Source organism: Pongo abelii, chromosome 13, assembly GCF_028885655.2.
Source record: "Pongo abelii isolate AG06213 chromosome 13, NHGRI_mPonAbe1-v2.0_pri, whole genome shotgun sequence".
Lineage (NCBI taxonomy): Eukaryota > Metazoa > Chordata > Mammalia > Primates > Hominidae > Pongo > Pongo abelii.
The window spans coordinates 123,693,922-123,928,865 of record NC_071998.2 but is presented as its reverse complement, the minus strand read 5'-3'; the positions used below and the strand labels follow the sequence as shown (position 1 = coordinate 123,928,865).

At 48.7% G+C, this 234,944-nt stretch overlaps 3 protein-coding genes and 1 long non-coding RNA gene across 5 annotated transcripts; 1 reads left to right on the top strand and 3 right to left on the bottom strand.

Moving 5' to 3' along the window:
- Positions 1-3,435: 3,435 nt before the first annotated feature.
- On the bottom strand, positions 3,436-11,059 carry BARHL1 (BarH like homeobox 1). The gene is made up of 3 exons (XM_024252099.3): positions 10,588-11,059; positions 6,241-6,463; positions 3,436-4,587 (listed from the first exon to the last, which is right to left on the bottom strand). Exons 1-3 carry the CDS (start codon positions 11,051-11,053, stop codon positions 4,293-4,295), a joined length of 984 nt encoding a protein of 327 aa, XP_024107867.1. The 5' UTR covers positions 11,054-11,059; the 3' UTR covers positions 3,436-4,292.
- A 9,703-nt stretch (positions 11,060-20,762) lies between these two features.
- CFAP77 (cilia and flagella associated protein 77) lies at positions 20,763-181,541 on the bottom strand. Of its 2 annotated transcripts, XM_024252098.3 has the most exons (6): positions 181,105-181,541; positions 94,009-94,108; positions 93,224-93,452; positions 56,269-56,374; positions 50,980-51,081; positions 20,763-21,737 (listed from the first exon to the last, which is right to left on the bottom strand). In XM_024252098.3, the coding sequence occupies exons 1-6, from the start codon at positions 181,297-181,299 to the stop codon at positions 21,615-21,617; spliced, it is 855 nt and encodes a 284-aa protein (XP_024107866.1). In that variant the 5' UTR covers positions 181,300-181,541; the 3' UTR covers positions 20,763-21,614. The 2 variants fall into 2 exon arrangements, with proteins under 2 accessions (XP_024107866.1, XP_054376736.1); XM_054520761.2 differs by lacking the exons at positions 20,763-21,737; positions 50,980-51,081; positions 56,269-56,374 and adding an exon at positions 86,478-86,787 and having other exon boundaries at positions 181,105-181,531.
- On the bottom strand, positions 175,665-180,254 carry LOC129048032 (uncharacterized). The gene is made up of 3 exons (XR_008510033.2): positions 179,750-180,254; positions 178,297-178,438; positions 175,665-175,793 (listed from the first exon to the last, which is right to left on the bottom strand). It is a non-coding gene; the product is annotated as an uncharacterized LOC129048032 (long non-coding RNA).
- A 310-nt stretch (positions 181,542-181,851) lies between the features above and the next one.
- Positions 181,852-214,458, top strand: TTF1 (transcription termination factor 1). The gene is given in 13 exon segments (XM_002820317.6): positions 181,852-181,941; positions 184,565-184,765; positions 188,717-190,090; positions 191,247-191,470; positions 193,173-193,358; positions 194,916-194,994; positions 199,181-199,311; positions 200,560-200,794; positions 203,168-203,257; positions 204,762-204,827; positions 212,364-212,449; positions 213,916-214,107; positions 214,110-214,458. Coding segments are annotated over 11 exon segments (2,712 nt in total). The 5' UTR covers positions 181,852-181,941; positions 184,565-184,765; positions 188,717-188,723; the 3' UTR covers positions 214,166-214,458.
- Positions 214,459-234,944: the final 20,486 nt, after the last annotated feature.

The following is a 234,944-nucleotide window of genomic DNA, read 5'->3' as shown; positions in this document are numbered from 1 at the left end:
TCTTCCCAGGACCAGTGTTGAGACACCACTTCAGTAGATCCCCCCAGATCCATGAAAGGTCTAGGTAGCCACGAGAGGGTGGTGAGAGTCGGCAAGGTGGGCCTTCCTGCAGGGACCACGCGGGGTCAGCATCCTTGCCTCCGTTCTAGACACAGGTGAATGTCAGTGGGCTCCCACACCGGCGGAGACTCCAGTGTGAGGGCGAGGAGGAGCCTAGTGAGACAGGATCCTTTGCAGGTGGAAAAATAGGACCTTCTCAGAGTTGGCTGTCACATGCAAATTAACAGGGACTGTGGGTGAAGTTTCTAACAATAATAATTAAAAAACAACAACCCTGCAGCACATGTCAGCCTGGCTTTGGGCAAATCTGCCACCTTTCTTTTATTTCGATGTGTAATGGTTCACATGATTTGGATGAGAAAAGGAGGGATCAAACTTTATAGACAAAACCCAGCTGTGTGAAAAACAGGATTAATGCCAGTGATTGGGGATGATCAAAGAGAAACCTTACTTTTTCTCCCCCTAGTACTCATTCCACTAAAGGGCGAATTGGCAGAGTTCTGCATCCCTGGGGGAAAAGAGAAGTGCTAGAATCATGCAACGTGTGAGTGACGATAATTCCAAGATCAAAACTTACACACTTAATCTGCTAACTCTTATGGTGAGGGTTTCTTGCCATAGATGCTATGTGGGTCTGTTTCTAAGTAGAATCAATATATTACCCCAGTTAATAAAGAAACATGGATTTAGCAGATTTAAGGTTAATATTGTTTAAATTTAAATAACCTTAAAATAAATCTCTTTCTCTTTTATTATGGCTCTTGACAGATTATACATTTCAGGCATCAATTAGGCAAAGCTTTAGCCTAATTCCACTGTACATATTCTAATTTTTGTGTGTATGTTTAATCATGCCTCTTTTTAAAATTTCCCAAACTTACTCATGTCTCTATATCATAAGCCTGGTTACCATATTTAGAGTCACACAGAATTTGGACATTTAATAGAATGTTGCAGCCTAAAAGCGTTTCCCCCAAGTGGGCTTGTAGAATGTTTTTTGGAAACCAAAACATCCTCATATTTGCAACAGCCTTAGCAGTTGATGGGCCTCATTCTCACCCACTGAAGGGCAGAGAGCCCTTGCTGAGAGATGAAGTCAGTGCTGATGTGCAGACAGCCCCTTCCACTCTAGAGAAGCAATGAGCCAACCAAATCTCAGTAAAGGACTTTTTTTTTTTTTTAAACAAAGCCCAGTGGGTTATTTTGATTTTTTTCTTTTCCCCCTGGAGTGAAGGGAGGAGAACTTTAGGGAAGAGGGGAGTAAATGAGACTTTTCGGAGCAGGTATCTCCCAAACTGCCAGGGGCCTCCCCGCTTAGCCCTTCAGCCCTTCAGGCCACAGTCAGTGGAAGCCATTAAAATCTGGGCATTGCTTCGTAGAGAGACAAGTTGAAGGCTTTTCCACTGGAGAAGTTGTCCTGCTTGAAAAGGCTTCTTAACTGGTCTTGTTAAGCCTCCCCCTTGACCATTAGACATTATCTCTTAATCTGCTCCACACTAGGAAGAATCCAGAGCCAGGCCTGTCGGTGTGGGGGCAGTGGGGCACCCTGAAAATCAGCTCAGGTTCTCAACTTGCCCCAGTCCTCAATTTCCCTTGCGACCGAGGGCCAGCAGGGAACTCTAAACTTTTCAACTTTGTTGCCCCCTCCCTGTTGAGTCGGTGTTTATGAGGGGGTATGGGTCAGTGGCGGAGCAGGGGAAGATGGTTTCTCAGCCCTCTCCTATTGTCAGGCCTGTTGGGGTCCCACATTCATTCTTTTTTTCTTACATGAGAGCTCACCCAACCTCAGGGTTGGGAACAGAAACCAATTTAGCCTTCTAAGTGGATGGAAGGCAGGAGCCCACCTCACTGCAAAGGTTGTGAAGTTATTATTACAGATGGGATGTGCAGGACAATTTAAAATATTCTAATTATAAACTTGTAGGGAAGCCTTGTTCTTCATTAATGTAAGATATGAAATCGCCTTTGAGGTACAAGGACAATTACATAGTTGAGAATGTGTCTGTGGTTTGCGCTGCCACTGTGTAAATGTGAGGGTGGTTGCTACGGTCTATCTCCTTCACTTTCACAAAATGAAAAGCACACCAGTGCAAGTTGTCCTTTGATAGATTTTTAATATGATTTTAAAGAGTTTTGTTTGGTCTCATTCTTATTCAATGAGATTAATTTAAAGCACTTATCCCCTGGGTTTAAGTCAATCCATGTAGGATTTGGGCAGGGTTTGTTGCATGGGGGGTTTTGTTTGCAGGAGGCTATGAGAGACTCCTTTCCCACTTCATTAACCCTGAGTTGGGGACAGTCTCTCCTCACCCCCCACCAGAGCCAGAGCTGGGGATTTACCAACCCCCATTCACATGCAAAAGAACTCGAAAGCCGAGGGGCTCCTTGACTTAATTAGCTGCTGTGCATTTTGCAAAATTAGAATAATACCCTCGCCATCCCAGGAAAGAAAGCTGCTGTGCGAGGGTGTTGGGGGGCAGGGAGGAAACAGTAGCGGACCTGGCTGTGGGTCTGGTTTTCGAGAGGGGTTATAGTCTAAACACAGCCCCCGTCTTCAGAGAAACCCTGCCCCCAAACTAGAGGGGACATGGCTTGCCGGCCCCTAAAACTTCCCAGCGCTGAGGGTTAGCGAGCTGCAGGTGGTGTGTGGGAAGGGAGCACCTGCGCCCACCTCCCCAGAGAGGGAGCAGTCTCAGGTGACCGTGGCCCTTTGAACGTGAACTGCAAGCCTCGAGTCTGACTCGGGACTTAAACCCCTCTCCCCTGAGATGCTAGAGCTGCGATCTGGGGCAACCAGAAGAGATGGGGCAGACGCTGGGATTTGGCTCCCCTCTGGGTCTCATTTCCAACCTCCTCCCGGGGTAAAGGGGAGGTGAGAAGATGTGGGAGTGGGGGTTTACCCGATGTGGCGTCTGGTTCGCAGCGAAGGCGAGCGGAGTCTTGCCTGGTGCGGGAGGCCCGGAGGCCGGGGCCGCCTTGGCGCCCGCGAGCGTCGGGAGCCCGAGCGCGGCCGGACGCTGGGCGGAGGGTGGGAGTGATGGGGGGAGCAGCCTCGGAGCCCATCTGTCGGCCCGCGCTCGGCGGGCCGGTCACCAGCTGCCGGGGCCCTTGTTGCGGCCAGATGAGTCGGCTCGGCGAGGGCCCCGCAGCCCTGCCCGCAGCCGACCGAGGCCCCGCGCTGACCCCCGCCTGTTCCGGCACGGACCCCCTGTCTCGGCCCTCGGGACCGTCTGGGAGCCGCTAGGAACCAGATGGAGACAGAGGAGGAGGAGGGGAACAACGGGCTGGCCTCGCTGTAGAGATGGGAAGACTGAGGCCAGGGAGGGGAGATCCCGGCCCCAGCGAGTCCCGTCGGGGCCCCCGCGCACGTCCACAGCACCGGGGAAGAGAAGGGGGACAAAAATGTTTCGTTATTGAGGATGGAAGGAAACTGAGTCCCCAGGAGAGGGATGGGAGACGGGTTGAGTGCGGACTGAGCGACGCGAGCGCGGACCGGCGCCTGGTCGTTTGTAAGAAGTTTATTTCGACATTTAAAAAAGAGAGAACCCGAGAGGCCTGGCTGCCCCCGGACCGAGGCTGAGGCTGGGGGCTGGGGTCGGGGTGGGTGGGCAAGCCCCCTCGGCCCCTTCCTGCCCCGCCTGGGAGTGGGGAGGGCACAGGCCACAGACTCACTAATCCACGGACACGGTCACGGGCTCATGGGTCACGAATAAATAACTTCATATACACTTTGCACACGGTATGTACAGCTCAGCCGCTGGCCCAGGTGCTCAAGGGGTAGGGAGACGGGGCTCCGCACTCCCCTTCTCTCCCTGGCAGGGGCGCGGGGTGAGGGGCTGTTCTCCACCTGGAGCGTAGAAGGGGCGTGGGAGAGAGCCAAGCCTGGGAATCAGCCGCACCCGCTCCTGGGGAGAAAGGGGCGCCTAGGGGAGCCGGCAGTGGCTGGGGGTGGGGAGTGGCAGAGACGCATATGTACACCCGGCGGGTGGGGATGGCTCCCGGACAGAGCGGCCGCGAGAGAGGACACCGAGGGGGGCTGGGGAGACGCAGTCCGGGGTCCGGGCCTCAGTGGACTTGGCATTTGGCCCTTCGAGGGGCACTGGGCTGGGGCGCCAGGGAGGGCCGGGCAGGGCCCCCTCCCGGGAAAGGGCGTCGAACCTGCGCCCTCAGAAAGGCGGGCGGAAGGGGCCACGCCGAGCCCGCGGGAGGAGGCCCCGGAGCCGGCGGGCGCCTCACCGAGGCTGCGCGGCGCGCGGGAGGACGCCAGCCAGGGGGGGCAGCGGCGGGGGCGGCTCGCTGGCGCCCTGGAGTCCGTGGATGAGGATGCGGGGCACCAGAGGTCTCTGGAGAGCAGGCGGCGGCGCGCTGGGGCCGCGGTACAGGTAGAGCGCCGCGCCGGGGTCCAGGTTGGAAACCAGACTCTGCGGGTAGAAATAGGGCGACGGGAACATCCGCTGGAGCGCTGAGTAATTGCCTGCCTCCGCCAGCAGCTCCAACCCGACGGCCGTCTGTCGCTTCCATTTAGTCCTGGGGGCCGAAATAAACGCGTATGGCGGGATCAGGGCTAGGGCATCCAGCGACCCCGGCCCCTCCCCACTGCTTGGCCCAGAGAGCCTGCAGGGAGGCCAAGAGGGATTGTACTCATTTGTTAATAAATAACCGAGTGCCAGGCACCATCGCACGCCTTACATGCACCCTCTCCTTTTATCTTCCATCGGCCTTCCGTGGCTCTTACCCCACTTTACAGAGAGGAAAACTGAGGTCTGGGCCGGTTTTCAAAAAGGAGCCCGGGTTTTAAGCCCTGCTGTCTGACCCCAAAGCCCGGCTCTAACTGCGCCTTACCCTGCCCAGGAGATCGCAGAACGAACCCTTGGAGCTGGGTAGGGGGGCTCCTCCCTGCGCGTGCCTCTTTATGAAGGTAGGATCACCCTGGAGAGGCCTGAGGGGATTGTGGGGTGCTCTGGTCAGGAAAGGGAATGCGATTGATTCCTCTGCAGGCTGGCCGGGCTGCAAGCTAGCAGAAGCGAGCAGGCCTGAAATGGCAACGGGAGAGGGCCCGCTCCTGGCTCGCACGCCCTGCCGGCTGGAGCAGGCTGCACCTGTGCGAGCCCTGCGCACTGTCTGGCCCCAAAGTCCAGAGGCCTTGGCCAGCCAGCGGCCTGGCGTTTGGAGAGGGCAGGCCTGAACCTCACCTGCCAGGTGAGGCTAGGTGGACCAGCCAGGGTCCCACTAAGGTGGGCTCAGCCACACCAGCCCTGTTTCCCTCCCTGAATTATTCATCATCATCATAATTGTGTAATTACTGTAACAGGCCTTAATTATTGATGCCCGGAGCAGTAATCAGTATTTATTATTGATGGGGCGATGTGTTCTGAGGCTTGTTTATGAAAAGCACCATTCCTGCCTCTGCTAAGAGCGTGCGAGTGACTGTGGGGCAGAGTGTGAGTGTGTGTGTGACTGCAAGTTGTATCGATGTGTGTGTCAGTGTGTCGCTATTTGGGTTGAGTGTGTGGATGCCTGTGTGTTTTGTACATGTGCATCTAAGTCTGGTGAATGTGTTCGGGAGGGAAACTAGGAAACAGGTTCAAGTCTGGTGCCCCAACACCAACTTTCCAGTCACCCTGTCCCCAAGGAGCAAGGGCTTGGCCAGTTCACCCCTCAGGTTTCCGGACCAGAAAGGCTGGGGAGGCCTGAAGAGCCTCACGGAAACTCAGAGGGCCCTGCGGCAGCTGCCTGGTCTGGGCCAGGCTTCAACACCCCAAGGGCCACTGCCTGGCTGTCCTCTTCACAGGCTTCCTGGGCATCAAGACTGTCACCCCTCCAAGGGCCTGGGGCTTCCAAGACCCACGCTAGTTCAGGTGGGGGTTCCAGGCAGACCTCCCCCCACTGCGGCTGAGCTAGGGCAGGACTTGGATCTTCAGTGGCCTATATGTCTGTCCACCCATCCGTGGGAGGGCTGACTGGACGCTGGACACCAAGTCTAGTCTCATCTCTGTCCCTCACTGCGGGGACTTTGGGCAAGGCCTTCTCCCCTTAGGAACTCAGTTTCCCACTTTTACAGAATGAGGGAGGCTCTGGGGCCCTCCCTTAGCACCAACCTGTAGACTCCTGGTCCCCTTCAGGAGCTGTGAGGAAACGGGAAGTTCCCTTTCTGCCTCTACCCCCGCAGCCGGGCCTCACCTGCGGTTCTGGTACCAGGTCTTGACCTGCGTGTCTGTGAGGTTGAGCGAGGCAGCGAGCTCCATGCGGTCCTGCACGCTCAGGTACTTCTGCCGCTCGAAGCTGCGCTCCAGCTGCGCCAGCTGATGGTCGGTGAAGGCCGTGCGCGCCTTGCGTGGCTTTTTCAGGCGCACCGGGGGACTGTCCCTGGAGCTGGAGATCTCGCGGTCGCCCTCCTCCTTCACTGCGGACACAGCGGCATGTCAGGGCCCGGCCTCGCAGCCGCCGCCGGTGCCCTCCCGCTCCTGCCCGTGGCGTTTGTGTAACCTCGGCTTCCGACAGCGGTGGTTCTGCGACACCCAAGCTCGCGGGGGCCGCTCTCAGACCGGACATCTGGGGTCCCGGGAACAGGACATGAACCCTGAGGGGAACAGGACGGCGGCGGGAGAGCCCGACGCCGAGACCCCCCACCCCGGGCAGCTCTGGGGAGAAAGAACCCGAAGCTGGCGAGAACTCCAGTCCCTGCGCCGCGCTCGGCGCTCTGCCCGCGCTCCCTGGAGGGATAAACGGAGCCGCGACGATGGAACCGGACCCAGCCTGCCAGAGTAGGGGAGGGGACCCAGGGTTTCTGGCGGAGTGAGCTCCGCGTCCGGGCCCCAATTTCTCCGGCTGCGTCCGTGACAGGAAGGGAAGAAGCCGAAGGCTGGGGTCTGGGGAGAGAAACCTGCGTGGAGGGACAAAAACCTGCTCTCCCCGGAGCCACTCTTTGTCCTGAAGGACAGATCATTGTGCCCCGCCTGGCGTTGCCCCTATATGGAAACGAATTCGTAGTGATGATTTCTCCCGACACTCGCTACCTACACAGGGCGTTGAGCGGAAGGCGCCGGGTCTGCGAGCGCCGAGCACTTGGAGAATAAGCGACCCTGCCACTCGCTTGCCCCTTGGGCGCAGCGCGCATTGCCCAGGTCTGTGTTTCGTTGTCATTACATTGCCCGCTAACGATGGCTCCTGCTACACCTGCGTGGCATCGTGTGTTTACACCCGACGGTCGGGACAGAATTGCACCGGGGGCCCAGCTCCTGAGGTCGAAGGATAGACCTGGCACAGGTAGTTTCTTTATCCCAGACACTTCCGTTCTGCTTTGACTGCACAGAAAACACTTAATCGAACAAGCTCAATGCTCACTCTCCTTCTCCCTCTAAAGCGATTATGTAACCAACTAGACCACTTCCCCAAAATTGGCGGCTCAGACTGGGGCTTTCCCCCAACCTACTCCCTTTTTTCTCTGTTTTCTTTTATGGTGGAGTTTCATTGTGCGTGGCGTTTGCAGTGACAGGGTTCAGCTGAATGCAAGGTGATTTCTGTCTGTAGGAAACAATAATCCGGTTAATTGAGCCGCTAGGGATCGAGACTTTTCAACTGAAAAGGCAGCGCTTCGCTGTAAGGAGGGCCTGGCATCCAGCCTGGTGAGCCAGGAGAGCGCAGAGGAGAAACGGCAGCCGGCTAAGGCTTTCCACCTGCCTCCTCCAGGCTGGGCACCAGGCTCTCCCTGCCCTGTGGGCGCCCCATATTTGGGCATGGCCACCATCAGGAGAAGGGGATGTGTTGGGATGGGGGGACTTGAGTTCTGTCTGTGCAGACAGATAGTTTAAATAAGTTTGAGGAAACGATCATCCAAATCTCAAACTTGATATCGTAGAACTCTTACTTTTTGACCAAATTGCCTGGGCTACTTAATGAAAATCCCCGCTTCTCAGGGACGAGGTCTGCGTTGGAGGTCGGGAGGTGTTGAGTTTGTGGTGTCAGGAAGAATGGATCAGCTACTGGGGCTTTTCTTCTGTTCCCCCTCCAGCGTGGGCTGGAGCCTTTGAATGCAGGTTCTGTGCCCGCTCTGCTTTGGCCTCCTCTCGGATAGGCTCAGCCCAGGGGGTACTGGCTTCCAAGACTCTGGTTCTAGAAGCTACATCTCAGTGTCCCCGAGTTCCAGGCGCATTCACCGACCCTGCCTGCTGGGAACAAAACTCTGGTTTGCGTTCTCCCTGGACCTTGGATCCAGCCGCTAGTGTCGCCGTCCGCCTTACTTCAAAGCCGAGTTTTGGCTTCTTTAAATATTATCAAATAAATATTGTTTGAAGAGCCTTTGATAGCAGAAACTTGGGATGAGGCTGACCTTCCCGCATGCCCTCCTTGGAGGAAATGACTCAGCTTGGAAGGCGGCTGGAGAGTAGACCAGCTTAAATGCTCCACGGACTGGCTCAGGGTGTCTGTTTCTCAGCTCTGAGAAAGTCCCCTCCACGTTTGAGAAACGCTCCAGACAAGGCCTCGCTGCCTGGCCCTGCTCCTTTTTTCACTAGGGGCAAAGGCAGCAACACCTGGGGTGGGGGTTGGGCAAGACCTTCTACCCCCCTCGCTCCAAACCTATTTAAGCGATATGTAGACAGCCGGCCCTCGTCACCTCCCGATCAGATATCCTCAGAGACAGGAGAAGAAAATTGATATTCTAATTATCTTAAACGAAACCTGTCCTCAAAATCCTTCCTGGGGGCAAAGAAATAAAAGGAGGCAAGGGCCTAACTGTGTCACCGTCTCTAGTTCCAGCCATTAGCATGGGCGGTGGAAGATTCGTGCTCTTTGCTCTAACTAAAGCGCGGCCGTTCTAGTTGCAAATGGTAAATAATAACCATGATGTTATGAATATATATTTCCATTGACTTGCCCCTCCTTCCTCCTCCCTCTTCTCCATGCCAGTCTCTCTCCAGCACAAGTTTTCTTTGCCTCTCTAAGCAGGCCCCCCGGGGGGAGGAGCAAGGGCCACTGGGCCCAGGTGCCGGCCTGGGGGCACACACATGCCGCTGGATGTCCTCCTGGCCGCTCCGTTAAACCTGCCTACTTTCCAGGCATGGTCGGCACAGCTTGGCTGAAGGAGGCTCGGCCGTTTGTGTGGGGGAAATCAAGAAAATGGGATGTGCAGTCGGACCGATGAATTTCGGTTGGAGTCGAGACATATCCACAAACGAATTCTTGGTTGCGAGGAGAGTGTTAAATGAGCCTTCCTAAAATTTTGGGAAGACTTGGTCCAAATAGGGACCAGGAGGTATGGGGGGGCGGGGTGGGGGTGTTGGGGGAGGGGGCAAGACAATAAAGAAGTTGCCCTTACAGGGAAATTTTGTCTCTTGAAAAGATTTCTGGGAATCAATTATGTGCTTGAAAGAGCTCTGAACAGCCTCTGCCGGCTCCCAGTGTTCTGCTAGATGGGGACATGGGGCTGTCTCCCATGAAGCCCTCGTACTCCTCTTCACCTTCTGCCCCTTGACATCTTCCTTAGAAAGAACTTTGTGCCTCTGGCTTTGAAAAACAGCTAAAGTCGAGGTAGTGGCTGGGGGTCAGAAACAAAATTAGGGAATTCTTTTTTTTTCTTCTTCCCTTTTCCTTCCTTCATTCCTTCCTTCCTTCCTTCCTTCCTTCCTTCCTTCCTTCCTTCCTTCCTTCCTTCCTTCCTTCCTTCCTTCTCCCTTTCCTTTTAACCCTGATCTCATCTCCTTGGTTAAGATGGGATGAAAATGGAACAAACAACAACGAAGATTCATAGAGGTAAAAAGAAAAGTGTAGTGGCAACAACCCCAGTATAGCGGGAGAAAAGGCTGGTTACTCAGGAATCCCCGGAACTTGCATAAAACCTGGAGTTGGTTGCTCAAGGCACTTAACATCAAATTCAATGAGAGCCGTTGCGGGGTGGGTGCAGGGTACGGCCCTCTCCACTAGCCCCCTGACCTGCTCCCAGGCAGCTTCCTGGCTGAGGTTTCTGCTTTGAAGTGAGTGCCTCTTTTCGTGACTCACAGAACCCGGATCACACTGGGCCCATTGGGAGGAAAAGCCCTGTTTCTCTTCCTGTCTGGAAATGTAGATTAAAAGGCAGAAGATTCTGACTGTTCTCAGGGCTCCAGCTGAAATTTTTCTGCCATATTTTCACTCTATAAAGCAGAACTCTTTGAGTCTTCCATTGCTTCTCCACGGTTTCTTCCTAGACAGCCACTGGCCTGATTGGGACCTGCTCCTGTCCACCAGCACTGCTGGAAGGGCAGGGGTCCCAGTCGAAGTTTAGAAAGTTTGCTTTGTGCATTTTGGGGAAATCTCCCCTCAGGCACACAGTATCCCTCCCCTGCCCACACTGTCTCCACCAGACTCTTTGTTGCTCAAAGGCATAAACACAGGACTGGCTGAAATGTTCTGAGGAGAACCACTGCTCAACCTGAGCCCTGGGGGAGCCCCCAGGTGAGCGAGGGCATGTCCCGCCATGTGTACTCCCTTTTAAATGTCAGTTTTTAGATACATAGCATCCCCCCAAGTTTTCACCTCCTGCTTTCTTACCTTTATACTCAGAGTCCGATGAGGCGTTGCTGCCACTTTTGTCCAGCTTGTCTCTAAAGTCCTCCCCGGCCTTGGCCGCAAGGCGGCCCCCAGGCTCAGGGGCTGCCGGCTGCCCGCTGCTAGAGTAGGGTGCACAGGCCGCGAGTGGTTTGCAGTCGGCAAGGATGTCCCTGATCAGAAAGGAGGAGGTGACGGTGCGCGACTGGGCCGGTGCTGAGAGCTGCCCGGGCTGCAGGTGGGAGTCCAAACCTGGGCCGGATGCCCCGCCAGGCCGTGGGGTGCCCGTCTCCAGACAGTCCCTTCCTGGAGAGGCTGGCGAAGAGCAGTCGCTGCTGCTCTCTGAGCGTGGACTCAGCTCCAGGGGCGAACGGCAGTCCCCGAGCAAGGGGTCCCCCTTGGGAAGGGCGGGGCTGCCCGCGCGGTGGGAGAGAATGGAGTCGATCCCAAAGCCATTGGAGCCTTCCATAGCCAAGCTGCGACCTGTCCTCCCCAAAAGCTCCCCACCCACCCCCAACCCCAGCCGCCGCTGCCCCTGCCCCTAGCTGCGGGCTGGCATGGGGAAGGCGGGCAGGGAGCCTGCGGGCACCTTGGACGGAGTTCAGCCTTGGGGGAGCCTGGGAGCTCTGGGCCAACCTCCTCTGCGCATTAGATCCAAAAGGGCTCAGTGCGTCTTCTGCAGCATCGCGCCGAGCCGCCGAGCCGAGGGGGGGTGGTGGGAGTGTCGGGGAGGAATGGGAGGGAGGGCGCGCCAAGTTGGGGAGAGCAAAGGGGGAGACGGACGGCCCGAGGGCCCCCTTGGCACAGAAGAAACGCGAGGATGTTGGAATCTAAATAAAGAATGGCGTTTTAAAAATCCAAACCGCACGCTTCTTCCAGGCAAGTGGTGGCTGAGGGTGGCCAGGTCAGCACCGCGGATAGCTGCGGGCGGAAAGGAGCGCACCTGGCGGCATCAGCACCGCGGAGAGCGGCGGCGGCTGCCGGCGGCTCATGGCTCTCCACCTGGCCGGGGAGGTCCTCTCTCCGCGCCCTCGCCGCTCCGGGGGCCCGTCAGCACCGTGGACAGCGCCTCCCTGCTCCTCGGCCGCAGCTCTCTGCCCGTCCGCGCGCGCCTTCTCCTCCCCCCCTTCCTTTAAAAAATGAACTTGTGTCACTTTTACTTTGGGTCTGGGTTTTTTTTTTTGTTTCTTTTTTTTCGTTGTGTTGTGTGTGTTTTTTTTAAGAGGACTCGCCCACGTGTCCCGGGAGTGATGACGCTGATTGGCTCTGGCCGATTTTGGGGGTGATGTCACGGCTCCGCAAGCCGCTGCCCGATTCCCTTTCAGTTTGATTAAAAGAGACACTGAATTAATTACAGCACAGACCCAACTGTTTACCGGCGATTTCCACACGGTTTGCTTTCATTAGGCCGGTGACGAAGCTCCTAATGAGGGTGATTAGCCAAGGGGGGTACGCCTGGAGGGGAGGGGGCCGAGCCGACTGCCGCTGCGGTGGGCTGGGATGTGCGCTGGGCTTTTTTTTTTTAGCGTTCCCCGACCCTTTCCCACAGTTATTCAAATTATTCGTCCGCAGGTCTGTCGTAGATCCTTTTTCTTCCCCCGCTTTTCTTCCTCCAGCAGCAGAAAGGGACTAAACCCAGCGGAGAAAGAAGTAGTGTGTGTGTGTGTGCGCGCGCGCGCGCGTCGAGAACCCCTTTTCTAGTGTGGGGAAGAAAATTCAAGTTATGTTGTTTGTGGCATTTCTGTTGGGCTCTCGGTGTTTCCCATGTAGGACAATTTGCAGTCCTGTCTCTCTAGCCTCTTGGGACCCTGTGGGCCTGGCGGGGGTGGGGAAAGCCAGGTGTCTTCCCGGGAAGTGAAGAGACCGATGGCTTCACTTCAGGGCGAGGTTGGAGGACTTGGGAAGATCTTGTCTGGGGCGTTAGGGAGACCTCGAGAAATCCGTGTGGCTCAAGGGAGGAAGTTCAAGGGACAAAGAAGGCAGTAACCCGCCCACCCCCCGCTGATGGCCTCTCCCATGGGCACCTCCTGGGGGGCCGGTGCTGTTGTACCTTTGAACAGGACCCACGCAAGAGCTTCCGAATGCGAGTGTAGATGCCTGCTAACGGCTTCTTATTCCACGCAGAGCCAGAGCTCGTCCAGGGATGCATTTTCAAGGCAACTCTGGAAACGTGGCCTTTTAATTGTGAATCATGCGCCCCCTCGCCCTTCCCACCCCGTCACGGGCTCCAGTCCAGCGCCTTTTTAGGGTCAGCTCCCGGCGTTTGGGCCCAGGACCGCGGGCAGATCCGAAGTGTGTCCCGGGCCTGGATCCTCTCTGCACAGCCCCAGGGATCGCAACCCGGGTCTGCGGCGGAAAGGGCGGACAGAGCGGAGCGCAAACGCCTTCATCGAGGCCGGGCGGGTCAGAGGCGTCCTTTTACCCCCCGCAGGCTCGGGAAAGCAGGCCTTTCCAGCCCGGCCTGCACGCCCCTGCCACCACCCCCAGCCCCCAGGAAACTACCCCGGCTCCTACGTCGGGCTCAGCGACCGAGACCGCAGCAAATCGTAAGGCACCCGCATGCCCTCCAAACGCAAAATTCTCCCGGGGGCAGCCTGGCGTGGTCGGGAGGAGCAAAAACTTTCTCCTCCCTCGGGCTAGGTCGGCGGTGGCCCCGCGCCCGGCTCCCGGCGCTCTCCCCCTGTGCCCGCCGGCAGATTGGAAGCGGCCCCGCCGCCGGCCGGGCTGGGGGTGAGGACGGGCGGCTCCCGGGGGACAGTGGCCCGGCTCGGCTGCAAGCTGTCGGGGAGGCGGGAGGGCGGGGGCCCAGGCTCTGGATCGGCGGCGGCCACTGCAGTGGGCACCTCCCGCAGCGGGCCGGGCCGGCAGCTCATTTCAGTTTGGTGGATGGGGAGGGGCCCATAAATCACGAGGAGAGCCGGCTGCCCTGGCTCTTCCAGTCCAGTCCCCAGCCTGGCCTTCCTCCTGCTCTGGGCGTCTCTGGAGACCCCACTTCCTTCCCCATCACCCACTCCTTCCAGGCCTGAGCCCGCATCCCCTGAGGAATCTCATCTTCCTCGGAGCACCGAGATCCTCATTTAGATCGACGGCGAGCCCCCTCCACCCCACAACCCGCCTGTTAGCCACGGCGATGCCCCTGGCCAAGCATCCGCGGGACCGCCTGGTCCCTAGAGCGTCCGCATCCTCCTCTGTCCTCCTCTGCCCCGGGCAGGTCCCGAGACGCCCCTCCCCAGGGCGACAAGCAGCTGGCAACGCCAGGGCCTTTTCTGGCCTTTGGCTCTTGGGTTGGGGTTTGGATCCCGGACCCAGCGAAAGCGAAGCTTGGGAGCGAAGGGAGCTGCGATCGATTGAGAGCGGCTGGGAGTGAGGGTGGCTCCAACCTCTCCCGGTGGGAAAGAACAGAAAAGCCGGACCTCCTGCCGCCCCAGCCGGTTTTGCCGGGCTTCTTGGAGCCCAAGAATATTAGCGGGTTGTCAGTACACTATCATTAGTATTGAGTTACCGCCGTCTCTTATCATCTAAAATGTGCTGTGCGATTTATTTCGTTTGAAATTTACTCTGGGATTTAGTCCTCTCTCAATAGCATCGTTTAATTCCGATTTGGGGATTTCCAGCTCCATGCAGGTGCCTCCTCCTCTGATTTTCCCATTATCGGTGTGGGTCTTGCATCTCACCCTGTCCACTGCGGAAGATTTTTGGGCACTCACCTGAGCTCTCATTTAGCTGGGGATTTACTCAGCGTCCAGGGGGCCCTGAGTCCACCCTACTTTCCCACCTTTGGGAAAGAGGCCTGGTTGGTTGCGTGGGGTATCAGGGCTTCCAGGTCCAAAGGAGCTGGGGGTGAGCCTCGGCAATATGCCCAACTTCTCTGAGCCCCTGTTCACACAGCAGGAGGCAGGCCCCTCTCCCCAGCCCCAGGTCCCCGCCCTGAGCAATTCTTGTTCCCCTCCCCAAGGGCCTGGCAGGGGTGCATTGGGGGCCTCAAAAAAAAAAAAAAAAAAAGAAAAGAAAAAGAAAATCAGTGTGATGAAGGTGCATCAAGGGCCGGGGTCCCCAGGATCACTCAGTCTTAACCAAGAGCCAGAACTGCCACCCCAGTGTCCAAGTTCTGTGTTCTCTGTGCTCTCTTTTCAGGACCCCAACTCCTCCCATCCCCCAGCTTCCCACTTCCTCTTGAAATTTCTTGCTTCCAATTCCAGTCCTTGCCTGCCCAGTCCTTTGGTGTTGCTTTCTTTTAGACCTTTAGCCTCTTGATGGACTCAGAGCCCTAGCAGGTCCAAGACCTCCCACCCATACCCACAGAACCGACCACCGTTGCTCTTCTCCAGGGGCAGGGCAGGCAGGTGCATGAAGAAGCCCCCAGAAGGCTCTGGCGCTGCCCACACTCTGGACAACTCATCTCTCTTGCCCAGACCTCGGCTTTCCCTTGGGTACAAAGGCATTAACATCGGAATATGGCAGTGAGAGATGAGGGTGGGAGAGTCCCCCTTCTCTTTCAGAAGCCACCTGGCTGTAGAATCCATGTCCTTCTTCGCCACCTGGGGCTCTTGGCTTGGGTTTGGCTTTGGGTCAGGAATGACTTGGGTGAGCCTGAGACCCTGGCTAGGTCATGGCTCTTAGCAGCTTTCTCCTAGCCCCCACCTCCTTCTCCATGTAACACCTCTCAGCCCTGGAGCTAGCGAATGGGTTGTTTCTGCCGGTTTTGCTCACCGAGGTCCCCAGGCAGAATCACACAGAGCAATCTGCCCAAAGCTTTTTGAGAATGATCCCGAAGTGGTCTTTCCTCCCTTATGAATGGTGGCTTAAACGCAGGGCTCCTACTAGAGCTGTTCAAGCTTCTGAATAGCTGGGTCTAGTGGTAGCATATGGGCTGGGGGTGTTGAGGACAGACTCAAAATTGGTTAGACTTGAGTTCAAATTCTCTAGACTCTAGAATCCAGGGCTGGGACTAAGGTGAAGGAGATGAGGCAGGTCACATAAGATGTTATTTAAAATGTTGATATTTTATCCATCATGAATTTTTACATTTTGATTTTTAAAATGTATTAAAATATCATTGGTTTTGGTTCCTGAGTTTTTTTGGCACCTCTTAGATTTTGCCCCTTATGTGAGTGCCTCTCCCGTCTCATCCTAGTCCAGGATGCACTCTGTGACCTTCAGCAAATCGCTGTCTTTCTTTTTTTAAAGCAAGTCACTTTCTGAGCTGTTTTTTCTTCCCGTTGTAAGGTGGGGCTATTGTTGCCCTCTTCACATGGTTCGTATGAGGAATCTTGGCACTTGGCTGCAGGCTTGAAGAATAGCAATTATGTAATTCACAGTACAACTGCTGTTAATAATAGCTAGAGCCTTTTTCCTCTGGCAGGTTTGAGCCCTCAGGCTTGTCTCCTCAGCCCTCTCTAGAAAAGTCAGCACCCACCTTTACCCAGGGTCTTCCTACCAAAACCAGTTTTTAAGGCGAAGTGAGCAGAGGATTTGATTCGAATGATACAGGCCAGGCCTGGGTGCCATCTCTCTGCTCTGCAAACAGTTGAGTTGGACAAGGATTTGGTCAATTTGTGGGCTTCAAGGTCATGCTGTTCTTATGTGTTTTGTTGTTGTTGTTGTTGTTTTGTTTTGTTTTAGCTTAAAACCTCATAGAGCTCTTGAAACCAGGAAAAGAACATATTTTTTCTTTTCCTCTTTTCATCCTTCCCTCTCTTCCTCCCTCCCTCCCTTCCTTTCTCCTCTCCTCCCTCCCTTCCTTCCTGTCTTCCTCCCCTCCTCCCTTTCTCCCTTCCTTCCCATTGGTTCCTCCTCCCCGCCTTCCTGCCCCTTCCCTCCCTTTCTTCCTTCCTGTCTTCCTCTCTCTTCTTCCTCTCACCCTCCTTTTCTTCCTCTTTCCTTCCCCACTCCCTCCCTCCCTGTTTCTTCTTTCCTTTCTTCTTCTCTCCCTTCCTTTTTTTCTCCCTCCATTCTTTCCTTCTTCTTTCCCTTCCTCTCTCCATCCCTCCCCTCCCCTTCCTTCCTTCCTTCCTTCCGTCCTTCCTTCCTTCCTTCCTTCGTTCCTTCCTTCCTTCTTTCCTTCCCTCCTTCCTTCCTTCCTAGCATACCCTCCATCCTGTGCATCATGCCAGATACTGGTGAGTCATGGAGAGTGGGACAGAGCTGACCCACTTGAATGGAGCACACAGAATGCATTGGTGCCCATGGATCTAAATCCCCTTCATAGATAATCTCCCATTGTAGATTCAAGTTTATAAGTTACCTGCATTCAATTCTAGGAACCTGCATAAAAAGCCAAACTAGTTTTATTTTTCCTTAATGATGATTTTAAGCATCAAAGGGTTTCCCAAGTAAAAATAAGTACAGCAAAAAGAATGATTGGGTTCCTACGGATAAATGCAAGAGAAGGTGCTTGGTTGGAGACACAGACCTGTCTGGCTGCCATTGGGGGCACACCTCAGCACCTAGGCTGGGATCAGCTTGCTGCTGCAGAGACATGCCTTCCCTGGACTTCTAAATCTGTGGTTTAGTTGGGGCACTGGGGTAGATGAATTAAAAGCCAAACCAAATCTGTGTGGATCCAGGGACCTCCCTGGGGACTAGAATTGGATCTGTGGCCTATGAGCAGTGCTTCCAGGAGCCCCCTGCTAGGCAGGCAGCAGACATCGCTGGCCTCACGGTAGCTCATGGCTACCATTCCTCCACAACAGTGAGACTCCAGAACCACCTTCTTTCTTCTGGCCAGGGAAATTGTTAATTATATGGTTATATCTTAGAGAGAGAGACAGAATGAATGAAGTTTGGGCTCTAAAAATCTGGCCATGGACTGAAGCCAGCGGGGGTCAGTGTGGGAGGAGAGCTGGACCTTTCATCCCGGAAGTCTGTCCTGCCCCCGTATGGATGCTAAGTAGCTCTACCACCCTTTGTCTTCTCCTGGATGTTCCAAGGGGGACCTCCTGGCCCTGTCTGCACGCCCTTGCTGGGAAGTAGATCACTTCCCTCCTGCCCAGTGGCAGCCACCATAGGAGTCAAGAGCTGAACCTCAACAGCACCAGAACCAGAGTTCAAGAACAAATCAGAAAAAAAAAATGCAAGGGAGACAGATCCAAGGAGTGGGAGCCTCTTCAGTTAAGATTTTGTGCAATCGGTATCTCAGCCTGCCCTTTCTTCTCAAGAAATGGTGGTGGGTGAAGACTCTGCCTCGTCTCCAGGTGTCCTTAAGCCTGTCCATCGTCATGAGTCCTCTTCCCAACGGCTCCATCTCCACGCTCTGGCACCCAGTCCTGCACTTGCCCCGTCCACCTTGCCAGGTGCATGTAAGTGTGGTGCTGCCTCCCTCTCACCTTGGAGGGGACTTCAGAGAATTTCAAGCAGGCCAGGTGAGGGCCCAGACCAGCTGCCTCCCTAGGCCTGTGGAAACAGTGCCTGTGGACCTCTGTGGTTAAACCTCCTATGAGGTGTTGCCAAGAAGGTCAACCAGGAGGTATAATGTTCCTAACTGCCAACCAGTGAGGAAATTAGCCAAAACGGAGGCCCAAAGTCATACCTCCAACGACACTCACGCTCACCCGGCATTTGTTGGTGTGTGATTGGGAGGACTTGGGATGGAAAGCTAGGCTATCCCCATTTCTATCCATCTTTCATTGGGAAGGGGTTTTGGGGGGCAGGCTCTGGAACGTGTCGTGGACGTCACTGGCCTGGGAGAGTTCACTGCCCTGGCTTCCTGGGTGGACTCAGGATTCCTTTCACGTCCACTTTCCACCTATGAAGTTGAGGAAATGGCAGTGGAGGGAGACGAAAAAGATGATCCCCAAGGCCCTTCCAGGCTGGACGCTGTGGGGACTCTATCCGGGTCATAAAGGGCAGGTAGTTGCCCCAGCCAGGGTCAGCTCAGGTGAGGACAGGGGTTTGGCCGAGGTGACAGGATACCCAAGAAGGTAGAATCAGGCCAGAATCAGGCTCGGGGCTTTGTGCAGTCACAGATAATCAATGAGGCGGGAAGAACCAGGCTTGGTGGGGGAAGGACGCCAGGAGAGAGGGAAGGGCCGGGAATCTCCGCCGCCTCTGACTCAGACTCGCCAGCGGGTGGCGCTGTAGGACAAGGAGCTGAGGGTCTCTCCAGTGAGCACTGCTTCCGGCCTGGGCGGGGAGCACCCAGAGGACTCCGGAGAGCACCCAAGGTGATGCTCCCAGGGCATCTGCCACTGCCCTAGCGGGTCCCACAGCAAATGGGGCAAGGAGTGATTGGAGAAACAAAAGAGATTTCCTAGCTGAGCCTGTCCTGCCTGCCTCGGCCCAGGTCCTCGGGAAAAGCAGGCCTGGGAGGGCATCTCTCTCTGTTGCCACAGTGGGGCCAATTTTGGGTTCTTCAGGAAACTCTTTTGCCTCCTGATGTGCCCCCTCCCCTTTCCGTAGGGGATTTCAGAGCGAAAGAGTGGGCTCGATTCAAAATATCCTTCAGCTTCTGGATGTATCTGGATGAAAGCCCTCTGTCTCCGTGAGCGTCCTGGCCTGCCCAGTACCTCAGTCACCCACAGGGCTCTGGTCTATGCCTCTGCAGTGTGCGTCAGTGATAAGAAAAAAATAATAATTCATATTAATCTATTGCTTAAAAGTGCCAGTTCCTGTGCTAATCACATCATACACATTCTTTAATGTAATGGTCATCTAATTTAGCTTGAAGACACAGTCTGTGATGTGTGGGGTCCTGTCTCTGAGATGAGGCACAGAGAGGATAGGACTGTTGCTCAAGATCACACGGAAATTGCTGGGCAGAGCTGGGCTTCGCACTCTTCTGCAGTATGGCGTGCTACTGCCTGCTCAGGGCCAGCCCACTCCGACTCTGCCTGCTTGGGAGATTGGAGGGATGAAGGAAAATGAGTATTGAAGACTTTTGGCTTCCACAGCTGAGTAGATGGTGGTCTCACTTATGAGATGGGAAAGACAGAGGGAGAAGTAAGTTTGGCAGAAAAAAATCAAGTGTCTGCCTTGGCCATGGTGGTTAACAATGAATGCCAGACACTCAAGGGGAGACGCTGAGTGGGCAGTTGGATAAATGAGTCTGGGGTTTGGGCGTGGTGGCTCATGCCTGTTATTCCAGCACTTTGGGAGGCTGAAGCGGGTGGATCACCTGAGGTTAGGAGTTCGAGACCAGCCTGCCCAACATGGTGAAACCCCCATCTCTACTAAAAATACAAAAATTAGCTGGGCATGGTGGCATGCGCCTGTAATCCCAGCTACTCAGGAGGCTGAGGCAGGAGAATTGTTTGAACCTGGGAGGCGGAGGCTGCAATGAGCTGAGATTGTACCACTGCACTCCAGCCTGGGTGACAGAGCAAGGCTCCATCTCAAAAAATAAATAAAAATAAATAAAAAGAGTCTGGGGTTCCCAGGTTGAAGATCAACATTAAATCCTCGGCTGGGGCCGGGTACGGTGGTTCATGCCTGTAATCCCAGCACTTTGGGAGGCTGAGGCGGGTGGATCACAAGGTCAGGAGATCAAGACCATCCTGGCTAACATGGTGAAACCCCGTCTCTGCTAAAAATATTTTAAAAAATTAGCTGGGCGTGGTGGCAGGCACCTGTAGTCCCAGCTACTCGGGAGGCTGAGGCAGGAGAATTGTGTGAACCTGGGAGGTGGAGCTTGCAGTGAGCCGAGATCACACCACTGCACTCCAGCCTGGGCGGCAGAGCAAGACTCTGTTTAAAAAGAAAAGAAAAGAAAAGAAATCCTCGGCTGGGTGCAGTGGCTCATGCCTGTAATCCCAGCATTTTGGGAGGCCGAGGCGGGCAGATCACGAGGTCAAGAGATCAAGACCATCCTGGCCAACATGGTGAAACCCCGTCTCTACTAAAAATACAAAAATTAGCTGGGTGTGGTAGTGCGTGCCTGTAGTTCCAGCAACTCGGGAGGCTGAGGCAGGAGAATCGCTTGAACCTGGGAGGCAGAGGTTGCAGTGAGTTGAGATTGCGCCATTGCACCAGCCTGGCGATAGAGCGAGACTCTGTCTCAAAAAAAAAAAAAAATCCTCAGATTAGAAATGATATTTAAAACTTGAAAATTTGCCTCCCTCAAAAAAGGTGTGGCTGGAATGTTTTGGAGGTTAGCTTACCCTGAGAGGTCTCTATGTGGCAGCACCCTCATTTGATGGCTCTAAGGCTGGTTTGCTCACTGGTTTTCAAATGGAGGCACAAAAGGAGGATGACAAATAGCATTTTTAATTTAAAATAGATCAGCATAAAATTTGTAGAGAGAATCCAAAGAATACACGGAAAGACCGAGTGAGGAAGTGCCCAGGAATTCGGTTGAGAAGCTCAGCAGCCTGTGTTCGGCAGTCTACCCCCTGGCCCGGAAGGCTCTTTTTCCAGAGGGGGTTGACCTTCCAAAGTCAGTCCTGGGGGAGGAGTCCATCTTGGCCTGCTTGATTGACGGGACCCCAGCACTGAGGAGGTGGGGGCAGGCTCGAGTAATGAACCATTGGCTCTTCCTGCTGTCAGAGGTCCCAGAGAGATAATACTGCCGTGATGAGACATCAGGCATCCCAAAAAGAGCAATTAAAACTCATGTTTGGAATAGAAAATGAGGGCTTTCAAAGCACGTCACTGTCATGCTTTCTGCAGCAAATACACAGGTCGTTCTTAACACTTAATGGGCAGAGCCATGGAATCGACCCTTAGCCTGGAGTCTAAAAAATTGTCTTGTAATTTGGGCTTGTCTTGGCAGGTGAGGGCTTGAGAAGAGGCAGGGTGAGCCTGCCCTGGAGGAGAAGGAGGAGGAGGAGGAGAAGGAGGAGGAGGAGGAGGAGAAGGAGGAGGAGGAGGAGGAGGAGGCTCCAGGTAGAGGGTCACTAGGGCTAAGTGGAGACTAATGTTGGCTAACCTAAAAGGGGGGACTTTTACCAAAAACAATTAACCTAAGACGAATCTGAGCTCCCTGAAGCAGAATCTGCATAAAAATGGGGGAATGTCAGGGTTGGGGCAAGATAGGGAGTCCTTCTGGGAATTTTCCACTATGTCAAGATGACTTCTCGTGGCAGGGGAGGGAGGGGCTAAGGGTGGGTGTAGTTGCCCATCCGCAGGGTCCCCTGGCGCACGGCACACTCTTCCTGGTGGGCTTTTAATGCTCTCTGGCGATCGGCCTCAGTGGGGAATGTATCAAGGTGGCGGCCCACCTGTGGATAGAAGGGAAGAGTGGGTGGGTGAGGGGAGACGTCGGTGCAGCTCATTCCAGTTGCTCCCCTTGCCCCCCCCCACTTTAATCTTAGAGTAATGATAAAAATAGCTGTAAGAGGGAGGAAGTCACAGTAAGTGCTGTGAGCCTCCTGGTACTGAGCTGTGAGGCAGAGAGCAGGGGCTGCCTGGGGGAACTGTTCATCCTTCTGTCCGCCTCCCTGCTGGGGAAGATGCAGGCAGAACAAAAGTTGCCAGGCCATGAGCAGACGACTGTGCAATGGGACCTAGTAGCCAGTGTCCTTCACACACTACTTTTCCACCATTAAAAGCCCCAAACAAGCCACCCTCTCCAAGGGGGACCACCTGACCCTGTCTGCACTCCCTTGCTGGGAATTAGATCACTTCCCTCCTGTCCGGTGGCAGCCACCATAGGAGTCAAGAGCTGAACTTCAACATCACTAGAACCAGAGCTCAAGAATAAATCAGAAAAAAAAAAAATGCAAGGGGGACAGATTCAAGGAGTGGGAGCCTCTTCAGTTAAGATTTTGTGCAATCGGTATCTCAGCCCGCCCTTTCTTCTCAAGAAATGGTGGTGGGTGAAGACCCCACCTCGTCTCCTGGTGTCCACTGTGTTTGTTACATCACCTCCAAGTGCCACAAAATCCATCCCATTAACTGAGCACAACATCCTCCTGCCTCGGCATTTCTCCTTTGGCATAACCTAAGGGCAGCACAGGGCAGAAAGGGTTTGGGCTCACGTAGTCATTCCTGCATCTGGGCTTCTATCCATCTGTTAATTCATGAAATGCATGTTTATTGTATACAACTCTGTGTCAGATGTGGGGGATATGGCAGTAAACCAGAGACTCGGCTCTACCCTCATGGAGCTTTTAATCTAGAGGGAGAGCAGACATCCAGCAGTAACTACACAGCTATTTCATTACAATGGACAAAGGGCTGGGGAGTGCACAGTGAGAACAAATTGGGCGGGTCCTGGGGAAGAGATGCATACAGGGGGTCTTGAAGGATGGGTTGGGATTCCAGGGCAAAGGGGGTAGCGTGCATGCTGGCCCTAGCGTCCAAGAGAGCTCAAGTTTGTGAGGGGATGCGGCGGCCTGGTGGAGGGTGGGCAGGGCAGGTCCTGTTTGGATTTGCAGGAGCAGCCAAAGGCTCTGCAGTGGGTTCAGGATAAAGCAGGACCCATGCCTAGGACAGCCACAGGGTGCTTGTCAAGAATCCAGGCCAGGGTTGACCACCCCGGAGTGGTTAGCTAAGCCCACAGTGCTGCAGGTTAGGGCGAAGAAAGGTGACAGAAAAAGAAAAATGTGGGGAGAGAGGATGAAATATTAAAAGGGGGTAGAGGGAAGATAAGGAGGGGCTTGTAGGGAACGTCTGTGTGCTCAGGGCCCGGTGGAATCCCCCTCGGACTGTGTTTATCATTTCACAGATGAGGGAACAGAGGCCCAGGGCAGAGTGTGGTTCAGGGCTGCCCCCACAGGGAATTGGTGACCCCCAACCTCTGGACTCTAAGTTCTGGATTCTTTCTAGAATATTGTGTCACAGCTGCCACTCGTACTGTGTCTAGGGTGCTCCCTACACCTCACTTGCGAGGTGAAAGAAGGCAGGGGGCTGTGGAGGGTTGTTAGAAACCCATAAAAATCAAATGGTGACTGGAGACTCCATTCTTCCAGGAATAACCATGTTCTTCACCTTCTAGTGGATGTGGACCCCTTGGGGATGCTCTTTGGAAAGCCATGGGCCCTCTTCCTCTGGGAAAAAAAAAAATGCCCACAAGTGCTTACATAAAAAACCGTGCAGGCAATTTAGGAGGTTTCAGGGCCCTTTGCAAGTCCCTCTAGGGACCCTCCATGGCAGCATTTCTCAGAGCTGTCCAGCCTCAGCCCAGCCACAGCACCAGTCCTAGTCCCAGCCCCAGCCTTGGGTTTCAGATTTTTTGGTTTTGCCTCAGAATCACCTTGGGGCTCTTGCAACCAAGGGAGAGGCCTGAGCCCAGCCCAAAAGCTACTGAGCCCCTCAGGTCAGGGCGCGTAGCACAGTCACCCAGTGCCCACCTGGACCCAGGGCTGCATGTCTGCTGTGCAACTGATCTCCATCAATCAAACCATGATTGTGTCCTCACCTCAATCTCAATGTTTCAGAAAAATGTCCAAGTAGCCTCACAAGACACACTGAGAAGAGAGAAGGCCTTGCACAGTGTGCAGGAGGAAAATAGTCCGTGGACAAAGGGCTTCTAGTAACACCTTTGTGACCTTCTGGCAAGCGGTGGCCTGATGTTTACACTGTGACATGATCTTCCTGAGACCAGTGGCTCCTAAAAGATAGCTAGAGGCTGGGCGCAGTGGCTCACACGTGTACTCCCAGTGCTTTGGGAGGCCAAGGCAGGCGGATCACTTGTCAGGAGTTTGAGACCAGCCTGGCCAACATGGTGAGACCCCATCTCTACTAAAAATACAAAAATTGGCTGGGTGTGGTGGTGGGTGCCTGTAGTCTCAGCTACTGGAAAGGCTAAGGCAGGAGAATCACCTGAACCCGGGAGGCGGAGGTTGCAGTGAGCTGAGATTGTGCCACTGCACTCCAGCCTGGACAACAGAGCGAGATTCTGTCTCAAAAAAAAAAAAAAGGCAGCTAGAGACCCTTAGGAAGACAGGTGCATCAGACCTTGGCGGCATGCAGCCACCCTGGTGTCCAGCCGGCTTGGACCTGAGGCATCCCTGGCCTTCAGTGGCATCCAGATTGGCAATCGTGCTGTCTCTGGTGGCCAGTCACCAATGGTGTCTTTTTGTTTGTTTTTTAGAACACAGGCATATTTTTCAAACAGTAATAATAACTATTTATATTCGGCTTTGCAAAATGTCTAGCATGTGAAAACAACTATCCATGTTGTTACAATGTCACTATAAGAATTCTCCTTTTCCCCCCTACCACCCCCCCATCAGGTTCTCACTCTGTCACCCAGGCTGGAGTGCAGTGGCACAACCACAGCTCACTGCAGCCTCAAACTCTTGGGCTCAAGGGATCTTCCTGCCTTGCCTCCAAGTAGCTAGGACTACAGCTGTGCGCCACCATGCCCAGCTAATTTCTGTAATTTTTTGTAGAGATGGGGGGGACTCAATATGTTGACCAGGGTGGTCTGGAACCCCTAGCCTCAAGTGATCCTCCTCCCTTGGCCTCCCAAAGTTAATTTTACTTTTTTGAAAGATATTTGTAACAGCCTTGTTGAGGTATGATTGATCTACCTAACCTGCAAAACCTGCATTTAATGTGTAAAATTTGATGAGTTTGGGCATATGCAAATAGCCCTGAATAGCATCACTACAATAAAAAATAGCCATCAATGGCCAGACAAGGTGACTCACACCTGAAATCCAAGCACTTTGGGAGGCCAAGGTAAGTGGATTGCTTGAGCCCAGGAGTTAGAGACCAGCCTAGGCAACATGGCGAAACTGTCTCTACAAATAATACAAAAATTAGCCAGGCATGGTGGCATATGCCTATAGTCCCAGCTACTTGGGAGGCTGAGATGGGAGGATTGATTGAGCCTGGGAGGTCAAGGCTGCAGTGAGCACTGTCATGCCACTGCACTCCAGACTATGGGACAGAGACTCTGTCTCCAAAAAAAAAAAATCAATTCCAAAGCTTCCTCATGCCCAGTTGGTTTTTTGTTGTTTTGTTTTTTGGAGATTTTTTTGGTGAGAACCCTTAACATGAGATCTGATCTCTTAGCAGCATTTTCAAGTGCACAGTTTAGTATATGCACTATATATATATATATATATATACACATATATATATATATATTTTTTGAGACGGAGTTCCACTCTTGTTGCAGGCTGGAGTGCAATGGTGTGATCTCGGCTCACTGCAACCTCCACCTCCCAGGTTCAAGCGATTCTTCTGCCTCAGCCTCCCAAGTAGCTGGGATTACAGGCTCCTGCCACCACGACCAGCTAATTTTTTGTATTTTTAGTAGAAACGGGGTTTCTCCATGTTGGCCAGGCTGGTCTGGAACTCCTGACCTCATGTGATCCACCCGCCTCGGCCTCCCAAAGTGCTGGGATTACAGGCGTTAGCCACAGCGCCCGGCTGTGTATGCACTATTGTTAACTCTAGGCACAGTGTTGTACAGCAGGTCTCTAGAGAGTATTCATTTTGCATAAATGAAACTATACCCTTTGAATAGCAGCTCCCATTTCCAAGTCCCTGGCAGCCACCTTTCTTCTCTCTGCTTCTCTGGGTGCCCATGGCTCTTCACAGGGGAGCACAGCTCTGCAGACCACCTCTTGGCCATGTCCATTCCTTCCTCCTTGGCCCTTGTAGTGAGCTGAACCATGACTCCCAGAAAGATAGGTCCATGTACTAACCCCCAGAACTTGAGAATGTGGCCTTATTTGGAAACAGGGTCTTTGCAGATATAATTAAAGATCTCGAGATGAGACCATCCTAGATTATTCAGGTGGGCCCTAAATCCAATCACAAGCATCTTAATAGCAACAGAAGACACAGAGGAGACATGTGAAGACAGAGGCAGAGATGAGAGCGATGTGGCCACAATCAAGGAGCATCAGGAGCCCACTGGAGCTGGAGGAGGTAGGGAGGATTGTCCCTAGAGCCTCCCAGGGAATGTGGCCCTGACGACACTTTTATTTTGTTGGTCTGGACTCCAGAACTGTGAAAACAAACATTTCTATGGTTTTAAGCCACCAAGGTTTGTGACAATTTGTTATAGCAGCCTCTAGAAGCTAATACAGCCCTCAAGCCATTCTCTGGGCAAATCAGCATGCAGCGATGGTGGGCGGGGCTGTGGCTGGCCCTGCTGGTGGCAGGAGGCTCACCAGCACCCACTCATCTCATACCCCAAGAAGGTGGCTGGAGGATTGAAGCCCTAAGGAGCTGCTCAGTCTAACCACACAAGGACAAAAGGAGAACCCTGATGAGAAATTTTCTTTTTCGCGATCGCCATTTACTTAGAAACTTCGCTGAAGCAGAAGCATTCACCCATCCATACGTCTAAAAAATATTTATTAAGTACCTACTGTGTGCCAGCAGCTGCTAAGCACACACCCCTTGCACTTCACAGTTCCAAGTTCCATACTCCCCTTTGTTTTCTAAAGGGGTGTTTGGGCACAAGAGGCTCCTCCCGATGACTAACCACACACATTTTGGCACCTGCTGCGCGCTGACATTGGGAGAGGCAGAGCGCATGTCACCTGTGGTGTCTGATGTGGATGACTTCCCATTCCAACTGGAATCTCACGCAGTGAATTTATCCCAGAAGGGAGCTCAAGGAAGGGCTCATCCTCTATGAAGCAGGGTCTGCTCCTGGCCTGTTCCCTGAGGGACCCCCAGTGCCTGGCACAGAACCTGGCATTTGAGAAGTGTTTAAACAAGGTCGGGTGGGCGCCCAAATGTATGAATGAATGATGAGTGAAGGAAATCGAGAGACTCTGTCTGGCCTCTGGCGGCCAGCAAGGGCTTCTCATGCCAGGAGGAACTTGAACGTGCCCTGGAAGGACTGTGATGAGGGAGGTGGGAAGGGAGAGAACAGAAGGGAAACAGATCCACAGAGGCCAGAGGGGGCCCAGCAAGGTGGAGTCTGGAGGCGAAAACCAAAGGAGATGCTTAGTGCCTGGGCCTGGCAGACACTACTGAAAGCGAACTCAAGCGAAAGTATCCACCTCAGGTGGGATGGGCCCTTTAGAAAGAGAAGGGAGATGGGGCCTATTCTGTATCCACGAAGTCTCCAAATCCCTAACCAAAAAAACAGTTGTCTGTGGAGAGGGGAGTTCCAGTCCTCAACGGGCCTCGTAGCTGGGTGCCTCTCTGCAAAATTTGTCCTGGAGGCCAGAACTGGCATGTTCAGCCCCTTGTCAACAGCAATGCTAGAACAAGAACAGACCTGCTATTTGCTGGGAGCTGTGCATTTATTTCACACAAGCCTTGGAACGCTCGGAGGAGGCCGGCACCATCGTTGTCTCCATTTTACAGATGGGAAAGTGGAGGTCCCAGAAGGTTAAGTCATTTGCCTAATTTCAGCGATTGAACCCAGGGCTGCAAGACTCAAGGCCCCAAGCCCTTCGTCATGAGCTCCATTGCCTTATTAAATGCTCATGGAGTCCATGAAACAAAAGTCGCTGGCTGCAAGGTCATGGCTCTGCCCCACATGCACACTCCCCGCTCTCCAAGCAGCCCAGCCACACATGAGGAGCCTGATTACAAGTCAGGCCTCAAGCCCTTGTGTGGTCACGACCCTGTGGACCCCTGGAGTCAAAGGATGAAGAGCTATGGAGCAAGGAATTCCTTCTGAGATGCTTCTAAATTAAGCCATCTGCGGTCTGTCTCTGCCTGGAGCTAAGAAATTGTAACGGCTTTGGCAGGAGACAGCTTTGCTGAATGGAGCTCTGAGCCGCTCTAAGGTCAACGCAGGTAAATAAGAGGCAAGTGCCATAGCCGCCAGCAGCCCTGGGAGCCAGGCGGGCGGGAGGCTTTATCCCGATTGGTGAAAGAGCTGGTCCTGTTCAAATGGGGAGCATTGCACAAATCTAAATAGCATCGCAGAAATAAGGACGGAGTGCTGCCATGCAGTGCCCTGGAAACACACCGGTGAGGAAGGCAGAGCCCACATGGACCCAGGGAGACATCTTGGGAAGCGGTCACTAAACACACTGTACATGTGATTGTTTGTGACATTTAGACAACAGCTTTTTTTTTTCTTTTTTCTTTTAAGAAGGGGTTTCGTTCTTGTTGCCCAGGCTGGAGTGCAGTGGTGCGACCTCAGCTCACTGCAAACTCTGCCTCCCGGGTTCAAGCGATTCTCCTTCCTCAGCCTCCTGAGTAGCTGGGATTACAGGTGTCTGCCACCACGCCCAACTAATTTTTTATATTTTTAGTAGAGACGAGGTTTTACCATGTTAGCCAGGCTGGTCTCGAACTCCTGACCTCAGGTGATCCACTCGCCTCAGCCTCCCAAAGTGCTGGGATTACAGGCGTGAGCCACGGCGCCCGGCCGACAAGAGCTATTTAATAAGATTGCGGACTGGGGAGATCTACCTCCATCTGGGGCTCAGGAAGAGCTCTCTGGGAAGGATGAAGGAGCAAGCCAGGGGCAAAGGAAGGGGCAAAGGAGGAATGGGGGTGAATTCCAGGAAATAAAAGTGAGCCATTGCTGTTATGGGCAGCAGGATGTGGTGGGGGAGATGAGCAGCTACTAGATCCTAGAAGAGATTTCTACTCCATGTGCCTAGGAATCATAGTTCCCTCCTGGGATAACATCCTTTTCCTCTCTGCTACTGGATCAGAATAAAATATTCCCAGAGAGTTAGGTTTGGAAGAGACCTTAGTGATATTGAATCTAACTGTCCCGTACTACAGATGGAAAACCCAAGGCCCGAAGGTGAGAAGTGACCCTCCCAGGTCTCCCGTGAGTCCTGGGCAGAGCTGAGACCAGCCGCCAGACAGCAGGCCCCTTCCTCAGCACCGCAGTCCCTGAACCGAGGTCTCACTTTGCCTCCCGCATCTAGAGCGCTGGGCCCCATTTTCTAACTCATTTGAAAGCATCTGTGCTTTTCCAATCCACTTGCAATGAACCAACTTTTCATTTGATTGATATCCTTAATTGTACCTTTGACATTTCACTAATGTTTACTCTGTTGTTCTTTTTCTAGCATCTAGAGTCGTTGGCTTAGCTAATTACCTTTCATCTTTCTTTTTTTCTCCAATATTAACATCTATATAACACAGCATTAGCAACTGTGTTCCCTCTAAATTCTCTTTTAGCTCATCTCACAAGTTTTGAGTATATTTGTTTTTGCTCAGTTCTCTTTTAATCTAATTTCTATCTAATTTCTGTTTGGATTTCTCCTTTGATCGCTAAGTTATTTATAAGCGTGATTTTACATTTCCAGGCAATTTTATCAGTTAGGTTTGTTACTGATTTCTAATTCAATTTCTTTGTTGCTAAAGTAATCCTCACAAGTCAGACCCTTTGGTATTTATTGAGGTTTTGTATTCTTGCTTGAAAAATCTGTTCTACTTTCAATGAAAAAATCCCCATGTGGAATGAACTGGTGCTATCCTAGAGAAGATATCCATGGGACCTGGGTTGGGACTAAGATGTGGCCCTTGTCCTTGTATTTATGTATTCATGATTTTATTCAATGCTCATTTATTGACCATCCACTGTGTGTCAGAGATGGGGTTAGTCCCCGAGATACAGTGAGAAACCACTAATAAAAATAAAATCACACAATGAATTCTTCAATTAGAATTGTGTTCAGCATTAAAAGAAGTTCCAGGTTCTGTAAGAGCTTATGATACAGAGACTCCAACTCTGATTGAGGCCAGAGAAGGCTTCCCTGAGGAAATAGCACACAAGCAGATACTCAAAGAGAAAGAGTAGCTCGTGATGGGGTCCCACAGCTGAAGAAAGGGCAGAAGAAAGGAACACGTGGTTTCCAGAGGGGAAATGTGAGTGGCCAAAAAACAGGACAGTATGCTCAACCCAGTGCATCATCAGGGAATAGCACATTAAGCAAGAGAATAAGCATTCCACACACATCGGATTGGTAATAATGGGAATGAGTCTGACATGAGAAACGGGAACTTGCATGCACTACTAGCAAGTGTGTTCATCCGTACAACCTCTTTAGAGGGACTTGGCATAGCCAGAATGGCTGGCCACGTGCACACCCTACAAACCAACGAGTCCATGTTTACATACATGCCCTGCAGAAATTCTCAAAAATGTCCACTAAGAGATGTGCATAAGGAATCCTCACTGTAGTACCATGTCAATAAATGCCGGAAACAATTGCATGTCCATCAGTGGGGCCTGCTCGGATGAAGGGTGGTGAATTCAGACGGTGGAACACCTTGTATCCACTACAGTGGACACTCCAGAGAGGCCCTGCCCAACATGGCAGCCCCCAGCCACATGCAGCTATTTCAATGTCAATGGACTAAAATTAAACAAAATCTAAAACTTAGTTCCTCAGTTGCACTAACCACATACCAAGTGCTCAATAGGCCAGGTGCAGCGGCTCACACTTGTAACTTCAGCTTTTTGGGAGGCTGAGGCAGGAGGATCGCTTAAGCTCGAAGTTCGAGACCAGCCTGGACAACATAGCAAGACCCCGTCTCTACAAAAAAAATTTTAGCAGGGCATGGTTGCACCCACCTGTGGTCCCAGGTACTCAGGAGATTGACGGGGAGGATTGCTTGAGCCCAGGAGGTGGAGGCTGCAGTGATCCACGATCTCACCCCTGCACTCCAGCCTAGGTGACAGAGTGAGGCGCTATCTCTAAAAACAAACAAACAAAAAGCCAAAAAAACCCCAACTGCGGCCAGGTGGGGTGGCTCACACCTGTAATCCCAGCACTTTGGGAGGCTGAGGCAGGCAGATCACGAGGTCAGGAGTTTGAGACCATCCTGACCAACATGATGAAACCCTGTCTCTACTAAAAATACAAAAATTAGCTGGGTGTGGTGGTGCGTGTCTGCAATCCCAGCTACTCAGGAGGCTGAGGCAGGAGAATCGCTTGAACCTGGGAGGCGGAGGTTGCAGTGAGCCGAGATTGCGCCACTGCACTCCAGCCTGGGAGACTGAGCGAGACTCCGTCTCCAAAAAAAAAAAATAAAACAACAACAACAACAACAACAAAAACAAGTGCTCAATGGCCCTGAGTGGCCAGTGGCTACTGCAGTGGACAAGTGGATGTAGAACATTTTTATCAGAAAGTTATATTAGACAGTGTTGTTCCAGGTCTATCAGAACCAATGTGCATAAATCTCAAAAACCCAACATTGCATGAAAAAAAATTTACAGAATGAAACCTAAGCATGATTTCCTTGATATGAAAAAAATAAAAAACATACAAAACGCTTCCCTGTTTCGCTCCAGCATATGCGTGAATCTGCTTAGACAGAAAGGGGTGGAAGGAAAAGAATGTTCTCAGAGGTTACGCCAGGCTCTGCCTCTGGGAGGGAGGGGAGTGAGCCCAGGGAGGGAAGCAGAGAGGATTTCAGTTTTATTTCTGTGGGACTATTGCCTTTTCCTCTTTTTCATATGAAAACACAAATGTGGGTTCAAACTGCGTTTGTGGGAGGTGACCTGGGGTGAGGGAGGGCCTCCCCGTGCCACACACAGTTTAGAAAGAGTAACTCTGTTTTATGAGTTTCACTTATTGGAGATATGGGTAGGATTCCAAATTTGGATACAAAGTTTTGCCATAGGAACCGTAGCCACCAGTGGTGGGTGACGTTGGCTTACATATGTGACTTCCCAATGGCCCTTCCTGTTGGGCTTATCCAGCTTCATGGGGGCTTAAATTCACCTCCATGCCTGAGAAAATATCCAAGATGCAGAGGCTCTACCTGGAGATGAGGCGTTGGCCGTTCCTCCTTGCGGGGCAGCACCAGCCTTCTGCTGGGTTGAATGGCTCCGGTCCACAAGCTGAAAAGCGGGCTGCCTTTGCCTTCTTCCCCTTCCCTCTTTCTTTGCCTTCTTACTCTGTCCACCCGACGCCTCTGCCACAGGTGGGGGGTTCAGGCAGCCACAGCCCTGGGGCTTTTCATGTTGGCAGGGCAGGAGCCGTGTGTTTTGTCTTGAGCCTCCTGTCCAGTGTTATGCCTTGCTGTTGCTTGCGAAGCCATCCCAGAGACACATGGAAGGTGTGTGTGTGTGTGTGTGTGTGTGTGTGTGTGTGTGTGTGTGTGTATGTGTACATGCACCACAATGGCCAGAAGAAACCAAATCCGGCGCTGTACAAATTTACAGGTCAATCAGCTTTTCCACAGCACTTTCTGAGTCCAGGTCCCCGACCCAGTCCCACTGCCAGGGCAGCTGAGCCAGCAGATGCCCCCTCCCCATGCACTGGCCACACGAAGGTGCCCTAACTAGACACCAAGCTTCCAGTGCCAGGTCTGGAGACTAACAAGGCAAAAGGGAGGATTTGGGGGGAAAAAACAGATTAAAAAAAATAAAATCTGCCAAAGAGCTAAAAAAAAAATAATGACAGGCATAGAGATTTTAGATTAGTTTTTAAGTGACAACTGCTCAGGTGACTGGGAGAGAGATTTTGCTTTAAAAGATTGAGAGGCTGTCTCCTCTAATGAGAGGCACTTGAAAATTATGGATCAGTCCCAGGTCAGTAATTCCTGTCAAGTTCGGGGCAGCTGGAGGTCAGAGGCCCCGGTAGAACACAGATTCATGTAGGACATCGTGGGAGAGCAGGCTGGGTCCTCAGCTCTGATGTAGCAGGTTGTCGTTTAAGTAATTAACAAGGGTAACAATCTCTCCTGAGACATCTGGTCCCCTAGATTGTTATTCTGCCACTGGCTCTCATTTCTCTGTGGTCCAAAAATAGATGAGCAAGGACACAGGACCCGACCCTCCCTGCTGACACATGCTGCGATTTCAAAGAACAGCCAAGCTCCGCTTGGAAAACAAACCTCCTGCCTTCCTGCAAGGTCTGGGTGAACCATGCCCGGGGAATGGGGAGGAGCAGCGACCTTGAGGGGATGGGGCGGGGGACCATTCGTTTGACAAAGTAGGAGACTGAAGCTCGGGAGGGGTAGGACACCGGCCCAAGGACACTCAGCTACTAAGTGACAGAGCCCCAACTGGAATCCAGAGCTGTGCTCCATGGACTGATTGCAGGACTGTGGGACTTACCGGAGCAGAAGGAAAGCTAGGCATTTGTGCCTTTGAAAATGAGAATTGATTTGCTCCTTCGAGAAGCCATACCAATGGCTCCAGGTCATTCGCAAGGATTAGCGAAGGCCAGTCAGCAGCAGTTGAAATCAAAATTGAACAATGAAGCTGTTTGCTCGACGCTAGGAGCAAAATAATTGGGCAATGCCAGTCCCAAGGTGGGGTGTGTGTGTGAACTTTCCATAAACCTCGGGTCAGCTCCTAAGCTTCTTCAGCTTGTAAGTTCAATAGGCTGCAGGTGAATGAGAGTTGTAGTAGATGACACAGCAGACTCCCCTCGTCTGAGGCCAGACCTTGGTGGCCAATTATCACCCTGTTCTGGCCCATAAAGTCAGAATCTAGGCGATGATCACTCATCTGATCCAACTGGGCTATTTTTTAAAGTGACTCTTTAAAAACAGCTTTATTGAGATATAATTCACATACCATAAACTTCACCAATTTTAACCTGTTCTTAGGATTGTACAAACCACCTCCACACTCTAAGTTTAGAACATTTCATCACCCCCAAAAGAAACTTTATAGCCATTAGAAGTCACTCCTATTCCTCTTCCTTAGCCTCTGGCAACCACTAATCTATTTCCTGTTGGTGTGGCTTTCCCTATTTTGGACTCTTCACATAAATGGAATTATACAATGTGAGGTCTTTTGTGACTGGCTGCTTTCATTCCCTTAGCATCATGTTTTCAAGATTCATCTACGTTACAGCACAGAGGACCGCTTCATTCCTTTCCAGGGAATAGTATTCCTTTGTATGGACGGACCACATTTTTGTTACCCATTCATCAGTTGATGGACCTTGGGTTGTTTCCATTTTTGACTATTATGAGTAATGCTGCTAGAACATTCATGTACAGTTTTTGTGTGGATATATGTTTTTATTTCTCTTGGGTGTATACCTTAGAGTAGAATTTCTGGGTGATACGGGAGCTCTATGTTTAGCCTTTTGGAGAACTGCCAAAGTGTTTCCAACTTGGCTGCACCATTTTTGATTCCCACCAGCACGTATGGGTGTTCCAATTTCTCCATATCCTCACCAACACTTGTTGTTGTCTGTCATTTTTATTCTAGCCAACCTAGGGGATGTGAAGTCCCATCTCATTGTGATTTTGATTTGTGTTTCCGTGATGGTTCATGATGTTGTTGAGCATCTTTTCATGTGTTTATTTGTTTATCTCCTTTGGAGAAATGTCTGTTCCTATCTTTTGCCTTTTTTTTTTTTTTTTTTTTTGAGACAGAGTCTCACTCTGTCACCCAGGCTGGAGTGCAGTGGCACAATCTCAGCTCACTTCAACCTCCGCCTCCCGGGTTCATGCCATTCTCCTGCCTCAGCCTCCTGAGTAGCTGGGACTACAGACGCCCGCCACCATACCCGGCTAATTTTTTTGTATTTTTAGTAGAAATGGGGTTTCACCGTGTTAGCCAGGATGGTCTCAATCTCCTGACCTCATGATCCACCCACCTCAGCCTCCCAAAGTGCTTAGATTACAGGCGTGAACCACTGCGCCCGGCCACCCATTTTTGAATTGAGTTATTTATCTTTTTATTACTGATTTTTTTTTTTGAGACAGAGTCTTGTTCTGTCACCTAGGCTGGAGTGCAATGGCACAATCTCAGCTCACTGCAACCTCTGCCTCCTGGGTTCAAGTGATTCTCCTGCCTCAGCCTCCTGAGTAGCTGGGATTACAGGTGCATGCCATCACGCCTGGCTAATTTTTATATTTTTAGTTGAGACGGGGTTTCACCATGTTAGTCAGGCTGGTCTCGAACTCCTGACCTCAGGTGATCTGCCCACCTCGGCCTCCCAAAATGCTGGGATTACAGGCGTGAGCCACCACACCGTCCTTATTTTTATTTATTTATTTATTTATTTTCAGACAGAGTTTCACTCTTGTCACCCAGGCTGGAGTACAATGGTGCAATCTCGGCTCACTGCAACCTCTGCCTCCTGGGTTCAAGTGATTCTCCTGCCTCAGCCTCCTGAGTAGCTGGGATTACAGGTGCCCGCCACCACACCTGGTTGATTTTTATATTTTTAGTAGAGATGGGGTTTCACCATGTTGGCCAGGCTAGTCTCGAACTCCTGACCTCAGGTGATCCTCCCACCTCTGCCTTCCAAAGTGCTGGGATTACAGGCATGAGCCACCGCACCTGGATTTTATTACTGGCTTATAAGAGTAATTTATATATTCATCAACACAAGTCTCTTGTCAGACAAATGATTTACAAATATTTTCTCCCATTCTGCTGGTTGTCTTTTTATTTTCTTGATACTATCGTTTGAAGCACAAAAGCTTTCAAAGTTTGGTGAAGTCTAATTTATTTATTTTTATGTAGTGGGCTATATATTTTATTTCCTTTTCTATAAATATCATCTTAATGTAGCATAAAAAGATAAGCAATTTTAGGAATACCTATAGCAATTTATTTTCATGACCTCTCTAAGGCAGGGATGGCAGTACTGTTTCATTTCACTTAGCTCTAATAGACTGGTGGTAGCTGATAGCCATCCTTTGTTACAAAATATTCTAAGGCTGAACCTAGGTAGGTGAAAAAAGTACACAACGATTGATTAGTAAGGTCTGCCATGGGCACAGGCGGGAGGTAGAGTGCCATGTTTTCACTCTAAAAGATCAACGTGGAGTCTCCCATGGTAACAGTGATGCTTATAAACTCAGAACCGGGGGAGGAGACATCTACACGTTCCTCTGCCCTTAACTCTCTCACTCTTTATGCAACCTCAGGTCACCCGTTCCTGGGGTAGCCAGCGGGTTGGTTGGAGCAAGGGGAGGATGGAGAGATGGAAAGAAAAGAAATGAGGAGGCCAGTAGGGGCTGGGGAAGGTGACCCATGGACTCCCTGCAGCCTTGTGAGTTACTGAGTGGCCTCAATTTGCATGGGGTGCCGGAACAAAGTAAGGACTAACAAAGTTCCCATAGTCAGCTTGGGGAGAATGCCAGCCACTATGAAAAAATCAGTTCTCTGGGTGTAGAGCAGAAGGAGGAAGCTTTTGGGAAACTGCCTTAACCAGGGCCTGTGAGGCAAGAGTGAGGTCCCTGATTAAATCTTGAGCATGACCCTAAAACCGTCCTCAGCCTTAAGTCTGGCTGGGACTGTCCTGCTGCCCAGCACTCATCCCTGGCTGTGCTGGGGCCCAGCAAGAACCTCACATTGGCAGCTGCTGTGCAGGGGCCAGGGACAACTTGGGGAGAGGGAAAGACCCCTTCCCGTTTCCCATCTGCACCTTGGAGCCCCTGTCCAACACACGCACCCAACACACACCCTGCACACACACACCCCAGGATGCAAATGATAACCACCGCACCATCGCTTGTGAAGCTTGACAGAAAATAATGAGAAACACTAAATCTTTTATAAGGTCAACACTTGCCTTAGCCGAGCAGCTGTCAAACAAGAAAAGAATTTAGCGCCGGAGCCACGAAACTTCCATCGGCTCATTAAACCCAACAGGGCCCGGGCCTGGCGTGGCGGAGGAGACGCGGGGCCTTCCGTTTTGTGTCAGTAATTTGCGGTGGAGGAGGCAGAAGAAACAGCCAGCGCCAAAGGGGCCTGGGGGCTGGCTGGGGAATCGTTAGCGCGCCAGGAGCGGCCTCGGCTCCTAATTGGAAGCATTGGGCATTATCAACGGAGGATTTGCCTCAGTTGCCTGACAGCTCGTGGGCCCAAAATGATCGCCCACTTGTCAGTGTAAAAGACCATTAAAAACAAACCATTTTGATTTAATTGGAGGCGGTGCACCGCGGGGCCAGGTGAGAGGCTCGTCAGCCCGGCTCCCCCAAGCTGCGGCCCCCTCTCCCTCTGTGTGATGGGGCTCGGGGGGTGGGGTGGGAGAGTGTGTGTGTGTTTTCCAGACTTTTCGCCTTTCAACAACTGTCTGAGAAAGGAGTGAATGGGAGACGGAGGGAACTTCACAGCGACAGTGAGGCCGCTTTCAATGGGGTTGTCAACAAAGGCCGTGACAAGCTGAGCCACCGGGGAGGGGTCCTCCCTTTTCTTTGCAGAACCCAGATGATGGGAGGCTGCTCAGCTCTCTCTTCTGGAGGGGTCCTGCCACAACCTGCCCACCCCTGCTTAGAAATATCAGGACGGGGAGGTCACAGCACAGCCTCATCTTCAGTGGGGAGGAGGACTTTTTCTTTTATCATGAGGACTAAGAAGAAGTTAGTGAAGGGACTGTGTTGACGGAGACCCTGCTGAGGTGTCTTTGTGAACGGGACAGCCCCTACAGATCTGGGGTGGTGTCTCACCAGGGTTCCCCCAGTGGAGGCCAGGGTGCTGACGATGCCTGCTTGAGAATCCTTCATTGTCTCTGTATGAAGAGGGCGCTTCTATCAATATTAACTTAAACTCCTGCTGGGTTCTCCCACCGGGGCAGGTGCCTCCAAGCACACGGATCATCTATCTGTGCGCGGAACCTGAGTGTGACTCGGAGTGGAGATTGCCTGATGCCAGGGACTGTATGTTTTGCATGTTGATTCTCGGTATCATGTACGCCGTGGGTGCTTGATAAATATTAATTGGCACTTGCCAGATCTCAGGTCTATATGTTTGTATATTAATCTCACCCCCATCTCACAACGCGGAGATCTCATTTGCTGCTTTCTGCTTCTCTGACAAGACAACACACGCAGGACCACACAGGGCTGGGGGGCGTGTTAGGGAAAGGGCGGGAGGCACGCCAGCTGATCCCTTCCTAAGCCTCCACTGTTCATTCTGATGAAGGATTGTGCTGGGAGGAGACACCAGCTCCCTGGTGAGCATCAAATTCCAGAGCTCCAAATTTTACTGCTGAATTTAGACAATGGGGATTCCTTAATTACTTTCTCTGGAAATTTACCTGACAGTGCTTTCTCAGGTAGCACAAGGTGCTTATGCAGCCACATGGTTCCTCGGTTGACAGTCTTTGATTTTGTGCTCGGTTGCAAATTAAGTCCTTTGCTGAGCCGTCCATGCAGTGCCCATCAGGACTTTATTGCTCATTAATATAGGCTGTTGAACAACTTCTGCGTTACTGCCAGGGAAGCTGGGGACATACTCAGATGTTTGGTGTCCTCGACCCATGGGGGTGGAGTGTACTGCAGCGAGGTTTGGTGTTGTTATTCCCCTTTTATCTTATTGGAATAATGACCAGGAAGGATTTTTTTCTGGTATCTTTTAAGAAGGAGCAGAACCTTTCTGTGGTTGACGAGGCTAAGCCTGACAAGTCACAAATAGGACTATTAGAGCTAAGTGTCCTCAGCTAGATAGCAAAGATGTTAATGCCACATTGTGGGCATGGTTCTAGGGAAATGTCAGCAGACAGGAGGCCTTCAAAGGTCTTGGGGTAACTCTACTTTTAGAGGCACCCAGTAGACACAAACAAATCTTGGCTGGATGGTTGGATGAACAAACAGATGGACAGATGGCTGAGGATGGATGGATGGATGGATGGATGGATGGATGGATGGATGGATGGGTGGATGGATGGATGGGTGGATGGATGGATGGATGGATGGATGGATGCATGCACGCATGCATAGATGGATGGATAGATAGATGGTTGGATAGATGAATGAATGGACAGATGGATGGATGGATGGATGGATGGATGGACAGATGAGATCAGGAGCCTGGGGATGAGGCAACATAGCCCTTAGGAATGCATCCAAGATTCAGGCACCCTGAAGATCTCTGCTTTGCTCAGCTTAAACTCTAAGTGGAAGAAGTGTTTTACTTTCTTCAATATTTGTACCCTGTCTCCTTCCAAGTGATTTGAAGGTATCTGGCGGATTGCATGCAAGGTGAAACAAGGTATTTAAGGGCTGGGCACAGTGGCTCATGCCTGTGATCCTAACACTTTGGGAGGCCAAGGCGGGCAGATCTCTTGAGCCCAGGAGTTCAAGACCAGCCTAGGCAACATGGTAAAACCCCATCTCTACAAAACATACAAAAAAATTAGCCGGGCATGGTGGTGTGCACCTGTAGTCCCAACTACTTGGGAGGCTGAGGTGGGGGATCACCTGAGCCTAGGAAGTCGAGGCTATGATTGTGCCACTGCACTCCAGCCTGAGTGACAGAGTGAGAGCCTGTCTCAAAAAAAATAAATAAATAAAAAATTAAGGGTTGCATAAAGCATAGTCTGAAGAAAAGTGTAGCAACTCTCAGGCCCCTGGTTTAAACAGACTCTAACTCTTGCTCAATTTCTGCCACATGAAGCCAAATGGAGCACATTCCATCATGTCGAGCATGTTTTATCCACAACAGAAGGGATGACAGTGCACTCGATGATTAGGGACATAGGGCTTTGAGTTCCACAGATCTGAGTTTCAATCCTGGTCCTATCGCTTTCCAGCTGTGTGACCAGGGGCCTCAGTTTCTCACCTGCAAAGTAAGGGTCATACTACCCATCCCGTGGGGTCATTGCCAAGCCCCTGGAATGGTGCCTGGCACACGGTGTAGGCACTGAAGATACAGTGGCTTGTACTGTTATTACTATTATTAGTAGTACACGAATCCGACTAAGCTTCTTCTTGAAATTGCCCTCCAGCAGGGAATTTTCATGGAGGTTCTTGTATTAAGTGACTCAAGTGGCGTTGATAGACAGCTTCAGCCACAATTTTATTTAAAAATATATAGAAATGCAGTGCAGCTTGACAAATCTTCCATGCATGTGGCTAAAGGTAGAGAATGCAGCATGGACTGGTGGAGACCGTGGAGCCTGGGCCGTCCACTGTTGTTGCAACGCAGGGTTCCCCCTTCCAACATTCAGAACTCTGCCCTGGGGTGCAGTCGAGGCCCTGGTTGTCTATGAAGAAATGGTATCTGACTTTGGGAATTTGCAGGGCTGTCATGTAGAAGGGAGAGAAGGTGATTCCATGGGGATCCAGAAGCAAGAAACACAACAAGGAGGTGGAAGGTAGAAGGCAGATTTCCACTGCACTTGAAAAAGAGCTTGCTATGGACTGAATGTGTCCACCCAAAATTCGCATATGGTGTTTGTTTGTTTGCTTGTTTGTTTGTAGAGACAGAGTCTCACTTAGTTGCCCAGGCTGGTCTTGAACTCCTGGCCTCAAATGATCCTCCCACCTCAGCCTCGCAAAGTGCTGGGATTACAAGTGGGAGCCACCATGCTCAGCCAACAAAATGCATATGTGAATCCCTGACCCCCAGTGTGATGGCATTGGAGATGAGGCTCTTGGGGAGTTGATTAGGTTTAAATGGGGTCGTGAGGGTGGGGCCCCCATGATAGGATTAGCATCCTTATAAGAAGAGACACCAGAGTGTGTGCTTCCTCTCTCTCTCTCTCCAGCAAGTGAGGACTCGGTGAGAAGGTGCCTTGGCTATAAGCCAGGAAGAGGACCCTCACCAGAACCTGATCATGCTGGCACCCTGGCCTTGGACTTATAGTCTCCAGATCTAGGAGAAATAAACATCTGTTGTTTAAGCTCCCCAGTCTATGGAATTTTGTTAGAGCAGCCTGACTAAGACAGAAGTTCATAAGCTTTAGGGCTGTTTAACAGACAGAGGCAGTCTCCAACTGCACATTTCCCTTTGAAAGCTCCATCATGCCTCATGTCAAATATATGAAAATACATCCGCCTGCCACAGTAAACACATATTTGAATGTAACTGTAAGAGTGGAGTTGACACCGACCCTGAGAACTGGGGCAGCTGGCTTGCTGAAAATACAGGTTTGGTGGCTGTCCCAGACCCACTGGATCAGAGTCCTGGAGGGGCCCTGGACTCTGCTTTTTTTTTTTTTTTTTTTGAGATGGAGTCTCACCCTGTCACCTGGGCTGGAGTGCAGTGGCACGATCTCGGCTCACAGCAACCTCGACCTCCCAGGTTCAAGCAATTCTCCTGCCTCAGCCTGCCGGGTAGCTGGGATTACAGGAGCACACCACCATACCCAGCCAAGTTTTGTATTTTTGCTAGAGACAGGGTTTCACCATATTGGCCAGGCTGGTCTCAAACTCCTGAGCTGAAGTGATCCTCCCGCCTTGGCCTCCCAAAGTGCTGGGAGATTACAGGCATGAGCCACCGCACTGGGCCTTAGACTCTGCATTTTAAACATCTCCTCAGAGGATCCCAGGCATAGCCAAGTTTTCGAATAACTCATCTAAAGGAGCAGCTTCCAGGGCCTCGTCCCTCCCAGAGGCTTTGTTACCCCATGACCCTCCCCTAGCCAGGCCTGTGCCACGCGCTTCACGTGCGTGATTGCACTTGGTCCTCTCTGTTGCCGTCCGCACTTCACAGATGCAGACCTGGGGCGGGCATGAGGCAGGCTGGGACCTGGAGCCGCTCTGCATGGCTGCCCAGCCCACAGACAGACACAGCCCTCCTGCTGGGCTCGGCCTTAGCCTCCCACTTTTAATGCAGTAAGCCTGAATCCGGGATCAGCCGCCTCTTTCCTTTTTAGCCTTGGGGCCAAACTGCAATTTAAAAGATGCCCGAGGTTTTATCAAGGTCTAGAGGCTTTTGGGGCAGTGGGAAGTTTGGTTTATTGCCAGGGCTTAAATCAGCCAGAGCAGGCCCGGCCACGACACTCTGGACACTCATAAAATCCCTCATTCCTGACCGCCCTGCACTTTCCTTCCCGGGCCCCGCATTTAGCCCCGCACTGGCCCCCGACCTCAGTTGCAGGTCTTTAGTATTTATCAGCTCTTTCAGGGCCTGAGGCTTGGAGGCAGCCAGCCAGAGTCCAAGTCCCCACCTGGCCACATGCTAGCTATTAACCTTGGGCACGTGACTTTAAGCTTCCGAGCCTTAGCCGCCTTGCCTCAGAGACAGGGCGACTCATCTCTACCATGTGGGGTTATTGAGAGTATTGACATGAAATGGGATAACTCACAAAAGCACCCAGGCTTGGGCCAGGCGTGGTGGCTCATGCCTGTAATCCCAGCACTTTGGGAGGCCAAGGAGGGCGGATCACTTGAGGCCAGGAGTTCGAGACCAGCCTGGCCAACATGGCAAAACCCTGTCTCTACTAAAAATACAAAAATTAGCCGGGCGTGGTGGCAGATGCCTGTAATCCCAGCTACTCAGAAGGCTGAGGCAGAAGAATTGCTTGAACCCAGGAGGCGGAGGATGCAGTGAGCCAAGATTGTGCCACTGCACTCCAGCCTGGGCAACAGAGTGAGACTCCATCTTAAAAAAATAAAACACGTTATAAAAAGAAAAAGGGCACCCAGGCTGGCACCCAAGAAGGAGTCAGGATGTGTGAGCTGTTGATGTTATCATTGCTGCTGTCTGGGAACTCTTATCTTTAGCATAACTTCTCCCCTCCACTCTCCCAGCCACTGGACTTTGGTCAAACTGCCCACATTTTTTTTTTTTTTTTTTTTGCACCACCCTAAGGCATCATTTCCTAGGACTTCTTTGAGGAGAGGAGGGGAAGAAGACAGAGTCGGTCTTCATAAAACCTCCCCATTGTCTTACTTTCCCCCTACCCCAAATGTGTTCACTGACGCCATGCGCTTTGCATCTCTGAGGGTAGCCAGTCAGGCTGCGTTTGCAGCATCTTAATCCATTTCACCTGCACTTTTGCCAGAGTTCAGTTTGAATGAACCCTGAGTTTATCCCAGGAAATCATCTGATGCCATTTATGGGCAAGAACCTGCTGCCAGCCCCATATCAGATGGCACCAAGTTAGGTGGCTTTGGGTCCCCACCCCACCAACCTCGCTGGGGCCAGGGGATGGAGGCTGACAAGTGGGGACACTCAGAAACCAGAAGGAACCTGGGCAACATAGTGAGACTCTGTCTCTACAAAAAAAATTAAAAATTAGCTGTGCACCTGTAGTCCCAGCTACTTAGGAGGCTGGGGTAGGAGAATCACTTGAGACTGGGAGGTAGAGGCTGCATTGAGCCATAATTGTACCATTGCACCCCAGCCTGGGCAACAGAGTGAGACCCTGTCTCAAAAGAAAAAAAGCTTCAAGGGAGACGTTGAGGAAGATGCTGCTCCCCAAATCCTTCCCAAGCTAGTGGGATTCTCTCTAGATCATTGGAGACTTATTATTCTGGAGATGAGCTAGAAGTCAGAAGAAGAAATTGGGGACCCCCCCAAATTCCATCAACTCCCAAAATTCAACATGAGACTCTTGCTGCCTCTAGAAATTAGAAAGATGTAACTGATGCCCAAGCCAGCTGTCTTACTCATTGATTCTGGTGATTTTCAACAAAAAAGTAAACTATTTTTGCATATAATCAGGGAAAAAAACTTTCTGGATTAGACAGAAAAGGCTCTGGAGCTCTAGGATGAAGGGGGCAGCCAGACTGGGGGTTCCCAGGTTGCAGGACTGATCCTGTTGGAAGTGTCAGCTTCGGTCATCCCTTCACTGTTGGCCTCTCCAGGCCCCACCACAGACACTCCCAGACTCTGAGTGCTGCTCTAGGAGCTTGGCCACTATTCCCCCATCACTCCCCACATACACGAACACCTCCATTCCTCTTGTCTCTGCCCCAGAACTTCAGCTCTGGCTATTTGTGGCTTGCCAGTATTTGAGCAGCAATGCCACCTCACGAGCAGGTGCCTAAAAATTCTACACCTCTGAGGTGCCAGATTATGTAAAACCAATTAAGCTCCTGCTTTTCTGTTTGTTTTTTGAGACAGAGTCTTGCTCTGTCACCCAGGCTGGAGTGTAGTGGCACAATCTCTGCTCACTGCAACCTCCACCTCCGGGGCTCAAGCGATTCTTCTGCCTCAGCCCCACCGAGTAGCGGTGATTACAGGTGCCGGCCATCACGCCTGGCTAATTTTTGCATTTTTAGTAGAAACAGAGTTTCACCATGTTGACCAGGCTGGTCTCAAACTCCTGACCTCAGGTGATCCACCCGCCTCAGCCTCCCAAAGTGCTGGGATTGCAGGCGTGAGCCACTGCACCCGGCCAAGCTCCTGCTTTCATCCCTGTAGCAAGTCAGCTCGTTGGCATACTGATCCATGTAGAATGGGGGGTATCTGCATTTACAGAGGAAGTGTCAACTCCATCAGGGCCTCTGAATCATTCTTCCCATTGCCCTGTTTCTGCATGTGACACATTCCATTCCTGCACTTGGTGCCCAACACAGTGACATAAGATGATTCTTATTCCGATGCAAGGAAGCGACAGGATTCTTAAAATACATCACTGGTGCAGAGACCCTTGGGAGGGGCTGTAGATCTGGCATCTGTCCTTCCTGGGGTCGGATACACCTTTGTGGAGGTCGGCCCGTCTTCATTTTAACCGGCAAGCCTTGTGGAGAGGCAGAGGCGGCAGGGTGGACAGACTAGGAGCCCGCTTGAGGGGTTTAGCAGCGAGTTAACTTTCCAGCCAGCCATGATTTGTAAAAGAGCTTAAAGGTGGGAAAGAAAATCCTTTTCTTAGATTCAGCAGCTTTCACTAATCAGCTGCATCTCTGGGTGTCACTGCTTGGCTGGCTGCTGAGATATATTTTTTTCTCTCCATCTCCTGTTCTATTAGGGAGCCAGGGGCCCAGGAGACCCGAGGCAGGGTTAGTCTTCCACGAACAGAGGAGTCTGATCCCAGCGTTCAGAGCACAAAAGCTTGTAAATCAAACTGTTAGCTTAATAGCTTGGGCCATTATTCTAAAGCAGTGGGGCTGAAACCAAAAGCCAAATGAAAATATAGTCAATTTGTTCATACTTTAGTGACTGAACGACTATGTAATGTTGGTGGGTATTGGCGGTGCAGAGAGACAAGGACTGTGGGGGGAGGGGCGGGTGTTCGGGGGTGGGGGCGGGAGGGGAACGTGAAGACCCCCCCCAGATGCTTGGGCAAGCCCCCTTCTAAAATAGATGTTGGGTCTCTAATTATACCATAGACTTTGTAATAAAGATCCAGGCTCCGGAAGTCAGCAGGCTTCGCTGCTGGAGCACAGCCCTGACCTTCATGCCTGAGGGAAGCCGAATATGCAAAACCAGACTTGGCCAGCAGCATGCGAGCGTTTGGTGTGACATCAGGAAGAACTGAGCTCAAAGCTGGGGGTCGAACACTGGGATGAACACCTGGGGAAGAACTCAGAATCTCCATCTTTTAAAAACATTTAGAAAAATAGCCTTACTGGTTTTGGAAAAGCTACATCTACTCATTGAAAAAAATGCAAAACATATACAAAAGAGCATCCGAGAAAGGAAAATCAGCTTCACCCCCCACCCCCCCACCCCAAAGATCACCACTGCTACCATTTGGGGGGCCCTCCTGCTGAACGTCTGTAGGCATTGTGCAGACACTCAGAGATGCTCGGGTGCTTCTCTCCAGACGGGGTCCTGTGGCATGGACTGTTTTGCCCAACAATATGTTATTAAAGTGTCAATAAGTACAGATCAAAGCCATGGTTTTCAAGGTCTCCTAACGTGTACTTGAGCCATCTCTTCATCAGTGGCATCCAGTCTTTCACCATTGTCATCGGCCATAAGCTTTTGGGGGCACTCGCTTCCCGTCTTTGGGTAGAAGGATGTACCGTCTGCTTTGTGTGGCCGTGCACGAGTGGCTGGTTGAGAACCGGAGGAAGCACTGTTAGCCAGGGCCCCAGGGAGGGCTGCCTAGGCAAGTGGTGGTGTCTGGACCCTGCCTGGAGAGCCCTGAGGAGGTTTCTGCAAAAGGCACGGAAGTGGGGTGGGCTGGCCCACGCAGGGCTATGTTTAACGGGGCTATTGTTATGGGAGTGGCCTCCACCCTTCAAGCAAGGTTGGTGTCTCTGGACCATTTCAGGCTGCAGACACAGCGCACCTGGGGACACCCGAGGACACCTAGGGCAGAACTTCTCCAGACTTCCCGGCCCAGGAGCCCAGCTGTGCAGCTGCCTGTGTGTCGGTCTGTCTGTCCATGTCACCCCAAGCCAGCGGCCAGCAGCCCAACGGTGGCAGTCACACCCGAGTCTGGCCTGTTCACCAGCATAGCATCAGTGTGGGGAACAGGGCCCGGCACAAAGGCGCAGGTGGAAAAGATTTGTGAATAAGCGGGTGAATGAATGAATGAATGAATGTTCTCCACAACCATCCTCATGGCAGCTGCCACTTATAGGCAGTTAACATGGGTCAGGCGTTCTGCTGAGCATGGTGCACACATGTTCTCTCTGGATCCTCCCAGCAGCCTGGCCAGGGGAGCATTTGTTAGCCCATTTTATGGAAGAGGAAGTGGGTGACAGACAGGTAAAGCCACCTGACAGGTAGGTGTGGCAGGGTCACCACTTGACCCCGTCTGGCTGTCCCTGGAGTCATGCGTGCACACAGATGTACCACATTACTCCCTGTTGGCCTCGCTGTCTGCCCTGGAGACCTAGAACACCCGGCCAAAGGGCAGAGGAGCGTCTCTATCCCCCCCAGGGCACAGAGGGCATCAGCCCCAGCCCAGCAGCTCCTCCATTCAGGGATGGGAGATAATGAGTTCATGTCCCATCCCCAGAATGGACACCTGAGAAGGATCTGAGCTGCTCCCCCTGCTGGCTCACCCTGGGTTTGGGGTCTGCACCTCCAAGGGACCCCCATCCCCTCCCGCATGGCTCCTGGGCCAGTGAACTGGGGATCACAGAATCTTGGATTGGCAGGAACCCTCAAGAACTAGTTCCACCCACTTATTGTCAGATGAGGAAACAGAGGTCTGGAGAGCCCAGGCATAACTGTCCTGGTAGGAGGGCCCCTCGCCAGCTGCTGGCTGAACCCCCTTCTGGGCCCCGGCCACCGGGGGCAGTTGCTGGTGGCACAGACCAGAAAGAAGACATCTCTGTACTGCCCTGCCTGGAGGGAATGCACAGTGGGGGATGTGTCCTTTTCCCTCTTTGTTCCCTCTCCTCTCTCGACCCTGTAAGTGGCCCGGGTCATCCAGGGCGGGGGTCTCGGCAGCCCCTCTGGCAGGGCAGCCCCCTCGTGGCTGGTGGGGTCGGTGCAGCAGCCGCGCCCTGCCTGCTGCTTTTCAGTGTGAAAGGTGTTTAATTATTTCTGACAGAGTTCAGCGTCGACATCTGTTCGTGAGCGGGGAGAGTCCATTTAGGTTATCCATCACCGTGACAGGTTCAACTTTTTTGGAAGCGCTTTTCCCTTCATAATGGGGCTGGGGTGGGGGCAGCAGATCAGCGGCAACGCCAGGCGCAGACAAAGGCCCTCCCGGGGCTTCACACGAGACAGACACCACAGACAGCAGCTCCGCCGGGGGAGGGGGGAGTGGCCCTGGCCGCCCGCCCGGACCCCTGAGTCCAGGCCCAGTTGGTGGCTGCCAGGATGGTGGGTGCTTGGTTTGGGAAGGGGAGAAAGGGGAGGCTCAGCAGGTCTGTAACAGGCTTTTAAATTCTGTCACTCTGGGCTGTACTGGCGGTTAAGTCTTTCATCCCCTCATTCATTCATTCCACAGATGTTTACTGACCCCCTACTCTGTGCCAGGCACCCTGCTGCCCTCTGGGGACAAGGTGTGGAACTGATAGGCACGGTCCTGGGGGGCTCACATTTTACTGAGCAAGATGAAAAAAACTGCCCAGTTAATTAAATGCAGAGTTAAGTGCCGTGAAGGGGAAGAAAGGATCCGTTGGTGGTGAGAATGGGGACCTGTGGGTGGGGCCTGGAGGTGAGGGAAGGGGTCCTCGGGAGGCCCTGGGGCTAGGAAACCCCGGATTGGACCCAGACTCCACTTCTCACCTCTCCAAGCCTCAGTTTCCATGTCAGTAGAATGCGGCATGATATCTATGAGATGAGGCATGCTCAGCCCCAGGTGTATTCTAAGGGCTCAGTAAATACTTTTTGTTGGTGTTACTTCCTGACAAGGAGGGGACTGCATGTGACACCCATAACGGCAGCACTCTGTGGGTCTAAGGGTCTCTGCTGGGTCGGACAGGGCGGCATCCAGGGATGAACCCAGCACAATTCCCCATTTCCCTTGGCCCCAGTTTCCGGCCAGGAGGATAGGGAGACAGCCTGCAGCTTTAACTCCCAGCATCCTGCGAATATCCTCGGAAAGGAGAATACTCAGTAGATACTGTGGCTTGCATGTTGATTTTCTTTCTCATGAGTTTTATGGCCCAATAGGTCATGTGTCTCGGCTTGGGCCCTGCCATCAGACACACCTGGGTTCCCAGCCCCACCACTCTCTGGGCAAGGAAGGTGCTCCCCCTCTGCCTCTCATCTGCACCACCTGGTCAGGACTCTTGTTCTGAGGCTCAAATGAAGTACTATGCACACAGGACCTCACACAGTGCCTGGCACGGAACAGGAGGCCATCATTCCTGGTTTGCTATTGTTCATAATCATATTTCAGAACAACAGTCTCAAGACTGGCAGACCCGTGGTCAGCTGAGTCAAATCCCCTCTTTTGAAAATGGAAACTCATTCTATATGCATTTAGCTCCTTCTCCGGGCCAGGCGCCATGGGACACAGGTGAGTAAGACCGGAGCTCCCAGCACAGGTGCAGCACTGTTACCTGGAGCCCTTTCCTTGCTCTGCTGAGGGGAGAACACCTGAGCCTCCTGTGTCCATGGTCTTGAGCTCTAAATCAGAGAGGAGGGGGCTGAGTGGGGCTAGGAGTCAAGGCCTAAAGCAGAGTGTTGCAGAGGGCAGCCCATGCCGGTAGAACGCTGGGTCCCAGTCCCTCCTCAGGCAGCGTCCCCACGGACCACAGGGGTTCTTACAGAGAAAAGAGCAGGGAGGTGGCTGGGCGTGGTGACTCACGCCTGTAATCCCAGCACTTTGGGAGGCCCAGGCAGGAGGATCACTTGAGCCCAGGAGTTGGAGACCAGCCTGTCCAACATGGTGAAACCTCATCTCTGCAAAAAATACAAAAATTAGCTGGGCATGGTGGTGCAAACCTGTGGTTCCAGCTACTCAAGAAGCTGAGGCAGGAGGAACACCTGAGCCTGGGAAGTTGAGGCTGCAGTGAAGGCGATTGCACCACTGCACTCCAGCCTGGGTGACAGAGTGAGACCCTGCCTTAAAAAAAAAAAAAAAAATAGGCAGTGAGGAAAGACCACAGCCACGGCCAGGATGGAGGCTGTGGACAGAATCCGCTGAGTGAGTGAGAGAGCAGGAGAAGCAGAGGAAGCGACATGGCTGGAAAAGGCAGAGAAGCTAGAGATGAGCCGAGCTGTCAAGGGCAGGAGCGGTGAGAGGAGCTGCGGAGCTGCACTGACTCTCACCACCTCCCAAACGTGCTCCGCCCTGTTCCTCCCTTGACGTCTGCTGTGCACGGAGGCAGCGCGCTGATGGGCGGCGGGGCGCGTGGTCATTGACATATGCTGGCAGAGGCCACTTGGGCAGGACATGAGAGGCCGCGTCAAGGGGGGCAGAGCAGGTTTCTCCCGTGAAGCTCTACAGCCTGTTCCAGTGCATTAGGCTCAGAAAGGCACCGGCCCCTTCATTGTTTAAATTGCAGTTTAATGCGGCACAGCAGCCGGGCCTAGCGCCCAGGAACATTGCTTTGTGCAGCTGTCTTCTCGGGGCCAGGCGACTGCCTTGTGGCCTCCTAGAAAGGCTACCTCTGCCGAGCTGGGCACACGCAGCTCCCCCGGCCCCATCCTGAAGCCACCGTTCCCAAATCTCCCACTTCCCTTTCTCCATACAGCGCCCCCGGCTCTTACATTGTTCTTTCCCTGCCAAAAGCTGTTGAAGATGAATCCCTGACTGGGTGCTACAGGGCTACATGGCTGAGCGAACACCAGTTGAGTTCTGAGGCCAGAACGTGGCACGTTCCCTGGGTCTTTATCTAGGTCAGTCTGGGTACACGTTGCACACTTGCCCCAGTCCTTGGTAGACCTTTGCTCCTCTCTCCCCAGGGACATCACTCTGTGGGAAGTTCATGCTGGTTGGCATGCATCTGTCTTGTACCTCAAAATTCCCAGCACAGGATGTCATGCATCAACTACCCCTTCCCTGGAGGGAGGTTTGGCCCAGACAGCCCCTGCCCCAGGGAGACAGTCTCCACCCCAGGGAGACAGCCTTCTCCCCTGGTGAACAGCCTCTGCCTCAGGTGGACAGCCTCCTTCCTCAAGGGGGACAGCCCTCTCCCCAGGTGGACAGCCTCCTTCCCCAGGTAGACAGCCTCCTCCAGGTGGACAGCCTCCTCTACAGGTGGACAGCCTCCGCCCCAGGTGGACAGCCTCCTCTACAGATGACAGCCTCCTTTAGGTAGACAGCCCCTGCCTCGGGTGGACAGTCTCTGCCTCGGGTGGACAGCCTCCTCTACAGGTAGACCACCTCTGCCTTAGGTGGACAGCCACCCAGCCTCTGCACCCAGATGGTCTGTGTTCAGTCCAAGACTCTGCCACTCCGCAGCATCCACCATGTTTTCTGTCTGGAAAATAGGCCTGGTAGCAGCAGCTGCCCCCTTCAGTGAATGTAAAAAGTCACAAGGCCTCAGCTCCGGGCCTTAGGAAGTGCTCAAGAAACATTAGCTGTTACGATTGCTGCTGCTGCTGTTGTGCTATTCGATGGTGAGAAGCCCACAGAACTTAGAGACAGCAGGTAAGGACCTGGCAAGGTGAGTGGCAGCCAGCAAGGTGCAGGGAGGGGTGTGGATGAAGGTGACACTGACCTTCTGGAAGTGAGGCATGTGCCAGAGGGTGTCCAGCTTCACAGGCGGCTTGTACTTCCTCAGCTGACTGCTCCGGGTCTCATACAGCTTCCCAAGGACCACCTGCAGGCCAGGGAAAGGCAAAGGTGAGACGGTTGCCCGGCTACTTGGAGAAGGCCGTACTGAAGGGATATAGAGACAGAGGGCTGGGATTCTTGGCGTAGCAAGATCCTCGGTCACTTTCCTTCTGGCCCCAGCCCTTCTCCAAGGCTGTTTCACACCACCTGCCTCCATGGTCCTGTCTCTGGCCACAGCTCAGGAGACTGGGGGGGTGGGACCCCAGGACACCCGGAGCATTCCAGTCTCTGGAACATGTGGGATTCCAGCGTGCAGCCACCCTCAGGGCATGCATAGTGTCTCAGTCATCCTTGAACTTGTCCTCCGTGGCTCACGCAGCCCCAGTGGGTCCCCAGGACTCCATGGTGTTTGGATGAAGAAGTGCATGATTCCAGGGGTTAGAGTCTCTTAGAGCAGGTCCTCCATGGCCTGCTCATGCAGGAGTGAGAGCTTCTTCAGGGGACCCAGGGATCCCCCACCACGGTGTCTCTGCAGGTGTGATTTCAGAGACACAGTGGAAGCCCCTCTGCTCCTGACCTGCGTGCCTGTGCCCACTAACAGGTGCCAGCAAGTCCACTGTTAGAGCCACGTAGCTCAAAAGGTCTGTTCTGGACTGACCCAACAGACTTGGCACTTGGCTTCGACTGTGTCATGTCCTAAGATGTGCGAGGGGATGGGGCGTAGGCAGCTGAGGATGGGCTGGAGGCCCTGGTCTGGGAGTCGTCAGTACTGGCTGTGGCCAGAGCCACAGACCTGGCTCAGGGCAGCCCCCGGGGAGTGTTGGGGACAGAGGCCTGGCGGAATAGCCCTGAAGCCATCAATGCTGCCAAGTCCTTTATCTCAGGGCTCAGTTAGGAGGGGCCCTGTGCATGAGCTCACAGGGTCTCAGGTTTCCTTTGTGTATTTTCTCTTAAATTGGGATTCCAAACTGTGGACCTTTCAAGCCCTACAGAACATGGATCTGCCCTGGGGTTCACCAGGCTTATGTTTCCTCTTTCCCTAAAGGCAACTGTCTTCCAAGGGCGGGGCCCAGTAAACCTTCGGCGTTGCCTCCCATGGTGTGAAGCATACAGACGGCACAGTTGACAAATAAAGACTGAACTGAGTTTAATCCAAGATGCTACCACCCCAGTAAACCCCCTTTACTGATTTTATTGTATTAATATTACTGAAAGTATCTATGGATCACTTACAAGCCCCTCTACCCTTTTTTTTTTTTTTTTTTTTTGAGACGGAGTGTCACTGTTGCCCAGGCTGAAGTGCAGTGCCGTGATCTAGGCTCCCGGATTCAAGCAATTCTCCTGCCTCAGCCTCCCGAGTAGCTGGGATTACAGGCAACCGCCACCACGCCCAGCTAATTTTTGTGTTTTTAGTAGAGACAGGGTTTTGCCGTGTTGGCCAGTCTGGTCTCAAATTCCTGGCCTCAAGTGATTCAATGGCGTAGGCCTCCCAAAGTGCTGGGATTTCAGGCGTGAGCCACCGCACCTGGTCATGTCTAGAAGGTTTTGAAACTATCTTTGAACCAAAGCAGGGAGGCTGTCTAGTTGGGGGTTATGGAGCCAGGCTTTGGAATTAGAGGCAAGCAGTCATGTCACCTGTCTGAGCCTTGGTTCCCTCTGCTGGAAATAGGGTGCCAACGCCCACTGAGCAGGGTTCTTGCAGGGTTTGCTGAATTGAGCTCTGAGCAGGGTGGCTGGCCAAGATGATAGCTCACTTATTGGTAGCTGTTGCCACGAATTTCATCTGGGGTCATCACCATCCAAATCAGGACATACCCCGATGCTTACAGGCTTAAGGAGGACACTGAGGTCTGTGGTGGTGGGGATGGGGCCTTGCAAACTGACCATCTAAGCAAGTCTGGTAAATTGTCTATCAACCCCAGACCACAGCCTCCCATGTTTGGTGGGTTTGTAGCCATTTGTAGGACAATATAGCAGCCACAGAGAATCTTGGAGCAAGATTACGAGGTTGGTACAAGTGTTTTCTGAGTGCCTGCTACACGCTAAGTGATGGAGTTCACAATACCTCCAAATATGCCCCCTTGGCATACTGAAAAAGGCAGAAGTAGGACGTCTCTCTCACATCCCCTGCCCTTCTCCCCTCAAGCAGGTTATGAGACCCTCATTCGAGAGGTGCCCCCCAAAACCTACAGGTAAAGAACATCCTGATAATCTGAACAAACAGGACTTGTGAAGTTTCCCCCAGTTTATCACCAAAAGATCACACTATTCATCCAATCCTGTTTCTCCACAACTGTCCCCTTCTTCACCAAATCCAGCATAAAAATACATGCATTTAACCATTTCTTTGGGCCTTCATTTCCTTACGGAGCCTCATGTGTCACATAAAACTGAAAGACATTTGAATGCTTTTCTCTTGCAAATCTGTCTTTTGAGATAGGGCCCTCAGCCATAAGTCTAGAATGGGTAGAAGGAAAGACATTTTCCTCCCCCCACAGGCACAGTATGGTGGGCCCTCATTTAATCAGACCCCTTTCCGCACCCAATGCAGAAACCAAGACCCCAACAAAGAGAGACTCACTCAGCCACACATGCAGAGCTGGTACCTGCTCCAAACCACACAAGCTGTTTCAGGAGGCTCTGCTTGAAAAAGAGGGGCTCTCTCCTAGAGCAGGAAGATGGGGTGGGTTTACCAACACTCTGGGTTGCGTGAAATACCTGCTAATTAAAACTCCCAGCTCTAAGCTGGGCACAGTGGCTCATGCCTGTAATCCCAGCACTTTGGGAGGCTGAGGTGGGTGGATCACCTGAGGTCAGGAGTTTGAGACCAGCCTGGCTAACATGGTGAGACCCCCGTCTCTACTAAAAATACAAAATTAGCTGGGCCTGGTGACAGGCGCCTGTAATCCCAGCTACTCAGGAGGCAAGGCTGGAGAATCACTTGAACCCAGGAGGTGGAGGTTGCAGTGAGTTGAGATTGCCCCATTGCACTCCAGCCTGGGCAACAAGAGCGAAACTCTGTCTCAAAAACAAACAAACAAAAAAACTCCCAGCTCTAATGCGGGGCTAGAAAGCAGTTTGTGCTGGTAATGCTCCCTCTGAAACCAGCCATTACCACAGCAAGTGGACTCTTGCTTGAGCCATTAACAAATAAACTAGTCATGGGTTGCTCTTAAAATGTTATTACAACGCTGAGCTCTTTAATGAGGTGTCTGGCATTCTGCAGACTGCTGAGAAGAGCCAGGAGAGGCCCTGACACCCACCACGCCTGGAAATCCTCAGCCTCCCACCTCGTGCACCCCTCCTGGCCCCTCCTGAGGGTACCAGGATTTCTAGAAAGACTCCTCCGATCCCCTGGTTGGCCCTAGAACATCACAGGCGCTGTCGCTGAGCCCCAGGCTTTTCCGTAAACAGCAGGAGTGGGACCTCTTCTTCAGGAAGAGCCTGGACTCTCAGGCTGGACACACCTAGGTCTGACACTGTTGGCAAATCACTTCATCTCTCGGAGCCCTAGTTTCCCCGTGAAATAAACCAAACTGAGATGATAGGAGGAGAGACCGACCTCAGGGCATTCTCAGAGAACTAAATGCAGAAACTCAGGGTGCATACTCAGCCCAGCCCTCAGCTCAGAGGCTTGGGGAGGGTGCTGGTTGTGATTGTCATGACAACTAGCCACACTGGAGCCATGCCCTTGATGAAGTCTATAAAGTACCGTGTGAACATAGAGTGATTCTGATTTTACCATCATCAGTCTGGACCTACTGCGGAGGAGGCCAATCTGATCTCTCTGAAAGCTCGAGTTTCAGAATATTTTAAAGGAAGTACTATTTTATTTATTTATTTATTATTATTTTTTTTTATCGAGATGGAGTCTTGCTCTGTTGCCCAGGCTGGAGTGCGGTGGCACGATCTTGGCTCACTGCAACCTCCACCTCCTGGGTTCAAGCAACTCTCCTGCCTCAGCCTCCCAAGTAGCTGGGACTACAGGCACATGCCACCACGCCCAGCTAATTTTTTGTATTTTTAGTAGAGACGGGGTTTCACCGTGTTAGCCAGGATGGTCTCGATCTCTGGACATCGTGATCCGCCCGCCTTGACCTCTCAAAGTGCTGGGATTACAGGCGTGAGCCACCGCGCCCAGCCAGGAAGTACCATTTTAGTATCTTTTATTTTGAGAGAGTCTCACTTTGTCGCCCAGGCTGGAGTGAAGTGGTGCAGTCTCAGCTCACTGCAACCTCTGCCTCCCGGGTTCAAGCGATTCTCCTGCCTCAGGATTACAGGTGCCCACTACCATGCCCAGCTAATTTTTGTATTTTTAGGAGAGACAGGAGTTTCACCATGTTGGCCAGGCTGGTCTCAAACCAGGTGATCCACCCACCTCGGCCTCCCAAAGTGCTGGGATTACAGGTGTGAGCCACCGCGCCCAGCCTTGAGTATTTTCACATGTGTATGACAACACAAACGAACAGTTAAAGATGGTTTTCCTTCCTGCTAAAAACCTCACTAACCTGACGTCCTGCTCGTTGCTAGGGACTCCTATCACCAGCAATCGGCAGTGTCTGGACATCCTTGGGACCTCAGCTCAAACTTCCCTGTGCAGGCACTGCCTCCCCAAGCCTCGACTTCCACTCATGGGAAGCAGGGATTACAATGCCTGCCTTGCGGCTTTGGTAGCATAGATGAGAGGATGCACATCATGCACGGGAGGTGTTTGGAATGCTGCTTCCTGGTTAATTTGTAATAAAATGTTACAAAGTTTAATATAATGTGTTCTTTAAGGCACCCTTTCAGAAGTGGTTTCCTTTTCAACTTTGCCTTATTGGCCTTTTCTCTATAGATTGTACAGGACATACTTCTGTGTGGGCCAGGTTGGATTAGTCTAAAATCTGATTTTGGGTGTGTGAAGTTGTGCAGAGGTTTGGTGGGAAGGGTCCCCAGGTAGGAGTCAGGACAGCTGGGTTCTCATCCCCGCTCAGGGTCACACGGGGCGTACTGACTGATGCCCCGGACCCATCTCCTCTACGCTCTGAGCTTAGGTAGGGTCTGAACTGGATAATCACCAAGATGCTTTCAGCGCTAGATTCTCTGATGCTGGTCAGAAGATGCAACCTGATTTCCCACTCACCCCCAATGACAAACATACACAAGTGTCATCTCGATGCTTGGCCCTGGCCAGCCCTTCTCTCTTCTCCACCCCATCAGCTGGCAACTTGGGAGCGAGGGCTGCATTTACCTTCTGCTTCTTCTCCAGTTTGATGGCTTTCTGGGCGGCCTTTTGTTCCTGTACCCACAGCTGCAGGTACCGGTGCTGCAGCAGATCAAAGAAGGGTGTGGAAGGCCTGGAGGGAAGAAGTCCAGACAGAGTTTGAGGCCCCGGAAAGACCAGAGGCACCCGCTCCACACTCCCCGCCCCCGGGAGCCTCCTAAACGTCAGGGGCTGTGGGGCACATCACTCCCACCGCTGTGAAAACCTCTCTCCCAGCGCTCAAAAGCCACGAAACAGGTCCCTCACATGGCTTATGAGTGCTGGACCTGGGATGGTGGTAGGACTCCCTCCTTGACCAGACGTTAGAGGTCTGGTCCTCTGAGCTCTCTTTCTCACTAGGCCTCATCCCTGGGCCCTTGATCTGCTGAAGCCAGTTTTAGCCAAGAGTCCCGCTACGTTGATTTCCCCACCCTTTCACATCTGATTACACTTGACAGCTGATTAAGTTCCTCACCCGCACCCCTGATATCTGATGACCTTGGCCTGCCTTTAGCAAGGATCTTCCTGCCTTGACGTCTCCTCTTAGTAATTTTCCATCCACTGACCCCGCCCCTCCGCTAAACATTCCCACTTCTGTTGTATCTGGAATTGAACTCAGTTCTATACTGAAGCCTCTCCCCTTTTGCAATAGTATTGAATAAAATGTCTTTACCACCTTTAATCAGTGTCTCGCTCTGGTTCTCTTTGACAATGATTTCCAGCCAAGGAGCACTTACCCTAGGCGTTTTGTATGCTCCACCCCTTCCCAACACGAAAATGGATACTAGTATTATTCCCATCTTATAGATGAGAAGGGTAAGATCCCAGAGCAGCATGGAAGCACCGCAAGGCAGACCCACTCAGCCACAAGCCTCTGTGCCACAAGCAGCGAATGGCCAACTGCTCCCAGGTGGGACCTAATCTCTAAACAGGTTGAGAGATGGAATATCCAAATGGACAATGGCCAAACCACATATAAAAGTAGAACTATGGGCTGGGCGTGGTGGCTTACGCCTGTAATCCCAGCACTTTGGGAGGCCGAGGCAGGTGGATCACCTGAGGTCAGGAGTTTGCCACCAGCCTGGCCAACATGGTGAAGCCCTGTCTCTACTAAAAATACAAACATTAGCTGGGTGTGGTGGCGTGTACCTGTAATCCCAACTACTAGGAAGGCTGAGGCAGGAGAATTGCTTGCACCTGGGAGATGAAGGTTGCAGTGAGCCAAGATCACGTCACTGCACTCCAGCCTGGGCAACATAGCAAGACTCTGTCTCAAAAAAAAAAGAACTATGAGCCACAATCTGCAGCATCTAGGCCAGGAAACCAGCCCGTTTTGTACAGTAACCAGCCCAGGAAGCCACCTGCTATGCCAGACTTGTAGGAAGTCAGACTGTGGTCTCTACCAGCAGGCCAGGAAGCCAAACAATAACCTTGAAACAGCCAACCCAGAATGTCCAGGACTTGGTTAATAACTCCCGGCTCCCCTAAGTTTTGTATCCACTTGTAGCTTAGAACTAACCAGAGAAAACTAAATGAGCACCCCTAACCAGTCCCATAGGATGCCCCCATATATATAAGATAGATATCTAGAATTTATGATGTATATCACATATATGATGCATATACATATATTTCTATTTTCATGAGGAAGAAAATGAGAAGATAAACCAAACTTATTAACTAAGAAGCCACCTGTAGAATGAGGGAGAGAACAGGAAGGAAATGACAGAAAGGAAAGCTGGAACTTTTTGAATAGATTTTGTGTTCTAGTTTTGACTTTGGAAACATAAAAAATGGGTTTTTGCTAATTATGAAAAAATTAAAGAGAAAGGATTAGCATTTACCCCAAATAACAATAGGAGAAAGCAAATGAACCTAATTGTATGTCAAGTTGTGGCATAACCACAGATGATTTCAAGTGACTTTATTTATTGAGGTGGAGTCTCATGCTGTCACCCAGGCTGGAGTACAGTGATGCAATCTCAGCTCACTGCAACCTTGCCTCCCAGGTTCAAGTGATTCTCCCACCTCAGCCTACTGAGCAGCTGGGATCATAGGCACCAGCCACCACGCCCAGCTAATTTTTTGTATTTTTAGTAGAGACAGAGTTTTGCTGTGTTGACCAGGCTGGTCTCAAACTCCTGACCTCAAGTGATCTGCCCACCTTGGCTTCCTAAAGTGCTGGGATTACAGGCGTGAGCCACCTCACCCTGCTTCAAGTGACTTTAAAAGAGGTTTGAGTAGAATATCCCTAGTGTAAGATAGCCTGAGGATAAAAAGAACCATGAGGAAATCTGAAGCCATGTCCTTGTTGCTAATAATAATGTTGATATTGTCAGTTTGAAACTATTATGTATATATTCCAGGATAAAGCAAATTAGTAATTATATACATGCCATTAGGAGAAAACAAATACCTATATAAAATCAAAGAAGTAGAAAAAAAACCTCTGTAATTTTAAATTTGAATTGTAAATATCATTATGAACTGGTTAGTTTTCCTCTTGATAAAAAGTAACATGTTTCCTATCCCTATCTCTGTCCACTGTAAAAGTCTAGAAGTGACAACAACTCAGTAGAGTGAGCACCCCTAGTGCCCAGACTGTGGTCTCTAAGTGCCGTTCTCCGCTCAAAAGAACCAGGGATCACTGGAGAAATGGCTGATCTCTGTGCCCAGGAGGTCCCCATGCCAGAAGCAAGAAAGCTGTTAGAGGCTACTAGGAGATATGGTAATGGACCACAGGGGCCAGCCCAAATTGGCCAAAGACAGGACGATTTGAGCATTAGACAGAATAACAATGGCCGTGAGTTGAAATCCATCATATAGCACTCTCTATATGACATGTGGAGATATATGTATAATTCTGGTTGGGAAAAAAGGAAAACCTCGTTGTGCAGTTTGGAGGTTGCTAGGCCACAAAATCATTATTCTGAAAATAAATAACAGAGCATTTCCCTGCCCTTCCTGTAAAAACTGCATCTTGGGGTAACCAAATAGGCGATAAGGGAAAGTTCTTTTTTTTTGAGATGGAGTCTCGCTCTGTCGCCCATGTTGGAGTGCAGTGGTGCTATCTCAGCTCACTGCAAGCTCCGCCTCCTGGGTTCACGCCATTCTCCTGCCTCGGCCTCCTGGGTAGCTGGGACTACAGGTGCCCGCCACCATGCCCAGCTAATTTTTTGTATTTTTAGTAGAGATGGGGTTTCACCGTGTTAGCCAGGATGGTCTTGATCTCCTGACCTCGTGATCCGCCCGCCTTGGCCTCCCAAAGTGCTGGGATTACAGGCATGAGCCACCGCGCCTGGCCGGAAAAGTTCTTTATAGAAAAACCAGAGCTCATAAATGCAGGAGGAATGACAGAATTAGTGGGGAAATCAGTGTTTTGCGACTCCTAATGAAATAATGGATCTAGGGAACATTCATCTGTGGCTGCTAAAATGATTAGGTGGAGGCTGATGGGGAGCTTCCCAGCAGATGGGTCATGCTGCAGCAGCTGAACTGAATGACCAGCGCTTTATATGATCATCATTTTATTATTGTGGTAAATATACACAACATAAAATTGACCCCAGTTATCAATCTTGACATCACTGACAGTGACAAATAGATACTCTGCCAGAAGTGATATGCTAGGAGGGATGCTGGGCTGCCTACCAAATATGTTCGGGGGGAAAAACCCAAAGTAAACTGGAAGGTAGTCAAGCCTCTAGACCAGCATTGTCAAATTACCTCTTTTTCTTTTCCTTTTTTTTTCTTTTTGAGACAGAGTCTCACTCTGCTGCCCAGGCTGGAGTGTAGTGGCAGGATCTCGGCTCACTGCAACCTCCACCTCCTGGGTTCAAGTGACTCTCCTGCCTCAACCTCCTGAGTAGCTGGGACTACAGGCACCCACCACCATGCCCAGCTAATTTTTGCATTTTTAGAAGAGATGGAGTTTGGCCATTTGGCCAGGCTGGTCTCGAACTGTTGACCTCAGGTGATCCACCCACCTTGGCCTCCCAAAGTGCTGGTATTACAAGCGTGAGCCACTGCACCTGGCCTCAAATTACTTTCAATAGAAAAAAACTGCAATTACTTTTGTGCCAACCTAATATAACGTGAGCTACCCTGTAACCCACCCCAAACCAAGGAACGCCTGGAGCCGCCAGCAGCTGGAAGAGGCAGGAAGGGTCCTCGGCTAGAGCCCTGGGAGGGAGCGGGGCCTGCTGACTCCTGTTTCATGCTTCTGGCCTCCAGAATTGTGAGAGAATCATTTCCTATTGTGTAAGCCACCAACCTCGTGGTAATTTGTGACACCGGCCACAGGGCACTCATACACAGGGGTTCCTCAGCCTACACGCTGGGAAACATCGATGGGAACCACCTTTCCCATAAGCGGTATCCAGAACACGGCCAGTGACTGGAACATGAAGAGTCTTCGGCAGCTGAAGGGCCCTTTGAGCAGCGTTTCTCAAACTATGCACCTGGGTCACCTTGGGATCTCGGTCAGGGCACCTCCGGTTCAGTCACGTGGGGCAGCTAGAGGCGCTGCATCCAGGCCTCATGCTTCAAGGCTTAAGGACCTGGAGATGATCTAACCCCAGGCTGTGAGCCTCCCAAAGTCCTATGAAGGTGCAGGTGATTATTTCTGTGCAGCTATGGAAAGACTTTCGTCTAGGGAGAGAATCCGCAGTTTTTATCCGATATTCTCGGCCTCCCAAGTGGCTGGGACCTCAGGCGTGTGCCACCATATCTGGCTAATTTTTGTTTATTTTTTGTAGAGATAGGGGTCTCACTATGTTGCCCAGGCTGGTCTCCAACTCCTGAGTTGAAGTGATCCTCCTGCCTCTGCCTCCCAAAATGTTGGGATTACAGGCGTGAGCCACCGCGCCTGGTTTATGTGTTTTTCAAAGATGCAAATGCCCCAGGAAGGGGTCAGAACCTCAGAACTTACCCCGTGACTTAATTTCACAGAAAAAAAGAATGAGGAAATGGAGGTGCTGAGAGGGGAAGCGTCTCCCAGGGTCACACAGCTCAGGACCGGAGATGGCAGACCTCGAGCCTCTCACTCTGCGTTGTATGTGGCCTGCATGGTGGTCTTCAACTTTGAAATCATTGTCAACACTTAAAAATTAAAATTTTTTCCATTCAAAAAACAGCTTCCTGGAGTGTCTTGACATTTTGTAAGTTCTGCCCGTGCTGGACTGCACTCCTGGCTGCAGCAATGGGCCGGCGCTGAGTAAAAGCTCCCCTTCCGCCCCAGGCCTCACCCTGCCGTGTCGCCCAACCAGGCTGGCTCCACTCTCTGCCGGGCTCCTCCACGTGTTTCAGCTTATGGCCCAGAGACAGCTGTAGAGCTAAACCAGACCCTAAATATCCACTCCCTGGGCCCTGACCATGCTCCTAGGCCAGTCTGCCTCCCCTCCACGCAGCTCTCTTTGGGCCGGGGCTGAGCTGGGATTCTGTCTGAGCAAAGGTTCAGCAGCTTCAAGCTGCCGCCCCTGCTCAGAGGTCCTTCAGACAGCAGCCCGTGGTGCAGCTACAAACGGTGCTTCTTTGTTTTCCAGTTCTTTTACCCCTGCGGTGACTTTTATTACTTAATTATTACACACCCCATGCTTCTGAGCAGCCTAATTTATCGCTGTGTTTTCTAATGACACTAGACTCGTAATCTGAAAATATCTACCCCAAGAGGCCGTTCTCAACAGAAAAGCTCTCTTCTCAGCAGTCTCCGGCACATCCATCGCCACCACAAAGGCACCCTCAGCCCTCCTGCGGGCTCGGCTGACATCCTCGTGTCTTGCTCCGGCCAGCAGCTCTTATTATCGGGAAAGGGGCTTGGGGCATGAGAGTAACCGACAAACCCTGGGAGTCCCAACAGCCCCAGCCTCGGTTCTCTGAAGGAGACCAGCAGGCTGTGCTCGCTTCTGCTCTGGCTCATTACCTTGGATACAAAGGTGGAGAAGCTGGTCTGACATGGGAAGAACCTAGGATATAAGTCAGATCATATCGCCCCTTGTTTAAAATGCCTTCTGTGGCCCCCCGGTGTCTTAGCCTAAGCCCAGACTCATTGCCCGGGCCACAGGGCCCTTCCAGCGGCTCCTGCCTCCTTCTCCAGCTCCTTCCTGACATTCATGCCACCCCTCACCTCATCTTCCAAGCCCTGGAATCCTCTTTCTCTCGCTCAGCACACACTCAGCTTCCCCTTTGCTTTCAGGTCCCAGTAGTGAGGCCACCTCCCCAACCAGCCCATCCCAGGACAGCCCTGGTCTGGCGCCCTCCCACGCGGGGCGCTCATTCATTCGTTCGTTTGCTGATTTACAGCAGGTCTTGGCCATTGGCCACCAACATCACGAGGGCGGGGATGGTTTATATCTGGTGTGAACTGGCACAGTGCTGCTCTCAGTAATTATTTCTTGTTGAAAAAGACTGAGAGAGAAAGAGAGGACACACGGGGGAGGGAAGCGGGGGAAGGAGACAGAGAGAAAGACTAGGCAGAATTTTAGGAGATACACTTTTCATAATTCAGGATATTGTAAATTCGGCTATATATGAGTTATAATAAACCAAAAGAAGCGAATGGAGGGAAATTGCAACTCAATGGAGGAAGGATAGTCTTCAACAAATGGTGCTGGAGCCTTGGACATCTTGGACAAAACAAACAACAAAGCAAACAAACATAACAAACTCAACCTAAGTCTCACACCTGATACAAGAATTAACTCAAATGGATCACAGATTTAAATACAAAACACTAAACTATACAACTTCTAGAAGAAAACACAGGAGAAAATGTTTGGGATCTAAGGCTACGTAAAGAGTTTCTTAGACTCAACACCAAAAATATAACCCATGAAAGAAAAAAACTACTGGGCTTCCTCAGAATTAAAAACGTTTGCTCCGTGGGAGATCTGGTTCAGAGGATGGAGAGACAAGCTATAGACAGGGAGAGCACATCTGTAAACCATATATCTGGCAAAGGACTCGTATCTAGAATAAAAAACTCCCAAAACTCAACAGTAAAACAAAACAAATCAAAACCAAAAAAACCCCCAAACAATCCCATTAGAAAATTGATGGCCAGGCATGATGGCTCACGCTGTAATCCCAGCAGTTTGGGAGGCCGAGGGGTGCAGATCACCTGAGGTCAGGAGTTCGAGACCAGCCTGGCCAACATGGTGAAACCTCGTCTCTACTAAAAATACAAAAATTAGCCGGGCATGGTGGTGGGTGCTTGTAATCCCAGCTAATCAAGAGGCTGAGACACAAGAATCGCTTGAACCTGGCAGATGGAAGTTGCAGTGAGCCGAGATTGCACCACTGCACTCCAGGATGGGTGACAGAGAGAGAGAGACTCTGTCTCAAAAAAAAAAAAAAAAGAAAATTGGCAAAGCCTAGCCCGGTGGCTCAGGCCTGTAATCCCCCCATGTTGGGAGTCCAAGGTGGGAGGATTCCTTGAGCCCAAGAGTTTGAGACCAGCCTGGGCAACATGGCAAAACCCTCTCTACAAAAACCAAAAAAAAAAAAGAAAGAAAGAAAAGAAAGAAAGAAAGAAAATAGGCAAAAGACATGAAGAAACATTTCATCAAAGAGAATATATGGATGGCAAACAAACACATGAAAGAATAGTCAACATCTGTAGCCATTAGAGAAATGCAAATGAAGACTATGATATCACTATGCCCCCATTAGTACAGCTAAAATAAGAGCGCATAATGACACTACCAAATGAGGATGCACAGAAACTACAGCTCCCATGCACTGCTGGTGAGGATGGAAAATGGCACAGCCACTCCAGAAAACTGTTTGGCAGTTTCTTTTTCTTTTCTTTTCTTTTTCTTTTCTTTTTTTTTTTTTTTGAGACAGAGTCTTGCTCTGTCGCCAGGCTGGAGTGCAGTGGTGCGATCTCAGCTCACTGCAACCTCCGCCTCCCAGGTTCAAGCAACTCTCCTGCGTCAGCCTCCCGAGTAGCTGGGATTACAGGTGCCTGCCACCACACCCAGCTAATATTTTGCATTTTTAGTAGAGACGGGGTTTCACCGTGTTAGCCAGGATGGTCTCGATCTCCTGACCTCGTGATCCATCCGCCTCGGCCTCCCAAAATGCTGGGATTACAGGTGTGAGCCACCGCGCCCGGCCAAGTACATGTTTAGTTTTTTAAGAAACTGCCGGCCGGACGCGGTGGTTCATGTCTGTAATCCCAGCATTTTGGGAAGCCGAAGCGGACGGATCATGAGGTCAGAAGATCGAGACCATCCTGGCTAACACGGTGAAACCCCGTCTCTACTAAAAATACAAAAAAATTAGCCAGGCGTGGTGGCGGGCACCTGTAGTCCCAGCTACTCGGGAGGCTGAGGCAGGAGAATGGCATGAACCCGGGAGGTGGAGGTTGCAGTGAGCTGAGATCGCACCATTGCACTCCAGCCTGGGTGACAGAGTGAGACTCCGTCTCAAAAAAAAAAAAACCAAAAAAACAAAAAAAAATACTAAACACATACTTACCAGATGGCCCGGCAATTGCTCTCCTGGGCATTTATTCCAGAGAAATGAAAGCTTAGGTTGACCTAAAAACTTATTCACAAATGTTCATAGCAGCTTTACTTTATTATTTGTTTGTTTAATTTTTTTTTCTTTAAAGATGTAATTGAAGAATACATAGTGGCTTTAGCTGTAACAGCGCAAAACCGGAAAACAAAAACGTCCTTCAATGAATGAATGAAAAGGAGAGGATGAAAAGACAAGCTATAGACCAGGAGAACATCCAGTTCCATCCATACCATGGAATACCACTCAGCAACGAAAAAGAATGAACTCTCCCTACATGCAACATCTTGGATGAACTCTAGGCCTTATGCTGAGCAAAAAAGGCCAACCTCAAAAGGTTACACGCTGTGTGATTCCATATATTTAACATTCTTGAAATTTTCCAGGCATTGAGAAATAGAGGGAAGCAGGGTTCACTATAGAGGGTGTGAGGAAGATCTTTGGATGAAAGAACAGTTTTGTGTCTTGATTGTGTCACACAAATCTACACATGTGATAAAACGGCAAGAACTAAATACATCACACACACACATACACACATGCACACATGCAGATGAAGGCATATAAAACTGGCAGCTGAATGGAATCTGTGCATAGTACCAATGTCAAGTTTTTGGTTTTCATTTTGCAATCTAGTTATGTGAAATTTTGTCATTGTGGGGAACTGGGTGAAGAGGACGTGGGCTTTCTCTGTACAAACTTTCTCTTTAAAACTTTCTGTGGATTTACAATCATTTCAAAGTAAAATATTTTTTAAATGCAATCAAGCATGCTAGCGGAAAGACTGAAATAGCTTTATACTTTTATAGAAAAATATTTAAAAATTACTATCATATATGGGGGCCAAACATGGTGGCTCACACCTGTAATCCCAGCAATTTGGGAGGCCAACGCAGGTGGATCATTTGATGTCAGGAGTTTGAGACAAGCCTGGCCAATATGGTGAAACCTGGTCTCTACTGAAAACACAAAAATTAGCCAGGCGTGGTGGCGCATGCCTGTAGTCCCGGCTACTCAGGAGACTGATGCAGGAGAATCACTTGAACTCAGGAAGCAGAGGTTGCAGTGAGCCGAGATTGTGCCATTGCACTCCAACCTGGGCATCACAATGAGGCTCCATCTCAAAAAAAAAATTACTATCATATAAAGAGGTAATCAAAGAGTACAGGGCCAAAAAATATAGGGTAAAAATAAATATGGGGTGTATCGGCCAGGCGCAGTGGCTCACGCCTGTAATCTCAGCACTTTGGGAGGCCGAGGCGGGTGGATCATGAGGTCAGGAGATAGAGACCATCTTGGCTAACACGGTGAAATCCTGTCTCTACTAAAAATACAAAAAATTAGCTGGGCGTGGTGGCGGGCGCCTGTAGTCCCAGCTACTCGGGAAGCTGAGGCAGGAGAATGGTGTGAACCCGGAAGGCAGAGCTCTAAGTGAGCCGAGATCTCGCCACTGCACTCCAGCCTGGGCGACAGAGCAAGACTCCACCTCAAAAAATGAATAAATAAATAAATAAATATGGCGTGTGTCGATTAATTTTTTTTTTTTTTGAGACAGTCTTGCTCTGTTGCCCAGGCTGAAGTGCAGTGGCACAATCCCTGCTCACTGCAACCTCCGCCTCCCAGGTTCAATTCTCGTGCCTCAGCCCCCTGAGTAGATGGTATTACAGGTGTGCACCACCGTGTTGGCTAATTTTTGTATTTTTAGTAGAGACGGGGTTTTACCATATTGGCCAGGCTGGTCTCCAACTCCTGGCCTCAAGTGATCTGCCCATCTTGGCCTCCCAAAGTGCTGGGATTGCAGGCATGAGCTACCGCGCCCGTCTTTAATTTTTTTAAGTATGTTATTTTCCCGGATTTTTGTGGTTTGTGGTATTGGTCAGCTAATTTCAATTTGCAATTTGTTCTGATTTCTTTTCTCATCCTAATTAATTATTCAGTTTTGTGCCTGAATTTGTATTCATGATTTTGAATTTTTTTTCTGAAAGAGGGCCCCCAAGCTTGAATAAGCTCCAGGCTTATTATCCCACAAAACCTGGAGCTGTCCTGAATGCAGGGAAGATTTTGATTTTTTAATTAGCCTGAGAGAATATCATGTACAATTTTGTGCCAATAAATGAAATAAATTAGGCAATTCTTCCAGGAAAATATAAAAGATCAAAGTTGACTGAAGTGCTTATACAAAACTTTAGTAGAGCCTTGGAAACCAGGCCTGGGTACTTTTATTTATTTATTTATTTATTTATTTTTGAGACGGAGTCTTGCTCTGTCGCCTAGGCTGGAGTGCAGTGGCATGATCTCTGCTCACTATAACCTCCACCTCCCCAGCTCCAGTGATTCTCCTGCCTCAGCCTCCTAAGTAGCTGAGATTACAGGCTCACGCTGCCACGCCCGGCTAATTTTTGTATTTATTTATTTATTTTTTAAGTAGAGACAGGGTTTTGCCATGTTGGCCAGGCTGATCCAAACTCCTGACCTCAAGTGATCTGCCCCTCTTGGCCTCCCAAAGTGCTGGGATTGCAGGCATGAACCACGGTGCCTGACTCCAGGTACTTTTACACACAAGCTCTCCCAATTGTGCTATAGAAACTATTCCAGAACTTTGCAGAACTTTTTCTAAAACAGCTTCCCAAATCATTTATGATCACAAACTGAGACAAGGAGAATATACACGCTACTGGTCAGCCTCAATTATAAACACAAATCAAAGAATAAAAAGTAAAGTAGGGTGGGCGCAGTGGCTCATGCCTATAATCCCAGCACTTTGGGAGGCCAAGGTGTGTGGATCTCTTGAGCTCAGGAGTTCGAGACCAGCCTGGGCAACATGGCAAGACCTTGTCTCTAAAAAAAATTAGAAAATATAAAAAAAGATGCTATGTAAAATAGCACCAAATCAAATAGGCTAATGCATTAACAGCAAAGGCCCCTTGTAATATCTTGCATTCATCCTGGAGCCTGGGAGTGGGGGTGGTGGCGCAGAAACCAGAGACATGGACACAGCTCACTCCCTGCCACTTCTCACCAAGCAGCCAGCCAGGGGAGGAAAGAAATTCATCTTCCAATGAAATTGGGAGTATTGATGCTACCTGAGCCTGGGCATATTAATTAGAGCATGGAGATTGCCTTTTGTAATTAGAAGTGACCAGAGAAGCCAAGGAAGCCTGAGGTTTCACCTAAGGGACCGGGAAAGAAGTCGACCCTTAGAGCAGGTGTGAACAGGCCCCTCAGTCAAGGGCTCAGGTGTTCTCGGACCCCCCTGTGCCTCCCAGTTGTTCACTGAGCTGGTCACATTTGTAAAAGTGACGGCCTTCATGATGAAATATTATGCAGCTGCCAAAAAGAATGAAGTGGCTCTGTGTGTAATGAGCCAGAGAGATCCCTGAGACATGTCATGCGTAAAACAAGAAGTCAGGGGAGGAGACATACAGTACAGGTGCCTCTGCACAAACATGGGTGGATAGGAAAAAAAGACTGAGAGGCCAGGCGCAGTGGCTCATATCTGTAATCCCAGCACTTTGGGAGGCCGAGGTGGGTGGATCACTTGAGGTCAGGAGTTCCAGACCAGCCTGGCCAATGTGGTGAAACCCTGTCTCTACTAAAAAATACAAAAATTAACCGGGCATGGTGGCAGGTGCCTGTAATCCGAGCTATTCGGGAGGCTGAGGCAGGAGAATCGCTTGAACCCGGGAGACGGAGGTTACAGTGAACTGAGATCATGCCACGGCACTCCAGCCTGGACAACAGAGTGAAACCCTGTCTCAAAAAAAAGAAAAAAAAAGAAAGAAGAAAGAAGCCTACCAGTGATGTCCACAGCGAGGCCCGAGGCAGGGGAGCAGAACTAGGGATGGGGTAAGGGAGACTTTCATCTTTCAGCTTACTTAGTGGTTGTATATGATCCTTCTGCAAAGAATAGAGGAAAAAACGGAAAAAAAAAAAGACTCCTGAGAGTCGGCTGAGGCTGTGTGGCCGGTGGTGAGGGTGATGGATTCCAGTCTCCAGACTCGGGGTCAGGACGCATTCCCAGCTCCACCTGCCATGCACAGGTCCACACCGAACATCAGATTAGAACTCTCCAGGCCGCTTGTTTTCCACCACAAAGCACCCGGGGGTGATCCTGCCTTCCTGGAGCCATGGGGAGAGCCCAGCCCTACCCCACCATGCACTGGGGACATCTAGCATTTCCCTGTGTACTTGACCTTTCTAGAATGCAGCTTTAGGAGTCGTTTTTCCTGTTGTCTTCCATAACCATTTTTTGATGTTACCTTACAACACGTTCAGTTTTTTAAGTAAATGTAGTTCTTTACGGTAAAATATAGGCATTTTTCCCACCCCCAGAATGAACGATTTTTGCCCCAGGCGGAGAGCCCCTGTGGTAACAATTACAGCCGTCCTTTCTGCAGCTTTCTTTTGAGGCACTGAAGGGGTTCACATGGAGGATCTTAATTATTTATCCTCACTAAATGAGCACGGAAAAGGTGGAAATGGGAAGCGAGGCCCAGAGAGGTCAAATGGCTTGCCCAGGGTCACACAGCACACTCCAGTAGCAAAGCCTGGACTCCCACCCTTCTGGCTGCCGTGTCTCCAGCCAAGAGAATTCGAGTCAATTTTCACAAAAGAGAGGGCAGTTAAGGCTGAACAACACTGCCAGCAAGCCAGCTGCAGATAGAAGCCAAGTCCAGGGGCCCTGGCTATTTTCATATAGGACCCCAGACTTTCCCAGACACCATCCTTTGTCCCTGTACCCTGCAACAGCCCCCATCCCCTGGCCCCCTGCTCCTCATAGGAGCCAGGGCTTTTTAAAAAAATGCAAGTCTGGGGCCAGGTGCAGTGACTCACTCCTGTAATCCCACCACTTTGGGAGGCCGAGGCAGGTGGATCACTTGAGGTCAGGAGTTCAAGACCAGCCTAGCCAAAAAGGTGAAACCCTGTGTCTACTAAAAATGCAAAAATTAGCTCGGCATGGTGGCGTGCACCTGTAGTCTACTTGGGAGGCTGAGGCAGGGGAGTCGCTTGAACCCGGGAGGCGGAGGTTGCAGCGAGCTGAGATTTTGCCACTATACTCCAGCCTGGGTGACAGAGTGAGACTTCATCTCAAAAAAAAAAAAAAAAAAAAAAGCATGTCTGTTTCTGTCTTTCTTAGCACAACTGGTGGCTTCCCATTGCCCCTGGGAGTGCATGATTCTCGAGGGTCTCCAGCTCAGTCCCTCTCCTACCCCCTCCCAAATGTAGAGTCCTCCCACACCTCCTCCTGGACTCCTCTCCTTCACCTGGCAGACCCCTCTCGAGACCTCCCTTAGCTCTGCCCACTCTGCCATGCCTGCACTTTGCACATGCGAAGGTGTTTGAAGTTCTTTGTAATAGTTGGCTCAGGGTCCACCTTTCCCACCAGGGTCTGAGCTCCACCTAGCAGGGATAGTGCTGTGTTGTCCTCTCCAAATCTCCAGGCCTGGACTGTCTGCACTCAGTAGAGAAGCCGAGTGACTCTGTAAGCCTTTGGAAACTCCTTTCCTGAGGACCTGTGGCCTCAACTGCAATGCCCAGGAAGAGATCTTTGGAAGAAATGGGCTTTTCCTTGGGGAACCTAGTGAAGGGTGGGGTGGCCCCAATATCCTTCAGAACGGGTGCAAGCACCGAGGACACGTGGCCTCTTGATTCCCTTCTCTCTCTCTCATGGGAAGATCAGCCGTTAAGTCGGCATGTCAGAGCCGATCCTGGATCCTCACAGCCCTGGAGAACAGAGAGCCCAGCCAGGCCGGCAGACACCGTGGAAGCAACCCTTTCCTGAAGACGAATGAGAGGAGGTTCCTGAAGCCGAGGAACGGGCTGGAGGAGCCAGGGAGATCTGCTGCTCTCAGACCTGTTCCTTATGAATCTTCAGGACTGTGTTCAGAAGTAATTCAGGCTTGAGAACGTCTGTGCTTCTGTGTGATACTGAAAGGGTCTGCCCGGGCACTGGGGTGGGGATGCAGGACTGCGGGCTGCTCCGAGGCAGGACGGCCCTCCTGGCCTTCGAGGCTCTTCAGAGCCCAGAGACAGAGGAATGGAGGGCTGGCCCTGAGCCAGTGTCTGGGGAGGGGCTCCTGGGCTGGGGGGCAGAAGAAATTGGGTCAGGTCCACACCAGACCTGAGGCCGGGAGCTTGGTGAGGGCTGGGGATCCTCCTGGAGGCAGGGGAAGGCACTGACTGAGAAGGGACATGAGGGACTTCTGGGATATGGAAATGTGCTGTATCTTTTAATTAATTAATTTACTTAGAAACTGGCTGGTGTGCGGTGGTGCGATCCTAGCTCACTACAGCTTTAATCTTCCAGGCTCAAGCAATCCTCTCGCCTCAGCCTCCTGAGTAGCTGGGACTACAACGCTCACCACCATAACTGGCTAATTTTTAAATTTTTGTAGAGGTGGGAGTCTCACTATGTTGCCCAGGCTGATATTGAACACCTGGCCTCAAGCAATCTTCCCACTTTGGCCTCCTGAAGTCCTGGGATTACAGGTGTGAGCCGCTGTGCCTGGCCTGGAAATGTACTATATCTTCATTGGATACCCAGGTGTATAAATTTGTCAAAACTCATCGAATTGTGCATGGATCATTGTATTGTCTGAAAATTACACCTCAATAAGGCTGTTTCAAAAGAAAAACTAAAAAGACGAGATTGAGGAGTAAATGGCTGAGGCAGGAGTTATAGCAGAAGAAAGGCTTTATGACTGTACTAGAGATGGTTTCTGAGTGAGAGGAGAGGGGAGGGGGCACGATGCCAGACACTGTTGCGGTGTAGCAGAGTGGATTAACATGGGGGAGGGGGAATGGTACAGGATTTGAGGGCCCAAGGACATTTCAGGGGGAGGAAGGAGACAGCAGAAGGGCGGTGCACCTTGTGAATGAGATCTCAACTCTACGTTCACTCGCTCGTTAGTCCATCCATCCACCCATCCACCCACCCGTTCATCCATCTATCCACCCATCCTCCCATCCACCCACCCATCCATCCACCTATCCATCCATCCATCCATTCATCCACCCACCCACTCACCCACCCACTCATCCATCCATCCATCCATCCATCCATCCATCCATCCATCCATCCATCCATCCACCCACCCATCCATTCATCCATCCATCCATCCATCCATTCATCCATCTACCCACCCACCCATCCACCCACCCATCCATCCACCCACCCACTCATCCATCCATCCATCCATCCATCCATCTATCCATCCATCCACCCATCCACCTACCCACCCACCCAACCATCCATCCATCCATCCATCCATCCATCCGTCCATCCATCCATCCATCTATCCATCCATCCATCCATCCATTCATCCACCCACCCACTCACCCACCCACTCATCCATCCATCCATCCATCCATCCATCCATCTACCCACCCACCCACCCATCCATCCACTCATCCATCCATGCATCCACCCACCCACTCATCCATCCATCCATCTACCCATCCACCCACCCATCCGTCCACCTAACCATCCATCCACCCAACCATCCACCCACTTGCCCACGCACCCATCCATCCATCCATTCACCCACCCATCCATCCATTCATCCATCCATCCATCCATCCACCGACCCACCCATCCATCCACCCATCCATCCATGCATCCACCCACTCATCCATCCATCCATCTACCCACCCACCCATCCATCCATGCATCCACCCACCCACTCATCCATCCATCAATCTACCCACCCGCCTACCCATCCATCCACCTATCCATCCATCCACCCAACCATCCACCCACTTGCCTACCCACCCATCCATCCATCCATTCATTCACCCACCCATCCATCCGTTCATCCATCCACCCACCCACTCACTCATCCATCCACCTATCCATCCATCCACCCGACCATCCACCCACTCACCTACCCACCCACCCATCCATCCATTCATTCACCCACCCACCCACCTATCCATCCACCCATCTGGCCCATCTAGGAGCATTAATGGTATGTCTGAACATGGGGGTGGCTCCCTGCCCTCGGGGGTCACAGAGCATGCAGCAGAAATAACCATCCTCACAGCTCACACTCCCTGCCTGCCTCCTCAATCCTTGGGACAACAACTCGAGAGACTGATATCGATATCCTCACTTTACAGATGAGAAATCTGAGGCCCAGGGAATGCCACTGCCTTGCTCAAGACCACGCAGTAGTCGTTCGAATCGTAAGCCTGTGGGGGCAGCCACGCTGCAGCCCTATCGCCCTGCAGTGCCAAGGGCCAATGCCAGTGTAGACAGCCACCTGCAGGGTGGCTGGAGCTCAGAGGAGAGAAAGGTTAATCCAGCAAGGGCGTGGGATGAGGGACATCTCCTCTGAGGCTTTGGACAGATCTCTGGGGATGGGCGGAAGGTGACCGGGCAGGGGAGCTCCAGACAGGGAACAGGGTGAGTACAGGCAGGACTCCCAGCTGGAGATGGGCCTGATCCGCCCTGAAGAATAACAGCGATTCAAAATGCCTCCCATCCTAATGAGCACTTTCTATACCAAGCCCTCCATGTGCAAAGCTCACTGAGTCCTCACAATTCTGGAAGGGCGGATGGAGACTCCTGGCTTTCAGAAGGGGAAATTGAGGCTCAGAGAAATGGAGCAAGTTGCCCGTGTGATGCTCAGGGATGCAGAGTAGCCAGGCAGGAGAGCCAGGATCTGAATCCAGGCTCCCCCGGTCCTGAGGCTTTTTGCCCGTAATGGTTAAGCTGTGTGCTGAGCGGCTCCAAGGCGCGTCTGAATGATCCAGTCATCTCGTCCAGGTGGAGGTGGCTTGGTCAAGTTGTGCTTGTTGGCAATTTGCTTGCCTGGACTCCCGAGCGAGTGTTTCCCCTACACAAAGGAGTCTGATTTGTCCTGACTTCCACGCTGGGCCCCATCCAGGGGTCTCAGGCCCTCACACTCGGGTTGTGAGGGCTTCCAAGCTGCTGTTTCTACTGTTTGGAAAGCCGGGCTTTGGGCTTGCCTGTGGACTCCTGAACAGCCTGTGTCGTGATGACAGGGCCCCTGCTAAGAGCTTCGACAAATTATTTGCTGATAACCTGGCAGGAACCCCCCAGAAAAGTTTCTCACCACCGGACACGCCCACTGGCAACAAAACCGTCTCAAAACTCAGTCCCATAAAGCAGAAAAGGGGGAATGAAATGAAATCAGCTCCTACTTGGGGTAGGCCTCCCAGAAACTTCAAATTAGTTCCATCAAACCCATCCTGACTGCTCCGCGATTGATACCCCAGACCAGGGGTTGATCTCCGATGCAGGCACAGGGGATGTGCAGGAGAAATGGAAATTATCATTTGCAAACATTAGGCTGACACTTTGTGTGTGCGGGGGATGAGGGCTGACAGCTCTGATTTGCCGGTGCGGCTCTGCTCTGCCAGGAGTGCTCTGTGGATTAGAGGGGCCCTTTCATGGCAACCCATCTTCATCTTCGCTGCTCATTAAAACTTTGTGGAGCTGGAGAACTTGGCGGAAGAGAGGAAGCTGGAGGAGCCTTCTGAGGGACTTTAGGTACACATTTGTTGAAAGGTGTTTCAGAAGGGAGACTTGGGTCTGACAAACTGGATTTTAGTACGGCTCTCCGTTCACAGCGGGCTAAAATAATTGGTCATCAGTGACTACTAATTCGGTTTAGTAGCCAGAGGCGATTTTTTTCTTCCTGGAAAATCAATGACAGCGCGGAGGTCTGTTCAACGTGATTCTGCTCAAGACGGGTCCTTATTTGGCTCTTGATGCTTCTTCCAGTGGAGACAGCTATTTTGTTAAAATAAAATTAAAATCCATCTCTAATATGCCAGCAGTCTGCTGCTCCTGGGGGCCGGAGAGGTGCTGGCACCCTCGCAGCTGAGAAGGGACGGAGGGGCGGATGGTGGCCTCTGAGGCTGGGCCTGAGACCGTGGATGGCTGGTTTGGGAGGAGGGAGAAGGCTGGAGGGCTGGGCTTCTCTCCACGATACAAAATCGACACCTGATCCATGAGGGACACCCAGAAGTGGAGCCGTCTAGGGAGCCCCACCTTCTCCACCGGCCGGGTGGAGTTTCCGAAGACTGCCCTCGTGTTCTCGCACAGCCCCGAGCTGCATGCTGCAGGGCTGGGGTGTCTCCCTTTTTCCTTGGCACCCAGGGCTTCCTGAATGGCTTGGCTGTCCGAGTGTCAAGTGACTTGCATGGCTGTTTACTGAGCACTTTGCTTGTGCCTACAGTTTCACCGCGGTTTTTTTCTAACAAGTGATTATAACATTGCCCGTGGGTACCAAAGCTACCGCTAAATCCATTTTTTTTAAAACTGAAACTTTTATGGAGATCATCGTAGATTCACTTGTACGAAATGATGCAGAGAGATCCCACGTGCCCCTTACCCAGTTTCCCCCAATGGTAACTGTAGAATAAAATCACAGCCAGGATAATGTCATTGATACAGTCCAACAACGTCATTCAGAGTTCCCTGATTTCGCCCATACTCGTGTGTGTGTGTGTGTGTGTGTGTGTGTGCGTGTATTTCTGTGTGGTTTCATCCTGTGTTGTTTTATGTATCCACAACCATAGTCAAGACACAGAACATTCCATCCCCACAAGACTCCCTCCTCTTGTCCTTTGGAACCACACGCACCTCCCTTCCACACTGCGCTCATGTTCCAGAGACCGCGTCATTTCATCCCGACAAGAAACCTACTAGACAGGAAACTACTATTATGTCAGCCCCACTTTATGTATAAACAAACTGGAGTTCAACAAGATTAAATAACTCACTCAGGGTCAGCGTTGGGTGACTACTGCCCTAAAACGGTTGCAAATAGCAGACTCTAGGCCATGTCTGGCCTGCAGACATGCTTAGTTTGGCCTGTAGCATTTTGAAATCTTAAGTAACCAATATATTTTTTTTAAAAAAATCAGAAGATTCACATAAAAGTCCAAATGCCTGGCTTTGTTTACTGAGATGTTAGATGATCTGGTAACACTGGTACACATTCCTATGTGTCCACAACTGGCTGGAGCTGCCAACTTTAGACCAGGTATGTGCCCCAGTTTGCCGCAGTCCCCACCACCCCCTATAGCCTTACACAGGGCCAGCTTCCCCTTTTACCTGCCAGGCCTCTGCAGGCTCATGAATTTGTTTAATTGGTTCTATGCCAATTAAACAACAAAAATACTTGGTGCCTCTCTCTCTTCCCAAGAGCCCAAGGAACTATTCACTGATGGATTGGACACAATTTTTTTCCTGTAGTGGAAGGAGTGTTAATCCCACTGATCGAGGGAGAAACGGAGGCCCATGGAGAGTGTGTGGCCTGTTCAAAGTTCCTCATCATGGAAATGGGAGAGGTCTGTGTTGAGTCTCGAGTCTTCAGGCTTCAAGGCAAGTTCTCTATCCTCTCTCTGCCTTCATCTCTGCTCGCTGCAGAAAGGGGTGCCAGGAGAGGCAAGGAGGGGAGAGAGAAGAGAGAATTCCTCCTTTCCAGGAGGGAAGAGAGTAATGAGGCCTGAAAGGCAGAACTAGGACCAGCCCGCCCATTAGGCCCAGAAGGCCCCGTGCCTGGGCCCAAGACACTGTTAGGGACTCATAAAATATTTAAATTTCTTTTAAAATCAGAAAAAAATAAAAATAATTCAGCCTGGATTATATTCATCTTTATACTAACATAACCATAAAATAGATTTTTTTAAATAGAGGAAGGGACACAGGAAGGCAATTGTGCCCAGGGGTGCCAGAGTCCTCCTGCAGCCCTGGGAGGGAGGTGCCAGCCCTCAGGTCCAGCTGCTCTGGACCCAAAGACACAGGCCTCCACCTGAATAAGAAGTTGCATTTGACACAGTCTCTCCTTCCCTCATAATGTCGAGCTGGGGTTCTGTGTCTGAAGAGTGAATAACAGTCACCTAGAGAGCTTAGTAAAAGTAGAGATGTCACCTTCCACCCCCAAACATTCTGGCTCTCTGGGCCTGGGGGTGGGGTGGTGGCAAGGAATCTGCATTTTAACAAGGGTGCCTCCCCCACCCCCACCAAGTGGTTCTGGCACACGTGTTCCCTGGCACCCTTTGAGGGTCCCAACTCTGAGCCCTTCCCGGGCAGGGGACCCTCCACTTGCCGGCCACCAGCACTTCTGTCCTCCCAGCAGAGAGCTGGGGAGGGCTGGGGGCTGAGCTCTGGCCCCCCGGGGGCTGCTGCACCCCTTGGCCCACCCTCATCCCCTCATTGCCTTTTTCTTAATTGACCCCTTGGTGCCAGGGCCTCTTTCTTCTAGGAACAGGGGTGGAACTGAGGCCCTGCCTGTCTCCCTAGCAGGACTCTTAGAACTAATTAGAGAAGAGGACCTCTGGGCTTGTGGCTACTTTTTAATTGTTTGTGGATCCAACATAAAAGCTAATGACGCCGGGAGGCTTGGTTAGCAGCACACACCTGACTTCTAAATCTGAATGAGAGGTCATTTGCAATGTGCTAACATTTTTCACAAGGATGAATTCAATTAGCAGTTCCGGCACCGGTGCAGGCAGCAGGCGGCAAGGAAGGCAGCGCTCTGTGAAGCCAAAATGGAAAGGGCTGAGAACGAGAGATCCACCAGGCCACTCAGAAACTGACTGGGCAGGGGGATCCTGGACCGGGGGGAAAGGTGAGTCCCAGGTGGGCACCTCTGCCGGGAGGTAGGGAGGATGGCAGAGGCCACGGACCGGGTGTTAGGAGACTGGATTCTCAACAAGTGTGTGTAACTCAGCGGACAGCCTCACCTGTGGGCCTCAGTTACCCCTTTTCCAAGGTGATCATTGATACCCATCCTTTGCCTGACCAGGAGGACAGAGAGCATCTCCTCACTACCAATGACACAGGGAAGGGGCATCTCCTGTCACCTGTGGTCAATGACACAGGGGAGGGGCGTCTCCTCACTGTCACCCGTGGTCAATGACACAGGGGAGGGGCGTCTCCTCACTGTCACCATGGTCAATAACACAGGGAAGGGGGCGTCTCCTCACTGTCACCCGTGGTCAGGGACACAGGGGAGGGGCGTCTCCTCACTGTCACCCGTGGTCAATGACACAGGAGAAGAGTCATCTCCTCACTGTCACCCGTGGTCAGGGACACAGGGGAGGGGGATCTCCTCACTGTCACCCGTGGTCAGTGACACAGGGGAGGGGGCGTCTCCTCACTGTCACCGTGGTCAATAACACAGGGAAGGGGGCGTCTCCTCACTGTCACCCGTGGTCAGGGACACAGGGAAGGGGGCGTCTCCTCACTGTCACCCGGGGTCAGGGACCCAGGGGAGGGGCGTCTCCTCACTGTCACCGTGGTCAATAACACAGGGAAGGGGGCGTCTCCTCACTGTCACCTGTGGTCAGGGACACAGGGGAGGGGCATCTCCTCACTGTCACCGTGGTCAATAACACAGGGAAGGGGGCGTCTCCTCACTGTCACCCGTGGTCAGGGACACAGGGGAGGGGCGTCTCCTCACTGTCACCCTTGGTCAATGACACAGGGGAAGGGTCATCTCCTCACTGTCACCCGTGGTCAGTGACACAGGGGAGGGGGTGTCTCCTCACTGTCACCCATGATCAATGACACAGGGGAAGGGTCGTCTCCTCACTGTCACCCGTGGTCAGTGACACAGGGGAGGGGGCGTCTCCTCACTGTCACCCATGGTCAGGGACACAGGGGAGGGGGATCTCCTCACTGTCACCCGTGGTCAGGGATACAGGGGAAGGGTCATCTCCTCACCGTCACCCGTGGTCAATGACACAGAGGAGGCAGAAAAAGTTGAGAAGATGGGAGGGCAGATGGGGCCAGCACCTGGAAGGACAACTAGGGTTGTCGGCACAGGCAGAGGAGGTCTCCCTCCAGCCAGCAGCTCTGGTCGTGGACATCAACCCCGAGGACCCTCGCACAGGGGCACCAGGTGTGCCAGGGTGCTTGTGGGGGCCTTGTCATGGGGGGACACGAGAAACCCCTTAGCAGTAGAGAGATGGGTACACCTGTGGCAGACTATTCAGACAGTGGGACACGGTGATGTTGCAAACGTGTGTCATGAGATGAGCGAGTCATGTGCAGAGTGACTTCCAGGGCACAGGACCCCACTCAGTAGTCCCTATGATTTATGGATCGCTAACGACAGAGCAAAACTGTGCACACTGGGTGGAAAGCATGCGTGCTCCAACCTCGGGAGGGTCCTCAGGGAAGACGGGGAGGGGCTGAGGCTAGGAAGGTGCGCCCAGGGGCTTCAGATTGTGTTTGACACGTTTTATTTCTTTAATATTAAAGGAAAGGATCAGAAGCGAAAGCGGCCAGATGGTTAACGTGCTAAATCCAGGTAGTGGGTTCACAGGAGTTAGTCATGTTGCTTCTGAACTTTTCTATTTGTTTGGAAAGTTTTCTAATAAACACAAAAGAAAGGATTGGTTAAAATGTTTTGCTCCCTTGATAGCACCACAGGGTGACTAGAGTCAATAATAACTTAATTGCACATTTAAAAATAACTAAAAGAGTAGAATTGGATTGTGTGCTTGAGGAGCTGGAGACCCCATTCTCCACCATGTGATTATTATGCATTACATGCCAGTATCGAAACATCCCGTGTACCCCATAAACATATACACCTACTATGTACCCACAAAAATTAAAATTTTTTTAAATTAAAAAAAAAATACTTGCTCCTCATAAAAGCATTTATATCTATCATCTCTATTTATTTATTTATTTATTTATTTATTTGAAATGGAGTTTCACCCTTGTCATCAAGGCTGGAGTGCAGAGGCACTATCTCAGCTCACTGCAACCTCTACCTCCCAGGTTCAAGTGATTCTCCTGCCTCAGCCTCCCAAGTAGCTGGGATTGCAGGCACCTGCCACCACGCTCGGCTAATTTTTATATTTTTAGTAGAGACAAGGTTTCGCCATGTTGGCCAGGCTGGTTTCAAACTCCTGACCTCATGTGATCTGCCCGCCTCGGCCTCCCAAAGTGCTAGGATTACAGGTATAAGCCACCGCACTCGGCCTATACCTATCATCTTTTGACTGATTACAAACCCCTTCTGTATTTTTCACAAAAATGTAAGGGGCCAACAGGTAGCAAGACTCCGGGGGAAGCCATTGTAAAGTTATAATTCTAAAGATTGTTTTCTCAAAACCCAATGACACCTAAAATGCAGGACATTCTGACTTGATTTGTGTTAAGATGCTTCGAAGATTAGAGTGGGCTGAATGGTCCCCCCTCCACCACCAAAAGATGTGTCCATATCCTAACCCCTCTCCAGCCTGTAAATTTGACCTTATTTGGAAAAGAGGTCTTTGCAGATGTAATTACATTAAAGATCTTGAGATAAGATCATCTGGGGATATTCGGCTGAGCCCTAAACCCAATGATAAATATCTTTGTAAGAGACAGAAGAGGAGAAGACAGAGATGCAGGAGAGACAGCCACGTGAAGTTTGAGGCAGCAGGAGCTGAAGGAATGCTAAGGAACACCTGGGGCCACCAGGAGCTGGAGGAGGCGGGAGACCCTCCCCTAGAGCCTGCAGAGGGAGCGTGGCCCTGCCAACTCCTTGATTTCAGACTTCTGGCTTCCAGAGCTAGGAAAGGATCCATTTTTGTTACTTTTTTTTTTTTTTTAAACAGTTTTGCTCTTGTTGCCCAGGCTGGAGTGCAGTGGCATGATCTCGGCTCACTGCAACCTCCGCCTCCCAGGTTCAAGCCACCACACCCAGCTAATTTTTGTATTTTTGGTAGAGACGGGATTTCATAATGTTGGTCAGGCTGGTGTCGAACTCCTGACCTCAGGTGATCTGCCCGCCTCAGCCTCCCGGAGTGCTGGGATTACAGGCGTGAGCCACTGCACCTGGCCGTTTCATTTTTGTTATTTTAAGCCATCAGGTGTGTGGTAATTTGTTTCAGAAACCCCAGGAAATTAACAAAAGATGATTTTCAACAGCTCCTGTAGCTGAAGCTCAGTGCCCTGCAAGAGTCGTGCCCGGGAAAGAGTTAGCCGTCTCATGTGCTCTTGGCACTAGAATATTGCCTGTTCCCAATATCCAGGATGCACTGCATTTGAGCAATCTGTTCCCTCTCGTGCAGTCAGTCAACAAGCGTTTACTGAGCACCTACAACATTCCAGGCAGGCACATGCTAGGCACTGGGGAAGGAGGAGTGAGCAACACCAAACTTGCCCCACTGAGTCTGGTGGGGGAGATGGTCAGGTCTGCAGGCAGTGGCCACACAGGGTGGCCTGTCTAGGCAAGAGACACAGGAGTGTCTGAAGGATGGTGAGGCCTCAGCCAGGCAAGGTAGGGACGAGCATCCCTGGCAGAGGGAAAAGCACCTGTAAGTCCAGAGAAACTTGGGGAGGGAGGGAGTTCGGACTGAAGGAGGTTTAGCTTGGGGGAGTCAGAGTCAAGTCTCAGCAGACCCAAAGGTACCCTTGTGCCCTCTCTCCTGGGTCCTCTGCCCACTAGAAACAGTGTGCACTGCCTTGCTGTCATACCTGTTGGTTGCATATTGGTTTGTTTTGTGTTTTATTTTCTCTGTATCCCAAACACCCAGCACCACAATGCCCAGCACAGGTGGGCACTAAATGAACTCTCAGCATAGGCCAGACGGAACGAATGTGGGTTCTGAGATCAGATCCCAGCGTGACCCCTTTGCAACCACATGATTGTGTACAAGTGTCTCTGGGCCTTGGTTTCCTTGTCTATAAAATGGGGATAAGAGAGTCAGTTGCTACCTTAGGGCCCGTCTGGGGATCTCTTGAGTTGATGTGTATGAGGCACCCAGCATGGTGTCTGGCCCCGGAAGCTGGCACTATTATTCATCAAAATGAATGCAAGGCTCCAGCGGTTTCTAGCCCGAACAGCCACTCCCATCTGGCCTCCGACGGGACTGATGGGGCCCAGCCTGCAGCTCCGTCATGTGAGCTCACCGCTCCTCCGCACGATGAGATGATCTGGCCTCCGACGGGTTTGATCGGGGCCTGCCTGCAGCTCGTCCTGGCTGGGCTCACCGCTGCTCTGCATGACGCGCTCATTCTGTGTCTACTTTTGCTTGCGGGGTCCCTTGCCACAGTGGGATGTGGGCTGATGTGTTGGGCTTGACTCCTGGTTCTTCATGCAGTGCCAGGGAGGTGCCGGCTGGCTCACAGCAGCACCATCTCCTCTGTGTCCCGGAAAGAGCTAAACCAACCTCACCCCAGCAACCCCTCTGTGTCATGAGCTGGAGGCTGTGGAAGCGATAAGAGGCCCACGGCCGGGCCAGGCACCGAGCCGGACTCCTGACTCTGGACTCCAGCGTTGGCTCCCAGAAGGGCTTTCGCTGTGCCCCTCTCCCGACACAGGCGAGGCCCAGCTCTGGAAAAATCAAAGGCAGAACGGAGCATGTGCGATGCAACCTGGGAGGCCCCGAGGGGGACCAGCCGGGCCAGCCTCGTTAGCGCTGACCTTGGCACCGAGCTGCTCCTGATGGATGGGGTTCGGGCCTGGCCAGGCCCCGGGGGAGTGGCGGCCCCATCCATTATGGGCCCATCAGTGCCTCCCTGAGCCCTCCCTGCTTGGGATGCCACGAGTGTCAGGCCGCGAATAAATCTCTGTCCGGGCCACAGGAGAGCCGAAAGGGAAACAAGGCAAAGCATGAAAAATGTCTCTGTTCTGGCTCTGGCGACAAAGCCCCCACGAAGGAGGAAGGAGCAGCAGGAGTTTGGGGAGGGAGAAAGGGTGGATCAGGAGCAGCCAGGCTGGGGCCCCGGGGAGGCTGGGCTTCCTGGGAGTGGAAGGGGGAAAAGATGGGGGCCTCAGGCTGCTACCTCCTCCCAGTTATGGCTCCCTGCCTGTCCCCTACCTTTTTTGTTTGTTTGTTTTTTGAGACAAAGTTTTGCTCTGTCGCCCAGGCTGGGGTGTAGTGGTGCAATCTTGACTCACTGCAACTTCCATCTCCCGGGTTCAAGTGATTCTCGTGCCTCAGCCTCCCAAGTAGCTGGGATTACAGGCACCCACCACCATGCCTGGCTAATTTTTGTATTTTTAGTAGAGACGAGGTTTCATCATGTTGCCCAGGCTGGTCTCAAACTCCTGACCTCAAGTGATCTACTTGCCTTGGCCTCCCAAAGTGCTGGGATTACAGGTGTGAGCCACCGAGCAAGCCTGGCCCTCAGCCTGGGCCCCTTTTAACAAAATTCCTTGGAGATCCAGGCCCATGGAAGCAGGCAGGCCTTGAGGAGGAGGGGACCCCTGTTGGACTCAGTGCAGGGGGCTCCCAAAGCCCTGGCAGAGGTAGCCCGGGCTGGGCAGCCAGCCAATGCCTCCACCTCCCAAAAGAACCTGTTCAGGCCGCTAAGGGCTAGGGTCCTGGTGTCAGCTGCCTGGACAGAGTCCCCACACCTCCATTCACCACCTGCGACCTCTTGCTGAGGGACAGAACCTCACCATGCCTCCCTTTTCTCATGGATAAATAGAGGTGATGGGCGTCCACTGCACAGGGCTACAGTGAGGATTAATCCAGTTGCTCTGTGGAAAGCCAGGCCCCAGTAGGTGCTCATCAGCATTGGCCGTTCATTGCTGTAACTGTTGTTCATAGCCGCCATCTCGCTGCTGAGGACTTGCCTCCGCACCAGGCCACTGGCATCAACGTGGACGGAGCTCAGGATGAGAAATGACTTCCTCGCCCAGGGCCTTGCTCTGCCTCCTGGAAGCATGCGGCCTGTGGATATGAACAGCCGCCCTGGAAGGAGAGTCGGCTCAAATCCTGGTGCTGCCTCCAACTAGCCCGGAGACTTTGGGCAAGTGACTCTCTCTGAGCCTCAGTTTCCCCATCTGTAGAATAGGGATGATAGTCTCTACTTGATAGAGTTGTATTTAATGAGATGAGGTACAGGGGCTTAGTGTTGCGTGCAGCAGTCACTCAGTGGGGGCCCGGAAACTGTCAGCTATGAGGACTGCCCCCTTCCAACACACACTCTGGTCCTCATTTTGTTCTCTGAAGCCTCTGAGAGCAAAACCCCTCCACTGTCCTAATCCCAGGGCTTCAGATGGTTATGGACAGCTGCTGTGTCTCTGCCGCATCTTTTCACGTCCAGCTAGGAGGACCTCATCTCTTCTCCTGTTCTTTGTACACAGTGGACACCCTCCCCCTCTCCCACCCATCATCCTGATGGCTCCCTTCTAGACGACTTCCTGTTTATGAACCTTCCCTTGAATGTATGATGTCCTGCATTCTTCAGCTTGATACTACAAGTATGGCCTGAGCAGCAGAAAAGAGCAAGGAGGTCACCTCCTTTGTTCTGAACTTGCTACGTCTATTAACATGGCCGAGGAACACATTCATTCTTTGAGGCAGCGTCACTGCACTGCAGACTCATGACATCAGTCGGGGTCGGGGGGGGAAACACAGCGGACACATTCATTCTTTGAGGCAGCGTCACTGCACTGCAGACTCATGACATCAGTCGGGGTCGGGGGGGGAAACACAGCGGACACATTCATTCTTTGAGGCAGCATCACTGCACTGCAGACTCATGACATCAGTCGGGGTCGGGGGGGGAAACACAGCGGACACATTCATTCTTTGAGGCAGCATCACTGCACTGCAGACTCATGACATCAGTCGGGGTCGGGGGGGGGAAACACAGCGGACACATTCATTCTTTGAGGCAGCATCACTGCACTGCAGACTCATGACATCAGTCGGGGTCGGGGTGGGGGGAAACACAGCGGACACATTCATTCTTTGAGGCAGCATCACTGCACTGCAGACTCATGACATCAGTCGGGGTCGGGGGGGGGAAACACAGCGGACACATTCATTCTTTGAGGCAGCATCACTGCACTGCAGACTCATGACATCAGTCGGGGTCGGGGGGGGGAAACACAGCGGAGTCTATTAAGTGTCATCTCTGGCTTTAACGTCCCCTCTCTGGGTCTCAGATGGACTCTCTCTTTGCTTCTGATAACTGTCTCAAAGTCTTAAAGGGCCCCAGACCATATTCGAGTGCTCACTATGTGCCGGGCATTGTGTTGGACGCTGAAGATGCAGTGATGGATGAAACTGACATTCTTCCTGCGCTCTGGGACCTGGCATACAGCAGAGGAGTATTAACGACAGTCGCAGTCCGTGCCAGGGAGCAGATTATGCGGGGGACAGGAAAAACCTGGCTTTGCAGGGGGCAATGTACATTTCAGGCCCTCTCCGAGGCCCGGGGATCTTTGCGACAGCCACATGCTCCCCCTTGTGGTCAGACCAGGTTTCATTCAGCCGGGTTTCAGGACACCAATAAATGTAGACGTGGTCTCGCCCTTCAGAAACTGCCTCGGATTTCTGGGATGGCTGCTGGGGAAAGGGCTTATTATTATTTTATAGGAGCTTGGGTGGGTGGCTTGGATTTTTTTGGCCATCGGATCCAGGAGAAACAAAATAACCCAGAGTGATTGATGGGCCCATTGTAAATTTGTAAAATAAATCAGCTTGGCAGAGAGATTCAAAAAACCTGTCAGGCAGCAAACATTTTTTTAACAGCCTGTAAAATTTCCTGCATCCTTCACATTTGTCAGCGTCAGGCTGATGATGCATCTGATAGCAGGACCAGCAGCGGCTGCAGACAGAAGGCTGGGCCAGCTGCATTTCCCGCTTATCTGATGTTTCTTATGTTTCCAGGGTCTGAAGGCTTTTAGCACCAGGATTGGGGGTGTAAACCAGGCTAATTAGTGCTGATCTAAGGATGCTACTGAGGTTGCACGTGGCAACTGGCTTTATATCTGGACCCCAATGTGGCCATTTGTTCACGCACTCATTCAGCAACTCCACGAGGGCCTCTTCCGCAAAGGCACTGTGGTCAGCACCAGAGATCCTGGGATGAGAAAAGCAGGCCCGGAGCATCCAGTGTGGCAAAGGTTCTGGATGCCCTGACAAGAAGTTTGAGTTTATCAGGAAGTGGTTGCCGCTGAATGTGAAAGGGAAGGAAGTGACGCAGAAAGGGAAAGCTCAACAGGCTCTTTGGGTCTGTTCAGATTAAGTTCTAAAGCTTTAAGAAAAATCCAGACAGGATGGCCTTACACAGAATCCTGTCTCATCCCCCTTCTAGTGCTGGAAAAACATGAGCAGAATCCCTGCCCATGTCACCTCCACCCCTATGTTTGTTAGGGAGGCAGATCACACCCTTGGTCACTGTCATAGGCATTTAGGCCACACTAATCCTCCTCGCACTGCAGAGCAGCCAAATGACTTGACCTCTCAGACCCTCTGTCTCTTCTTCTGTAAAATGGGGATAGAAGCATTCCAACCTTGTACTCACTTGAGCTAACTTCGTACTCACTGAGCTATTCAGAGTTAGTTAATGAGGATGCTCCCGAGGACCTCGGCAGTGTCTGACCTGAGGTAGTAAAAATAACACATAGTTGCCATTGTTAGTGCAAAGTGGGGTCTTCTCACCTTCCATCTGGCCATGTCAGACACTGATGCACGAGGGGCTGCTTGCTGGTTGACTGAGTGATGGATGTTCCTGCTGGCATCTGTGTCTTGAGTGTGGCACAGGCTCCCGAGCAGAACAGCGGCAGAGCCCAGGGTGCCCAGAGTCCACCAAGAGCACCAGCTGCCGCTGGGCCCTCCCTGCTCCTCCCCTCTCCACCATCCCTGACTCATCATAACGGACAACGCTGGGCCAATTAGGAGCAGTAACAATTAAGATGTGCCGAGGGCATGCGAACATTTGCAAACACTTATTAAAATGCATCAATAATTAAGCATGTCTTTAATAGTTACATTTCTGGCCTCCAGACATATCTGTTTCCGGACCTTGGGTGGCGGCATGCTTTAAGATCTGTGTTAGGGCCCTGCGCACTGGTAATGAGAATTTACAATTCTTCCCTGACTTGAATTCTGGGATTTGACAGTGAAACAGCAGTGAGAGAATGCTGGGGCTCTTTCCAGCTGCCTGATCCCAGAGGTGTGGTCTTCAAAGCCAGCCGCCAGACTGGGTAGAAATCCAGGCTCTGCGCCGCAACACCTCGGCCTGTGAAGTGTGCAGAATGATACCTGTCTCATAGGAAGGACATAAGGGTTAGCAATTATGTGTGCAAAATGCCTGCCATGTTTAAGATCTATGCAGAGCAGCTTTTGTTAGTGGTGGCTCATACTGTTATCAGAGGACAAAAGGAGGCCACAGTTAGCTGAGGGATCGAGACCATCCGCCTATACCAGTGGTTCCAAACTCAGTGCCTACCTGGACTAGGCAGGTAACAAAAATGAGAGAAGCCAGTCTGGGTGAGGACTGGGATAAACAGCCCATGGATTCTGTCCAAAGGGACGCTGCCCCTCAGCCCCAGCCCCAGGAGCCAGGCAGAGCGCGGATCCACTTGCCCAGGCTTCTGTTTGTTCAAGGGAAATGGAAAATTCAGGTATTTATATGAAATCTCCTGACTTTTTTAACATGTGGCAACTCAATCTTTTTTTTTTTCTTTAATTACTGTACCAGCCAAACTCCTCTGTGGGTTGATTTAGCCACAGCCCCAGGACTGACCCTATGTCTACACGGCCCCCAGTCTGCCCCCATGTCTACACGACCCCCATTTTCCAGATAACTCCTTAGGTCTCCACTTCCTGCGAGCCACACAGGCTTTTGGATTGAAATGCACCTGTCCGATTTAGTGACAACCCGCAGCAAATTGATGTGGATTGGGAACCAAATAGGATAACTGGGAAGGAAGTAATTGAATAATCTAAATTCGGCTTTGCATCCCATCTGGTATTGAGGCTGAATGGGCAGATTCAGAGACGTGTGGAGAAGAGGGGGTGCACCCCTCACCACAATTCATTTGCCCACTGCAAATCTAGACATGGATGGGGGTTGGGGGGCTGGCTGTGGTCAGAATTGTAGCTCACAGGGTGGCAGTCACAACCCCTCTGCTCATTAGCATCCTAGCTTAGAGGGAGCGTTAGTGGATTCAGTCTGAGGTGGGACTTTATTTATTTTTTAACACGTGCGTAATTGTGAGTAAATAACACTCATTTTGTTTTTGTTTTGTTTTGTTTATTTATTTATTGGACCAAACCGCCCCAACACCTCCTCTGTCGGGTGTAAACGGATTTGGTGTTTTAACATGCTTTTAAAGTAAAGAAATAAATACAGTTGAGGCTTGTAAAAGGTGATCATTAGATAATGGGCCTTGGCCCCATAACTTTAAAGTAATAGCCCCATTAGGGAGCGGGGCAATGATTTTGTCACTGTTTCCTCCACATTTGTGCTGCAAGGTGGAGGTTTCCCACGCAGGTTGGGCATCTCAGTAAAAGCTTCTCCAGCAGCCATTTAACCTCCATTTACGAAGAAATAAAGCGAAACTGATGCTGATTTGGGCCTGCTTTGGGGGATATTTCTGCTCCATAAAAGCCCTTTTGCCTGCAATTTGTGGAGCTGCCCGTCACATCAGAAAGGGCTGCTGTTGATAAAGATAAAGCTTTATGGCCACGATATTTGCTGCTAACAGCAACCTAATGCAGCATTTTCATTTTTGTGCAATTAATGTTAATGTCTGCTACGAAAATTGTCATTAAATACCATTTTAAAATCCATTCAATTTGCATATGCAAAGCCCATTTACCATCACAGAAGATACAGCCAGCATTTCATCACGTCCTTTCCCTGGAATTGTGGCCACTTGGTTTTATAGCAATTTAAGATTCTATATTGAAAGCTGGATGATAATGCTTGTCCTTTCTGAGCCCAGTTGACTTCAGTGATGCCGTGGAAAACCCCGGCACTAGGATGAGAAGCTGTGGGTGTTCCAGCTGCACATCGGTTCCAAGGAAGTAGCACACAGAGTGAGGAGCACTGGATGGGGAGCCTGACAACTGGAGTCCAGAACTGGCTCAGTTAACAAATTGCTGTGCAACCTTGGGAAGCTCTCTTCATCTCTCTGAACTTCTTTCTATTTTCTCCTGTTTTAAATAAGGGCTTTGAACCAGGTGATCACAAGTGTCCTTTGTGTTCTAATCTTTTCTTTTTTTTTTTTTTTTTTTTTTTGAGATGGAGTCTCACTCTGTCACCCAGGCTGCAGTGCAGTGGTGCGATCTTGGTTCGCTGCAACCTCCACTGCCCAGGTTCAAGCAATTCTCATGCCTCAGCCTACTGATTACAGATGCATGCCACCACGCCGGACTCATTTTTGTATTTTTAGTAGAGATGAGGTTTCACCATATTGGCCAGGCTGGTCTCGAACTCCTGACCTCAGATGATCCACCCGCCTCAGCCTCCCAAACTGCTGGGATTACAGGTGTGAGCCACTGCGCCCGGCTCCATTTTTAAATATAAACATACTAAGGGTTGAGAATCCAGGCCAAGCCCTGCCATGGAGAGGTTGTGTAAACTTGGGGAGGTCAATTAACCTCTGCCTGCCTCAGTTGGATAGTAATCCTGCCCACCTCTGGCACAAGGTTTTTATGACCATGAAAATAAATTGGCATGAAGGTTTAGAGCCAAGCTGAGGAGGCAAAACATAGCCTGAGAATCACAGAGTGCTGTGATTAGTATATGTGTTACTAGTTCAGCCCCCTATCTACAGATGGGGAAACAGAAGCCCTGGGGGGAATGTGACATGGAGAGCGGGGGACAAAGCTGGAACTAGCATCCCAGGCCAACTCCTGACCCAGGGCCCCTCTCCTGCCACAACGCTGTCTTTGAGACACTTGGTCACCAGCATGGACTGATCTAGTGACCTAGTGCACAGCACAGACCAGGAACAGGGGCTCCTCTCTGCCCCAGGCAGCCTGTGAGAACAGGGCAAAGGAGGGCACATGTGTTGGGAGCTGAGAAGAGGAGCTGGATCAGCAGCAAAAGTCACAGGGGATGCCTTGGGGGACCCACCTGGGGGATGATTTCAAAGGTACAGGCAGGATGATGTACAGGAATTCATTAATCCAGCCCCGAAGTGACTTTCCAAGATGTCTCTAGTGTCACCTTCCTGGTTTCAGGGCTGGTGAATAGAAATGCATTTCTGGGGAGAGATGTGCCTGGTATTTGAGGCCATGAGAGGTGGGAAAACTTACCAAAGAGGCAATGCTGAGCTGAACTTTGAAGAATGAGTAGGTTTTCCCACCGACTAATTCCTCAGGGTTCTTTCCCATGAGTAGGATGGTGGGAAAAGTATACAAAAGCATACACAGCACATGCTGTGGACAGCAGTGTGGCGGGTTCCCAAAAACTTAAAACACAATTACCACCTGATCCCACAATCCCACTATGGGGTCTACACCCAAAAGAACTGAAAGCAAGACTAGAACAGATACGTGTCCATCCACATCCACAGCAGCATTATTCACAATAGCCAGAAGGTGGAGACAACTTAAATGTCCATCAGCAGATGAACGAGTCAACCAAATGTGGTCTACACATACAGGGAACATTACTCAGCCCTGAAAAGGAATGAAATTCGCATGCATGCTATAACATGGATGAACCACGAGGATATTACATACATGAAATAAGCCAGACACAAAAAGCCAAACATTGTATGATTCCATGCATATGAGATCTCTAGAGTAGTCAAATTCATAGGAACAGAAAGTAGAATGGTGGGTGCCAGGGGCTGGGGGGTTGGTGTTTAATAGGGAAAGAGTTTCGGTTTGGGATGATGAAAAAATTCTTGAGATGGATGGTGGTGATGGTCACACAACAACGTGAATGTAATGATTCCCACTGAGTTGTATACTTAAAAATGGTGCAGATGATAAATCTTATGTATATTTTACCACAATAAAAAATTAGAAAAAAATAAAAAATAAAGAAGGAACGACTACCCAAAAAAAAAAAAATATATATATATATATATATATATATATATATATATGAGGGCACAGTCAAAGGAAGGCACCTAGTCCAGAAGAGGCAAGAGGGGAGATTGGAAAGATAAGCTAGGGATGGAATGTCAATGGCCTTGAATGAGGGCCGGGCAGGATGCTGCCACGCAGATGGGCTGAGATATTGGCTTTGTCAGTCACAGGTCACTGAACGGGGCTCCAGATAGCAAGAAGTCCACTACTGTCTGGGAGCAGCCGCTTCTATTTATTTGTTCAGTGCAATGCACAAATATTGGTCATTTTTGTACTAATGACCAGCTTGTGCAGTGAGGTAGAAAGGGCTGGGAAGTCCTGCTGCCTGCCTGGCGTCCATTCCCCTCCTGGAACACAACCCTAGTCTGTACGTCTTTTCCACCATCAGCCCACGTATATTGCAGGGACTGATTTCACCCCTGACTCCAGGGAAGGGCGCATCATCAGACCAGGCCAGCCAGGCTTCAGATTCCCCTGGCCTCAGCCATTGGCTCAGAGGCAGACACATGACCCAGGCCTGGCATCTCAGCCCTGACCACAGCGGCTGAGTAGAAGATAGTCATGAACCAGGCGCAGTGGCTCACACCTGTCATCCCGGCACTTTGGGAGGCCAAGGCGGGTGGATCACCTGAGGCCAGGAGTTCAAGACCAGCCTGGCCAACATGGTGAAACCCCATCTCTACTATAAATACAAAAATTAGCCAGGTGTGGTGGTGCACACCTGTAGTCCCAGCTCCTTGGGAGGCTGAGGCAGGAGAATCGCTGGAACCTGGAAGGGAGACAGAGGTTGCAGTGAGCTGAGACTGCGCCACTGCACTCCAGCCTGGGGGACAGACAGAGACACTGTCCAAAAAAAAAAAAAAAAAAAAAAGAAGATAGTCATATAACCTGAGCTGGCCCAAAGAGTCTTGAACTCAAGGTGTCTGTAGCACCAACGCCCTTTGCACTGGGCTGTTAAGAGAAAAACAGAATAGAACTGCTGCTGGCCATTTGCAGGTGAGGAAGAAGCTTCTCAGAGAATGGAGCCAAAATCAGGAAGCACAGCCAAGAAACAGAGAGACCTGATGCTGATGGCTTTGCCTGACTGCCTAGATCCTGCTATGCCTGAAGCTATCCCCGCACTTTCCAATCATGTGAGCCATGAGTGAGTTTCGATTAAACGCAACTACATTCTGCTTTTATAGAATGTCATGTGTGCCAGGGTTGGGACATGGGTCACGTCTGGCTCATTTCATCTGTGTGTTAGCAAGATAACTCTGGAGTAATGTGGAAGGTGGCTTGGCAAGGGCCAATTCTGGAAGAAGAGAGAGCAGTTAGCTGGTTTCCGTAGAAGGACAGTCAGAAGAAGATGGGGCGTTGACTGGATGGGATGCATGGCTCTTCTGTTGGTGTCCCCCCACCTCCCTCCCTACTTATGTGTGGCCTGTGGACCCTCATTAGCACCAGGGGGCTGATCTAAGCACCAGGCCGGTCGTGCCCTTGTTGACAATGGTGAGGATGTGGACCCATTGGGACGTGCATGACAGTCATCTAAACTGTGGTGACAGTGGGGCCACCGGGCAGTCATTTCTCAGGGGATGGAAGAATAGAATAGAACTGCTATTTCTCAGGGGGAGTGTGGGAGGTTTCTGGGATGCAAGACTTATTCTATATCTTTATCTCAGTGGTAGTTACTTGAGTGTGTCCATTTGTAAAATTGCATTAAGCTGAACACTTCACGATTTGTGCATTTTACTATGTATAAGTGAAACCTCAATAAAAAATTTAAAAAATTTCATAGCTCTTGGATCTACAACTCACATTACATCATATCTTAACATGAACAGTAGCTAACATTTGTTGAGCGCCCTCTGTAGGCCAGGCCCTGTGCTCAGGTTTTTGTATGCATTACATCACCGAAACCTCAGCATACGGTGAAACAGGTGCTACTCTTATCTCCATTCTGCAGATGTGGAAGCTGGGGCAAAGATCCCATGGCCAGTTATGGCCAGAGTCCAGGTTTGAGCCCAGGCTCCAGAGCCTGGGTAACTTGGCAGGCTCTTCCGTCTCTCACTCCATGAAGACAGAGACAGGTTTTGTTTGTTTGTTTGTTTTTTGAGACAGGGTCTCACTCTGTTGCCCAGGCTGGAGTGCAGTGGTGCGATCACCATTCACTGCAGCCTCGACCTCCTGGGCTCAAGCAATCCTCCCGCCTCAGTCCTCAAGTAACTGGTACTATAAGCACATGTCACAATGCCCAGCTAATTTTTAAAATTTTTTTGTAGAGACGGGGTTTTGCCACATTGCCCAGCCTGGCCTCGAATTCCTGGACTCAAGCGATCCTCCCACATGGGCCTCCCAAAGTTCTAGGATTACAGAGATAAGTCACTGGGCCTGGCCCAGGGACAGGTCTCATTCACTGTTTGTTGATCAAGGGAAAGTGGGTGACCTGTGCACAGCCCTACAGGGTACCCTGCTATAAGGCCAGGACCCAGCTCAGCAGGATTCAGGGTGTGGCTACAGAAGTCACACAAGAGAGAGTCATTGGAGAGAGGACAGTGGGGCTGGGAGGATGCTCCACTTCCCTGTCACCCTCCGACCTTGTCCCTGATTCAGTTGGTACCCCCACCCCCTCAAGGGATGAAGCCCTGGCTGCCAGCCACCTTACCGTGCCCGGATCCCAAATGTCATGTTTGGAGGGAGAGGGGGTGGCTCCTTCTTCATGCGCCGGTCATCCTGGTCACTGATGCGGATGTCGTTGAGCCGACGGTAGAGCAAGTTCTCCCGGGCAGTTACCAAGCCAGCTTTTACCGCCCCGCGGTTCATTGCGATATAATTCCGGGTCAGCTCGTGGGGGCAGGTGGGCTGCTGCTTAAACACGTTCCAGCGTCCGATGGCTGAGGGCAGGGAGAGACCCACGGGGCAGTGGTCAGCTTGGGAGTAAGCACCCTGAGGCAGCTGATCGAGAAGAAACAGGGGCACGCGGGTCCTCGGCCTTCCCATTTACCTGAGCCTGCTGGGTGACAACCCTGCCTGGCCCCCAGAAAGCATGGTAGCCCAAAAGGGCGGGATCAGGGCTCCCAGAGATCCCGAGGGTACCCAAGCCAAGGATCTTCCCTGGAGCTGGGCTGGCCTGGCCCTTGACTTCCTCTGGGCAGGCAGAGGGTTGGTCCTGGGCTCATTCTGTGCTTGTAACCTGAGCAGCACAGCGCACACAGTCCCGGCCGGTGGGGGGGTGCCCGTGCTAGTTCCCTGACACCGCACACCGGGGCTCTGCTTGGCCCTTCCCGTCTGGGCCACTTCCTGGGTTTTACCACTCAGCTGCCCAGGCTGGCGGTCCCTGGGTCTTTCTCCAGCACCCAACCAGCTGCCAAGCAGCAAGCTAGGTCAAGGGCTCTGTGAAGAGAGGTGCGCCTCCCGCCCACTCCTCTGCCCTCATGCTCCAAAGCTCACCTTCAGGGACTCCTCCATCAAGCCCTCGGATGTACAGTCCATAATTAAAATTAATGCCGGGCAGACTGTAGCTTCTTTCCCGGGGCTTGCCGAGTTCAGCCTGTCGGGGGAAGGACAGAGAGCAGAGGTGAGGAGTGGAGTCTCAGACCAACTGTATTGTAATCCAGCAGCAGGGAGGCACCAGATGCCTGCGTTGCCCCAGGCCCTGCCACGGCCTTCAGGGCGGCACAGGAGTGGGTGGCAGAGCCCTCCCTGGGAGGAGCGCAGGCTGCAGCTGGCACAGGGTCACACAGCAGAAGCGGGTCCACGTATCTGTGTTGAAGGCAAATGAGGACATCAGAGATGGGAGGCCTCTCGGCACATCTGTATTGTTGGAGTGGGGAGGCACAGTCCCCGAGCTGAGCAGCTGTGTTTGGGGTGGAGCCTAGACCTGGCTGGCTCAAGCTGGAAATGAAAGAGCCAGTTCAGGAGGCCTCATCCGGAGGCCCCGTCGAGGGAAGGAGACATCTCTCCTACCTTCATTCCCACCTTCCTCACACCAGGGACCACTCAAACCATCGTCACTGTAGCACACAAGGGAGTTACTTCCTCGAATCCTCACCTGGGGAAGACACAGTGACAGGGCCACTGCCACCCATCCGCACCTGGCCAGATGTCCTTACTCCCTGGGACTCTAGGGAACTCCTTGGCCTCTCAGAGGTGGTTTGTACAAATGAAATTGCCCTGTCATCAACCACATTAGCTGCCCCCACCCTGCCGCCACCACCCATTTATAGCTATAGAAACTGAGGCCTAGAGAGGCAGGGTCGATATTCCTGGCCCCCAAGGGCCGGGCAGGGCATCGCATGGAGGTGTGCCTGTCCTCTTGGCTGGCGCTCTTGATCATCCTGCCACGCGGTCTCCCTTTAGCACAGCAGCTCCTCGAGGTCAGAGGCCCTGTCCTGGACAGTGCTTCGAACACCATCGCATCTGCTGCATCAGTGGGCACTTGCTGGGTTCTGACTGCATCCCAGGCACAATGTCTGGGGCTCCCTGGCCTTCCCTCATGCCGTCTGCACAGCTGCCCAGTGAGGCAGGTCTCATTACCATCCCCGTTTCTCAGGGGGAAGCTGAGGCACAGAGAGGTCCGACAGGTTGCCTCAGGTCAAGCAGTAGGAAGTAGCAGAGCTGGGACTGGAACCCAGGCTGGCTGCCCCCAGCTCATGCTCAGATCCACAAGCCAAAGAAATCCCCACAGCCCCAGCTTCTTGTGGCTCCCTGGTGCCAGCAGTCCCCGGGGCCATTACTGAGAAGGGTGGGTGCAGCTGCTCCTTCCACTATCCACAGGCCACAGCCCGTGGATTCGAAATCACAGGGTGTTACATTTCCCGGGATCTCTCCACTCTGGCTGCACCAAAGACTGTCCAGAGGGTCTGGTGGGCTCTGGCCTCGCTGTCTCCTGCCATCTCATCTATATCCCCGTCTCTCCAGCTCCCACAGGTTGGGTGCTGAGAGGTAGACAGATGGTCAAGGACCACCCAGCGTGGCTCGTCACTGCCTCTGGAATAAACCCTTCCCTCTGCTGGCAGGTCAGGCCCTGCACCCTCCAACCCCACCCAGCCCTGCAGCTTTGCCTCCCAGGCTCCCCCACAGCCCCCCTGTTGAGACAGACGAACACACTCCCCCTTGTCTGAAGGACCGCAGGCATCCCAGCCACCTCCATTGCTCTTTGCTCAAGGCCCACCCTTACTGGTCCTTATTCTTCAAGCCCTGTCTCTGCCAGAAGCTCTCAGGACCCCTGGGTTCACCATGGCTTACCCTCGTCTGAAAGCCAGTGACTCTTACTATCTGTTCTGCTCATTTGGGGCTTAAAACTTGCCACCCTCATGATTTCCATGAATGCACATGCAGACCCCCCTGCCTGGATTACACACTCCTATCCAGCCGGAGCCATGGCTCCTATTACCTTCTTTTTCCTGTTGGCACAGAGCAGGTGCACAATAAATGCCTGATATTAAAAGCCACTTCCTCTGGGAAGCCTTCCTGGATTGGCATCAGTCCTAGACAAGCCTCCTTATTATATGGTGGCACCACAGCAGCCTCAGCCTGCCTTCATGGCACTTACAAAATGACAGGGTTGTACCCGCGGTAGCATGGATGGAGTTGGCAACATCATGCTGAGAAGCCAGACACAGAGGGCTGCCGCATCCTGCATGATTCCATCTACATGAAATGTCCAGAACAGGCAAATCCAGAGACAGAAAGTAGCTTCGTGGTTGCCAGGGCTGGGGACAGGTCAGATGGAATGATTGTAGCCGTGATGGCTAAGGGGCGTTCTTTGGGGAGTGATGAAAATGTTTTAAAATTGATTGTGGTGATGGTTGCACAACTCTGTGAATATATTAAAAGCCATTGAATTCTACATTTTAAATGGGTGAATTGCAGGGAATGTGAATTACATCTCAAATAAAATTACAAAGTAGTATACTTAAGTCATTCATTGCATAACAATCAGTTTAATGTCTGTCTTCCCTCATGAGCCCGTGTGCCCCGCAAGGAAAGGGATCCAATCTTTATTTTTTAAGGTTTTTTTTTTTTTAAAATAGACTTTATATTTTATAGCAGTTTTAGGTTCACAACAAAAGTGAGCAGAAGGTATGGAGACTTTTTTGTATACTCCATGAATCTTTATTCTCACTCTTCTTTTCCCAGGCCTCAGTGTAGAATAGATGCTAATAAATAGGGGTTGAATAAATGAGTGGGTAAAATACTGTCTTAGTCAGCTTAGGCTGCCATAGCAAATTATCATTGACTGGGTGGCTTCAACAATAGACATTTATTTCTCAAAGTTCTGGAGTCTGGGAAGTCCAAGATCTAGACACCAACAGACCCAGTGTCTTGGTGAGGGCTCTCTTCTTGGTTTGCAGATGGCCGCCTTCTTGTTGTATCTTCACATGGCAGAGAGCAGAGATAGAGTTAGCTTTCTTCCTCTTCGTCTAAGGGCACAAATTCCATCATGAGGGCTCTGTTTTCATGACCTAAGCATCTCCTAAAAGACCCACCTGCTAACGCCATCCCATCCAAAGTTAGGTTTTGAATTTTAGGGGTACACAGACATGCAGTTCATACAGCCTACTTTGAGAACATTGACTCTTCTCTACACAGCAGTTGATCATTTTTCTCCCTCTTCTTTTCCATCTCAAATCCCAGACCCCAATGTCCCTCAAGAGTGATGGAGCTCTGAGTTTCAGGCAGGTGCATGGGGACCCTGCAGGGTGGCTTGTTTTGAATTCCTTCCATAATATGCTCTCTGAGTTACAGACAAAGCTCTGGCCTCCCATTTGTTTATGAAAATGATCCGGCCTCTCCAGTGACTGCTGGATAAGTTAATTAAAATGTGACTTCTCCGGGAGAGACCCCGCCTCCCTCAGGGCAGGTGCAGGTGGGCAGATTTCCAGCTGGCAGGGGAACGACAGACAGACTCAGGAGCTGGCTGCCACCCTCAGGCAGGGAGCAAGGAGCAGGCATGTGCCTCAATCTCTGCTTTTTAGTGTGGTTGCCTGGGAATCAATAACTGCTGAAACGTGGAAGCTTTAGACTACAAAAAAAAAAAAATCCCAATGGGAGGTTTGCTCATACTTTCATTCCACAAATATTTATTTTGTACCCACTCGGCGCTAAGCCCTCTGTGCTGGGAGTTCTAGGGTGAACAGATCAGACACACAGCCCTGCTCTTACGAAATTCACTGTCTTGCAAAAAGTACAGTTAAGCAACGGCAGTCATGTTCACCAGGGTATTTGATGTGGGAAGCAGAGTGCCCTTGGTTCTAAAAGTTTGTGAGTTTAAAGAGTGAGAGAAGATATCTGTATATATATATATATAAAACAAAGGAGTCTTATCCATCATATATAAAGAGTTACTACAAATCAATAAGAAAGAGGCAGATAGTCCTACAGAAAAAAATGAGCAAAATACTTGAATAGGAACTTATTGAAGAGGATGTCCCAGTGGCCAAGACCCATATGTCAAGGTGTCAACCTCTGGGAAATGCAAAGAAAAAATTCAATGTTACTGGTAAGGATGTGGGGCAACTGGTATACTCATGCACTTGGTGAAGGTATAAACTGCTACAACCACTGTGGAAAGCTGTTTGGCAGTATCTCTTAAAGCTAAATATATGCCTGCCCCATAACCCAACAATTCTATCCTGGACATCCAGCAGAAATGAGTATGTACATCCACCCAAGAACATGTCTAAGAATGCACATAGCAGCTCAATTCATGATAGCCAACTGCTAGAAACAACCCAAGTGGCCATCATAGGTGGATAAAAAATTCGTGACATATTCATAACACAGAATGCCCTACAGTAGTGGTCCTCAATCAGGGGTGATAATGTGCCCTAGAGGACATCTGGCCATGTCTGGACATATTTTTGGTCGTCATGGCTTGGGAGGGGGCGCTATCCTCCATCTAGTGGGTAAAGGCCAAGAATGCTGCCAGGCATCCTACAATGCACCAGACAACCCCACTACATCAAGGAGCTATCTGTCCCTTGATGCCAACAGTGCCCACAGAGATTAAGAAACTCAGAATGAGCCAGGTGTGGTGGCTCACCCCTGTAATCCCAGCCCTTTGGGAGGCCAAGACAAGCAGATAATTTGAGCCCAGGAATTTGAGACCAGCCTGGGCAATATGGCAAAACCCCATCTCTACAAAAAATGTTAAAATTAGCTGGGTATGGTGACGAGTGCCTGTGGTTCCAGCTACTTGGGAGGCTGAGGTGGGAGAACCACTTGAACCCGGGAAGTGGAGGCTGCAGTGAGCCGTGATTGAACCACTGTACTCCAGCCTGGGTGACAGAGAGAAACCCTATTAAAAAAAAAGAAAGAAAGAGAGAGAGAAAGGAAGGAAGGAAGGAAGGAAGGAAGGAAGGAAGGAAGGAAGGAAGGAAGGAAGAAAGGAAAGAAAAGAAAAGAATGGAAAGAAAAAAACTCTGAGAATGAAAGAACATTTACTGTGGGCAACCACATGTGTGGTCCTCACACAAAGTGTGGAGTGAAAGAAGCCAGACACACAAGGGGTGCGCTGCTCCACACGGATGTAGCCACACACCAGAAGAACTTGTCTCTGGGTTTAGAAGTCAGGAGTGCAGGACCCCTGGGTGGGGGCAGTAACCGAAGATAGCACCAGGGGCTTTAGGGGTCATGATGTTGTTGACCCAATGTGTGCCCTTCACACTGTACCTGCAGCCTGCTGCCCTCCCCCAGGAGCCATTCATCCATGACTGTGTCTGTCAGCCCTTTCCCCCAACTCCCTGCTGATGGAGCAACGTGCTCTCTGTCCACACCGGAGACCCAGCTTCACATGAGAACTGCATGAACACAGGCACCAGATAAACCACAGCAACAACAACACAGTGACTTTTTTTTTTCCAAATGGATTCTCTGGTCTATGTTTCTTAGACTAGACAGTCTCATCCTGAAATCCCCAAGAATGCCCATAGCAGTGGCTTTCTCATTTCTCAGGACTTTTCCTGACCGTAGCATCACCTGGAAGGATGAAGCAGAACTTCCCAGGAATTCAGCCAAGAAGCAGATTTGGACACTCAGAGAAGCCCCGTCAACTCCTCAATCTTCCGCCCTGGCACCTGGACTTCCTTCCTTCTTGGGCAGGCTACACTACACCACAGTGTCAGAGAGGGTCATGGGTAGGAAACCCCAGGGGTTCCTGGGCCTCACTTGGGCGCAGCCAGAGGCCACCCATGGGGCTTTGTGAGGACTCCTACATGCAAAGCGCAATAAAGCAAAGCACGATCAAATGAGCATGGCCGTGTCCGCCCAGGCTGGAGCCGCGGGAGTCCTCGGCAACCTTCCCCTGTATTCCACCTGGCCCCGAATACCTCCAAGGCCTGAAATCCCACTGTCCACAATCCAGCCCTTTAGGTGCAAGTACGGTGTGTCTCAGAGTCCCTTTGTTCACGTGCAAATGCCCAAGAGGAGCAGCACATCCACCCATTACCAGCTCATCTGCCCCACAAGACAGGCTAACTGGACACCCACCTGCCCATGTGCTCATCAAACATCTATAATCCTGGCATCCACATGCCTGGCTCCCCTGTTACTGCCAATTTATAAAACAATCCTGTAACGTGGTGTAACCACTGTGCCGATTTCACAGGTATGGAAAAGAAGGCATGGACAGCCGGAGGGTCCTGATTGCCCAAAGCTGCATGGCTGAGTGGCCAAGGTGGGTCTGAACCCACATCTGACTCCACGGTCTTTGCTGCCTCCTACTTCACGAGCTGGCATTTAGCATAGATGGCCTGGGCTGGATTGTATTTTCATGTGCACAGACCTCATCTCTACAGGTGGGGTTTGGCTCTTATGGAACAGGTGAGTCTTGACTTCCTGGCCTTCTCTGCCCCACACAATGGTGCACAGCACAGTGCCTTACACACAGGAGAACCCCAGGTAAAGTCTGCTGTTTTTGTTGTTGTTTTGTTTTTTGTTTTGTGGGGGTTCTTTTTTGAGACAGAGTCTTGCTCCATTGCCTAGGCTGGAGTGCAAGGGCACGATCACAGCTTGCTACAGCCTCGACATTCCAGGCTCAAGTGATCCTCCCACCTCAGCCTCCAGAGTATCTAGAACTACAGGCCCGAATCACCACTCCCAGATAATGTTTAAATTATTTGTAGAGATGGGGTCTCACTATGTTGCCCAGGCAGGTCTCAAACTCCTGGCCTCAAGCAATCCTCCTGCCTTGGCCTCCCAAAGTGCTGAGATTATGGGAGTGAGCCACTGTGCGTGGCAAAAGTCTACTGTTCAATATATAGACTGAGGTTTATGGGAAGAGCTATCACTTCAGAAAACATAACAGTAAGTCCTCACTCAACATCATGAGTATGTTTTTGGAAATTGCAACTTTAAGCAAAACAACATATAAGAAAACCAATTTTACCATAGGCTAATAGATAACAAGAATTCAGTTCCTATGGCACAGTCTGGTCACAAAAACATCACCAAACTTCTCGATAAACACCAAAATACTTCTAATATTAAATATTGATGTAAATGTGAGTTATCCATACATTTAAGAAAGATTAATAAAAACAAATAAGATCATTATTTACCCAATTTGGGGGGAATCTATGAGTGACAGCAGTCAGAGTGGTAATGGGTTAAATCAAGGAATAAATGTTTGCAAAGCCAAAATTGCCAAGAGCCCGTCCTCCGACTGTGCAGGTAAGAAACAAACATCATCAATCCGAAGGGCTTGCTGAGCACTTTTCTACGCTTTGTGCACAGTCATGCATTTGTATAATGATCACATAAGGAACTTTACAGATTTTGAGATGGAGTTTCGCTCTTGTTGCCCAGGCTGGAGTGCAATGGCACAATCTCGGCTCACTGCAAACTCCACCTCCCAAGTTCAAGCGATTCTCTTGCCTCGGCCTCCCGAGTAGCTGGGAATACAGGCGTGCACCACCACACCCAGCTAATTTTGTATTTTTGGTAGAGATGGGGTTTCTCCATGTTGGTCAGGCTGGTTTGGAACTCCTGACCTCAAGTGATCTGCCCGCCTCGGCCTCCCAAAGTGCTGGGATTACAGGAGTGAGCCATCATGTCCAGCCACAGATTTTTATTTTTAATACTTTGTACTCATTCGTTCATTAATTTTTCCAATCCACTTACTTCAGTTCAGAGTTCTGAGTGGCGGGAACCTGTCCCAGCAGCTCAGGGCACCAGGCAGGCACTGACCCTGGACAGGATAGCACCAACACACACCCTCGCAGGGCGCACCCACACACACACACCCATGCTCACTCACACTGGGACCATTAGACACGCCAGTTTACCTAATGTGCACATCTCTGGGATGTGGACGGAAACCAGAGTGCCAGGAGAAAAACCCACGCAGACGTGGGGAGAACATGCAGATGCCACGTAGACAGTGGCCCCCGCCTGGACATTGATTTCTTTTCTCATCAACATTATAACAATGTTGAACAAAATGACGGAAGAGCTGCTGTTCAGGACTAAAGCGACTGGGACCCAGGACAGCTGGCTTGACTGCATTGGGGGATAGTGAGGAAAAGAAGGACACATACAGATCTTGAATTGGCATTTTGGGAAGAACTGACCTGAGGAAGGTTCCAGGAGTAGCCAGGGAGGGCAAGAGAGCCAAGGGGACTTAGAGCAGGGAGCGGCATGGAGCCAGAGGTGGGAGGGCCCAGCGCTGACCCTTGGCCTCCTTCCCCAGCTTGTCCAGTGGGGCCTTCTAGAAGCCTACAGAGAAAAGCTGTTTGACAGAGGGGTGGCGGTCTCTGGGCACCTCAGGAGGGCTGTGTGAAGCCTGTTAAGAACCTACAGAGAGAGGCACTCAGAGGAGCTCCTGACCCCAAACTTTCAGACACAGGCAAGCAGGTTGTGATAGACATCTGAGTTCAGCTGCCATCAAAACACAGGGGCCACCTGAGGCTTGACGGTCACCTGCTTTTCCATGGTGCTATGGTCTGAATGTTTTTATCGCCTCCAAACTCATGCTGAAACTTAATCCCAATGCAACAGTATTCAGGGGTGTGGCCTTTAGGGGGTGGTTGTGTCATGAGGGCTCTGCACTCATGGGGGAATAGGTGCCCTTATAAAAGGCCTTGATGGAGGGAGTTCGCCCTTTTTATCCCCTTCTGTCGGTCTGTCAGGCGAGGATACGGCATTCGTCCCCACCCCGGGGGATACAGCACCAAGGCACCATCTTGGAAGCAAAGACTAGGCTCTCACCAGACAGAAACGACCGGCACATTGATCTGGAACTCCCAGCCCCTAGAACAGTGAGAAACAAATTTCTATGCTTTCTATATTGCCCCATGTCAGGTATTCTGTTACAGCAGCAAAAACACACTAGGACGTTTGGTAACCTCACTCTGACATCCGTGAAACTGACGAGACTTGGTCCCAAATCTCAGCTCTGATCAGCCACCCGGGGCCCCATCAGCCTGCCCCACCAGCCCAGGCCAGGATGAGAGGTGGCCATTTGCAGAGACAAAAGGGGTATCCCAGACAGGTCTCAAACTGGAATGTGCAAAGGTCCTGGGACAGCTGGCGTGGCCTGGCTATTGGGCCATGTTGAGGCTGAGATCACCCTCCCCGCACAGGGATCCCTTAGAACCACCATGCACCGAAGAAAGAAACAAGGAAGAGGATCAACGTTTGTTTTGCACCTCCTCCGTGCAGGGCACATGGGATGTCCTGTGCCCTATTTATTGAGCGCTTACTATGTGCTGAGCATGTGCTGAGAGTGTTTTTGCTTCTCCCTGAACTCTGCCAACTTCACTGTCAAGTAGGTTTTCCCATTTTACAGATGGGAAAACTGAAGCTTAAAGAGGTTCACACTTGTCCAATGCCACCCAGGTAGTCAATAGAAGAGCTGGGGTTAAACTCACCTCTCCTGGACATCACACCTCTGAGCTTAACTCCCAGCCACCCCCCAATTCTCACAACAACTCTACAAGGGAGGCCATGGTATCCCCACTGAACAAGCAAGGAGTCAAGGCTCAAAAAAGGAAGAGACGCCTTTCAGCCCTCAAAATCCTTGCGCTTCTCATTTCTTGTGTCTGAATTTTTAAGACATCTCATGCAAAATCCACAAGGTCTTTTAAGAGGCACACCTTAGTTTTGCACAACAAGGAATTTTGAAATGTTGGAGGCTATTTTAATATGGCCCACTAGCTGGAATCCCTTGTCAATGAGGTGTTGGAATTAAGAGGCAAATGGAGAAAAATCCCAGCTCCGAGTCTGACCACCCCTCCCTCCTCAGCTGCCCTCAAACTGCCTTTTTCCGAGTTTCCTCCATCACAAAGTGGCTTGGCTGGAATACAGCTCTGGGTGACAGCTGTCCCCATCAGCAGACAGCTTCATTAAACCTCATTAAGATGTCATCCCTCTCTGCCTTATTTCCCATCTCTCAGCTCTAATTAAAACCATCTCTCTCCCCGTCCCAGGGGGTCCTGGGATTCTCTGGGCTCCTCCTGCAATATCAGCTCCCTCCACTCCCCATCATGAAGGACCAGGCCCTGGAAACCCATGCTGGGAACCAAGCCAGGCTGGCAGCCGCAGTGCCTGGAAGCCCCCTTGGAGCAGCCCGTCGCCGTGAGAACTACTGGGGCTAGCTAGAGGCTGGTGCAGGTAGCATTTCCCACAGGCTGTTGCTTTGATCTGAAGCTACCTGGGACCCAGGAACGAAGGTCTCTAGACCTGGAGCTTCACCAAAGCCCGTTTGCATGGCACAACCTCTTCAAAACAAGTGACTCAGCTTTGCAACTCAAGTCTAATCATTTCCCACCCAATCTACTTTTTTTTTCCCTTAACTAGCCCTCGTTTCTTATTGCAAAACAGGTGTACCTCTTAAAAGACCTTGTGGATTTTGCATGAGATATCTTAAAAATCCAGACATAAGAAATGAAGAGGTGAAAGGGGGGGAAGCCAGCTGGCTTTGTTGCTGAGACAGCCTTGAACTTAGTCCAGACAAACGGGCCAGTGGTCACTTCCAAAGTGGCAGGTTTTCTGTCAGGGGGCTCAATGCCTGAGTTTCAGACCCACCAAAGACGTTCATTCCATCACGAGCTAGCCCCTCAAAGGAATCAATCACTCTCCACTTCCTGGCAACCACATATAGCGTAGCTCATTAACCCTCTAGCCCTGCGTCTAAACTAAATGAATGTTTGTTCGACAGCTGAAAAGCCTCCACTCACCCTCCTGCATTCTGTTAAAGCGCAGTTATGTGAAATCCCGTTGCCTGGTAGTTATTAAATAAATATCTGTATATAGCTAGACCCATGCATACATATGCACATGCATACCATTTTGCTCATGGAGGGGTAGTTCATTATTGTAAAACAACTTAAGATCCTCGAATGAAAAGCACAATATAAATGCAAATTGTGATCATTATTAGCATAGAGGATATTTATTTATTTCCATAATGAGAACCTCAGATAAACAATCATGTAAAATAAGGTGCATTATGCATCAAAGGGCTCAGGCATCCTCTTAGAAGCCCGATGCTTTGAACCCTGTGCATTGTGTGTGTCAGTTGAACATCGCATAATGATACGAAAAAGCCACGCATGAGAAGACCACATCCATGTGTGATCAAAGGCATATAAAATAATGTCAAGTGAAAAAAAAAAAACACAGCCGGATTCAAAATTCTACATAGACTACTGTTACGACCAAGTTAAAAAAAAAATGCATTGAAAAAAATACTGGAAGGAAACCCAGCCCCATAACTGTGATGTGTGAGGATGTGTGGTTACTGATGGGGGCCCTTTTTTCGATATTGAGGTTTTACTTTTATAATTTAAAAAGCCACACAACAGAGTTAAGTTATATGTTTCTACTTTATCTATGAAAAAGTCTCTTCTGTGTCATTGCAATTCTGCTCTGGTTTATCATGGGGACTAAGATGACGGCTGGTGGCTGGGGGGCGGGGGGTCACGGAGGAGAGTTTGGTAGCTGGCGTACTAATTCACTCAGAGCTGAGTTGGACTCCCAGCTCTGCCACTTCCCGTGTGACCTTGGGTAAGTCCCTCACCTCATCTGGCCTTCTCTTTCCTCCCCTGCAAAACCTCCCGAGGTTGTATGTAGAGTGTTTCCTGGCACCTGGCCCAGGAGTATGCTCAGTAAACAATGGCTTCTATTACTGCTGTCTTATTGTTAAGACTGCCATAGCAGCTCCCAGCTCGGGTCCAAAGGGAGCCGCTGACCGTGGGGAGCCCCTCCAGGCGTCCTCAGGCCTGCCCCGCCACCCAGTCCACCCTGTCTGGTTCCCACGGCCCGGGGCTGCCTGCGCTCTGCCGCCTGCCTGGTCCCCGCTCCCCGGGGCAGCCCGGCCTCCCTTCCCGCGGCCTGCTCTGTTCTGGCGGCTGACGTATGGCCCTTGCCGTGTGAGGCGGTCACGGTGACAGGGCCCCACTGTTCCCTCCCCTCCCCCTCGACAGCTTGAAATCAGGTCCTTCATTTGCATTTACATGATCTCGCTGTGCAGCTTATGAGATCGAGAGATTTATTTGCTACTTAGCTTGATGTTTGATTACACTCGGAGAAGGCAGCGAGCAGCGAGGTGTGGGGATGCATCCGTTCAGAGTCCACGGCCTCTGGGGGCCGGTAACTCAACAGCAGGTTTAGGGGAATGAGGGGGAAACGCGCAGCGTTTTGACAAAAGGCGAACGTCAGAGGTTGGAAGGAACTAATACCTTGATTGGATATATTTTTTTAAAGAGCAATAAAAACTAGCTAGGTATCATCTGAGATTACGAACAAAGCCAAGTCACTCGCAGGAAGCAGCTCATCGTCTTGGGGAAGGAACTCCTAGAAAGTTTTCCTCCCGGGCAAAATCTGAAGTCCCTAAAAGCGATGATGCCTCTGATTAAGAGGAGGTGTGTCGGCCGGGCGCGGTGGCTCACACCTGTAATCCCAGCACTTTGGGAGGCCGAGGCGGGCGGATCACGAGGTCAGGAGATCGAGACCATCCTGGCTAACACGGTGAAACGCCGTCTCTACTAAAAATACAAAAAATTAGCCAGGCGCGGTGGCGGGCGCTTATAGTCCCAGCTACTCGGGAGGCTGAGGCAGGAGAATGGCACGAACCCGGGAGGCCGAGGTTGCAGTGAGCCGAGATTGCGCCACCGCACTCCAGCCTGGGCGACAGAGCAAGACTCCGTCTCAAAAAAAAAAAAAAAAAAAAAAAAAAAAAAAAATATATATATATATATATATATATATATATATATATATATGTATACACATGTGTGTGTTCTCAAATCCCAGCACCTGGATTGACACCAGCTCGGTGAATGACACTTGTATGCTCGTCACCTGTTTACCAAAATTACCTGGGCCCCGATTCCTTGTCTGTAAAATGGGAAAACAATACCCCCTCTTCGGTCTGTGGTCAGATGACTCTGCACTTTGGTGGACATGGAGTAAGTGCCCAATAAATGGGAACTGTTATGGGGACAATAGGCTGTTTTCTGAAGGAACGGAGGGATGAAGCTCACCACCGCGATGGAGTGCAATCACTTGACGTCGTACTTTGCAGTGAAGTGTCACTTGTCTGTTTGGTGGGTTATCCACTGCATGGGGTTTCATTCCAGCCACCTGCCGGCCAGCTCCCGCTGCTCACACCTGGGGCGTGCTCAAGGAAGGCAAACTCATTTTCATAACAGTCTGAGCCTGGCATAATTAGGAGCAGAGATCTGCCGCTGCCAGCCTCTACCGTGTCACACTGCAATCCAAACAGAAACCATTTGGCGCATGATTGGGACATGACAGTTTAGTGATTAAGAACATGAGCTTGGGGGCCAAGCCACCCGAGTTGGAACTCTGGCTTCTCAACTCTGCGTGACCTTGGGCAACTTATAATGCTTAACCTCCGAGTCTCAGTTTTCTTACCTAGAAAATAGGTATCATGAGAGCCTCCAGCTTGGAAGGTGGCAGAGCATTTCACAATGTAGGCAAAGTTCTCAGCAGAGGGCCTGGAAGCTTCTTAATAAAAAGTAGTCATACCAGCTACTGGCCACTGTTAGACTCTGCTATTTTGAATTATCAGCAGCTCCATCTCCATTTGTATGAATAGAGAACTAGTTATACAATTAACACATCTGCTTGATGGTTCCTCAAAAAGTTAAAGATGAGGGCCAGGTGCCGTGGCTCTCAGTTCGAGACTAGCCCGGCCAAAATGGTGAAACCCTGTCTCTACTAAAAATAAAAAAATTAACTGGGTGTGCTGGCGCATGCCTGTAGTCCCAGCTACAGGGGAGGTTGAGGCAGGATAATCGCTTGAACCCGGGAGGCAGAGGTTGCAGTGACCCAAAAGCATGCCACTGCACTCCAGCCTGGGTGACAGAGCGAGACTCCATCTAAAAAAAAAAAAAGAAAGAAAGAAAGTTAAAGATGAAATTACCCTACATGACCCAGCAATGCCACTTCTAGTGATATACCAAGGGAATTGAAAACAGGTGTTCATATTTACAGCTACTATGTACCCACAAAAATTAAAAAAAAAAAAAGAAAACAGGCATTCAAACACATGTACCTGCATGTTCATAGCAGCGTTATTCACAATAGCCAACAGACGGAAACCACACAATGTCCTGATGAATGAATAAACCAAGCCTGGCACATCCGCACAATGGAATATTATTCAGCCATAGCTGGGAATGAAGCACTGATCCATGTTACAATGTGGATGGATCCTGAAAGCATTATGCTAAGGAAAAGAATCCACACAGGCACAAAAGGCCACGTGTATGAACCCATTTAAAATGTCCAAATAGGTCAATCCGAAGAGACAGAAAGCAGATTGGTGGTTGCCTGCAGCTGGAGGGAGAGAAGGGGAAGTGACTGCTCGTGGGTACAGAACTTCCTGTTGGGGTGATGAAATGTCTTGGAACTAGAGAGGGGTGATGGTTGTATGAAATTGCGAATATAGTCAATGCCACTGAACTGCACACTTAAAAATGGCTGATGGTTGATTTTATGTGAATCTCATATAAAAAGAAAAATTAGGCCGGGTGCAGTGGCTCACGCCTGTAATCCCAACACTTTGGGAGGCTGAGGCGGGCAGATCACTTGAGATCAGGAGTTTGAGACTAGCCTGGCCAACATGGAGAATCCCTGTCTCTATTAAAATACAAAAAAATTAGCCGGGTGTGGTGGTGGAAACTTGTAATTCCAGCTACTCAGGAGGCTGAGGCAGGAGAATCTCGAACCCAGGAGGTGGAGGTTTCAGTGAGCCGAGATTGCACCACTGCACTCCAGCCTGGGCAACAGAGTGAGAATCTGTCTCAAAAAAAAAAAAAAAAAAAAAAAAGACAATACCTCCACAGGAAGGAGATGCCATGGTTCCTGTCGAGCAATTTAGGAAACTCTTTCTCCCTTAAGGATGGGAGGACGGGAGAGGAAAGACATGCAGACAAAGTGGCCACTGCTCACAGTAGGACACGTGCTTTGAAAACATGGCTTAGTCCTGAGGAGACTGTGCTCTCTTCTGAGACCGTACTGAGGTGGGCTTGGGGTGGGGAGTGGGCCCTGGGCTGGGAAGGATAGTGAAGGCCGTTTCCACCCGAGTCTCGCTGTTCTGACAGTCGGTATGGTGGGAGCTGGGGAAGCACGTCTGAAATCATGAAACTGGATGGATCCCATTTCACAGTGTGGCCCCCTTTGCTTGCCGTGGCCTCACTGTTGAAAGGCTGCGGTGGGGGAAGGAGGAGCGCGCTGGACTGTGAGTCTGGAGACCCACGTGTCAGTCCGCGTCAGCCTCGTCTGCACCGGGGACACGGGAGAAGATGGGTGGCTGCTGCAGGTCCCCACAACCCCTCGTGGGTCAGAGGAGCTCAGGGGCTCGACGCCCCTTGTCCTGAACCAGCTGGGTGGCCACTCTAATATATGCTTTATGTATGGGGGTCTCCAAGTCAGGCCTCTTTGGAAGGGTGAGTTTTTTCTGTTGTTGTTGTTTTGTTTTTTTGTTTTGAGACGGAGTTTTGTTGTTGTTGCCCAGGCTGGAGTGCAATGGCGTGACCTTGGCTCACTGCAGCCTCCGTCTCCCGGGTTCAAGCGATTGTCCTGCCTCAGCCTCCTGAGTAGCTGGGATTACAGGCACGCACCACCACGCCCGGTTAATTTTGTATTTTTAGTAGAGATGGAGTTTCTCCATGTTGGTCAGGCTGGTCTCGAACTCCTGACCTCAAGTGATCCGCCTGCCTTGGCCTCCCAAAGTGCTGGGATTATAGGCGTGAACCACCTCACCCAGCCTGGAAGGGTAAGTTCTTAAGAAAAAAAAAATGAGAATCCAACTAGGCTGCCTTGGCAGCCCTCGCCAGCGCCCACCCAATGTCGACAGACAGGATTGGAACCGCACTCTGATCCTTCTTTGCTGTGTGACTTTGAGCAAGTTACTTGGCCTCTTGGAGTCTCAGTTTCTCATCACTCATTAAACAGGGAATAACCGTCCCCACCCCATGGCGTAATGACAAGATTTAGACGAGACCACGGAGGTGAAGCGCCACGGGTGCCCAGCACGCAGTAGGTGTGCGGAAGCCAGGAGAGGCCCCTCTTTTCCCCTTTTTCTCCAGAGTGACACTATTTTAGCAGAAGGAAGAAACACCTGTGGGCCTCCTTTGATGTGGTGTCCAGCAAGGGAAGGAATAACTTTCTGCACCGCTAAGGAGTCATAAACAGAATAAGAGGTTCCCCTGAGGCAGGGTCGGCGGCCTAAGAAAGAAATGCAGAGGTCCACTTGATCATTTGGTCAGTTTAGCTGTCAAGGGTCACAGCCAGCAGACCCTGAGTGAGCAGATTTAAGAAAAAGGCTCCCTATGAAAAGAAAAAAAAGAAAGAAAGAGAGAAAAGGAAAAAGCAGAGAATGATCTATGTACTTTTCAAAACTTAAAACAGAAATCAAAGGAAAACTGAACTGTTTTAAGTTTTGACAGCTGCAGGGATCATTCTGTTTGGTTACTCTATTTATGTTTTCATTTTCTTTATAGATTCATTGAAAATCGCATCATGTAATAGGGAAGAAAAATGTTCAGTGTTCCGCCCCCTCCACCATAAACCCTTGTTCCTTCCTGAGAACAGATGAAAACGCCCGCTCCAGTGACTTTTGTTTTGATGTATATTTCATAATACCTTATTGATTGTAAGTTTTATTTCCATGTCAATAAAAAGTGGTATTGTAATAAATGAGAAGGAGTTTAACACAAAATGGCAGCTGACCTGTTAGCATAGCAGATAGCAGAGGCGGAGGAGGTGTCCCTAAAACGAAGCCTGTTAATAAGGCTGGGGTCGGCTGGGAGAGGAAGCGGCGGCTCTTGATTTCAGCACAAAGCTGGGAGGCTGGAGGACAGGGTCCTCCCACCCCCTCCTCTTCACAGCCTCTGGGGTTGCTTTATGATTGGTTCTGGGTTGACATTTCCTAGGGCAGATGATGCAGAGACCTCAGCAGCAATGCTTCTCCTCCTCTAGCAGGAGCGGAGGCAGCAGCGACCCACGGGGTGCAAGCCATTGTGCTGGGTACCTTGAGCACACAAAGATGGATGCAATCTTGCTGGGGAGGGAGGAGTGTAAAGAGTGAGTTCAAGGATTAGGGGGCCAGTCAAAGGGAAAAAAAGTAGGAATACAAAAGCTTTAGTGGGCAGGGCTTGGATGGGGTTTCAGGAGAGGAGAAGTCCCCAAGGAGGGATGTCTGTGAGACTGTCCAGAGGTGACAGTGAGGGGCCACTATCCAGGAAGGAGGAGGGCGAGGCCTCTCTGGGGGGACAGGGCTGAAGCGTCTAGCAGCGCGGCAGGGAGTCTCGGGCCCAGAGAGCTCCCAAGGGCAGCAGCAGCTTGGGGTCTTACAGTCACCAGGCTCTGTCGTATCCATGGCAGGCAGACACGAGCGTAGCTTTGTGGATGTGCAAAGCAGGTGGGCTCTAAATGGCTAAAATTCTGCTTGTTGGAGATGTTTTAAAACAACTGGATGTGTAAGATTTTGTTTGGTGCTAGTGCGCTTTCGAGCTAACAGGTCTCAGCCTGCTGTGAAGAGATAAGCAACCCAAGGTGGATACATGGGGACTGTCTGTGGCTTGTTTCGATAACAGGGGCCCCTGGACCACAAGGGGGGCACCTCTGCTCCTAGCCTTGGCCTCATCTTATGCCCTCTCGCTCACTCTCCACTTTCTGCCCTGGGCCTTCTTTTGGCGCCTGGAGCTTTCAGGCTCCTTCCCGCATGAAGTCTGTGCTCAGGCTGACACCTCCCTCTCCTCACCGGCTCTTGGCCCCGCTAACTCCTAGCTGAAATGTCACCTCCTTGGAGAAGCCCCCAGATTCTGTAGCCTCCGTGGGAAACCCCAGCCACAGGATCTCACACATTTTCCTTCCTGGACCCACGTCTTTGAGATGAATGGATCATTCAAATGGTGGTTTCTGCCACGTCTCACTCCGCGGCAGATCAGCTGGGTGAGCACAGGGCAGACCTGTCTCATTTACTGCGGCGTCTCCCGTGCCCGGCACACAGTAGGTCTTCAGCACATGCTCTGGGATGCTCACGTGACTGAGCACCAAGGGGTGGGGCACACGCGATGCTATGGAAGCTTACTCCTCCCAGGCCTGGGCCATCTGGGGCAGGTCTTCCAGAACAGGGTCTGGAATCTGTTCTCAAACTATCTAGGGAGTTGAGCTATGAGCGCGAAAAGTGGGAAAGCCCTGTCCTGCCCTGCTGTTGACCCCACAGAGCTGGAGTCTCTGGACCCAGAGCAGGGCGGGTGGGCAGTGGAGCTGAGCAGTTTCCCACCTTATGACTCTGGCAGGTGGGCAGGGACCAGGAGCGAGAGGGAGTCTGGTGGCTCCTGGGGAGGGCGGTCCAGGAGAGCAGCCGAGGAGGCCCACTCTCCTCTTCTCTGGCCTCAGTGGTCTCATCTGCAAAATGAGGGGGCTGAGCTGGTTGATTTCCAGGGTCACCCCCAGCAACCCTGCCATTTCCTATCTGGAGCGCGTCTCCATCCGTGTCGTCCAGATCCGCATCATCTGCTTCTCTTGCTCAGGGAGGCAGAGGCGCACAGTGGAGAGCCCAGAGCCAGCCTCACCTGGGTTCCACTGCCACTCTCCTGCTTGATAGCTGCGTCACTTTGGCCAAGGACCTCACCCTTGAGCCTGTCTCTAGACACCACCCAATTCATAGGCTTGGTGTCAGATGAGAATATTCACTGCATCTCATGTAGTAGGCCATCCTAAATATCTGCAGCAGGAAAGTGTGGCCACTATTATTAGAGGGAGTTGATGCTACGTGTCCAAACTCCATCGGCAACATCTGTCCCTGGTGGCCAGCTCGGCCCACCTGCCCACATGCTTTCAACCAGAATGGCCTGAGCAAAGCCAACGGGGCCACCCTTGGAGGGAACTCAGGCCGTGGCTCTGCAGCACATCCCTCCAGCCACTTGGAGGAGCATCACTGGTGGGAGGTGATTGGATCAGCAGGTTCGATTCGCTGCAGCAGTTTCGATGAATGAAGAGTATTTCAAGAATGCCACAAGGAGGACCTTGGCTCAACCAAACCAGGCCCATCCCCCCAAGGCCTTCCCCCATGCACCCACCCAGCTGTGTCTGTGTCTGAAACTGAAAACTGGAAACTCTGTGGCTCTGTGATTGGGAGGATGGGATGAACGATGGTGGGATGAACTATGGGGGAAAAGGTCTGAGCTCCCTGAGGGTGCCCAGGGCAAAAGATGGCTGAGCACTGTGAGCTGAGCATGAGGGGTTGTGCTACAAATGCTTTAATGGGTGGCTTCTTAGATGCAATGAGGTTGCATCACTAAGGTAAAGATTCTGAGTATGTGGCATAATTGCTACATGTGAAAATCTATTTGTACTTAGCTTTTAGTCTTGAAAATTACCAAGCCCTGTGCTGCTCCTATAATTAATCATTAAAGAATTAGGAGTGAGAATACCCATTATTGTAAAAGACTCCAGCGATGGTCTTGATCCAACTTATAAAATAGACAGATTTGGTGCAACTGAATAATTTTCCTCCTCTCTGCACAAAATCGGGAATGCTAGTCATATTCAATGGCTGGAGTGAATGCTTACAAACTGGTTATAGACCAGCCTATAATTACCAAAATAGAAAAAGAACAGCATTTTGTAATGAATGACAAGCTGCAGTGCGGAAATCTAATTTGGTCTAATTAAGCAGCCTTTTGTGAGGATTTGTCTTTAGATGAAAACAGGGAGCCAAGGAGATCTAAATGCAAATGAACTCCATCATTTTGGTTTTAAAGGGCTAGGCTGAGATGAGCGTCTCCGGCCCAGCCCTCTCCTCTTCATTAGATTCTGAGTCCCCTCCTCGTCACCTCCAGCCCACGCCGGGCCCCATCTGCCTTGGAGGAGCCTCGTGTTTTTTGTCCCTGGCCTCTCATATCTTTTCAAATAGGACACCTCGCGCCGACAGGGCTGTCAGGGAGCTTTTGCTTATTCGGGAGCAAATTTTATTTTGCCCAAAGTAATAAAAGCCAAGGGGGAGGCTGATTATTAGAGGAACTCGCTCCCGTCCTCGGCGAGTACAGCCTCTGAAGTCTGGAGGGTTGAATGCACACCCGGAGCCGTTGGCACTGACAGAACAAAATGGGGGGGAACCAGTGCCGCGTCTTCACCTGTGAGCCTCGTGCAGGGTAAGCAGAGGCTGAGGCTTGGCTGCCATTCAGGACTCCCCAACACCACCCTCAGCTTCAGGAATTTGCCAGAAGGACCCGCAGAACTCAGAAAAGCCACTATACTCGCAGATATGGTTTATGATAGTAAAAAGCTGCTAAAATCAGCAAAGCGAAGAGGTGCGTGGGACAGAAACCACCCCCATGATCCAGTCACCGCCCACCAGGCCCCATCTTCAACATGTGGGGATTACAATTCCACATGAGATTTGGGTGGGGACACAGAGCCAAACCGTATCACCTGGTTAGGTTGGGTAGACGAGAAGGAAAAAAAATTCCACCACACTGACTCCTTAATCTCCTGTCTTAGTTTTCAAAGAAATTGCAAACATTTGGACTTTCTCATCTTCTAAACAAAAGCAAGTAGAATGACTGAGAGAGCAGGCAGCTGTGGCAGGGCCCCGCTGCCCCCAGATTGGTTGTCTCAGTGGCTCCTCCCTCTTGAATGCTGGTCCAGACTCAGACGGTCTGGACTCCTAGGCTGCCCGTCTGAGCCTGCGGCCTCCCACGTCTCCATCAGAGTTTGGCCCAGTTCCCTACTCACCCCCCAGACACCTGCTTGGCATTCAGATGCTCAAGAAAGGGAGCCAGGAGGCAGCACCGGAACCCAATGCAGGGCAAGAGAAGGCAAGAGCATCCTGTGGAGAGAAATGGAAGAGGCCTCCAGCCTGGAGTGCAGACAGCTCATGTGCGCTGAGCAATTACTATGTACCCAATGCCTTGCCCAGGGCTAGGCGCTTGACCCCTGCTGACCCCTGACCCTTCCTGACCCGACCTCCCACTGGGAACTGCACCCCTGCCTGGCTTTGTGTTTCTTTGCAGCACCAATCAACAACTCACTATGTATTCTGCTGATGAATTTGGGTCATCATCGTTCTCTTCTCCCTAAAGCAAGCTCTGTGGGATGGGGTTTGGTGGCTGGTTTGCTCACTGCGCTGTCTCCAGGGCCTGGAGTAGTTCTTGGCACGTTGTAGGTGCTCAATGCATCTTTGCTGAATGAATGAACAGAAGGCTCGTCATCATGACCTGTGAAGCAGGTCTACTCTTGTGCCGAGTTTACAGATTAGTCAGAGAGGTGACATGTGCCCAGGGTCACCTCGCTAATAGCCAGAGGCAGAGCTCAGTAATCAACTAGGTGTCCCTCATGCTGGCCCCACTGTTGGTGCCTCCCAGCCTTCTGAGCATCCTGGCACACAGAGAAACCAGTCAGCCTGGCACGAGACACGGAGGCAGATGTACGAGGCTGCTTGCAGCTCCGGCGGCCCCAAGACCAGAGGAGGTTGGTGTCACAGCACCGGCGGCTGGGAAGACCTGATCATGCACTCCTGGCCCCAAACCATCGCCTCTGTATCCATTTCTTGTGGCTGCTACAACAAATCGCCACCAACTTAGTGGCTGAAGGCAGCAGAAATCTCACAGCTCCGGAAGCCAGAAGTCTGAAATGAAGGTGTTAGTAGCAGTGGTTCCTTCTGGGGCTCCGAGGGGGGACTCATTCCAGGCCTCTCTCCCGGCTGCTGGTGGCTGCTGGCGGTCTGCGGTGCTCCTTGGCTCATGGCTGTATCACTCCGATCTCTGCCTCTGTTTCCAAATGGCCTTCGCCCCTGTGTGTCTCTGTGCCTCAAATCTCCCTCCCCTTTCTCTTGTCAGAAACACCAGTCACTGGTTTTAGGGCCCACCCTACATCCAGTATGGTATCATCTTGAAAGCCTTAACTTGATCACCTCTGCAAAGACCCTATTTCCAAGTAAGGTCACAGCACTCATTAGCCAGCACCTTGTGGGAACCATCCCAGTACCAAACGCTGCATCTAGATGAGCCACACCCATCTGCTTGGACAGACACCACGTGTGTGCCCCTGTTACAGCTTGTGGGGAGATGGAAGATCAGAGCTTGAAGACACACATAAGCAAGGTTCTGGGAACCCAGAGACTGAAGACAGCTCACCATCCAGCCCGCCAGGAGGAGGGTGGGTCACTTGGGGAAGGTTTCTCAGAGCGTGTGGTATGGGACGCAGTGAGTGAGAGTCGAGTTAGACTTTTCTGATAGTCAATCATGAGGGTGTTCCTGGAAGCATCCAACCCCAGGACCAAGCAGAGGATAGACACTTACAGAACAGCTGGGCATAGAGGAATGCCACAAGGGAAGTCTTACAGGCCACGAGAACTCTGAGAAGCAAGCTCATCTGCCTGCCAGGCTCGGGGCAGACCTCCCAGAAGAGGTGGCATTCGAGAAAGACTTGGAATGCTGAGCGCAGTGCTATGGTGCAACATTTCACAGCGCAGGCCAAGATGGCAGAAAAGCCTGGACAGAAATGCAGGCAGTGGCCAATGATCCAGCAGACCAGAGGGAAGGTGAGTCATGGGGCCAGTCTGTGCCAGGCTATCTTCTTTGAGAGGTAATAGGGAGCCATGGATGGCTGTGGTTCCATGGCCATGGTAGGATCAGCACTGCAGTTTGGGAAAGCTGGACTGGTAGTCGGCACAGGAGGGGGTAGAGGAGAAAGCAGAGGGTGGGGGTACACAGAAGTCTGGTTCTGCACTCCAGGTGGAGGTGACAAGAGTCTGAACTAGGAGAGCAATTCTCAGGCCTCTGTGGCAAATGCAAGATGCTTGAGCTCTTCAGACCCAAATATCTTCAAAGCTGATTGGATGTAGAGAAAGCTGCCAGCCCAATTTCATGTGGCTTCCTTGTTCTTCCTGTAACCGAGTCACTTCTCCCTGCCTAACTCCTGTGGATTTCTCCCTTGACTGACGCATTCAAGACTGGCAAAAACGGAGGCAATTCAGAGAGGATTATCTGCTCAGTCCCAAAGTGGGCTCCGCATCCCCTCAGCAGGGAGACTGTGGCCTGGAACCAGCCTGGGTTCTATAATGCTCCCAGCTGCAGACCAGCCTCAGCGAAGGGGCCTAGTGGTAGACGCAGCCATGGAAAGCAGGAATTCAACATCTGCTCGGGCCCAGTGTCTATTTCCCAAGATGCATGATACCCAGGCTGGGCTCTTCCAGATACCTGGGGAATCCGACTGCCCTTTTCAGAATATCAGAAAACTCTCATTTTAAAGGTTAGGGAATAAACTGCAAAGGAGGGCCTCACATTTGCTGGAAAGTTTAAAATGCAATTTCTTCTCGCTGGAAGACCTCAGGTTCGGTTAATGCCGCCAGCAGATAATGAAAGTCTCCTTGTCCTAAATCGTCTCTATTGGAACAACAAAACAGTTAAAAGTTTTTGTCTGAAATGGTGCATTTCCTTCACGTTAAACAACCTCAGAAGGACTGAGCCTCTTTCTCTTCCACAACCCAGAATTCCCACAAGAAATCAAATATAATCCTCTTTAAGAAGCTTTAAATAATTTTGAGCTTTCTTATTGACTTATTAAAATGCAGCTTAAAACACGCCTTCAATGCAATCCTTTTACAAGGGTCAGGGATATAAAATTTGAAGAAATATGATTAGTAGATCAGTTGGAAAGACATAAGCCGTCGGATCCAATTTTGACTATTTCAGAGAAAACTTCCTCCAGGCATTTCTGATACCCCCCAAACAACCTGCCCTGAGTCACGTGCACCATTTTGCCTGCCTTCTTCTCAACCTTTGGCCCTGTGTGCCTGGTGGTCAATAACTTGGTAATTCCCTAATCATTCTCTGCCGCCGCCACCCAACCTGAGTTGCCCTGTCACCAACCCCCAGCAGCTCCATCTGTGCACTGCCCCCCTGGTCCTAAGGACTGAACTTTCTTAGAAATCCCTTTGTTGCAAGCTTCAAAGGTCTTGGAACATTCCAACGGTGGCCTTTGATCCCTGCATACTTGAGCAATGTGAACCAGCCGCATCCCTGCACCCCGCCAGCCCCCGCATTTATCCCATTTCACTTGAGTCACGCTCCTTCCTGGGATGAAGGGATCTGGAGTCGCAGTTTGATAATTACGTGTTTGGGTGAATGAGTGAGTGAGTCAATAAATGAATGATGTCCTGAGGCGTTCGTAAGTGTATGACTATCCAACAGAAAGCCAAACAGAACAGAGGCTTGGAAAACCACACTCTTCCAGAGCAAGACACCCACCAGACCACGTGTATTCTCTACTCAAAGCAAAAAGATACAGATGTGAAAATGCACAATGAGCTTTGTTTTTAATCAAGCAAGATTTTTTCTAGATGCAAACCCTTACAAGACAGCTTTGTTTTCAATCAAGCAAGATTTTTTTCTAGATGCAAACCCTTACAAGAGACAACCCAAAATCTATAAAACAGTTTTTGACACATGCAGGGCACCCCAGCTACATCTCCAGGGCTGGCAATAGACTCTTGGGTATGTGAGGAGAGGACGCAACGTGATCAATGGGAAGTCTGTGTTCAGAACGCCAAGATCAGGCCGGGCGCGGTGGCTCACGCCTGTAATCCCGGCACTTTGGGAGGCCGAGGCAGGTGGATCACCTGAAGTCAGGAGTTTGAGACCAGCCTGGCCAACATGGTGAAACCCCGTCTCTACTAAAAATACAAAATTAGCCAGGCGTGGTGGTGCATGCCTGTAATCCCAGCTACTTGGGAGGCTGAGGCAGGAGAATCATTTGAACCTGGGAGGCAGAGGTTGTAGTGAGCTGAGATCGCACCATAGCACTCCAGTCTGGGTGACAAGAGTGAAACTCTGTCTCAAAAAAAAAAAATAGAACTCCAAGGTCAGCGACAGCTCTGGTTGAGACTAGGAGCTGCCCTTCGCCTACACTGGGGAAGGCTCCAGGGATACAATTAGGGATCGTCTGGCTTTCACACATCTGGTTTGGCCTGGAAACACCCTCTCCACAGACAGGAAGGTATCCTGATGAGTATACAGTCTGTAAGGGAATCCGTGTCCAGACTTGAGAACTACAACTGCCTGGGTTGAAATCCAAGCTCTGTTACTCATCATCAGGACGATCTGGATCAAGTTACATCACTGTTCTTTGCCTCAGTCTCCCCAGCTGTAAAATAGGGAGGCCAAATAGTAAGTGCCTCTGAGGGTGTGTCTGGGGATCAGATGAGGGAATGCCTGGCATCCATACCACAGTGCCCACTTTGTGGGTTTCTATAGTTTGGATGGTTGCTTCCCCAAGCCTCATGTTAAAAGTTGATCCTGAATGACGTTGGAGGTGTTTGGGTAGAGGGCAGATCCCTCACGAATAGATTAATGCGTCCCTTAGGGGTGAATGAATTCTCACTCTGTTAGTTTCTTGGAAGCTGTTTCTTAAAAATAGCCTGGCACCTCCCTCCCCCAACCCCTGACTCCCTCTCACGGAGGAGTCCCTGCACAGCCCAGCTCCCCTTTGCTTCCCGCTGTGAGTGGAAGCAGCCTGAGGTTCTCACCAGAAGCTGAGCAGATGCCGGTGCCATGCTTCTTGTACAGCCTGCAGAGCCAAATAAACCTCTTTTCTTTATCAGTCACTCTGCCTCAGGTGTTAACTTACAGCAACACAAAATGGACTAAGACATGGCCCTGACTGGAAAAAGAAGCAATTTCATACGGTTCAATACAAAACGCTTTCCCAGAGCCGGGCACACGGCAAACACTGAGTTAATCCGAGCCATTGTTTTTTGTTTGTTTGTTTGTTTTAGAGACAGGATCTCACTTTGTCACCCAGGCTGGAGTGCAGTGGTGCCATCATGGCTCACTGCAGCCTTGACCTCCTTGATTCAAGTGATCCTCCTGCCACAGCCTCCTGCATAGCTGGGACTACAGGCACCACTATAGCTGCACCACGCCCAGCTAATTTTTAAATTTTGTTTGTAGAGATGGGGGTCTCACTATGCTGCCCAGGCTGGTTTTGAAATCCTGGCCTCAATCCATCCTCCCACCTCGGCCTCTCAAAGCCTTGGGATTACAGGCGTAAGCCAATGCACCTGGCCAACGATTGTGGTTATGTTTGTGTTCACACCTACCTGCACCATGAGCGCACTTATCACTGTGCTATGCCTCAGTAGACTGCGGAAACAGTCATGTGTTTGTTTCTTTTAGAGACAGGATCTCACTTTGTCACCCAGGCTGGAGTGCAGTGGTGCAGTCATGGCTCACTGCAGCCTTGACCATGCAGCTAATTATAGAATGGCTTTTGCATTCTACAATAAAGAGTCTTGCAAATTACTTCCTAAACGACCGGTCCATCACTTCACAAAGACCTCTCTGAGTGCCAGCACTCAACACATATTTGACAGATGATATCCAGTGTCAGATGTGTGCCAGAGATTTTGCCCGGTGCTGGGAATATTGAAGTGAGAGACACAATTCCTGGTCCCTAAAACTTGATGTTTTCTGAGTAACAGGAGAAAACATGTGGTCGGGGGATGGAGTCATGGGGGCGGTGGGGGGATCTGCAAAGGTCTGCACAGGTGCTGGGCTGCCAGCTAGTTTGCCAGATTTCGCAAATAAAAATGCCCAGTGAAGCCAGGTGCAGCGGCTCACACCTGTAATCCAAGCACTTTGGGAGCCTAAGGCAGGCAGATTGTTTGAGTCCAGGAGTTTGAGACTAGCCTGGGCAACATGGTGAAATCCTGTGTCTACAAAAATAATAATAATAATAATAATAATAATACAAAAATTCACCAGGCGTGGTAGCAGGCACATGCCTATAGTCCTATCTATTCCAGAGGCTGAGGTGGGAGGATAGCTTGAGCCCAGGGGTTCGAGGCTGCAGTGAGTCATGATAGCACCACTGCACTCCAGCTTGGGCAACAGAGGGAGACCCTGTCTCTACAAAACAAAACAAAACAAAACAAAACAAAACAAACAACCCTCCTCCCTCACAATGCTCCTGCACAGAAAAATCCTGTAATAGCTGGGTTAGCTGTAACCTGGGGCTGGCCAAGTCTCTCCTATCACCAACCTACCTGATTATGTTTACAGCACAACATAAAAAGATCCCAAAATGAAAGAAACGTGAAACTCTGAGAAGTGGCTTTAGAAGTCTGTGCAGGACCTGAGTGTGTGGCCATTCACTTGATGTGTGTGTGCGGGCGGGGGTCCATAAGGAATAGGAAGAAGTGGGTGGACCCCAGTTCTCTCCCACCGGAGAGTTGTGGGCAGGCAGGGTGCCCCAAGATGACTCTGAGGCTCTGGGGCTCCTGCAACGGAGTTCTGGGGAGCTGGGTTCATAGCTACCTTCTCCAGATTATTCTATGGGACCTTCTCAACTTCTGCCTCTCATTCAGCATCACTTCCCAGTGGGCTTTGGGTCACAGCTTCCAGGGCTGAATCCTCTGAGGTCTGTGGTTCTCCCGACTGATTACATTGCTCTAACTGCTTCTCTGAACCTCTTGATCATACGCCTTGCATGTGAGGCCAACTCATCCATCAGGCAGTGGGACACAGTGCCCCGGGCCCACCGTCCTTACAGGGGCCCACATGAGTGTTTTAATTTATTTTCCAAGCATAAGGAAAAAAAATAAACATATCCATTTATAAAATATCATTTAAAAAAAATTTTTGAGACAGAGTCTCACTCTGTCGCTCAGGCTGGAGTGCAGTGGTGTGATCTTGGCTCACTGCAACCTCCACCTCCTGGATTCAAGTGATTCTCGTGCCTTAGCCTCCAGAGTAAGCTAATTTTTGTACTTTCAGTAGAGATGGGGTTTCACTATGTTTATGTTGGCCAGGCTGGTCTGGAACTCCTGGCCTCAAGTGATCCACCCACCTTGGCATCCCAAAGTGCTAGGATCACAGGCGTGAGCCACCGTGCCCGGCCACATTAAAAAATCTTTTAAACAGGCGCACAAAGGCAGAAGTGCCCAGAGCCTGTAATGGCTCTACTGTGGGCCTGCTGCTGTGTCCATCACACATCAGCAAATATTCCAAGCATTGGACTCGCTTGGGAAACAGCCCACATTTCTTTCTCAAAAAAAGAATAACCATCCAGATTTCAGGACCCTACTGCCCAGGGGGCACCACACATGCCAGCAGAGAGAACACTGGGATGCGAGGCCAACTGGACTCCACCTTTTCCCACCACTGTCACCACCACCTCAGTAGCCACTGAGGGCTGAGGACTCAGGATCCACAATGACTGTCACTTGGGTCCTCATCCTGCCTTCATCACTTGCAAGCTGTGGGTCTCCACTAAGGGGCAACCTGCTGAGCCTCAGCTCCCTCATGTGTAAAATGGGAATAACCAGGGTACTTCCCTCCTAGCATTGCTGTAATGACTCAGCGAGACACTGGTTGGGAGTTACCTGGACTTGGCGCATAAGTGTTCACCCAATGACTGTTGTGATTGTCACTGCTGCACACAGAGATGGCTTCGAAAAGACCACTCTTTAAAAGATCATGGAGCAAAGACCAGGTGTGGTGGCTCAGGCCTGTAATCCCAGCACTTTGGGAGGCTGAGGCGGGCGGATCACTTGAGGTCGGGCGTTCAAGACCAGCCTGACCAACATGGAGAAACCCCGTCTCTACTAAAAACACAAAATTAGCCGGGTGTGGTGGCACATGCCTGTAATCCCAGCTACTTGGGAGGTTGAGGCAGGAGAATCGCTTGAACCCGGGAGGCAGAGGTTGTGGTGAGCCGAGGTCACAACATTGCACTCCAGCCTGGGCAACAAGAGCAAAACTCCATCTCAAAAAAAAAAAAAAATCACGGAGCAACTGGCAGAGTCTGAATAAGGCCTGCGGATGGACTGTTGTCCATTTCCCAGTTTCACTATTTCTTAGATGTTTAAGATGTCACCACCGGGGTGGGGCACAGGGGTCGGGGTAAGTGAGACGTCTCTGTGAGTCTGTAATTATTTCAAAATTGAAAGTTTTTTTAAAAAGGTGAGCAAATGAAATACTTTTTTTGAAAGAGAATGTTGAAGCCCATAAGTGATGCATGGACTTTGCAGATAACTCCCCTTTTCTGGGAAGCACGGATGTGCCTCTATGTCCCCTCGCCTCCTCCCTCTGCCCCTGTTCAGCTGCCGTGGTATTTTCCTTCATTATGCCAGCGCCTCAGAAGTAAACCTCTCTAATTTTCTGCACCACAGCTATTTATTTAAATGCTAACTCGCATTATGAAGTGATAATCCACACGCGCAGGAGATAATTTATGAAGCATTTAAATTAAGAGGAGCAGCTAATTGGGAGCATGTGTCTTATAAGCCTTGCTAACACCAGAAAACTACAAATTAGGGGAGAAATGGAAGGTATCTTTATCATGCCTTTATCTGCTTTTCTAAGGCGCTTGGGGGAAAATATCTCTGTGATTGCACAAGCTGGTCCTCCAGTCCTTCTCATGGCTGGGTCTCTGCCCCTGGTACTCCGGCTTCTCACAGAGAGCTCGTTCTACCCTGGCAAGTGCTGTGTTCCCCCACCACCACCCCTTTTGCTAACAAGGGAGCATGCTCTTTTTTTTTCTTCTTAGAGAGCTCCTTGGCTCCATTACAAAGATGGAAGTGGCCAAGATGAGTGCATTTATACCTATTGGAGAAAGAAAAGAGACTTTCTTCTCTTTCTTCAGGTCTCTTTCTCCAGATCATTTTCCAGGTCTGGGGGCTGGAAAATGTTCTTTTAATAGGACACATGTCATAGTTATTTTGATTCTTCCCATTTGAAAAGGGCTGTCCTGGTTTGTATACATAGGCTGAGAGTTAAACTTGACCACATGGGTGCCGTGTGTGTGTGCGTGTGTGTGTGTGCGCGCGTGTGTGTGTGTACTTATTCTTTCAAAAGATATCAACTGAGCACCTACAATGTGAAAGGCCCTGGGATATAACAGTGAGCAAAAGAGACATCATAGTCCTTCATGATGCTTACATCCCATCTGGAAAGACAGATATCACAGGACGAAGCATTGAATGACCCCTGTGACAATTGTTAGAAAATGCGTAGCAAGGGCTGTGGCCTGCTCTTGAGTGGTCAGGGAAGGCTTCCTGGAGGGAGGGGCATTTGAGTTGAGAACTAAATGGAGAGTAAGGAAGTGCTGGGTGAGTACGAGGTGGGCCCAGGGCAGGGGCTGGCAAGGTGGGGCATGGGAGTTTCCCTGTTCCAGAGAAAGCATCCTGGAATGAGGCTGGAGTAGAAAGTGCTGGAGTGGAAAAGGGAGGACTGTGGCCTGTTTGAAGGGTTCTAATCTGTGGTTTTTTGTTTTTTGAGATGGAGTCTCACTCTGTTGCCCAGGCTGGAGGCAGTGGCGCAATCTCAGCTCCCTGCAACCTCGGCCTCCTTGGCTCAAGCAATCCTCCCTGCTCAGCCTCCTGAGTAGCTAGGACTACTGGTGTGCACCACCACGCCTTGCTAATTTTTTTGTATTTTTTAGTAGAGACGGGGTTTCGCCATGTTGACCAGGCTGGTCTCGAACTCCTGACCCCAAGTGACCCACCTGCCTCGGCCTCCCAAAGTGCTGAGATTACAGGTGTGAGCCACCGCACCCGGCCCTAATCTACCGTTCTAAGGCAAGGGGCCTTTGAAGGGTTGGATGCAGGAGGGGAAGTGAGCTCATCAGATCCACATCTGCTTGTGTGCCCCTTATCCCAGCACACTTCATGAACAGAGCTTTGACAAGGATGTTCCCCCCATCTCACACCTGTTAGGATGGTGACTATTAAAAAAAAAAAAACCAAACCCAGAAAATAACAAGTGCTGGCAAGGATGTGGAGAAATTGGAACCCTTGTGCACCATTGGTGGGAAGGCCAAATGATACAGCTGCTGTGGAAAACAGAATGGTTGTTCCCCAAAAAATTAAATATAGAATTACCGTGTGATTCTACCATTCCACTTTTGGGTAGATACCAAAAAGAAGTGACAGTAGAAACTCAAAGAGATATTTTCATCTTCATGTTCATGGCAGAATAATTCACAATAGCCAAAAGGTGGAAACAACCCAAGTGTCCATCGATGGAAGAATGAACAAACAAAATATAGTCCCTCCATACAAGGGAATATTACTCAGCCTTAAAAAGGAAGGAAATTCTGACACACACTACAATGTGGATGAACCTTCAGGGCAGTGTGCTAAGTGAAAGAAGCCAGTCACAAAAGGACAAAGTATGATTCCACTTATATGAAGTACCTAAAACAGTCAAATTCACAGAGACAGAAAGGAGAATGGTGATTGCCAGGGGCTGAGGGGGAGGAGGGGGATGGGGAGATGTTGTTTAATGGGGACAGGGTTTCAGTTTTGCAAGATGAAAAAGAGTTTTAGAGATCGATTACACAAACGATGTGAAGGCACTTAACACTGTGGAACGGCACACCCTAAAATAGTTAAGATGGTAAATTTTGTTATATATATTTTATGATTTATTTATTTATTTATTTATGGAGATGGAGTCTCACTCTGTTGCCCAGGCTGGAGTGCAGTAGTGCGATCTTGGCTCACTTCAACTTCCAGCTCCCAGATTCAAACGATTCTCCCACTTCAGCCTCCCCAAAAGCTGGGATTACAGGCGTATGCCACCGCGCCTGGCTAATTTTTGTATTTTTAATAGAGACGGGGTTTCACCATGTTGTCCGAGCTGGTCTCAAACTCCTGACCCCAGGTGATCCACCCACCTCGGCCTCCCAAAGTGCTGGGATTACAGGTGTGAGCCACCGCACCCGGCCTGTATTTTACAATTTCAAATGAAAACAAAGGCTATTCCCAGCCCCAGGATACCCGGCTGTGACAAATGTCATTGATTGATCTGAATCAAAGAATTAGAGCAGGTGGAGGAGCCCAGAGGTCATCTCTGCCAGCCCCTTCTACTGGGCAAGTCCTTGGGATGTGGTGAGGAGGAGCCAGACAGGCTTCTGGAGGAAGCTGGGAGGTCGGGAGAACTAACCCAGAGCTATTTTCTTGAAGAGGAAAAATAGCTCTTTGGGGCATCTCTGCCAGGTGTCCCCATACCGATCTAGTCTTTCTTTCCCAAGGACTGGAGGTGCAGGAAATTACCTGACATCAGGTCCTTGTGAAGAGAGTACCAACTGCCGATACAGTGCAGAGGGCAATGTGACATTTGTTCTCCGGCATCTGGCTTTGCAGAATGTCCCCATCCCCTGACCACAAGTTCCAGGAACTGTGCTCCTCCTGGGGCTTGGTGTACAAGGGTGCCTGGCTTCATGCAGTGGAGACATAGTCCTGCTAACCGCAGCTGACTTGAATGTGTGTCAATCAAAGCGTTGTCTAAAGGCATCCTGGGATGGGTCCTGTCGTGAGAGTAAAGTGGACATTCTCAACCCCAGCTGCTCTCTAGAATCATCAAGGGGCATTTAAAAAATGCTCATGTCAGCCAGGCTTACGTATATAAACCCAACTACTCAGGAGGCTTAGGAGTGAAGATTGCTTGAGCCTGGAAGATCGAGGCTGCAGGGAGCCACTGCATCCCAGCCTGGGCAACAGAGCAAGACCACGTCTTAAAAAAAAAGTGCTCATGTCTGCATCCCACCCCTAGACATTCTGCAGTCAAGAATCCTCTGTGACATAGCTTAAGCTCCCCGCCATGGATTTTCAAGTTCAAATGGTATTACTGTCAGCTATCCACAGGTAAAGGCAGACCAAAATGTTCTCAGGTTTCTGGTGCAGGCCCTTCCTCCTGCCAGTTCATCGCTGCCTTATTTTGAACCACTTGCCTCCGTTAAGTTTTTATGTCTCCTCGTGCCATCAGCCCAGCTCAACCTGTTTGTTTCTAAAAGCTAACAGCTCCCACGAAGTGTTGGGGACAAGGAGCAGAGAATTGCCTGTTCTGCTTTGAGGACTCAGGCAGAGTTTGGCAGAACTAAGAGACTTTTTAGAAAACGTTATGGGTAGTCTATTTTAAGTTAATTCATGCTTGTTGTACAAGTCAATCAGATGTGTATAAAGGCAAAATAAACAACCCCTTTTTTTCCATCTCACCCACTGAGGTCCCCCAAGTGAACACCAGGGTGTGTCTTTCTGTGCCTCCCTCACCTGAACTTGTGCACACATACAAATGGCTGCAAGTGCAGGCATTTCCCCTGCACACGTGGGATCTGCACCTTGCCACTCCCTCAAGCATAGATCAAGGGCCCACGTCTAGGTCTAACTTGTGCCTTTTCCTGGCTGTATCATACTCCACAGGGTAGATTTACTGTTCCCCCAACACCACATTCATGACCAGGTGTTTCTTGTTTTTTATTTTTGTTTTTTGCTGCTGCAATGCAAAGAAGACTTCAGGAAACACTCTTACACGTAATTCCATGACTAATGAATTTCAGTAGAAAAGAGTACCCAAAATAGAACTCCATAGTAAAGATCCCCAAAAGCTGGAGAAATAAGCAAAAGAATATGTGAATTCGACTTTTAAGAGAGTCCTTCAGACAACTTGCCACAAAAGCACTGGGAAGTGAAGGGAACTGTCTAGCCAGCATTTTCTTTTCTTTTTCTTTCTTTCTTTCTTTTTTTTTTTTTTTTTGAGACAGAGTCTCGCTCTGTCGCCCAGGCTGGAGTGTAATGGCACAATCTTGGTTCACTGCAACCTCCACCTCCCAGGTTCAAGTAATTCTCCTGCCTCAACCTCCCGAGTAGCTGGGATTATTATAGGCATGCACCAGCACACCCGGCTAATTTTTGTATTTTTAGTTGGCCAGGGTGGTCTCGAACTCCTGACCTCAGGTGATCCACCCACCTCGGCCTCCCAAAGTGCTAGGATTACAGGCATGAGCCACTGCGCCCGGCCCAGCATTTCCAAGTCAATTAAACAGTCACCATTCTTTCTCTTGAGTGATGCTCTTCGATACAATAGCCACAGCCCAAGTGTGGCCACTAAGCACTTGAAACACGGCAGGCCGGAATCGAGATGTGCAGTGAGTGTAAAGTACGCTCCAGGCTTCCAAGATGTCAGGCCAAAAAAGGAATGGAAAACGGGCTCATTAATAATTTTATATTGATTACATATTGCACTGATAATATTTTGGACATAGTGGGTTAAATAATATGTCATTAAAATTAATTTCCCTTGTTTATTTTTTACATATTGAATGGCTTCCAGAACACTTAACCACCTAGGGGGCTTGCACAAGGCTTGCATTGTTACCCTTTGGGCCTATGCTGTTCCACAGCTGTGTGGCCTGCAGGAACAGGCTCTGAAGACAGCACAGTTCTGCCTTGTCCTGTTTTTTTTTTTAAATTGGGGTGAGCAATTTTACCTCTCCAAGCCTTGGTATCCTCGCTTGTAAAATGGGAGATGCTGGGAGAGTTCTGGGAGGAGGCGGCAGAGACTGAGCCCTATATCTGGCCTAGGGCACACTCAGTTATCAGGGCTGTCAATACACTCACTACTGATTGGAAGATTTGCATGTTTCCCTAAAATATGAAAGGATACAGTGCTTGCAGTAGTTTTAGGTGCCATTTGCTGAGAAATACCTGAACTTTGTTGTCGGTCACTAAGAAACCGGTTTTCTCTATGGAGACGTTCACTGTAAGCACAGCAGGTTGTGATGCAGAATGAGGGAAACCAGCCTCTTTCCGTGATTCCCACCCGACCCCTTTGCCTGCCACCCAGCCACAACCAGGAACTGAAACCATCAGGCGGATCCCAGCCCAGGTATCCTTGGAGTGGAATCCACCTGCACTTGTGCAACCTGGGCCGAGTTCAGGGCCCTTCCAGGCCAAGCCAGGTGAGTGTTTGTATCCTTCCTGTCAGCAGCCCCATGCACAGACAGCAGGGACACCAGGGGCCTCCGCTGCTGTCCTTGGGCCTGGATTCCCCCTTGCCTCCAGGCCCAGGCCTGCTTCTGAAGCCCTGGGTGTTTGGGCTGAATGGGAGGAGACGGTGCCCGCTGGGGTCACCACTCTCCACCATCTCTGCTGGTCCCCAGGTATGGCAGCATCCCCTCCCCCTTAGCGTCATTAGCCTGGTGCCCCCTTTCCTGCTGTGTCACTGGGGGTCTTCCACCGGGGCCAGGCTCCCTCCTCTAGTGTGAGTAACCTCTGTTGTGTGGTGGACACCTGGGGAAAGACCACTTCGTTCAGGTATCCAGGTGGGTGGCCCAGGGGACAGCAAGCTTCCGACCTCATTCAGCAATTCGTCCCAGCTTCCTGACTTTTTAAATGCCTGCAACTCTTTCCATTACCCAGACGTACCGTAAAATAAGCTTCTGCCCCCAGATAGCATCCCAGGCAATGGCCATTTCTCTTGTTTCTGGGTTTTCTACACTCTAAAACCACACTGCAGGAACATGTTTGTATATATGTGCACATAATTCTGGAGCTTAAATCTTAACTGGGGAGTTTCTGGGCCAAAGGGTACTCACATTTTAAAATGTCATTGGTGCTGAAAAGTGCCTTTCGCAAAGATTGGCTGACTTGCGATGTCATCCACAGCACCCGAGAGTGGCCACCTTCCATTCGTTCCCAGCCCGCCCAGCCACCCTTTCCTCCTCTATTCGGCTTATATACTTCTTCTGTATGCTCCTGACTCATTGCCTTTCCCCGTCCTGCTATCCAGCCCACACTGGACTGCTAGATAGTAGCTAGGTGCTCCGCAATAACACACACGTCTATGAATCCCAGAGCATCCACTATGTGCCAGGCCTTGGATCTGGTGCTGGGGAGACAGACCCAGGCCTATCTTCATGGAGTTCACTCTGTAAAATATATATAAACTAAAAAATATATATAAACTTATATACAAAGTGCATGTATATACAAACGTGTTCTTTATTTATTTATTTATTATTCTGAGATGGAGTTTTGCTCTTGTTGCCCAAGCTGGAGTGCAGTGGCATGACCTTGGCTCACTGCAACCTCTGCCTCCCAGGTTCAAGCAATTCTCTTGGCTCAGCCTCCTGAGTAGCTGGGATTACAGGCGCCCACCACCATGCCTGGCTAATTGTTTTGTATTTTTAGTAGAGACTGGGTTTCACCATGTTGGCCAGGCTGGTCTTGAACTCCTGACCTCAGGTGATCCACCCACCTCGGCCTCCCAAAGACAAACGTGTTCTTGCAGTGGAGTTTTATGATGTTGAAAACCTGGAGATGATAGAAATGGCCATTGCCGGAGGTGCTGTTGGGGTGGGGGCACAGAAGCCTATATTCATGGGACATCTATTGAATGGAACGAGTCATAGCCATTTTAAAAAGGAGGGAAACCAACACCTTCTGCTAAGAAAATGTCCCAATCTGTGCCTGGTAGATAAATGAGTGAAGCAGCATCTCATCGTGGAAAAACAAAACAAGCAAACAAACGGAGGAGCAGGACCACTTGCACGTACTTAGAATTATTCCAGAGTAACTCAGAAGAAACACGTCCTAGAGATCAGCCGCAGGCACTGGGGCTGGCTTTCTTCCCTCCATCCCAGGGGAACCCACTCCCTTTCTGCGACTCCAAGACTGCGGTTTGTAAACAAGGCCACGCACTGAAGCAGCCACCTCACACTGGGAATTGGGGGACCAGCTGTGTGACAGTTACTAATCGCTACCTCTCTGGGCCTCTTTCTTCTCGCCCATAAAATGAAGGAGCGGAGATGTTCAATAGGTAGATATTACGTGCCTGCCGTGTGCAAGGGACCACAGAGTCCTCTCTGGATTTCCTTGATTTCTCCTCCTCCTTAACATTCGCAGAGAAAACTGGAAAGGGCCCTTGGGGCTTTTAAAAAATGCTTACTGCATTCTCAAGGACTCAGGCTCTAGAGCAGAAACGGGGGGAAATCGCAGCCACTCTGTGAAGCGGATGAAGTGGCACACCAAAGGCCTTGGCTGGGAAGCCTGTCTGTCTTTAACAAAGCATTGCCCGCACACACTGTAATTGCCTTGTTATGGCCATTGGTGTCATCGTTCATCGGCCAGGCCTGGGAAGGGCCCAGGGGAGCAGTTCTGCCTTTGCTAAACCAATATCCCCCACGACAAACCCCCGCAGTCTTCCCTTGGCCGTCCCAGTAGAATAAATCCTCAGTCGCTCTTTGCTGAATGATCATGAAGACGTGATTAAAGCTCTAGATTTATAGCTTCCTTGGGCTCAAGGAATCAAGCTGCTCTGCTGCTGGGGCCTGCCCTAGTTGGCTGCTGGGGACCAGGGAGCAGGGAAATAGACATGGTCCCCGAACCGGAAGGAAGGCTGCTGAAGCAGATGCAATTAACGCATTAGCCAAATTGTAGTTGGCAGCTCTGGGCTGTACCAGGGGTCTTTAACTCATTCTGGCATAAGACAGAGAGACCTGCAAAAGCAGTCCCGGAAACCGGGCACACCCTTGGCCACACACCTCATCCAATGCGTGGGTTTTGTCTAACCCCAAAACGAGGGGCGCTTTGCCCAGTTCCTCCTCTCATGTTCCATCTGTAAGAAGTGTGATTTCCAGAGATTGGAGGTGAGTTGTGTCACTGTTACTGTTCTTAAGAGCCAACCTTCATTCAGCACTTGCTATCGTGCCAGGCACTGTGTGGAGGGCTTTGAGTAAATAAATGAGCATACATTTTTTACATTTTTTTTTTTAATTTAGGTGAAAATTACATAATATAAAATTGACCCTTTTGGCCAGGCACACTGGCTCACACCTGTAATCCCAGCACTTTGGGAAACTGAGGCAGGTGGCTCACCTGAGGTCAGGAGTTTGAGGCCAGCCTGGCCAACATGGTGAAACCCTGTCTCTCTTAAAATACAAAAATTAGTCAGGCGTGGTGGCGGGCTGAGTAGTAATCCCAGCTACTCAGGAAGCTAAGGCAGGAGGATCGTTTGAACCCAGGAGGCGGAGGTTGCAGTGAGCCGAGATTGCACCACTGCACTCCAGCCTGAACGACAGAGCAAGGTATCACCAAAAAAATAAAAAAAAAATAAAAAAAAAAATAAAAAAAATTGACCCTTTTAAAGTGCACAATCCAGTGGTATTTAGTAGATTCATAATGTCGCACAACCATCACCTCTATCTAGTGCCAACACTTTTTTATCACCCCAAAAGGTTATCTCATACCCGTTGAGCAGCCACTCCTCACACCCCCATCTCCCCAGTCTTAGCAGCCACTGGTCTATTTGATCCATTTTCTATGGATTTGCCTATTCTAGATATTTCCTGTAAATGGAATCATCTAACATGTGTCCTTTGGGTCTGGCTTCTTTCCCTTAGTATAATGTTTTCAAGCTTTGTCCATGTTGCAGCATGGATCAGTACTTCATTCCTTTTTAATGGCCAAGTAATATTCCACCATATGGATAGGCCATATTTTATATCCATTCATCATCTGATGGACGTTCAAACATTTTTGAGGTGGGTGCTATTATCATTTCCACTCCGCAGAGGAGGACACAGTGGCTTTGGGAAGTCAAGTCACTTACCCAAGGCCCTGTGCCTCATAAAGTGGAGGAGGTGGGAGGTGGCCAGGCAGTCTGACCGCTGAACTGCCCGGGAACTGGGGAAGGGCTGGAGCAAGAGCAAAGGCAGAGGGAGCAGCAGCAGGAAACGGATGGAGTAGCTTTTCTGAACCATCCCCAGGTACATCCATAAACACTCTTCCATTCACTCCAAAGGGGCTGGTCAGGAAGCCCTCCTGCTTACAAAGTCCTCAGAGTGCGACGCCCTGCATGGAAGGAGGCATGAAGACCTGGATGTCAGGAGAAGTGTCTTGAAGGTCTTTAAGAAGTATACATGCACACACTCACGCACTCAGACTCACACACACTCACGCACACACTCATACGAACTCACACTCACACACTAGCACACTCACACCCACATACACTCACACATATACACATACACACACTCACACAGACTCACACATACTCCCACACATACACACACACATACACACATGCTCACACACACACACTCATACACACACTCACGTACACACACATACACTCACACACATATACACATACATACAGGTAAACACACATACACAAACACATACACATACGCACACATATACACATAAATATGCACACATGAGACAGACATACATGCATACACACATACACACATACACATGTATAAACACACATATACATATACGCACTCACACATATACAGGCATATATACATACACATACATGCACACATGCTCACACACATACACACACACCTACACACACTTACACATACACACACCTAAACAGAGGCATACATATACACACATATATACTGACAAATACATATACATACACTCACACATACACACACACACCCTATTCATCCAGGCCACATTAGATGCATGGGATAAACTAGTTCCAGGGCGGCCGGGCGCAGTGGCTCACGCCTGTAATCCCAGCACTTTTGGAGGCCGAGGCGGGCGGATCACGAGGTCAGGAGATCGAGACCATCCTGGCTAACATGGTGAAACCCCGTCTCTACTAAAAATACAAAAAATTAGCCAGGCCTGGTGGCGGGCGCCTGTAGTCCCAGCTACTCGGGAGGCTGAGGCAGGAGAATGGCATGAACCTGGGAGGCGGAGCTTGCAGTGAGCCAAGATAACGCCACTGCACTCCAGCCTGGGCAACAGAGCAAGACTCTGTCTCAAAAAAAAAAAAAAAAAAATTAGTTTCAGGGCTGTAGACTGGGCTTCCACCAGAAAGGCAAGTCACAATTTACCGGGACTATCTTTTCATTTTTACGCCGAAGGAAATTTTCTCCCACAATCTGGTCTGGTTATCAAGTCTGTGACTATCCCCACCCCTGGGTGTACTTGGAGGAAGAGTGTGACTTCAAAAGGATTCAACCATTTCATGCTTCTTTCACCCTTTTATTTCCTTGCACATGCCTCAGTGTTTTAGTGTTAGCCTGCTGGAAACAGTGGTTCCAGGTATAACAAGACATCACCAAAAGAAGCGTCCCCTCTGAATTTTCCAGCGTGCCTGGCTGCATCTGTGCCGCCTAATACGACACCTGCCAGCCGCAAGTGCTATTTAGATTTAAATTAATTATAATTAAGTCAAGTTAGATAGTCTTCAGTCTCACTAGCCATGCGGCTTGTAGTGACCCTACTGGACACAGCAGAGAGAGCTCCCTCCAGAAAATTCCACCGGACAGTGCTGAGCTACCCAATGTTAATTCCCCAACTCACTGTCTCCATTTCACTCTGTCCTGTGCGGACCTGACCTATGAAGAGGAATAAACATTTTCTTCTGCTGATCATTGTTAGGACGAAACGTAGCCCACACAGGCAAGATGAAGTGGACAGATGCAGCAACGATGGGAAAATTCAGTCGAAATTCCGTAAGTGGAGAAAAGAAGATGCGGGAAAGTGGGGATGAGCTGGGCCTTCCACCCCCACCCCCCCGCCAGGGAGACAAAGGTGGAGAGGCCTGTCGGTGAAGAAGAAATCAAAAGCTTGTCGCTGCGACTGTAAGCTGCACTTCTGAGCATCTCAGGCCCGCCCAGGGGCCCGGATCTCTGCAAGCGCGCCTGGCTCCACGATAACGGGGTCCCTCTTTATGTTCTGATTTAAGGCCTCGCAAGATTTTCATTGCTTCGCCCCGGATCTCACACGCACCGCAAGGCCGCTCTGAGTCAGAAGGAGGCCCACATCTCAAGCCTCACGCTTCTCTGCTGCTCTGAGCTGCAGAGAAAATAGGATCATAAAATACGACGAGGGAGGGAGGCCCCGGGCCTTCGGAAATAAGGGATCGGGGCTGTTAGGCTCCTAACTGTGCCTGGGAGAGTCGGACCTGACGATCCGGGACACCAGATTAAGTCAATCCAAATGTGCAGAGGGTTTCCGGGTGGGAAAGGGGTGTTTTAGGAGCTGATTTTATCTGGGGTGGGATCCAGAGAATCGCAGGCATGCGTCTTTATGCTCCTTCCCTGCCTTCGCGTCTCCCTTCCCTTTCTCTCTCTGCCTCCTTGAGAGCAGGCAGGAGCAGTTTGTTTTCGACTGCCGGAGGAGACTTGAAATATTACCAAGGTGGCGTGCGGAACGCTCCCCACGGCCCTGCCCCGATGGCACGCGTGCAGACATAAAAAGCAAATACCATCAGTAACCTGTCGCCAGAACCCAGCAACAAGGCGAGAGTTTTTCTCCCTGCCGGGGCTGTTAGCGGCGATGTATTTCTCCCTGCACTAAGCACCATCTTTCCCAAGGCTGCATTACAATGATTTATAAACCCCATTTCTGGGGAAAACGAATAGATCAAAGTGAGGAGAAAAGAAAAGGAGACACGAGCAGCTGGAGGAAGATATTGAAGCAGGAAACAAAAAACACAAATGAAAAACTAGGCAGTGACACAGTCGAGCTATTCCTCGCTGCACTTTTATCAGAGAAAAATAATAGCGAAATCTCGATTTTAATCCTTTCTCCCCCCACCCCACCCCCACCCCCTCATAAGATGCGGCCGCCTGTCAGTTCCTAGGGCTCTGAGTGTGGCAGACCTTCGTGGGAGCGAGTCCTCAGGATCACACAACTGGACCCGGGCCGAGGGCTTTATCCAGAGAATACACAAACCTTGGCCTCATCTTCCTCATCTTCAGGGGTGGGGGTGACCAGTTTAGGGGGCTCAGTCAGCTCCTGCGGCACATAAGAAGGATTGCCCTGAGTTGCTGTCCCAGTAGGGGCCAGTCATGGGTCTTTTTAAAGATCTGCCCGGGGCCAGGTGCTGTGGCTTATGCCTGTAATCCCAGCACTTTGGGAGGCTGAGGCGGGTGGATCACTTGAGCTCAGGAGTTCAAGACCAGCCTGGGCAACAACATGGTGAGACCCCATCTTTACATACATTAGCCAGACATGGTGGTGCACACTTGTAGTCCCAGCTACTCAGGAGGCTGAGGCACGAGAATCGCTTGAGCCCAGGAGGTGGAGGTTGCGGTGAGCTGAGATTGCACCACTGCACTCCAGCCTGGGTGACAGAGTATGACCCTGTCTCAAAAAAAAAAAAAAAAAAAAATTTTTTTTAAATCTCCAGTTGGATCAGTGGCCTCTTCCCAACTCCCAGGTGGTTATTGCCCAAACTGAATGGTTTCTTTGAGATGCTGTTTTCCATGGAGACCAGGGGAAGAGGAAACAGACTTAGGACTGAGGGAGCTGAGTGGGGCCAGGCTATGGAAATCTTAATGGGATTCTGCACGGGCACTCAAGTCCATGACTGAATAAGAGATGGCTCCAGGGCCAGGACTCTGTGCACCCTCAGGGCTAGAAGGCACTGCCCCTGTCTAGTATTTTCAGAAGGTTCATTTGAACACATTTCTGGAGTCTGACCACATGCCTGGTGCCATACCAAGGAGGCGCTGTAGGGAATATGAAGATGAATGAGTCAAGCGCTGGCTGAAGATGGGGTACAAATGGGAACAGGCACAGGCACGTGACAAGGCACATGAGGCTGAGAGAGGGGCAGCAAATGTCAAGATGGGGGGCAGGACAACAGCTACTGTGGACAGAGCCCCTCCTCAGTCACCCACTCCGAGCTGCCTTCCCCGCCCAGCCACTTACTATAAGCGATGCTAATTTTCGGCTGTGTATTTATTGTCTGTCTTTCCCCATTCAAATGTAAGCACGAGACAGGCAGCTCACCTATCTCATTCGACGGAGCCTAGGATAGTACCCGACACTCGGCAGGCGCTTCATAAAATATTCATGGATGGACGAGTGCCAGGCCCAGCACTCACATTTCCTCATTGAATCGCCACGGCAGTGCCACCAGGAATGTGTGATTGTCCTCATTTTAGAGAAGGGAAAACTAAGAGTGGATAAATAACTTGCTCAAGGTTATATAGCTAATAAGTGGCTGACGCTGGATGAGAACTTGGGTCTGTATCTGTGGACCTGAAAGCCCACATCCTGGCCACTACACTCTGTGCCTCCCCAAACCCCACAGTCAGGAGTTACAGCCTTTCCTTGACAATTGCTTCCTGTTGGGAGCTGAGTGGAGAGAGATTTGGGGTTCGTTTTGCTTTTTTGTTTTGTTTTGTTTTTGAGACAGTCTTGCTCTGTCACCCAGGCCAGAGTGCAGTAGTGCGATCTCAGCTCACTATAACCTCCGCCTCCCAGGCTCAAGCGATCCTCCCACCTCAGCCTCCTGAGTAGCTGGGACCACAGGCATGTACCATCATACATAGCTATTTTTTTGTATTTTTAGTAGAGACAGGGTCTCGCCATGTTGCCCAGGCTGGTCTCGAAGTTTTGCTTTTTTTTTTTTTTTTTTCAGGAGTCTCACTCTGCCACCCAGGCTAGAGTACAGTGGCACGATCTCAGCTCACTGCAACCTCCGCCTCCTGGTTTCAAGCAGTTCTCCCTGCCTCAGCCTCCTGAGTAGCTGGGATATCAGGTGCCCGCCACCACATCTGGCTAATTTTTGTATTTTTAGTAGAGATGAGGTTTCGCCATGTTGGCCAGGCTGATCTCGAACTCCTGACCTCAGGTGATCCGCCCGCCTCGGCCTCCCAAAGTGCTGGGATTACAGGTGTGAGCCACAGCGCCCAGCCAGTTCCACTTTTTAAGGTAAGAACCCCACACTACTGGGCTCTGCTGTAATGACAGATGGTATTGCCATCAACAAGGTCCCAGGCCTGACAAGGCCTAGGAAAGGGCCAGCTAGGATCTGCGAGTAGAACAAACTTCACAAGATATCACTGGGCCTTCCCATGGACTGGAGTTCTTTGTGTAGGCTAATTTATTGCCTTTTCTGTCTTTTTTTTGTAGGATGTTATAACATTTTGTGATGTCCTCACTTCAGGTAATCCTGGGATGCTCTAAGTGATTACTCTCTCTGACTTAAGGGGACTTTGAAAGAAGTGCCTCAGTGTGTGGTTTGGGTGGGGAGAATTGGCTCAAGTCACTGACTGAAGTCAACAGATGGCCTTAGGTGCCTGAGGTCCACATGTCTACCAGGAGGGCTGGGCCACTAGGCGGCTGGCCTGTCCCCATCCACTCAATGACAAGGGCAATGCTGGCCCCTGGCTACATTATAGGTATGTCTGCTTTCTCAAAGCTAGGATACTGTTGCATAATTAGGAGTGCTTACTTGCTTTCCTGAAGTAGTCTTCACTTCTAGAGAAGGATTCACCATGTGGTTCCATTCAAAAGGGCATTGTATCAAACTATCACTCAATTGGTAAAAGATGTGATGTGTGGGCAGCTTTTCCAGAACACACCAATCAATGAACAATATCAGAGATGCCGATTTCAGCATCTGTTCCCTTTACTTGCAAATGGAAACCTCAGTAACACCTGAACATGTTTTATGGAAAAAGAAGCTTAGTTCCACTTTATTCATGTGGGGAAGAAAAACCAAAGTTTTACCCTAAAAGTTCAAAGAAATCGAACTGACTTACACTGGTTATTTAATATTTTAGAAAGCCCTCGGTTTCCTGGGATGACAAGCTACTCGCTGTGTTTTCAGCCTGATCTGATTTTTAAATAGATGAGTTATAACCCTCCTGAAAATTGGAGTTTATAATTGAAATATTGATAAACTCTTTCCCATAAAGAAGCTACTAGATACTGCAGTAATAACTAGGAAATAGGCAAAAAATTATAATGCTTTTCTCTGCTTAGCCAAGAAATACAATGGCAGAGTTTATTGCATACAAAACACAGCTGCCTTTCTTCAAATTGGATACAAAAAAAGAACCCCGATAAATTATGATGCCCCTAAATTCCAAAGAATGTACATCAATTATTGGGGGTGCCACCGCCCTCCTTCTGGGCAACCTACTTATTAGGACTGTAATTTATTATTATTATGCTTTGGTGCAAATACACAGGCTGATAAAATTCAAATCTATTAAAACAAATGTCCTCCTTTCTCTGAATCAGTAAGGGACAACATTCCAAAAGAAAGTATTGCAAATGTGAAAAGCAAATGGCTCTTACGTACTCAGAAGTGAGAGACCAAAAGATGATTAAGGGAGAAAACATCCAGAATGATCCAAGCTTTCTGAATCCTACCCAAGAATCCAGGAATCGCTACAAGAGTGGGCAGCAAGATACAGGGTTGGGGTTCATTACCTGGTGCCCCTGGCTCCAGCCCTCAACACTGAAGCCCTTTTTATGAAAACAAACGGTTTCTGTGAGGTTTTTTAATGAATCTTTTGGCTTCAATTGGAACCAACATGATATATATTTCCTTCTACCAGATATATGAATTATATTGGCTTTATTTTATTTTATTTTATTTTATTTTTTGAGACGGAGTCTCGCTCTGTCGCCCAGGCTGGAGTGCAATGGTGTGATCTCAGCTCACTGCAACCTCTGCCTCCCGGGTTCAAGCAATTCTCCTGCCTCAGCCTCCCAAGTAACTGGGATTACAGGCGCATGCCGTCTTGCCCAGCTAATTTTTCTGTATTTTAGCAGAGATGGAGTTTCACTGTGTTGCCTAGGCTGGTCTCGAACTCCGGAGCTCAGGCAATCCACCTGCCTCAGCCTCCCAAAGTGCTAGGATTACAGGTGTGAGCCACTGCGCCCGGCCTATATTGGCTTTTTAAAAAGCTGAACGTTAAATTTGGGAAGGATTTTAGGAATCACTGTTACTCCCTTCCTTTTACAGAAGAGGAAATGGAGATTCACTGAGGGCATGAGGGGAAGAGTGAAGGCTGAGTGTCAGGTCCATGCCCCAGGTTCATCCAGCTTCACTATCTTGATGCTTGGCAAAAGAAAAGCCAAGTGGTTCACGTTGACTGAGCACACACCATGAGTCTAATGTTTTTCTCTGCTTAGCCAAGAAATACAATGGCAGAGTTCATTGCCATTAACTCTGCTTAATGGCAGCGCCACTAAGAGCTTTTCAGGTATATTAGGAATGGAACTCCTTCTCAGAGTCAAAGAATTTGAGAGTCAGAAAGGGTCATCTGGTCCACCCTCCTGCTCAGGTCCAATAAATGTTCCTTGCAGAATCAGTGGGTCTCCAGGCTGTTTAGTTCCTTCTGGGACAGAGCACCCCTGCTGCATGAGGCACCCCATCTCAACGACAGATCCGTCACACTCTCGAGCACCTCTTCTTTATATCCAACTGGAGTCTGCCTCCCTGGAGCTTCCACTGAGGTCCTAGTCCTGAGTCTTAGTTGCTGGGCACAGGCCTGACTCCTGGTGCAGGATCCAATGTTAGTGGCAGTTCAGTAGTTCTCTCTGGAGTAAAACAGAAAAGCCACCTTCTTCAGAGACTTGAAAATCATGATCCAATTCTATTTTGGCCTTTTCTTCTCCTTCAACTGGTCCTCCTGTGGTTTCCGGACTGCTCACCAACCTGGCCCCCTCCTCTTCAGGCCACAGTACCCAAGGTAATCAGAGCTGAGCCCAGGTGCTCTTTGCAAAGCAGGGGCACAGGAAGGGGTCTTGCCTATTTATAACATCAGTGCCCAAACCAACACCACCTGGCTGCTGTAAGAATGTTCTTCTCAACAGGCTTGACTTTCCGCTTAGGAGAAGGCAGTGGATGCTCTGGTCAAGGCATGAACTGCAAAAGAGCTCTGTCTGCCCTGGACTTTCCCCGCAAGGGCACACCAACTGGGAGAAGACACATGCATTGTGACCCACCCTGCAGACAGCAAGGGGAGCCCTAATGGGCTCGAAATGGGGGAGCGATGGGACCAGATTTGTTCTTTTGAAAATCTCAGGCTGGGCGTGGTGGCTCACGCCTATAATCCCAGCACTTTGGGAGACCGAGACAGGCAGATCATGAGGTCAAGGAGATCGAGACCACCCTGGCTAACAGTGAAACCCCGTCTCTACTAAAAATACAAAAAATTAGTCGGGCACAGTGGCACGCACCTGTAGTCCCAGCGACTCAGGAGGCTGAGGCAGGAGAATCGCTTGAATCCAGGAGGCGGAGGTTGCAGTGAGCCGAGATCACACCACTGCACTCCAGCCTGGGCGACAGAGTGAGACTCCTAAAAAAAAAAAAAAAGAAAGAAAAAGAAAAAGAAAAAGAAAAAAGAAAATCTCCTTGACTCGGGGTGGGAGGCAGAGTGGAGGGGGTGAGGGCTGGTAGAGAGATGCCATAATGAAGGCAACTGGGATTGGCTCGGGGAGCAAACAGTGATGGCCCTGAACTTAGAGGGCGTGACGGGGATCGAGAAAGGGACAAAGAATCTTCATGAGTGTCACACAGTGAAGAGGAGAGAACTATGGAGTAGGGTGGCAGTGTAGATGCTGGGTGGCTGACGACGTACACTCACTAGTTCAAATGACTCCTGTACACACAGACACAACTCACAGTGCAGGATATTCAAATCTGAATCTTCGCAAAACTATGAATCATCGAATATCATGGGTCTTCGGGGCCCTCACTTGAGTGTTAAAACCACCAGCATTAAAAGACCACTGTTTGTGGCAGACCGACTACCCACATCCAATTCATGATCTTTCTCTTTTTTTTTTTTTTTTAAGATGGAGTTTCGTTCTTGTTGCTCAGGCTGGAGTGCAATGGCACCATCTCAGCTCACTGCAACCTCCACATCCCAGGTTCAAGCAATTCTCCTGTCTCAGCCTCCCAAGTAGCTGGGATTACAGGTGTGTGCCACCATGCCCGGCTAATTTTTTGTATTTATAGTAGAGATGGGGTTTCACCATGTTGGCCAGGCTGGTCTTGAACTCCTGACCTCTAGTGATCCACCTGCCTCGGCCTCCCAGAGTGCTGAGATTACAGGTGTGAGGCACCGCACCCGGTCCAATTCATGATCTTTCCACAGACCTGCTTCCATTCTGGAATTTTCCATCTTGATTGGAGGCACTGCCGTTGCTCAAGCCAAAATCCTGACATCCATCCTTAGCTTCTCTTCCTCATCTTCCATACTCAATCAGGCTGTCTCCTAAGTAGCTCTCCAACCCATTCATTTGTTTCTTGACCTCTGCTGCTTACCTCTCACTCACACAACTGCCATAGCCTCCTCCTGGGTCTCTGAGCCTCCTGGCTTACCCCCTCCAATCCAGGCTCACTCTGCAGCCACGTGGTCTTGCATAAAGACAGGTCTGTTCATTTCACTGCCCCACTTAACATCTTTAAAAGCATCTCATGGCCTACAGTATCAGAACCACAATTTCCTGGTGGGCAGTGTGGTGCCATGCGTAAGCTCATGGCCTGTCTAGGCAGACCACCAGAGTTCAAATCTCTGCTCTTCTGCTTACCAGCTATATGTAGGTAGGCACATTAATGAACCATGCCTCAGTTTCCTCATCTGTGAAAAGGGATAATAGGAGGACCTATCTCATAGAAGTTTGGTGGCTGATATGCAGAATTTAATGAGTGTTTGAAGTCATTGTTTTTATTATTAACGGTCTAGACCCATGTCCAGCCTCTGTCCACATCCTGAGGCCATCTATTGCTCTCCCAACTTCTCCACTGCCAGGCCCCCACTTTTTGCCCCAGGAACACTGACTGACCTGTAGTTCTCACACATCGCATCCTTCTCCCTGTTTCCCTGCTTCTCCAAATGCTTTTTTTTTTTTTTTTTTTTTGGCCTGGAATATCTTCCCTACCTCATTTGCCTACAGAACTCTTAATCGGCCGGGCGTGGTGGCTCACGCCTCTAATCCCAGCACTTCGGGAGTCCGAGGCGGGCGGATCACGAGGTCAGGGGATCGAGACCATCCCAGCTAACATGATGAAACCCTGTCTCTACTAAAAAATACAAAAAATTAGCTGGGCATGGTGGCGGGCACCAGTAGTCCCAGCTACTCAGGAGGCTGAGGCAGGAGAATGGCGTGAACCTGGGAGGCAGAGCTTGCAGTAAGCCGAGATAGTGCCACTGCACTCCAGCCTGGGCAACAGAGCGAGACTCCATCTCAAAAAAAAAAAACAAACAAAACAAACAAACAAAAAAAACTCTTAATCATCCCTGGAAATTCAACCATTAAATTTAAAAAGACTGACAATACCAAGTATTGGTGAGAATGGGGAGCAACTGAGATGCTCATACCCTGCTGGTAGGAATGTGAAATGTCCAGCCACTTTGGAAAATGATAGCACAGAACCTTGCAAAGTTAAACATACGTTTACTATGTAACTCCACAGTCCTGTTCCTGGGTATTTGCCCAAGATGAATGAAAATATATGCTCACAAAAGTGTCTGTCTGGAAATCACAGGTTATTCATAGCAGCCTTAAACTGAGAGCAACCCAGATGTTCAACAACTGAACAAATGGATAAGTGAATTGTGGTAGCCCATATGATGGAAAACTTCTTGGCAATTAAAAGGAATGAAGTACTGCTATAGGCCACAACATGGATGAATCTCAGGTGCCTTATGCTAATGAAAGAAGTAAAACATAAAAAAAAAAACAAACTGTGTACTTTATGGCTCCATTTATATCAAATTCTAGGAAGAACAAAACTGTAGCAACGAAAAGCAATCAGTGGTTGCTGCGGCCAGGAGTAGGAGAGGAAGGTGAGTGCAAGGGAGCAAAAGGGAGCTTCTTTGGGTGGGGAAATTGTTCTTTATTTCTACTGTGATGGAGGTTACGTGATTGCACACAACTGCCAAATCAACCAAACTGGATGCTTAAAATGGATCAGCTTTATGGCATAAATATCATAGTTTCATGAACCATAAAGGACATTTGTAAACTGACCTCCAGACGGGCCCCTTCTGTGAAGCTTTCTCTGACTTCCCACCTCCACGGTGCCCTATCCTTGTCCACAGCCCAGTTGTTGGGCTTTTCCCATAACCTCATCTCCACGTCTTAGGTGCCAATCTCTCGATTATTCTAGAGGCAGGGTCCTTGGTCTCTTCATGTATCTCTGCTCCCCGACTACTCATAATAAACAGAGGCTTCAGGCAGGCATGGTGGCTCAATCCTATAGTCTCACCACTTTGGGAGGCCGAGGTGGGTGGATCACCTGAGGTCAAGAGTTCAAGACCAGCCTGGCCAACATGGTGAAACCCCGTCTCTACTAAAAATACAAAAATTAGCTGGCCGTGGTGGCGTGTGCCTGTAATCCCAGCTACTCGGGAGGCTGAGGCAGGAGAATCACTTGAACCCAGGAAGTGGAGGTTGCAGTGAGCCGAGATCGCGCCATTGCACTCCAGCCTGGGCAATGAGAAACTTGTCTCAAAAAACAAAAACAAAAACAAGAGCGAAACTCTGTCTCAAAAAACAAAAACAAACAAACAAATAAAACAGAGGCTTCATTTGGGGAGCATTTCCTGTGTTCTAAGAACTCTGCCAAGTGCTGGATCCTCACAACCAGCCCAGGAGGTGAATGTTACCATCCCTGTTTTATAAAGAAATGCAGGCTCAGAGAGGTTCAGTAAATACCTGCCCAATGTCTGGTCTGCCTGAGCCAAAGCTGTGCCTTAACACAACATTACACTGCCTGCTATGGTGCATGAGGGACGAGAAAGGCCTCAGCAGTGATGTGTTTTAATCAACCTAATTGAATATGAGAGCCATTCCATTCTTCCCCTACTCTGTCTGAGGCCACAATCCTTCCCAGGGTCATGCAACCAAAGTTTTGTGATGTACATATAGTATCAGTGTGTGTGTGTGTGCATGTGTGTGTGTGTGTCCTGATCCAGTACAACCTGAGCTTCTTCCCTCTCCCCATTTCTGAATTAAACGAAAAAGCTAAATTAGTCCTCAGCCCAGGAGACCAGTATTACCTTGCAAACAGCTAGCACCTCCAAGTTGTCATCTAATTAAGCCACACTCCCAAACAAAGCACATAACATTGTCACCACATTACCAACGGGTACCTCCCCTGGCAGCCCCTAACTGCATAATACAGCGGCTGCTGTAAAACAAATAATCTCACTGCCTTGTAAACTGCACTCCTAAGTAGGTCTTTCCTCCAGTGGATATCCTTTGAATGTTGGGTGGTTATATTAAGAAATATTCTAGGGCTTAGTACAGAGAGGAAGTAGCAGGTTGGTTCTTTAATCAGCCCAATTTTCTGGTATGTTCTACCTTTTAGTATTCTAGAAAACCACTCTTTCAACATATACATTGCGCTGGGTGTTTGAAGTCTGCGCGTTTGCCGCTGTCAGCAGCTTAGTGTGTATTTGAGAGGAGTGTTAGGTCCGAACACACAGCGGACACCCTGCGTGTAACCGACATGCTGATCTACGCGGACCGCAGCCACTCTGCATGCTGCTTTGTGGATGGGGATGGCCAAGAAAAGGCCACGCACTCCTGGTGGCAGGAGCAGGGATCACGTCCAAAGCTGGTGAGTGAAGACAAGACCCCAGGCAGCCTAGTCAGGGCGGGCCACCTTACACTAGTCTGAAGTCTGCTTTCAATTATTTGCTAGGCTTCAAATGAAACTGGAATTTGAATAATATGACTTTTCTTTTCTTGGAAGGGGTCCTCTAACACCAACAATGATCAATTAATTTGACCTAGTTCACTCTCTGCATCCCCAGAAAGAGGCAGTTTCTAATTGACAGATGGAAGCCCAGCACCTGAAGCTGCATTCTGCACCAAGTTTCTTGTGCTCATTAGTTGATTTTAAGGGGGGAAAACATAAAATGCAGAATCAGTGGCAGAGTGTAGAATCTGGAGAGAGTCAGACTGGGATCTGAATCCTGGCTGTCCTGCTTTACCCTAAGACTTTGGGGCAAATCATCTAACCTCCTTGAGCCTCAGTCTTCACCTCTGGAAAATGGGAGAACTGGGCAGGCCCAGTGGCTCACACCTGTAATCCCAGCACTCTGGGAGGCCGAAGCGGGAGGAGAAATTGAGCCCAGGAGTTTGAGACCAACCTGGGCAACATAGGGAGACCCCCGCTCCCCACACCTGTATTTGTTTTTAAAATTAATTTTAAAAAGTAAAAATAAAATGGGAAACTGATTCCTATCTCACAGGGCTGCTGGGAAGATTAACTTAAATGAGATGATGTTGAAAGCATTTGGCATGCTTTCCCACACAGTAGAGCCCTCAGTCAGCCAACCACATGTTATCTCTTTTTTTTTTGAGACGGAGGAGTCTTGCTCTGTCGCCCAGGCTGGAGTGCAGTGGTGTGATCTCTGCTCACTGCAGGCTCCGCCTCCCGGGTTCACACTATTTTCCTGCCTCAGCCTCCTGAGTAGCTGGGACTACAGGCACCCACCACCATGCCCAGCTAATTTTTTGTATTTTTTAGTAGAGACGGGGTTTCACGGTGTTAGCCAGGATGGTCTCGATCTCCCGACCTCATGATCTGCCCACCTCAGCCTCCCAAAGTGCTGGGATTACAGGTGTGAGCCACCACGCCCGGCCAAATGTTCTCACCATTTAAAAAAACAACAACAACAACTATGTGGCTGGGCACAGTGGCCCACGCCTATAATCCCATCACTTTGGGAGGCCAAGGGGGGCAGATCACCTGAAGGTCAGGAGTTCGAGACCAGCCTGGCCAACATGGCAAAACCCCATCTCTACTAAAAATACAAAAAATTAGCTGGGTGTGGTGGCAGGTGCCTATAATCCCAGCTACTCGGGAGGCTAAGGCAGGAGAATAGCTTGAACCCAGGAGGCAGAGGTTACAATGAGCTGAGATTGTGCCACTGCACTCCAGCCTGGGTGACAGAGTGAGACTCCATCTAAAAAAATAATAATAATAATAATAAATGAAAAGAAATGAAAAAACTATGTGCGGCAATGGGCGTGTTACTTAGCCTGATTGTGATCATCATTTCACAACATATACACATATTAAAACATCACCTTGTACACCATACATATACTGTTTTTATTTGTTAATTGTACCTCAATAAAGCTGAAAAAAAATTCTGAAGTCAAGGTAAGCAACTCCCCCACCCCCAAATTTGCTGGTAAGGCACTGACTGCTCATGATGCCTCTCCTTCCCCTCACCCCACTCATCCCTGGCATGAGTCACCCTGCAGCAGGCAGGAGGCCTGGGGGGAGGGGAGCCTGGGTTAGCTTCTCCTCCTTCCAGCAACAGCACAACTGCACAGACTGGCTCTGATCAGTGTGGCCCAGAGGCAGCCCACATGGGAATCACCCGGGAGCTCAGCAAAGTGCAGATTCCTAGGCCCCCTTCTGAGTCAGACTCTCCAGATATGGGGCCCAGAGAGCCATATATTTTTTTTTTTGAGACGGAGTCTTGCCCTATCACCCAGGCTGGAGTGCAATGGTGCGATCTCGGCTCACTGCAACCTCCACCTCCCGGGTTCGAGCGATTCTCCTGCCTTAGCCTCCCAAGTAGCTGGGACTACCTCCTGAGTAGCTGGGACTACAGGCACTTGCCACCATGCCCAGCTAATTTTTGTATTTTTAGTAGAGACAGGGTTTCACCGTGTTGGCCAGGCTGATCTCGAACTCCTGACCTCGTGATCCACCCACCTCGGCCTCCCAAAGTGCTGGGATTACAGGCGTGAGCCACCACGCCCGACCTTGAGAGCCATATCTTCGGCAGGCACCCTCGGTAATTAGGTGAAGAGTGAAGCACTATATGCGATCTGTCGGGGCTTCATTTGAGCTGGTGTTCTTGGTGAAAACAGAAACCAGGACCACGCATGACCAGACGACTCAGAGATCCAGGTCTGAGGGCCACAGCCTCGGGCTCCAGGATCAGGGTTCAGCCCTGCTCTCTGGCGCGACCGAGCAGACTCTTTAATTTCCTAGATTTTAAGGAAGCTCTTCTGAACTTTTTTTCCATAGTGAAAAATATCTTATGGATCAGTTCTCATGTGCTCACCATGCCTGTGAGCAAACCTAGATCCTGAGGAAAGTCCCCACCAGCGTCATTTGTAGGACAATTACATTAGAATGAGCACCCATAATTGGAACAGCTACATAAGGGTCAACAGCAAACGCCTGTCACTACAGGCTGAGATGAGGCAGGTGGAGAGCGGCACCCAATGCACCCTGCCCAGTTGGAAGCCCCCTCCCCTAACAGAGCACTAGAGAACACAAGAGCAGAGAAATTCTCTTGTTTTGTTTTTCTTTTTCTTTCTTTCTTTCTTTTTTATTTTTTGAGATTGAGTCTCACTCTGTCGCCCAGGCTGGAGTGCAGTGGTGCAATCTCGGCTCACTGCAACCTCCACTTCCCAGGTTCAAGTGATTCTCCTGCCTCAGCCTCCTGAATAGCTGGGATTACAGGCACCCACCATGACACCTGGCCAGTTTTTGCACTTTTAGTAGTGACAGGTCTTCATCATGTTGACCAGGCTGGTCTTGAACTCCTGACCTCAAGTGATCTGCCTGCCTCGGCCTCCTAAATTGCTGGGATTACAGGCATGAGCCACCACGCCCAGCATATTTATTTTGTTTTTCAAAAGCCAATAACCTGTGCCCCCATCTTCATAGCAGCACTATTCACAATAGCCTAAAGGTAGAAGCAACTCCAGTGTCCTTCGACAGAGGAATGAATACACAAAGTGTGGTCTATCCATACAGTGGAATAGTATTTATCCCTAAAAAGGAATAAAGTTCTGACACAAGCTACAACACGGATGAAGATGAGGCTAAGTGAAATAGGCCAGACACGAAAACACAAACATGGTAGGCTTCTGCTTTTATGATGTACTTAGAGTAGTCAAATTCATAGAGACAGAAAATAGAACAGTAAGGCCAGGCACGGTGGCTCACACCTGCAATCCCAGCACTTTGGGAGGCCGAGGTGGGCAGATCACCTGAGGTTGGGAGTTTGAGACCAGCCTGGCCAACATGGCAAAACCCTGTGTCTACTAAAAATACAAAAATTAGCCAGGCGTGGTGGTGCGTGCCTGTAATCCCAGCTACTTGGGAGGCTGAGGCAGGAGAATTGCTGGAATCCAGGAGGCGGAGATTGCAGTGAGCCAAGATTGCACCACTGCACTCCAGCCTAGGCAACAGAGTGAGACTCTGTCTTATAAAAAAAAAAAGAAAGAAAAGAAAAGAAAATAGGACAGTGTTGCTAGGGGCTGGTGGAGGGGGAATGAGGAGTTGTTTAATGGGGACAGAGTTTCAGTTTTGCAAGATGAAAAGAGTTCTGGAGCTGGATGGTGGTGATGGTGGCACAATGACACAGTATCTAATGCAGTTCAGCATTTAATGCCACGTAACTCTACAATTAAAAATGGGTAAGATGGCAAATTTTAGGTCACACATATTTTACTACAATTTTTTTAAAAAAATTTTAAAGAAAAAAGATCAATAACCTGCAAAAGTCAGTATTTTACCAGTAGCGACAAATGATTTACAACACCCTCGCTATGGATCCAAACACTGCACGATTTCGGGAGACCACAGCCAAGACCCAGCCAGCCTGCCGGAAGGACTCAGCTCAGCCTTCCTGCCTTGCCGCGGCCGTCTCTCTTAAATCTAACCACAAGCACCTCCTGAACCTGTGGGGCCCTGGAGGCGGGCCATGAGCCAAGAGGACAAACCATGGCATGAATGTGCTGAGTGTATGTGCTCCTGCTTCATTCCCTTCTCGTTCCTCTTTCCTAGCATGGATCCAGCCCATAATAAGGCAGATCCTCAAAGGAGAGAGCATACTTCCTGCCCAAATGACAAGCTGTGGATTATGCAGATATCTTTCCAGATGTGGCATTTGTCTCCCTGGCAATGCTGCAGGTGGCTCTAGGTTTGCTTGGCTGGAAAACCCCATCTGAGTGCCTTATCCTCACAAATACCTTCTTCCGTTGCTTCTGCTAATGCCCAGGGCTTCCATGTGCACGCTGATTTCCCTCGGAGCTGCAAAGCCACCTCTGTAGGAAACGGGAAGTGGAAGAGGAAAGGGTGTTCTCAGAATCCAATGAAGGACGAGGTGGAGCCTTCGCCCTGGTGGCTGCTCAGCTCTCATCTTGGGCATGTCCAGAAGCCTGGCCTGTGGGCCCCGGAGGGCCACTGTCATCTATCCAGGGCCCAGCTCAGAGTTGACACTCAAGGAATGGCTGGCGTGTGAACTCAACGGTTGATTGAATAAAATGGGAAAATGGCCCAGAACTGACACTGATTCCGGGCAGTGTTGTGGGTGCAAAATGCATGCTTTGCAGACCCAAACAAGTGATTTTCAAGTCCAGTGTCTACTATTCAAGTGTGGCCAGAAGCCCCGTGCATGGAATCTGGAATCCTATTTTCAACGTCATGCTCCAATTTTAGCCTTACAGACCATAGTGTTGTCCTTCTCAGGAAGAATGCTTCCTACGTCTTGGGTTAATATCTTGAAAAACTGCTACTACATATGTAAGTTACAATAACTGACATAATCCAAACTGAGCATTGTTGCTTCACGAAGGGCCATTTACCAAGATGGTCCATTCTACCTAAGATAAACACAGGCCTATTTTAAATTAAAATACTTTTTTGGCTGGGTGCAGTGGCTCACCCCTGTAATCCCAGCACTTTGGGAAGCTGAGGCAGGTGGATCACCTGAGTTCGGGAGTTCAAGACCAGCCTGACCAACATGGAGAAACCGCATCTCTACTAAAAATACAAAATTAGCCAGGTGTGGTAGCACATGCCTGTAATCCCAGCTACTAGGGAGGCTGAGGCAGGAGAATCACTTGAACCCAGGAGGCGGAGATTGCAGTGAGCCGAGATCATGCCATTGCACTCCAGCCTGGGCAACAAGAGCGAAACTCCGTCTCAAAAACAACAACAACAACAACAACAAAACTTTTTTATTTTAATGAGCATGAATGCCCAACAATGAATGAATGGATAAATAAATTGCAGCATATCTATACAATTGAATATTATTTAGCCATTAAAAGGAATGAAGTACTGATACTTGCTACAACATGGATGAACCTTGAAAACATGTTAAAAATCCTAACACAAAAAGTCACATGTTATGATTCCTTTTATATACAATATCCAAAATAGGCAAATCCATAGAGACAAGAGGCAGGTTAGTGGTTAGCAGGGGTTGGCAGAGGGGAATGGAAAGTGATTACTGGAAGGTTTTGGGGTGTTCTTCTGGGGTGATGAAAAAACTTTCAAAACAGAGGTGCTAGTTGTACAACATTGTGAATGCATGAACTGCCAGTGAAATGTACACTCTAAAATGGTTTGGCTGTGTGTGGTGGCTCACATCTGTAATCCCAGCACTTTGGGAGGCCGAAGTGGGAGGATCACTTGAGCCCAGGAGTTTAAGACCAGACTGGGCAATAGCAAGATCCCATCTCTACAAAAAATAAGTACATATATAAAAATGATTGAATATCATGTGAATTTTGCTTCGATGAAAAAAAAAGATGGGCATGATTATCTCTGAGTACAAAATAACCTATAAGAAAAGGTTTATAAGATTATGTAAAATGATGCAGCATAAATTATAACACAGAGATTTTTTTTTTGAGATGGGGTCTCACTGTGTTGCCCAGGCTGGAGTGCAGCAGCTCGATCTCAGCTCACTGCACCCTCTGCCTCTGGGGCTCAAGCGATCCTCCCACCTCAGCCTCCTGAGTAGCAGGGACCACAGGTGCACACCACCATACCTGGCTAATCTTTTTGTATTTTGGGTAGAGACAGGTTTTCGCCATGTCACTCAGGCTGGTCTCGAACTTCTGTGCTCAAGCGATTTGCGTGCCTTGGCCTCCCAAAGTGCTGGGATTATAGGTAGGAGCCACTGTGCCCAGGCTGTTTTTCTTATTGAATAAATTTTGCCAGTTAGAATCCCATCAAGATGCGAATGCCATTCTATCCAGGAGAGAATGGTCTTATAATCCATCCCCACTGCAATTCCTTGTTCCATATCACTGCTTGTCTTGGAAACTCCCAAGGGAGGGCAGGGGCTATATCTGTCTTACTGCCTGTATTCCTAGTACCTAGATCAGCTCCTGGCACATAGTAGTAGGTGCCAAATAAGTGAACAACTGAACAGTGCACAACTGAACCTCCCTAAGCTGCACAAAGGGTAGAAGATACTCTGGGCTGGCCCAGCACTTCTCAAACTGGAATATGCACACAGATTACCTGGGACCTTGTTGAAATGTAGGTTCTGATGATTAGGAAGGTCTGGGGTGGGGACTGAGACTCTGCGTCTCCAGCAAGTGCCCAGGGCCGTGAACGCTGCAGACACGCCAGCCACCCTTGGAGGAACAGGAGCTCAGGCGTGCCTGACCCGAGCCTTGCCACTGAAGAAGATCGGGTTCCTGGTATTTGAACCTGGGGCTGTTTGTCTCCCCAGAACTCACTGCTCACTCTGCCTCCTCGCACCGAGGCAGCCTAAGCACTTCGTTGTTGTTACCCTGAGGAGGATGATTAAGGTAATTGGCAACTTTTTCCCGTGATTCCAAGGTAGGCTGTCATTTCAAGGAAAATACGTCCACTCCAATTCAGAACACTCGGTTTCAATGTTTTCTTATGTGTGGTTGGCGGGGAGCGGGAAGGGTGTCTGTGGCCCTCAAAAGAAATATGCTATTCTTCTCCCTTTGTGTTTCCCAGCATGTAAACTCAGCTTGAATCACAGCTAATAAATAGGTCATCTTGTACTTTCAAAATAAAAACATGCCGTATTTCAGTGGAATAGCAACTGTACATTAAAAAGCTGTCAACTTCACTACAATTTCCCTGAACCTTGCACTGCAGAAAGATACCTTGTCACTCAGAGTTGAGTGCAGTTTTACTGAAATATCTCCTTGTCTGCGTAAATAATGAGTAGAATTGCATGAAAATATCTGGCCCACAGTCTCCTTTTCCCCCTACTCCCAAAGAAACAGTATGCAAATGACAGATTTGTGGGGTGAAATTCTCAACACTTTACTTTGAAAACAAAGGCTGCGGGTCCCACCGACCCTGGTATTGTGTGTTTAGGATGCAGAGAGGAGGAAAAGGGAGTAAGGAGGAAAAGAGAGTAAGAGGCAAGGAGAGAGGGGTGATGGTGAAAATAGTAGTCTTTGCAAGCTTCAAATCAAGGAGGCTAGACTGTCACTCAACAGCTATTTTGGGAACACACACACAGGTTGCATCCGAAAGTCCTGTATGTGGGAGGTGTTTGCTGAAGAAGAATGGTCCAGACCCCAGAAAGTGTTTATGTAAAATAGGGTAGCCTGCACAGCTTGCAGCGTCCAAGCCAGGTTCAGAACCATTGTCTACCATTGATGGGTTCTTAAAGTCCCTACACCTCTCTGAGCCTCGGCTCCCTGGACTCTCAAATGACGACAGAAATAATGATGGCCCTCCCAGGGTGGTAGCAGATGAGATGATAGATTCAAGGATACTTTGTAAACCCTCAAACATGATCTAGATGTTAATCATAATTGTCAATAGCTAGTCAATGGCATTGTAGCAGAGTTACTAACAAGAGGACGGGCTATGGATTCAGCCTAGTGGAGGTTCAGATCTTGGTTTCACCACTCACTAGCAGTGTGACTTCAGGCAAGTTTCTGTATTTCTCTGAGCCTTGGTTTTCTGATCTGTAAAATGGGAATACCAATAGTATCTACTCTGGTCAGGTTGTTAAGAGGATTTGATGAGAGAATGCACTGTAAAACAAGTCCTTGGCCCATAGAAACTGTTCGGTCAATGTGAGTTGTTTATTATTATTATTACTATTATTATTATTATTTTGAGACAGGGTCTCACTCTATCACCCAGGCTGGAGTGCAGTGGTGTGATCATGGCTCACTGTAGCCACGACCTCCTGGGTTCCAGCGATCTTCTCTCCTCGGCCTCTCAAGTAGCTGGGACTACAGGCATGTGCAACAATGCCCAGCTAATTTTTTTATTTTTTATTTTTGTAGAGAGGGGGCTTCGCGATGTTGCCCAGGCCTGTCTCAAACTCCTGAGTTCAAGTGATCCCCTCGCCTCGGCCTCCCAGAGCAGTTATTATTGTTATTGCTGCTGCTGCTGCTGCCGCTGAGGATGATGTTATGATGTTGATAATGATGATGATGCCATTATGCTGATGTTGATGATGATGATCTATGATAAGAGTGATATCCTCCATTCCTCCCTGAGTGGTGATCTATATCACTGCACCATAGGATCGAGGAATAAGAGAGATGTTTGCTCTGGACAAGTAGATTAGAGCATCTTTTTTTTTTTTTTGAGACGGAGTCTCGCTCTGTCTCCCAGGCTGGAGTGCAGTGGCACGATCTCGGCTCACTACAAGCTCCGCCTCCTGGGTTCACGCCATTCTCCTGCCTCAGCCTTCCCAGTAGCTGGGACTACAGGCACCCACCACCATACCCGGCTAATTTTTGTTGTATTTTTTAGTAAAGACAGGGTTTCACCATGTTAGCCAGGATGGTCTCGATCTCCTGACCTCGCGATCTGCCTGCCTCGGCCTCCCAAAGTGCTGGGATTACAGGCGTGAGCCACCACTCCCGGCCAGATTAGAGCATCTTACCCAGAGTAAGAGCTGAAACTATAACAGTAGCTGATTTATCTGAAGATGAATCAGGAAGACTAAATCAGACCACAGAGAGCTGGATCTCTTGGCTCAGGGCTCAGAGCGGGGAGTGACCAGAAAGATGCTTCAGCTGCCTGGATTGGCTTAATCACAGAGCCTCACAGAGGAAGGAAGCCAAAGCCAGTGATTTAAGCAGGTGAAAGAACGAGAAACCCTGGTCCTGCACGCCCCTACCAGGAAATTCCTCTCTGGCTTAGCAGCTTCTATCCACATGAGCCAGGTCTTGTTCTTTAGGACGCAGGGCTGGGTGCAGTGCAGAGTGAAACATCATGTTCAACTGCTTCCTAAGCCTTAATTTAAGAATATTGACTGCCGGGCATGGTCAATAGGTATTACATGCACATGACACAGAAGTCAGATGATACACAGGGTGTGAAATGAAGAGCAGGTCTCCCTCCTGTTCCTGTCTCCCCACAGAGGCAAGCTCTACTGTAACTTTAAAAATGATCCTCATAACAAATTGTAAAGTAGGGGTGGGGGGAAAATCCAGCCCCTATCTATAACTTACCACTTTTCATTTTCCAGAGTTCACTTCCTGGCCCTATCCAGAGAAGTTCACTATCCAGGCAAGGATAATTTTTGCAAAACTGCAATCACACTAGATATATAATTTTGTGTTCCACCTCCTCCTCACTGCCCCACTCATCAACCTATCACGGGCATTTTCCCCATCAGGAATCTCACTTGAAGTATTCATAATTATCACTTTGAATTGCCATAGCATTAAAGTCTCCAACTTCAAATGTGGAATGGTGGAATGGCCACTAGATATCACTTAAATGTCTTCAAAAGGTTGTATTTTTTTTCCTGACTGTTCTTTTCCTAAAGATCACTCTGCATATATCTTCATGCCATGAAAAACTAGGAAGAGAAATTCTTTATTGAAGCAAGAGTGAAAAATGCTTGTGTAACCGACTTGGATCAAGTGACCAACTCAACTTTTTTGCAAACCCTACTATAGTGGGTTGCAAAAGATATGTTCCCAGAACCTGTGAATGTGACCTTATTTGGAAAAAGGATCATTGCAAATGCAGTTAAGAATCTTGAGATGAGATCATCCTGGATGATCCTTGAGGGTCCTAAATCCAACGAAGAGTGCCCTCGTAAGAGAGAATATGAGAAGACACAGGAGAGAGGCTACGTGACCACAGAGGCAGCGATCAGAGTGATGCGGCCACAAGTCAAGAACACCTGGAGCCACTAGAAACTGGGAGAGGCCAGGAAAGACCCTCCCTTGGAGAATTTGGAGAGAGCTTGGCCCAGGTAGCACCTGTGATTTCAGACTTCTGACCTCTGAAGCTGTGACAGAATACATTTCTTATTATTTCAAGCCACCAAGTTGTGACTTGCGATGGCAGCCATGGAAATGAATACACCTGCCAAGTCCATAACCAGACCATCATCCTCTCTTCATTCCCTGGGTTCTCCTGGGGAATGCGCACCTGCTGCCAATCTCAGTTCACTCACTGAGCAAATGCACTCTGGTGACCAAACATTCAGACTCATTAGCATAAAAATCCCACTTAACAGAATCTACATAAAGGTAAACCCTGTGTTTCTTTCACTGGTCCAGTGTACAGTGGGTGCCAATAAAGTCACAAGCTGACATCACCAAACATTCTAGAAAAATGCAAGGGTTTGAAATGAAGGAGGGCCCTGGGGTGCCCTCATGGTATTGAAGGGGGAGGTCATGCTGGATGCCATTTGATACCGTGTTAATTGAGTTCCTGCTATCTTGGCAGTGCCAAACACTGTTGGTGTAGACATTAAGTCTGCTTGGACACACTGCTCCAGTCTACCAAACACCACTCGGTATCGATGAAGCTTCTTTAACTCGACCGGCCACCCCAGGGGCCAAGCCTTTCATAAAAAAACTGGCCTCTTGGATTCAGGAGGAAATACTCTGAAAAGCATTCAGATTCCTTCACTTTTATTTAGTTTGAAGTGAACACAGTCTTTTCCTAGCATGTCGTTATTATTGATAACTGGAGATAAAATCTCAGATCACTGAAGTTACGCGTGGTGATATCTCATCCTGGGCAGAGCAGTGATGAATGAGAGAGGGCTTTCTAGCAAAGTTTTAAAAATCTCTCTCTCTTTTTCTCTCTCTTAGAACCCCAAAATGGAAGTTATAACATTCAGTAAATAAATAAAATAAGTGGGCGATCTCGTGGTGACATTTTCATTAGCCCACTCGCTTTCTGTCTCATTAGCCTTCATGGGGAGAGGAAGGATTGTTTTAATTAGCAGGGTGGAAAAGTCTTGCCTGGGTTGCATTCCCTCCCGCTGTTCCTAGGATTACCCTGTCAGCTTATAAATACAATACCAAATCATTACAGCCCACAACGCCACCTCCAAGGCGGCGGAAGAAAGGGATCCACTTGAGTCCATGTTAAGCGTCTTTGAACAATGTTCTTTCTCTAAGCATTCAAGTATAATTCAAGCGTAATATTGGGCTTTATCAAACAGCTCAATATCCTGCCACAGAAAGGCCCTTTCTGGCTTGGGACTGGCCATGTGTTCCTTCCTTTTTGCTTTTGTGCTCTGGTCGGCCCAGGCAGAGCGTGCATCTAATAAAGCGGCCATGCTGGAAGGGATCACGGTTTCAAAGTGCCCATTTGGATTTACTTGTTAAATGCTCAAATCAAAAGCCAGACCAGAAGCAATCCCTCTGCCCCCCTACAGGTTCCTATATCCGTTTGCACTGCTCGTGGGCGCTTGGGGGCTTGATAACACACAGGTTGTTGTGATATGAGTCGTGTTTCAATTACACAAAGTTGTACGCACAGATATTTTGCTTCTCGGTGAAACCAAATAGCAAATTCATAGCTTCCACCCACCTGTGCATATAGCTGTGCCTTCCTTCATGGAGAAAAGCCTGTCTTTGAATCTTAAAATGAAAGTGTCTTAATTTTGGATCGAAAATAGATCAGATGTTTGTAGAAATGTCAAGGTTACTATTCACTAGGAGACAGTCTCCCAGGTCCTCATTAAACTGTTTATTTGCTCATTTGACAAACATTTATTGAACACCTACTTTATGCCAAGTACTGCAGGCACTGGGGATAGAAAAAATTTAAAAAGACCTGGTTCCTGGCCACAAGGAACCCACAAGGACAGACATTTTCATATACATGGTAAGAACAATGACAGAAATACACACAGGATACAAAGGCGGCAAAGAGCGGGGCCACGTAAAACATCTCAGAGCGGGGATGGGGTCTGGAAAGACTTCCAGAAGAGAGGACCCAGAGCTGGGCCTTATTTATTTTATTTTATTTTTATTTTTTCGAGATAGGATCTTGCTCCATCACCCAGGCTGGAGTGCAGTGGTGTAATCATGGCTCACTGCAGTCTCAGCCTCCTTGGCTCAAGCAATCCTCCCACCTGAGCCTCCCAAGTAGCTGGGACTACAGGCACATGCCACCATGCCCAGCTAATTTTTTGTTTTCTTTTTTTACACATGGGGTCTCCCTATGTTGCCCAGGCTGGTCTCTAACTCCTGGACTCAAGTGATCCCAAAGTACTGTAATTACAGGCATGAGCACCTGACCAAAGCTGGGTTTTAAAAGATGAATGAATAGGCCGGGAGAGGTGGCTCACACCTGTAATCACAGCACTTTGGGAGGCCGAGGTGGGTGGATCACGAGGTCAGGAGTTCAAGACCAGCCTGGCCGACATGGTGAAACCCCGTCTCTACTAAAAATACAAAAATTAGCTGGGCATGGTGGCACGCACCTGTAATCCCAGCTACTCAGGAGGCTGAGGCAGGAGAACTGCTTGAACCCAGGAGGTGGAGGTTGCAGTGAGCCAAGATTGTGCCACTGCACTCCAGCCTGGGTGACAGAGTGAGACTCTGACTCAAAAAAAAAAAATGAATGAATAGCCACGTGAGGACAGGGGAAGTGTGGGGAGCGCAGTGAAGTGGCATCTCAGGTCGGGGTGGAGGACAGTCTGCCCACAGGCAGGTGGCTAGTTTATGCCATCTGGGCTGTCCTTTGTCATAGAGGTGAGAAGGTGTGTACTGCCTGGCGCAATCACGACTCACAGAGAGTGGTGAGGGAAGAAGGGCCATAAAAGGCTAGAAGAGCTCACACACGAGGACGGCTGGCAAACAGAACAACAGCAGCCCTCAGAGCAAGTGCCATTTCTCAGGCCCTTACTGTTGAGCAAGCTCTGCACTTAGCTTTACACACATCTGTCTCATTTCATCTTTGCAACAGCCCCATGAAGTAGGTGCTATTATCAGCCCTCGTTTATAGAAAAGGAACCAAGGGGCCTGGCATGGTGGTTCACGCCTGTAATCCCAGCACTTTGGGAGGCCAAGGTGGGGTGGGTCACTTGAAGTCAGGGGTTTGAGACCAGCCTGGGCAACATAGCGAAACCCCATCTCTACTAAAAATACAAAAAAAATTAGCCGGGCGTGGTGGCGGGTGCCTGTCGTCCCAGCTATTTGGGAGGCTGAGGCAGGAGAATGGTGTGAACCCAGGAGGCGGAGCTTGAAGTGAGCCGAGATCGCGCCACTGCACTCCAGCCTGGGTGACAGAGTGAGACTGTCTCAAAAACAAAACAAAACGAAACAAAAAATGAAAATTAGCTGGGCGTGGTAGTGTATGCCTGTAGTCCCAGCTACTCAGGTGGCTGAGGCAGGAGAATTGCTTGAACCTGGGAGGCAGAGGTTGCAGTGAGCTAAGATCGCACCACTGCACTCCAGCTTGGGCGAGAAAGCGAGCTCCATCTTAAAAAAAAAAAAAAAAAGGAACCAAGGACTAAGAAGGGACCCTCTTGCTATCTGAGGTTATGCAGCTAGCAAGCAGCAGAAGGAGGGGTAAACTGAAGACCTGTCCAAGTCCAAAGTCCTTGCTACAATCTATGGATGGGTCTGGCTCCCAACAAGACTGTCAAGCTGACATTCTCAAATATGGGTTCCTAGCCACCCAACTCCTCCCATGTAAGCCCTCAGACTCTGTTCACATCTTGCTAGGGATTCTGCTCCACTTTGTCCCTGAAACCACACATTTCTTCCACAAAATACCCTTTTGCGCTTCCCCAAATCCAGGCTCACTTATATTGTGTCCTGCTTCCTGATGTCCTTTTACAGAACTAGAAGTTCTAAAAGAAGACTCTGGGCCGAGGTCTCTGTTCCTGGGTTCTGTGTTTCCAGCGAGACATCTGTAATTATTTGAACTGTTGCTCCCTGACGTGCAATGTGTTATTTTTCCCTGTCTGATTTCAAGATTTTCTCTTTATTTTTGGTTCTTCACAATGTGCCTATGATGTGCACACGGGTGGTTTTGTTATTTTTTAGGAATCTTGTTTGAATAGCCAGGAGTGGTGGCTCACACCTGGAATCCCAGCTACTCAGGAGGATAAGACAGAAGAATTGCTTGAGGCCAGGAGTTCAATAAATCTTTCTGGGATTCACTGAGATGTATTAGGTTGGTGCAAAAGTAATGGCAAAAACTGCAATTACTTTTGCACCAACCTAATATGTCTTTGGGTAAATTTGGGGAAATTTGGGCTACTATTCCTTCAGGTACACGTTAGACCTTTTGATACCGTCTCACAGGTCCCTGAGGATCTGCCCACTTTTTTCAATCTTTTTTCTCTGTTCCTCAATTGGATAACTTTTATTGGTATATCTTCAGGATCACTGAGTCATCTGTTATCTAGATTCTGCTGTTGGGCTCATTAAGTGAATTTTTACTTCAGACATTGTATTTTCACTTCTAGATTCATGTGGGTTACTTTTTGTCCCATCTTTTCATTAATTGAGAACATATTTTTCTTTACATCTTGAGCGCAGTCAGAGCACCCACTTTAAATTCAGGATTGCTGATTCTAACTCTGGATAATTATCTCAACTCTATATGTTTTCACTTGAGAATGAGTCATATTTTCCTATTTCTTTGTGTGTCAAATATACTTCTGAGGTGTGCCTTGGACATTGTGACTGACCCATTGTAGAGACTCTGGATTATTTATGTTCTTTTTAAACATTTTTTGTTTGTTTGTTTTGTTTGCAAGAAGCTAACTTGATTGAACTCAAAGTGCAAACTTTGCCTCTTCTGCAGTGGACGGAAGTTCATGTCTAAGTTCTGTTATTTTAGCCTTATGTGGGCTTTGTAGTATCTGTCCGTTTTGTATGGGCTCAGGGATTATCCAGAGACCCTGAAGTTGGACTTCCCTTCTCTGGCTCTCTCCTTTCCTGGATTCTTCCCTCACCTTCCAGTGACAGTGGTTGCTCCAATTCTGTCTTCTGGTTCTTCGACCGCAGGCTGAATAGAATCACAGGTTTCTATCCAAACTGTAGACATGCTGTGCAGCATTGACTGTAGCCTGGCCTTTGGATAAAGGTCATTTTTAAAATAGGAAAGTCATTTCCTGCTGTTGTCTTCCTCCACGTGTTGACTCCCTCATCTGCCTGCTGTATCTGCCTGCATTTGTTCACTTCCTAGTATCTTCTTTTTTTTTTTACATTTTATCTGGAGTATATAAATGTTATCTCTGGGAGGGCTGATATGATAGGAGGTTACTTGGCCATGAACAGAAGAGAAACAAGTTTTCTGTTACTGGGTAAAAATAGCTTGAAGTGCTGCTTCTTCCTTCCGACATATTGACTGAGGTCCCAGAGGCGTCAGATAAGACAGGGATTCTGCTGAGATTTCCTGGTACCTTGGCAATCTGGTAGGAACGACTGGGACAGGAGGGCTTTTCTTCAGATCACAACAAAGAAGTGGTTTTCTAGTTCACAGGGTAGCTCTGGTCATTGGGAAAAATGGAAACATTCTTGGCTGCAGTATAAGTAGATGCTAAGGTAGTTTCTAAAACTCTTTTTGTAGGGGATAAACGTAACTATCTTCAGGCTACGATTTGGAATGTTCCTTACTAGTTTATTATGAGATCTAATGCTTGCAAAAATCTTAGGAAGGAGAAATGAGGAGATTGGATCAAAACAGAGGACTGAAGCTATTCGTCTACTTTTTCTCCCCCCATCCCACAAATGCCACGAAAGGACAGAGAAAGTATTTTCCAAAAGGCAAAATATCCAAAATAGTGTAGAAAATAAGAAAGAGAGCTCTATCACCGAACCAGAAATTTTAAAAAATTTATGAATGATAGAAATTAGACAGAATCAGACAAACAGAAAAGCAAAACCAGAGGAAACCACCAACAGAAATAAGTGTAGGTAGATGATGGCCATGGAGCCAGGGAGTGCCCAGGAGACCGCCAAGTGCAGACCCCCTGTACCAGAGAAAAGAGGGCTCTGGGGCAGCAGTCGTGGACTATCTGGGGAGCTGCTTTGGAAGCAGTTGGGTTAACTGAACCTCTTCCCCTCCAAGGTTAACTGAGCCTCTCACCAAGCAGAAAGCAATGGTGGCATTTGCATTCAGACTAAAGCAATGATCATGAAAAGCAGAGACTTTTTTTTTTGAGACAGAGTCTTGCTCTGTCGCCTAGGCTGGAGTGCAGTGACGCGATCTCGGCTCACTGTCCGCCTCCCGGGTTCACGCCATTCTCCTGCCTCAGCCTCCTAAGTAGCTGGGACTACAGGCGCCCGCGACCACGCCCGGCTAATTTTTTTTTTTTTTTTTTTTTTTTTTGTATTTAGTTAGTAGAGACGGCGTTTCGCCGTGTTAGCCAGGATGGTCTCAATCTCCTGACCTTGTGATCCACCCGCCTTGGCCTCCCAAAGTGCTGGGATTACAGGCATGAGCCACCGCGCCCGGCCTTTTTTTTTTTTTTTTTTTTTTTTGAGTTGAAGTCTCGTTCTGTCACCTGGGCTAGAGTGCAGTGGTGCGATCTTGGCTCACTGCAACCTCTGCCTCCTGAGTTCAAGCGATTCTCCTGCCTCAGCCTCCCAAGTAGCTGGGACTACAGGCACCGCCACCACCCCTGGCTAATTTTTGTATTTTTAGTAGAGACAGGGTTTCACCATGTTGGCCAGGCTGGTCTCAAATTCCTGACCTCGTGATCTGCCCACCTTGGCCTCCCAAAGTGCTGGGATTACAGGTGTGAGCCACCGTGCCTGGCCGGAAAGGAGAGATTAAAGGTACCCTCATGTAGCTCTTTATTCCCATACTCGGAAGAAAAACCACTAGTTTATCTCACTTTCCAATCTAGCCTGCCTCTCCCCCGCAATCTCTAGCAGTGAGAGAAAAAACATCCACAGGCAAATATTTAGGGAATGGCAAATAAAAATATAATACCCAACCAAGAATAGGCAAACATTTGAGAAAAACCATTATCATGAAAGAAAGAAAACAAGACAGAGGTCCCCAGTTCAACATGCAGGGTGACACTCTAGTGATTACCTTGTTACTCTTACCAAAACTCAGGGACTGGAGACCAGGACCCAAGCCCAAAGCAGTCACATGTGAATGAGATATGACAGAAGCCAATGGTCAGAGAGGGCCTGGTGGGACCCTGACCAACACCATCGCAGCCTGGTGATGCCAATGTAAACAGAGCAGGGGAGTCTTCAAAGTGCTGACTGTGCCCTGAAGGCCTTGGGACCTGGGTGTGTTCCCTAGTCTCAAAACCCAGACTATGGATGGCAAGAGAATGGCCCCTACCTCTGCACCTCCCCAGCTGTTTGGAAGGAACCTCATTTCCAGGGTAATCTAGGTGTGTTTTTCCCTTGCAGGGTGTTTGTTTGTTTGTTTGTTTTTTGAGACGGAGTCTCGCTCTGTTGCTCAGGCTGGAGTGCAATGGTGCAATCTTGGCTCACTACAACCTCTGCCTCCCGGGTTCAAGTGATTCTCCTGTCTCAGCCTCCCAAGTAGCTGGGATTACAGGTGTCCACCACCATGCCCAGCTAATTTTTTGTATTTTTAGTAGAGACGAGGTTTTGCCATGTTGGCCAGGTTAATTTGGAACTCCTGACCTCAAGCGATCCGCCTGCCTCGGCCTCCCAAAGTGCTGGGATTACAGGTGTGAGCCACTGTGCCCGGCTCCTTGCAGTTATTAAGAATCTAATGCTCTGGCCAGGTGCAGTGGCTTACACCTGTAATCCCAGCGCTTTGAGAAGCCAATGCGGGAGGATTGCTTGAGCCCAGGAGTTTGAGACCAGACTGGGTAACACTGGGAGACCCACGTCTCTACGAAAAAAAAAAAAAAACTTAAAAATTAGCTGGGCATGACGACACATGCCCCAGTGGTCCCAGCTATGCAAGAGGCTGAGGTGGGAGAATCACTTGAGCCAGGAGGTCAAGGCTGCAGTGAGCTATGATTGTACCACTGAACTCCAGCCTGGGTGACAAAGCAAGACTCTGTCTCTGAAAAAAAAAAAAAAAAAAGAATCTAATGCTCAACAAACTTGAGCCATGGGGTCAATGGACAATGTTAGAGGTTGAACTCTGTCTCTTCAAAATTCATACGCTGAAGTCCTAACTCCTAGTACCTGAGAATGTGGCTTCATTTGGTAATAGGGTCATTGGCAAGATAATTTGTTAATTATGAGGTGATACTGCAGGAGACAGTTGTCCCTATAAAAGGAGGAAATTTGGACATAGACACCTTTACAGGCAGAATGTCATGGGAACATGAGGCCATCTACAAACCAGGAGAGAGGCCTGGAATAGATCCTTCCCTCACGGCTCTCAGGAGGAACCAGGCCTTTGGCCTCCAGAACTCTGAGAGAATAAATACCTGGTTGTTGGTTTTTTTTGTTTGTTTGTTTTGGGTTTTTTTTGTTTTTTAAGATAGAGTCTCACTCTGTTGCTCAGGCTGGAGTGCAGTTGCGTGATCTCGGCTCACTGCAACCTCCGCCTCCCGGGTTCAAGCGATTATCGTGCCTCAGCCTCCCACGTAGCTGGGATTGCACCGTACCCAGCCAAAATATCTGTTTTTAAGCCACTTGATGTGTGGTCATTCATTAGGCGGCCCTAATACAGAGGGCAAAGCCGCTAGACCCGAGAAGGACTGGAGAAGTCTTAGTGGGGTGGGTGGGACATAGGATGGGCTGGGCACGGCGGGAATTGCTGGATGGCCAAGGAGGGAATGGTCAGGGTGAAAAAGCAGAGTGTTGGTGCTGAGAAAGAAGTCGTGAGTGGGCTGCAGGAACAGCTAATTACCTTATTGCAGGAAACAAAAACTTCTTCACCCAGATACAGGAGAGAAGAATCGGGGCTTTTTGTGCTCTGGGGAAGCCGGTTCTGGCCCAAATCTGGCCAAGGCTGGCCCACCTGTGTCTTAAAATGCATTCTCTCCAGCCCAGAAATAACTCAGCTGCAGGCTTCTTATATGGATAAATTCATCCTGTTATTAGGCAGTGTCTTCTTTATATTTAGATTAATAACCACATAATGATCACCTTTGCTGATTTAGATGGTGTCATTTTAAGGAATTACGGTTGAGATCCATCTTCTCTTTCTCCATTCCCTCTGCCCTCCCTGAATTATTCCTGAGGAAGAAACCAATTAATAGTAGCTTGACTGCTGTAATGCAGGCTGCTCGACAATGTAGCGATGCCTAATGGAGTTTTAATTTCCCCATGGTGAGTCAATATTTGCTTTAAGAAAGAAAAATGTCACCATAAACCACTGCCCCAAATGAATTCGGTAGCACAGAGGGTGAGAGAGTCTTCTTTTTTAGGCAAACAGTGATGGAAAGTGGGTACGGGGGCGGCGGAATCTCACTCTGCACAAACAAGGTTGCCTCAGGTTCCACTGCTGCTTTAGACGATGATGGTTAATAAATATTTTGCTTTGCAAATGTGGATGACTGTCAGAAACTCACCCACAGTTTAAAGGGTCTGAAGCAAAGTCATTATAATATAGAAGAGGAACAATTTATTCCAGCCTTTTAATAACTGGCGGGGAACGGGGTGGGGGTGGGGTGGGGGGGGGAATGTGACATTAGGCCTCCCTGTTTGAAGACGTTACTGTTGTTTCTCATTTCCCCCAACTTGGGTTGCAAGTGGAAACAGGATCCTACTTTTAAAAAAATGTATTAGACTTTTCGGGATCATGCAAGGAAATAAAGTTCTGCAATCCTCTCTCTCATAATAAGTCTGTCCAAAAATGATGTTGCTCATTCTGTTGAAAGATAGTTTCATTTCTTAACTCAAAATTGGTATGAAAAATTTGCCTTGCCAAATGAACATTGTATACTGAACTTGTCAAATCCTTTCTCCTGACACAAATAAAAGATAACATTGGGTGGCAGCATGTAAAACAGCTCTGACAAGATAGCAAAGGGAGACAAAGAAATATACATATTTTGATTCTCTCTGTTTTAGAAGCTGGGGGAGGCGGGCGGGGGTCTCAGCAGAATGACTGGCCGGCTTGTGAATGCTTCAGGTAACAATTGAACAAGTCACTTTCATGTAGATTTTCAATGGTATAATGACCCGGTTTCCAATTAGCCAAAACATGACAAAATCTCAACTTTTATAGCAGCAAAAGCTGCCAGGGAGAGGGCCGTCTGAGTGACAAGGCTCTTCATTCAAAAGTTTACGGGCACACCGTGTGGCTGTAATTACTAGTTCTAACACAGTGGGAAATTATTCCGTGTGTGCTTAAAAATAAATAAGGTAAATGATCACCCTTTCATTAGATCTGTACCCATATCATGTAAGTGACTTTTTTTTCCTATTAAAATTGTTGATTGAAGGCCGTTAGCTGTTTATCAGCTCAAAATTACATTTCTGCTCTCTTAGGGGCTGCTGCCTTTAAAAATCACACTCGGCGCCTAGTTAGTAACAAGAAAAGACTCCTAAAACTGCAATTTCGGGCGGGGGGGAAACACAAGCAAGAAACCCAGATTGCACCTTCACATCCCCAAAGGCATCACGCTTCTTTGTTCTGCTAAGAAAAATTAACCTCAATCTCAGCTCGGGGTCCCTAGATTGATTACCATAGTCATTTAAATACTGTAATCTCATTTTCAGCATGGGGATAAGGAGGGGGGAGCATTGAGAGAGGGGATTGGGGAGCAAGGCTGGAGAGAAAGAGAGCAAAGGAGTGGGGGAGGAGAAAACAGAATAAATTATCTGACAAAGGGAATCGGGCCTTTCTGCTCACAGAGCCTATTTCGGATCCTTCCACTTGATTGGAAAAGTTGATGAAGTTTAAATGAAGCAGAATTAGAACCTCAGGCCGCTGAGTATTGACGGGGGCGAAGCAAGAATGTGCAATTCAATAGCCCAGATTTCGGCAGAAAACAAGGGAAAGGCCTAAATGGTATAATCTTCAATCGAACCTAACATCCACACTGACAAGGCAGGGTAATGAGTTAGGCCAGATCAGGCCTGTTGGTTAAAGAAATTAATCCCTCCCGCCGCCCTGAGACGGGCTTTGATGCCTATTGTGTGGGCCCCAGTCCCAGTCTATCTAAATGCTAACTAACTGTGAGGGTGAGCGGGACTGTGCTTTTCATTGCTGGCGCTAATCTGATAACAATTTGCTCTCTCTGATTAGGGAGGTGGGGAGAAGAAGGGAGCCGTGGCTGGGAGAGGAGGAGGGGACGCCTTTCCTTTGAAAAGGGGGAGGCCGCTCTGCTCAGCCTTGATGGAGGTTTTGCCCCCAGCCATACTGGCTCCCTGGCCGGCAGATGCGCACGTTTGGAATAACCTGAAATCCGACATCCGTGGGAAACCCGGTATCTATGCGTCTTTATCCCGAGTCTCTTCTTTAAACTTTCAAGTGGTGACACCCAAAGTGAAGGCTCCTTGAGCGGTCCTCACCTGATCCCAGCGTCCCTTTCCCAGGAACCTCCCTCTGCCGCCTTCTTGGTAGCGTTCTCCCTCCAGACTTCCCCTGAAGATGTACCCAAGCTCATGGCCGCCAATTTCTCACCTCATCTAGCCATTGTCTACACCTGTCCCTCCTCTTCTCAGCCCTCCAGCAATTCCACAGGTCTTTCTGGACCAGGCCAGGCTAGGGCTGCTCCCTCTTCCTAACTCTTTTTTTTTTTGAGATGGAGTCTCGCTCTGTTGCCCAGGCTGGAGTGCAGTGCACGACGATCTCGGCTCACTGCAACTTCTGCCTCCCTGGGTTCAAGCAATTCTCCTGCCTCAGCCTCCTGAGTAGCTGGGACTACAGGCACCCGCCACCATGCCGGCTAATTTTTGTATTTTTAGTAGAGACAGGGTTTCACCATGTTAGCCAAGATGGTCTCTATCTCCTGACCTCATGACCTGCCTGCCTCTGCCTCCCAAAGTGCTGGGATTACAGGCGTGAGCCACTGCGCCCGACCTCCTAACTCTTTTTTTAACAGCCATGGATGTCTTGGCTGCATTGGTTTCAGCCTTGTGCAGTCAACTTCTGGCCGTAGGTGCACGTGTGTGATGCGACTTTTCTGCTCAACTAGACTGTAAGGTCCTTGGAGAACAGAAAACACATCCCCAGATGAGCTTGACCCTTCAGATAGATACAGACGCAGGTGATAAGGACATGGATTAACTGGATTCTTCTCTCCCATCAGGACAAAGGGGTCTCCCAGGGTAACGGGCAGTGTGGCGTAACACGTAGGAAGCATGACAAGCTATGGACTCACTCAGGACACACTGCCAGCCCCAATCCTGCCATTTACTCTTCATGTGGCCTTGGGCATGTTTCTGAGCCTTTCTGGGCTCAAGACACGGAGCTTCCAGAGTTGAGATAATATATGTAAAAGATCTGGCACTTGGCCAGGTACTCAACAAGTGATGGCCACTGATGTCACTAAGTTCTTTGGATCTGCACAGCGGTTACAACCTCAGGCTTTGGGATGACAGACCTGGTTGGAAGCCTGGCTCCTCTAGGCATGAGCTGGCTGACTCTGGGCAATTTGTGTGACCTCTATAAGTCTCGGCTTCCCCATCTGTAAAATGGGAATGATAGTCATCCTGTCTCAGGATTGTTGCAAAGATGTAAGGGAGAGGCACAGTGCCCGGCACACAGTGAGCACATTGCACAGAGGGCAGCTGCTGTCAGTGGACACACTGGAGTGTCAGCTGATCAAATGGTCTACAGCCAGGAGCCTCCTGGAAACCCAGACTCCAGGCTCAGCCTCCTCCTCATCCTCCCACTCCAGGAGAAGTCAGGCCCGTGAGCAACCCGCGAGGTGATCCTGGGAAGATCTCCCCAAGAAGCAAGCTGCTGCCTAAGAAAAGACAGAGCTTTCAGGTTCGCCCAACAGGCGCTTTCCTTTTAGAAGAGGAGTTTTTAAAAGACTTGCTTAAACCTCCGAATTTATGCCCCCTGGGTGCCTACAGAGACAGCAAAATCTTCAGTGATGGTTTGTAAAGGTTTTGGAGGCAGCGCGAAGCCCAACACTCAGCCCTAAGGGTCCCCCCGGAATTGCTCCAGCAGGTTCCCTCGAACGACTTGGTGAAAATACAGAGCGCGGAGGACTTGGGCTTATGTAACTTACAAAAAGTAAACAAATCATAGTCACTAACCCTAAACCAGCCTGGAGGCACACGTCCTGCCATCTGTGCCCGGCCTGGTTGGGGACCAGGATGTAACTAACATGTCCATCCCAGCTGTCACATCGCAGCAGGCTACTGCTGGGAGTGTATCCCTTTGTCGGCCTGTTGTCACCTTCAGTGGAGGGAAGGAGGTGTGGTTGCTGCAGCCTCTTGTTGGTTTCTGGACCTGTCTCTCAGCCCTTTGTGTATTCCCCCTGCTTTGACCCCTGCAGGTGTCCCTGGCCTCTGACTTCCTGCCCAGCCTCACCTCAGTGCTGCCTTTCCCTGCTGTTTCACTGCAGCCCCCGGCCCTCTTTCCCCAAAGCTCCAGGTTCCTCCTTGCTTTGGGTCTTCTCGTAAAATCTCTTATTTTGCCTGGAATAGTCTCGTCCCATTGCTCACCTGAACACGGACACATACACACTCTACTTCCAGTACCTCTTCATTGACCAGGACCCCTCAGCTCGAAGGGCTGGGCTAAAATGTAGCATCCGTGGTATCCTCCAGGTGGGGCTTCCCTAGCCTCTGAGCACCCTGCACTCCTCCGCAATGTGTATCCCTGAGTGAGGAGTCCTTGGCTTACTGTCTGTCTTCTGCAGGGCCTTGAAAGCCACCTGCTGGGCTGGGCACAGTAGCTCACGGCTGTAATCCCAGCACTTTGGGAGGCCGAGGCAGGCGGATCACCTGAGGTTGGGAGTTCAAGACCAGTCTGGCCAACATGGTGAAACCTCCTCTCTACTAAAAATACAAAAATTAGCTGGGCATGGTCGTGCGAGCCTGTAATCCCAGCTACTGGGGAGGCTGAGGCAGGAGAATCACTTGAACCTGGGTGGCGGAGGTTGCAATGAGCTGAGATTGTGCCATTGCACTCCAGCCTGGGCAACAAGAGTGAAACTCCGTCTCAAAAAAAAAAAAAAAAAGAAGCCACCTGCTGGCAGGGACTAAGGCTGTCTTATCCACTGAGGTGTGCCCAAGGCCCAGCACACATAACAGCTCCTCAATAAACATTTTGCAAATGGTCAAATGAGCAAATGAAGGATGGGAGAGAAGCCATTCAGGTGTACAGAATCAAGGCTTAGAGACACCTAGTGACTCATTCAAGGTTTCAGAGCCAATGAGAGTGTGCAGTAGACTGTGAACTCCTCACGGCGGTGCCAGCGCCCGGTGTGCCTGGTCCAGGGGAACTGTGCAATGCTTAGTGAAGAAATGAATGAATGACTGAATGCCACGAAGCCTGGAGAAGAACCCAGGATTCTCAAGTCTAATAGTCTAGTGTGCATCCCTCCAAACTCCAGCCCTGCTGAACACGCTATCCCTTTTCCTGGGAAGCTTTTTCTCTTTCCAAAGTTGATTTACCATGAAACTAGTGAAGTTTAGCTTCAGGGTCACTCTCCAGCACATTCCAAGGCCTTGGACTTAATTTTCAAAATTATTTGTAATTCTGTATTATGTTTCTTAAAGGGGGATCCCAAAATTGCATAAACTTTAAGCCCGGCAAAACCTGGATCTCCCCCTGCCCCCACCTCTTCAGTTCCCCCCCACATACTTGCTAATCTTTGTGTCAAGACTCAGCCCAAGGCCGGGCACAGTGGCTCACGCCTGTAATCCCGTCACTTTGGGAGGCTAAGCCAGGTGGATCACCTAAGGTCAGGAGTTTGAGGCCAGCTTGGCCAAAATGGTGAAACAAGCCCCGTCTCTACTAAAAATACAAAAATCAGCTGGGTATGGTGGCAGGCGCCTGTGATTCCAGCTACTTGGGAGGCTGAGGCAGGAGATTCACTTGAACCCAGGAGGTGGAGGTTGCAGTGAGCCGAGATCACGCCACTGCACTCCAGCCTGGGTGACAAAGCAAGACTCTGTCTCAAAAAAAAAAAAAAAAAAAAGACACAAGCCAAGCCATCAGCCTATGAGAGCTTTCCTCATCTCCTTTCGTCCAGGTGAAGATGGAGCTGCCCTCAGTGCTGGCATGGATCCCGTCCAGATGGCTGTGGCCACGTCTTTACCACTTTGCTGTTGATTTTCATCTATGTCTGCTTCTGCCTGCTAGATTGTAAGCTCTTCAAGGACAAAGCCTATATCCAGGTGGGTTTACCCCTGTATCCTTGGTGCCTGGTACTGTGCCTGGTACACATTATGTGCTCAAAAAGTGTTAATTAAAGCAGTGAGTGAATGAATGATAGAATCATAGAGTTGTTGTTCTGTTCTTTTTTTTTTTTGAGACGGAGTCTCGCTCTGTCACCCAGGCTACAGGCTGGAGTGCAATGGCATGATCTCGGCTCACTGCAACCTCCACCTCCTGGGTTCAAGCAATAAGCAATTCTCCTGCCTCAGCCTCCCGAGTACCTAGGATTACAGGTGTGCACCACCATGCCCAGATAATTTTTTTTTTTTTTTTGTATTTTTAGTAGAGACAGGGTTTTACCATGTTGGCCAGGCTGGTCTCGAACTCCTGACCTTCAGGTGATTCGCCCACCTCGGCCTCCCAAAGTGCTGGGATTACAGGCATGTCCATTCTTGCTGAAAACACCTTGCACATTCCAGGTGATGTGCCTTTGCTCTAGGTGTCCCCTTCCTGTCCTGTTCCCCTAGTGGAATCTAGTCCATCCTACAGGCCCAGCCCAACCTCATCAGCTGTCTGCGCTGCCTGGAAAGCCCCGATACTGCTCCTGCCTCAATCCTTAAACGTGGCATTCTGGCCTCTCATCACCTCTCCTTCCACCTTTTTTTTTTTTTTTTGTCAAGGTCTTGCTCTGTCATACAGGCTAGAGTGCAGTGGTGTGATCATAGCTCACTGTAGCCTCAACCTCCTGGCCTCAGGTGATCCTTCTGCCTCAGTTTCCTGAGTAGCTGAGACTACAGGTGCGCACTATCACACCCGCCTAATTTTTTTAAATTTTGTGGATGCCAGGTCCCATGATGTTGCCCAGGCTGGTTTCGAACTCCTGGGCTCAAGCAATCCTCCTGCCTCAGCCTCCCAAAATACTGGGATTACAGGTGTGAGTCACTGCCCCCAGCCACCCACTTTTAATAACTTATGAGTTTTAATGTGCAAAGTCTGGTTCTCTCTGATCAGACTACAACTTCTTGGACACAAAGTCTTCAACCTCTTGTGTTTCCTCCGGTCCCTTGCACATTGTAGGTGTTCGATAAATATTTGCTCATTGGCTGATGGGTTCGTTAGCAGTCTTAAATGCATACGAAGGGAAAAAAAAGCCAATATCTTGGCTCTTAAAGATCTCCTGGGAAGCAGATGGAGAATATAAATGCGATTCTACATAATGGGGATATTATGATGGCATTTTAATGGGGTGGCATGGCCAAATTCACTATTGTCCAGTAAAATTAACGAATAAAGCTGCCAGTAAATTTTCTAATTCCCTCAACAGAAATGCTGTGGCTGAAAGATCACCTCTCTCGTTGCCTTTTTGGGTGTCCCATCTTTGTGGGAAGCTGTGGCATCCGAGCTTTGGCTCCCTGGGGCTGCTTCTCTGATGCCACGGCACGGCTTAGACGCTGTGCTATTGGTTACAAACAGCCAGCCACCTGGCAGCGGTGTGGCCTCTCACTAATGCCATACATACCTTGAAATCAAAGAGTTCTGAGCCTCCACTTTCATTCTTCTGCACAAACACAAAAGATTTCGATCCACACAAAGAAATTTATCTTGTATGCTTCTGAGTTCGCTGGTCTCCCAAATATGTATTGTTTGGTCCATATAAAAGATCAAAAATCCCTCTTTTTGGCTCATTATGTGTTTTCCACAATCCTTTTGGTGGCCATTCTCCCTCCTGTGTGCTACTCATGTTGACCTTTCTGTTCATTGACCCATGTCTGTCAGTTTCTTGCCCGAACCCTGATGTGCCTTTAAATGATTGGGTGGAAAAATACAGCTGTTTTCTTTATAAAGCACATTTATTTGCTTCCCTGAAATGCTGTATTTAGTGCCACAATGAGAGCATAGAGTCTGTGATGGGGCCCTGGCCCACTGTGAGCTGAATTTCTGGTGTACTAAATCAATTTTGTTTTAAATCTTAGATTAGTTCACGCTGAGGAAAACAAAACCAAACCAAACAAAATCCTTGGAAGTTGGTGCACCAGGGAAACAAAGCTTGTCTACTGGTCAGTGATTACTCAACAATCAGCCCCTTTGCTAATTAGTTTATCTAATGAATTATTGAGCCACACTGTATGGATTGATGGAAATGCTTTTTATTTTTTTAAACGACAACATGGGTGAGGCTAGAGATTGACAAGTCTCAGACAAAAGCGAGCAAACTCATGTAAGCTACATCACTCGGGAAAGGAAACGGATTTAATGGGGGGGATTTTAAATAGCCATAAAATGTATAAGAGGAAGACAATCGGAAGCAAACAAGGGATAGAGAAGCAATTGAAACCAAACCAGCTCATTTCTAGAGTCTTTGCGTTAGGTTTCAAGAGACCATGAACCACGGGTGAAGGACAAGGAAGTTCCCCCGTCTCCTTCATGTCTCCTGGTTTTTGGGGCTTCTCAGCCTTGGCACTACTGACATTTGGGGCCAGAGGATTCCTTGTTTTGGGGTGGGGGGGGGCTGTCCTGTGTATAGCAGGATGCTGAGCAGCATCTCTGTCCTCTGCCCACCAGATGCCCCCAGCACCCCCTCCCCAGCTGTAATAACCAAAAATGTCTCCAGACATGGCCCAGTGTTCCCTGGGGAGCACAACTGCCCCCCCTCAATTAAGAACTCCTGGCCTCGTTCCACTTTGCCATAATCTCTTCCATCATATAGTATCTCATTTGAATCCAACCACGTTACAACCTTGAGATGTAGGTAGGGTAGGTCTTAGTACCCAAACTCTATAAATAAGGAAACCCAGGCTGAGAAATTAAGCCACTTGCCCAAGAACCCTCAAGGGTAAGCTCGGCATGAGTGCTAGAAATTGGATGGTTTCACTCGCAACTAGGGCACACCCATCTGCCCCAGGGCACATGGCCACAGGAAACACGAGATGAGGTGGGTGACAGTATTTTTCAGTGAGAGCAGAAAGGGGGAAAAATGTAAGCACTTAGGTGGATTTGTCTCATTCTCCATTTCTTCATAAGTTCAGACATTTAACGTTGACTTAAAGTCAGTTGCTGAGAACAATAAGGTAGCTTTGAGAAACATAAATATTTGGACTCGGGATAATGGAAAATAACAAAATGCTCACTTATTAAGCTCTTTCCTGGGCACTGAATCCTCAAAACTCTCCCATGCTGGGGTGCTAACTATTACCATTCCATTTTAAAGTAGGGGAAACTGAGGATTAAAGGGTAAGTAGTCTCATGGGTGGCAGAGCCAGTAAGTGGCTGAGACAGAACTCACTCTAGGATCTGCTGGCTCCAACCTGGCATCTATACCACACTGCTGGCCTTCCTCTCTGCTGAAGTAGGTGCAATTTTCTATCTGCCTGGGCAACCAACCTATTTCGATATCTTTTGTGGTTGTGTGAAAAGAAAAACTGCGGCCAGGCATGGTGGCTCACGCCTGTAATCCCAGCAATTTGGGAGGCCGAGGCGGGCGGATCACGAGGTCAGGGGTTCGAGACCAGCCTGGCCAACATGGTGAAAGCTCGTTTCTACTAAAAATACAAAAATTAGCTGGGCATGGTGGCGGGCACCTGTAATCCCAGCTACTCGGGAGGCTGAGGCAAGAGAATTGCTTAAACCTGGGAGGCGGAGGTTGCAGTGAGCCAAGACTGCGCCAGTGCACTCCAGCCTGGGCGAAAGAGTGAGACTCCGTCTCAAAAAAAAAAATAAAGAAAAGAAAAAAGAAAACAAAAGCTGCAGTCTGGAATCATTTTAACAGCCCTCCTCATTTATACTGTGGTCTTCACATACTGATGCAGGAGCTTCAAGGAAGATTCCAAGGACAATTTTATTTAAAGTTGAATCATTACCAATGACCAACAAATGCTGGCATTTAAAAAAACTAATACAAAAGATCAGCCGGGCACGGTGGCTCACACCTGTAATCCCAGAACTTTGGGAAGCTGAAGCAGACAGATCACTTGAGGTCAGGAGTTCGGACCAGCCTGGCCAACATGGTGAAACCCTGTCTCTACTAAAAATACAAAAAGTAGCCAGACATGGTGGTGTACACCTGTAATCCCAGCTACTTGGGTGGCTGAGGCAGGAGAATCACTTGAACCCCGGAGGTGGAGGCTGCTGTGAGCAAGATTGCACCACTGCACTCCAGCCTGGGCAACAGAGTGAGATTCTGTCTCAAAAAAAAAAAAAAAAGGCTGGGTGTGGTGGTTCATGCCTGTAATCCCAGCACTTTGGGAGCCTGAGGCAGGCAGATCACCTGAGGTCGGGAGTTCGAGACCAGCCTGACCAAAATGGAGAAACCCTGTCTCTATTTAAAAAAATACAAAATTAGCTGGGCGTGATGGCGCATGCCTGTAATCCCAGCTACTAGGGAGGCTGAGGCAGGAGAATCCCTTGAACCGGGGAGATGGAGGTTGTGGTGAGCCAAGATCGTGCCATTGCACTCCAGCCTGGGCAACAAGAGCCAAACTTTGTCTCAAAAAAAAAACAAAAAAACAAATATCAGATAAGAAGCACTCAACAGTTACAGCATATCAACAGTTATAGCATATGCCAAAAATCAACCAGACACTGGATGAGTGTGACTGTGTGCCTCCCTTGTTTTTGCCCAGCCAACCTGAGATTCTTGAGGCAGGAGTGAGAGCCCAGCAGACGAGTCTAAGGTTTAACACAGCCCAGGTCTCAGGGACCACTGCAAAGCCCTCAGCACACTGTCCTACTCAAAGGGATTCACTCAGCCCAAAGTCCTATGCCTGGTTACAATGTTCATTGTCTGTGACACATTTACAAGCATTACACACACACACAGAGAGAATTAACACCCCAAAGCTAGCAAACTCCAAGCATAGCTAACATGTTGGTGGTCTCCATTGTTAGCATTTGATATAAAATACATTTAATTATCTTGATGTTTTTATTAAACTTTAAATATAAAGATGCATTTTCTTAAAAGGCTGTTTGAATCAGACATTTCACGAGACCGCCAATGCTCCTGAAGACCACAGAACAGTTTGCAAAGCACTGCAATAGAAAACGGGGTTTTGAAATTTCGTCCGCAGGGTCAGTTGTAAATGAAGAAAACTTTGTCTTTCAAAATAAAGAACAAGCAGGCAGGATTATACAGTGAGCAACGCTTGAGCCTGGAACGCTCTGGAAGGTGTGAGAAGAGACCTCTGATTAGTTCACCCCAGCCTCAGAATTTTTCCTGGAGGAACAGCCTTCCTGCCATGCCCCCGCAGTGTTCTGAGAGCCACCTAATAGGAAAGTGCTGAGTTCAACAGGAGGAACCTGAGTGTTGAGGTCTGTGCTTAATTATAATTAACGCTTCAAAGCCAAAGCACACCTTCTTCAGAGGGACAAAGAGGACAGCAGGCTCCTCCGGCAGGGCAGCAGCTGCCCCAGGGTGGTGACGAGCCAGTGAAGGGGGCAGCTCGGCTTTCTGAAATGGCCACGGGGCTGAGCAGGGGGGTTAGTTTCCTGCCTCAGCCCGACTCACTGAAGGATGTACCTGGGCACCCAGAAGTGGGAGACTTTGGTTTAAAAAGAAGAAAAAAGGAAAAAAGGGCCACGATGGAGAGAGTTGCAAGGATGGATCAACCCACGGCACTCTCTAGAAAAATGAAACTGACCCACTGGCCCTCCAAGACGGGGCCATTAGGATGGGCAGCTCATTTTTTAATCCCTTCCCAAGGTTTTATTTTCTCCTATTACATTGTAATTGAATGTAAACGGACTGGAGCAATCAGGGGTATATTCTCTTCAACAATAAAGCTGCGTGTAACATTTTCAGATTGTACTCAAATGTAATAAAAATACTGACCCACGCCGGGATATTTGTACAACTGGGCTTTTGTCTGCCTGCCTTCTTTGTGTTGGTCTCTCTCTGTGCCTTTATGTTTGCCAGCATCAATATTTATTAGAGATGTTAAGCTATTAGTGGGCATGGTGTGTTTGCCTAATTTTGTAGAGCATCCAATTTGAACACACTGGCTCTAAATAAACGCTTCCTCGTGATGATAATGATAATGATCCCAGCGGCAGCACCGGGTCTTGTAAACTAGGACTCAACTTGGGATGAAAACCTACAAGCATTTAGGAGCTGAGGAGGGCGGAATGGAGCTGAATGACTTTCCCAACTCTGCTTTTTCACTTTTCAAGTTCCGGTTCCAGGTCCCCGAGACCTGCCCAGAGCTTCCTTCCCACGAATCTGAACTCTTCTGGGCAATGCAGCTCACTTGAAAATTTATGGGGGTGGGGACCCATCACAATGCCTGTCTTATTTGTGCATACATGCGTGTGTGTGTGTGTGTGTGTGTGTATGTGAGAGAGAGAGAGAGAGAGAATACGAGCTAACATTTCCCAAGAGCTTTCCTTACGGCAGGTGCTGTGCTAAGCTGCCTGCCTCTTCGCGTTCATCTCTATCTGTACATTTATAAATGTGTGCATGTATCCCATCTCCCCAGCTAAATAGTAAATGGTTAACTCCTGTGAAATTCAGCAATGCTGAATTCTAAACTTGTTTCTATGCCCCCAGGAAAGCTTAGGATGGCACTGGGCACTTGGTAAACCTTCAACAAATATTTCTTGGCTGTCAACAAGTCCTAAGAAATCAGTAGAGCTCACTTTGGAAGGAACATTGAATGAAATGATATTGGAATCTGATTCATCTGTGAACACTTTTTGACTGCCTGCTATACATGATGTTACCAATCTGGATTGTCATTGGTTAATTAATCATATGTTGTAGCCAAAAGAATGTGGGGCTGGCAGCCAGGAGACCTGAGTCTCATCCCACTTCTGCCACCAGGTGAGGATAGCACTTCGGATGAGTCTGTTCCCCTCACTGGGCCTTGATCTCCTCAAAAAAGGAGGTGGACTTGATGTCTGTAACATGCCTTCCAGCCCCAAGTGTTGTGTCTGCTCTATGACTCTATTTTACAAATGCATGCACTTCTTATTGGTTACATAAAACCCCACAGAAAAACAACGTCAATAATAAATTATGAAAAAATCGGGGGCTACGATCATTTGCACTTTCTAAGGGTGCTCGATTCCATAAATTCCACCCCCGTACATAGGCAGCCTCTCCAGGGCGATGGAAGATCCAAGGCTGTCAGGGGAGCAAACCAAGCAGTCTATCCCTATATTGTATTGACAGGTTATCAGCTGAGTTCCGACGGCAGGAAAGGTGCAACCCTGACAGGTTTTGTGAAGGAGTCTTGAAGGCTGTTGTAGCAGGATTCTATGTGGAGTCACAGAATTCTGGGGAAATGAGAACCAAGCAGGGAGAAGCTTGGTTCTTTCTCTATTTAATTTTATTCTTCCCAGAGAGTCACATTTGAAGGAAAACTGGCTAACTGCACATCACTGTCTACACTAGAGTTGAAACCCTTTCTAATGGAAAATATTTACATCTTTTGTGGCCACGTAAGACACTGACTTGATTCAATCACTCCTATTAAATAACCAGTTGACTTGGTTTTAAATGAGGTAAATGGTTGTTGAGCATTTGTAGATAAAATACCTGCTTGGATGTCTCAGTTTTTCACTTTTCACTTGGTTACAGTGGCATCTTGCAGACGTATTCTTGAATAACTGATGTGTATACATCTTGGTAAATTTTATGGATGTGAAATAACACTGTTGAGTTTGTTCAGTCAGTGTTTCTACATTTTAAATGAAAAAAAAATGCTGATTCTGTTCATTGGAGAAAACAACCCATGAAACAACCCTCCAATACGGTAGAATAAATGCCTATTTCTAAGGTGCTATAGTCTTCCAATATAGATGCACACTTTCAGGTTCAGACTTAGACAAAACCAAAATATACTTTAGTTCTAATCACCCTCCTAAAGACACCACGGCAGAGTGCACTTCCAACCTCTACCATACATAGCAGGAAGGCATACACTATTACGGGAAGCTGAAAATCTATGATGGTGAAACTGACATGCCACAGTGAAGAAATCCACAAGCCAAGCTCAGCAGACATTTCCATAACATGAAAAGAAAAAAAACTTAAAGCTCCACAACCTCACATATTTTCCATTTTCTCTTTTTCTTTAGTCAAAAACACCAAAGTTGTTTCATAATTTTTTTAAAAAAAACTAATACAGGAAGCTGTTTGGAGTGGTAAAAATAATGCTGGGCTAGGAGTTAGCAAACGAAGCTGCAAACCCAATCTCTGCCAAAACCTTGAGCAAAAAAAAAAAAAAAAAACACACACACACACACAAAAAAACAACAGAGGTGGCTTCAGTGTGCTCATTTGCAAAAAGGGTCCGGAAAAGATAACACTCAAGGTTCCCTTTTGTGGCGTTTCTCTGCCAACTTTTATTTATGTCAGGTTTTGACCTCTAAAGTTATAAGATATTCTAATATTATATATGGTAAATACTGAAAAGGACGTCATCTTAACTGCTCCAGAAAAGGCCTTACAGACCCTGAAGAACCCACGAAGGAAAGCCAGAGGTAAAGGCTGCCCCCTGGCTGTCCCTGATGGAAGAAGAGAACCCCAAGCTCCGTCATCAGAGAGCACGAGCCTGGACGTGTGGCCCTGCTGCTCCAGCATGGTCACCAGGGGCCAGGGCAGACCTGCTCTGCATCTCGTGCCCTGAAGACAGAACCCCAGTCGTGGGTGAGTCACCTCCTGTACATTTTCTGACCCTAAGCTTGGGTTCAGAAATCAGGGATTGAATTGGTCCTAGAAGCTGTTCAGCTAGTGCCATCCAGAGGCCAAATGTTGTCCTTGATATAGCTGGGTGGGGTGGGGGAAGCAAAAGGAAAAAGGAAAAGAAGGGGGAAATTTACATATATGTACATACATTTTACACATATGTACCTGTATATTATACATATGCATACATGTATGCATGATAGATGTAAACTGTATGTATATGGGTGCATACACAAATGCATATGCATGTATGTGTGTGTATGTACATATTGCTCAGCGTGGGCACCACACACTAACTCACCATGGAGAATAACTCCATATGCCCTCACTTTACACTTCAGTAGGAAGAAGTTGGCTCACTACTAACTACTGGAACAAAAGCAACGACCTAACCTTAACGCAGGTAGTCAGAGGTGGCGGACGTGATTCTCTCCTTCAACCAAGAATAATGAGCCCCACCTGCCTGTCCTGCCTGTCCACTCAGAGTGGCTCTTCTCACCTAGAAGTAAGTGAAGGACCTTGTTCCACTTTGAGAGGACTAAGAAAGGGGCCTATTCGATGGAAAGGCACGAGTGTGGTAAGCCAGCCTCCCCCAGGTGCAGCCTGCGCCTGGGCAGTATCCTTCCTCCTCTGCAGGACCGAGTTTAGGGAAGGCAAGAGGAGGGAGTCAATGTTTTGCCAGGAGCCAATTAACTCAGTTAATTCTAGTACGGGTTCCCTTTTCCCCAAACAAAAACAAACCGCCACCACCACCTCTGGGCTCTACTCAGCGCCTGGCGGTCACACAAATAATTGTTGTTGAATCCATGGTTACCACCTGCGCCTTCCACTCCCGCACTTGGGACGCGGGGCGCATTTTTAAAGGCGCACTGCCCTCCAGCGGCGCAAGATAAATTCGCCTCGAGGCTTGCTCCCCGACGCCAAGCCTCAGCCTGACTTCTCCAGCGGCCCCCGGGAAGGTGTGGCCGCCACAGCAGTGTTGGTTTCCCATCAGCGGGAAGCGAGGCTAAAGGTGGGAAGGAGGGAAGTGCAATGGAAGGGAAAGTGATCAGCCCGAAACCGCAGCTCCCTCATTCTTGTCTGCGGAGCCTCCCAGGCCAAAGATTGTGCTTTTTTTCTCTTAGGGTTGTAATTTGGGTATGAAATTAGTATGATCGGATGGAAATGAACATTCGACGTGATGCTTCCAGGACAGACACGGAGCCACCGCTGCATAGACGTACCCCAGGCGTGCAGGGGAACGGGAGAGGAGGCCTTTACCCTGCGAGGGCTGGCAGCCACGACTTAGGCTGGGCGTGTGCGACCTATCTGTCACCCTGTGGGTTCACTCTGTGGGAAACCACAGCAGCCCCCATTGCAGCCTTACCCCATGTCAGGCGCTGTCCCGGGGTCCCGCAGAAATTACCCTATTCAATCTTCCCAATCAGTCCCTTTAGTGGTGCCATTATCATCCCACTGCGAGGATGGGGAAACCGAGGCTCAGAGAGGCGACGCGACCTGCACGGGGGTCCAGGCCTGTCTGGACCAGAGCAGGAGCTTCTCACGCTGCGCTCGGACCCCAGGCCGCGGGGCCAGGGCGCTGCGGGTGGGGACCCCAGGCGGCGCGGGTGCCCGGAGCCGGCGACAGCGAAAGCGCGGTGGGCGTGGGGTGCTCACCTTGACGATGAGCGGGTTCTGAAACATGGAGTCCCGCACGACCCCCAGCCGCTCGTTCTCCATGCCGGGACGGATGTCCGCCACGGTCAGGGGCCGCCGCGGGGGCGGGCAGACCTGGCTGACCGTGCGGCGCACAGGCTGCTGCTGCTTCCTCCATCGCGCGAGGTCCGGGCCGGAGCTCCTGGCCTCTGGCATCCTTGGGGTTGCCGGGGAGCCGGCCGGCGGGCTGGGTTGGGCGCGCTTCCCCAAGTCGGGCACAGCCGGGATCTCCGAAGTGCCTGCCGGGCGGCCCGGACCGCACCACTGGGATCCTGAGGGGGAAACTCAGATGCCAGGACCCCTCTGGAGCCAGGCGCGCCCCGCTCGCGCGGGCACCTCATTGCAAAGAGCCCCGGAGCCCTGCAGGAGCCCCGCGGGATCCTCAGGGCGTCTCCTGGGCCCCGCGTTGCGGACTGGGAGAGGAAAGAAAACCAAGACCACCCCTGGAGGACGAATGCAACGGCCCGTCTCCTTGGCGACGGGACGCCAACAGAGCCCGGCTCGGCTTGTACTTTTCTTTCAAGAAACTCTTGGTGGCTACCAGTGTGGACTTGTTTGGAGTTTTCCTGAATCGATGCAGGAGAACCGAGAATCTCCAGTGGGTTGCGTTCAAAGCGGCGTGGCTCTTAGAGGGTCATTTACACTTGTCTTCCAAGTCGAAGACTCCATCCTCCGCTCACCCCCATTCCACTCACAACCCCTCCCCACCTCTGCTCTTTGCGCCACACACACACCTGAGACAGAGCACGAAATGCATTCCAAGCCTGATGCTGATGCTGACCCACTGGGAGGACTCGGGTGAGTCACCCTCTTGGATCCTAAGGGCTTTTTTTCTTTTTTTCCTGTGAGATGGGTGACAAGGAAAAGCTAGAGTTGGATTAGATCAATGGTTCCCAAATTTAAGCAACGGAATGAAGGGAAATTGAAAAATATAGATTTGGGCTGGGCTCAGTGGCTCACCCATGTAATCCCATTGCTTTGGGAAGCCTAGGAGGGAGGATGGCCTGAGCCCAGGAGTTTGAGACCAGCATGGGCAACATGGTGAGGTCTCATCTCTACCAAAAATTTAAAAAAATTAGCCAGGTGTGGTGGCACATACCTGTGGTCCCAGCTATGGGGGAGGCTGAGGCAGGAGGATCGCTTGAGGAGGTTGAGACTACAATGAGCCGTGTTTCGGCAACTACATTCCAGTCTGGACGACAGAATGAGACCATGTGCCAAAAAAAGAATAAAGAAGATTCACAGGACTCACCCCAGACTCACTGAATCAGAATATCCGGAAATGGCATCTGAGGCTCTCCTTTTTTTTTTTTTTTTTAAGAGACAGAGTCTTGCTCTGATAATGACATGAGCCACCTCACCAGGCCAGATGCTGCATTTTTTAAAATCCCCTTACCCACCCACCCCCAACTTGGTGAAAAAGTTCAAACCTACAGAAAAGTTGAAAGTCAAAAGAAGAATACAATGAAAATACATATAGGCTTCACCTAGATTCGGTTAGATTTTGAAGGGAAGGGGAGGGTTAAAGAAAGAGTGGCGGCTCTACAGCAAATTCAGACTTTATGTCCAGTATGAGACCTACAGAGGTGGAAGACCAGCTTAATGCCAGTGCCTACCGCTGCTTACAGGCTGGGGAAATTATAGGCCTGGGCGGGGAGGGGCCCGCGGGTATGGCCTGCTGCCCGGGAAGATGTTGATAAGGTATTCCCATGATGAGGCAGTTTGGCCCTTGTTCTGGTGGAATGTGATGTTCCTGTCACTTTCTCCCAGCAGAATATGATAAGAGGCAGGCTGTTTCTCACTGCCTGAACCCCCGTGGAATGTTTCACTTTAACCAAGGTCTGCAAAATGGCAGGGGGCTTACAAAATGGTGCAGTTTGGACTAACAGATTCACCCGTCCCCAGCACTGGCCACATTTTCTTGCTCTCTCTCTCTGTGAGTGTGTGAGCATGCACATACACACATTACAGAATCACCTGAAAAATATCTGTCAACACCATATTTAACCCTAGGTACTTCATCATGTAGCAAGGACATTCCCATGTATAACTACAATGTCATTATCATGTCCGAAGATTTTAATGTGATCAATAGTGTTTAATATAAAATCCATTGCAAAGTTGAGAATCTGCATTTTAAAAAAGAAAAGCTTCCCAGGTGATTGGTGCAGTTGGAGGAGGATTGGAAACCACTAACCTGGATGATATCTAATCTCTCCTCTAGCGCCAGCCTTTTGTGGGTTCATTCATGCATCACTAGCACCACAAGGCTCTGGGTAAGTGGGGTCACCACAGAACACATGACACCAATGATGAACCTGGACTTCAAGGCCTTACATATCAACAGTGGACAACACCACATTTACAGACTTCTCCAGACGGAGCTCCAACTGCACATCCACATCCCAGAGCAGCCCTTGCATGGCAACATGAGCGCATATATAGGCTCATCGTTTCTCCAATCTGCTTCCCTTCCAGACTTTCACGGAAGCATAGGTTGTGCATATTTTAGTCAAAGCCACTTGGCAGATCACATATAAGTCAGGTGGAACAGTGAGGGGCAAGATAGTGGAGTAGTAGAAAGAGCATAGGTCTGATTTCCGGCTGGCCCATTTAAGTCACCTTGGACAAGTTACTGTAAACCCAGGTTTCTCATCCATAAGGTGGGGCTAATAATACCTCATTACAAGGATTAAGTGAGAAAACTTGTTGCCTATATCGTATATGTTCACTATCCAAAAAGGTTAAACGTTTGGTTGGTAAATATAATGGCCTCGAATTGATGGCCAGGTTAAAGCTGCCCTTTTAGCTAAGTCTCTTCAGGATTCCGTTGAAATGGGAAGACTGGGATAGATCTCCAAAGCTCCTGCTAACTCTAAGCTTCTGAGACTTCATCCAAGCTTAACATCCATCAGCCTCTGCACCAGATAGCCCCTGCAGACCTCTGACTTCATCTCCCACCCCCTCCCCTGCAGTCACATGCATTCACTTAGGCTGGGCGTGTGCGACCTGTCTGTCACCGTGTGGGTTCACTGTGTGGTTTCACTCTGTGCTCCAGCTGCTCTGGCCTGGTCCCAGGTCCTCCAGCAACCAAGTTCAGGACTTTTGCACTCACTTCCAGCCTGGAACACTCTTCTGCCTAGATTTTTTGCCTGCCCTTTCCATTTAGAACTCAGTTCAAATGTCACTCCTCAGTGAGCCCTCTCTTACATCTAAAGTAGCACCCACTGTCCCCTAGTCACTCTCCATCACGTTACCCTATTTTATTTTCCTTACAAGATAATCTGAAATTATCTTAGTTGATTTGTCATCTGTCTTCCCAATTTGTTCCTGTAGTTCACCAAAAACTGGAATAAATGGAATGCAAGCATGCATTAGTACGTCAACGAAGGGCGATTCTGTCCTACTTTCTTCGTTTTAGGAGCACGCTCTACCCCATCTGACCTCTAAAGGACCCAGAAGGAAAATGGGTAGGCAACTGTGCGCGCCTCCATGGCCTAGCAGCGGCCTTGTTACCATGGCAGCGTGACGCCGAGGGGGCCGGAAGGCGACGCATTACTACTTCCGCTTCCTCAACAGCAGTACTTCCGGGTTGGGAGAAAGGTGGCAGCGCTTTCGGAGGGTAAGTTGAAAGCGTCTTTGTTGTTTCTGTTTTTCAAAATGCGCACGTAAAAACCCAGCGTGGGGTGGTGGGTTTCCCCTTCTTCTGGGAGACCCGCCTTTTGGCCAGAGGTCTCCAGGCCGCGGTGTTCGCCCCACGCCTTATCTCGGGGAAACTGAGGCTCGGGTCTTTTTTTTTTATTTTTTTTTTAAAGATGGAGTCTTGCCCTTGTCGCCCAGGCTGGAGTGCGGTAGCGCTATCTCGGCTCACTGCAACCTCCGCCTCCTAGGTTCAAGCGATTCTCCTATCTCAGCCTCCCGAGTAGCTGGGATTATAGGCGCCGGCCACCACGCCTAGCTAATTTTTGTATTTTTAGTAGAGACAGGGTTTCATCATGTTGGCCGGGCTGGTCTCGAACTCCTGACCTCAGGTGATCCACCCGCCTCGGCCTCCCAAAGTGCTAGGATTACAGGCGTGAGCCACCGCGCCCGGCCGAGGCTTGGGTCTTTGGGAGTGAGAAGATACAGAATTCACATCTAATTAGTTCCTCCCGTCTCAGCCCCGGAGCGCCCACCCGGGAGCAGAGCGGGGTCTCTCTCGCACCCTAAAGGCGGTGAGAGAATCCGGGACCAGGTTTGGGCACGTACCTGCAGGGCGGGAAGTGTGTGTTCTGAGTAAGGGGGGATAAATGCATATCCGTTCTTTCGATATGTATCGAGCACTGACTGGGGAGCCATTTGGGAGCAAGATGGCCAGGATTCCAGCCCTCAAGAAGCCGATCATATTATAACTGCCAAAAGTGCGATGGGAAGCAGCTGGTTGTTGGGAAACACTGTTCACCAGGAAGATGAGACCTGCTAAGGAGTTAGAGAGGTCCTCTTGAGAAAGTGGCTTTCATTCTTTGAACCAGTTAAAGGGCAGAATGGTGATGCGGAGGAAGAGCTTTCCTGATGGAATGGGCTGTTTTTGCAAAGTTCCTGAGACGAAAAGGAAGGTAGTGTATTCTAGGAACTGAAAATAGCAGGGTTTCTGAAACCTAGAGAGAAGTGAGAGGTAGAGAGGTAGGCATGAACTTACCTCTCTCCATCTCTAGGCTAGATTATGAAGAAATGAAGACTCTTGCAGGTCTGTGAGGATTTCGACTTTATCTAAAGAATAACAGGGGAACCCTAAAAAGTTTTTAGCAGGGAGAGACTATATATTTAGAAGGTTGTACTGGGCTCCAGAGACCAGAGAGCAGCCTAGGAAGTATTTACAAAAAAGAAGGAAAGGAACTGTTGGAAGGGGAAATGTTATTTAAAGAAATCAAGGCCGGGTGCTGTGGCTTACGCCTGTCATCCCAGCGCTTTGGGAGGCCGAGGCAGGTGGGTCACCTGAGGTCAGGAGTTCAAGACCAGCCTGGCCAACATGGCAAAACCCCGTCTCTACTAAAAATACAAAGATTAGCCAGGCTTAGTGGCGCGCTCCTGTAATCCCAGCTGCTACTCCGGTGGCTGAGGCAGGAGAATCGCTTGAACCCAGGAGGCGGAGGTTGCAGTGAGCCGAGGTCGCGCCACTGCACTCCAGCCTGGGTGACAGAACGAGATTCTGTCTCCAAAAAAAAAAAAAAGAAAGAAAAGAAATAAGCCGGTGGCTCACGCCTGTAATCCCAGCACTTTGGGAGGCTGAGGCAGGCGGATCACGAGGTCAGGAGATCGAGACCATCCTGGCTAACACGGTGAAACTCCGTCTCTACTAAAAAATACAAAAAAAATTAGCCAGGCGTGGTGGCGGGCGCCTGTAGTCCCAGCTATTCTGGAGGCTGAGGCAGGAGAATGGCGTGAACCCGGGAGGCGGAGCTTAGCAGTGAGCCGAGATCGCGCCACTGCACTCCAGCCTGGACGACAGAGCGAGACTCCGTCTCAAAAGAAAAAGAAAAAAAAAGAAATAATCTGCTTTGCTCTGTTCGTGATTTATTAAGAGGTCCTAAAAGATGGGCCTGAAAAGCGTCTGTTGAAGTTAGTGGCTTTAAGGACAAAGGCACTCTTGCTGGAACGGTCTCAGTGGAGTAGTGGGGTGGGAGCTACAAGGATGTGGGTTAATAAGTGGATGAAAGGTGAGGTAATGGAAAGAGTGATTTCTCTATCAAGAAATGTTGCTGTGAAGGGGAAGAAAGAGAACAGCTGGATGAGACTTTAGGGTTAGACGACAGTTGCATTTTTTTTTTAAGTTAGAGGAGATTAAATATTGTTGGTGTTTTGCTAGAAAACACAGGCTGAAGATACAGGAGAGAGATGGGGTACCTGGGGGACCACCATCTCTCTGAGAAGGCAGGAGAGGGTTGGGAGCCAGCACACATTTTCCTTCCTATAACGGAAGGAAATAGCCTTTGACAGAAGGGACACTTCCTTTGTTGCAGCGAGAGAGAGAGAGAGGATGTGGCAGTGCAAGCAGGTGTGTTAGACTTGGGGGAGTAACATATTTCTTGTCTAATACAGCTGATATTTACTACCCAGGATAAATTAGGTAGCTTCTGTAGAAAATGTGCTTAGCATTCAGACTTTAAAGACCGCTGATACAGAGAGAGCTCCAGGATCTATTGTTAGGTGAAAATAGCAAATGCAGATCACAATATATAGATGTTACCTTCTGTGTAAGAAAGGAGAGGAAGTATGAAGATCATTTTTATTTTTGTACCACATAAATGTGTTATTTAGCCAAAGATAAATCCAAAAAAAATGAAACCCAGAAGCAATACAGAGCAAAGAGAACAATAAGACATGTTTGCAAAATTATATTTTTAAACATCTCTTTTGGAAAGTGCATTTATATTTCTGTATTTTAATTCCAAGTGCACACACCCTATATGTGAGTATTAACGTTAGTGGCTTGTGAAATTTATTCCAGTGTATTGCAGAATGTCCGCTCTTTGTTGGACACTAACAAGGCATATCCAACTTCTTTCACAAAGAGGCCGACTTCTGGTTTGAGGTCAGTGGATACCTGATACCCCACTGCAAAGCCCTTTTGTGGATCCTGCACTCGAATGGAGTCTAATGGCTTCTCCATGGTAGAAACACAGAGGGGAACAAGACAGATAAACCATCTGTTTCTTCCTTGTTTTCTTTTTTCTTTGTCTTTTTTTTTTAAAAGCAGAGAAGACAGCCTGTAAATGACTAAATAAGTGTTTCTTTTTTAAATATGAAAGTATATTACTTGGGAATCAGGCCAACCCCAAGGAATCAGGGAAAACTTTCTTGAAGAACTGATCTTCAAACCAAGCTCTGAAGGATGGCAGGAGGCAAGGAGGGTGGGGAGGCTGTGGAGAGAATTTCATGGAGAGCTGGGAGGGAAAGGTTGTGGCACGTTTGAGGAAGCAAAAGAAGCTGCTTGTGGCTTAAACGCAGAGTTGGAAAGATGAGCTCAGAGGTGAGGCTGCGGGGGATAGGGGCCTTATGGTGCAGGGCACTGTTGTTCTCTGTTAACTATTTTTTTCTCCATCATAAAGGCAGTGGGACCAGACAGAGAGAATTCCAGTGAGCCCCCTGTGTATCTAGAATAATCTAAAATTTGTAATCATGACTACAGGCTTGTCATTTGTCATACAGTTTCATTTTCCTGTGATTTTTTCTGCTGAGGCTATGTTTAAAATGCAAAAATAGGCCGGGCACGATGGCTGACGCCTGTAATCCCAGCACTTTGGGAGGCCGAGGTGGGCGGATCACAAGGTCAAGAGATCTAGACCATCCTGGCTAACACAGTGAAACCCCATCTCTACTGAAAATACAAAAACAAAATCAGCCGGGCGTGGTGGTGGGCGCCTGTAGTCCCAGCTATTCGGGAGGCTGAGGCAGGAAAATGTCATGAACCCAGGAGGCGGAGCTTGCAGTGAGCCGAGATCGCGCCACTGCACTCCAGCCTGGGCGACAGAGTGAGACTCCGTCTCAAAAAAAAAAAGCAAAAATAAACCATTGTTGTCACATTTCCGTATAGGAATAAAATGGAAGGAGAATCAAGCAGATTTGAAATCCACACTCCAGTTTCTGCCAAGAAAAAGAAAAAGTGTTCTATGCATAAGGAAAGACCTCAGAAACATTCCCACAAAATTTTCAGAGACTCCTCCCTGGTGAATGAACAGTCTCAAATAACTAGGAGGAAAAAGAGGAAAAAAGATTTCCAGCATCTCATTTCTTCTCCTTTGAAAAAATCCAGAATCTGTGATGAGACTGAAAATGCCACTTCTACACTCAAAAAGAGAAAAAAGAGAAGATATAGTGCTTTGGAGGTGGACGAGGAAGCAGGTGTTACAGTTGTCCTTGTGGATAAAGAAAATATTAACAACACACCAAAGCATTTTAGAAAGGATGTTGATGTCGTTTGTGTTGATATGAGCATGGAACAGGAGTTACCAAGAAAGCCTAAAACAGACAAATTTCAGGTACTTGCTAAGTCACATACACATAAATCAGAAGCACTGCACAGTAAAGTTAGGGAGAAAAAGAATAAAAAGCATCAGAGGAAAGCTGCATCCTGGGAGAGCCAGTGGGCAAGGGACGCCCTGCCTCAGTCAGAATCCCACCAGGAGGAGTCCTGGCTTTCTGTGGGTCCAGGGGGTGAAATTACAGAACTACCAGCATCTGCTCATAAAAACAAGTCTAAGAAAAAAAAGAAAAAGTCCAGTAACCAGGAATATGAGACACTGGCCATGCCTGATGGATCGCAAGCAGGCAGAGAGGCTGGGACTGATATGCAGGGATCTTGGCCTACTGTGGGCTTGGATGATGAAACTCCAGAACTGCTAGGACCTGCTCACAAAAAAAAGTCTAAGAAAAAAAAGAAGAAAAAGTCCAGTCACCACGAATTTGAGGCAGTGGCCATGCCTGAAGGATCACAAGTGGGCAGTGAGGTTGGGGCTGATATGCAGGAATCCCGGCCTGCTGTGGGCCTACATGGTGAAACTGCAGAACTACCAGCACCTGCTTATAAAAACAAGTCTAAGAAAAAAAAGAAAAAGTCCAATCACCAGGAATTTGAGGCAGTGGCCATGCCTGAGAGCCTCGAGAGTGCATACCCTGAAGGATCACAGGTGGACAGTGAGGTTGGGACTGTGGAAGGCAGTACGGCTCTTAAAGGGTTCAAGGAATCCAACAGTACAAAGAAGAAGTCTAAGAAAAGGAAGCTTACGTCTGTCAAAAGGGCCATAGCGTCTGGTGATGATTTTTCAGTGCCCAGTAAGAACTCTGAGAGCACACTCTTTGATTCAGTAGAAGGTGATGGCACCATGATGGAAGAAAGTGTGAAACCCGGGCGCCGACAAAAGAAAACCCAGGCCTGTTCGGCAAACAAGCATGTGCAAGAGGCGCCAAGGTAACGAGGGAGTGGTATTCCAGCTGCTGGTATATTTCTTTTGTATGGATGCTGCCCATGCCTCTTTATTTAGCACAGACTTTTTTTTATTTGTTTGTTTTTGTTTTTGAAATGGAGATTTGCTCTTGTTGCCCAGGCTGGAATGCAATGGTGTGATCTCGGCTCACCACACCCTCCACCTCCCGGGTTCAAGCGATTCTCCAGCCTCAGCCTCCAGAGTAGCTGAGATTACAGGCATGCACCATGCCTGGCTAATTTTGTATTTTTAGTAGAGACGAGGTTTGTCCTTGTTAGTCAGGCTGGTCTCGAACTCCCGACCTCAGGTGATCTGCCTGCCTCAGCCTCCCAAAGTGCTGGGATTACAGGCGTGAACCACCGTGCCTGGCCTTAGCACATACATATTAAATGGCAAAAATCATCAAGAGGTAGACCCTCAACATACAGAATATCGTACATCTTTAAACTACCTGCCAAGTGTAAACTTGGCAGGTAGTTTAATTTCTTCATGTGTGAAATAAGACAGATTCGATTTTCACTAAGAACTATTCCAGCCCTAGAAAATCTGAGTAAATTTAAAAGCCCAAATTACCTTTGAAAAATAGTCTGAGCAAATAACCAGTGGAAATAGGGCTTAGGGCTGCATGTTTAGCTTCTAGGCTGCCTCTGAGATATATCCAAGTAATTCAAGTTCCAGTAAAAAGTTTGAAAATCACGGACTGAGTCAACTCCAAGATCTCATCTTGCTTTAATATTCTAGTAGCCTAAGTGAGAGCCATTTTAAGAGCAGTTTAAGGCCAGGCGTGGTGGCTCATGCCTGTAATCCCAGCACTTTGGGAGGCCAAGGTGGGTGAGTCACTTGAGGCCAGGAGTTCGAGACCAGCCTAAGCCAACATGGCGAAACCCTGTCTTTACTAAAAATAAAAAGTTAGCCGGGCATGGTGGCGCGCGCCTGTAGTCCCAGCTACTCGGGAGGCTGAGGCAGGAGAATCGCTTGAACCGGAGGCAGAAGTTACAGTGAGCTGAGATCGCACCATTGCACTCCAGCCTGGCGACAGAGGAAGACTCTGTCTCACAAAAAAAAAAGAAGGAAAAGTTTAAAAGTTATGAGGTCAAGTGATGTGTTAATGTTAGTCAACCTAATTTTCTAACCCCTTAGGTTAGAACCTGCCAATGAAGAACACAATGTGGAAACAGCTGAAGATTCCGAAACAAGATGTTTATCTGCAGATTCAGGAGATGCCGATGATTCAGATGCGGATTTGGGTACTGCCGTGAGACAGCTTCAGGAGTTCATTCCTAACATCAAGGATAGGGCCACCAGCACAATCAAGCGGATGTACCGGGACGACTTGGAACGGTTTAAGGAATTTAAAGCACAAGGTGAGCTTGTGGGGCCTTAGTGTTTGTTGAACTTCCTGTATGCAGAGCTAGCACCTGCCTTTCTTTTATGGATGATTCAGATTTATAGATCGACAAGAAGCATTCTTTCTCTGCCTTCACCTCTGTCTCCTACCAGAATTGTCCAAGCTGTAAAATTAGCAAAATGAAGTGCACTTGCTTTTCCTCTTCTTGCCCAGTTTCTGGTAAAGGTGGCCACGAAGAATGGGGCTAAAGAGACCAGATAATTAATTCCCACTAAGAAGAGAAGGGACGAGAGATTAATTGGTTGAGACACCGGAAATGATACAACAGTTATATAAAATTAAAATGCTGTCAAAATAAACTTTAATGAGGTATCGTTTCTTTCTCCAGATATTAAATTGATGGTGAGCCAGTTGTAGTAGACTTGATCACCTTCTTGATTTCACTGTTTCTGAACCTCCCTTATTAAGAATTATTATTATTAAGAATAATAAATAACCTTTATTATTCTTAAATCCAATAATAAAGCTTATTGGACTTAAGAATAAACTGCAAATTTAAGGCTGTATACTACAAATGAGCAATATTTACTGAGTATCTGCTGTGTGACACCCAATACAACTGGTCATTGAAAAAAGTAAAAAGAGGAGTCATAACCTTCCAGAATTAATGGGATTGAAGAGATTCAGAAAAATAGACAAAACAAATTAAGCAAAAAAGACAGCGCTACCCACTTACACACAATTATAGAGTGGTAGAGAATCCCATTTTGGTGTGTTGTGTTGAAATTTTTATGAGTATGTATTTTATAAAATACTTTTTTTTTCCTTTTTTTTTTTTTTTTTTTTTTGAGAGAGTCTCGCTCTGTAGCCCAGGCTGGAGTGCAGTGGCGTGATCTCGGCTCACTGCAACCTACGCTTCCCGGGTTCAAGTGGTTCTCCTGCCTCAGCCTCCCAGGTAGCTGGAACTACAGGCGCCTGCCACCATGCCCAGCTAATTTTTATATTTTTAGTAGAGATGGCGTTTCACCATATTATTGACTAGGCTGGTCTCAAACTCCTGACCTCATGATTCGCCTGTCTCGGCCTCCCAAAGTGCTGGGATTACAGGCATGAGCCACTGTGCCTTGCCCATAAGATATTTTTAAAGTAAACCTAGGCCAAGTGAGGTGCCTCACACCTGTAATCCCAGCACTTTAGGAGGCCAAGGCAGGAGAATTGCTTGAGGCCTGGAGTTTAAGACCAGTCTGGGCAAAACAGCAAGACCCCGTCTTACAAAAAATAAAAAATTAGCCAGGGGTCACACACACCTGTAGTCCCAGCTACTCAGGAGTCTGAGGCGGGAGAATCACTTGAGCCCAGGAGTTGAAGGTTGCAGTGAACTTTGATCATGCCACTGCACTCCAGCCTGGGTGAAAAAGCAAGACCCTATCTCTAAAGAATGCATAAATAAATTTGAAAACTATTTTAAAAAAGATAGATGAAACAGGAAAGGTCACTTTGGAATAGGATGACCCGGGAAGACACTGACAGAAGAGGTGTGGCCTGGGCTGAACCCTGAAGGAAACGCCAAATCTGCAAGTGCAGGCAGGAGGGTGAATGTCAGGTGTTGGGACTGTTGGCCCAAGGTACTGTCATTGCTAATGAAAAACCAAGTCGTAGGTTTGCTTTTGTTCATTATTAACAGTACACACTTTCTCCCTATTCCTTCCCAATCCTAGGTGTCGCTATTAAATTTGGCAAGTTTTCTGTAAAGGAAAATAAGCAGTTAGAGAAAAATGTGGAAGACTTTCTAGCCCTGACAGGCATTGAGAGTGCAGACAAGCTGCTGTACACAGACAGATATCCTGAGGAAAAATCTGCGATCACCAACTTAAAAAGGAGATACTCGTTTAGATTACACATTGGTAAGTTTAGAAACAATCACTCTTTGACCATCCACAGCCTTCCAGCCATAAACAAGATAACCCATGGTAAACGTTAGCATGGTACCTGGCCCATTGCTTGCAGGCGGCGCACATTAACTGTGGTGATTGCTGATATTCTTTTTTTTTTTTTTTTGAGACGGAGTCTTGTTCTGTTGCCCAGGCTGGAGTGCAGTGGTGCAGTCTTGGCTCACTGCAACCTCCACCTCTGGGGTTCAAGTGATTCTCCTGCCTCAGCCTCCTGAGTAGCTGGGACTACAGGCACCTGCCACCACACCAGGCTAATTTTTTGTATTTTTAGTAGAGATGGGGTTTCACCTTGTTAGCCAGGGTGGTCTCGATCTCCTGACCTCATGATCCGCCCGCCTCGGCCTCCCAAAGTGCTGGGATTACAGGCATGAGCCACCGCGCCTGGCCCTGATGGTATTCTTATTGCCAGTCTGTACTTTCTGGGATTTGGAATGTGTTCATGTCTCCCAAGTTCAGTGTGAAAAATTAAATGATCAACTTTTACCTTTCTTCCTTGGCAATAGTTATGGTTTTGGTTTCTCCTCCTGTTCCTTATTTATATTTTGTGTACGCTGCACAAAGCACATCCTTATACACACCGTGGTCTCCCATGTTTTTTAAGTGTTGCCATATGTGTGCTTTGTAACTGGAACCCTCCGACTGGAGGTGCTGCCTGTGAAGTTAGAAGGTCATGCTGTCATATAGGATCAGAGCGAAAGCAAATCTCTTGAATTTGAAGAGGATAATTTCTTAGGTGTTCTGTGGAATCCACGAAGAAAAACAGGCTAGTACGCCCCATTTGAGGGATTATTTCACCTTAGAGTGGGAAAGTGAGAAAAGCTGATTTGGGAAAGATTGTTGGTCATCTTCTGGAAAACTGTTAACCCTGTATTCTCCACCGCAGTGTTCTCTTCCTCTTAATTCAAATTATCTTAAAACTACTTTGCCTCTTAAGTATTCTTTCCACAAATTGCATAGATTGGAAGCTGGAGCCTCAGGGTACTAAGCATTTAGTTTTCGGAGATCTCCAAGGAAACTGATGATTGTGTGTATCTGCTCTTCAAGGCAGCTTTCTTAGGCCGGGCGCGGTGGCTCATGCCTGTAATCCCAGCACTTTGGGAGGCCGAGGCGGGCAGATCACCTGAGGTCAGGAGTTCAAGACCAGCCTGGCCAACATGGTGAAACCCCGTCTCTGCTAAAAATATAAAAACTAGCCAGGCGTGGTGGTGGACACCTGTAATCCCAGCTACTCAGGAGGCTGAGGCAGGAGAATTGCTTGAACCCAAGAGAGGGAGGTTGCAGTGAGCCGACACAGTGCCACTGCACTCCAGCCTCAGCGACAGAGTGAGACTCTCTCAAAAAAAAAAAAACCAAAAAAAACAAGTCAGCTTTCTTCAGGACATAGGAAATCCCAGCCTTAACACGGGGCTTAGAATAGTTCATGTTGTTATGAGGGCTGTTCTGGGTTCCTTTTACAATTGCGACTTCATTTCATGTGAGTCCCTCTGATCACCTTTCTTCTGACTTTAGGGAGGAACATTGCCCGGCCCTGGAAACTTATATACTATCGAGCAAAGAAGATGTTCGATGTCAACAATTACAAAGGCAGGTAAGAAAAAAGTCTTAGCAGCTTGAGACAGAACATTTCTCTAGTCTTTGCTGATACCATAAATCAAAATATTCACAGCAGTGGATTAGCAGGAAGAATAACGAAGATTTGTGTGTGTGAAACCAGATGGCATATTTGTTGTCAAATGTGTGTCTTCATGGCCTTTTCCATTCCCACCTCTTTAGTGAAGCCGTGGTGGCCTTCTGTTTCCTGCATCTGCAGCTTTCTCTCCACTTTTTCTTTAGCACTCCCCAGACGCTGCCTCATGTGCTGTGACTCCTGTTTGCTCTGCTCTCTGCTTACGTTGTAAGCTCCTTGTGAACCCAAACATCCCATCTCGACACATGTTCCCTTCAGCACTTAGCAGAGTGCTGTGGGTTTTTAGTAACTATTTGAAGGTAGAGGTAAGTGCTGGGATTAGGTCCCTTAAATGCAGTTCAGTGGTATCAACCCAGGGTGCTTAACCCGGTTGTCATTCTCTCCTTCCTTTTCCTCAAATACAATATCCGATTATAATTTGTTTCCAACATTCCACATTTAAAAACAAACCAAACGTAGACCGAGTGTTTAGGTTAGCACGTTAGCACTCTGCTCAAGGACAGAAGGAGAAACAGGAAGGTGTTAGCTCGGATTCCAAGGACCCCCCGAAAACTACCTTCTACTCAGCTGCTTGACCTCTCTGTGAGAGGCAGCTTTCATAAATCTTCTGGCAGCGGCAGTTGAGTTCTGCTTAGCTCTGTGATTGTAAACTGAGACATACGTCATTACCTAAACTTTCAACGTTGAGGTGACCTCAGTTTCCTTTTTAAAATTTTTACAGAAAGAAATCAGCCTTAGGTGAGGAAAGTTCACACACAGACTGAGATCTGCCCTGCCTGTTTTTCCCCAACCCTGAGGTTAGACAGTTGTGAACAGAACTTTTAAGAAAATCCACTAAAGGTAACATTTTAAATGGGACTTACAAGAATGCTTTTGGCAGGTTAATGGTGGCAGCTGAGGTAATATATTTCCACCTGTGACACACATAGAGGAATGAAATTTTTAGAGTAATTTTTAGAGTCATTCTAATAATCTAACAGTTCATCTATTTGTGCTATATTATTTGTGTTGTGGTGATCATTTACCCTTAGAATATTTTTATCGTAAGCAATTCCTGACTGAAAAAAACAGAAAGTAAAAAAATCAAAGAATTATTATTATTTTAATTTTTAATTTTTGTTGTTGATTTGTTGTTGTTGTTGTTTTTTTTTTTTTGAAATGGAGTCTCAGTCTGTCGCCTCAGGCTGGAGTGCAATGGCGCGATCTTGGCTCACTGCAACCTCCACCTCCCAGATTCAAGCAATTCTCCTGCCTCAGCCTCCCGAGTAGCTGGGACTACAGGCACCCACCACCACGCCTGGCTAATTTTTGTGTTTTTAGTAGAGACGGGGTTTCACCATATTGGTCAGACTGGTCTGGAACTCCTGACCTCAGGTGATCCACCCGCCTCAGCCTCCCACAGTGCTGGGATTACAGGTGTGAGATACCGTGTCTGGCAATTTTTTTTTTTTTTTTTTTTTTTTTGGAACAGGGTCTCACTCGGTCACCCAGACTGGAGTGCAGTGGTGCGAACTCGGCTCAGTGGAACCTCCACCTCCTGGGTTCAAGCGATTATCCTGCCTCAGCCTCCCAAGAGGCTGGGACTACAGGCATGTGCCACCACACCCAGCTGATTTTTATATTTTTAGTGGAGACGAGGTTTCACCATGTTGACCAGGCTAGTCTCAAATTCCTGACCTCAAGTGATCCTCCTGCCTCGGCCTCCCAAAGTGCTGGGATTAGAGGCTTGAGCCACCACACCTGGCTTACAGCCATGATTCTTAATAGTGAAAAATAGGCCAGGCATGGTGGCTGACGCCTGTAATTCCCAGCACTTTGAGAGGCTGAGGTGGGCAGATCACTTGAGGTCAGAAGTTCGAGACCAGACTGGCCAACATAGTGAAACCTTATCTCTACTAAAAATACAAAAATTAGCTGGGCATGGTGGCAAACGCTTATAATCCCAGCTACCTGGGAGGCTGAGGCAGGAAGATTGCTTGAACCTGTGAGGCAGAGGTTGCTGTTAACCGAGATTGCGCCAGTGCACTCCAGCCTGGGAAACACAGCAAGACTCCGTCTCAAAAAAAATAGTGAAGAATAACCAGTTTCTATTCACCATATGCTGCATTTACAGACAAATGTCTGAAAATGCTCCGATGTTATTGTTTGTTTTTGGCTGGGTGCGGTGGCTCATGCCTGTAATCCCAGCACTTTGGGAGGCTGAGGCAGGCGGATCACTGGATTAGGAGTTTGAGACCAGCTTGGGCAACGTGGCTCTACAAAAAATACAAAAATTAGCCTGGTATGGTGGCATGTCCCAGCTACTTGGGAGGCTGAGGTGGGAGGATCGCTTGATCCCAGGAGGTGGAGGTTGCAGTGAGCCATGATCATGCCACTGTGCTCCAGCCTGGGTGACAGAGCCAGACCCTGTCTCAAAGAAAAAAAAAAAAAAAAAAGAAATTGTATTTTTTAGGACTTCTTAGTGATGACATAAACCACCATTCCTACTCAGATAGGAATCTGAAGATGTTATAAAGATTGCTTTTTATTTACTTAAATATTTAGGTGTTTAATCTTAAAATCCATTTATAATATTATAGTGCTTTTCTTAGTACTTTAATGTATGTATTTGCCGAGACCAGCTCGGTCAGGGAGACCCTAACCCAGCGGCGCTAGAGGAATTAAAGACACACACACAAAAATATAGAGGTGTGAAGTGGGAAATCAGGGGTCTCACAGTCTTCAGAGCTGAGAGCCCTGAACAGAGATTTACCCACGTGTTTATTAACAGCAAGCCAGTCATTAGCATTGTTTCTATAGATATTAAATTAACTAAAAGTATCCCTTATGGGAAACGAAGGGATGGGCCGGATTAAAGGAATAGGTTGGGCTAGTTAACTGCAGCAGGAGCAGGTCCTTACGGCACAGATCGCTCATGCTATTGTTTGTGGCTTAAGAATGCCTTTAAGCGGTTTTCCGCCCTGGGCAGGCCAGGTGTTCCTTGCCCTCTTTCCCATAAACCCACAACCTTCCAGCGTGGGCATTATGGCCATCATGAACATGTCACAGTGCTGCAGAGATTCTGTTTATGGCCAGTTTTGGGGGGCTTGCTCCCAATTTTTATGTAGGATGAATGCACTTTACATTTCTTAAGTAGTTACATATTTACAGTAAAGCCATTTGTTGCATGTTTATGGAATGTCTGTTGTCTGTCAAGCATTATGGATACCATAGTATACGAAACTGACAAGATCTCTGCCCTCATGGAACTTCCCTTCTAGAGCTGTATCTTCCAGTATGGTTACCAGCAGCCTCCTGGGCCTGTGGAACATTTGAAATGTAGTTAGTCCACATTGAGATGTGCTGTCAGAGTAAAACACATGCTGGGTTTTGAAGGCTCAAGATGAAGAACCGAATGTGAAATACATCGTTGATATTTTTTGATACTGATGACGTGTTGAAATGATAGGCATTTTGAATGTATTGAGTTCAATGAAATATATTATTTTTTGTTTTTGTTTTTCATCACGCAACATGTCCATGTAAGAAATATATTCTTAAAGTTCCTTTTATTAAAACTAGGTAAAGTGAATTTTCCTATGACTGCTAGGAAACTTAAACTCCGTAAGAGGCTCGTATTATGTTTCTGTTGGGCAGTGCTGGTCTAGAGGAAGAGGCGTGAATAAGGGAGACTGTGCACGTGTGAGTGCAGGTTGTGACCAGTGCTATGAAAGAGAAGCACGGTGTTCTCCAGGAGCAATCAACAGGGGGACTTCAGGCTAAGGGGGTCAGGGAGGCACTCCCTGAAAACGCACCCTTTCAACTGCACTGGCAAGCATGCGGGGACAGAGGCTCTGAGCTGAAGAAGGGCTAAGTGATTGCTCTGGCTGCTGTTCAGTTGAGCCAGGCCTCTGGTCTCGACTTCAGTGATTGATTGATAGGATGACCACCATTGAGACGCCAACAGGAAGTGAAGAGAGCTGTGACCGGGTTCCCTGACAGCCTGCCCCATTTAGCTTTCCCCACGATTGCTGCGTACTGGGATGAGAATACCATTTTTAATCTGATAGTTAGTTTAAACTTGTAAAACATTTTCCCTTTCTCCTAGGTATAGCGAAAGAGATACTGAGAAGTTAAAGATGTACCATTCTCTCCTTGGGAATGACTGGAAGACGATTGGTGAGATGGTGGCCCGAAGTAGCCTTTCTGTGGCCCTCAAGTTCTCACAGATCAGCAGTCGTAAGTGGCAGCCCCCAGTGCCCACCTCGCTGAAGAAATAAGCCCTGACAGGCCTGGTTCAGCCATAACCGATCCAATGCCCAGAAATCACCGCGGACCTGTCTTCCGCGAGAGCTTTGTTTCTTAAGCTGTTCTCTATACTAATTCATTTGGTTTCCTCATGTATTCAGTGAAGCTATGTAACCTTTACCCACTAGGCTGATTTTTACCACACTTCAGTAACTGTCCGTGCAAATATAACCGCCAAGTGGACCAGGACCCCAATAAACTGGTGGTGGGAGAACCTGGGCGGAGGGTCACTTCCCCGTGGTGGCACGGGACACCTTGGGAGGGAGGCAGGCACGCAGTTCGTGCCTGTCAGGCGGGGACTTTTCTCAGAACCAGTGTTGGTGACCTCCTGTCTCTATCTCCTCTTTCCTAAAAGGTTTCCTTTCAGAAGACAGTCCTTATCGGGTTTCTGTTTAGCACAGGGGCTCACATGCTCCGGCCACACAGGTAGTGCCTTGCAGCCAGTTCTTCAAGTTTCCAAGAAGTAAAGGAAAATCTTGAATTGTTTTGTTTTTTTTTTAATTTTGTGAACTCTAGATATCTTTTTTTCTTTCTTGGAAATCTCTTGATTTTTAAATATTCATCCAAATTGTAATTGAGGGGAAAATGGAACATTCTGTGGGCCAGACCAAAAGTACGGCCAAACAGCTGCCAGTGTGAGGCTCCTTACTTAGCATGACCGTGAATGTCTCTAGTGAAGAAGGGTGAACCGTCGATACTTTGGGGCATCCGCCATAGATAATTGGCTTCAGAAATTCTCAGGTGCCTTCATCAAGTACTGTGTTGGTATCAGTGTAGCTATTATTGTTACACTAGGAACTCTTGGCCAAGAGACATGTACATAACATACAAGCCATTTGGCTGGCTTTTTTTTCCCCGTTAAATGTTTGGGAACCTCACAGTTTCATGCGGGAGACATTGTTCTCAGAAACAGGATGAACAGCTGTTTTGAAATAAATAAATAAAACATTGCTTTAAGAAAGGACTTATTTAATAATTTCTGGCTTTAGTTCTTAAAAAGAATCCATGACCATGTTAGTAATTTCATTTTAATATGCACATAATTATGTTTGTTTTATGTCTATATAATTGAGATGCCCATTATTTTCTGAAAAGTACCTGATTTATCATTTCATTTTTAATATTGAGTTTGAAAGCAAATAGATTAGCAACTATAAGACCATCTTTTTATATCTACAGAAAGAAATCGTGGTGCTTGGAGTAAGTCTGAAACCCAGAAACTAATCAAGGCTGTTGAAGAAGTGATTCTAAAGAAAATGTCTCCCCAGGAGTTAAAAGAGGTGGATTCCGAACTCCAAGAAAATCCTGAAAGTTGCCTATCAATTGTTCGGGAAAAACTCTACAAGGGCATATCTTGGGTAGAAGTAGAAGCTAAAGTGCAAACCAGAAATTGGATGCAGTGTAAAAGTAAGTGGTAAGTTCTTCCCTCTCTCTTTCCCTATCTCTCCAGCTTCTGTGGAGAGGTGAGGTTACCAAGAATATCTGTGTAACTGCTGTGGGGAAGCTGACGTGTCAAGAACAATCGTGTCTAGTCTGCTGCCCCCGCTGCTTCCATATCACTGTCTGATTTAAATTAGCACGTAACTAGCCCTGATGCATTGAAGAGTGTATGCTTTCCTCCTAAAGAACTTGAACCTTTTTAAAACTGAATATTGACTTCTGATTTCTTTACTCTCTTTCTAAGTCTTTAATAAAACAAGGTAGCAATCTGTTGGCAGCATCAGAAAAAAAGGGGCCGCGCGCAGTGGCTCATGCCTGTAATCCCAACACTTTGGGAGGCTGAGGCAGGCAGATCACTTGAGGGCAGGAGTTCAAGACCAGCCTGGCCAATGTGGCAAAACCCTGTCTCTACCAAAAATACAAAAATTAGCCAAGTGTGGTGGCTCACAGCCACCAGTAGTCCCAGCTACTCAGGAGGCTGAGGCAGGAGAATCGCTTGAACCCAGGAAGTGGAGATTGCAGTGAGCTGAGATCGCCCCATTGCACTCCAGCCTGGGCAACAGAGTGAGGCTCTGTCTCAAAATAAAAATAAAAATATATATAGAGAGAAAAAAGATAGAAAACTAACATACAGAGAGAAATCACAAGTGTAGTGATCAGTAGCAGCTCCACCCTTCTAATGTGCTTTCTGCTTCTGCGGTTCCTCAGATGAAGTGAGGTGGACATGCTGCTGGCTGCATCAGTCACATAGAGACAGTTTCAGTCCTGCTTCTGCCACACATTCTTTGCTGGATAAAGCTTTTCCAAGACCTGGAGAGTCGTGGAGCTGGATGTCCAGCTGCAGCGAACTCCTCAAACCAGTGGTTCCGCATGCTCATGACCCCCCAACCTTGCACATGAAGGGCACTCAGTGGCTCTTGAATAATAAATAGGAGTGAAAACCAGAGTAGACATATTTTGTGTTAAAAGCAGACTCCTAGATCACACTGCTTATATACCTTACAACTCCAGGGGACTAAACTCCAAAGAACAGGGAATGTTGGAGGAACCAGAGCTCTTTTTACCTCTATTTTTAGCTAAAAGAAGGAAGAGTGAGGGCCGGGCACGGTGGCTCATACCTGTAATCCCAGCACTTTGGGAGGCTGAGGCAGGTGGATCACAAGGTCAGGAGTTCAAGACCAGCCTGGCCAACATAGTGAAACCCCATCTCAACTAAAAATACAAAAAATTAGCTGGCGGGATGGCGGGCATCTGTAATACCAGCTACTCAGTAGGCTGAGGCAGGAGAATCGCTTGAACCCAAGAGGCGGAGGTTGCAGTGAGCCGAGATCATGCCATTGCACTCCAGCCCCGGCAACAGTGCCAGACTCTGTCTCAAAAAAAAAAAAAGAAAAAGGAAGAGTGAGTTATAAGCCTCAAGTGGATGACATACCAATGTTAAAAAGAGGACATGGTGATCATTAAGGGTAGTACTGGTTCGGGATCAACATAATTAAGATAACATGCAAGATTTAGCTATTAATTTGAGATAAAAATAGGAAACTTAAACTCTGAACGTATATTTACCTTGTGTAACATTGAAATGACCTCCACTGGTACATTTCAACCCTGTAAACATGGATGGCTCTCATTAAGAGCAACAGTGTTGTTGATCAGCGTGTGTATCATGTATCTCCGTTGCCAAGAATGTAAATATAACAGCTAATGATCTGTCTATCAGATTGTGACAAATTTTGCTATTCAAGATAAGTACTTTTAAAATCTTTTTAATTGGGTCACTGCCTTTGCTAGAACCTTCAGTCAGCCTGCAGCCACTAGCTTTGGCATTAGAGGAATCATCAAATCATTTCTCACTTTACTAAATTTGTCTTATTTGATGTTTCCGAGGCTGGTAGTGGTAATAAGAGCAATGCCTGTCTGTGCATAAATAGTCAAAATACATTGAGGTCCAGGTACTGTGGCTCATGTCTGTAATCCCAGCACTTTGGGAGGCCTAGGCAGGTGGATCACTTGAGGCCAGGAGTTTGAGACCAGCCTGGCCAACATGGTGAAACCGTGTCTCTACTGAAAATACAAAAATTAGCTGGGCGTGGTGGTGCGCACCTGTAAGGAATCCCAGCTACTGGGGAGGCTGAGGCAGGAGAATCGCTTGAACCCAGAAGGTGGAGGTTGCAGTGAGCTGAGACCTGCCACTGCACTCCAGCCTAGGTGACAAAATGAGACTGTCTCAAAAGAAAAGTTAGAAGTTGGTTCTGAATGAGAGCAATTTAGATGAGAAAAATATAGGAAATTTTAATGAAAACTCTACCCTTGAAAGTAAACTATGTTTTTCTTCCTTTTAATGTAGGACAGAAATTCTAACCAAGAGGATGACTAATGGTCAGCGCATATACTATGGCATGAATGCCCTGCGGGCCAAGGTCAGCCTTATTGAAAGGTACGAAAAATAGAAACGTATGCCTCTTAACTGTTTCTGTCTCTAGCCAAAGAGAAGTTGTTAACCCAGCAGAGTCTGCAGTGAGATTGCCAAGGTCCAAATCCCTGTTCCAGCACTTTCCGCATGTATTGTGGGCATATGACCTACCCTTCTAAGTCTCAGTTTACTCATCTTAACTCATCTACTGAGGATGACGATAATCGTACCTAGCTCTTAGTGCTTTCAGGAGGATAAAAGAAAATAACATGTGAAACGTACTGTGTACTCCATATAGTTATTTTAGTCTTTGAAGCATTTCATATGGATATAAATTATTTACATCCATTGGAAAATGGGGGTAAATGACTCAGACAGAGCCCTCCTGTGCTCCAGCATGAGCTTGTTGGTGTCACCCTTGCTTGTCTTTGAGTTCCTGGTCCATGCAGGGTCCCCCCTAAAGTGTTAAAGGGTGACGAGGAAAAGGGAGACATGGGCCCTTTTTGTGATGCCTGTGAGACTAGTGGACCTGGCCCGTGTCAACTGAGGAACAGCAAAGAGCAGCAGAAGCCTGTGGGTTCTGGCCCTGCTGTCCGCCTTCATTCCCTCTGCCTCACACGTGAGCCCTGCCTAAGGCTCACTGTGGGTTTCCTGATCCTCTTTCCTAGGGGTGGATCGGGGGGTAGTTATGCCCCCGTCCAGTCTTCCCTGCTAGAGAGACTGCATAGATTACCAGATCCAAGAAGGGCATGTCAAGTCAAGCAGGCCTGGGTTCCAGTGTTGACCCCACCTATTAGTCATGCAATCTGGAGCCCGTGACTGAGTCTGTTGGCACCATTTCCCTGTCTGTAGATGGGGGGAGGGTTACTGTAAATGAATTTGTGCACTTTAAGGTCTTAACTGGCTCGGCGTGGTGCCTGACGCCCATAATCCCAACACTGGGAGGCCAATGCAGGAGGAGCCCAGGAGTTTGAGACCAGCCTGAGCAACATGTCAAGACTCCATCCCTACAAAAAATCTAAAAAATTAGCCGGGCATGGTGCCACGTGCTTATGGTTCCAGCTTCTTGAGGGGTTGAGGTGGGAGAGTTGGCTGAGTCCAGGTGGTCGAGGCTCCAGTGAGCCACGATCACGCCACTGCAGTCCAGCCAGGGTGACAGAGCGAGACCCTGTATCGAAAAAAAGACCTTCACAGTGTCTGTCACATAGTACAGATGTCCTCTTACTGTGTGTCTATGTTGAATGATGAGGTGGTGTTTTTTACTGTGAGAAAGCAACACGGTTTGGTGAGAGACACAAAGAGCTCAAAGGGAGGAGAGAGGTTTTTTCAGCCCATCTCTGTAGCCCACCAACTCACTGAGCTGGATTAACCTTGGGCTGGGATGCTGACCTCACTGTGCATGTTTAATGAGGGAGCTGGAATGGGGCGAAAGCACAGATACCTTCCAGCTCTCAACACTCCATGCGTCCATGAAGATGGCTATCATGATTACTTGGCTTGAAAATTTAATTTTTATTTTTTCTCACAGGTTGTATGAAATAAATGTGGAAGATACTAATGAAATAGACTGGGAAGATCTTGCTAGTGCCATAGGGTAAGACGATTTGTTTAATATTAAACTAATTAAAATATAGAGATGACTTAATAAATATAATAACTCCCTGTCATCTTACAGGGCTGATAATGATGCTGCATTTGGAATTTTGTGTAAGTGGTGGTTAAAATTCAGTGTATTTGCTAGGAAACCAATTTGTTAGTGCAGAGGAAACAGTAATTTTAGGAGCAGTGTATATGTAAAGGCTCTGAGCTCCTAGGTAGATCAGGTTTTCATGACACTAAATACATCATTAGTTGGATATGTTTTTCATTTTTCTTCCCTTTTTTCAGAGTCACATAGATCATCACACCTCAGGTGTTTTGTGATTACAGATTTTAGCTAGTACCTATGGCCCACCCACCTCCCTCCTATTTCAGTTTTCCAGTGGAAAAATAATTGTGTAAGGAAGTATTACCATACAATCGAGTTGACCTTGGCAGGCAATGGAGGTGATATTATAGCTACTTTAGTAATAATGGAGCGAATTTTCCCAGTACATACATTTTATCAATTCCAATTATGAAAAATCAAAGGCTCAGAATTACTCTTCACCCACCAAATAGGAGTGCCTATATGCCAGGCATCTTTCTAGGCTCTGGGGATACAGCATTGAACAAAAGACAAGTTCCTTGCCTGGTAGAGCGTCCATTCTGCTGACACAAATACCAAGTTTTGTATAGTATAGAATTAACCTAAAAACTACATTGATGATAATGATAGCAAACTCATAATTATTGACTACCTTGTGTATGCCAGGCACAAGACGTGGTGATGAATAAGGACTTTAGGAACTCACATTTAGTTCTGGGAAGAGACTGTAAACAAATAAGCTCATTTCAGACAGCATGGTACCAAATAGAAAACAAAAATAGAGTAGAAGGGACTGGGGGGCAATCAGATAGGGTGGTTAGGGAAGACTTTGGAAACAGAAGCGGTGGCAGGGTAGCCATGCGGGGATGAGACTGAAGGTGTTCAGACACAGAGTAGTGAATACAGACACCTTGAGCTGGCACTGGCTGGGCACATTCAAGGGACTGAAAAGGGACCAGGTGGCCCAGGACATTGAGTAAAATGATGGCAGCGATGGGCTGGGTGGGTCTGCAGGCCAGACTCCCATGCCTCAGGGGACTTCAGACAGTTGACAACACAGCACACGTTCCAGACATCCAGGAGTTCCAGTTACCTTTGTGTACCCAATTTGGAACTTCGTAAACACTAGCAATTCTCTGGTTTTCAGCCCAGCTCTCACTTCAAAATCATCTGGGGAACTTTTAAAAAATACCAGTGCCGCATGAATGGGATTGGTCTGGTGCGGGGTCTGGCTTCGCATGAATGGGATTGGTCTGGTGGGGGGTCTGGCTGTCAGGGTTGTTCAGAGCTCCAGGTGACTCTGATGTGCTACCCTGCCGAGACCCCGTGCTTTAGCGCTGGTTAAATGACTTGGTCGGTTCCCAGTTAGAATGTTTTAGTTGTAACAATTCAAATACAGAACTGAATATCACGCCCCACCCATAAGGAAAAAGGACTTGACTGTTCAGTTTGATTTTGCCGTTTTTTTGGAATAGGTAATAGATTACGTAGTCCAGAATTAAAGAAACGTAGGCTGGGCACGGTGGCTCTTGCCTGTAATCCCAGCACTTTGGGAGGCCGAGGTGGGCAGATCACCTGAGGTCAGGAGTTCAAGACCAGCCTGGCCAACATGGTTCAACTCCATCTCTACAAAAATACAAAAATTAGCCGGGCATGATGGCAGGTGCCTGTAGTCCCAGCTACTCAGGAGGCTGAGGCAGGAGAATCGCCTGAACCCAGGAGGCGGAGGTTGCAGTAAGCTGAGATTGTGCCATTGCACTCCAGCCTGGGCAACAGAGCAAGACTGCATCTCAAAAAAAAAAGAAAAGAAAGAAAGAAACCTGAAAGGAAACACAGTGAAAAGTGTCCCCTTACCACTCACCAGCCACGCATAGCTCTGCAGGAAACCAGTGTCTATTTTCCATAGATGGTTTATGCAAAATGTCTGCAGGATCTGAGTGATGTTCTGATGGCTAACGTTGGCTATTTATACCTACTCTGTTTTTTCACTCCTTGAATAGGAGTTACCAGAGATTGTCTTTTCAAAGCACCAGCTTTGATTGCGTTGACCCTATCTTGTGATTATTCTAATGTCAGCTCTTTATCATACCCTCCCTTCAGCTCTCTTTGAGTTTATTTTGCTGTTGTTTTTCAACTTCTTGAGATGGGTTCTTAGCTCATTTTCCATTTTTCTTTCTTTGTAATGTACATTTAAGGCCATATGTTTTCTTCTAAGTACTGCTTTATTAGCAAAGCCCAATTATTTTTTTCAGAAACTTTATTAGGAAAATTTTAGACAGATACAAAATAAATGAACCTTCATGTACCTATCACCCCAGTTCAGCAACTGTCAAAATCCAGCCATCCTTATTAAACATCTACATTCACTCCCTCCAATTATTGTTATCTTTTTTGGTAAATTTTACATACTTTGCAGCCTTAGTACCTTTCAAAATTCAAATAATTCTAGTAATTCCATTTGGAATCAAATAATTCCATTTCTAGAAATACATTCTACAAAACAACTTCACACATACATGAAATGACTTGTATACAGAGTAACTGACTGCGAAATGCCTGTTAATAGGGGACTGGCCATATATGCATTTTACCCATATAGTGACATTCTTTATAGCTACAAAAAATAATGAGAAAGCCCCTCGGTCGTGGGGCACAGAGAGCGCCAAGATACAGTGTTGGGCGAGGAAACACTGTGTGGGTTGCAGGGTGGCGTGCCTGCGCCACAGAACAGGAAAGCTGCCGTGTGTGTTTATTCGAGACTTCCAGTCTCTGTGCTCTGGACCAAATAAATCAGACCAGCCCTCCCTCCAGCCCACCTGCCACCGAAGACACCCAAGAAAGGCAAATGAAATGTATGCAAAGTCTCTTAAAGGCTTCAAAAAGCTAAACAAGTTGCAAGAATAACAGAAAGAACCCCGCATCCCCTTCACCCATAGTTGCCTCTTCTGAACATTCTGCTACATTCAACTTTATCATCCCTCTCTCCCTCCTCCAAGGGAATACGATTTTTCCCATAACCATTCAAGAGTTAGTGGCAGATACCACTTCCCAAGCAAGGATGTTTTTTTACATAACCATAATACAATCGAGAATCAGGAAGCTTCACATTGATAGAGTACACCCTCTAAAACATAGTCCACATTCAGATTTCACGAGTTGTCCCAGTGATGTCCTTGATAGCATTTTCCCCCTTTAATAATTGTTCCATTTCCTTAGTGTTCTTTTTTTTTTTTTTTTTTTTTTTTTTTTTTTTTTTTTTTTTTTTTTTTTTTTTTTTGAAGACAGGAGTCTTAACTCTGTTGCCCAGGCTGGAGTTACAATGGCGTGATCTCAGCTCACTGCACCCTCTGCCTCCCAGGTTCAAGCAGTTCTTGTGCCTCAGCCACCTAAATAGCTGGAATTAGAGGCATGCACCACCCTGCCTGGCTAATTTTTTTTTTTAATTAGTTATTTTTTTTTTTTTTTTTATTTTTTTTTTTTTGAGACAGATTTTCACTCTTGTTACCCAGGCTGGAGTGCAACAGCGTGATCTTGGTTCCCTGCAACCTCCACCTTCCGGGTTCTAGCAGTTCTCCTGTCTCAGCCTCTGAATAGCTGGGATTACAGGTACCCGCCACCACACCTGGCTAATTTTTGTATTTTTAATAGAAACAAGGTTTCACCATGTTGGCCAGGCTGGTCTCAAACTCCTTACCTCAAGTGATCCACCCACCTCAGCCTCCCAAATTGCTGAGATTACAGGCGTGAGCCACCACACCCGACTTTTTTTTTTTTTTTTTTTTTTTTTTTTTTGGTATTTTTAGTAGAGATGGGGTTTTGCCATGTTGCCCAGGCTAGGCTTGAACTCCTGGCCTTAAGTGAAGAGATGGGGGGTTTTGCCATGTTGTCCAGGCTAGTCTCGAACTCCTGGCCTTACTCCCTCTCGAAGTGCTGGGATTACAGATATGAGCCACCATGCCCGGCCTTCTTTACTGTCTTTTAATCTATGAAGATCGTCCATCTTTGCTGTTGATGGTAGTGAAATTTTGGAGGAATACAGGCTAAGTGTTTTGTAGAATGTCCTTAGTTGGCACTTGTCTGGTATTTCCTCTTGAGGAGATTCAGGCTGTGTCCTTCGGGCAGGAATACAGCATATTCCTGATGTTTCCTATCACTGCATTACGTCACAAGGCACATGATTCTCTTTTTGATTATTTTTTTATCATTTGGCTAAGGCAGCATCTGCCTCTTTTCCCCACTGTATAAAAATACTGGTTCTTCCTTTGGTGGTAAGAAATGGCTGTGGGGAGACATTTTAAGACTATATAAAGATCCTGTTCCTCTTTAAGCTTCTGTCAGTTTCCTTGTGGTTTTCATTTGCATTTCTCATGTGAGAAGTGAGATTGGACATGGCTCTTGTGTTTATAAGCTGTCTCTCTTTACCTGCACTGTGAGCCTTCACTGCACATAGCTCTTGCATTTTAATCAGTTCCTGCGATTGGAGAGGCCCACCACTCTCGATATCTGAACTTACTGCTTGCTAAGCAAGGGAGAGCTGGGCTGCAGAGCACAGGCCCTCTACGTGTTGCCAAGCATCATGGGGCTCGGGGATCAGTGACTTTCAGATGCAGGGATGTTGAGGGATTGTTTGGCCTTTGGTTTTGGAAGGTAGACAGTGGGGTGAGGCTGCTGCAGCCTGGCTGACTTCCAGAAGTGTGGCTACTGGTGTGAGGTCGCCATTGGTCCGTTAGGAAAGGTTTTGTTTTGTTTCTAGTCAATATTCTGCGGAACCATTAGGGAGGGTTTAAACTGGTTCTGGTGGTTAGTTATTTATGGTTTGGGATTATAACCAAACAAGAAAGGACAATCCGTCTCTTCCTTCTTGAATGTGGAGAATTGGAAACTCTTAGTCCAGGCCCTGCCAGGACTCACAGATACATGCCGTGGTCCCAAAGCCTTTTCTTTGCTAGCTCATCTGAGGGGCAGGGCGCCCACTCTTCAGCATCGTAGGCCCCAAGCAGGGAGGGTGCCAGGTGCTTTGAAGGAGGTGATGCTGATGTGCACCCCATCAGCTCCCATCTTGTGAACGACTTACATTGACAAAGCCCTTTATAATGTCAAACCACTTTTTAAAAATTCAGCTTTTTGGCCGGGCGTGGTGGTTCACGCCTGTAATCCCAGCACTTTGGGAGGCCAAGGCAGGTGGATTGCTTGAGGTCGGGAGTTTGAGACCAACCTGCCCAACATGGTGAAACCCCATCTCTGCTAAAACACAAAAATTAGCTGGGCGTGGTGGCAGGCACCTGTAATCCCAGCTACTGGGGAGGCTGAGGCAGAATTGCTTGAACCCGGGAGGAGGAGGTTGCAGTGAGCCGAGATTGCGTCACTGCACTCCAGCCTGGGCCACAGAGCCAGACTCCATCTCAAAAAAAAAAAATTCAACTTTTCCATTAAATTTGTGTATACTTTGTGACATTTCTTCAGATCACATGATTTTTAAAATTAAAATGGGTTTTTATGGTTTTAAATAAAATTACGTGTTTAAAAACTGATTATTAAGCTGGATGTGGTGACACATGCCTGTTGTCCCAGCAACTCTGGAGGCTGAAGTGGGAGGATCGCTTGAGCCTGGGAGACAGAAGCTGCAGTGACCCGAGATTACGCCCCTGCATTCCAGCCTGGGTGACAGAGTGAGACCCTGTCTCAAGAAAATAAATTAAATAAAAATAAATAAACGGGCCCCACAAAATCCAGGTAGGGGGTAACTGATGAACTGATTATCTATTTCAGATTTACAAATCTGAAAACTCTAAGATAGAGATTATGGCATCTAGTCAAATACTGTTTGAAATACTACGTACTCTCAAAGTTTTAATAACAAAATGGTAAAAATTATATTGAAGGTTCAGTCTTCTCAGATTCTTAAAGACTTTGGGAATTATATAAGCAGGATTTAAGGATAGCATCTCCACCTACTGAGATGTAACACTCGCTTAGTTTTAAAATGTTCAGATCAGTTATTGTTACTTCTTGAAGCATGGGCTTGGGTCTGCAGCATGTTGGGCGCACAGCATTGTGGGAAGGGAAAAGGCACAGGCTGCCTTAGAGCTGGGGTTTCAGAGTGAGACAGATTTGGCATAGAGTCCAGGGACTCCACTTAAAGTCTGTGGGCAATTGTTCCCTATTTGTCTGAGCCTTTGTTTCCTCATCTGCATTATGGTTTAATAGGCTGTTAGGAAGGCTAAAGGAGATAATGGGCCAGGTGCAGTGGCTCACGCCTGTAGTCCCAGCACTTTGGGAGGCCAAAGCAGGTGGGTCACCTGAAGTCAGGAGTTCAAGACCAGTCTGGCCAGCATGGTGAAACCCTATCTCTACTAAAAATACAAAAATACAAAAATTTAGCCAGGCGTGGTGGCGGGCACCTGTAATCCCACCTACTCAGGAGGCTGAGCCAGGAGAACAACTTGAACCCTGGAGGCAGAAGTTGCAGTGAACTGAGAATGTGCCTCTGCACCCCAGCCTGAGTGACAGAGCGAGACTCCATCCAAAAAAAAAAAGAAGATAATGCAAGAAAGAGACATTGTCTGGTACCTGGCACATATGTCCTCAGCTAGTGGTTGCTGTGATGAAGAGGTCGGAAGAATCTGATCATCTTTTACCTCTACATACTTAGCAGATCAAATTCTTCATGCTAATCATTTTAACAACTGGATTAGTTAATTGTTTTTTAGTGTTCCCCTTTTATTAGGAAAAAGTTAAGTTAGTGGTTTTTACTTTAAAAAACAATTTAAGAATAATTTCTGACCCACTTATTGTAAATTGAAATGTATTGTAAATTGAAAACGTAGCAAAACCTCATAAGCATCTGCTTTTTTTAGCTTTGTGAAATAAACATCAGGGAACATCTGTCTTTGAATTGTGACCAATATGTATGTGTCCTGAGTGTAATGGTTAAGAGGGTAGGGTCTGGAGTCACACTACTTGCTGAAGTCCCAGCTCTATCCCTGATTAGCCGAGTGAGCTTGGGCAACTTCTCTGTGCCTCAGTTTCCTCATCTCTCCAGCACGAGGGAGAGAGTGGTAACTCCCTCCTTGAGTTGTCGTGAGGACTATCTTTGCTGCAGTTAAGGTGCTTAGGGCAGGGCTGAGCACAAGGTAAGCGTTAGCCCGTTAGCCGGCATTATACTTTGCCTTCTCGACTAGTGATATAAGTTATTTTAATTTAAACAGAATCCATTCTGTACTACTGATTCTTTTTCCTCTTTACGTTTTTTAAACCAAATAAACAATAGCTTTCCATATTCCACAAAAATTGTGTCATATTTGTATCACACATGTATGACGATCTTATGTTTATGATAAAAAAGCTATAAACCTCACCTGAATAAATGTACTTACTACACTGTATTGAAATGATAGATTTTTAAACTAACTTGCTTTTTATCTTTTCTTTCCTTTTCTAAAGTGATGTTCCTCCATCTTATGTTCAAACTAAATTTTCTAGGCTGAAAGCTGTCTATGTTCCATTTTGGCAGAAAAAGACTTTTCCAGGTTAGTATTCTTAATATTTATATGGCTAAGAACATGGCGTTTGGTGCCACATGCTGGTAATGAAAGTCACCTAGGCAGGTGAGTGGACTTAGAGCCTCAGCTTCATCAGCTGCAAAATGGTGGAAACAGGCAGATTATAATCCCTATCTGACAGGACTTTCAGAAGTCCTAAATGAGGTCATGAACGTGTAAGGTGTGGTCATCCCAGTGCTTGACACTTAGCGACCACTCTGTAAATAACTGAGTCCTGCTGGTGTTGCCATCACACACACACACTCATGTGCACACAGCACATGCACACATGACATGCCCGTGCACCACACCACATGCATGCAGTCACACACACCACATGTATGCACTCACACACACCACATGCACTCATACCACATGCACTCACACACACCACATGCACACACACACACCACATGCACTCACACCATATGCACTCACACACATGCTCTCACACACACCACGTGCACACACACATGCATGCACACACATACACAGAAGCATACACACATTCCAGAAAGAATAAAAGACACCCAGTTCCTTCTTTGTAGCCATTTATGGCTGGTTTCGATATGTAAGTCCCAAACTCAGATCATCAGAGCCATGTGAGGAACTTGTTAAAAACACACATTTCTGGCCAGATGCAGTGGCTCATGCCTGCAATCCCAACACTGAGAGGCCAGGGTGGGAGGATCACCTAAGACGAGGAGTTCAAGACCATTCTGGGCAGCATAGAGAGACCCTCCCACACACACATACCTATCTCTACAAAAAATACAAAAAGTATCCGGGCATGGTGGTGCTTGTCTGTGTTCCCAGCTACTTGGGAGGCTGAGGTGGGAGGGGGAGGCTGAGGTGGGAGGATTGCTTGGGCCTGGGAGTTCCAGGCTTCAGTGAGTGTGATTGCACCACTGCACTCCAGCTGGGGTGACAGAGCGAGACCCAATTTCAAAAAAAAAAGAAGGATACAGATTTCTGGGCCTCATTTCAGACCTACGTACCAATTCCTAGTCTCTAGACCGAGTCCAGAACCTGGATTTTCACTAACGAGCTTGCAGGCCTGCACTCCCTCATGCAGTCTGCCCGGCACTGGTATTTCTCCTGGACCCACCATTTGGATGATATCGTACCCTGGGCTGTGATGAAATGCGTCTTTGCGTTCAGCAGACATCACTACCCGGGTTTGAATCCTTATGACCTCCATGGCCTTGGGCAAGTCTCTTCATGTCTTTATGCCTTGGTTTCCTCGGTTGAAAAACAAGTTAAAAACAGGGCCTACCTCATAGGATTTCTGCAAGGATTGAAGAAGTGAATGTGGGTAAACCAATTGGAACCAGACCTTACACACAGCAATAACAAGAGCAGTTCATATTCATTACCAGTCTCCTGTACGCCTCGACCTTGATAAGAGGCCTTGTACAGACAGATAACTGCACAATTAAATTTCTTTTCTGTAGAGATCATCGACTACCTTTATGAGACGACTCTACCTTTGCTGAAGGAAAAGTTAGAAAAAATGATGGAGAAAAAAGGCACTAAAATCCAGACTCCTGCAGCACCCAAGCAAGTTTTTCCGTTTCGAGACATCTTTTATTATGAAGACGATAGTGAAGGAGAGGACATAGAAAAAGAAAGCGAAGGCCAGGCGCCATGGCTCACGCCTGTAATTCCAGCACTTTGGGAGGCCAAGGCCGGTGGATCATCTGAGGTCAGGAGTTCTAGACCAGCCTGACCAGCATGGTGAAGACATGTCACTATTAAAAATGCGAAAATTAGCTGGGTGTGGTAGTGCACACCTGTAATTTCAACTACTTGGGAGGCTGAGGCAGGAGAATCGCTTGAACCCAGGAGGCGGAGGTTGCAGTGAGCGAGATCGCACCACCGCATGAGAGAGAGAGATTACTATTTCTTGTCCCTTTTTCTCAGTTTGATTATATTTACATACATATGTCAGTAAATCTGTTTTCAGTATTGATGTTTAATAAAGAATGTACAATGGCCGGAGTTCTACTCTTTCCTCTGGAACATTAAAATGTATTGCCATTCATATTAAAATGTATTTGAATGTGAAAAGAAAGAGGAACATATGAATTGATTTAATAAATAATTACAACTAATGGTTTTATTAAACGACAAAAGTTTCACAAATCCCTCTAATTGTAGCAGAGAATAGGGTCACATTCTATGAACATTTCATTACGTGAGTTCAGCTATATGGGTACTAAGCGAAAATGAGAAAGTTAACAATTTCGAAAAAGCATGCCCTTCTGCTGTGTTTCCAGTTGTTTAGATGTCTGCTCTCCATGTATATATGGATCACATTCGTGTTAGATGAAGTTGTGAATCCGCTGTTCTCTCAAACTGGTCTCTTTCCCTTGTACCTATCATAGTGTACATAGCTCATCTTCCTGAGTTTGATTCTAGTGTTCAAAGATAGGTATTTTTCATATAAGATGTCCTGTCAAAGCAAGTCACTGAACTTACCTGGTATTTAACTGAAAACAAACAAAAAACAGCAATCTCTTCCATTGCTTGTAGAAAAACTGACTTAGGCCAGGCACAGTGGCTCACGTCTATAATCCCAGCACTTTGGGAGGCCAAGGCAGGAGTATCACTTGAGCCCAGGAGTTCGAGACCAACCTGGCAACATAGTGAGACCTTGTCTCTATAAAAAGGAAGGAAGGGAAGGAGGGAGGGGTGGGGGGAGAGGAGGGGAGGGGACACTCTGTTATACTTATCGAAAGGTGCTAGCCAGGTGTGGTAGTGCAGCCTATAGTCTCAGCTACTTAGGAGGCTGAGGTGGGAGGGTCACTTGAGCTCAGGAGTTTGAGGCTGCAGTGAGCTATGATGGTACCATGTACTCCAGCCTGGGCAACAGAGACAGACCAGACTCCTAAAAAAAAAAGAAAAGAAAGAAAAAAAAATGTGTCAGTGTCAACGCACAACTCCTGTTGGATATTCAAAGATAATTTCAATGGTGGGCTATTCCATCAATCAGGAAAGCAAAACCACCCGAGATATTTCAAATGGAGAAGAACGTAATATAAATTTTATGTTCCTTTTGGAGGGCAATTTGGTAAGATACATCAAAGCCTGAAGAGGCCAGGCATGGTGGCTCACACCTGTAATCCTAGCACTTTGTGAGGCCAAGGCAGGCAGATGACTTGAGGTCAGGAGTTCGAGACCAGCCTGGCCAACATGATGAAACTCCATCTCTACCAAAAAAAATACAAAAAAAAAAAAATTAGCTGGGCATGGTGGCGTGTGTCTGTAATTCCAGCTACTTGGGAGGCTGAGGCAAAAGAATCGCTTGAACCTGGGAGGCAGAGGTTGCAGTGAGCTCACACCACTGCACTCCAGCCTGGGTGACAGAGTAAGACCCTGTCTCAAAAAAAAAAAAACAAAATTAACAGATGCTGGGCATGGTGGCTCATGCCTGTAATCCCAGCACTTTGGGAGGCTGAGGTGGGTGGATCACTCAAGGCCAGGAGACCAGCCTGGCCAACATAGTGAAATCTCATCTCTACCAAAAATTAGCCGGGTATGGTGGTCTGCACCTGTAGTCTCAGCTACTCAGGAGGCTGAGGTGGGAGAATCACTTGAACCTGGGAGGCGGAGGTTCCAGTGAGCTGAGATCATGCCACTGCACTCCAGCCTGGAGACAGAGTGAGACTCTGTCTCAAAAAAAAAAAAAAAACATAAGTGAGTCAATGTTCTGGTTTCAGATCCTATAAATCTCACCTTTTACTAAAGAAAGTGACTCAGAAAGCGAACAAAGGTAAAAAGAGAAAGACAATACCCACCTCACAAGAACTAAGGCTGAGGAACATGTACAATTGGTTTTGTTTTTGTTTGTTTTTTGGAGACAGAGTCTCACTCTGTCACCCAGGCGGGAGTGCATTGGTGTGATCTCGGCTCACTACAACCTCCGCCTCCTGGGTTCAAGCAATTCTCCTGCCTCAGCCTCCTGAGAGTAGCTGGGATTACAGGTGTGAGCCACACAGCGCCTGGCCCATAAAATTGTTTTTAAACAGGCTTGAGTATGCGTTATTTGAGTTCTTGGCTCAGTTCTTGGTCATTTTGTCCTTGTCCCTAGGCATGTGTTTCAGCTGTTTGTCTTCACTGATGGACTTCATTACCCAACAAAGTGGCCCAGCACGGCAGATATCAAGTAGGTCAGAAATTAGTGTCTTAGCCAGACCAAGACATCCACTGACTTCATAGCACCACCTTCACTTTGACAAGTGCAGCTCAACAAACATTGGTGAACACCTGCAGTGAGCCAGGTACTGTTAGGAGCTAAAAAGACGAGCGTTGACAGGCCAACCATGGTGGCTCACGCCTGTAATCCCAGCACTTTGGGAGGCCGAGGTGGGAGGATCGGGAGGTCAGGAGTTCGAGACGAGCTTGACCAACATGGTGAAACCCCGTCTCTACTAAAAATACAAAAATTAGCTGGGCGTGGTGGTGTGTGCCTGTAATCCCAGCTACTCGGGAGGCTGAAGCAGGAGAATCACTTGAACCCAGGAGGCAGAGGTTGCAGTGAGCCAAGATCCCGCCACTGCACTCCAGCCTGGGCGGCAGAGACTCCATCTCAAAAAAAAAAAACAAGCATTGACAGTACAGCCTTGGGGCCTGCTTTCTTGGAAGCTACACAGTCGAGCACTTCCTGAACACCATTTCCTGTTTATTTCCTGAAATACATGAGCAGGCATTCTTCAGCCTCCCTCGGTGCCATCAGCTCACTCCCAGCTTATCCAGGCTGTCACATGGTCCCTTGCCACAATCACTGCTTCCTGAACACCCTCCATCCTGGCATTCTCTCCCCCTGAGGCGCTTCCTTGTTTAAGACACCAGATCTGGGTGAGCCCTTCCCTTTGCCTGTTACCTGCAACTGAAGAGCTGAATATTCCCAGAAGAAAACTACAACTGAGCTGGCAGATTTCACTTTAATGATGATAAAGCTCAAATGGACACAATGTTACCAAAGGATCCTACTCTGAATCTCTAGTAGGCTTGCTTTGCTTTTCCCCACATCAGCTCATGTCCACAGTCAGCCCTCTCACACTCCCTTTCTGCCTCATGTATAATCCACTTAGGAAAGTGAAGCCGTAAGACATAAGCTCCCTCCTCCCTCCACCAAGCAGACAAACCTACCTCCAGCCACACTTAGGCCGATCCCTACACCTAAGCTCCTGCAGCCCATCCCCCTGCTTTTTTTCTTTTTTGTTTTTTTAAAGAGACAGGGTCTTGCTGTGTTGCCCAGGTTGGAGTTCACCATCACGACTCATTGCAACTTTGACCTCCCGGCCTCAAGCAATCCTCCCACCTCAGCCTCCCATGTAGCTGGGACCACAGCAGGCATGTGCTACCACACCAGCTAATTTTTATTTTTTATTTTTGTGTAGCGACATGGTCTCCGTATGTTGCCCAGGCTGGTCTTGAACTCCCGGGCTCAAGTGATCCTCCCACCTCTGCCTCCCAAAGTGTTGAGATTACAAGGTGTGAGCGCCTGGCTACCACCTGCATTTTCTGAAATTTTGATATTTTGTTGATCCTTCTCCTAAATTGTCAGCCTTCTGTTCTGGACCATTAACACCATACAAACAGGCTCTAGTATAACTCATCTTAATTTAAAATATGTGTGTATATATGTATATATATATGGACTCAATTAGTGTCTGCTACATTCCTCCCCCTGCACTCAACATTGAAAAGTTAGTGTTCCTCAGAGCTCAATTTTGGGCTTCTTCACATTCTCTCCATGCCTTGAAATAATGTGTATATGCTGATCCCTCCTCCCAAGTATGTAGTTACAGGTCAGATTCTACCCAGAACTCCAGGATAAAAAAATTCATCTGCCTACTCACTATCTCCACTCAGGTATTACACCTGAAATCTATTATCATATTACAAATAACTTTCTTTCTTTCTTTTTTGAGATGGAGTTTTGCTCTTGTTGCCCAGGCTAGAGTGCAATGACGTGATCTTGGCTCACCGCAACATCTGCCTCCCGGGTTCAAGCAATTCTCCTGCCTCAGCCTCTCAAGTAGCTGGGATTACAGGCATGTGCCACCACGCCTGGCTAATTCTGTATTTTCAGTAGAGACGGGGTTTCTCCATGTTGGTCAGGCTGGTCTCGAACTCCCGACCTCAGGTCATCCGCCTGCCTCGGCCTCCCAAAGTGCTGGGGTTACAGGCGTGAGCCACCGCGCCCAGCACAAATAACTTTCTAATTGCTGACACCCATCTCAAAATCTGTCACTTGGCCCCCAGGCTTCCTCATCTCTGCCAGTGGTATTATTACTGGGCATCCTGTGTTGGAATGGATTCTTTAACCAAGATCAACAGAGCTGGAGCTCTGGATCAGCAATCTCAGTTCTTGTGATAGTGAGCAAAGAATTACAAACTAGGCCAGGCTCACACCTGTAATCCCAGCACTTTGGGAGGCCAAGGCAGATGGATCACGAGGTCAGGAGATCGAGACCATCCTGGCGAACACGGTGAAACCCCATCTCTACTAAAAATACAAAAAAATTAGCCGGGCATGGTGGCGGGTGCCTGTAGTCCCAGCTACTCGGGAGGCTGAGGCAGGAGAATGGCATGAGCCCAGGGGGTGGAGCTTGCAGTGAGCCAAGACTGTGCCACTGCACAATAGCCTGCGCGACAGAGCGAGACTCCATCTCAAAAAAAAAAAAAAAAGGCAAACTAACACTGAAATGCAAGCTTAAAGCAAGATTTATTGCAACACAGTAAAACACTCTGAGGGAAAGCAGGCTCATTTCTGGGAAGTAAAATCAGCCCCTCTTTATAAAACTCAAGGTGCTTTTATGGGGTTTGTTGGAGGAGTTGAGGCTTGGGCTGTGTTTGAGTGACAGGATGATATCATTTGATTGGCAGTTTATGGTTATATCCCTGAAGTTAAACTGCGCATGTTTTTACCCATAATTCATTAAGAAAAGCCCACTCAGATAGGCAAAACCACATGTAAATTTTATTATAATAACTGTATAAGGAGGATGGGTTTTCCCGGGGTTATGGCCTACATGGACTGGGCACGTGTGGCTTTAGGCCATCATTATCTGTGCCCCAGTTTTTCTTTCTCCAGGATGTGCTGGCCCCAGATTTTACCACAAATTCCATCCATTAGGGTGGAGTTAGGACGGTCTCGGGCTGAACTTAGGTGGGCTAGGGCTGGTCTTAGTGACAGCCCTCCTGCTTTCTTCTCTCTCCCTCTCCCAGCTGCTAATGTCCATCTAACCACCTAACAGTATTGTCATTCTGTTTGTTCAAGTCAGAAACCTAGAAGTCATCCTGTTTCCATCCTTTCCTCCAGGACCTCCACATCCAACCTAAGAGCAAACCCCACCCCACCACATTTGTCTCCAAGCCCACCTGGACTCTAGCCACCTCCACTGCCACCTGCCGTGATCTCAAACTTCATTCTCTGAGTTACACTGATCTCCCTGCTTCCCCTACCAGCCCTTCTCCAATCTGTAGTCCCCACATCTGCAAAACTGATACTGCACCACCCTGTTGAGAACCTTGAAATGGGGCCGGGGCTGGTGGCTCACGCCTGTAATCCCAGCATTTTGGGAGGCTGAGGCAGGGGGATCACCTGAGGTCAGGAGTTCGAGACCAGCCTGGCCAACATGGTGAAACCCTGTCTCTACTAAAAATACAAAAGTTAGCCAGGTGTGGTGGTGGGCACCTGCAATCCCAGCTACTTGGGAGGCTGAGGCAGGAGAATTGCTTGAACCCAGGAGGCAGAGGTTGCAGTGAACCGAGATCACGCCATTACACTCCAGCCTGGGTGACAGAGCGAGACTCTGTCAAAAAAGAAAGAAAAGAAAGAGAGAGAGAGAGAAAGAGAGAGAGAGAAAGAAAGAAACCTTGAAATGGCTTCCCCCATGCTTTTAGATAATATTCAAACTCTGTGTCGTCATGTCTACGGGGTTCTGCACAATCTGCTGTCGCTGATCTCTTCAGCCCTGTCTCAGGCTCTTATTCCTCTCACCCACCACACTCCAGGAACCTGCTGTTGAATGAATGAATGAATGAATGAATAGCAGGAAACACCCCATGGCCTTTGCAGGTACCATTTCTTCGCTAGAACAATGAAACAAAACTTCGCAAGGCTGACTCCTCATTTAATTTTCTACTCAATGGAAAAGAATGGAAGGTTCATTTTTGCAAGGCTGACTCCTCATTTAGGTTTCCACTCAAATGTGGTTTCCTCAGAGAGAAGACATTATCTGACCTCCCCCTGGTGCCAAGTAGACCCCCATGAATTTACCTCATTCTGGTGTTATGTGTATAGCATTTATCTTTATCCTGCTTTTTGAATTACTTGTTTACTGCCCAGCTCCTGCCTCAGAATATTCTGAGGCAGAAATGCATTTATTCCCACATCCCCAGTACCTTGAATGGTGTCTGGGTTGAATGAATGAATGGAAGGAAGGGAATAGTGGGGGAAGGAGGAAAAGAGGAAGGAAAGCAGCCAGGCAGGAAGACAACAGTCACAATCATGTTGAATGCTACAAAGAATTACAGGCAGGGCTATCCTTGCGGGGAAGGGGAAGGGGAAGAGGAAGGGGTGACTGGCAATTTGGAGGAGGGGGAGCCAGGATTCCTGTCTATATAAGCAACCTGAGACACCCCAAAGTCATTTTCTAGACACCATGCTGGTGGTCCAATCTCAGGCAATTCTGCAAAAGAAAGAAATAGCTCACTGGTCAGCTGAATTAGCCCACCACCCTACCTTCCTAGAACCAGAGCCAGACACACAGCTCTGAAAGAAGCCCCTCAGTACAAGTTTCCCCAAGCTCCTGGGAGCATCTGGTCCACCCCACGTGCAGGGGGTAGGGGTAGAGAGTTGGAGGGTGCCCCCAACAGGGAGAATTGGAGCTGAGGACCTCAAAGTCCTGCTCTAGGCTCTGCCCAAGGAAGGTACTGGGCCAGGCCAATTCTCCCTGACAGTAACACAGACGGGCCTGCAAAGCACCCCAGTTACACAGACAAATTTCCACAGCACTGCCTTAACATTGAGCTAATAATTAAACCCAGAGAAATCGATGCCCAGATCTCAAAGCCAGAAATGAAACACGTTCAGGAGAAGCTTTGCACAGGCTTCTCCCAAACCTGGAGCAAGTCAAGATAATGGAGACGGCCTTACATTCCTTGTGCCAGGACCCGTCTCAGGTCAATGAAATCTGGGACGCGTCAAGGTAAAAAAGGCAGCTGTGTGAACAGATTTATCGGAGGGTCTAAGGCAGCTCTCCGAACCAAACCGTAAAAGAGAGAAGATAGAAATAATCACTTCAGTACCACAGTCCTCATTAATTAGAATTTGGGAGACAGGCCTTGATGATACTGGGGTCCTCATAGATTCATTAAACTTAGAAGGCATTTTTGGCTCCTAACCTTCTAGTTAGAACACAATTAGTCACCTATAGACTTAGCCGAATGCGATACCACACATAGCCATATAACCCCCACACATGTAAGCACTGAGAAAATTGTAACACTTCGAGTTGGTCTGGTGAAACTATCTCCGACCTTCTCTCTGTATCTGGTGACAGCAATAAACTTCCTTTCCTAGTTTATCTGCTTCTCGTTACTGAGCCACGAGAACACGCAGGCAGACCTGGCCTGGGTTTGGTCTGGGAACAGTACTGCCAGCCCCAACTTGTCCCAGGCAGTAGAGAGGGACTTTGAAAATGTTGAGAAGTCACTCCAAACAGCAAGGGTCCGAAGGCTTGCCCAGGTCTGAATGTGGGACTGAAAATACAGACCTCCTTGGAAGGGCTTAACCCAGTTGGGAAGGAGAAGACTCTCAGAACACCCTGTACTCACCCTTGTGTAACTTTCAGCACAATGGAAATTGCTAACCTAATGCCTGTCCCTCCCTTTGAATGTGAATGCCACTGACTGGTCATAACCACCCTCCGGTGAGGATTTACTCGATGTTTATTGAATATATGGCAGGATGCAGGGTGCTTTTTACGTTAAACTTTTATGTACTCAAAACTTTTTTCAACATCGCTTTTTCCAAGGCCTTTGTAGCTATTTTTTGTTTGTTTGTTTGTTTGAGATGGAGTCTCGCTCTGTCTCCCAGGCTGGAGTGCAGTGGTGCAATCTCTGCTCACTGCAACCTCCGCCTCTCAGGTTCAAGCAATTCTCCCGCCTCAACCTCCCAAGTAATTGGGATTACAGGTGCCCACCATGATGCCCGGCTAATTTTTGCATTTTTAGTAGTGGCAGTTCTTCACCATGTTGGCCAGTCTGGTCTAGAACTCCTGACCTCAAGTGATCTTCCCACCTTGGCCTCCCAAAGTGCTGGGATTACAGGCGTAAGCTACCGCGCCCAGCCCACTGTAGCTGTTTTTAAGAGAAAAAAATATATTAAAATCATTCTGGGTTTTAAAAAAAATGCATAGGGATTTGTTTTTAGCAGTTTAGCAGTGTAGGTATCCAGACTGCCCCAACCTCCCTCTGAACACCAGAAAGGTTGAATAAAGGTTTTATTCAATGTTATTAAATGCATCAATGAGCTGGCAAGAAACTTGGTGAAAGTGGAAACCCATAAGGTAAGCAAAGCACCGTAGCTGGCCTTCAACCAGTTATTAAATAAAACAGAATAGTAACTGAAAAAAGAAAATAATAGACATATAAAACTCAGTGGAATGGATCAACAAAAAGTGGTATACAATCGGATACTATTCAGCCACACAAAGGAATGAAGTAGTGATCCATGCTACAGCGTGAAGGAACCTTGAAAATATTGTGCTCAGGGAAAGGAGCCAGACACAAAAGGTTACATATTGCCTGATTCCATTTATATGAAATGGAATAGATAATTATACAGACAGAAAGCGGATTCGTGGTTGCCAAGGCCTGAGAGAAGTGGGGAACAATTGCTGAATGGGTGTGGGGTTTCATTTAAGGGTAACGAAATGTTTTGGAACTATTTAAAGTGGTTGCACAACATTGTGAGTGCCATTACCATGGAATTGTTCACTTCAAAATGGTTAGTTTTATGTTATGTGAATTCCCCTTCAACAACAAAAAAAAAAAAAAGGAAAAAAAAAAGAAAAAGGAACAAATAGCCACCAAAAATTTTTTATAAAGAAAGAAAACCCATCAGTGCAATCCACCATGTTAATAAAGAAGAAAAATTATGAGAAACCAAAAAATAAATTACACTGATAACTTTTAAATCCATTCAATAGGAAGAGATGGCAGTTTCCTTAATCAGATAAATGTATCTACAAAAACTGATAGTCAACGTTATTGTTATAGGTGAAAAATTTCTCATTCAGATTAAGAAAAAGAATAATACTCTGAGGTGGGAGGATCTCTTGAGCCCAAGAGTTCGAGACCAGCCTGAGCAACACAGCAAGACCCATCCTCCATCTCTCAAAAAAAAAAAAAGAAAAAAAAGAGAGAATGACGTATACTCTCACCACTTCTTCACAGCATTCTCCATCCTGTGAGTCAAGCAGGAAAAGGAAGTAAAAGCTATGTGGATTGGAAATGAGGATATAAAACTGCCATAATTCACAGATGATTTGATTGAAAATACAGGAAATCTAAAAGAATCTTTAGAAAATGTATGGCAATTAATAATTAGGTAAAGTTGCTAGATACAAAAACAGAAAATAAACATTTTAAAGTAAATCTCTACTAAATTTCTATGCTGCCATAACAAATATCACAAACTCAGTGGCTTGAAGCAACAGAAGTTGTTATCTCACAGCGCTGCAGCTCAGAAGTTCTAGATAGGTCTCACAGAGCTAAAATAAACATGTCAACAGGGCTGCATTCTTTTCTGAAGGCTCTAGGAGAGAATGTTCTCTGCTCATGGCTTGGTAGAATTCAGTTCCTTGTGACTGCAGGACTGGTTTCTTGCTCTCTGTGAACTGAAGGCTGTTCCCAGCTTCTAGAGGCTACTGCATTTCTTGGCTTGTGGCTCCTTCTTCCAGCTTCAGAGCCAGCAAGGCCATTGAATCATTCTCAGGTGGCACTTCTTAGGCCCATTCTTCTGCCTGTCTTTCACTTTTAAGGGTTCATGGAAGTAGATTGGGCCCACCTGGATAACCCAGGCTAGTCTCCCTATCTTAATCTCTCTGATTAGCAACCTTCATTCCATCTACAACCCTTATTTCCTTTTGTGGTGAAATGTAACATATTCACAGATTCTGGGCATTAGGAAATAAATATCTTTGGGGGCCATTCTTTTGCATCCCACAGTCACCATTTATAATAACCCAAAAGACCATCCAATTCCAAGCAATGAGGCCGGACACGGTGGCTCACGCCTGTAATCCCAGCACTTTGGGAGGCTGAGGCAGGTGGATCACCTGAGGTCAGGAGTTTGAGACCAGCCTGGCCAACGTGGCGAAACCCCATCTCTACCAAAAAAAAAAAAAAAAAAAAAATTAGCCAGGCATGGTGGCAGGCACCTGTAATCCCAGCTACTTGAGAGGATGAGGCAGAAGAATTGCTTGAACCTGGGAGGCCGAGGTTGCAGTGAGCTGAGATCGTGCCACTGCATTCCAGCCTGGGTGACAGAGCGAGACTCCATGTGCAAAAAAAAAAAAGAAAAGAAACAACAACAACAACAAACTATTCCAAGCAATGACCCTAAGAGAATTTGTGCAAGTCCTCCATGCAAAAAACCATAAAATATTGACAAATACTTTTTTTTTTTGAGGTGGAGTTTCGCTCTTGTTGCCCAGGCTAGAGTACAATGGCACAATCTTGGCTCACCGCAACCTCTGCCTCCCAGGTTCAACTGATTCTCCTGCCTCAGCCTACCAAGTAGCTGGGATTACAGCCATGTGCCACCACACCTGGCTAATTTTGTTTTTTTTTTTTTTTTTTTGAGACGGAGTCTCGCTCTGTCACCCAGGCTGGAGTGCAGTGGTGCTATCTTGGCTCACTGCAAGCTCCACCTCCCGGGTTCACACCATTCTCCTGCCTCGGCCTCCCAAGTAGCTGGGACAACAGGTGCCCGCCACCACGCCTGGCTATTTTTTGTATTTTTAGTAGAGACCGGGTTTCACTGTGTTAGCCAGGATGGTCTCAATCTCCTGACTTCGTGATCCACCCCCCTCGGCCTCCCAAAGTGCTGGGATTACAGGCATGAGCCACCACGCCCGGCCTAATTTTGTATTTTTAGTAGAGACGGGGGTTTCTCCATGTTGGTTAGGCTGGGCTCGAACTCCCGACCTAAGGTGATCTGCCTGCCTTGACCTCTCGAAGTGCTGGGATTACAGGCATGAGCCACTGCGCCCTGATGACAAATACTTTTAAAGACTGTGGAATCTCCTTAAGGTAGAATTTGAAGGCTCTTTGTACTTTGGAACTCCATCTGGATTTGGGCCAACCGCAGAATCAAGAAGAGCTTTTTGTACACACACAATTGCGCTGCTGCATTGAACTTCAACAGCTTGCAAGAAGGCATTCATGTTAAGTGGAGAAATTGCAATTTTTTTTAAAAGATGGGGTTTCATTGTACTGTCCAGGTTGGTCTCAAACTCCTGGGTTCAAGTGATCCTCTCGCCTTGGCCTCCCAAAGTGCTGGGATTACAGATGTGAACCACCGTGCCATGCCTAAATTGCATACATTTAAAAGCCACATTAGGCTGGGCGTGGTGGCTCATGCCTGTAATCCCAGCACTTTGGGAGGCCAAGGCGCGCAGATCACGAGGTCAGGAGATCAAGACCAGACTGGCTAACATGGTGAAACCCCGTCTCTACTAAAAATACAAAAAATTAGCCGGGCGTGGTGGCACATGCCTGTAGTCTCAGCTACTAGGGAGGCTGAGGCAGGAGAATCGCTTGAACCTGGGAGGCGGAGGTTGCAGTGAGCCGAGATTGCACCTCTGCACTCCAGCCTGGGTGACAGAACAAGACTCTGTCTCAAAAAAAAAAAAAAAAAGCCATATTAATTTGTATAAAATACCTTGCCACATTCAAAACCACCATTAAAATATACAATGTTGCAATTTTGCACTCAAAGGATATTTTTAGTGTGAAAATTTTCATGAAAATAATATAAGACTTCAACAAAAGTATGATTGTGTTGTATTAAAGACTACTATATTGATTTGGCAAACTTTTGTGACTTGATAAAGGTATTCCCTTCTTTGGATCTGTATTTCCAAAAGTCTTGGATTTAGTATGTATAACTGTGGGCTGGTGAGGTTAATTTAAAAAGTAAAGCCATTACCTGAGTTTTGCTGCACTCTGAACTTATACAGAGGAACAGCTGTTCACATCTTTCAGCATTTCACATTTGCCTAACTTTAAAAGTTGCCAGGTGTCAAAAGCATGCTTCTGTAATTGCTAAAGCATGATACCTCAGGCTATTTGAAATAATTACTTTTTGAGATAATTGTGACCACAGAGCATCATTTTTACATGAGACCTGTACATCATTTTAAATTACTCAAATGATGTCTTGGTTTGAGGCATAAATCCCAGATACTTAATGCTTTTAGTAACATAGTGTCACTGTGAGATGGAGCAGGGAGATAAAAAGAATTAAAGAAAAAAAAAAGAATTGATATAAATGAATGATGAAGTGGATCTCACTGCAGATTATATTTATGAGAAATCCCTCTTTTGGATGCCAGAGGGCACCTGCAATCTGAAAAACAATCCAGTAAATATATTGTGTTTCCTGTTTTGTAGCAGATAATTGTCAGTCACCAAATAGTATCTTTGATACTTGTCATTATTGGATATAGTATTTTTATGAAAGGCATTTTGCTCCTGCCTTTATTTTATTTTATTTATTTATTTTGAGACAGAGTCTTGTTCTGTTGCCCAGGCTGGAGTGTAGTGGCGGAATCTTGGCTCACTGCAACCTCCACCCCCTGAGTTCCCTGAGTTAAAGCAATTCTCCTGCCTCAGACTCCCTAGTAGCTGGGATTACAGGCATGCACCATCACGACCAGCTGGTTTTTGTATTTTTAGTAGAGACAGGGTTTCACATGTTGGCCAGGCTGGTCTCGAACTCCTGACCTCAAATGATCCACCTGCCTTGGCCTCCCAAAGTGCTGGGATTACAGGCGTGAGCCACCATGCCCAGCCTTTATTTTTATTTTTATTATTTTTCGGGGGACGGAGTCTCGTTCTGTCACCCAGGCTGGAGTGCAGTGGTGAGATCTTGGCTCACTGCAACCTCTGCCTCCGGGGTTCAAGCGATTCTCCTGCCTCAGCCTCCTGAGTAGCTGGGATCACAGGAGTCTGCCACCACACCTGGTTAATTTTTGTATTTTTAGTAGAGACGGGGTTTCGCTATGTTGGCCAGGCTGGTCTCGAACTCCTGACCTCAGGTGATCCGCCTGCCTCGGCCTCCCGAAGTACTGGGATTAAAGGCATGAGCCACCGCACCCAGCCTCTTTCGCTTATTTTTTTACTTTAGATTCACTGTCAAATTCTTTTGTACAGTGAAGTCAAGAACCTAAACTGGCCCACCAACAACAGAAATAACAATATAGAGAGCAAAGCAAAGATTTTGTATGCTATTAAAACTAAATCAGGCTGGGCGCGGTGGCTCACGCCTGTAATCCCAGCACTTTGGGAGGCCGAGGCAGGCGGATCACGAGGTCAGGAGATGGAGACCATCCTGGCTAACACGGTGAAACCCGTCTCTACTAAAATACAAAAAAAAAAAAAAAAAATTAGCCGGGCGTGGTGGTGGGCGCCTGCAGTCCCAGCTACTCGGGAGGCTGAGGCAGGAGAATGGTGTGAACCCGGGAGGTGGAGCTTGCAGTGAGCCAAGATCTCGCCACTGCACTCCAGCCTGGGTGACAGAGTGAGACTCTGTCTCAAAAAAAAAAAAAAAAAAAAAACCTAAATCATATTAATGCTACAGGATTATAAACTAAGATGTACGTTGTAATCTGCAGAGCAACCACTAAGAAAATAATTCAAAAACATATTGTAAAAGAAATGACAAGGGAATTAAAATAGTATACTATAAAATATCTATTTACCACAAAAGAAGGCAGCATTGGAGGAACTGAACAAAAATATATAAGACATACAGAAAACAAATAGAAAAATAGCAAAAGTGACATCTTTTTTAATCAGTAAATACATTAAATTTAAATTGAGTAAACTCTTGAATTATAAAACAGGTTGCAGATTGGATTAAAAGTAATCCAATTAATGTGCTGTCTTCAAGAGACTCACTTTTGGCCCGGCGCAGTGGCTCATGCCTGTTATCCCAGCACTTTGGGAGGCCGAGGTGGTCAGATCACCTGAGGTCAGGAGTTCGAGACCAGCCTGACCAACACGGAGAAACCCTGTCTCCACTAAAAATACAAAAATTAGCTGGGCGTGGTGGCACATGCCTGTAATCCTAGCTACTCAGGAGGCTGAGGCAGGAGAATCCCTTGAACAGGGGAAGCAGAGGTTGCGGTGAGCCGAGATTGTGCCATTATACTCCAGCCTGGGCAACAAGAGTGAAACTCTCTCTCAAAAAAACAAAACTCACTTTATATTTAAAGACACAAATAGTTAAGAGTAAAACACTATTTGCAAATAGTAACCAAAACAGAGCAGAAGTAATTACACTAATGTCAGACAAATTAGTATAATTTGTAGCTTGTTACAAATTATTGTTACAAAAATTGTTACAAGGAACAAAGGATATAATGATAAAAGTGTCAATCCATCAGAAGACATAACTGTTATAAATATATATGTATATAACCCATATATATATAAAATTCATATATAGATAAATATATATTTTTTTTATATATATTGGCTGGGCGCGGTGGCTCACGCTTGTAATCCCAGCACTTTGGGAGGCCGAGGTGGGCGGATCACGAGGTCAGGAGATCGAGACCACGGTGAAACCCCATCTCTACTAAAAATATAAAAAATTAGCCGGGCGTGGTGGCGGGCACCTGTAATCCCAGCTACTCGGAGACGCTGAGGCAGGAGAATGGCATGAACTCAGGAGGCGGAGCTTGCAGTGAGCCGAGATCGCGCAACTGCACTCCAGCACTCCAGCCTGGGTGACAGAGCGAGACTCCATCTCAAAAAAAAAAAAGAAAAAAAAATTAAGCAAAAACTGATAAAATTGAAAGGAGAAATAGATGTACAATAATATTTGGAGACTTTAACACCCCATTTTCTTTTTTTTCACTTTTCTTTTCTTTTCTTTCTTTTTCTTGTTTTTAAAGACAGGGTCTTGCTTTGTCACCCAAGCTGGAGTGCAGTGATGTGATCTCGGCTCAGTGCAACCTCTGCTTCCCGATTCTCCTGCCTCAGCCTCCCGAGTAGCTGGAATCACAGGCGCCAGCCACCACACCTGTCTAATTTTTGTATTTTTAGTAGAGACAGGGTTACACCATGTTTGCCAGGCTGGTCTTGAACTCCTGACCTCAAGTGATCCACCTACCTCGGCCTCCCAAAGTGCTGGGATTACAGGTGTGAGCCACTGTGCCTGGCCCTAACACCCCATTTTCTTCTTTTTTCTTTTTGAGATGTTGTTTTGCTCTTGTTGCCCAGGCTGGAGTGCAATGGCATGGTCTTGGCTCACTGCAACCTCTGCCTCCTGGGTTCAGGTGATTCTCCTGCCTCAGCCTCCCGAGTAGCTGGGACTACAGGTGCCCTCCACCATGCCCAGCTAATTTTTTTTTTTTTTTTGAGACGGAGTCTAGCCTTGTCGCCCAGGCTGGAGTGCAGTGGCGCGATCTTGGCTCACTGCAACCTCTGCCTCCTGGGTTCAAGCGATTCTCTTGCCTCAGCCTCCTGAGCAGCTGGGATTACAGGCACCCACCACCATGCCCAGCTAGTTTTTGTATTTTTACTAGAGATGGGGTTTTACATGTTGGTCAGGCTGGTCTAGATCTCCTGACCTCGTGATCCGCCCGCCTCGGCCTCCCAAAATGCTGAGATTACAGGCGTGAGCCACCACGCCCGGCCTAACACCCCATTTTCAATAATGGATGTAACACTCAGATGTAAGATCATTAAAACAGAGGAATTGAATGACACTATAAAGCAACTAGCCCTAACAGGAATACACAGAACATTCCAACCACCAGCAGGAGAATAGACATTCTTCTCGTGTGCACATGAAACACTGTCTAGAACAGGTCATATGTTAGGCCTCAAGCAATTTTCCATACATTTAAAAAGGTTGAAATCATGAAAAGTATATTCTCTGACCACAATAGAATGAAACTACAAATAACAGAAGGAAGACAAAAAAATTCAAAAATATGTGGAAATTAAACAACATGCTCTAAAACAACCAATGAGTCAAAGAAGAAATCAAAAGGGAAGTTAAACACTTTGGGCTGGGTGTGGTGTCTCACACCTGTAATCCCAGCACTTTGGTAAACCGAGGTGTGAGAACTGCTTGAGCTCAGGAGTTAGAGCCCAGCTTGGGCAACAAAGCAAGACCTTGTCTCTACTAAAAAAAAAAAAAAATCAGCCAGGCGTGGTGGCATTTGCCTGTTGTCTCAGCTACTTGGGATGCTGAGGTAGGAGGATCACTTGAGCCCTGGTAGGAGGATCACTTGAGCCCTGGATATCAAGGCTATAGTGAGCTGTGATCATGCCACTGCACTTCACCCAGGGCGACAGAGAACAATTCTGTCTCAAAAATAAATAAATAGATAAAATAAAATACTTTGAGACAAATGAACGTAAAAATACAACATACCAAAATCTATGGGATGTAGCAAAAGCAGTGTTCCAAGGACAAATTATAGCTGTAGACACTTACATTAAAAAAGAAGAAATACCTCAAATCAATAACCTACTCTTTTACCCCCAAATGGCTGTGGAATTTGTTTGCTTAATGCATAATGGTCCTGGCAAAAATCAGTTAACCAACACTGAGAGATTTGTAATGAAATACCAACTTTAAATATTCATTACACCTTGATAGAAATTAGAGTTTACACAAACAAAAAAAGAAACTTTCGATATTGTCAGCCAATATAAAATGAATGTAATATGACTGACAGGATGGCAAGAAGGCATTTATACATTTTTCTCTAACATCTGACCACAGTTTAAGTTGCCATAATATCTTCTCTCCAGATAAAAATAGTATACTGATTTCTATAGCAAAGATTTTCTTGTACAAAAATCAAACAATGGGTAAGTCACAACTGTAAAATATATATAGGATTAAAAAAACACATCAAACACGTTCTGAAACTAAATAACAACTAGGAGGAGGAGGAGGATAGAGCCCTTGTAGGGGGCTTGTTTTCATCCACTTGAATGTGTGTGGGGTTTGTCTTCTGAGCCACAAGTTCTGACTTGTCTCATAAAAGCCATTTATTCTGACCAAACTTCTAAGTAAACACACAAAACACTTCTAATATTAAACATTGAAATAAATGTGGGCTATACATTCAAGAAAGATTAATAAAAGACTAATCTTTATTAATAAGATTAATAAGGTAATAATCTACCCACTCATTCCAGTTCAGGATCGTGGATGGCCAGAATCTTTCCTGGTGCCAGGTGGGTGCCAACTCTGGACAAGATGCCATCCCTTTGCAGGGTATACACTCATACACACACCCATGCTCACTCAGACTAGGACGATGTAGACATGCCAATCAACCTAATTGGCACATCTTTGGAATTGGGAAGGAAATCGGAGTACCTGGAGGAAACCCACACAGACATGGGGAGAAGGGGCAAACTCCACACACAAAGTGGCCTCGGGACCAGGCGCCATGGCTCACGCCTGTAATCCCAGCACTTTGGGAGGCTGAGGTGGGCGGATCACGAGGTCAGGAGTTCAAGACCAGCCTGGCCAACATGGTGAAACCCCATCTCTACTAAAAATACAAAAATTAGCTGGGCGTGGTGGTGCGTGCCTATAATCCCAGCTGCTCGGGAGGCTGAGGCAGGAGAATTGCTTGAACCGAAACCCAGGAGGCGGAGCTTGCAGTGAGCCGAGATCACACCACTGCACCCCAGAGCCTGGGCTACAGAGGGAGACTCCGTCTCAAAAAAAAGCCTTGAGCAGGAATGCATTTTTTTTCTCATCAATGTTATAACAAAACCACATTGAACAAAATGATCTTATTAGAGAACCTGCTATACTTAATATTGTTAAGGTGTCAATTGATTCCCCAGATGTATCTAAAAATACAGTTCAATCCCTATAAAAATTCCAACTGCTTGTACTTATTTATTTGCAGAAATGGACAAGCCAATTCTAAATATTCACATGGAATAGCAAGGGACCTTAAGTAGCTAAAACAATTTTGAAAAAGAAGAACGATACTGGAGGACTCACACTTCCCAGTCTTTTTTTTTTTTTGGAGATGAGGTCTCACTCTGTTGCCCAGGCTGGAGTGCCATGGCACAATCTCGGCTCATTGCAAACCTCGCCTCCCAGGTTCAAGCCATTCTCCTGTCTCAGCCTCCCAAGTAGCTGGAACTATGGGCATGCACCACTAAGTCTGGCTAATTTTTGTATTTTTAGTAGAGACCAGGTTTCACCATATTGGCTAGGTTGGTCTTGAACTCCTGACCTCAGGTGATCTGCCCACCTCAGCTTCCCAAAGTGCTGAGATTACAGGCCTGAGCCATCGTGCCTGGCCATGTTTATGGTTTCATCAGCTTTAGAAGTTTGTAATTTATACTTATTTATTCATTCCAAATAAGTATTAATTTTCATTTCTAATTTTATATTTACAAAGTCTATTGCAGTGCTTCTGTTTAACATTCTATAGGTTGTGTAAGTTTGGGGCTCAACAATCGCTGAATGCACCTTGAATCAATGAGTCTCAGGACATAACATTGAGTGTAAAAAGCAATTTGCAGAAAAATACATCCTCCATAATTCCATATACAGAGTTAAAAAGCATGTAAAACTTATATGTTGTTTACAGACAAAAACAAATGTGGGAAGATGATACGGCCTACAGAGGGCTTCAGGGACAGGAGGAAATTATGACTTTTGTGGGCTCTGGGCACACGTTACCTTCATGGCACTTTTCTCCATTAAAAAAATGATAAAAATTATATTTTATGGCCGGGTGCAGTGGCTCAAGCCTGTAATCTCAGCACTTTGGGAGGCCGAGGCGGGCAGATCACGAGGTCAGCAGATCGAGACCATCCTGGCTAACACGGTGAAACCCTGTCTCTACTAAAAATACAAAAAATTAGCCAGGCATGGTGGCACGTGCCTGTAGTCCCAGCTACTCGGGAGGCTGAGACAGCAGAATGGCGTGAACCCGGGAGGCGGAGCTTGCAGTGAGCCGAGATGGCGCCACTGCACTCCAGCCTGGGCGACAGAGCGAGACTGGTCTCAAAAAAAAAAAAAAAAATTACATTTTATGACTGTGTTGGTATAAAGGCTGTGTTGGTATATTAGTGTTATATGGTAAAACAAAATATGTTCAAAATATTTGACAGGATGAAGAAGTAGAAAAGAGTCAACGCGTGCTGCTTCTTGGACGGTTAAATTTGCATAACGGCCACCACGCCCTTCCAACAAGCCACGCCCCTTTGCTAGAATCTTCCTTTGCCTGTAGCCTTTCCCTCAGTATTCCCCCGGGCTTGCTCCTCATCCTCGGGCCAGGGTTCTCCTCGGTAAGGCTGTATCTGACCCACTTTTCCCAAGCAGGCCCATCTCAGCCTCTTCTTTTCTTTATCGCCTGAGTCACTACTACTAATTGTTTAATTTCCCTGTCTTCTCTATTAACTGTAAGACGGTGACGCTGCATCATCGGGGTCAGTAGTAGGCGTTACTAAAAGGGGGTAGGGGCCGGGCGCGGTGGATCACGCCGGTAATCCCAGCACTTTGGGAGGTCGAGGCGGGGCGGATCACTTGAGGTTGGGAGTTTGAGACCATCCTGGCCAACACGGTGAAACCCCAGCTCTACTAAAAACATGAACATTAGCCGGGCGTGGTGGCACACGCCTGTAATCCCAGCTACTCGGGAGGCTGACGCAGGAGAATCGTTTGAACCCAGGAGGCGGAGGTTGCAGTGAGCCGAGATTGCGCCACTGCACTCCAACGAGGGTGACAGAGCGAGACTCCATCTCAAAAAAAAAAAAAGGGGGGTAGGTAGGCTTTCCAGTGGATTTTACTGTTTTTTATTTATTTATAGACTTTTCTGAGACAGGGTCTTGCTTTGTTCCCCAGCCTGGAGTGTAGTGGCACAGTCACGGCTCACTGCAGTCTCGATCTCCTGGGCTCAATGGATCCACGCCCCCCACCCCCGCCTCAGCCTCCCAACAAGCTGGGCCCACAGGTGCTTTTTTTTTTTTTTTTTTTTTTTTTCCCTGAGAGACAGTCTCGCTTCTTTGCCCAGGCTGGAGTGCAGTGGTGCGACCTCGGTTCACTGCAACCTCTGCCTCCCAGGTTCAAGCCATTCTCATGCCTCAGCCTCCTGAGTAGCTGGGATTACGGGCACCGGCCACCACGCCCAGGTAATTTTTTAATTTTTAGTAGAGATGGAGTTTCACCATG

Excerpts from the sequence above, each read along its gene's own strand:
- BARHL1 (XM_024252099.3), bottom strand. The coding sequence starts at position 11,053 with ATGGAAGGCTCCAATGGCTTTGGGATCGACTCCATTCTCTCCCACCGC. Across the intron at positions 6,464-10,587 it reads ATCGGACTCTGAGTATAAAG|TGAAGGAGGAGGGCGACCGC; the intron begins GTAAGAAAGCAG and ends CTGTGTCCGCAG. Across the intron at positions 4,588-6,240 it reads ACCTGGTACCAGAACCGCAG|GACTAAATGGAAGCGACAGA; the intron begins GTGAGGCCCGGC and ends TTCGGCCCCCAG.
- CFAP77 (XM_024252098.3), bottom strand. The coding sequence starts at position 181,299 with ATGCCAGAGGCCAGGAGCTCCGGCCCGGACCTCGCGCGATGGAGGAAG. Across the intron at positions 56,375-93,223 it reads ACATTTGGGATCCGGGCACG|GCCTTCCACACCCTTCTTTG; the intron begins GTAAGGTGGCTG and ends TCTTCCCTCCAG. Across the intron at positions 51,082-56,268 it reads AACTGGAGAAGAAGCAGAAG|GTGGTCCTTGGGAAGCTGTA; the intron begins GTAAATGCAGCC and ends CCTGGCCTGCAG.